This window comes from Erpetoichthys calabaricus, chromosome 5, assembly GCF_900747795.2.
Source record: "Erpetoichthys calabaricus chromosome 5, fErpCal1.3, whole genome shotgun sequence".
Taxonomy (NCBI): Eukaryota; Metazoa; Chordata; class Cladistia; order Polypteriformes; family Polypteridae; genus Erpetoichthys; species Erpetoichthys calabaricus.
This window is the reverse complement of record NC_041398.2, coordinates 69,374,890-69,650,747: the sequence shown is the minus strand read 5'-3', so window position 1 is coordinate 69,650,747 and position 275,858 is coordinate 69,374,890. Positions and strand designations below refer to the sequence as shown.

At 38.3% G+C, this 275,858-nt stretch overlaps 3 protein-coding genes across 6 annotated transcripts; 1 reads left to right on the top strand and 2 right to left on the bottom strand.

The window, feature by feature from the left end:
- Positions 1 to 35,482: 35,482 nt before the first annotated feature.
- On the bottom strand, positions 35,483 to 104,521 carry haus3 (HAUS augmin-like complex, subunit 3). 3 transcript variants are annotated; one of them, XR_007935156.1, is made up of 6 exons: positions 83,067 to 83,997; positions 79,592 to 80,034; positions 66,422 to 66,692; positions 57,076 to 59,883; positions 38,634 to 38,703; positions 35,483 to 35,818 (listed from the first exon to the last, which is right to left on the bottom strand). XR_007935156.1 is itself a non-coding variant. In XM_028801638.2 (5 exons), the coding sequence occupies exons 2-5, from the start codon at positions 83,994 to 83,996 to the stop codon at positions 59,650 to 59,652; spliced, it is 1,878 nt and encodes a 625-aa protein (XP_028657471.1). In that variant the 5' UTR covers positions 83,997 to 84,081; positions 104,423 to 104,521; the 3' UTR covers positions 55,079 to 59,649. The 3 variants fall into 3 exon arrangements, 2 of the variants coding, with proteins under 2 accessions (XP_028657472.1, XP_028657471.1); XM_028801638.2 differs by lacking the exons at positions 35,483 to 35,818; positions 38,634 to 38,703 and adding an exon at positions 104,423 to 104,521 and having other exon boundaries at positions 55,079 to 59,883; positions 83,067 to 84,081; XM_028801639.2 differs by lacking the exons at positions 35,483 to 35,818; positions 38,634 to 38,703 and having other exon boundaries at positions 55,077 to 59,883; positions 66,461 to 66,692.
- A 3,849-nt stretch (positions 104,522 to 108,370) lies between these two features.
- On the top strand, positions 108,371 to 188,288 carry prelid1a (PRELI domain containing 1a). 2 transcript variants are annotated; one of them, XM_051928401.1, is made up of 6 exons: positions 108,371 to 108,519; positions 125,817 to 125,956; positions 130,013 to 130,238; positions 149,124 to 149,237; positions 152,298 to 152,376; positions 187,476 to 188,288. In XM_051928401.1, the coding sequence occupies exons 2-6, from the start codon at positions 125,865 to 125,867 to the stop codon at positions 187,616 to 187,618; spliced, it is 654 nt and encodes a 217-aa protein (XP_051784361.1). In that variant the 5' UTR covers positions 108,371 to 108,519; positions 125,817 to 125,864; the 3' UTR covers positions 187,619 to 188,288. The 2 variants fall into 2 exon arrangements, with proteins under 2 accessions (XP_051784361.1, XP_028657468.2); XM_028801635.2 differs by lacking the exon at positions 108,371 to 108,519 and adding an exon at positions 108,622 to 108,780.
- A 10,182-nt stretch (positions 188,289 to 198,470) lies between these two features.
- On the bottom strand, positions 198,471 to 247,761 carry mxd4 (MAX dimerization protein 4). The gene is made up of 6 exons (XM_028801636.2): positions 247,486 to 247,761; positions 246,890 to 246,989; positions 237,277 to 237,306; positions 207,358 to 207,472; positions 204,587 to 204,746; positions 198,471 to 203,496 (listed from the first exon to the last, which is right to left on the bottom strand). Exons 1-6 carry the CDS (start codon positions 247,541 to 247,543, stop codon positions 203,348 to 203,350), a joined length of 612 nt encoding a protein of 203 aa, XP_028657469.1. The 5' UTR covers positions 247,544 to 247,761; the 3' UTR covers positions 198,471 to 203,347.
- Between the last annotated feature and the right edge of the window lie 28,097 nt (positions 247,762 to 275,858).

Sequence of the window (275,858 nt, the reverse complement as noted above, 5' to 3'; positions counted from 1 at the left end):
TGAGTGAGTGAGTGAGTGAGTGAGTGAGTGAGTGAGTGAGGGCTTTGCCTTTTATTAGTATAGATACATATACATATACACACACACATATACATACTTAAACCCCAACCCCCCCCGTAACTTTTGCTATATATTGCCTTTGATTCTTGTAAGGGTAAGCATTATCCTCTGATGAAGGGGCTGAAAGCTCAGGAATAAAAAACTACTTTATGATACGTGATTTATTTTCTCACAGACTTCTCTTCCATATACATATATACATACATACATACATACTGTATACATACATATACACATATTCATATACACATATATACATATATATATATATATATATATACACATATATACACATATATACATATATATATATATATATATATACACATATATACACATATATACATATATATATATATATACACATATATACACATATATACATATATATATATATATATATATATATATATATACATATACATATATATATATATATATATGTATGTATATATATACACACATACATATATACACACATATATATACATATTGTTGTGATGTGATATTTTGCATGTAAGTTGATAAATATTTTGTATTTCTTTATTTGCAACTTAGGAAAAGCAATGTAGTATTAGTGTTACATTAGTGAGAAGCATTCATGTTTACCCCCCCTTTTAGGAATGAGTGTCTTTGAATTGTATGACACGGTTGGGGGGGAAATGCCTCAGACAAGTTTGGCTAATGTTTCTCTGCTGTTTCTCAGTCAACCCCCATAGAAAAGCCAGACTGCCTGACTGCCAAGCTTTACCTTAACATAGGATTTGGAGGGTAGGTGTGAAGGTGTTCTATTCCCCCACTGGTCTGAAGTATGGCTGTTTGGAACTGGCTTGTATCAGAAGCCTTCAAGTACTATGACACCCTATTGGCTCTAGGGGTGTGGACAGAGAATCTATAAATTTGCTCACTCCCACATGTATATATATATATATATATATATATATATATATTATATATATATATATATATATATATATATATATATATATATATATATATAAACATCTGTCTGTTCTGGACAAACATGACCAAGTATAATATTTTTCTCTCATTTGTTTAACTGGTTTCTCTTTATCTACTGTTAGGACTTGAGTGAAAATATGAATATGCACGGTCCTGAAATATGCAGAAACACAGAAAATTCTGAAGGGTTCACAAACTTTCAAGCACAACTGTACATCTAGACAGTATACAGAAGTGATCAATAAAGCAAATAGGATATTGAGTTAAATATCAGTGTTTGGAGTACAAGTCAAGGAAGGTACTGTGTGCAGTTTTGTTCGGAGTTCAAAACCTCACAATATGTAGAAGAAAAGGATGATTTGGCTTCTGATAACTGTGCTGCCCACAACAGGCTTCCATATTTAGATAATGTTCGCATTGAATTCCTCCCACCCAATTGCATGGCAGTGCTTCAGCCATTGGATTTGGGCAACATTCGCACACTGAAAGTGTATCATCACAAGGAAATGCTGAGAAAAATTCTCATCAGCATAACTTGTAGGCAGGAGGAGATTAAAATTAACATGAAAGAAGCTATTGAAATGATTGTAAACGCCTGGATACAAGTTAAAGAAATCACTATTGTAACAAATACAGAATCTCATTACAACAAAATTTTCGTTACAACAAAATATTTTTTAGGTCCCTGGGAGTTCGTTGTAATGGAATTTTACCTGTACTTGATTTCAGTCTGTAACACCCAGTGTAAAGTCTAGTTTGATAGCGGTCACAGGACATCGTATCTTTGATTGCTGGTAAAACAAACATTTCTGAGCAGGCAGCTGCTCTGGTGAAAAGAATGGAGATAAATGCCATAAATTCAAAGATGGAGAGGAAAGTTCGTTGTACCACGTGACTGTCACTGAGAGAATAAAACTGAATAAAAAAAAAAACAAGTACTAACTTTTACAACTAGCCAAAATTTACACCAGGTGTTACAAACTAGAATCAAATATATGCTTTTATTATATTGTAGAAATACTAATAATATCAGCTCACTACTTAAAACACGAAGCGTCCAGTCTCAAACCTGGGACCTTCGGGTTATAAGGCAGCAGTTCTTATCTCTGCACCGATTCAAGAATACGTATATATAAATACCCTGTCAATTGACATTTGAGCTTGAGGTTTTAACTCATTGACAGCCACATGCTTTTTTTTTTTTTTGCTTTGGGTATTTTCTTGAATAAAAGCGCACGTTTATTTGATATTTGGACTAAAGTCTTCACACATAATACACTTCTAGTCATTATTAGTATAAAATGGAAAGTTTCTGCTTTAGGTATGTGTTCATCATTTCTTGCATTTCTCGCAGTTTCTTTCATCCTACACTTACCCAGATCTTTGTAGACACGGAACATACATGAAATGCATGTATTCCAAATACCGATAAACTGTATTATTTACCCTATACATCTCCAGAAACCTCACACACAGATAAGGAGCCTTGGCTTGAGCTGGGAGAACTTTTTGTCCTCGACCTGGGCTCCGTCAAAGCAGGGGATGGGACAGCAGGCTGCTTGTCCTGATCGACGCATTTACAAAACAAAAGACGCTGATGGTAGAGGTGCGAAGGGATTTAAGGAGGGCCAGGATTATGAGGTTTTTCGTAGGCTTCAGAAATTCTAGTGTTAAGTGCAGATTTAACACAAATGTTAGAAAGTTTTTCTTCACACAAAGAAACGGATGCATATAAAAATTAACCAGTACTGTGGTGGACAATACAACTTTAAGGTCCTTAAAAATTTAACCTGGTGTTATTTTTGACTATCTAGGTGAACAGGCTGGACGAGCTGCTTGGGCCTGTTCGTGTCACAATATTTAATGTTCAAGCATGTTGTGGCATTAACATATTTTGCATATACTGTACAATAAATATACAATAATTTACCTTCTCATTTAATAATGTGAAGGGATTTGCTCTGGATGTATTTTCCCAAGGATGGCAATCACCACTTTTGACTAGAAAACAAAATATATAAAACGTTAACATTACTCAAAGTTATTGTCAGTTCATATACCTGCATTGTTATCACTCTTTAATTTAATATTTTCTTTATCAGTATGCTGCTGCTGGAGTATGTGAATTTCCCCTTGGGATTAATAAAGTATCTATCTATCTAAATTAAACCACAAATGTTATACTAAAACATGAATATAGGCACTGGTTCCTCACAACTCTGAAATGGATAAATAGGATAGAAATTAGATGGACAAAACACAACTTAAGCAGGGAAAAAAAAAATATTACGTTGCTTTACTTAAATATCTTGTTCTGAAGAATGTACAAAAACAATATGAATACCTCTTTCAAATTAGCTTTAAAATGAATCAAAGTGAAATCAAGGGATACATTTCAAATATTGTTATTTAAGAATTTGACTTTGGTAATAAAGAGAAAAGATTTTAACATTTTCCGATTTTGCAGAATAAGCTAGGTTAACTGTTTAAAAAAAATTATAAATGAAATAAAATCCAATTTCATTTAATCATGGTCAGAAAAATAAATTTTGGATTCCTATTATAAAATACAGACAAAGTCATATTAGACTTTTTCTAATAAAAATAAAAAAGGTACAAGGAAAATAATTTACTTGAATATGTATATCCAATTTATAAGTATCTACTGTGCAAGTGAAGACTTTTCCAAACACCCCATTATAATATTTCAAGATTCAGATTACTTTTTTCCTGTTAAACCAAGCATTATTTCATTTTACATTAGCTGAAAATAAAACCCTTTTTGTATAATTACATTCAAAGGAGAGTACTTTCAAAGAATGCTTTAGAATGTAAACAAAACTGGCTTACTTGAGAAAAACAGTACACATGCAATAGTTTTTGTTGTGCCGAGAAGATGGACAATCATGAAACACTAAGCTAACTGGGTTTGAAAATGTTATGTTTTATAAACACGGTAAATCTCAGCAATAGTCGTGCATTTCTAAAGAACAATTCACTGTCCATAATTTATCATTTCAGGTTTTTTTTCTCACCGATTTTTACCTTTTAACTTTGATGCAATTTTGAAAAATGTAAAAGGATAATTTCATTAATAATTACCTACCATATACCACACATCTGAAACTGCAACTTTAATTCTAATTTCAAAAACGTAAACTATTGCAGAGTGTATTGGCTTCAAATTACATCTATATACCTTTAAAAATGTAGCCACAACACATACAATAATTATAGTCTGAATATTTTCCTGTTTGTATTTTAAAACATCAAATGGCTGAGGTGTCCATTACAATTATAGACAAACAGATTTGCAATTGGAATTTAAACTTACATCAGTTTATTTATGATATGTGCTAATTAAAAATATCACAAAAAACGAATACTTTTGTACTAATTCGGTACCAAAGGTCTGAAAATGTAATGGTACCACCTTTGTTACAGTATCAATAACACAGAAAGTTGGTACTGCGCTTATGAGTGACTGAAAGTAGACAAATTACTTTAGAAGGTACAATAACATGAGCAAGTTAAAACTTATATAAAATGTCTCACAATTGTGACGCTAGCGCATGGCATCAAATCAATTAGTAAAGAAAAATAGCAGCAGTCATGTTCAGAAATTTATTGTGTTTGCACAGGAAAATTTCAGCGTTCAAGTGCAGGAATCATTAAGATTTTTTTAAAGAGCAAAACACACACTCACACAGGCTTGCATTATTAAAAATTTACACCATTATAGAATTAGTTCAGAAACGGATGCATGCTTTGAAAGCAATATAACATTACCAATTAAATGAGGTGTAATCATTTCATTTGTATTGTCACACATTTGTAAAAAGAGATAAAGACAATAAGATTAATCACTTTTAATAGTGTCCTGCACAGTCCTGATAAACGAATGGAAGCTTCACATTAATTGTCTTATTGTGATAAGCACTTCTACAAATGTCCATCAGTTCAACTCAACACATTCACAGTTACATGTATAGAACTGTGGAATGTGAGAGGACTGGCAGTGCAAACAGCTACAGCCTGTTAACATCGATGCAAGACTCAAACGAAGAGCTTATTTGGCATGTCTACACCTGTGATGACACAAGATGCTTCAAAATAAAATGTACAATGTTTCAAAGGACAACTGACATCTTCCTCTTAATACAACATGTCATACCATGTTAAAAGAGACAAGTAATTGCTGAAATATGCAGTTAGCAGGACAAATAAAACAGCACACTCTGTTAAATACAAATCTGCAAACACTGAATTTGTGTCTTTTGTTTGCATTTTGAAGGCAAACTACTATTCATTAGTATAACAGGCAAGTAAAAGCACACATGTATTTGAATGTTACATAAACAGGCAACAACAGTCTTCTAATTCTGGATTTGTGCACAGGCATAAGCAACAACAAAATGTGATGACTCACATAAACCTCGAAAAAGGAAAACAAAGGCTGGAGTTCTGAAATAAAGGATTCATGTGAAACTGGCAAGTTTGATTTTACACAATAAGCTTTAAAGTTGGGACAAATGTAAAAAGAGACTGATTTGGAAAATTAAAGCATCAAATTAAAGCATGCAATTTAAAATTGCAATTAATTTGACTCATCCATTAAACATTACTCTTCAGTAGAATTTCTTTTAACCAAAGAATGTAAAGGTAAAACTTTACAATAGCAAATGATACGCACTTCACTGACAAACCAGACTTTAAAAGCATGTTACAAAAAAAGCTTTAAGAGCCTGTTTACATGGAAACATACTAAAATTATCTTGGAATTTACTAATTCAGCAGTACAGATATAATAAAGTATTAATTTTTATATATAGTATGTATTTAAAGCAGTACTTTTAGTTACTGTACAGACAATTTAAGAATAAATTTAGAATGTGCACATGCAAAAATAAATCAGGTAGTTTATATTGATACCATTATTATAAACCCTATGCTAAAATCCCTCAAGAACATAAACCCCATTTGCTTTTACACTGTGAGGATCCTCACAGCTCTATTTTGATTTTTATGAATGCTTATACTTGTTTATTTAAATGATACATGAATAACTACTTGATAGATATCCCAGTATTTTAAAGCTGATGTTACAGTTAGTATTTATATACTTTATATTGTACTACAGAAAAGGCACAATATTGTTCACATTAATAATGGAAGTACTTTAATAAAAAGTCAGCAAATGGGAGTTTTGTTTTTGCCGTGGTGTCAAAAGTTATTGGGTAATGTATTCTGTACCAAAACCAGTGAAATTTTACAATACTTCTGATACTGTGACATCACTAGTGCTAATAAAATAATACACAAATGCACATATCAATCATTAGGATTACCATTTTTGAAATTTTCCAATGCTGAACAGCAATCAAGATTTTCAAATAGAATTTTTCATGGCCATTTCCTCCCCCTTGTGGTGACATTTGAATACTGACACTCTTAAAAAATTTCATTTGCAAATTAAAGAGTTAAAGAAAAAAAGAAAAAAAACATTATAATCCGCTTTCCCAAAAGGGGCACAATGTGCAATTGCAAAATAATGAGGCATACAAAAAGGTACTTACAGGTCTTCTAAACTTTTACTATAAAATAATACATTTATGTTTTACTTAAAGCAAATATTAAGAATTCCAGTAGGTCAGAAAAATTAATATACATTTAATCAGTTCATAACTAGGTACTTTTTAGTAGTTTTTCTTTTTTTCAGTACTTTACAATGTGTGTGCTTTACTATGGTAATCACAGACGACAGTGTGAGGTAACAATATATGAAACTCTGAACAGAAAATATTTCCATTGATCTTTTTAAACAATAGACGTACACAAACCAGGAACCAAAAGTATCGTGACCCTAAACTTAAAGCATTGTCCAATTATAGTTTCTCTAATCTTTCAATGAGAAGTCAAGCAAAATGACACCTTTATTGGCTAACTGAACTGATTATTGATGTGCAAGCTGTAGAGGGAAATGAGGCCCCTTTTTCAGGCAGGTTGCTGCCTCAAAAGCTTGCACATTGTATTTGGTGAATAGAAGGTGTAATTTTGCTTGACTTCTCATTATATCCATAATGGCAAACATGGTACAACGTCCTGTTACTTTAATCTTTCATCATATCTCAAACCTTGCAGTCCTAAAATCAGTGTTTTCTATGTGTTCTCAAAATCAGTAATATATTGTTTTATTTATTTGTTTAAGACCAAAGCAGCACAAAGTACTCCAGATAAGGACTCAACTGCAGTATATAGCTTAATAACCACCTCCCTTGGCTTGTACTCCACACACAAAGTTCTATTAGCCTCCTTAACAACGTCCAATACAACATCGGTATTCTTTTCATAAGGGATACCTTCAAGTTTTCCTATTAAGTATTTAAATCAAACATATCTACTTCATATAAATAATATCTTACATTTATTTACATTATAGTTCATCTACCACAAATCTGCTGAAGCCTACAGTTGTGCTTGAAAGTTTGTGAACCCATTAGAATCTTTATATATAAAATTCACTAAGCAGCCGACCATGGCACTTAAGACAGACCATGGGATACGCACGACAGAGCCACGCCCACCAACAATTCACTAAGCAGTCGACCATGGGATACACACGACAGAGCCCCGCCCACCAACTCTAGCCCTCCTCCCGCGTCATGGGATACGCACGACCACGTCCACCCTCGCAAACTGTTTTACACACTTCATACAGCGTTTCCCATCCGCGACAAACATGCTTCTTCTTAGATGGTCCTGCAGGAACAGGGAAAGCTTGATTCATACCATACTAAGAGCATAGTGTTTTTGTTGGCTTGGCCGCCTGCCTGTTACCAGCATTCATCGCAATGTACTGGAGTGTAAAACTATCGCAGCTGCTACCTCACAAACTGTCCTTATTCCCCGGATTTCCCAGACCCCATCAGATTCAAATTTGCCTTTTACTTTTACATGCAGACAATTTCCTGACCCCATCAGATTCAAATTTGCCTTTTACTTTTACATGCAGACAATTTCCTGCTAGATTAGCCTTTGCAATGACAATTAATAAGGCACAGGGCCAAACTTTCAAAAAGACATGCCTCTATCTGCCAACTCTAAGACCATGGGATACGCACGACAGAGCCCCGCCCGCCAACTCTAACCCTCCTCCTGTGTCCACCCTCGCTCTCGAGGCATGCGCACTGCCTGCTCATGTGCCCACACGCAACACCTCACCAAACACCGCCTCAGTCCACATGCACCTCTGAACCACGTTGACTTTCATTGTTCTTTTCGGTTCTGGCTGCTTTTCTATATATAATCCACCAAGTCGCCCGACCATGGGATACAAACGACAGAGCCCCGCCCGCCAACTCTAACCCTCCTCCCGCGTCATGGGGAATGCATGACAGAGCCCCGCCCGCCAACTCTAACCCTCCTCCCACGTACTCCCACAAGGCACTTCTTGCTCATGTGCCCGCCCCCAACACCTCACCAAACACATGCTCACTCGCTTTGGTCTGTGCTACAGTCCACATGCAGCTGTGAGCCACGTCGACTGTTCATTTGCCTACCATGGCCACCGCTTCAAATGTATTTCATGGAAACAACACTTCTTTCAATTTTATACAAATTCCTGCATCAGGTAACTGTTTCTATCAGTCGTTTTTTTCTGGAAAAATGTCATCGACGAAACTGTTGCTCTCGAACTTCGTAACATGGCTGTAAGCTTTGTTTGCCAACATTGGGATAACTTCGGCGATGTGCTGTCCGTTGTTCTTAGTCACGGAAGCATAGTCACACAGTCTGCTCAACAATACGCTGACTACATGAATACTTCCGGAGTTTATGGTGGCGAGGCAGAAATTGTGGACAATGTCCCAAATGCTTCCAGCTACTATCACCATTCACTTCTGAGAACATCCTCATGCTTCTCCTCGAGTTTACAATCCAGCCCAACGTCTCTCCATGTCCCTGCTCTTTAGCGGCCCTTTGGATCATGGGCATTACGAAGTTCACTTCCCTCTCAAATACGCGACTTTCACCAGCGTTGACTCCATCGTCACAGACGATCCTGCAGATCAACTTTCATTCCCCGAAGAATTTCTTAATAGTCTTACTCCCACTGGCATGCCTTCACATAGTCGCATAGTTTCGGGGAGGAAAGATCTCCTCAGTCTGTCAGTGGAGCAGGACAGTGACAGCAGTCTGTCGCTGAAGCTGCTCCTCTGTCTGGAGATGATCCTGTTTAGTGGATGCAGTGGATTCTCCATAATTGATAGAAGCCTGCTTAGCGCCCGTCGCTCTGTCACAGATGTTAAACTATCCAGCTCCATGCCAACTATAGAGCCTGCCTTCCTCACCAGTTTGTCCAGGCGTGAGGCGTCTTTCTTCTTAATGCTGCCTCCCCAACACACCACAGCATAGAAGTTGGGATTAATAAAGTATCTATCTATCTAAACTCAAAATTAAAATTGGTTCAGTCATCATGCTTCTCAGAAACCTCCTGCCAGCAAAAGGTCTCTGTAATGGCACTAGACTTTCTGTTACCAGCATTCACCGCAATGTACTGGAGTGTAAGACTATCGCAGATGCTACCTCACAAACTGTCCTTATTCCCCGGATATCCCTGACCCCATCAGATTCAAATTTGCCTTTTACTTTTACATGCAGACAATTTCCTGTTAGATTGGCCTCTGCAATGACAATTAATAAGGCACAGGGCCAAACTTTCAAAAAGATATGCCTGTATCTGCCAAAACCAGTTTTCAGTCACAGACAATTGTATGTTGCTCTCTCCAGAGTTCCACCTTTTCATTCACTCACAGTCGTATCCTCAAACCCACCCCATTTGGACAACTGTGTCTTTCACGAAGTGTTCACCCATCAATAAATAATTATGCGGCGTATGCTACGCCGCGGGTTGGCTAGTTTTCTATATTTCTGCATAAATATGACCTAAAACATCATCAGATTTTCACTCAAGTCCTAAAAGTAGATAAAGAGAAACCAGTTAAACAAATGACACAAAAATATTATACTTGGTCATTTATTTATTGAGGAAAATGATCGAATATTACATATTTGTGAGTGGCAAAAGTAAGTGAACCTCTAGGATTAGCAGTTAGTGTGAAGGTGAAATTAGAGTCAGGTGCTTTCCATCAATGGGATGACAATCAGGTGTGAGTGAGCACCCTGTGTTATTTAAAGAACAGGGATCTATCAAAGTCTGCTCTTCACAACACATGTTTGTGGAAGTGTATCATGGCACGAACAAAGGAGATTTCTGAGGACCTCGGAAAAAGAGTTGTTGATGCTCATCAGGCTGGAAAAGGTTACAACACCATCTCTGAAGAGTTTGGACTCCACCAATCCACAGTCAGACAGATTGTGTACAAATGGAGGAAATTCAAGGCCATTGTTACCCTCCCCAGGAGTGGTCGACCAACAAAGATCACTCCAAGAGCAAGGCGTGTAATAGTTGGCGACGTCATAAAGGACCCCAGGGTAACTTCTAAGCAACTGAAGGCCTCTCTCACATTGGCTAATGTTCATGTTCATGAGTCCACCATCAGGAGAACACTGAACAACAATGGTGTGCATGGCAGGGTTACAAGGAGAAAGCCACTGCTCTCCAAAAAAAACATTGCTGCTCGTCTGCAGTTTGCTAAAGATCACGTGGACAAACCAGAAAGCTATTGGAAGAATGTTTTGTGGACAGATGAGACCAAAATAGAACTTTTTGGTTTAAATGAAAAGCGTTATGTTTGGAGAAAGGAAAACACTGCATTCCAGCATAAGAACCTTATCCCATCTGTGAAACATGGTGGTGGTAGTATCATGGTTTGGGCCTGTTTTGCTGCATCTGGGCCAGGACGACTTGCCTTCATTGATGGAACAATGAATTCTGAATTATATCAGAGAATTCCAAAGGAAAATGTCAGGACATCTGTCCATGAACTGAATCTCAAGAGAAGGTGCGTCATAATAAAGTTAATGTTTTGGAATGGCCAAGTCAAAGTCCTGACCTTAATCCAATCGAAATGTTGTGGAAGGACCTGAAGCAAGCAGTTAATGTGAGGAAACCCACCAACATCCCAGAGTTGAAGCTGTTCTGTACGGAGGAATGGGCTAAAATTCCTCCAAGCCGGTGTGCAGGACTGATCAACAGTTACCAGAAACGTTTAGTTGCAGTTATTGCTGCAAAAGGGGGGTCACACCAGATACCACATACTTTTGCCACTCACGAATATGTAATCAATCATTTTCCTTAATAAACAAATGACCAAGTATAATATTTTTGTCTCATTTGTTTAACTGGTTTCTCTTTATCTACTTTTAGGACTTGAGTGAAAATCTGATGATATTTTAGGTCATATTTATGCAGAAATATAGAAAATTCTAAAGGGTTCACAAACTTTCAAGCAAAACTGTATATTCTGTCAAAGACCCATTGCAATACTTCATCTCATTCTGTATCATCTGCTGTTCCACCTAGTTTAACATCTTCAAACTTAATCAGCTTGTTATATATATTACTACCAACATCATTTTTATATGTCATAAAAGCAGCAGCCCCAAGAAAATATGCTGTATTTGTGTCTTAACATGCATTTGAAAGTAAACATCATTTGCAAGTACTATTATAAATGTACCATCCTTTGTCTTGATCTCATACCAAGCAGCATTATGCCATATCTATGGCTTTATATTCAAGCTGCAATTTCTTTCAATCTAATGTTCCTGGCACATATGTATATACATGTGTGATGTAGAAATATTTCTGTACTTTCTCACAGCTGTCCTTTCTATCTTATGCTCAAATCTACCTTTCATTCAACCTTTTCCCCTGTCACTGTTTCTCTCCCTACAATCTGAGCATAACTCACAAGATGAATAAGGATCTGTGGCATTGCTTAATTACAAACCCAGCCACAGGGGATGAACAAACGAGTGTGTTTCTTCGTGCCAGTCCCAAGCCCAGATAAATGGGGAGGGTTGCGTCAGGAAGGGCATCCGGTGTAAAATTTTGCCAGATCAACATGCGGACAACAATACAGATTTCCATACCGGATTGGTCAAGTCCTGGGTTATCAGCAACCGCAACCAGTACTGTTAGCCAACAGGGTGCTGGCGGAAATTGGGCTATTATTGGCCGAAGAAGGAGAAGAGGGGGAGAGACGTGTCCAGAGGAAAGGAGGAAGGTAAAGAGTAGAACTGAGGGTAGGAACTTTGAATGTCAGCAGTATGACTGGTAAGGTGAGAGAGCAAGCCGATATGATGGAGAGAAGGAAGGTTAATATAATGTGCATGCAAGAGACTAAATGGAAGGGGAGTAAGGCCAGGTGGATTCAAATTGTTCTGTCATGGTGTGGTGTGGATGGGAGGAGAAATGGGGTAGGGGTTATTCTGAAGTAACTGTATGTCAGAGTGTTTTGGAAGTGAAAAGAGTGTCAGACAGAGTAAAGATTATGAAGCTGGAAATTGGAGGTGTGATGATGAATGTTGTTAGTGCAATGGATGAAAAAGATGATTTATGGAGTGAGTTGGAGGAAGTGATGGATAGTGTACCCAAAGGACAGAAAGTGGCAATTGGAGCAGATTTCAATGGACATGTTGGTGAAGGTAACAGAAGAGACAAGGAGATGATGGGTAGGTATGGTGTCAAGGAAAGGAATGAAGAAGGTCAGATGATAGTCCATTTTGCAAAAAGGATGGGCATGGCTGTAGTGAATACATATTTCAAGAAGAGGGAGGAACATAGAGTGACATACAAGAGAAAGATGCACACAGGCAGATTATCCTATGCAGAAGAGTCAATCTGAAGGAGACTAAAGACTGCAAAGTGGTAGCAGGGGAAAGTGTAGTTAGACAGCATAGGACAGTGGTCTGTAGGATGACAGAGATCAAGAAGAGGAGGAGAGTGAGAGCAGAACCAAGGATCAAATGGTGGAAGCTGAAAAAGGAAGACTGCAAGGGTGGAGGGAGGAGGGAGGAGGAGGTAAGACAGGGAGGAGGTAAGACAGGAACTGGGTGGAAATAAAGAGTTACCAGACAGCTGGGCAACTACAGCAGAAGTAGCAAGGGTGACAGCAACAAGGGTGCTTGGTGTGACATCTGGACAGAGGAAGGAGGAAAAGGAAACCTGATGTTGGAAAGGGGAAGTACAGGAAAGTATACAGAGGAAGACGAAGAAGAATGGGATAGTCAGAGAGATGCAGAAGTAGACAAGTACAAGGAGATAAGGCGCAAGGTGAACAGAGAGGTGGCGAAGGCTAAAGAAAAGGTATATGATGAGTTGTATGAGAGGTTGGACACTAAGGAGGGAGAAAAGGAACTGCATCGATTAAGTAGACAGAGGGACTGAGCTGGGAAAGATGTGCAGCAGGTTAGGGTAATAAAGGATAAAGATGGAAACATACAAGCGAGAAGGGTGTGTTGAGAAGATGGAAAGAGTACTTCACGAAATGAAGAGAAAGACAGAGAGAAGGTTGGATGATGTGGTGATAGTGAATCAGGAAGTGCAATGGATTAGCAAGGAGGAAGTATGGACAGCTATGAAGAGGAAGAAGAATGGTAAGGCCATTGATCCAGATGACATATCTGTGGAAGCATAGTGTTTAGGAGAGATGACAGTGAAGTTTTTAACCAGATTTGTTTAAAGGAATCTTGGAAAGTGAGAAGATGCCTGAGGAGTGGTGAAGAAGTGCACTGGTACCGATTTTTAAGAATAAGAGGGATGTGCAGAGCTGTAGTAACTACAGAGGAATAAAATTGATGAACCACAGCATGATGTTACGGGAAGAGTAGTGGAAGGTAGGTTAAGAAGGGAGGTGATGATTAGTGAGCAGCAGTATGGTTTCATGCCAAGAAAGAGCACCACAGATGCAATGTTTGCTCTGAGGATGTTGATGGAGAAGTTTAGTGAAGGCCAGAAGGAGTTGCATTGTGTCTTTGTGGACCTGGAGAAAGCATATGATAGGGTGTCTCAAGAGTATTTGTGGTATTGTATGAGGAAGTCGGGAGTGGCAGAGAACTATGCAAGAGTTGTACATGATATGTACGAGAGAAGTGTGACAGTGGTGGGGTCTGTAGTAGGAGCAATGGATACATTCAACGTGGAGGCTCTGAACCCTTTCTTATTTGCAATGGTGATGGACAGTTGACAGATGAGATTATACATGAGTCCCCGTGGACTAGGACGTTAGCGAGAGAAGGCAACAGGTTGAGGAGACCCAGGAGAGGTGGAGATATGCTCTTGAGATGAGAAGAATGAAGATCAGTAGAAACAAGACAGAATGTGTGTGTGAATGAGAGGAAGGTCAGTGGAATGGTGAGGATGCAGGGAGTAGTTGGTGAAGGTGGATGAGTTTAAATACTTTGGATCAACAGTTCAGAGTAACAGGGATTGTAGAAGAGAGGTGAAAAAGAGTGCAGGCAGGGTGGAATGGGTGGAGAAAAGTGTCAGGAGTAATTTGTGACAAACAGCAAGTGTGAAAGGGAAGATCTACAGGATGGTAGTGAGACCAGCTATGTTATATGGATTGGAGATGGTGGCACTGACCAGAAAGTAGGAGACAGAGCTGGAGGTGGCAGAGTTAAAGATGCCAAGATTTGCATTGGGTGTGACGAGGATGGACAGGATTAGAAATTATTACATTAGAGGGTCGGCTCAGGTTGGACAGTTGGGAGCCAAAGTCAGAGAGGCGAGATTACATTGGTTTGGACATGTGCAGAGGAGAGATGCTGGGTATACTGGGAAAATGATGTTAAAGATAGAACTGCCAGAGAAGGTTTATGGTTGAGGTGAGAGAGGACATGCAGGTGATGGGTGTGACAGAGCAAGATGCAGATGACAGGATGATATGGAATAAGATGATCCGCTTTGGCAACCCCTAACGGGAGCAGCTGAAAGGAGGTGGTGGTGTTAAATTACAGTCATGTTTTATTCCCTGCTTTATGTTTATTTGCTGTTTTATTGTCATTTATGTAACTTTAAAAATTCATATTTTCTAATTTTGTCTGTGTATGATTGAGTAATTATCTCATGTTCTGTAGGTGGTACCCCCAAGAAGCGGAGCCACCATGATGTTACTGCTGCTAAAAAGTCCCTTTGGCAATATACTGAATCAGGAAAGAGGATCTGAGAAGTGGTGCACAGAGTTTTTGGAAGTATTTGCTTTTTCTTTTGTTATTTCTGGATTTGTGGATTTTTTTGTTTATGGGTCTTTCACTTACTGGATAATGTATTAGGACTTGTTTGTCTTTGGATTGCCTTTTAAGCAATGTTATTTAATATTTCAGAAAGATTTTTTAGTGAAATGTGCCTCTACAAACCAGAGCTTGTTTTTCCCCCTTGTAAGGTATTCTAAGTACATTGTGGGACATTTCTAGTATTTTTGAACTTTTGAAACCAAAAACCAGCAAGCAGGGTATTGGGGTTAGGCTGCCTTACTTGAATACCCTTCTGGACAGGTTAGGTAGGACCCTAGCCTGACACTTGGGTCTTATTTAAGAGGCCTCACACCCTTTTTGCCATGTCTATGACTCCATATCATAACAGATATGAGTTTATAGGGTTATTACTATCACATGTAATAAGTATAGTGCAGTAAAATGTTTACTTGCATGTGCTAATCAACATGCAACACATTGCCAATCTGCAGCACAATAAGTGAGTGTAACTAACTTACTCAAAAGTCAGTCTTTCTCACTTGAAAAAGTTCACAACATAAAAACCTAGAAGCCCAACAAGTATTAGTAAATAAAACACAGTGCACACAAGTATAAAGTGTTAAAACTGCAAGTTTGGTTAAGTCAAACTTATTTTATCCATAATCAAAGCTGAGAGAGTGTTGTTGCACCACAAGATTCAAATTTGCATTTGGCCAATATAGAGCACCACATCAGTCTTTCAAGATAGCTGGGGGTTCAACAGCAATGATAAAAAGCACTGGCATTAATTGATACCCACATTTATGTTATTTAAATTGAGGCTTCTGAAATAGTATAAGAAAACTGAATCACTGTAGATATAACAGACCAAATGAAATTAGTATAATATTCTAAACTGATATACCCATGCAACTTTTATGAAATGATGTTTCTGTACTCAAACATAGTAGGACCTCTGAAAATCAGATTCGGAAGGGGGTATATTACATTGAAGAAGTGCAAACACTAACTATCTGTCTTTAACAAATCTGGCATGATCCAATAAGTAGAACCTTCTTTATTCATTTAGACATTTCCATATCACTATTCTTTATTTTTCTTTGCAAAGACAGCAACTGGTGTATAGTGTTACATTTTTAATAAAATTCTCTAGTTTTAAGCAATATCATAAACCTCATACAAAATGAAAATAGACCATCTGGCCTTGCAATGTTCTCATGCTACACTGAGTTTATAGCACCTTGAATTTTAAAGACCATCAAATGTATATTAAGTTCCTCTATGTATCCAAGAAATCTTCGGCTTTCAGCTTGTTTTGACACCGTGTAAAAATGTTAGGTATTCACCCTATACTCCCTAATTTTAATCGCCTACAACATTGTTAATCTCAACAATTACGCTTAAATTTCTAGTTTATGTACAGTATTTGTTATACTAAAATCTTAATGGCTTTTACTTCATGATTATAATGATGACAGTAACTACAATTACCTGTCTAGTACTCCACAGGCACTAAAAAAAGGCATTCCAGCATACAATCTTGAAGTAAACCAAATTAATTTATTAAATCACTTTAAATTTTAAAGGGGGCACACTGCATACTATCTACATACTATCTACAGTAGGAGTGTACTTAACTTCACATGCTGTCCCATACATGACTGGCAGGCAAACTGGTACCTTCTATAACTTGCAATATGTGACAATGAATCACTCGAACATTGTGGCTTCCTTAAGGTTATGATCCACTGACTAGGGAGTAGCAACAGCATAGCAAATTAAATACAACTAGCCAACCCGCGGCGTAGCATACGCCGCATAATTATGTATTGATGGGTGAACACTTCCTAAACGACACAGTTGGCCAAATGGGGTGGGTTTGAGGATACGACTGTGAGTAAATGAAAAGATAGACCTCTGGAGAGGGCAACATACAATTGAAGAGCTCAGTTCCAAAATCAGCTAAGTACAAAAGATAAATTTTGGAGATAAATAGGAAAATCTGGGTCCGTAAACAGATTTTGAAACTAAATCCCTAAAACTATAGCGCTACACTGTTGCAATTAGCAGGTTTTGAAGCTCAAACATATTTGCGGCGCATGACCAACTGCATGAAAAGTCACAATCACGTGTTCACTAAATTTTACCAAAAGGTGTAATTAGCAGATTTTGGAACTCACATCTTCAATTGTCCGTGACTGAAAGCAGGATCGTCTGTGACGATGGAGGCCACGCTGGTGAAAGTTACTTCGTCGGTAGGGATAAGTGTCAGTACTTGTTCATTAAGGTTTAGAGAGTCTTCGTTGTTGACGCTTAATATAGCTTGCGTACTGAGTTGTTCCGGAGTCACAGGTGAGAAACACTTTTTTAATGTCTTTTAAGCACAGGGAAAAAATTGAACATGTGAAATATTCGTAATGTAATAAGCCACCAAGAAAAGTAACATTGCAACAATGCACGCTACGACCCGATCGCTGTAAACAGAAGTGAAAACAAAATCGAGCCCGGTGCATTCTTTAACTGCCTTCTCGCACAGTGGTAGTGCTGCTGCTTTGCAGTAAGGAGACTGTGGAAGATTGTGGGTTCGCTTCCCGGTTCCTCCCTGTGTGGATAGCGCTTTAAATACTGAGAACACCGCTATATCAATGTAATGAAGTATTATTAATCTTATGTTTCTCACTCTCTCTCTCCCTCCCTCCCTCACATAATTATTTATTGATGGCTGAACACTTCTGGAAAGATACAGAATGAAAAGATGGAACTCTGGAGAGAGCAACATATAATTATTGTCCGTGACTGAAAACTGGTTTTGGCAGATACATGCATATCTTTTTGAAAGTTTGGCCCTGTGCCTTATTAATTGTCATCGCAAAGGCCAATCTAACAGGAAATTGTCTTCGTGTAAAAGTAAAAGGCAAATTATCTGCGACAAAAAAACTGTTTTACACACTGCATACCAACCCGCGGCATAGCATACGCCGCATAATCACGCCGCTTTTTTAATGTTTTTTAAAAAGAGGGAAAACAATGAACATTTACAAAATCCGTAATTTAATAAACCACCAAGAAAAGTAACATTGCAACAATGCACGCTACGAACCAACATACAATAATCGTTCAGTACGCGCTGCCTGCTCATGTGCCCGCCCCCAACTCCTCACCTGAGTCACTGTCGTCTGTGCACCTCTGAGCCATGTTGTCTTTTCATTGTTCCTTGCGGTTCCAGCTGCTTTTCTATATAGAATCCACCAAGTCACCCGACCATGGTAGTAGCGAGGGGGGCGGGGGGGTGCGTACAAAGGTCAGGGATGTAATCAGTGCGAGCGTATGACCCGCACTTACTTGGTATTCCTCGTTCGTGGGGAACAATTGCAAGCCCCAGTCCCCATTACAAATGGGGTTCAACGGCTTACCCATGCCTGTCGGCGCCGAGTAGACACACGTTGATCCATTCAGTGTAGCACGCGTGCAGTACCGGACATCCAAGGGCATCACATACCTGTTAATGCTCAATCTCATGTGGCTGAAAGCCACTTGTCCCTCTAAGAAGTTGGACGCCGACCGCTTGGCTATCGCGTAACTATTTAGCAGTAGGGAGTCTCATTCGTTTTCAGAATTAACCAGACTAATCGCTCCACCAACTAAGTACGGCCATGCAACACCACGCACAGAATCGAGAAAGAGCTATCAATCTGTCAATCCTCTCCGTGTCTGGGCAGGGTGAGGTTTCCCGTGTTGAGTCAAATTAAGCAAAATTTGTGTGGTGAGTTGTTGCATCCGGGCACATGAGCAGGCACTGTGAATGCCTTGAGAGCGTGGGTGGATGCGTGCCGGGGAATAATGAGTATCTATATACAGTATCTTCTTAGATATAGACAGCGTCTGATAGTTGATGGTTTTACACTCCAGTACACTGCAGTGAACGCTGGTAACAGTCAGGCGGGCGGGCAGGCATTCTCGTCCCATGCTCAGAGTTGGTGGGCGTGTCTCTCTATCGGTTCAAGTTGTTGGGCGGTGCTCTGTCGTTTGTATCCCATGGTCAGACGACTTGGTGGATTATATACGGAAATGCAGCCGAAACCGAAAAGAATAATGAAAAGTCAACGTGGCTCAGTGGTGCATGTGTACTGTAGCACAGACGAAAGCGAGTTGGTGAGTTGTTGCATCCGGGCACATGAGCAGGCACTGTGAATGCCTTGAGAGCGTGGGTAGACGCGTGCTCGAGTTGGTGGGCGTGAGTTGGTGGGCTGGGCTTTGTGAGTTAACTGACATGGCTATTTTTTGCGTATCCCATGGTTGTCTTCCGGCAGTGTGAATGCCTCGAGAGACAGGGTGTCCTTGTTTGGTGAGTTATTGCAGTTTGTGAGTTAAAAGCTGCGATGGTTCACACGTTTGGCGAGTTGTTGCAGTGTGTGAGTTAAAAGCTGCGATGGTTTTACACGCTGGTAACAGTCAGGTAGGCGGGCAGGCGTTCTCGTCCCATGGTCTTAGAGTTGGTGGGCGTGTCTCTGTGAGTTGTCGGCATATCCCATCGTCTTAGCATTGGCGGGCATGGCTATATCATGCGTATCCCATGTTTTACACGCTGCATACAGCTATTCACATCCACGATAAATATGCCTCTTCTTAGATGGTCCTGCCGCGTCCACCCTCGTTCTCGAAGCATAGACACCGCCTGGCCATGCACCCACTCGCAAGAGGAAGACAGAAGGTAAGTTGTTTCAAGATGAAAATCTAACACTTCTTTTAGGCAGTAACAAGATACACCCTTATCCCCAAAAGCATTCCTACAATTCTTTTCCCCATTCAATAATATAGCTTATAATGTAAAGTAAGCAATAGTATTCGGACCTGCTACTTATAACTACTTACAAAATTTCATTCAGTTTAAGTTTTGTATGCCTTATTTGTGGCCATTCCCTTTGTGAGTGGGAATTTAAAAATGTTAATGTATGCATTTCTTGTAGTTATTATTTTTATCTAAATAAATCAAAAATTTGTGTGTTCCTTTTTGATATTTAATTTTACTCAATTCTATTATTGTTTACTATTTAAAACCATATTATTTTATGCTAGTTATTGTTATATAATCTGTGCTATCTCACCTACACAATCAACAAACAAAACCATTCATAATTAAAAAATTTCCAGTACAAACATTAACATGACTTAAATAGCTTGGTTTCTTTTGTAGTCAAAAAACTAAATTCCAATTGTAGAGCTAACCTTGAAACATACAAAATAATTTGCCCACTTAAAAATGCATCTAGTGTTTCCACAGAGATCTAAAGGGAAATATTGGACTGCTAAAAAATATATCAATGTGTGTGGCGATTAATTTTATAAAATCCCTGTCAACTTTCACAAATGATTTAATTTGGTAGCTGTGAATTATTTTTGTTGGCATAGTGATTTGAGTTCCAAAACAGGAGGTACATGGTCAGAGATATATATTTGTAAAATTTAATTGAGGACAGTAAGCTATTATCAATAAAAGTAATCAATTCCTGAGTACGTATGGTGTATTGCCAAAAAGAAAAAATACTTGTGTTTCGATACAGAAATCTCAGTGAGATTATAATATATTATAAACTGTGAAATTACACTGCAGTTTTAGATGCCACAGTAGCACTTATCTGGAATTTAACACAATTAAAACTTCAAGCATTTATAAAGTTACGAGTGTTCATGTTGAAAATTATTATATCAATCATCTATATTGGGTACTTACTATATTTTTGCCAAAATTTATACAGACTCATATTGTGATGGTGGGGAATCTATATCACCACATTTTGCTAGAAAAACCTTTATATCTGCAGTGTTTAGCCACTAATGCCAGAAGGGGCACACACCAATGGACATCATAGGTAGTTATAAATTAAATTGTTTTATAACGATTCCCAAGGCTCTGGTTTCATTAATAATTATTAGAATGAAAAATCTAATGAACCTAGTCTTTTTTCCAGCCAAAACTAAGCTTTACATTTAAAGCGGGTACCCTGCAAAAATACTATTTCTTACCTTAAGAAAAAAGGGAGAGCGTTTTTTTTTTTCTCTTCAGATTAGGGTTACATGATATACTGGTACTTAAAATGATACATTACCAGCTTTTTGGGAATTTCAGAACCAGAAAAAAACATTCTTCATTCTCTCCCCACCCACCAGACCACCTTACCCCCCCCCAAGCCCACTGATATGCTGTAGAATCAGCGGTGGACAAACCTTCCAACGTACTACAGCAGGGTTTCTAAACTATGGGCTGCTACATGACTGTATAGTAAAATTACATAAGATAACCCAAGTGTGAATTCTATGCCAAATGACATGCCTGCAGCTATTTATCATACTTTTAATTGCACCAGTATGTAAAACACCACCACTAGCTAAGCACAGAGAGCTTTCATTTCTGTGGTACAAAAATATAAATTTTCCTTAACTTCCATCTCATAACCAAACAAAGATCTAGTCTTACAAGACTTTCAGCACAGAGGTTTGTATGAAAGGGACAGAGAGGAGAAACTAATAGTCAAGTTGTGAGGTGAACAGACTGTGGAGCTAAACTGAAAAAGAAGAAAAATATTTTCCAACATAGCAGGCATAGAAGAGTTAACTGCTTTCTGGAGTGCTTGTTGTGTTCCTTACCTATATGCATCTAATTTTCATTAGGTAAAGTTTGAATACTACTTACAAGCATAAAAGGCAAATTTACGGGTTATTACAGTTTTGCAATAAATCCAATGGCAAACAGCATTACTTTTGTAGTGAAAAGGTCAGAGCCCCATGGAAATCAGATTCTATTCAACGTTTTAATACTTAATCTGTTTCAAAAGAGGGAGTGCATTCCATAGCAAAATTAATAACAAGGCACTTAACACTAGAATTACCAGAGCCTACGAAAAAACTCGTAAATCCGGCCCACCTTAAATCCTTTCTCACTTCTCCGCCAGCGTCTTTTGTCCTGAAAATGTGTCGATAAGCAGTAAGCAGCCTGGTATCCCATCCCCCCGCCCACTGCCACAGTTCAATTCGCAAAAAAGTTTCTCAGTGCTCAGTGTTCAGTGTTTATCTTCGAGTGAAGTGCTGGAGCTTTATAGGGTAAAAAAGTGCATCGTCATTTGGAATACATACATTTCATGTGTGTTCCGTGTCAACAACAATCTATGTAAAAATGTCATTAACACAGAAACGTTTGTCATGTTTGAGTAATAATTGACAAAATGTAGACATGAAATGTATACAGTAATCCCTCACTATATCGCACTTCGCCTTTCGCGGCTTCACTCTATCGCGGATTTTATATGTAAGCATATTTAAATATATATCACGGATTTTTTGCTGGTTCACGGATTTCTGCAGACAATGGGTCTTTTAATTCCTGGTACATGCTTCCTCAGTTGGTTTGCCCAGTTGATTTCATACAAGGGACGCTATTGGCAGATGGCTGAGAAGCTACCCAGCTTACTTTTCTCTCTCTCGCTCTGACATTATCTGCTCCTGATGGAGGGGGTGTGAGCAGGGGGGCTGTTCGCACACCTAAACGATACGGACGCTCATCTAAAAATGCTGAAAGATTACCTTCAAGTTGCTCCCTTCTGTGCAGCTGCTTCGTGAAGCGACATGCTGCACGGTGCTTCGCATACTTAAAAGCACGAAGGGCACGTATTGATTTTTGATAGTTTGTTTTTATCTGTCTGTCTCTCTCTCTCTAACATTCTCTGCTCCTGACGGAGGGGGTGTGAGCAGCTGCCTTCAACTGCTTTGTGCCGCGGTGCTTTGCATACTTAAAAGCCAAACAGCCCTATTGATGTTTGCTTTTCTCTCTCTCTCCGACATTCTCTGCTCCTGATGCGCACTCCTTTGAAGAGGAAGATATGTTTGCATTCTTTTAATTGTGAGACGGAACTGTCATCTCTGTCTTGTCATGATGCACAGTTTAAACTTTTGAAAAAGAGACAAATGTTTGTTTGCAGTGTTTGAATAAAGTTCCTGTCTATCTACAACTTCCTGTGTTTCTGTTCAAATCTGTGACCCAAGCATGACAATATAAAAATAACCATATAAACATATGGTTTCTACTTCGCGGATTTTCACCTTTCGCGGGGGGTTCTGGAACGCAACCCCCGCGATCGAGGAGGGATTACTGTAATGTGTGAATCCTGAAATACTGTACAAATATGAAATAAACACTTTCACAAAAGGTACAAAAATAACAAAAACAAGTGCACTTTTATTCAAGAATTTAACCGAAGAATAAAGAAAGCAGGTTACGGTAGGTGGTTGATACGACAGCTTGCGTGGTGCAATGCTAAGAACTGCTGCCTTCCAATCAAGAGGTCGCGGTTTCGATATCAGCTGCTTCCCAAATTTACCATCTTGAGTAGTGATCTGCTCTTATTCTTAATATCATACAATAAACACATACATTTGATTTGCATCTGTAAATTTATAGTACTTGTCAAAGTTAGCAGGGATTTTTTTCAGCTTTATTCTCTCACTCACGTTCAAGCTCCCACAAACCCCACCCGATTTGATGCAGTTTTCAGATAAAGACGTTTTGTTGTTTTGTTATACCCCCTCTTTATTTGAAAACCGTGTCAGATCTTGTGCGCGAACGAGACTGGGACTGGGAAAACTGTTGACGTGGATGTGAGTGGTGTGCGTGACTGAGAATGACTGTGGATGTGAATTTTCTTTATTCAGTTTTATTCTTGAGTGTTCCTGCTCACACTGAATAGTAAGCACCTTCTGATCCATGATGTCAAAGCCGCACTGACAAAAAAAAATGAATCATTTGGAATGATTCATTTTATGACCTGTACTGTACATTTCGGAAAACGTTGTTGCACTAATGCAACATTAATTTGCATACATTCATGTGGTATCTCTTTTGAACTCCAGGAGATGCAGAGGACAGAATAGTACAGAGAGGTCAGTTCCATGCTATATACAATCATCAGATTCAAATGTTAACAGTTCCCACACACCCAAAGACCGTCCTTCCTACATTTACATCATGTCTATAAGGTGTGAAGCCTGAAGTCCAAATATCAAATAAACACTTTCACAAAAGGTACAAGTATAACAAAACAAGTGCACTTTTATTCAACAATATAACCGAATAAAAAAAGAAAGCAGGTTACAGTAGGCGGTTGATACGACAGCTTGCAAGGTGCAATGCTAAGAAGTGCTGACTCTCAATCAAGAGCTTCTGGGTTCGATGCTGGCAGCTTCTCAAGTTTACCATTTTGAGTAGAGAGCTACTCTTATTGTTAATATTATACAATAAAAACACACATTTGATTTGCGTCTGTAACAGCCGCTGTAAATTTATAGTACTTGTCAAAGTTAGCATTTTTTTTTTCCAGTTTTATTCTCTCACTCACATTCACACAACACTTCCCTGCCCCCCCAAACCCCGGATCGGACGCTGTTAATCAACAACATCCTTGAAATAGTAAATTGTTCATAAGATTCCGCCATTTTCTCCAGATTCTTTCAAACTAAGCCTCTGCTCAAGAAAAATAACCTTGACTTTTCTATCTTAGACAATTGTAGGCCAATCTCTAATTTGCCTTTTCTCAGTAAAATTATACAAAAAGTAGTTTTTCAGCAGTTACGTGATTTGAATAAAAATTTTATTCTTGATAAGTCAGGTTTTAGATCAAATCATAGGACTAAAAAGTTTCGTGAAATTAGTAAATGATTTGCAAAATAATGTAGATGTAAATAAAATATCTGTACTTGTTCTGTTAGACTTGATCACAACATTCAATACTGCAGATTATGATATTCTTATAAACCGCCTTTGCCAGAGGGTAGGGCTTTCGGGTACTGCCTTAGACTGGTTTATATCATATATAGCTGTAAGAAAATTCTTTGTCAGTTTTGGCAACTGTGCAACACAATATTTTATGGGATCAATTATAGGACTGTTATTTTCACTCTACATGCTTCCGTTAGGCCAGATAATTTCCGAAGTACAATGTAAATTACCATAGCTATGCTGATGACACACAACTATATCTATTGCGCCTGATGACCCAGAGGCTCTAAATCATTTAATCCACTGCCTTACTAGTATAACAGAATGGAAGAATATGAGTTTCCTTAAACAAGGGAAAAACAGAACTTGGTTATTGGAAGCAATAAACAAAGTGAGAATCTCAGAAAAAGAATTAATCATCTGGCCCTGCGAATCAAACCAAAGATCAAGAATTTAGGTGTTATTATTGACTGTGACCTTAATTTCAGATTGCATCTCTCTCTATTACAGTGGTACCTCTGGTCACAACCGCAATTCGTTCCAAAACTCTGGAGGCGACCAGATTTGGTCATGACCCGAACATAATTTCCCCATAAGATTATATGTAAATACAATTAATCCGTTCCAGACTGTACGAACTGTAATATATATATTTTTTAAGCACAAAAATAGTTAATTATACCATAGAATGCACAGTGTAATAGTAAACTAAATGTAAAAACATTGAATAACACTGAGAAAACCTTGAACAACAGAGAAAACTAACATTGTAAGAGTTCGCGCTAGACCCTTACGAACTGCTTGCTGTAAACACTATTTTTTTATTGAGTTTTAAGCACAGGGAAAAAAAATTAAATGCCACTTCTCTCACGAAACTTTTCAAAACATCCTCTACTGGCTTTAAATTCCTCACTTTCGCCACTCGAAGGAGGATTTTTTTTTTTTTCAGCAAATCACCATGAATCTTCCTGGCTTTCTCACATATGATTGGCTCGTTTACGCTATTATCCCCTGAAAGTTCCTTCTCATTCAACCACACTAGCAACAGTTTTTCCACCTCTTCCAGCACTTGAGGCCTCTGCTTGCTTAACATTATAACTCTTTTTGCAACATCAGCTGCTTTGTTTGGCCCTGTATACGCTAACAAAAGAAAATGGGAAAGAGAGAATGGCAAATCACTGGCGTGTACAAACGCACATAGGGAAACTCGCCGCCAGTGATTTTTTTCGTCACAGGAGCGTGTGGTCATGAACAGATGCAAAGTTTTGGCAAACTTTTTGATCATAATACGATTTGTACGTGTTTGGAAACGTTCGTGACCAGAGGTTCTACTGTATATAAAAAAAATCCTGGGATGAGAGAAGACTTTTTCAGAGAGATAATTTCATGTCCCGCGAGACAAGGCTTTGTGCCAAGAGATGAGATTTAACTACTCCCACGTCCACTCACTTCTCATTTGTGTGAATGCTATTGTCAGACACAGTTCCTGTGCTCTCAACTCTTATAAATTTTTATGTTTTCATCATTTTAATACAAGACATACAATCTATTCATTTCCTTTAATGTAGTCCTTTTCTGGACAATAATTTTATATGCTCTAGATGAAACATCAACGACTAAGCGAAGAAGAAAGGGTAGTGCATCGAAAACAGACTCAAAAGCATTAGAGAGAAAAGAATTCAAAAAAGAACAATAATAATCTAAGTGCAAATTCGGAAAATAAGGAAAGTTATAATCAGACCTGACCAAGTGGAACTGAAAACCTAACAAATAAGGAAAGTTACGATCAGCCCTGACCAAGTGGAATTGAAAACCTAACAGGTCCACACAGGGGCAGAAATAAAAGACAAAGAGTAGAAGACAAAGTAGAACGTCATAAAGAGGTTCAAAAACTTCAGGGCGATACACATGCAGAGCAGGTTACAGATTATGAAAGTACTAAAATTTGAAAGTCTCAAAAAACTGATAGTAAAGATCGTAACGGAAATTACTTGGTGAAATAACGGAACAGCATAAAGAATTGAACAGACATAGGTGATATGACAGAAGTATATAGATATTGTTTGGCTTTAAAGTTAAGTTGGAGACTTGTAGATCGTCTGATTCGTGTTGCTATCAGGGAAACGTAGTGTTACTTCCCAATGAAGAGGAGTATCTGTGAGAAATAAAAGATTTGTTATTTGGAGAAAGTGAAATCCACAAACACTACAGGCAAAATATCCGAATCTACAATAATCTGTTCACGTTCGCATCATTCAATGCTGAAAACATAGATTTACACGATTCAGGACCATAAGTTTTGAGAATCTGTGGTAACAATTAAAGCTGCTACAAGTTTAATTTCAAAGAAACCACAATTCAGTCAGGTTTATATTTATGATAACGGAAAAGCGATGTAACATAGAATCGAAAGAGTTAAATGCTCAGACGTATTAGAAATTCTACAGCCAATAATGGATACAAATCCATATGTCCAAAAGTATCACACTTTACACGAAATTTATCTGAAAAACACAGACAAAGTAGTTTTCTTGGATTTCTATATGATTTCGAAAGATTGCGCTTGCATATATAATAAACCAACATGTGACGAATTGTCAGTGATAATAGTCTCGAAAGACGGCAATATCAAAGACAGAGTTGATATTCGTGTTTATCCAAAAGCACAGCACGATTCGTTGCAAGCGGCAGATGCAAGAAATGACTAGCACGTAAGGCCCATATGGGGGTTGGCGAATGAAGCGAGCAGGGGGGCAGAGCCCCCTAGTTAATAATATTACCAAGACTGGTTTCTTCCATCTAAGGAACATTGCAAGGGTGAGATCTTGCATAACATTTAAAGATGTCGAAAAATAAACACATGCATTTGTATTTAGCCAACTAGATTACTGCAATGTGCTCCTATCAGGACTACCCAAGAAGGACGTAAATCAGCTACAGCATGTCCAGAATACGGATGCAATGAAAAAATATGAGCACATATTCCCAATACTAATATCTTTACATTGGCAGCCAGTGTCTTAGAATCAATTTTAAAATACTTCTTATATATAAGGCTTTAAACAATCTTGCCCCTATCTACATCTCAGAATGCCTGTTTCCTTATGTACCAAATGTCAATCTTAGATCTGCAAATTCTGGTTTGCTCATTATTCCAAGATCAAATCATAAAAGTACTGGTGAGGCAGTCTTCTGTTCTTATGCACCTAAAAATTGGAATAATTTACCAATAGAAATAAGCCAAGCTAAATCTGTGGAACATTTCAAAAAACTTAAAAAACTGTTAATATGTATGCAGCATTAATCCTTTGCATTTCATTTTTTTTAATGTCTCCCATCCTGGGTGGTGCCAAACCTGCTCAAAGCGGCCTATTCTGTTATTAACTGCAAACTATGCTTTTGAAGTAAATGGTGTGTCACACTCCATCAAAAGTTCTGCAGTTAAGAGAGTTCATAACAAAGAGACAACATTGCAGATATTAGTACTCAAAACACCCAAATCAAAAAATCTGCCTAAAACCAACAGGTGATGCACAGATGAGACTGCATAACATCCACCTTATGACTGCATGTCTAAACAAATAACTAAAGAAATTTAATAATACGGTCTAATACGAAATGCAAACATGTCATGACAAAATAGCCATAGCATTATAACAGACATCCATAAACCACAATGCTTATCTAAGCTCTATTTGCTGTCATTCTCATGTCATATAGTGATGGAATAGCTAAAATGACAGAAAAGATATCATTGCTAATTGAGTCACTTCTCAAACATGTGGAGGCCAGCAGTTGCAATCGTCAACTACGTGTCTATCTCCATTTTTGCCGCACTGATTATATACAACATGTAAATTATTAAGCTTCAGTTACCTTGTGCTATTGAGCTCCTAAATGGATAATAGCAATTTTAGCTTTTTATTTTCTCTCTGGGTCAAATCTTTTGTTTAGCATTCTTTGCTCTATCCCTGAAACGGGTAGGCGTAGCCTTTGTAGAACAGGATTTCACCACTTATCACTACGTTCCTTTAAATTAGTTGTCCCTGTTTAAATACACATTGCAGACATGTATTCTCATTTGAGCAACACGTCTAGCCCCATGAGACAAAGTACAAGATGAGCTACAGTTGCTGTGGAATACTAATAATCAATCCTCTCTCAAATTAAGCTATTGCTAAATTTTTTTTTTCTGCGTCACATTAAAATTTTTGGTATTTTCACTTAATGACAAGAAGACTGCTGCCAGTTTTTAAGACTGTTGCTTTCAGATGTAATCAGCGCATTAACGGACAAAGTGGACATTGACCATTCTGCTAGGCTTTAGTGGCACACTAGGACTGTTTTTATACATATTTTATATAAAAAAGCAGTTTAACAGGAAGGCAGACATCGAGCTGTACCATACCCCCACTGGCATTTCAAACTAAGTGACTGAACTCCCATCTTGTACCAGGATCTACCTGGACTTCATTTCATAACAAGAGGTGTAAATAAGAGTTGAATTGACATCTCTCCAGAGGCCTACCCTCTGAGGACATCTTGAGCCAGGAGGTGCAAAATGAACTGAAGCAAGAACAAATGACTATAATTCAAGGGATGCCAACTAGCATGGACAAAATAACTTGCCAGTTAAAAGACACAAATTTTGTATGTGGAAGTGACTTTAAACCAATCAGGAGAAGGTTCAACCTTCCTTAAAAACACATATACCCCATTTCTCAAAGCAAGAAGCAGAGAATGACAAGTAAAGAGAAGTTCAGGAATTCTCTCGGGACATGTTCACTGAAATATGACATTCTAAAATCTCTTTCATAAACTAAAAAGCTGTGATCCGCTCACTCCCTGGAGAGCTGGAAAGGTGACCCATTCTTCCCTTTTGTGAACATGAAAGCTCAGGTCCAGCGTGCCAAGCTAAGGCACTGAGCCCTGTCTGCTGAGGAGCAGTCATTACTTCAAAAAGGGAGCTTTAGCATCTTCAGCAGTCTTGTGCCAGAAATACTGATGCTGAAGCAAAGTAGAATATGGGCACTCCAACACAGGTAGAATCCTCCACTTGAACCCTGACCAACAACAAAGAAACAACTTTGCACAACAGACATTCATAACGACCTGGCATAGTAAAGCTAATTTTCTGTGCCAAGATAAATTAGAACTCTTAAATAACCAATAAACAGTGAGAGCCTGTGTGTGTTATATGTTTGTCTGCTGTATGACAAAATGGGTATTGCCCATTCTACTTGGCTTTAATGGCACACCAGGCCTCTTAAGAAAGATTTAACAGGGATGCAGGTATCCAGAAGCACAAAAACCCTACTTGCATTCCAAACTAAGTGACTGAACTCCAGCTTGTACATCTGATAATGATGCAACTTGGAGATGATCGGACATCTAGCCAGTGGTTCCTATACAGACCAATTTAGCCAGAAGGCATGAAAGAGAATCAAATATTTCAAGGAATGACAACTAAAATGGACAAAAAACACACCTATTAGAAGATACTGATTTTGTTACTGGAAGTAACTAAGCCAATCAGGAGAAAGGTCAACCTTCCTTTACAGCTACATGCATCCCATCACTCAAAGTAAAAGAAGAATCTCCCTCTCTCACTGGGATATTTGCATGACACTTATTGAACCCCCTGGGGATTCTTTCAGGTAGGGGGAACTCCCCGAAATGACTTTTTAAAATTTTCTCTCAAACTAAAAGACTCTTTTAGCCAAAGCCTTGTGCCAGTACAGTGATCCCTCGCTATATCGCGCTTCGCCTTTCGCGGCTTCACTCCATCGCGGATTTTATATGTAAGCATATTTAAATATATATCGCGGATTTTTTGCTGGTTCGCGGATTTCTGCGGACAATGGGTCTTTTAATTTCTGGTACATGCTTCCTCAGTTGGTTTGCCCAGTTGATTTCATACAAGGGACGCTATTGGCAGATGGCTGAGAAGCTAGATTGCTTACTGTTCTCTTGCGCTGACTTTCTCTGATCCTGACGTATGGGGATTGAGCAGGGGAGCTGTTCGCACACCTAGACGATACAGACGCTCGTCTAAAAATGCTGAAAGATTATCTTCACGTTGCTATCTTTTGTGCAGCTGCTTCCTGAAACGACATGCTGCACGGTGCTTCGCATACTTAAAAGTTCGAAGGGCACGTATTGATTTTTGACTGAAAAACAATCTCTGTCTGTCTGTCTCTCTCTCTCTCCTGACAGAGGGGGTGTGAGCTGCCGCCTTCAACAGCTTTGTGCCGCGGTGCTTCGCATACTTAAAAGCCAAACAGCCCTATTGATTTGTTTCCTAGAGATTGTTTTCTCTATCTATGTGACATTCTGTGCTCCTGACACGCACTCCTTTGAAAAGGAAGATATGTTTGCATTCTTTTAATTGTGAGACAGAACTGTCATCTCTGTCTTGTCATGGAGCACAGTTTAAACTTTTGAAAAAGAGACAAATGTATGTTTGCAGTGTTTGAATAACGTTCCTGTCTCTCTACAGCCTCCTGTGTTTCTGCGCAAATCTGTGACCCAAGCATGACAATATAAAAATAACCATATAAACATATGGTTTCTACTTCGTGGATTTTCTTATTTCGCGGGTGGCTCTGGAACGCAACCCCCGCGATGGAGGAGGGATTACTGTAGTCTGAAAAGGCTGAGAAGCAACCTTCACTTCATGAAGGCAATTTCATCACCTATACTCTTGTGCCAGAAAGAGAAATGCATTTCCCTAAGATGCAGACTGCACTGAAAAGGGCCTCAGCAGAAAGCAAACTGAGAAAGCAGCAGTACAGCACTAACAAGGATCATGCAGCAAAGATGAGTGCACTGCAACACATGAAGAATCTTCCACTTGAACCGAGAGCAACAACTTCACACAACATCGGACATCATCCACAAAGACTTGGTTTCGTAAAACTATGTGCCAAGATAAAGTAGAACTCCTACAACAGAGAAAGGTAAGATTAAAAAAAGCAGGGGCTTTGCCAAATTATTGGATTAATCCAACATTATTATGGCATCCTCCTAGGTGGCCATTTTACTGATTATTAATCAACATAATTCCTACACTACCTATTCTGTCTGCATCCAGTCTTATATTTCAATATATAAATGCATTAATCATACTTCTACAATCTTTGTATTTATTAATAAATTATATTATTCTGTTCCTTAAAACAAGTCTGCCTTATCTTGACATTAAAAGTTTAAAGAACTGCTTCCAACAACAGAGAAAGGCAAGGTAAATAAAGTAGGAGCCTTGCCGAAGTATTTGATTAATTGCCAGTACTGCCAAAGGTAAGACTGATGATTAATTAAACAACTTAAAATTCAGTCAATTTTATTGACTGTCCCTGGGTGGGTAAGTTAAAATCTCAATTTTCAAATCCTACAGTGGCATGGGGGCAATTTGCTGCAGCTCCTTAATGAACATTTTTTCCTTTTTCTGTGCTGTGAGTGCACGATCATAGTCTTGCATGAGCTACTATGCTTATGCAGATAGCTTTGAAAGAACATAAAGCACACAGGAATCCAATTTTCACAGAGCTCTGAATTTTTCACTACACAGTGTCTTTGTGGTGTTTGTCATCGATGCATGCATGCATGTCCCATGCAGTTGAAGGTCTGCGTCATACGAGTTTGAGCATTTCAGTACGGACAGGGATTCTTGCAAAAACTCCAATTTGGACTGATATTGTTTTTCGTTAAAAATATTTGTTTAAAACTCAAAATGCAGTAGTATGAACGTAGCCTCAGTGTCAGACAATCCACAAAACCCCACCACCATACCTTGCTCATTCTCTTTGCCATGCTGCGGACTCCTCAGGGGACAGCAAATTTGAACACACTGTAGAATTCAAAAGGAAACTATAGATTGTAGGGCGGCACATTAATGCAGCGCAAACAGATGCAACACACATTTGTGCTGTGCACTGGGTAAGCTAGCAACTGTGCAACACAATGGGGTGGGGGGTATTTTGATGGAAGAATGGGTTTATACAGAGTTATCCATTATTTACTTCAGTACTGACACTTTTGGTCCAAAAGCTGATAGCAATACTTGACTCAAAATTTTAGTACTGCTCCAACACTACTTGAGATAACGAAGATGCAGTAAACACCAATAAAGGACAGAAAAACAGAGAACTTGCTCTGTATCCCTTCTCTCTCTCTCTCAGGTATTGAAGTGTCACAGTATTCTGAAATGCCAACAAGCAGAAGCTACCAATTTTTGAGATATCAAAAATTACAACTGTCATATTAATGTAATCTCAGAAGAACTGACCTAGGTTGAGGTTAGGTAAGGTTAACAATCATATCAAAAGAAAAGTACACTAAAAGTAACAGCAAGTAAATAGTAATTTTGCCACTGTATGACCATTAAACTTTTCAGAGGTACTGGGGGAGAGATGGGGATTTAGAAGTACTATTGTATGTTCATACTTATGTTTTTCTTTATTAGACTTTTCAAATAAAAACGTACTGTAAAAGGGTGGAAGATATGGGTCTCTAACAGATCAGAGTTATAAGTAAAGAAAGAATATAGGTGCTGTATACAGTATGTAGGTGATGCATTAGAGTTATCAAAACAACTGCATATTCAGATTCTGCCATTGACCAATTTTTATGCACGTCATTTTTAATAGATCTTTGTTTTAACATCACCAGTATAAGTTAACACAATGTGGAATTTATCTAGATCAACACAAAAGATGAGCTTGTTGGAATCCTGACATCTACACAAGTCTTCTGAAGGAGATAAAGCAATTGCACTTCAATATGAGGCTACACACCACATGGACTTGTTAAGGCTTCTGAAACAGTCGCCTGTGGAAGTTCTTTTAAGAAAGCTCTAAAAAGATTAGCCACTGCCAGACTTGCAATTTAAAACAGCTTACAAAACAATTAGCATATGATGATAGAGACAGTGAGTGTGATCACCTACAAAGGTGTAAAGCAAATTTATTGTGCCATCAACCAGAGTAATGCCTGTATATTCCAACGACTAGTGCCCCTTCTGAACTCGCATTTAACACAGGTGTTACTTTTCATACTTGTCACCGATATTGACTATACCAGCTCTCAAGCTTAACAGTGTTGTTAGACTTGTCTTTTTGACCCACAGCCTTTTACAGGCTAGAGTGCAGTGTTTAATACAAAAACAATTCCTAAGTCTGCACTAAGGACACAAACTATTATTAGTGAATGGCCATGATTTTGTTGGTTTACTTTGATTCATTTAGTTCCTTTTTGAATTCCGTTTTATGCACTTTGTTTACATCTTCTTGAAAAGTAAGTAGAGTGAATAAAATGATCTCATAACTGCACTGACCAGTTTTTTTCTTTAGATTTTTTTGTTTTTGTACAATTTGTACAGTAGAAATATTAAAAATGATGTCTGATAAGACATGCCATCTACTGTACCTGTAATTTTGAATGCTTTAAATACAGTAAGTATAGATTTTAAAATGGTCTTGAAAGAATTAAAAATATTTATAAGTATTAGAAGATTCTTTGGCATAGAGTAAGAGTTTCATTAACTTTATTAATGTTATGTTAAAAGAATTGATTTTGTGATGCTGTGGCATATTACTTAAATATTGTGATATGGACATGTCATGGGCAAACACTGCCAAAACCTTTGGGTTTAAAAACATATTCCTGGTATAAACGATTTAGTCAGTACTTGTCAGGTCTACAATTTCATAACTATACAGAAATAAGGCACAGCAGTACACAGTCTATCTCATCACCACTCTTGGATTGTAGTTCAATTCACGGCTGAGGCTCCTGCTATTTTTCCTTTTAATTCTTCCTAGGACTCCAGCTTTTTCTAGCAGCTGAAAACACGTTGTAAAATGAGTCAATAATTCTAAACTGGCTCCGTGTGGATCAGTGTGTGTGTGTGTGTGAAAAGTGTGTTTGACCGATGATCAGCCTAGAGGCAGATCCCACCCAACATAAGCCAAGCATTCCATAATTCTAACTTGGAGAGCTGGAGTATATAAAACATGGAATATTACTACATGTAACATATTTAATTTGACTTAATGTTTCAGAAAATTTTCTGTATCACCTTTATATGAACTGTATTTATTCACAAATACCAGAAGGGACACGTACCCGTTATCCAATCAGCTGCTTCTTGAACTTGTTTACATCCAGGTCTAAACATAAAGCACTGCTTGTCATTATGAAGTCCTTTGCGACTTTCAGAGGAGTCTAGCCCTTCCTGAGATGCACTGTCAAGCACGCTGATGAGTGTTGCAGTTCTTCTGAAAAATGCAAGCATGTTTACATAATCAATTACATGTAGAGCCTCTAATACTACCCTGATTAATGCAATCAATGGCTTGTTTCCAAATTACTTTCATTCTGAATATCACACCTCTATAGAATTTAGGTTTTTACACTTTTTGTCCAGATTTGTAAACACAATTGCCAGTTAACTGACGAAGTGAATAAGACAAATATCAAATATTAATGCGCATTTGTTTAATAAATTTACTCTTTTCAGCAAAACGTATTTACATGACATTAACATTTTGAACAAAAAGATTCTCTCTTTACACAATAATATTTAATTGTTTATCATCATCTTCTCAAAACATTACACAGTCTTGTCAAAAGCTCAAGGAAGCTCAGAGCTCCAGGACATTCTCGGCTTTCTCTAATGAGGAAGGAAAACTATATACTCCAAAGCACTCTTAGTCATTCTTAAGGAGACAGCAAAGTAGCTGGTGAGGTTTCCCAGTTAGGAATTAAAGAAGGGTTGCATACACGAGTAGAAAGTAAGTAAGCAAGAAATATAACACTGATGAAAGTCTTGAAGGGATGCAAGCTTCATACCCCTGTATTTTCATATTTCTACGACAAAAGGAAAGGGGAATAGAAAGTTAAACATTACAAGCAGTAAGCCTGCTTAAGATCTGATTACAGGTCAGGTGTTAGCCTCATCAACACAGCCTCACCACATCATATCCCTTGTTTATGAAGAGACTCTGGGATAAATCTTAAGCCTGAGGTCTTTTAAATAACATACCCACTAAAACAAATAAGTATAAAGTTTAAAACTTATTTCTCAAAGTTTCTACGCAACAATTACACAATTTACAAAAACAAATATTTCCACTCTCATGAGTCAATTGTGCCAACAATAAAAAAAATATAGCTTTGAGCTACTGACACCAATATTGTCATCAATCCTCTCCCCACAGTGAATAACTGGCTCATTTTAAATACTTCGAGGGGAAAGTAATTTTGACTGACATATGGATGGATATACTGTATACATTTTTTCTATAAAACTCAAATTTTACAGTCCTAGTCTGTGCATTAAGAGTTCTCTTCTCATGCCCGAATTTATGAAAGTTCCAAATATAGAACAATGACACACTACTTGCATACTAGGGCTGAGATGACTGTTGATAACATCATCAACTGGTAAGTAACATCATCAATGGACTCCAAAAATTTAAAGAAATTTCCTCAAAGCACTAAATTTTTTTTTTTTTTTTTTTTTGCACGCCTTACAAGACAGCTATCAAGCACTTGTTTTCGCACCAAGTCCCGTTGCTTTGTTTCAAATTAGGGGATTAGTGGTTGTTTAATTTCCAATTAGTTTGGTTGCATTTCACACTGCAAACTTTCAACCAAACTAAACATATCAACAAACACCCCAAGGCCATGTCGTGAATTTCTTTCATTGGGCAGAAACTTTTTTCCAGGAAATAAATTGTCATGGAGGGTCAAGAAAAATTGTGTAGGCACATTGCCGCATTTTCCCTAAATATTTGGTTTATTACCAAACACAGTTGTGTAGGCTAAATTAATAGCAAACAAGTAGAAGATTACTTGAAAATTAAGCGCCACAAAGGAGAGCCAGCTCTGCTAGGGCATGTGCTTCAATTTTGCGACGCTAGATTTAGCAGGCAAGTTTCATTTCCAGTCACCATATGAATGTAACCTCAATTTAGTTGATCTCAAATCAATTCCTCTGTCTTAACTCTTGTATAAATTTGTTAATAATGTTCATTTTGGTTGTTTAACATTTATTTCATACGTCAAAGTTAGTGTGCGTATCGAGAGGATGTCCCACCTCACCTGCACACAACACTTTCATAATGCAAGGTTGGGGGGTTTACTCACCAGTCTCACAGCTCACTGCCGTTCCTCTCTCACCACCTCTGTATGTTTGATTGTTCCAATCACAACTAAATTTATAACTGTTGTCTCATGATGCTTGCTAAAGTGTTAGCTTGCTCCAACTGACTGGTAACATTTGTACCCATATTTATGTGTATCTTATATGTATCTTAATTTTTTTCCAGTGCTCCAAGTTAACCCTCAGCTCATTGTGCTGTGGATAAGATTCCCTATTAACAGACACTTAGAATGACTATAACAGGATGCATACTTACACCCATTTTTTATGTAGTTAGATGGGTCCCATGTCGGATCACATTCATTCCTCGTGCAAACCATTCCTAGGTTCACTTAGTATTGCACTGAGACTACCCTTTCTAAAAGGTCTCCGTATATCTGTTTTGTTCCACACCAGGGTGCAACTGTCGTGTTCACATCTGCCTATGACATGGACTTTTGTGGAAACTTTGAAAATAACTGGTCCAAACCAACTAGGTGTGAAAACACCTACTGTATATTCACAGCAGGAGGCATATGAATTAAAGCCCCTTCCAACCACTGGTGTAGACACTAGATGCAGTGGACGAGTAAAGAACCTAATTATTTATTATATATAAAGATCTTTCCAATTCTAAACAAACCATAGCACGGAAGATCGTTATCATATATCGTCGATGTTTTGAAATGATGTGAACTAAGACACTGCAAAACTATTGCATACAGTACAATTTATTTCTCAGAGATTCATAGCAGCATGGATAAATATTTACAAAATGGGAGGCCTTCATCATTGCACACTATTCAGTAGATTTTTGGACAGGAAAATGAAAGACTTAAACAGAGATCTCTAACCTAGTCAGGGGAACAATTTCAATTTTTCTAAACCCAATAGACTTTAAATGACACCTATGTGCTTTGTGCTATTCAGGTCAACAGGGAACCATAATTATAGAACCTTGTCTTAGCTGCGGAGGGAAAAAAAGTAACTTCCTAAATCGAATCAAGTAATTCTTTTTAACAAGTTATGAGACATAAAAGGTATTATCATTAAATACATATACTGTTCTGTAATTTTAAAAAACAACTTTTAACTATCACTTCTGTGGAAAATATAAAGGACGTAATTCAACTAAAGCCTAAACTTCACCTTAATGGAATTGTCAAAAAGACTAAATGGGATTTCAACTTATTAGTTTTAAAAAATAACTACAAATAATTAATAAGGATTTAAGATATAAAAAAAAGTTAAACAGCAATGATAAGGAAATAACTGAAACAAAAGCATGCTTGGATTTATAAAGGTAATACATTAACAAGCAGACTTGGTACTCTATGTCTTAAACTGAAAAGCACACAAAAGACTGATTTCTGTATCTTATGAGAAAATGTCAGTATCAATAATTTAAATTTTCCAGTGTGTCAGTACTTTCAAGACGTAAGGGCTTTGACTTGGAAAATATATTAAACAAATCTAATAAAAGCATCACTGAATTAAGTATCAATTGCAGAACGCTTCCTTTCTTTGGTAAAAACATACCGTGTTTTCATGTCTGTCAACATTTTTTCACCTATTTCAGAAGGAGACTCTTGATTCATATTCATTTGTGCTATTAAAAAAAGATATTGCACAGTACATTAATAATAATGATCGATACAAATAAAATCTATATAATCACTACTACACTTTTTCATTTTATTTTTTTTTAAATATTCTCTCTCTGTGACTTATATAAATTAAGACTTCAGTCACTTTTGATGCTATGAACTAGTCCATTAAAGGACAAAAATTTGCTAAGCATAAAAAAATTAAGGTAAATATTTACTGTTTGCTACAGTAATTATACTGTATATAATTATACAGCTTATATATATATGTCAAAGAATCAGATATATCACAATTTGTAGGATGCCTTTGTGGGAGGGAGATACCACTTCTGATATATGAAATATGCAAAGGGTTTCCTTAAACCACTTTTACCTACTCTGTTTTGGTGTTGTCAAGCAAGTTCAAACACACATTAATAAAACAAAATCATAAGAATTACAGAACATGGATTCATGAGGGTATAAAACAGACACAAAAGACAATAAACAAAGCATAGCCCTAAATAAATCTAAGGCAGACAGGAGTTCTTTCTATAATAAAGGGGATTGCCCCATCTTATGAACTGCATAATTTCATACTTTCATGAATAAACTAAATTTTAAACACTTTCACAGGTTGAATCTTGCCCTGGAAACATTTTGGACAGTTTTAGGTGAGACAGATGTGCTCGATATATAATTTTGAGTTGAATAATTATATGCATTGCGCATATGGAGCTCGAGTGAAGTCTCTGCATTGCTACTTTCCACTCACTTTCTGATATATTGATTAAGATATCTTTTTCCCATTGTCCTCTTGGATCTTTGAAAGGGAGGGACTGTAAAATAATTTTATATATTGCAGAGATGGTGTCTAAATTCTTGAGATTGAGCAATATTTTTTCCAGCATGGATGAGGGTGCAAGATTACGAACATCGGGCAGGTTCTGTTTAACAAAGTTCCTAATTTGAAGATAGTGAAAGAAATATGTAGCTGGAAAGTTAAATTTGGAACGTAATTGTTCGTAGGATGCAAAGATGTTGTCTATATAAAGATCTCTGAGCAATATCATCCCAAATTTTTTCCAGATATTAAAAACTGCATATGTTTGCGAGGGTTGAAAGAGGTGGTTCTCTTGCAAAGGTGCCACAGATAAAAGCTTCTCTATCTTAAAATGCTTTCTACATTGGTTCCATATTCTGAATGAGTGAAGCAAAATTGGGTTATTAGTATACAGTAATCCCTTGCTATATCGCGCTTCGACTTTCGCGGCTTCACTCTATCGCGGATTTTATATGTAAGCATATTTAACTCTTTTAAGGCGGATGTCGACTTTTGTCGACAGGAGGGGTTGAGGGCGAATGTCGACAAAAGTCGACATCCAGGGATAGAGGGCGACAATCAGCTGTTAATGGCGACAAAACTCACTGTCACGTCACAGGCATTCCCTCTCTGCTTGGAGGAATGTTAGACTCGTTGACTCAGCAACTGATCCTTAAGTGTGCGTGAGTTGCGATATGTAAACAAATAGAAACAAAGGCAAGATGGCATCAACATCTCACGAGGGAGCGAAGCGAGTGCAGAAAAGAAAATACTCGGCAGATGATATTTTGCGCATTATCGCAGAGTCGGACTCTGATTTTTCAGAGTCAGATTTCATTGACAGTGATCAGGAGATCGAGGAAGAGATTGAGGAGCCGGCATCAGCCGATCGGAGACCAGCCGATGCCACCCCAGCTGCTCGGCTGGCAGCTGAGCGCATTCGCGCTGCCGGTGCACCTATGGCAAGGTTCGCATGGGAGGAATACCCAGAAATTGATCCATGGGAGCCGAACTGGCTACCGGACTTCACAAGAAGGCACGGCTTGCTGCTGGACACAACGGATTACAAGCCGCTGGAGTATTTCAATCTGTTTTTTCCTGAGGCAGTATTTCAGCTGATATCTGACGAGACAAACAGATATGCAGAGCAATTTTTTGAATCACGGGATGCGCTTGCTCCGCATTCTCGTTTTTCAAAGTGGAAACCCACAACAAAAGACGAGATGAAGGGCTTTGTGGCATTGCAGATAGAGATGGGACTGGACTGGCGATATAATTTCAGGGAGCATTGGTCCAAACGTACTTTGTCACCTGGTGGCTTTGGACAGGTTATGCCGTGTGATAGGTACGTGCTGCTGCAAAGCTTCATTCACTTTTGTGATAACCAGAAGCAAATCCCAAGGGGTGAGCCAGGCTATAACCCCATGTGTAAAGTGCAGCCCCTGCTTGACATAGTGGAGCCAACATATAAACAATTTTATCAGCCTGGCCGTGATTTGTCAGTGGATGAATCAATGATAAAATATAAGGGACGGCTTTTTTTCCGACAATATATGCCAGACAAGCCCACCAAGTATGGTATAAAGGATTTTGTACTGGCAGAAGCAAACACTGGTTTCTGCCTGAAAGTAATTACTTATACTGGAAAGCATTCTTTTCAAAGAAAGAACTGTCCTTTAACAAGTTGTGCTGGAGCTGCTTCAGGGCTATGAACATTTGGGACATGTTGTGTATATGGACAATTTTTATACATCACCCGAATTGTTCATGGAGCTACAGAACAGGGGAATTGGAGCTTGTGGCACAGTGAGGGTGAACAGGAGACTCATGCCTTTACAGTTGAAGCCAGACAGGCTGAAGATGAAAAGAGGTAACAATCCTGTTTTCATGCGGGCGGATAACTTGGTGGCATTGGCATGGCATGATGTCAAATGGGTGACTTGTCTTACTACAATTCACACCAACAACTTATGTCAGAAAGTAATTCGTTCAAAGGGAAACCCAGAAAGTAGGAAGCTGGACAAGCCCGTTGCACTTGAGGAATACAGTTGTAAGATGGCTGGAGTTGATCGACTGGATCAGATGCTGGGGTCATATGCTTACGGCCATAAGTCCACCAAGTGGTACCACACTGTGTACCATCGCATGCGTGAGATTGCAATCACAAATGGATATCTACTATTCAAGCAGGCAAACAGTGACAGCACTATGACTGCGGCAGATTTCCGCAAGAAGGTGGTTGACAGCTTGCTGGCAGAATATGTTGGAGTGCCTTTGGCAAAGCGAGGAAGGCCAGCACAAAGAGCAGTGCCAGACAGGCTGACTGAGCGCCACTTTCCTGCAACATAGGAGGACAAAAAGTACAAGCCTGACTGTGTTGTGTGCAGCAACAGACAACTGAAAAAGAGGCACCAGTGCAACACGTATTGTAAGCAGTGCAACATGGCAATGCATGCAATTGGCTGCTTTGAGCGATATCATACTTTGCAGGACTTTGCTTTGTAACATGTACAGTATGTGAAATAATAATATGTTAAATTATATAGTATGCAGGCTCATACAAAATGCAAAACAGTTATATTAGTCAAAAATAAATAATTTTTGTTGATATGATATGTTAAACAATTGTTTTGTGTTCTTTTTTTAAAAAAAGTTTTTGGAAAAATATTCAGCCCTGGGAGAAAAGAAACAAAAAAAAATTAGCCCTAAAAGAGTTAAATATATATTGCGGATTTTTTGCTGGTTTGCGGATTTCTGCGGACAATGGGTCTTTTAATTTCTGGTACATGCTTCCTCAGTTGCTTTGCCCAGTTGATTTCATACAAGGGACGCTATTGGCAGATGGCTGAGAAGCTACCCAACCAGAGCGTGTATTACGTATTAAATAAAACTCCTCAAATATATTGTGAGCATGGGGGCTGTTCGCACCCCTAGAGGATACGGCCACTCCTCAAAAAACCCTGAAAGATTACCTTCACATTGCTGCCATCCTTGCTGGGCTTACATGTGGCTGCTTTGTCAAGCGATATGCTTCCCGCACAGTGCTTCGCATACTTAAAAGCTTGAACGGCACATATTGATTTTTGATTGTTTGTTTTTCTCTGTCTCTCTCACTCTCTCTGACATTCTCTGCTCCTGACGGAGGGGGTGTGAGCAGATGGGCTGTTCGCACACTGGCCTACAGGATACGGACGCTCCTCTAAAAAATGCTGAAAGACTACCTTCACATTGCTCTCTTCCTTGCAGCCGCTTTGTCCAGCGGTGCTTTGCATACTTAAAAGCCAAACAACACTATTGATTTTTGATGGTTTGCTTTTTTCTCTCTCTCTCTGACATTCTCTGCTCCTGACGCACACTCCTTTGAAGAGGAAGATATGTTTGCATTCTTTTAATTGTGAGACGGAACTGTCATCTCTGTCTTGTCATGGAGCTCAGTTTAAACTTTTGAAAAAGAGACAAATGTTTGTTTGCAGTGTTTGAATAAAGTTCCTGTCTCTCTACAACTTCCTGTGTTTCTGTGCAAATCTGTGACCCAAACATGACAATATAAAAATAACCATATAAAAACATATGGTTCTACGTCACAGATTTTCACCTTTCGCGGGGGGTTCTGGAACGCAACCCCCGTGATTGAGGAGGGATTACTGTATTACCGATACCTTGCATTTATTGGGGCACAAAGCAGGGAATATAAAGAAGTACTGCAGGATTTTACTTCTATTGCGGACCAGGACTGTGTATGTTCATCTATTTGTGTCCAGGTTTTTATAGCTTGTATGTCTGCTGCCCAGTAATAAAACAAAGTTAGGTAGAGCCATGCTACCTTCTGCCTTAGGTCTTTGTAGGGTTGCTCTTTGGATACATGGATGTTTTAGGTTTCAAATAAATGAGGTTACTGTTGAATCTAATTGCTTAAAAAATTATTTATTGATGTATATTGGAATGTTTTGAAATAAAAAAGAAGCTTAGGAAGAATATTCATCTTAACAACGTTAATTCTTCCAGGTAGAGTGAGATGAAGTGTTGACCATCTATGCAAGTCTTGCTTAATTTTTTCCATACAAATAGCGAAATTTTGTTGATAAAGAGCTTTATGTTTACTTGTGATGTTTACCCCTAGGTATTTAAACTGATCTGCAATGATAAAAGGTAGGGTGTCTAATCTAATATTATATGCTTGAGAATTCACTGGAAAGAGTACACTTTTATTCAGATTAATTCTGAGACCAGAGACCTTTTGAAATTCTGTAAGTGCTGTTAAGACTGCAGGCACAGAATGTTGTGGGTCTGATATATACAGTACCATATCATCTTCATATACAGAAATTTTCTGTTTCAGTCCTTCTCTGATAATCCCATTTATCTGATCAGCATTTCGACAGTGAACAGCCAGTGGTTCAATGGCGATTGCAAATAGCAGTGGTGACAAGGGGCATCCTTGTCTGGTACCACGTTCTAGTTTAAAGTAGTCTGAATAAATGTTGTTAATACAAACTGAAGCTTCTGGATTGGTATACAGTAGTTTGATCCATGCACAAATGTTCGGGCAAAACCCAAATTTTTCTAATGTAGTGAAAAGGTATTTCCATTCAATCATGTCAAATGCTTTTTCTGCATCCAATGATATTATTATTTCTGGGGTGTTTGACTTTGTTGGTGAGTATATTACATTAAACAGGCGTCGAAGATTGAAGGATAAGTGTTGACCCTTGATAAATCCAGTTTGATCTTGTGATATTACCGAAGGCAGCACTTTCTCCATCCTTCTAGCTATTATTTTTGAGAGTATCTTAACATCATCATTATTCAGAAGTGAAATTGGTCTGTATGATGCACATACAGACCAATTATTTTGTTTAGGAAGGACGGTGATTAATGCTTGGTGAAAAGTTTGAGGTAGAATTTGATTGTCTCTAGCTTCTGTAAATGTTGCTAATAGGAGGGGAGCTAGCTGAGCGGAGAATTTCTAATAAAATTCTGCAGGGTAGCCATCAGGGCCTGTTGCTTTCCCACCTTGAAGTGACTTTATAGCATCTAGTCATTCTGATAGAGCCTGAGGTTTATCCAGTTCCTCTGCACTGAAAGTATCTATTTGTGGTAACTGTAATGTATCCAGAAATGCATTAGATTGTATGTGGTCTTCTTTAAACTCAGCAGAATACAGTATAAGGATTTATAGTAGTCTCTAAATGTGTGCATTATATTTTTATGGTCAATGATTTCGTCTCCATTCGTGTTGGTGATTACTGAGATTGCACTGCAAACTTCTTGCTTGTGGAATTGTTGAGCTAAAAGCTTATTAGCTTTCTCTCTGCATTTATAAATTAGTTGTTCAATCTATTTGGTTGTCAAGAGGTTGTTTTCTGAATGCAGAGCCTGCCTTTTCCTATGTAAAGCCTTGCTTGGAATCCTGGCATGTTCTTCATCTATTCTAGTAATTCCGCTTTTTAGTTCTGATACTTTCTTGGTTTCTAATTTATTCCTGCGAGAAAGATAAGAAATAATCTGTCCTCTTAATAAGGCCTTTAGAGTTTCCCCAGAGTATTCCTGCAGAAACCTCTGAGGATGTATTTGTCTCTAGGAAGAAACTGATTTGTTTGGATATAAATTCTGTACAGTTCTCGTCTGCTAATAGAAGCGGGTTAAGACGCCATCTACGAGGTGAGTGTGTGGGGCATAGTGACTTTAGCTCCAAGATCAGAGGTGCATGGTCGGAAATAACAATAGCATCATACTTGCAAGATTTAATCGTAGGCAAGAAATTATTATCTATAAATAAATAATCTATTCTTGAGTAGCAATGATGTAGTACTGGTGAGTAGAAAGAATATGTTCTTGAGTTCTGGTTTAGAAACCTCCAGGGGTCTGATAAGTCGTGGTCAGTTACAAACTGTAATTATCTTTGCAGTGTTAGATGTCATCCCCGCTGTGACAGGAGTCCTAAGAGTAAATTTAAAACACAATTAAAGTCCCCAGCCATTACAATTTTATGAGTGTTCACATTGAGGATGGATGCAAATACATGTTGTATGAATTCCTTATCATCAACATTAGGTGAATAAACATTTATCAAAATCATTTTACAGTTAAATAAGTTGCCCATGACCATCACATATCTCCCTTCCGGATCAGATACTACATCTGATGCTACAAATGAGACTGTTCTATGTATGAGTTTTCACACCTCTAGTTTTCTTTGTAAAGCAAGAATGGAACATTTGGCCAGTCCAGTTCTTTTGCAGACTGAACTGATCCTCGCTTAGTAAGTGGGTCTCCTGTAAAAACACTATTTTAGCATTTAAACCTGTTAGGTGAGAGAGTACTTTCTTTCTCATTAATTTGTGAGTCAGGCCTTTAACATTCCAGCTCACAAAGTTAACTATCCCATCATGGAGATATTGATTGAGTTTTTGATGTCATTTTATAGTCTTAACTAGAAGTGAGACAGCTTTAAACTTAATTTCCTATTTTCCCAAGAGTTATTGCCATGCAGCCTATTGTTACGTTGGTAGTTATAAGGATTACAAGGATAGATTAGATAAAGCCTGCTCTCTTTCTCTCCCCCACTTATCCCCGCACCCCACCCATTTTGCCTCCCCATGTGAGGCTGGACCCCACTTCACAAAGTCTCGGTCCTCTGACATACCTAGAGACAGAGCACGTCCAAAGCAAAACAAGCCCTAACGCAGCGGTGTTTTAGGATTAAAAAGTAGAGATATCTATTGCCAATATAGTCTAAATCAGGCATGTGCAACCTTGACAGGACTATGGGCCAGATTAGAAAGTAGAAAGATTACGCGGGCCGGAGTACTTCAGGATATATATGTATTTCTGAAAATCGAAAATGCAAGAAGGCCAAAAAAAAAAACAACAAATATTTATTAATATATTATTTAATAAAAACTCTTTATTAATGCGACGATTGAGATTGCATGGTGGACACAAGCTTATCAATATTAGGAGATATTGTGGACGTGGAAACTCGCAACGTGTTTTCTAGGTGCTCATCAGTAGGCCTAATTCGTGTCCTGGTTTTGGATTTTACGAAGTTCATCCTTGAAAAAAGTTGCTCGCATTTATAGGTGCTGCCAAATAGAGTCATTCTTTTCTGAGCAAAAGCTGTCAGTTTTGGAAACTTGTCACGTGGGAAATAGTTTTTATAAAAGTCAAGTAATTCAATATCATTGAATTTTGATTTCAGGACAAGGTTCTCTTGTAATTCAATTAATTCCATTTGCAATGAAAGTGGAGCTAGTTCGACATCAACATCAAATGGACAAGAGAAAATTTGCAAGTTTGTTTCTTGATTTTTAAAATCACGGAACCTAGTGTTGAATTCTCCACTCAATGAATTTAATTCATTCGCAAACGATTCACAATCAAAATCTTTGTGGTTCGCAAGTGTGGGAAAATGATAAGTATTGCCTTCCTTTAATTGGCTTTCCCAGAGTCGAAGCTTATTTTGAAATGATTTTATGTGTCCATAAAGCTCATGAATCATTTGTCCCTGAGTTTGTAATTTAGCATTAAATTCATTTAGATGTGTTGTTAGGTCGACAAGAAATGCAAGATCACACAGCCAGGGTTTGTTTTCTAGCTCAGAAATAGGTTTTCCTTTCATGTCCATGAAAAGAGATACCTCATTTCTCAAATCATAAAAACGTATCAACATTTTTCCCTTGCTAAGCCAACGCACTTCACAATAAAATGTAAGATCTTTATGGTCAGAAAGAACGTCAGCCAGAAATTCTTGAAATTGGCGGTGATTTAGCGCCCTGGATTTAATGAAGTTTATACATGCAGTTATTGTGCAAATTTAACTGATTTTGCACATAAGTTTTGCTGGTGTATAATGAAATGCAATACCGACAAATCTCCCGTGTTGATTTTGTTACTTGATAATTCGGTTTTTATTTGGGCAACAACTCCGATGTTTTTTTTTGTTCTTTATTTTGCCTTATACAATTTCTTGTATTAGGAATTTGTTAGTTTTCGCATACCCCTTGGGGTCAGAGCGCAGGGTCAGCCATTGTACAGCGCCCCTGGAGCAATTACAGGTTAAGGGTCTTGCTCAAGGGCCCAGCAGAGTAGGATCTCTTTTGGCAGTGACGGGGATTCGAACCGGCAACCTTCGGGATACCAGCGCAGATCCTTAGCCTCAGAGCCACCACTCCGCCCCAATGGAGCTCCATCGGTGGATATTCCGCATAACTTTTCCCACTTTAAATCAAATACAGTAAAAGAAGTTTTTACTTCCTGGAAAATGTCTTCACCCCTTGTTGTATTCTTCATTGGTTGGAGAGCAAGCAATTCTTCCGTACAATTGAAGCTAGCGTCAACTACGCGAATAAATATAGCCAATTGAGCGGTATCGTTGGAGTCTGTACTCTCATCAAGAGCAATGGAAAATGCTTCAAATTTTGATGCAATATTTTTAATGCTTAATTTTATGTCACTGGCCATTTCGTCGACTCGTCGGGTTATTGTCCAACGAGAAAGACTTATCTTTTCCATTTCATGGCTTTTCTCTGGACACAGAACTTTCGTGACTGCAGTAAGGCATTCCTTGACAAACTCGCCTTCAGAATATGGTTTTGAGTGCTTCGCAATTTTTTCGCTAACAATAAAACTTGCACGAACAATATTGTCAGTTACATCAGTATGTTTGCGGAATAACATCTGTTGTGCCGATACACATTTTTTCAAATTTTGTATCTTATCTGTTCTTAGTTTACATTTGTAACTGTTGTAATTAGCGTGTTTTGTATTGTAGTGTCTTTTTAAATTGTATTCATTTAAAACTGAAATAGTTTCCAAGCATATCAAACAAAGAGGTTTTTTTTTCTGCATTATAAAACAATAATCGTCAGTCCATTTCTCTTGAAATGTACGACTCTCAGCGTCCACTTTTCTCTTCTTTGTTCACAAATTCACAAGTATTTGAAAATATTGAAATGTAGGCCGATATAGCATGAAACTCGAAACAACATGCAGATAGGTACAGCACTAGCAAAAACCATGAAAAGACTGCGCTATGCTACGCACGACAGCAGAGTAGAGAGATGCAGCAGAGTCAACGACTACATGACTACGAGCTCTTGCACACTTTAAACGTGCGACAGTTCCGGACGTGCCGTAAAAAGTGGGGGAAGCACAATATAAAGTACTTCAGAAAGCACTCACCGCATCATACTCTCAAAAATAATCCAACAATACCACAAGAACAAACAGGCAACACCAAGAGGGTTAATGGGCCAGATTCAATGATATTTAGAAAAGTCGTCGCGGGCCGTATAAAATCAGTACGCGGGCCGGATTCGGCCCACGGGCCGTAGGTTGCACATGCCTGGTCTAAATACTATATGCCTAAAATATAATCATTAACAAACTATGATTATATATAATCATTAACAAACTATAAGCATAAAATATATAATATAATCTTCAGCAATCTTAAAGTAATAAGATAATAAACGCAGGGAATGGTGTTAGAAAGTGGTCCAGGATAAGCATAGTTTAAGTCTTAATGCAATAATAACAATAAACCAAGGGTATGATGTTAAACAGTCTCCTTTAGGGTAGTAAAAAAAAAAAAAAAAGTTTATTTCTTCCACACACACACGTCTATAACTGTAATTAAAACAAACAAAAAGCGTCAGAGTAATGAAAAGGATGTATAATTATAATACCCATATCATTACAAGTGGATCAGACAGCAGGTGATATCTGCTTGCCATGCCATGCCAGGATGCGACTCACTATTGTGTTTCAGAATAGTATCGGGATCAGCTTTCTTAATTCCTTTTCTGCTTCCTCCTTGCTGGAAAAGACGTAGTATTGGCCTTGCACATCCACTTTGAGTTTGGCAGGGTACAAGAGGCTGTATTTGATATCGGCTTGCTGTAACCGCTGTTTAATGTTGTAGAAGGCTACACATTTAGCAGCTGTTGCGGGAGAGAAATCAGGGAAAATACGAATGTGGTTATTTTCAAATATAATCTCTTGCTTGCATCTGAGGAGTGCCATCACATCTATCTTACATAATAATCTCTCGAAGTGGATAATAAAAGACCTAGGACTAAAGGTATTTGATCCGTGTATGCGATAAGCTGCTGCTATCTCGGTATCTGATTTAAAATCCTCTCCAATTATTTTAGAGAACAGTTCAGCTGCGAATCTCATTGGGTTTGGACTTTCACGATTCTCAGGTAGACCTTCGATTCTAATATTATTCCTTCTGCATCCATCTTCCAGAGCAGCAAGTCTGTCTCCAAGTTTTTTGCATTCGGAACTGGCAGCTGTTGCTTTTCCATCAGCAGTGATACTAGATTTTCAGCGATTTCAATTCGAGCCTGCTTAACATCCTCCAGCTGTTTGGCAAGTGTGCTCAGTTTAGACACGTTTTCCTGAATGTGCTCCTCAATTTTATCCAGCATACCATTAAAGGCCGCCTCAAAGCTGATACAGTGCATCTGGAAAGTATTCACAGCGCATCACTTTTTCCACATTTTGTTATGTTACAGCCTTATTCCAAAATGGATTAAATTCATTTTTTTCCTCAGAATTCTACACACAACACCCCATAAAGACAATATGAAAAAAGTTTACTTGAGGTTTTTGCAAATTTATTAAAAATAAAAAAATTGAGAAAGCACATGTACATAAGTATTCACAGCCTTTGCCATGAAGCTCGAAATTGAGCTCAGGTGCATCCTGTTTCCCCTGATCATCCTTGAGATGTTCCTGCAGCTTAATTGGAGTCCACTTGTGGTAAATTCAGTTGACTGGACATGATTTGGAAAGGCACACACCTGTCTATATAAGGTCCCACAGTTGACAGTTCATGTCAGAGCACAAACCAAGAATGAAGTCAAAGGAATTGTCTGTAGACCTCCGAGACAGGATTGTCTTGAGGCTCAAATCTGGGGAAGGTTACAGAAAAATGTCTGCTGCTTTGAAGGTCCCAATGAGCACAGTGACCATCATCCATAAGTGGAAGAAGTTCGAAACCACCAGGACTCTTCCTAGAGATGGCCGGCCATCTAAACTGAGCGATCGGGGGAGAAGGGTCTTAGTCAGGGAGGTGACCAAGAACCCGATGGTTACTCTGTCAGAGCTCCAGAGGTCCCCTGTGGAGAGAGGAGAACCTTCCGGAAGGACAACCATCTCTGCAGCAATCCACCAATCAGGCCTGTATGGTAGAGTGGCCAGATGGAAGCCACTCCTTAGTAAAAGGAACATGACAGCCCACCTGGAATTTGCCAAAAGGCACCTGAAATACTCTCAGACCATTAGAAAGAAAATTCTCTGGTCTGATGAGACAAAGATTGAACTCTTTGGTGTGAATGCCAGGCGTCACGTTTGGAGAAAACCTGGCACCATCCCTACGGTGAAGCATGGTGGTGGCAGCACCATGCTGTGGGGATGTTTTTCAGCAGCAGGGACTGGGAGACTAGTCAGAATAAAGGGAAAGATGACTGCAGCAATGTACAGAGACATCCTGGATGAAAAACTGCTCCAGAGCGCTCTTGACCTCAGACTGGGGCGACTGTTCATCTTTCAGCAGGACAACAACCCTAAGCACACAGCCAAGATATCAAAGGAGTGGCTTCAGGACAACTCTGTGAATGTCCTTGAGTGGCCCAGCCAGAGCCCAGACTTGAATCCGATTGAACATCTCTGGAGAGATCTTAAAATGGCTGTGCACCGATGCTTCCCATCCAACCTGATGGAGCTTGAGAGGTGATGCAAAGAGGAATGGGTGAAACTGGCCAAGTATAGGTGTGCCAAGCTTGTGGCATCATATTCAACAAGACTTGAGGCTGTAATTGCTGCCAAAGATGCATCGACAAAGTATTGAGCAAAGGCTGTGACTACTTATGTACATGTGCTTTCTCAGTTTTTTTATTTTTAATAAATTTGCAAAAACCTCAAGTAAACTTTTTTCACGTTGTCATTATGGGGTGTTGTGTGTAGAATTCTGAGGAAAAAAATTAATTTAATCCATTTTGGAATAAGGCTGTAACATAACAAAAGGTGGAAAAAGTGATGCGCTGTGAATACTTTCTGGATGCACTGTATATACGTGTTTCTCCTGTGAATACTTTCTGGATGCATAGTATATAAGTGTTTCTCCAAGTCTTTGTTATCCTGCCGCAGCTCTTGCAGCTCCCGTTGCAGCATCTCACTTGCCTTCTTGCTTTTCTTTATATCATTCTTGATCTCTTGCTTGAGCTCAGCGATCATCACCTTCAGCTCGGACAGATCATTTCTGCTTTCGAGCACCATAGGTGAAGCGGCGGGCTCTATTACAGCCGATGTTCCCGGCTCACATGGAGTAAGTGAAAGCGCGGACTGCAAGGCCTTTTCCAGTTTCAAATGATCTTCTCCAATGGGCGAGCTAACATGACCTGCATCACTCGCACATTCGTCCCCAATTTCGCTCTCAACTGGAGACGATGCTGCAGACCGTGGTCCCGAGGAGTCTGGGCTTTCGGCCATCTGTTCCAGGTCAGTCTCTGAAAGGCCGTACCTTGAGCTTGAACTTGTCGGTCTGGGCTTGGATGCAGCTTTAGTTTTCTTTTCTGTTTCTTTCTGAGCCCCTTTCTTGCAAACCATGTTTATGTATGCTGTAGTAGAACCCTCGGGTTAGATAAATACAGGATATCTCAGGATAATAAGGGAATAATATAAAAAATAACACCGCTGCTAACGGAGCTCCGCTTCAGACGCCCATCTCTCACAATGGATAAGACCAATTTTGACAACAGTTTTTAGGAGAAATTTAGAATTTCAGTTCTAGTTTGACATTATAAAATGTGTCTATTTCGGCAGTTAATCTTCTTATTGCTGTATTTTTCAATCAAAAAATTAATGATATTAGAAATAATATAGTATATCTCCCCAACACTGCAGATCCTCTTAAGCCTCAGTACTCCGTTATAAACAAATTAAATTCTTTCACCAGGATCGATTTACCTGATTTACATAAAATAATTTCAACTGTGACCCTCCACCTGCGTCCTTGACCCAATACCAACAAGTTTTTTCAAAGTTTCATCGGGCGTGCTAATTGATAGTATTCTTGACTTAGTAAACTCGTCATTAGATACGGGGGTCTTCTCAGACTGTCTTAAGACTGCTGTAGTTAAACCCCTACTCAAGAAAAATAATCTTGACTCCTCTGCTTCTGAAAACTTTAGACCCATTTCTAACCTGCCTTTAAGTAAAATTTTAGAGAAGGCAGTCATTATGCAGCTAAATGACCACCTCAATAAACATGCTATTCTTGATAAGTTTCATTCGGGTTTTAGAACAAATCACAGTACAGAAACTGCACTCGTTAAAGTAGTCAATGACTTGCGGGTAAATGCAGACAGAGGCCATTTATCTGTTCTCATCCTCTTAGATCTGAGTGCCGCATTTGACATCATTGATCACAATATTCTTAGAAATCTCCTTAGTCAATGGGTGGGCCTCTCTGGCAGTGTCTTAAATTGGTTTGAATCCGAAAATTCTTTGTTAGTTGTGTTAATTACAACTCAAAGACACATGATATTCTATATGGTGTTCCACAAGGCTCTATCCTGGGTCCGTTGCTCTTTTAAGCTATGCTGATGACATGCAGCTGTATTTATCAATAGCGCCTGACGATCCCAACTCTGTTGTTTCACTAACACAATGTCTTACTTTTGTTTCTAAATGGATGAATAGTAATTTTATCAAGCTAGATAAAGAGAAAACAGAAATTTTACTGATTGGCATTAATGGATATAATGAGGTTATTAGAAATAAACGATGCATTAGGATTAAAAGACAAGACGGAGGTAAAGAAATTAGGGGTAACTGTTGACTGTAACCTGAATTTTAAAATCGCATATTAATCAGATCACTAGGACAGCATTTTCTCACTTAAGAAATATAGCAAGTTAGATCATTGAAAGATACTGAAAAATTAGTTCACACTTTTGTTTTCAGTTGACTAGATTACTGTAACGCACTCCTCTCAGGACTACCCTAAAAAGACAAATTGATTGCAACTAGTGCAGAATGCAGCTGCTAGAATCCTAACTAGGAAAAGAAAATCTGAGCACATTTCTCCAGTTTTGATGTCACTATACTGGTTACCTGTGTCATTCAGAATTGACTTTAAAATACTGCCTATGGTTTACAAAGCCTTAAATAATCTCGCTCCATCTTATATATCAGAATGTGACATCTTATATTCCAAATCGTAACCTTAGATCCTCAAATGAGTGTCTGCTTAGAATCCCAACAGCTACACTTAAAAGAAGTGGTGAGGACGGCCTTCTGCTGTTATGCACCTAAAATCTGGAATAGCCTGCCAATAGGAATTTGCCAGGCTAATACAGTGGAGCACTTAAAAAAAAAAAAAACTGCTAAAAACAAATTATTTTAACATGGCTTTCTCATAACTTCATTTTAGTTTAATCCTGATGCTCTGTATATTCAATTAATTATAACTACTCATGGCGGCTCTAGAATCCATACTAACCCCAACTCTCTCTTCTGTTTCTTTTCCCATTTTTTTGTGGTGGCGACCTGCGCCACCACCACCTAATCAAAGCACCATGATGTTCCTACATTGATGGATTAAAAGCCAGAAGTCTACATGACCATCATCATCAAGTTCTTCCATGAGAAGCCTAAATACAAAGAGGACTGTTCATTTATGTTAGGTAGAATGCCCAGAGGGGGCTGGGCAGTCTCATGGTCTGGAACCCCTGCAGATTTTTTTTTTTCTCCAGCTGTCTGGAGTTTTTTTGGTTTTTCTGTCCTCCCTGACCATCGGACCTTACTCTTATTCTATATTAATTAGTGTTGTCTTATTTTAACTCTTAGTCTTCTTTTTTCCCCCCTTTCTTCATCATGTAAAGCACTTTGAGATATATTTGTATGAAAATGTGCTATATAAATAAATGATGTTGTTCTTTGCTACTTAGATAGGTCTACAGTTGCAACATGTAATCAATGTCATCGATAATGTTTAATGATAAAGGTAGTTGCCATGATTTTTGTTATTAATCAGTTGTCTATTTACTCATTATACTTGTTATTTCATTGACAATGGAATGACATTAGGCATAATTTGATATGAGATATGGCAAAGATAGGGGATGTAATTATGGTGGTCAAAGACCAACAAAGTCCAAACTGTGGAGTCATTTGAGCTTCAAATCTGACAGAAAATGTGTGCCTTGCAAAATGTGTAAATATCAGCTCACTTGGCACAGAACTACCTGAAAAGAAAACTCAGAATGGTGAAATCTTTCTCACTGACACTTTGAGAAAAATCCAGAAGAATATTCAAAATTATTTTCTTTTAGCAACTCAAAACCTTCATCTAAAAGTCCAGAATCTGGGTCATCAATAATTTGTAAAACTCTTCTGCAGAGGTTTTCCTTTAAAAGCAATTTGATACAATAATGTAACGTGTAACATTCAGTTCACTTTGCAGTTTTTGCTACCATCCAGGAGATAAAAATCAATGAATACACTTTATGCAACTTTTTTTTATTATTATTATTAATTTTATTGTAATCATTCGGTACATATAGATCAATTTTTACAAAAAATAGGATTCAAAACAAATAAAACCCCACCCCTGAGAAGGAGAGCATGGCCAAAGGAGTAAAACTTTAGGCTTGTAAACATGCCTAAATTGTTGAGTTTAATAGGGCAAAAAAAGATAAATGGAGAAGGAAAAGAAATGCGGAAATAATTATTTCTTCTTATTCTAAAATATTATTGATTAGATCCTGCCAGGTTTTGAAAAAATTCTGTACAGATCCCCTAACTGAGAATTTGATTTTTTCCAATTTCAAATAATATAAAACATCGGTTTCCCACTGACTTATTAGAGGAGAGTTAGGATTCTTCCAATTTAACAAAATCAGCCTGCGTGCCAAAAGTGTAGTGAATGCAATCACAGTTTGCTTGTCCTTATCCATTTCGAAAAACATCAAACAGTTATTAATGGGTTAGGAGGGATTGTGACACCAAGGCTGTCTGAAAGGCACTTAAAAATTTTGGTCCAAATTGTTGTTAATTTGGTGCATGCCCACTTTATGCAATTTTTGTCAATGCCTAATGAGGGCTTCAATCTTTTTGATGCAGAGGTTTGTTGACAAAAGGTTCAAAGAAGTACATATCTAGACCTTACAGTTACTAATAAAAATTTTATGCACCTTTTTGGCAAATGTAATGTTACAACATAGTGTTATTGTTATGAAAGATAACACTTTTTTAAGAATAAAAAAATGTTTTCACTTTTATACTAAAATGATTTTTTAAAACTTCTGATTAAATTGATCAAATGGCAAAATAGTCATTAGTTGCAGCCTACATGGATAATTCAAAGAACACATTTGAAATAATGATTAACTTGAACTTTTGAGAGAAAAATCGGAATTACTAAGGCTATTAGAAAGTAGCTGGAAAATCTAGGTGCAGTATCCCAGAGAATATGGAAAAGACTGATACATTTAATTTCTGTCACAAAAAGGAATACTATAATAAAGTATGATGGATGACATTATATATAGGTAATTTTATCAGGCCACATTCTGTCTAAAAAAGACAGTTATCCAGGTACTGTATATAATCCAGATAGTATTAATAAAATATCATTAAAAAAGGCTAAAAACTGCAACTCAGAAATAAATTATTGCATCACTTTTGTAAGCTATTTAAGGTTTAAGGCTACTCATTTTCAAGACATTCTTTGAGATTTCCAAATTTCACACTGCTTAAAGTGATTTAAAAAGTGCAAAGGAAACTCAAAGATGCCACTAATAGAAAGAGAAATTGTTCATTTTCATAAGTCACTATAGTTAAACTTTAAGATCATGTTAAACAAGCACATATAAAAAGGTCCACTTGTATATGTATGCCTACATATTGCCCCCAGTTCCTTGAGGGGTTAAGCAAGGAAACTCACAATTTAATTGATTTCTCTAAGAAATCTTCTAATTGCTAGATGGAACTAAGAAAATATCTAATGATTTCAATTATTCTGTTGATTTTATGACTAACATTTGACCCAGGGATGTGCAATTTGTACTGTAAATGCATTATCACTTTATGAACAGTGAAGACAGTTCTAATTTTGAAAATGAGGACAATCAAATTAAATGAGGACTATCAATACATTTTAGATAACCTAGTTTTAACAAAGGAGTTTAAGATATTTAGTATTGTGTAAAAATATACAATCTGCATTTTTAAAAAACATAGAACTGGCAACACTGAAATTCATCAGTGAACATAAGAAAAAAATCGGTCATTACCTATTTTAAATTTAATTCGGGAGCAATTACCAGCTAAAGATGTCTGTCAAGAAACAATACAAAATTTGAAGAGATAAGCTTTACGAGTTTTAAAAGTAATGTTACCATAGGCCATATACATATTTAAGCTATTCTGGAATAGGAATATTTTTACAAATACTTTAAATGAAAAGCGTTAAAGGCACATTTAGTTTCTTTACTACACATTTCTATTAAAATTAAATGCAAAGACTCAGCCTTACAAATACACAGAAAGAACTCACTTTGCTGCTCCTTTCTCAAGAAAGTGTCCCGTCCTGTACTTTCAAATCGAATGGCTGACATGATTCTCCGTGCAAGGCCTGACAGTGGTCTTCGATAAATATTACTTCGTCTGCTGACACAACGCTCCATTCTCTCTTGAACCAGCAAGAAAGCCTGTACAAGTATTAATGTTTATGCTCAAAAAAAAAAAATCACTAAAATTTCTTCTAAGCAGTGCTCACAATATTACGTTTTATGGCAATACACATAAAACCATGAAAGTTAACACAATTCTTAATATTGGAAAATTGGACAAAAAACTTGCTGCAACAAAAGTTGACACCTGGTAGTTGCAAAGTTGAGAAAGTAATCTGAATAAAACAAGTCACAGGATGAAAAGAATTTAAGACATTCACTATAGAGCAGTGTTTCTTCCAATGTACTCTTTTTTTAGAAAATGTAGTCCTCTGCAACAATTTCCCTTAAGATGAAGCCGAGTCACTTCACCTCACTCGTGATCCTTATGGCCATTTACATGAAAAAATCCTTGAAGATGATCTGTGTGTTCCTGCAGTAATATGTCCGACAGATATTGAAGGTCAGATATATCTACCATATGTCCAACCAAGAAGTGCTTATGAGTGCAACAATCACATCAGTCACCCAAAGAAGACTACGCTTAGCTAGCTGGTCACTTCCTCTGAATCCCCAAAGTGGCCCAGAGATGGACATCACCAGGAACAACATGCCATCCACGAAGTCCCTGCCACATATCGAAAATACACTCGCCTAAGACCGGATGGCCTTAGATGTCTCATGGGATGAACCCAAAAATTGCCACAAACAACTGGAAACAATGGTCGGAAGCTTATTGCCCAATATGCTACTTAGCATTTGCAGGTCTAAGTCTGAGTAAAATGTCCCAGGAATCTTCTTTGATAGTGCATCTGTGGTACATTTTGTTGCTTCAAAAACTAGCAACTGACATCTACTGGCATCTGTGGAATACTATTTGACTTGAAGCACAGCTATCCCGTTACAAACAAAATGTCACAATGCAAAACCAGTTGTATTTGTCATCAAATGTCTTGAAAAAACAGTAACAAAAACAGGCTTTCCTACAGGTTATGAGGGAGTGCATGAGATGAGGGTGAGAAGATTGTGTACTTTGGTGATGTGATGAAAAATTGTTGTGTGCAACACAATGTGTAGGAAAGAATTTGATGACAGATGTAAGAATCAAGAGAGACTATTTGCATATGAGAATAGCTGATCGAAGTATGGTGAAAAATACAAAGGCAATCCTTCAGGTTATCAAATAGGTTTTAGTCAAAGAACAGGAAGAAAATTAAGTAGTCCTGTAAGATGGAGGAAAAAGACGAAGGCTTAGACATCATGGTATCTGAACAGAAAATTTCTAAAGATCAGAAAAGAAATGTGCTTGTACCATTATACAAAGGAAAGGTTGATTCATTGGAGTGCAAGCTATATCAAACAAGCAAGATTTTAAGCAAGTAATGAAAATGGTTAAAAAATGTCCTAGGGAAAAAAAATTTAAATCAGATCAGGTGAAAATGAGAAAAATGCACTATGATTTCATGCCTGAGAAGGCAAAAAATAGATTTTTTTCAGGAAAAATGGAGGAAAACATTAGGTGAAAGGAAATAAGCTACATTAAGCATCTTTACCTGGAAAGACGGCATATGACAGGGTGCCAGGAGAGGTATTGGGGGGAACTCAATACAATGAAAGAAATGAATCTCATCCTAAAGGATTCCCAAGACCAAGCAGTGTGGAAAAGATGCGAGAACAACTGGCTACACTTGGTAAACCTAGAAAATGGCAGTGATTATAATTGTCAACCATTGGACCTATCAAATACCAATTACTCTCAAAGTGGAGCTCCTTCCTAGAATAGTTAACCTAAGTTCTGGTTGGCTGTAATTTTCTACGTATGTGTCATCTGTTCTATATGCTAGTTTTCCTGCAAAATAGATTACATATTTTTTAATCAGCATTTTCATTTATCAAAAATATGCACGTCAAGAATATACATTAATATACTGCCTTTTACAATACTTTTAGTTCCACCTAAAATAATTACTCTGAATTTAGTGTAGACTAAAATAACCTTTATAGTACAGAGGCAAAAGACATTTAAAGAATGCATTTATTTTTAGTAAATTAACATTTACTATTACTTTGAAAAATCATAGTAAATAATCAAACCCTTTAATTAACTTAATATATCAAAATTGATCTTATAAAGTGTACACCTTTTTAAGCATATTTCTATATCTTCCATTGAAGAACAGTTTAACTGTGACAGAAATCAGACACAATGTCTGTCAAACCTAACGTGTACTAAAGTAAACTGAATAATTGAAAACTCCAAGTTAAAAAAAAACACGCAAATAGTTAATAAATAACAGGTAACATATACATGGCAACTTTTCTCCAAAGGATCGCTGGCCACATGGTAGTCCAAATTCATATCAGAATAGTGGCAAACTTGAAATTCTGACAATATGATAAAATATAAAGTATTCCAGAACCATGACTGCATTTACATCAAGTCATAAGATGTCGGTATTTCACTTTTCATGTCCAGTGGCTAAAGATCTGACCTTGTTCTCCAACTCTTCAAAAATGCTTTTTAAGTAATTTTCATCTTGAAAAAAATAAACATAAAGCTCTCTTTCCATCTGCAGTAACTTGTTGTGTTCTAATATGGTATTCTTTGCTTTAACATCTTTAATAATTTCCAACATCAGCTGATTCAGAATGGTGAGCTGAGAATCCAGATTAATTATGGTCTCCCCTAGTTCCTGCAAATACAAAAAAAAGCAAATATTTGAATATTTAAAATACTACAATAAACATTCTGGAAGGAAGGTTGTCAAAAAGTCTAACAACTTGCTGTTCCCTTTCTACCACCTTCAGGACAGACAAAAAATAAAAAAATAAAAAACCACACACTGCATGCGCTATTGGAAAAAATGTACTTGGTTGGGTTTGATCTTGGCTTGACCATAGCACATTTTGTGACCATATGCGAACATGTAACAAAAAAATAATGCATAAAGCTGACTATTAATAGGTACTGGGAGCTTGCAATATACAATGTGCATGCAAGATTGGCATCTTCACCAATGAACAAGGGAGAGAGGCAAATATTCAATTTAAAAACACAGCATTATGGGCATGACGTCTTCCGTGTTTACATTCAATGCAGCTGTTTTCAGGAAGTAACCTAATATTTTAGCAAAAATGTACATATTTTGACCATACAAATGGACTTTTTTTCCATGGACTTTTTCTTATCCTGTGGCAGTGTCTAGCACGGATCACTTATTGACGCCATGGAGTTTGAACATTCAGTATTTAATCTCTCCACAAAAGCATAAGATTGAAAACTTTTCTTGGCCACCACTACAGACTACATGGGTTAAGTACCATTTTAAAAAAATTACCTTCTGGGTGAAGTATTCCTTTAAATAAGCTGTTTCCATTAATATCAGTAGGAAACAACATTTAATATCCCTTTAAAAGGTGCAATCCAGAACTAGTGAATTATAAAGACTTTTAACACACACATTTTTGAAGGATACAAGATATCATTTACTCAGTCATCTACAAAACCCCACAAAATATAAAGATATTACTTTTTTGTCAATATCAGACAACCATAGATACACACACACACAACCCTGCTATATTAAATCATACATACACACATATATACATACATATGTGCTGGCGGAAATTGGGATAATGTTGGGCGATAAAGAAGAACAACAGAGGGAAGACATGTCCAGAGGAAGATAAAGAGTAGAACTGAGGGTAGGAACTTTGAATGTTGGCAGCAAAGGTAAGGGGAAAGAGTTAGCTGAGTGATAGAGGGAAGGAAGGTTGATATATTGTGTGTGCAAGAGACTAAATGGAAGGGGAATAAGGCCAGATGGATCGGAGGTGGATTCAAATTGTTCTGTCATAGTGTGGATGGGAGGAGAAATGAGGTAGGGGTATATATACATACAATCTATTATATAAAAAAATCTTGAAAGGCTTGGAAGGAGACGATACGTGATTTTCTCGGAGACACTAACGACCTGCAAGAGATATTTTAACGACCCGCGAGACAAGGCAGTGAGACAAAAGGACAGCTGCTGCACAGGCTTTTAAATGATCGACACACAGCACGACAAGCAGAACACACAGCTCGGCAGCAACAACAGCAGCTGATCTGACCGCATCTCCTTAACATGTGGTCAATTTTGCTGTGTGTTTTGGGTCATTGTGTTGAAAGGTGAACATTCTGCCTATCTTCAACTTTCTGGCAGAGGGCAGCAGGTTTTCCTCAAGAATTTGACAGTATTTTGCCCCATCCTTCTACCCTAACGAGAGCCCCAGGCCCTGCAGCAGAGAAACACCCCCACAACAGGATGCTGCCACCTCCATGATTTACTGTAGGTATAGTGTGTTGTGGATAGTGAGCTGCATTGGATTTCCGCGAGGTGTACCGTTTGGTATTGAGGCCAAATAGTTCGATTTTGGTCTCATCTGACTATAAGATCTTTTTCCACTTTGCATCAGAATCTTCAAGGTGCATTCTGGCAAAGCTCAAACAAGCCTTAATGTGGCCTTTCCTGAGAAGTGACTTTTTAGTTGTGACCCTCCCAAACAAGCCACAATATTGGAGCGCTTGTGAAATTGTTGTCACATGCACACAATGACCACTCTTGGCTATAAAATCCTGTAACTCCTTCAAAGTGGCCATTAGCCTCTTGGTAGCCTCTCATCAGTTTCCTCCTTGCTCTTCCATCCAGTTTGGAGGGATGGCCAGATCCAGGGAGAGTCCTAGTAGTACCAAACACTTGCCACTTCTTTATTATGGACTTTACTGTGCTCCTTTGCGATTGATAAAGCCTCCAAAATTTTTTTGTATCCATCTCCTGCCTTATGGCTGTCCACAACTCTATCCCTGAGATCTTTTGAAAGTGGCTTGCCACCCATAGTCAGTTGTACTACTGCATATAAACTGTTTCTTTTCATTTTCTGAGTAAAACTGCTGATGAAGAATATCTTGCACATTAAAATGGTAGGGAACCTTCAATCAGGTTTTTTTGTTGTAGTGTGCATGTGTGTATAAATGTTTATGCTAGTAAACAGTTTCCTTAAAATACAAACTGCAACTAATAAATTATGTACAAAATAAAATATTTATCCATAATAGTTAAAGCATAAATTAAAATAAAATGCTTCCTATAATTACAAGCTTTCAGATTGTTTAACTTTTTCTGTAATGTACCTTTATATTATATTATTAGGGTGGGGCAAGTTAACACGTTAACGCCTATAATTATTTTACTGCACATTAACACAGTTTGTTATTATTTTGAAAGCCTCAGTCTCACTAGCGATATGCTTTTGCTAGAAGGAAAGTTAGCTTTGTTGATTTGACCTCAAATGCCTGCACGTGCATGAATAGCGAAGAGCAAACAGCTTCTAAAATGGCATGTGGAGAAATACCAAAGTGAATGCTCAAAGCAAAAGGTACCGGCATCAGCTGACTGGTCCCCAGCTGATCATGGTGCTGAACACGTTTATGTAGGTGATGCACCTATGGCAACATTTGCATGGGAAGACAGACACTTACGATGACAGGAGGTACAAACAATATTGCGTCTCAATGCAACTGCCACCCCCACACCTGTCCCACAAAGACAGCCAAGTAACTAGCCCACCGTGCACTCCTGCTGGCCATCAAGCCGCCGCAAACTGCAAACAGGCGCCGACAGCAGACACAACAGGCAGCAACAGACTTTTTATGTTGATCTATGTGTGAAACCATTGCTTTGTGCGATTTAACTTGCTGTTGCTCAGAAGGTGTCTGTTATAATGTTATGATCATGGCTCTGGACTCTGAGGGTAACTTGTTTTTCTATAACAAACTATAAAAACATTAATGCAATCAAATATAAAACCAAAGCTATTTGCCACTGCCAGGGCATTCATGTTTTAAGTTGAGATTTACAAGAAATATTTAACTGCTAATATGTAAAGGGAATACTGCTGTTAAAAAGTACCTTATTTGTTTAAAGTGTTTGCAAACCAAATACACGCAATACATAATTTTTGTCTTCATTATTGGGTTTTGCACATAATAGCTAAGCTTCCATCCAGTTTTTTGCGACGTTTTGTTATCGACAAACAGAATATACGTAAAAAAAATGTGTGAAATTTGCTGTCTCCAGCCTGTTTCCATCCAACTGGCTTTTTATCGATAAAATGGTGTGCGTGATGACGTCATCCCCCCCCAAAACGAACTGTCGCATAAGTGTTGTTGTATCGCGAAAAAAATCTGCCCTTGAGCCGTTTCCATACATAATTTTGTGTATGTCGCAAATTATCTACCTTTTGTTTTCCACGTTACACCCCCTCCACTAAACAAAGAAACAAAGAAATGGAGAGATTATTCAGACAGTTTTTTGAAATTTGCCAGCTTACTGTTATTTCAGTTTCACAAATAATTGGAATTGTACATAATATCCAAAGACGACAGCAGAATGAAGCAGTTGCTTGTCTGATAGCCCTAGAGCTCGAAGAAAGTACCCCAGTGCGACGAAACCCACGGGTATGGGAGATGACGGAATAAGACCTTCTGGGAGGAGGTGGTGGAGAGACACTTCACAGAAACTCTCTGGCTGCAACATTTTAGAATGACACGGCCGACGTTTGAGATGTTGTGTGGATTCATCAGTCCTGATGTTGCGCCCATCACAGGTTGCCACCGACCACCGGTTCCAACCCAAAAGCGGATTGCCATCGCCCTTTACAAGCTGGCAACCTGCGCCGAGTATAGAGTAGTTGGAGAAACTTTCGGGGTTAGTAAAACTACCGTCCATCGATGTGTATATGCTGTGTGCACCGCTATTAAAGAAAAATGAATGCGCCGTTATATCAGACTTCCGACTGTAGCGGAGGCCAATGAAATTGCATACCGCAATTCCTTGGTGCATCTTGTGCCACAGATTTACGGTGCGCTGGATGGCACGCATGTGCCTATTCTTCCCCCGACGGAAGGCTACCGCGATTACATTAATCGCAAAGGGTGGCCATCTATTGTTCTCCAGGCCCTTGTTAATGACAGGTACATGATACGAGACATTTGCGTTGGCACTCCTGGAAGTGCCCATGATGTAGCTGTGTTTGCAGCATCGGATCTGTACAGGTGAGCCTACCTTTCAACATCCCTTCTCAGTGCGATAACAACTGAATTAGTACTGTAACCTGCTTCCCTTAAGGTTTTTAATTAAAACTGAAATTTGAATTAATACAAAATAACAACGTTTAATCAAAAAAAAAAAACTCTCTTCATCAGACCATGCGAACCGCTCCGCCATTCTCGTTTTGATTGCACGTGATATGTGACACATTTATTTGCGTTAAAGCCCTTTTTTCCAACAAAAAGTGTTTCCAATGTAGTTTTTGCGACATCTGAAGTATCGATATGGAATTTATGCGCTAAAGTTAAACGGAAAAATATTATGTCAACATGTACAATATTTTATCGATAATTAGCATTTCCATTAGCTATACCGGTAAAAAAATTTGAAGCGCTAAATATTTTTTCGCAAAAACTCCTTGGATGGAAACCTGGCTAGTGTGAGTGTTGTGATTTTTAATCATGTGATTAATAATTTTACTTGCTGCACAGCACTATATACACCCCTCACATTTTTGTAAATATTTTATTATCTTTTCATGGAACAACACTGAAGAAATGACACTTTGATACAATGTAAAGTAGTCAGTGTACAGCTTGTATAACAGTAAATTTGCTGTCCCCTCAAAATAACTCAACACACAGCCATTAATGTCTAAACCGCTGGCAACAGAAGTGAGTACACCCCTATGTGAAAAATGTCCAAATTGTGCCCAAAGTGTCAATATTTTGTGTGGCCACCATTATTTTCCAGCACTGCCTTAACTCTCTTGGGCATGGAGCTCACTAGAGCTTCACAGGTTGCCACTGGAATCCTCTTCCACTCCTCCATGATGACATCATAGAGCTGGTGGATGTTAGAGACCTTGCGCTCCTCTACCTTCTGTTTGAGGATGCCCCACAGATGCTCAATAGGGTTTAGGTCTGGAGACATGTTTGGCAAGGCAGTGGTTGTCTTGGAGGTGTGTTTGGGGTCGTTATGTTGGAATACTGCCCTGAGGCCCAGTTTCCGAAGGCAGGGGATTATGCTTAGCTTCAGTATGTCACACTACATGTTGGCATTCATGGCTCTCTTAATGAACTGTAGCTCCCCAGTGCCGGCAGCACTCATGCAGCTCCAAACCATGACACTCCCACCACCATGCTTGACTGTAGGCAAGACACACATGTCTTTGTACTCCTCACCTGGATGCCGCCACACACACTTGACACCATCTGAACCAAATAAGTTTATCTTGGTCTCATCAGACCACAGGACATGGTTCCAGTAATCCATGTCCTTAGTCTGCTTGTCTTCAGCCAACTGTTTGCGGGCTTTCTTGTGCATCATCTTTAGAAGAGGCTTCCTTCTGGGACGACAGACATGCAGACCAATTTGATGCAGTGTGCGGCGTATGGTCTGAGCACAGGCTCACATATACATATACATATATATATATATATATATATATATATAAAATCCACTTTAACAAGCTTTGACTTGCTGCTCTATTTATACAACAGGAAGTCCATTGGTGAAAGGAAAAAAAAAAAACACACCTTCTGACTTAACTACCATAATACCTCAAGTAAAGGAGCACTGCAACCAAATTAACATAAAGCATAAAAATGCAAGGGCTGAAAAGATTGGTTTTTGTAATCTGGCAATTTACCAATCACCAATAGAGTTTTTTGTAGGGGAAAAAAAAAAAAAACATTTCAGCAGATTTAGATCTGAGGATGATCTACCTGAGCATCCCTAATAAAAGGCATTGAATAATATATACTGGAAGGAGCTAAAGAGGTGTTACAGAATGTCATTATTTGAAGAGGTCTGCCATCTTAGGATTCATAAGGAATTAGATTTCTAAGGCAGGTTAACTTTATAATTAAGCTCCTAAGGAACTTTAGAATTCAAGCTGGAGAAATATTTCACCTTCAAGTTTTCACTTGTAAATATGCCATGCATTGTGCAGAAACAATGAAAACAATATATGTGTAAAAGTAGTAAAGTGCAGAAAAGCCAAAGAAAATACCATAACAAACCACTGTGAGTGAACCATGCATCAGTGATACCACACCAATGAAAAAATGTACACTTTTTTCACTATACCTTTTGCATTTCTTTAGAAAGAACAAAATAAAAACACACCACATACCTGTGAGTTGATAAAGTGATCCTGTTTTGTTAAACATACCTGTGGAGTAAGCACAATCTGCTTTAGCCCACAGTAATTAGTATTACGGAGGACATCCAAATCAGACTCCATTTTGGACAATAATAAGGACTGTTCCTGGTTAGAAGCAGCTACATGATCCGTAAGTGAAAGGATATCCTGTTGCAACTTTTGAGCTGCTTGATCCAGACATTCATGTGTTCTGAAAAGCTGTTCCTTTCCATCTGTGTTCTCGACTAGCATCTGATACAGTCTATAAATTAATGAAAAAAAATTTCATTTTAAATTTTTCAGTTTTTTTGCAAGTTTAGTTAAAAATTAACTATAAATTTGTGTGAGTGTGCAAGAGTAAAGTTTGAATAAGTAGAAGGTTTTCATAACATTCTACTTTCATAAAAATCTTAGTATTTTTTTCCCCTTTTTCTACTGTTTATGATCCTACGTTATAATATGGACAAGTATATTTACAGTTAATATGACAGATTTCAACAAGTCATTGACTAGAACTCATTCAATACATATTAATATGCCAACCTTCACTGTGTATTTCACTAAGGGAACATTTATCATACTGAATGCTCATAAATCACAACACAAAACGTGTAGCTTTCATTCCATCAAGTTCAATTATTATATCTTTTTTTAAAATAAAAGAAAATGACCAATTTGAGTGGAGTCTCATCTAATTCTGAAAAACAATCCAGTTCTGGGTGGTGGGTACAGGGGGATTGGAGTCTATCTGAGCAGCAATGAAAGCACAGGGGAAGAAAAACTTTTACAGGGTGCCAGTCCATCACAGGGCCCACTCACATACACATTTACATTTGGATCAATTTGAAATTGCCTATCTTGCACATCTTTTTGGATGTGGGAGGAAAATTAGATTGTCAAGAAGAAAAACAAATACCAGAGAAATCAATACCAGAACATTGGATCTATAAGGCAGCAGCACTATACACTTCACCACTATGCATTCCTATTGTGAAGTCATGCAATAAATGATAGAATGACAGAAGAAAACACCACATTCACACAAAAATATTTTAATGTATTTTAGCTTCTACCAGTAAAATGACTACAGGAAATTTATTTTTAAACAAAAAAAAATGCATTTTGCAAAAGAGTACCATTTTACTGTTTCAGAGTAGTGAGCTGAAAATGATACAAATTAAGTAAAGACCCAGTTTCCATTCTTTTCTTATTCAAAAAACAAAAGCAATAAATAGCATATCAATCCAAGAAAAAAAAAACATGTTAACATATATGTCAGTGGTAAAGTGTTTCAAACTAAAGTCAAAGATACAGCAGAGCACAATTCTGAAATAAAAAAAAACAGTTATTTTACTGAAGATATGTGGAAAAACTAATATTTATTTTCATAGATTGAAATCTGGGGCTTTTAATCACAAATCACAATACAATCAGTAGTTTATAATAACACCTCAATCATGGCTGCATGGAAATACAGGACTGTAATTGCTAGAGTTGGGCCCTGCTAGTGATAGATAAAAATTAAACTGGAGAGGAACCGAGTATGAAAAAGTAATGAGTGAGAGAAACAGTTTGTGTAAAGCAGCCTTTGTTCTATTGTTTTCAATGCATCTCATGCAAATAATCAGTGCTACTGCTTATGCCTGTGCACTAACCCAGAATTAGCCATTAAATAGAAATTTAAGTACAGTGATAACTCCTAAATAGAGACAGTATCTTTATTCACATACATATTAAAATGTTTTTTGTCCCTTGTTTGTTATACTAATAAACATTACCATGAATTCAAAAACCCAAACTACAGACATTTAGAATTTGCATTTCATTTTCAGCAATGGAGTATGCGGCTTTAATGGCCTTACTAACTGCACATCTCTGAAAGTAGGCATTTTAATGCATTACACTTGTATCACTGGAGAGATTTTTCCTGGTGCTTTAAGGCAGGGATCCCCAACTCTGGTTCTATAGGACCACAGTGGCTGCAGATTTTCATTCTAAACCTTTTACTTAGTGCCTTGTTTTTGTTGCCAACTTCTTTTCAATTAATTTAATTGATCTGCTCTTGAAGACTCAGAACTAGGGGTGGGCGGTATGACCAAAATTCTATATCACGGTATTTTTCTAAATTATCCCGGTTTCACGGTATTCGACGGTATTTTTTTCCCCATGCATGAGTGGATGTTAACCACATTTTCCACTGCAATTACTGGCTAAGAATAACCTATTCCATTGTCAAGAGTATTGTACATTGTACAAAAAAAAAACATTTTAATGTGCACACAAGTATTAATACAGTTTTGCATTGCCCCATAAAGTGATAGTTTTCAAGGGGGTGGCACTAATAGAGAAGGTATCACATTGCATGACAGATTTAGTCAAAATATAGAACCTTTTTATTGAACAAATTTTGCAAAAACAAACTATAATTTTGACAACATATTTTCAACCATACAAAGAGGCATTTAGACTTAGTAAAATATCCAGAAGTGCTTGTCAAAAATTGTATTGCACCGAATATGTCTTAGAAAAGGAATAAATAGTAAATATTTTTTGTAAACCAACTACACTTTCTGTTAATGTTAACAATCTCTGTCCACTGACACGTTAAAGTGACTTTTTAAACAACTTTATCATCATTAAACTGCATAATATTTAAACTAATAAACAATAACAATAAAATAAATAATAGTATTATTTAGGGCTGGGCGATTAATCGAAAAGTAATCGAAATCGACATTCAGAACCTATAATCGATCAAATTTTTCCAGGTCGATTATTTCGATTACTTTCCCTTTAAAAACACTACCGCGTGTGGAGTCACGTGACCCCGCTCCGTTACATTAAGTTATTCCAACGACATGTCGAGCATGGAGAGCTTAAACACTGACACAACTGAGCAACAAGAGCAGCTTGTACCAAAGAAAAACGCAGTCTCCGTCATTTGGACACATTTTGGCTTCAGTAAGGATGACATTGAACAAAATGAAGTCAGATGTAGACACTGTAGAAAAACAGTTTCGACGCCCAAAGGTAACACCACCAATTTGTTTCAACACTTGAAGCACAATCACGTTACTGAATATGAACAGTGCATGGCTCAAAAAAAACAAAAAGAGACTGACAAGCGCCCAGCAACAAGTGCCTCCGCAAAGCAGATGTCGATAACACAAGCGTTCACAAATGCCACACCGTATGAGAAGAGTTCAAGAAGATGGAAAGAAATAACTGACGCTATTTGTTATTACATCGCAAAGGATATGACTCCCTTGGCTACTGTGGAGCGAAGCGGGTTTAAACACCTCGTTAAAACTCTCGACAGAAGATACACTGTGCCATCGCGATCACATTTTTCTAAAACTGCGCTGCCAGACATGTACAAGACATGTTGTAAAAATGTAGCTGCTGAACTGAAAAATGTTCAACACTTTGCAGCCACATCTGATCTCTGGTCAAGTAGGACGATGGACCCATTCTTGAGCCTTACTTTGCACTACATTGACGACGATTGGAAGCTGCGCCAGAGATGCCTTGAGACGGCATATTTTCCAGCCGATCACACGGCAGATATGATTGCGCAAGGTCTGAAAGATATGATTTCTGAATGGGACCTCGCAGAAGAAAAACTTTCAGCCATTACGACAGACAACGGTGCTAATGTTGTCAAAGCTGCTGTGCTTAATGGATGGTTACGGCAGCAGTGTTTTGGACACCGACTACACCTTGCAATTGGTAAGTACACGTCAGCTTAATTAAATATAATAGCATAAAAACAAAAGAGGTCATTAGGAAGCTTTTTTAAAGGGAGTGAGGCAACACCTTCAGCAAGTTCAGCTACACCCACTCTGTCACTTCAGCAATCGCTAGAAGCAGAGATGAGCAGCTATTTGGTGTCCCCCATGCTGGATAGTGAGGCAAATCCACTGGACTGGTGGAGGAAGCATCATGTACACTTTCCCACTCTAAGGTGGCAAAAAAGTATCTCTGCATACCAGCTACTAGCTCCCCATCAGAGCAGGTTTTCAGTTCGGGCGGAAACATTGTTACATGCCTCAGGTCCTGCCTGAAACCTGAAAAGGTTAACATGCTCGTGTTTCTTAGTAAGAACTTACAGTAAATTCATGTTCATATAGTGACATGACAAGATCGCTAAGATCACCTCATGCAACAGTGTTTAGAGAGTTCTATTTTCATTACAACATTAAAATATTTGTTTACAGAAGATGCAAGAAATGCACTGTTTAAAATATTATTTACAGGATATATAAGAGTTATTTTATTTAGAAGAGATACTGCTTATTTTCTACTTTTAATAAGAAAAACATTGAAAATAATTTATTTTGTTTCCAAAAGTGCAAGTTATTTATTTTGACTTTTTTTATAAGAACAAAGTGACTGTTCGTTTTAGGCAATGTGTGCTTTAATTTCAGTTGTTCAACATTGATGTTCAATAAATAATCACAGACAGTAGATAGTGTGTTTCCTTCAATTATTTTAAAATCAAGTAATGCACCCTTCATTCAAAAATCTCTCACTTGTAATATGTGAGCATATTTACTGTACAAAACTTGTCAGTGAACTATGAGGGCAAAAAAAAAAAAAAAATAATCGTTCATTAATCGTAATCGAGTTAAAATGTTCAATTAATCGAGATTTTGATTTTAGCCCAAATCGCCCAGCCCTAGTATTATTACTGATAGTTGCACTATTACTTCAAGACTTCAAGCCCAGGTGCATTACACAGTATTCACTACATTAAAATAAAATATAACAAGTGCAACTTGGTGATGACATCTTTACCAACTGAACCATCATTTAGGCAAACTGCATTAATACGGACCTTGCTTCAAGCTAAGCTATCCTGCTTTCTGAAAATTTAGAATGCTAAGATAAATACTTGATATTTTCATGATGAAATGCATTAAAGCAGGTATTACACATGTACGGTAGTGAGGCGGTAGTGCTGCTCCCTCGCAGTAAGGGGTCCCCAGGTGTATGTTCAGTGTAGAGAACTTTATGGCAGGTGTGACGAGGCTCCAAAAAACTGGATGTATGAATAGCTATCGCACAGGTTTAACTTAAATATTGTGTAAATGTTGGATGTGTGATCTGGTGGTCGGAGACACGAACACAGAATTCAATGCATGTTCTTCTGAGCGGGCTATCTTTATTGCATGCATGCTGTCTCTATCTGACGTACCAAAACCCCAGTTCCTATCCTTCCTTTTTCTTTCACCACACGATAAACGTCTTTGTGAAATTAAAACTAGTTATAAACTTAGCCCACGGAGTGTTCAGAACTTTAAAAATATCTTCGTTATACATGTTTAATTATACCATCCATTCAGAGTTGCACCCATCTCTGAACGAGTCGCCAGCACATCGCAGGCAAGCAAAACATACACTAGCAGGATCAATATAGCACAACAAAACCCCACATCCTACATGACTTTGAAAGGAAACTGAAGCACGCTGAGTAAACCCACCAGAAAAACATGCAAATGCAAGGCAGGCACGCCGCCGTGCCCCCATATGATTAATGCATGCTTTAATGCATTTCACCATGAAAATTATATTAAGTATTTATCTTAGCATTCTAAATGTTCAGAGAGCAGGAAGATCATGAAGTGAATGTATTCTGTGCGGTGATCGCTGCTGGCGCCTCCTCTTAGTGCAAGAAGAAGTCAGTTTAAGAATCACTTAACACAAAGCATTTAATGTGCTATATAACTTATGACGGGGTTTGAGAAAATCTAGTAAATTAAATATTAATTTTACGATGAAGTTTAGTTTACAATGTTCTACTTTAATGACAAATTACGAGAACAAAGTCAACATGTCGACTTTAATCTTGACATAAACAGCAAGAATAAAGTAGAAATGTCGAGAATAAAGTCAACATGTCGACTTTATTCTCGTCATAAGCGTTAAGATTAAAGTGGAAATGTTGAGAATAAAGTCAACATGTCGTCACACTATTACACAGTACCCAGGTACATTACACTGTATTGAAAACAAATAAAACAAGTACAACTTGGCTTGCAGTATTATCCAGTAGTATAGAAACAGTATTTACACATCTGACCTTTTAATACTAAAGTATCTCCAGGCGACAGATGTGACTCCTTTTTTTCGGCAAAAGTTCTTCTGTTCATCATGTTCAACTTTATCGTAGGCTTCAGTTTCGGAATGCTCTCTGTCCATTTTCACCGCGCGGCATACCTATGCTACCGCCCACTATTTGGTGGTGTAGCAGTGAAAAAGAGCCCTAGTGCAACAAATCTGTGTTTAGCGGTGTAGCAGTGAAAAAGGTCCCCACTTGAACAGTTTCCCGCTGCGCCACGTTCCGAACGTCGTTTAGGCAATTTAAACCGGTGTTGCGGTATAAGAAAAATCCATATCAAAAAAAAAATTAAAAACGGTTTTCCTTATGAACCGGTACACCGCCCAGCACTACTCAGAACCCTTGTTTCTTGTTCCTTAAATAGCTGCTATATAATAATTCAAAATGAGCCAAAACATGACCAGCGAACTGTGTCCACAATATCTGAAAATAAAGAAAGATGAAGGTCTCAGGAATGTTGATCTGCTCAGGTCCCCAAAACATTAACAGTGCTCTTAAAAAAGAGAAAAATCAACAATTTCGGAAATGTATGCTATTGCACAATGAGAGCAGCAACAAGCCGTGCAATTAAAGAATGGATTTAATTAATGACAAGACTTGGCGCCTAATTAAACAACTGGTTAGAGTTACTGTAAATTGGTTGGAGTTTGATGCCATGACTTAGTTGGTTTTCTGTTGGCTCACTCATTTCACATTTCATTTCTGTTTGGGTGCATTTAAGGAAAGAAATAATGCAATCGAGAGGAATGATGAATAACTTCAGGGGAACAAATCTTAAAGCAAGTCAATTAAAATTAATTCAAAAAGAAGTTAATTAGCAGCAAAAACAGGTCACTAATTAAGAAAAGGGTTAGAATGAAGACCTGCAGCCACTGTGTTCTTCCAGGACTGGAGTTGGTGATCTGTTTTAAGGCATTACAAGCTGATCCAAATGACTGTTCTGGCTAACTAAGTAAATTTTATGTTGAAATGGGTGTATAAAACAGCTTGTTTTTCAGTATTGTACACAGAAATGTGAATATGTACAAGGCTGGAGCCCTGTCCAAGGTTATATCCTGTCTTGCATCCAGAGTGCCAAAAATAAACCAGCTCTTAGAAACTCTAAGCAAGATAATCTAGTTATAAAATGGATGGAGGGATTGGCTCATGCGGCCATGTTTATAACAATCTGAAGATGAATGCAAAGCCTTCATTCCCTTCTTGAATATTTTTATGAATTATTAAACAACTAATAACCAAACATCATTTCAACTCTCTCAAATGTGTGACACAAGGTAAAACAATTGCAATTGGCTCTGGATTAGTCACATCATCCAGCTCTAAAAATGTGCACAAATCATTTTTATCTCTCTACTAATTCCATCCATTCATCCATCCATTTTCAAAACCACTTACCCTGAGCAAGGTCGTGGGGATGCCAGAGCATATTGCCAGCTAGCATTATGCAGAAGGCAGGAACAATCCCTGGACAGAGCTCCAGTCCACTGCAGGGTGAACATACACAGACAGACATACACCAGGGCTAATTTAGCATACACTACTTTCACAATGGAATAAAACTGGCACTTTTTTTTTTATTCTGCCTTGAAAAAGCTGCAGGAATTCCCAGTTTATATTAAACCACTTAGTGAACAATAGAATTGTTAGCTTAAAAAACAAAAAATTGCTTTGCTTGTGACCTTGTTAAACATGTTGGCCATTTATCTGCATGATAACGATCTCAGATCGAAAGATTTGCATCTTTTGTTAATGTTTGTATGGTGTTTATCTTTGAGGGTATCATACGTAACAGTTTTGTTAAGAAACAAGTAATGCATAATTAAAATGGTAATTAATATTTGCAATTACACATGAAGAATTGGGAAAGTCTAGCTAGCACACTAGCTGAAAACATCCTTTAAACGTAATAAATTTTTAAAAGCACAAAAACTTTTGTGCAATTAACTATTAAAATTATTAATATTTTATATAGCAGGCATGTCAAACTCACTACCATTGGTGGGCCGCTTCGACTGCCATACGTGCGTCAGCGGACCGTACTGTAACAAATACTATTATACAAAGTTACTGTAGCTTTCTTTCCAATACTGAAAACTTTAAAAAATGCAACACTTAAAGTTTAAGGAAAAGCAATTTATTTCCATGCAGTCTCCATACAACAGTGTAGAATTAGAGTCTTAACCTCTTAGCTAGGTCCTTATTATATTACTAGGCTCACCCGCCTTTTAAGGCAACCGACTTTTATCCTCAATTTGTGGGCGCTCCATGTGTACATCAGGCATGTAAGTGTAAGGAATGAGAACATCAAAGTGCCCATTCATAACATCTCCCGAAAACCTAAGTTTTTTTTAATCCCCTCGAGTGCCTGTCCAAACTTGGAGCGTAGGATTCCATAATAATATACTTGAAACTCATTGGGGAACAACTCTCCAGCTGCCATTAGCTCAGAAGTGGTACCATAAGTTTGAGACTTTGACATTTCAGTGAGATACTGAAGCTCATTTGTATAAGAGATTCCTGACGGCATCATTGTAAATGGCTGAAACCTTGACCAATTACTTAAAACATGTTGTACAATGTCAGCCCGAATCTGTACCGCTAAAGACGGAGTTTCATGCACTAAATAAGCTATAGATGAGAATAAGCAAGCACCATCTCCCCTGATATTTACTACGCGGTGAGGCATTTGTACTCCATCAACATTAATTATTTCCACAGACATAATTTTGTCTATTTTTCCAGCGCATCGTGCACAAAAGCAAGGGAACGATGGGAGCACCAGAACTCTGCTCACATCGCGTCGCTTCGTACCGCAAGTCGCAAACAGTAAGTCTGTGATAAGCGGAATGCCACTACGCTTTGCACTCACGGGACGGAAGGACAATCCCGACCGCTTTTATATAGTGTCTTGATGATTGATATTCATTATATTCATTGCTTATATAGGAGCCTTACAGTGTGAGATTTATTTCTTTTGTCCCGACACTTGGTATCTCTTGTTAGTAACCAGTTCGTCAATATCAGGCTTGAAATCTTGTGCAGCTGCAACTTTTATGAGGGATGAAAGGTGCTCGACGGTAAGTCTTGAGCGATGTGGGGTTTTGGTAGCTTTCATTAACAAAAACAATTGATGCCAACTTACGGATCTGCACATATGAGGGTGGCAGGTAAGCATACAAGCCTGGCACACCAACTTCGTTGTATTTTGCCTTCAGAATAGAATCTGACTGCACTTCAATCAATTCCACTTGGATATTCTCAGGCGCATTCTCAACGTTGTAAGAGAACAGCGCAATGCCCTGTTTGTGTGAACTGAAATCACGAAAATGCTCACTGAATTCATTGCTCAGTAATTCAAGTTGGAAAATAAATCCTCCAAAAATCAAATTTTACTTTACTAAGTTTACTTCAAAGTTTATATTGTAAAATAAGCCGATATGCAAAAAGCCACCTGACCTACAATAATTTTACAAACGCAAAATCACAAAAATATGTTAATAAACAACTCACCAACTTCTCGCGTCCACTTAAGATCTTCAGCTGTAGTCTGCACTAACGTTACAATACTAGCACAAAATTACATGAAACTAGAGCAAAAAAACGTGAAAATATGCGGGCTATTACTACTCATGATGGTCAGTTCTGCCCAGTGGCCAGTCTCAGCTGCCCAGTCAGTAGTGTAGCCTTAGCAGGGGCGGCTCTAGGCTCGTGGCGGCCCTGGGCAGAGAAAGAATCGGTGGCCCTTTGCCTGGTAATGTCAACACGGTATCTTATGCACGGCGGATGGCCACATCCGTTGCGGACACTGCACAGCCGCCACGTGCTCATGACACGCTTCTATATACGCGTGTCCGTAACTTGAAAACCAAGTGGCGGCCCATGATATTTTCATTACGGCAAAACATTATAATACTACATATAGCTTACTACTCTGACTCTAGCGACATTTGTAAATACAGCGTACTAATTAACAAGAAACATAATGTTTTTCGGCCACATTGCCATCAGCTGTGTCATTGTTTTCTCTTTCTGTTTTATATTCAATATATATTGGCGTGGCGGCCTCTGGGATTTGGCGGCACTGTGCAGGTGCACAGTTTGCACATGCCTAAGACCACCCCTGCTGCAGCCTAGCACTTCAGTTGTGACGCTGCGGCTCATTAACTTTGGTCAAGGCTCGTGGCTATACTAGCAGATGACGTTTCCAGTACCGTAATGCCATGGGAAAACGCGCTTTTGTCAGAAGGCAGAAGAAAAGTCAATAAGTAACACCGAAGATGCAGAATGATTCAATCACAAACGATAGTAATCATTTTGTACAAGTTCAGTGCTAACTATAATCTGTCATGCGGGCCGGACAGATTTCTGTTGCGGGCCGCACGCGGCCCAGGGGTCGTGTGTTTGACATGCCTGTTATATAGTACTTGATCCCCTGCTGAATTTTTAAGTTTGCTCACTTACAAAGAAATAGAATGTCTCTATTTTTTATGATAGTATCATTTTAATGGAGAGAGACAGAATATTAACCAAAAATCCAGAAAAAAACACATTACATAAAAGTTAATCGATTTACATGTCATTGAGAGAAATAAGTGTTTGATCCCCAAAAACCCAACCAGAATTCTGGCTCCGACAGATTGGCTGCATGCTCATGTGGCACACAGATTACAATCAATCAATCAATTACAGATACTCCTGATCACAACTTGTTCTGTGTATAAAGCACACCTGTTCATAGAATCAATTTCTTCCATTCAAACCTCTCCACCATCATGGGCAAGACCAAAGAGCTGTCAAAGGACGTCAGGGACAAGATTGTAGACCTGCACAAGGCCAGAATGGGCTACAAGACCATCAGCAAGAAGTTTAGTGCGAAGATGACAACTATTGTTGCAATTATTCGGAAATGGAAGAAATATAAAATGACCATCAATCCCCCATGGTCTGGTTCTGCATGCAAGATCTTGATGGGGTGAGGATGATCATGAGAAAGGTGATCAGCCTAAAACTACACAGGAGGAGCTTATTAATGATCTGAAGGAAGTTGGGACACAGTCACCAAGAACATCACTGGTAACACACTATGCTGTAATGGACCAAAATCTTGCAGTTCCCGCAAGGTCCCCCTGTTCAAGAAGGAACATGAACAGGCCAGTCTTAAGTTTGCCAGTGAACATCTGTGTCATCATAAATATGAAATGCCTGGTGAAGCCTTATTCCAAAAGCTTCAGGAGATAACATTTTTAGAACATTTCATAATAGATACAGCAGCAATTGATGAATTAATAACTGTAGAGATCCATAGAAACACCCTGCTAAATAACAAACTTAATCCAATGATAAATATCCCAGAAAAATATCTGAGAGCAAGAAAGATTTTTTTTCGACTTCACATAAAAACAAAAAATTGTCGAAACTATCAAGTGAATATTTTATTTAAGAGCATATTATGCAATTCTGCCTAGATATTGGAGCAAATTGACATATTCAGGAGTCAGTCAGTTGCATACATGCCCTGTTAAATATTTGACTGACACCTGAACACCCACACATTCTACTTTTTTTCTTTATACTCAGATTGTCTCTCACCATGTCTAACATATTACTTGTGTCCTGACTGCAACTTGGAGCATACAAGTGAATAATCCTGTCAAAGCCCAGTTCCTGGTGGTGGGTGAATTAGCAGCAACAATATTTTACTCATTCTGATGAACACACACATGCATTTTACCTAGCTACTCAGTAAGGCTCTTTACCACCTATTTCATGTAGTAGTCTTCCTATGTAATGACTTGTTATTGTGATATACCATAGCATCATCCACAAGTCAGATCTTAGTGCAACTCACTCTGAACGCATCTAGCAGATTTTTGGCTCGTGTGATCTTGCTAAGAGATTTTTCTGCATGGCTGGAGTCTTTAGATGGAAGGCGCTATTCTGGCTAAAGATAAAGAATTACTGCCGAAAGAGTTACCATTCAATCACAATGACTTCTAACATGTCTTGTACTATTACTAGACGGTAGGATTTCTTCTAACCATCGGTGAGCTGTTTTTGCCTTAGTGCTGCTGATATAGTAGGTTGATTTGAAAAGGGCAGAACGTCACAGATGTGAAACCTTTGAATTTCAGCATAGCATTACATCATTTTCAGAAAATTTCTTCACCCAAAACATTCACAATCCATAGTAATTTTTTTGTTGAAAGTGCCTATCCTTCTCCTAGATTTAAAATGATCTGAACAGTAACCTAAACACTGTCATTATGTGTTTAGTTCAAAAAAAAAAAAAAAAAAAAAAAAAAAAAAAAGCAAGTCGGTGTCAGGCACAGCAATACAGTAAGAGAATTAAATGGTCTAAAATAACTTCATAACTTAAACTGATTAAACTGTTAAATTAATCAAATATTGGTTAATCATTGCACCCCTGCCATATTTTAATAATCAGTACATTGTTCTTCACTATTTATTTACTTAGCAGACCCTTTATTCAGAGTAGTCCCAAAATACTAATAAATAAACCTTAAGGAATGCCCAACACATCTGACAGCAGCTGTTATCACTACTTTACGCACATTCGTGATGTGAAAGCGCACAAGTACATTGGTTATTATGAATTTATACAGTTCTTTTTATTCTAATGTTGCTAAGTATTACTGGGGTCAAGTACAATTTCAATGTCCATGTAACGTATATGAAAGAACTCAAGATATTTAATCTTTAAATATAATTCTAGGGTGACATTTATATTTTGTGCAATAATTCATTACATCATTCTGTTTATATAAATATTTTTACATATCTATGATTAACTGGCCCCATGTAAATATGTATATGAAGTACACCCTGGGTCCCCATTCTCAGATGCATTTGGGATAGAGCTTTAGCTTCTCATGATGCTCAGCTGGATAAAGCAGGTTTGGAAAAGATGTTTGCATATTTGATACTTGGCTCAATGTTTATCACATCAACAAAAACAGGCTTAAAGTCTATTATTAAAAACATTACTTTATATAACATTTATAAAAGAGGAAAGTACAAACCTATGAAATGTAAAGTCCTTTGAATCAATAATGCTACGTTGCTTGGCAGGTTTGGACAATGCAGGGTCAGAGAATGTTTCTAATCTCCTTGCTAATTCACTTCTGCTCCTCTCAAGGTCTAAAACCATTTCTTCAAGCTGTTTGTGAAACTGTCTGTATTTTCTTAATTCCATCTCATAGGCAAGTTGTAACAACTCAAACGAGGCTTTCTGCTCCAGAAGCTGAGTGCAAACTTCATCCTGTCCGGACATATAGTAGTCCTGACGAGCAATCTGCAGGTCAAAATCTCCCTTTACCACTGGAACGTTAAGGAACTGAGCATTCTCTCTCAACGTGGCTGACAGCTTTTCTCTGCGAAGGGATTCCACCTGTTCTTCAGTACTCTGAAGTTCCTTCTTTAATCGCCCAAATTTTACCTTGAACTCATAGTCATCACCACTTGTCTGTAATATAAAAAACATATAAATCCTTTTTTTTTTAGTAAAAAGGAGGATGGATTAGACATTATAACAAGTACCTATACCTCTAAGTTTACTCAAGGCTGTACAACTAAGTCACTCTTCCAGCAGAGATAAATAGAGCTATACTCAAATTACTTGTCATGGTTCTATTCATTTAGATAGATAGATAGATAGATAGCTTCCATTCAAAATTCTGGTCCTGAGTCAGTTGTCTGCAAAGGTATGCTTCTGATGACACCTAGTCTGCCTCATTGCATTTTCAAGAAGTCTCATTTTGTTTGAGCCTGCCTACAATTTGCATACACTTTTTAGGGCTGGTTTATACTTCACGATCAGAACACATTTGCACACGCATCATGGCTGCCACATATTCCCTGCTTTCATTTGACGGGTCCTCAAAGCACATTCTCAAAGATTACCGCAACACATGCATGAGTTGCAGTACCAGCAAAACGTCGGGGGTTTGGCGCAGTGTGATAAAGTCACAGGGAGTCACGTCCCTCGTGTTCTCTACCTGGAGTTTGCACGTTTTCCTGGTAGGTTTCCACAGTGTGCTCCACTTTCCTTCCAAAGATATGAAGGTTTGGGGATTTGGTGATACTAAAATGACACTAGTGTATATGAGTGCTCGTATTCACCTTGTGATAAGCTGATGCCCCATACAGGGATTGTTTCTGCCTCATGCCCAATGCTAGCTGGAATAGGTGCATCCCTGGATTGATGGATTTAATCATTAAACATCCATCCTTTTCAGAGATATTGTGGCAAGGTGTCCTCGGAATTTAATGGGCTTTTCAGGCAATTCACAACACAGCAAAGCTGAACCTGTTCTCACCATGATGATATCTCACACTGTAACCTGGTGGAATCTTCCAAATTTACGCAAAGTACGTGTGAAAGTATAAACAGTACAATGCTTGCATAGCAATAACGTCCACTGGAGCATGTGTCGCGTGAAGTATAAACCTGACCTTACTGTTGAACTAAAAATATGCACGTATGCCATTTTTAGTTATCTCTCTCAAGCAGTGGAAAGAGATTCCCTTGACCATCTGAACAATTCTTTATCTGCTCATGTTGAGGACAATTTAAAAAATATAACTCTTCAAAAAGAACAGTTTGCTCTTACCATATCAACTGAAAACCAACTATGCCTTTGTTTAATTAATAATTTATCATCTAATATAAGGACTAACAGCGGTGGAGCTACCTGTGTTCCACAATATCAAGCCCTCTATAGCCATTTAAAAGATAAGTTACATATTTTGAAAGTAAAAATTATTTTTTGACAATCAGATACGCATTAATTTGCCAATTACATTTTTAAGTGAAGCATTTTTTTTTATAAAGTTTTTATTTAAAATTTTTTTTTAAAAAGTTGCACATTTTCTTACAGTTTAAAACAGGCCTAGAGGACATCAATCCAAAAAAGAAAAGCCTTAAAATTTACCAAATTTGTCCACTTTGAAGCAGCAAAAATATTTTAGAAAACATGCCTTTAGTGTTTCTAAGGTATTTTTATGACAATAAAAGGAAACTGGAAGCAATATGTTTTATCACAGATTATTGGTACTATTTTCCGTTCAAAAATATGAAAACACGAACAAGCCTAAAGCTGTTTATTGCTGTGTTGCCTTTTCTTTTAAGATTGTTTTAAAATGCATGCTTTCTGGGATAAAAAAACGAAACAAGAAAGTTGAATTTTTACAGCTTCATCAGCCCCTTATGGTAATCACAATTTCTGCAAGTTACATCACCAGTTTTTCAGAGCATTCCTTAGGATCAGATTATATATTTTCCTCTTTTAACCTCTACAATCCTGTTCATTTTTTACCCCTCAGCTTGAATCTGTTGGAGCATCTCATCTCTACATTCTGTCTTGCGTAGATGTTTTATGATCTCAGGAAAACGAAAGGAGGTAATGTGATCAGAAGATGGCACCAAACAGGACAGAAAATAACCATAGTCAGAGGCAGGCAGAACACTCAAAATATTTTGAGGCATGCATAAACATAAATAAAATAATGCAAAAATGGGAAACATTACAAAACTCAGATAATGTTTGTCTAATACCTGAGGAAAATATTACCCATCCACTTGAATCACTCTTAAAACAGCAACTGAAGCATTTACAAAATGAGCTTCTAGGATTACAAGATTGGTCTTGATCAAGCCATGAGGTGAATGGCACAGCCAGATTTCTATTAAAATGGCAAATATTGCAAAAATATTTTATCCGCTAATACGATATGGATATGCAAGTATAAAATATGGGTGTATTTTCAAACAATGGATGAACACTCAAGAACATTCTTAATCTGAAACAGGAAATACTGAGCAAGGTTTAAGGCTTTTATTTTTATACTTGGATCAGTGCATTACAGAAACCATCTTAAGAGCAGGTTCTGAATATTTTAAAACTATAAAAAAAAAGTTTCACTTAAAAACAACTCAACTTGAAAACTACTATACTTCTCCTTTAAGTGTTTGACTGGATTGTACAATCTTAAAAGCATCATACTCACTGATATTTTAAGGTGAATAACCCAATAATAAACAAGAAAACATAATACAATAAACAATAAAAAAAATATTTGCCCTCTGAGGGTTTAAGTACTATTTGCCTACTGTGAAATTTATTTTAACATGTGTATTTAACTGTCCTTGAAATACATCTGCACGCTATTAACAGCCCCAATTTGAAATCAAGCCTAAATATTACATTGCATAATTTGAAGTCAACTCTATTTTAACTTCATTAAAGCTCACTTAATTATGGTCATGTTACCAATTCAAAAATTTTAAGAAAAATTAAAAAAAGAATCTCACACAAATATGATCTTCAAGAAACTGGCTGCATTTCACACTTCTCATTAAAGTAGTAGTAAGAAATATCAAAATGATATGAAATAGCAGATATCTTAAAATTATCTATAAATTGTCTTATGTTTAAAAAAAAAATCAATTGCATAACTTCACAATTTTTGTTTAAGATAAACTATTAATATTCTTACCATTGCTCTAGGAGAGAAGACAAAATTCTCTTTAATCCAGTTAAGTCCTGCCAGGATGCTTTGTTCTTCTGCATTCTTTTCAACTAACTGGTGTTGAGCAACTATGTAGGCAAACTGCAGCCGTGCCATCTCTTTTCGACGTTCCTCTTGTACTTGGTTACCTTCTCCACAGAGTGGATTCCTGCTTACGTCTAACAACTGAAAGTTCTCTTCATTTGAACTCTCCACTAAATCAGAGATTCCTTCAAAGAACTGTTTTTTTGCATAGGAGACAAGAGCTTTAGTATTATGTTCCTCTAGATGCAGATACTTGTCAAGGGATAAATGAGATAAGAAGACAGGCATGTATTTCAGCGATTCAGAACTAGAATTGGACACATTAGAAAAGAAATCAGTCAGTCGTTTCACAGTTTCTGTAAGCGATTGCAGCTCTCTGTTAAACTTTGCATTCTCTGCTCCTAATATTTCCATTTTTTCCTTAATATCTTTAGTAGTTAATTGTTCTTCTGCACAAAGCTTTAAAGAAGAACTTCGGCTCACAGTAGCCATTACTTGAAGTTTGTTACGCCGTTGAACTTTAAGGTTTTTCATCTTTTTCAGTGACTGAATTTCTTCTTCCAGCTTCTCAATCTCCATCTTCTCTTGTGCTGCAGATTCCATTTTCAACTCTGTGTTTTGATATGCCTTCAAAACCTCAGCCAAAGAATCTTCATCCAACATTGTCTTGCCTGACTTTTTCAGATTCTCAAAAGCAATTACCTCTTCCTCATTCAGCAAATGCTGCTTATTTAGACTAGTGCAGAACCAGTGGAGAAAGCAGCGGTCTTCTCCTGCTTCAAACAACCAATCAAAATCTTCTCCATTCAGTTTAGAAGCCTTTGGATAACCAAGTTTCTTCAAAGTTTCAACTAACTGGGTGCCTCCCTCCATATCTCATTAAAGCTCTTTAAAATTTTATAGAATGTTTAAGTCTTCAACCAGTCAGTCAGAAGAATTTTTGTATAGTCTGTAAAGTCTATTAGTCAAACAGAAACAGCAATTTGAATATTTTAACACAATACATTTTTACTTACATAATGCATCATCAGGAATAAATATTCAAGCTTTTTGAATAACATAAATAAAAAAAACAGTTAACTGCATACCATACAGGTGTTGCAGATAACTTGTAGGCAAGTGGGGCCATAATCTCATTGCAAATAATAATTAAATTTTTCCATCTAATAATTCTTGTGGATTTTTTTTTTATTTCCAAGCTAGTTATGTTTCTGTAAAGTATACATGTTAAAATTAGCGTCAAATGTCAGGCTAAAAGCAAAGGCATTAAAAGGACTACACTGCTGAACCATAAGAAACTTGCATGTTCTAGCTTTATTCTGAGGATACATTCACCACCAAACAAAGCAAAATCAAACAGCTTTAAAAAATTTGATGGGATGAGGAAATTTCCAAGATCTAATGTGTTTTTCTAGTGGCAAAAACTGGCATGAGAATAACATGAAAACTATGAGCCTCAGAAGACCTACAGCCACATGCTTAAAGGATAAATAAATTAAACACTGGTAAATTATAAAAGCTAGCTCTTTATAGCTGCATAAACCAAAGAGGTTTCTGAAATTTTAATAAGACTCGACTATATATGGCCATGGTGTAATATTTTCCCCCTTTTCATGGGCGCAGGAACAATCTGCATTATAGAATGCTGAATTTATAAGGCACAGACTATTCTAAAAGTTTAACTACCAAACATCCCTGATGGTCAGGTTAAATGAAAACACTGAATGATTACAGGTGTGTATAGAACACATTAAAAATTAAAAATTGTTGGCAAATGTAAGAGGTAGGCATGTGGTTAATATTTATTTAAAAAAAAATGACCGAACCACACCTTGAATATCTTTTGACTAGGTAGTGTAGAAGGTTATCCAGCCATAGCTGATCAAACAATTACAATACTGTTAGTCTTTTTTAACATACCTGTACGACCTGGGCTTTTCAGGTCTGACTTACATAAAAAGCAGAGAGAGAGAGTGACAGACTGAGAGAAGCTGACCATGAGGTCTGTGCGAGTTATCAACAGTTCCAGCCAGGAAACCGGCTTTGTGCTCATCACAACAAGATCAAGTTTCTCACTGAAAGTATGTTATACAGAACACAGGCAAAATTTAATGTTTTTGTGGTTAGTAGAATAGTGGAGTGCCTTGGGATTTTTTGACTACAAAAAGTGTACTACCATAGAAACACCACTGTGAGGAATCTCTGTACTGTTGCTTATGCTGTTGTCATCTGGGGCTTTACACCAAAGGTACAACAGGTTTTTCATTTTTTGGGGTCAGGGAAGGCTTACTGAAGCCAACTCTGGTAGTTTACGCTTGTTCATTGTTATTTGCTGGTACACAGAATTACATGAAAATAAGATTATACAATGCAATGCAAGATGGAATCACAATTAGTGCACTTAAACAGTTTAAGAATTACTAGTTAGCAACTTTTGAAAATAATCATCTTGCTCTTTAAAATTTATAGAAAATTGCTGGACTTTGGAACACAATTTAGTACGACAAATGTATATATGCCATGTTTGGTATTTTTCAAGTCAGTTGTTTCTTCACAAACATCCTTTAAATTCAGCTGCTAAATAAGAAGTGTGTTTCGCTATAAAAACATTTTTGAACAACCTCTCAACAAACTGAATTACAGTAATCCCTCCTCCATCGCGGGGGTTGCGTTCCAGAGCCACCCGCGAAATAAGAAAATCCGCGAAGTAGAAACTATATGTTTATATGGTTATTTTTATATTGTCATGCTTGGGTCACAGATTTGCGCAAAAACACAGGAGGTTGTAGAGAGACAGGAACGTTATTCAAACACTGCAAACAAACATTTGTCTCTTTTTCAAAAGTTTAAACTGTGCTCCATGACAAGACAGAGATGACAGTTCTGTCTCACAATTAAAAGAATGCAAACATATCTTCCTCTTCAAAGGAGTGCGTGTCAGGAGCACAGAATGTCACATAGATAGAGAAAACAATCTCTAGCAAACAAATCAATAGGGCTGTTTGGCTTTTAAGTATGCAAAGCACCGCGGCACAAAGCTGTTGAAGGCGGCAGTTCACACCCCCTCCGTCAGGAGCAGGGGGAGAGAGAGAGAGAGAGAGAGAGACAGAGAGAGACAGTTTGTTTTTCAGTCAAAAATCAATACGTGCCCTTCGAGCTTTTAAGTATGCGACGCACCGTGCAGCAGGTCGTTTCAGGAAGCAGCTGCACAAAAGATAGCAGCGTGAAGATAATCTTTCAGCATTTTTAGACGAGCGTCTGTATCGTCTAGGTGTGCGAACAGCCCCCCTGCTCACACCCCCTACGTCAGGATCAGAGAGAGTCAGTGCAAGAGAGAGAAAGAAAAGTAAGATGGGTAGCTTCTCAGCCATCCACCAATAGCGTCCCTTGTATGAAATCAACTGGGCAAACCAACTGAGGAAGCATGTACCAGAAATTAAAAGACCCATTGTCCGCAGAAATCCGCGAACCAGCAAAAAATCCGCGATATATATTTAAATATGCTTACATATAAAATCCGCGATGGAGTGAAGCCGCGAAAGGCGAAGCGCGATATAGCGAGGGATTACTGTATATAAAAGACAGCAACACTCATAACAATGACAACACAATTACATTGACAATCATGTTACGTTATTTTTAAAATGTTTCCTTTTCTTTTTCATAACCTCTAACACACTACTTCTCCGCTGCGAAGCGCGGGTATTTTGCTAGTGCTATATATAATTGGTTCACTGAAGCTATCACTTTTACAGGATATGTTACAGTGAGAAACTATATTTATACCCACAATTCCCATTATTCCTACTACTTACCTGTTTGAATAAAAAAAAAAATACAAGTTTCCTCTAAAATTGTGTTTTACAATGACCTCTAACAAAAGCCAATTCACTAGGAAAAGCAAGAACTGATCTATAGCAGGAATGTTTTACTCATGTGCAACTGTGTGTAGCATGCTCAAGAGGGGGTAGCACTGGTTTCTATCCCAAGTCCTCCCTGTATGGAGTTTGCATGTTCTCCCCATGTCTGCATAGGCATGCTCCAGGTGCTCCACTTTCCTCTTACAGTCCAGAGACCTGCAGGTTTGGTGGACTGGTGAAGATGCACTGGCTGTGGTTTGTTAATGTGTGTGCACCCTATAATATGCTGGCACCTTGTACAGGGATTGCTCCTGCCTTGCACTCTGTGTTTACTGGGTTAGGCTTCAGCTCAGGATTAAAAGGACTTAAAAAATGTATGGTAGGTTTTTCAAAGGATAAGGAGCACCAATGCTTTAATAATATTAGTCCCAGGATGAAGGGGAAAAAAATACTGTATACAGAAAAGTACTCATTTACCCACATAGTACTTCTGATGCGTCCAATTAAACCTCAGCACTATAACCAAGTCCCACACTTTTAAGAAATCTCCTGGGCAATGCTGGGTAACACAGCTAGTTATATATTTAAGTATTAAGGAAAAGTAGACAAATTGTTTTAACCCCTTAACCGCCCTCTGCCGGATATATCCGGCACCGTTGTTTTATTGCTAACGCCATACTGCCGGAATTATCCGGCACATTTGCCTGTGGTTATATGAATGCCTGGCAAGTAGTATAACTGACGGTTTGGCGTGGGTATTATTACTACGTTGTATTTCGACAAGTCTGTGGTTGTTTTGGCCGGTCATGTGACGTGATTCGCATGTAACAGCTGTGAATATGGCGAAACGTAAACTGACTTCAAGTGAGGCTTTGCAGGCGATTTTGGACAGTTCTGATCATGATTGTAGCAGTTCTGAAGAAGATTTTAGCGACAGTGATGAGCAGCAACGTGCGCTGCATGATACTGTGAATGAAGACGCATCGGATGACGGCGCTGAGTGGGTGTATCCCCAGCATCTCAGCTGGGCTGCTGCCCGTGGTGAACTACCTTTTCTGCATTCGTTTGAGGGAACGTGTGGCTTTATTGTTGATGTAAACAATTACACTGCTGAGCAGTTTTATGAGCTGTTTGTGTCACCTGATTTGATCAGACATTTTGTTCATCAGACAAATCTGTATGCAGCACAGTTTATTGAGAAAAATCCCAATTTACCTCCACATTCCCGTGTTCGTGCTTGGTTTGACACTGATGAAAACGAAATGAAAAAATTCATTGGGATTTTGATGTTGATGGGAATAATCAGAAAACCAGATATTGAGATGTACTGGTCTACAGATCCTATGTATGCAACACCTATTTTTGCAGCTGTCATGACACGTAACCGATTCTCTTTGCTGCTGAAATTCTTTCATTTGAATGACAACAAAAACGAGCCAGATAAGAAAGATCCAAACCGCGACCACTTGTTCAAGCTACGTCCTTTGATTGATCATTTATTTGAAGCATTTCAGTTGCCCTACATGCCAGGACCGTCAGTTGCAGTTGATGAAAGTTTATTGTCGTGGAAGGGCCGCTTACAGTTTCGACAGTATCTACCATTGAAAAGGGCACGGTTTGGTATCAAGATGTTTTGCTTAGCTGAGAATTCAGGTTACATTTATAGATTTCGTGTATACACTGGCAACTTGCACAACATTTAGTGGTCAATACTGCTTGAATAAATGTAAAAAATGTAAAAAAAAATGTAAAAAAGTAAAAAAACGAAAATTGTTCAGATTTCGCCTGGCTTGGGGAATATTTAGGGAGTTGGCGGTTAAAGGGTTAATAATAAACTTTTGTTTATTTGTCTAGCATAAGGCACTGAAATTTGGGCATGGCTTTAATATTTGATAGCTATTACTTTCTATTCAATTCATTTTCATAATGCAAGCTCAGAGCACTTAAAGTACACATCTTCTGTTCAAAAGGTGGGACATGACATATGTTACATGATAAACTGCAGCATGTGTACTTTAATTCATCTCTTTTAAAAGCAAATGTCATCACTGATTCCTACATCTGAGGCAGCAACTGCCCCTTGGAATCAAAGGATTGAAAAATTTCTAACATTATATTAGAGGACTCGGCAGAGATTTTGTAGAATGCCCTGAAGAGACTGGGCAGCCAGCTGGCCTAGGCCTCAAGGTCTGCGACACTGAACTTTGCCATTTGACTGTTACAAAACGGACTGTGGACCCAACCAGAGATTTATTTTCACCAGTTGGGACCTATGATTTCCAAAGTGTGGAGAACACAGACAGAATCACGAAATCAACACATAAAAACAGATTTTAGATTTAAAAACAAATGTGCAGAATTTAGAGACTGAAGAGGTGACCGTTATAAAACTTCCCAATATATTAAATGTATGAGAAATCTGAAGTTCTGTCATCCAGATACTACTTTCTAGATTGTTTTTCTTAAGTGAAAGCAATTTCTTCATAGAAATCCAGTCGTGCCAGTGTTTGTGTGCGTGTTTCTGTATGTATTCTCGTTAAGAGCATGAGAGTTAGCTAGGCTGCATTAGACAGACGGAAATGTCGAAAGCAAGCAGTATCAGATACCCCAACTATGTCCAAAAAAACTAAGAAACACGAGCTTAACTGCAAAATTAAGGCCACAATAATATCCTGGTGACTTCTACAAATCTGGACAAAAAGTTTTCCCAGCATACCACAGATTCTTGCAGTGACGACATCAAATCTAAAACCCATCTCAAGAACAAGGAGAAATTGAGACCAAGGAGTGTTTCCCTTCAGGTAACAATAGAGGAAACAACAAAATCGTCAGATGCAAGACGCCAGTTTGTGGAGGACCTTGTGACCATGTGTGCTGTGTCAGACATATCGCTAGAAAAAATGACGAAGATGCATCCTTTCATTATTAAGCATTATAAACAGGGAGATGCACTGCCAGATAATGAGAGCAGTTTTCATTGAATTCATTTGCCCCGTGTCTTTGAACAACATATGGATGCCGTTCTTCAAAAAATTTGTGTTGTAATTAATGAAACCACTGATAGCCAAGACCACAGTGTTCTCAACACAGTGATAGGTGAGTAAACATTTGGCTGTATGGTAATTCTTTTATGTTGGCAGTTCTAATTGTACCTGATATATACACTGTAAGTCATTGAACAGATTAAATTATACTTAACAGGTATTAAAAGTCTTTCCCAAACAAAAATGTTGTTAGTGAATGGCATTGGTTGTTAAAGGGTTCTTTTGAAAATGAGCTACAGAGGTAATGACATACATTTTCAATCTGTAAACATTTAATGTTTAAGAATCATTAGAAATAATTTACATAATAACAATTACAGGTACTGAAGACCAACACTTTCTGGCACATGTTCTTTATGGAGAGCTGCAACTTTTCCACCTTTTAACAGGCAGTACTTCAGTCCCTTCAGAACACTTCGCTGAATCTTACCGACATTTTAGCAGTGGTAACAGACAATGCATCATACTGTCTGAAAGCATACCAGGAGGTTTTAAAAGAGGTTATGCCTAACAGTGTGCGCTCAACCTGTTTGTGTCATGTCACCAATTTGATGGGAGAGGCCTGGCAGCACTATAAATACTTCAGTGAGGCTGCATCACTAGCGATGTGGATGAAGTCTGCCTTCTTCAAGAAGCCTACCAGGAAAAGGAGATGGGTAACCATCTTCTCACTGAAAAAGATTGTACTGATCAAGGGTCCATAAGGCAGGAAACGCCAGGTGGAATAGCTGGTTCGAATCAGTATGATACCACGGTGAACAAATTCACCTCTACAAAGAGTTCTTTCTGGCTGAGAACACTTCAGCTCAGGCTGTAATAAAAATCCTAGAGATGACGGAAACTGAGGAAAAACTGGAGACCCTAAAAGTGAAGCTAACTTACATCTCAGAGGGATGCATCAAACTAGTCAGTTATTAGAGTACTGTGGGACACTCACTGTCCTACTGCAGTCTCAGCATACAGCAAAACTGCAAAAACTTAACTTCCCCAAAACTGATGAGCTGTTGAATCAGATGGGCGTGCAACAGAGGAGAAAAGTGCTTCAACACCTGCATGATGCATTTCACATTGCCTTTGGTAAGTTTTCAAAACACTGGGATGTCCATACTGCAAAGAAGGCATATAAGCTGGTCAGAGTGTTTGATCCCAGGAAGGCCCTTGCTATGGAAAAACACATTCAAGAATACATTAAACTGAAATTTCTGAAGAGCCCATCAACAGAGCTAAGTATAGGATGGACACCATATTTACACTGTGCTTCAAATGAGGGTTTCTCTTCTTTTGTGGAGCTGGTTGATTACTGGAAGGATGCAAGACAGCATTTTCCAAGGAGACAGAGATAGCACTGCCCTACACATACTTCCCAGTAGCTCAACTGCTTGTGAGAGGAACTTTAGTAAATATAAGACTCTCCTCACAGACAAGAGATAGTCACTCAGTGAGCTAAACACCAAGCGCCTCACAATCATGTACAGTGGGGCAAAAAAGTATTTAGTCGGCCACCAATTGTGCAAGTTCTCCCACTTAAAAAGATGAGAGAGGCCTGTGATTTTCATCATAGGAATACCTCAACTATGAGAGACAAAATGAGAAAAAAAAAAAAATCCAGAAAATCACATTGTCTGATTTTTGAAGAATTTATTTGCAAATTATGGTGGAAAAAAAGTATTTGGTCAATAACAAAAGTTCATCTCAATACTTTGTTATATACCCTTTGTTGGCAATGACAGAGGTCAAACGTTTTCTGTAAGTCTTCACAAGGTTTTCACACACTGTTGCTGGTATTTTGGCCCATTCCTCCATGCAGATCTCCTCTAGAGCAGTGATGTTTTGGGGCTGTCGCTGGGCAACACGGACTTTCAACTCCCTCCAAAGATTTTCTATGGGGTTGTGATCTGGAGTCTGACTAGGCCACTCCAGGACCTTGAAATGCTTCTTACGAAGCCACTCCTTCGTTACCCGGGCGGTGTGTTTGGGATCATTGCCATGCTGAAAGACCCAGCCACATTTCATCATCAATGCCCTTGCTGATGGAAGGAGGTTTTCACTCAAAATCTGATGATACATGGCCGCATTCATTCTTTCCTTTACACGGATCAGTCGTCCTGGTCCTTTTGCAGAAAAACCAGCCCCAAAGCATGACATTTCCACCCCCATGCTTTACAGTAAGTATGGTGTTCTTTGGATGCAACTCAGCATTCTTTCTCCTCCAAACACGACGAGTAGAGTTTTTACCAAAAAGTTCTATTTTGGTTTCATCTGACATTCTCCCAGTTCTCTTCTAGATCATCCAAATGCTCTCTAGCAAACTTCAGACGGGCCTGCACATGTACTGGCTTAAGCAGGGGGACACGTCTGGCACTGCAGGATTTGAGTCCCTGGCGGCGTAGTGTGTTACTGATGGTAGCCTTTGTTACTTTGGTCCCAGCTCTCTGCAGGTCATTCACTAGGTCCCCCCATGTGGTTCTGGGATTTTTGCTCAACGTTCTTGTGATCATTTTGAACCCACAGGGGTGAGATCTTGCGTGGAGCCCCAGATCGAGGGAGATTATCAGTGGTCTTGTATGTCTTCCATTTTCTAATAATTGTTCCCACAGTTGATTTCTTCACACCAAGCTGCTTACCTATTGCAGATTCAGTCTTCCCAGCCTGGTACAGGTCTACAATTTTGTTTCTGGTGTCCTTTGACAGCTCTTTGGTCTTGGCCATAGTGGAGTTTGGAGTGTGACTGTTTGAGGTTGTGGACAGGTGTCTTTTATATTGATAACGAGTTCAAACAGGTGCCATTAATACAGGTAACGAGTGGAGGACAGAGGAGCCTCTTACAGAAGAAGTTACAGATCTGTGAGAGCCAGAAATCTTGCTTGTTTGTAGGTGACCAAATACTTATTTTCCACCATAATTTGCAAATAAATTCTTTAAAAATCAGACAATGTGATTTTCTGGATTTTTTTTCCCCATTTTGTCTCTCATAGTTGAGGTATACCTATGATGAAAATTACAGGCCTCTCTCATCTTTTTAAGTGGGAGAAATTGTACAATTGGTGGCTGACTAAAAACTTTTTTGCCCCACTGTACTTCAATGGGGATGTGTGTCAGAGTTGCAAATAAACCAAATTAGCACAGCTCCAAGTTAAAACAAAGTGTACTGATTAAGGGCATTAGAATATAATGACAGTTACTTTGATGAAATCAGATCTTTAAAACATTCAAATTAAAATTTAATTTTTAGTTAAAATATGTCTTTTTTCAGTCATGCCTTGAACTTTTATTTATTCATTAGTTTATGCCTTAACTTCTAGCCGTTATGTTTAGATACAATAAGGTACAGTTGTGCTAGTGTGCAGTTTCATTATAAGGAATACAAAGTGCCATTTCACTATTGTTTGTTTTATGGTAGCTGTTGCTACTTTCTTAGTAAAACACATTTTGGTAAATATTCAAAACTGAAGGAAAAATAAAACAATGAAAACCAAAAAGCAGAAAAAAAGGAAGTGGAAAATAAATGGATTTCATAGGACCCTACAACAGGAGTGCTTCTGCCATTTGTATTTATTTAAAGAGCTACTGTAAAAAAGCTAAATTTCCCCTGGGGACAAAGTTCACTCGTTCATTCTTTATATCTATCGTTTAACAGTTATTTTAATGGACAGATATTGATAGGGTTCATCGGGTAGGAATTGTTTTATTGCATTCCTCTGCGTCTAAAACAAATCTGTGTTTCTATGTGCATTATGTAATTAGTATTTTGAAGAGCTGGGCAGTATACCGGTTCATACTGAAAACCGTTTTTTATTTTTGTTATGATATGAATTTTTCTTATACCGCAACACCGGTTTAAATTGCCTAAACGACGTTCGGAACGTGGCGCAGCGGGAAACTGTTCAGGTGGGGACCTTTTTCACTGCTACACCGCTAAACAGAGAGGTGTTGCACGGGGGCTCTTTTTCACTGCTACACCACTAAATAGGTGTGGATGGATGGATGGATGGATGGATGGATGGATGGATAGATAGATGACAGACATGAAAGGCACTATATCATAGATAGATAGATAGATAGATAGATAGATAGATAGATAGATAGATAGATAGATAGATAGATAGATAGATAGATAGATAGATGACAGACATGAAAGGCACTATATCATAGATAGATAGATAGATAGATAGATAGATAGATAGATAGATAGATAGATAGATAGATAGATAGATAGATTTTATTAATCCCAAAGGGAAATTCACATTGCGGTAGGTATTGCGCGGTGAAAATGGACAGAGAACATTCAGAAACTGTAGCTGTAGCTGACGATAAAGCTGAACATGATGACACCGAAGAACTTTTGCCGAGAAAAAGGAGTTACGTCCATTGCCTGGAGATGCTTTGGTTTTAAAAGGTCAGATGTGGACCATAATGTGTAAATACGGTTTCTATACTACTGGATAATACTGCAAGCCAAGTTGTACTTGTTTTATTTGTTTTCAATAGCCTACAGTGTAATGTACCTGGGTACTGTGTAAATAGTGTGACGACATGTTGACTTTATTCTCAACATTTCCACTTTAATCTCGACGCTTATGACAAGAATAAAGTCGACATGTTGACTTTATTCTCGTACTTTGTCATTAAAGTAGAACATCGTGAACTAAACTTCATCGTAAAATGAATATTTAATTTACTAGATTTTCTCAAACCCAATCATAAGTTATATAGCACATTAAATGCTTTGTGTTAAGTGTTCCCCAAGCTTCTTAAACTGGCTTCCTCTGCACTAAGAGGAGGCACCGGCAGCAATCGCAGCACATAATACATTCACTTCATGATATTCCTACTCTCTGAACATTTAGAATGCTAAGATAAATACTTGATATAATTTTCATGGTGAAATGCGTTAAAGCATGTATTAATCATGTGGGGGCACGGCAGCGTGGAGGTTGCACTGCTGCCTCGCAGCAAGTTTGTCTCGGGTGTACCCTGCCTTGCATTTGCATGTTTTTCTGGTGTGTTTACTCGGCGTGCTTCATTTTCCTTTCAAAATCATGTAGGAAGTGGGGTTTTGTTATGCTATATTGACCCTGCTAGTGTATGTTTTGCTCGTATTCATCCTGCGATGTGCTGGCAACTCGTTCAGGGATGGGCACAACCCTGAATGGATGGCATAATTAGACATGTATAACAAAGATATTTTTAAAGTTCTGAACACTCCGTGGGCTAAGTTTATAACTAGTTTTAATTTCACAAAGACATTTATCATGTGGCGATTGGTTATGTGGAGAAAGAAAAGGGAAGGATATGAATTGGGGTTTTGGTACGTCAGATAGAGACAGCACGCGTGCAATAAAGAAAGCCCACTCAGAAGAACATCCATTGAATTCTGTGTTCGTGTCTCCGACCACCAGATCACAAACCCAACATTTACACAATAATTAAGTTAAACCTGTGCAATACCCATTCATACATCCAGTTTTTTGGAGCCTCGTCACACCTGCCATAAAGTTCTCTACACTGAACATACACCTGGGGACCCCTTACTGCGAGGGAGCAGCACTACCGCCTCACTACCGTGCATGTGTAATACCTGCTTTAATGCATTTCACCATGAAAATTATATCAAGTATTTAGCTTAGCATTCTAAATTTTCAGAGAGCAGGACTATCATACAGTGAATGTATTCTGTGTGGATATCGCTGTCTCCTCTTAGTGTGGATGAAGTCAGTTTAAGAAGCGTAGTGATTAACAACTGGGTCGGGGAACACTTAACACAAAGCACAATGTGCTACATAATTTATGACGGGGTTTGAGAAAATCTAGTAAATTAAACAATGATTTTAGGATGAAGTTTAGTTTACGACATTCTACTTTAATTATAAAGTAAACTATAAGAATAAAGTGGAAATGTCGACTTTAATCTCGACATATAGTTTTTTTTTTCTTTCCTGTGTCCGTATTTTTTTTTCTTCACCGTGGCCCTAATACGATTCCGTAGGGCTATACCACAAATAGCATTATAAATGCAAGTTGCAGTTTTATTATTTATGCATATAGCTTAGCTTGAAGCAAGGTCCATATTAATGCAGTTTGCCTAAATGATGGTTCAGTTTGTAAAGATGTCATCACCAAGATTGCACTTGTTTTATTTTAATTTAGTGAATACTGTGTAATGCACCTGGGCTTGAAGCCTTGAAGTAATAGTGCAACTATCAGTAATAATACAATTATTTATTTTATTGTTATTATTTATTAGTTTAAATATGCAGTTTAATGATGGTAAAGTTGTTTAAAAAGTCACTAACGTGTCAGTGGACAGAGAATGTTAACGTTAACAGAAAGTGTAGTTGTTTCACAAAAATATTTACTATTTATTCCTTTTCTAAGACATGTTCAGTGCAATACAACTTTTGACAAGCACTTCTGGATATTTTACTAAGTCTAAATGCCTCTTTGGATGGTTGAAAATATGTTGTCAAAATTATAGTTTAAGTTTTTGCAAAATTTGTTCAATAAAATGGTTTTATATTTTAACTGCATCTGTCATGCAATGTGATACCTTCTCTTCATTAGTGCCACCTCCTTGAAAACTTATCACTTTATGGGGCAATGCAAACCCGTATTAATACTTGTGTTCACATTAAAATGTTTTTTTGTACAATGTATAATGCTCTTGACTGTGGAATAGGTTATTCTTAGCCAGTAATTGCAGTGGAAAATGTGGTTAACATCCACTCATGCATGGGAAAAAAATACCGTCAAATACCATGAAACCGGGATAATTTAGAAAAATACCGTGATATAGAATTTTGGTCATACCGCCCACCCCTAGTATTTTGTACTTTTTGTAATTATATTTTACCTGTGAAGTTGTTTCAGTGCTTTAAGCATACCCTTATTAAACAGCACTATGCAAATATAACCTGAATTAGGTGGAGTGAAGGCTCTGAGCTGTTCAAATCCCATTACTGCCAGAAGAGACCCTACTCCGTTGGGCCCTTGAACAGGGCCATTTATCTACTCCAATGTACAATGGCTGACCCTGCAGTCTGACTTCCAAAGGTCTTGTGAAAAGACAATTTCCCCTTGAGGATTAATACAGTGTATCAAATACCAAAAATTTTAACTGAATTGTCATGACTATATTTAATGGAACCTGTCCCCAGGTAGATTACAAGATAATTACACTATAAAAAGATTTCCTCACCACCAGTATGAGTAAACCCAAACTATCACATTAACTGAATTGTCATGACTATATTTAATGGAACCTGTCCCCAGGTAGATTACAAGATAATTACACTATAAAAAGATTTCCTCACCACCAGTATGAGTAAACCCAAACTATCACATTAAATTCATCAATGCCCAGCTCTTCGAACTACAAATGAATCCCGGCACCTTTATAATACAACGCATCACTAATAGACAAGAATACTATGGTACGCATCACCCCACATAAATGTCCTGCTGCTTACCAAAAAAACAAAGTTATTTATTCTAGTTGTAATCTTGTGAGCTGTACTGCAATTAAATGTAATCATGACTCTTAAGCCGCATGGTCCAGTGAAAGTTGCCTATAAAGTCTATTCTGTGTATTATACAGGTCTGATTCCACTATACAGTGATCCCTCGCTATATCGCGCTTCGCCTTTCGCGGCTTCACTCCATCGCGGATTTTATATGTAAGCATATTTAAATATATATCGCGGATTTTTCGCTGCTTCGCGGGTTTCTGCGGACAATGGGTCTTTTAATTTCTGGTACATGCTTCCTCAGTTGGTTTGCCCAGTTGATTTCATACAAGGGACGCTACTGGCAGATGGCTGAGAAGCTACCCAACTTACTTTCTCTCTCTCTCTCTCTCTCTCTCTTGCGCTGACGTAGGGGGGTGTGAGCAGGGGGGCTGTGTGCAGCTGCTTCCTGAAGGACATGCTGCACGGAGCTTCGCATACTTAAAAGCTCAAAGGGCACGTATTGATTTTTTATCTCTCTCTCTCTCTCTCTGCTCCTGACAGAGGGGGTGTGAGCTGCCGCCTTCAACAGCTTTGTACCGGCGGTGCTTCGCATACTTAAAAGCCAAAAAGCCCTATTGATTTTTTTTTTGACTGCTTGCTTTGCACTCCTTTGAAAAGGAAGATATGTTTGCATTCTTTTAATTGTGAGACAGAACTGTCATCTCTGTCTTGTCATGGAGCACAGTTTAAACTTTTGAAAAAAGAGACAAATGTTTGTTTGCAGTGTTTGAATAACGTTCCTGTCTCTCTACAACCTCCTGTGTTTCTGCGCAAATCTGTGACCCAAGCATGACATTCTAAAAATAACCATATAAACATATGGTTTCTACTTCGCGGATTTTCCTATTTCGCGGGTGGCTCTGGAACGCAACCCCCGCGATGGAGGAGGGATTACTGTACATTAAAAAGAGTTGACCAAATCCATAAACATTTTAATTGCAGAAAAACTAATCAATATATGTATCTTTACAGATACATGAAGAATCTACAGCTTTAGAATTTTCTGCTGTGGCAGAATCAGAGAAACAACAACCTACAGAATTAAACATCTGGTTTAATTAACAACAAGAATTGGCTTCTAATTAAGAATCTGGTTGCAGTGAAATTGGAGTTTGAGGCCCCGACTTAGCTGGACGTCAGTTGGCTCAGTTCACATCTCATTTCTATTTGGGTGTCGTTTAAGAAAAAAATGAAGCAATTCAGATGAATGAATCTTAAAAAAAAAAAAAAAAAAGTCAATTAAAAGGAAGAAAGGAGTTAATTAGCTGCAAAAACTGCTCATTATTAAGAAAAGTGGTTAGAATTAAAACCTGCAGCCACAGTAGCACTCCTGTTCTAAAAGAATCATTTGATTTGGGGTGCTAATTTTGAAATGTACACGATTCCATGCACCTTCAGGTTGGGATTTGGAGTATTCAGTTCATTCAGGAGGACATGATTATTGCATTAAAGTATGCACTTTCAACAAAGTGATGAATCAGACATGAGTTTTAACATTGTTGAGGTGCAGTTCTGATACTGCTCCACAGGTTTACATATTAATGGTATTTACTATTCAATAATATTCCAATTTTGAGGATTTCTCAGCTATTCTAATCTAGTCACATTTGAGATGCAAATAGTAGAACTATAGAGATACAGTACAATGTTTCCATATGAGATAATACAAAAATAAAACACTTAATGCATGGAAATACAGACACTGAGAAGAGTCTGCAAGGATACTAGCAACAATTTACAATTAAAAAAAAAAAGATAAAAGAAAAAAATGTAAATTAACATAGATGTCATACAGCCCAATAATAAAGAGAAAACACATCAAAATTAGCAATTACATTCTAAGACAGTGGTTCCCAAGCTTTTAAGATTCTCTGCACCCTTGCTGAATCCAGGTTTTCCCAAGGCACACAACCCAAACAGCCCCACCAGTCAAATTCTAATTTGCGATATAGCCAGTAATTTTAATAAAAGGGTTATGTAAAAATATATAAAACACGTATTTAAGATCACAAAAAAATGTAACTGAACGTGATGGAGACGTTGCACCCATGGAGCCATATAAGAACGGGCCAGCACAAAAGGAGGGGGGGGGTAAAAAAGACAAAGGAAAAAGGCTTGAAGAGCAAAAGCGAGGCATTGGGGCGAAAGAAAGAGGACAAGCCAGCATCTCTTTATTTTCACTCTCACAATGCTTATTACTGTTTAGTAAAAACCGATCCATTCTGAAGTATTTCTTCTCGTATGTATTTTTAAAAAAATTTCACTTGACTTAATCACAACAATAATATACAGTTGATACAATCTCCAAAAACTAATTCAACACTAAGACCGCACGAAACCGACAGTCATTTATATACGAACACCAAGTACCGAGAAAGTTCGACAAACTAGTAAAATAATTGAGAAACTTAATTATTGTAGAGGGCCATCTAGTAACCAAACCCAGCCACAGGGGATGCACAAACCAGTGTGCTTCTTCATGCTGGTCCCAAGCCCGGATAAATGGGGAGAGTTACGTCAGGAAGGGTATCCGGTGTAAAATTTTGCCAATTCAATATGCAGACAACAATGCAAATTTCCATACTGGATCGGTCGAGCCCCTGGTTAACAATGACCGCCACCAGTACTGTTAGCCAAAAGGGTACTGGCAGAAATTGGGCTACTGTTGGCCGAAGAAGAAGACAGGGAAGACGTGTCTGGAGGCAGGAGGAGAGGAGGAAAGTAAAGAGAGTGGAACTGAGGGTAGGAACTTTGAATGCTGGCAGTATGGCTGTTAAGGGGAGAAGGTTAGCCGATATGATGGAGAGAAGGAAGGTTGATATATTGTGCGTGCAAGAGACTAAATGGAAGGGGAGTAAGGACAGGTGGATTCAAATCGATCTATCATGGTGTGGATGGGAGGAGAAATGGTGTAGGAGTTATTCTGAAGGAACAGTATGTCAAGAGTGTTTTAGAAGTGAAAAGAGTGTCAGACAGAGTGATGATTATGAAGCTGGAAATTGGAGGTGTGATAATGAATGTTGTTAGTGCATATGCCCCACAAGTTGGGTGTGCAATGGATGAGAAAGATGATTTCTGGAGTGAGTGGCATGAACTGATGAACAGTGTACCCAAGGGACAGAAAGTGGTGATTGCAGCGGATTTCAATAGACATGTTGGTGAAGGGAACAGAGGAGATGAGGAGGTGATGGGTAGGTATGGTGTCAATGAGAGGAATGAAGAAGGTCAGATCATAGTGCATTTTGCCAAAAGGACGGACATGGCCATGGTGAATACGTATTTTAAGAAAAGGGAGGAACATAGGGTGACGTACAAGAGTAAAGGAAGATGCACACAGGTAGATTACATCCTATGCAGAAGAGTCAATCTGAAGGAGATGGAAGACTGCAAAGTGGTGGCAGGGGAAAGTGTAGTTAAGTAGCATAGGATGGTGGTCTGTAGGATGATGATGGAGATCAAGAAGAGGAAGAGAGTCAGGGCAGAGCCAAGGATCAAATGGTAGAAGTTGAAAAAGTAAGACTGCAAGGTTGAGTTTAGGGAGGAGGTGAAACAGGTACTGGGTGGCAGTGAAGAGTTACTAGATAGTTGGGCAACTACAGCAGATGCAGTAAGGGTGACAGCAACAAGGGTGCTTGGTGCGACGTCTGAACAGAGGAAGGAGGAAAAGGAAACCTGGTGGTGGAATGGGGAAGTACAGGAAAGTATACAGAGGAAGAGGATGGTGAAGAAGTGGGATAGATGCAGAAAATAGACAAGAGTACAAGGAGATAAAGCACAAGGTGAAGAGAGGTGGCGAAGGCTAAAGAAAAGGTGTATGATAAGTTGTATGAGAGGATGGAAACTAAGGAGGGAGAAGAGGACCTGTACCGATTGGCTACCGAGCTGGAAAAGATGTGCAGCAGGTTAGGATGACAAAGGATAAAGATGGAAATGTACTCACAAGCGAGGAGAGTGTGTTGAGCAGATGGAAAGAGTACTTTGAGAGGCAGATGAATGAACAGAAAGAGAAAAATGGTTGGATGATGTGGAGATAGTAATCTGTTGCACATCCTGATTCACTAAGGAGGAAGTAAGGACAGCTATGAAGAGGATGAAAAATGGAGATGCCGTTGGTCCAGATGACATACCTGTGGAAGCACGGAGGTGTTTAGGAGAGATGGTAGTGGAGTTTTTAACCAGATTGTTTAATGGAATCTTGGAAAATGAGGATTCCTGAGGAGTGGAGAAGAAGTGTACTGGTGCCAATATTTAAGAATAAGGGGGATGTGCAGGACTGTAGTAACTACAGGGGGATAAAATTGATGAGCCACAGCATGAAGTTATGTGAAAGAGTTGTGGAAGCTAGGTTAAGAAGTGAGGTGCTTATTTGTGAGCAGCAGTATGGTTTCATGCCAAGAAAGAGCACCATAGATGCGATGTTTGCTCTGAGAATGTTGATGGAGAAGTATAGAGAAGGCCAGAATGAGTGTGGACCTGGAGAAAGTGCCTCGAGAGGAGTTGTGGTATTGTATGAGGAAGTCAGGAGTAGCAGAGAAGTACATAAGAGTTGTCACACTTCCCTCGTACATATTCTGTACGAGGGAAGTGTGACAGCAGTGAGGTCTGCAGTAGGAGTGACAGGTGGATGTGGGATTACATCAGGGATCGGCTCCGAGTCCTTTCTTATTTGCAATGGTGATGGACAAGTTGACAGACGAAATTAGACACGAGTCCCCATGGACTATGATGTTTGCCGAGTACATTGTGATCTGTAGCGATAGTAGGGAGCAGGTTGAGGAAACCCTGGAGAGGTGGAGATATGCCTGGAGAGGAGAGGAATGAAGATCAGTAAGAACAAGACAGAATACATGTGTGTAAATGAGTGGGAGGTCAGTGGAATGGTGAGGATGCAAGGAGTAAAGTTGGTAAAGGTGGATGAGTTTAAATACTTGGGATCAACAGTACAGAGTAATGGGGATTTTTGGAAGAGAAGTGAAAAAAATGCAGGCAGGGTGGAATGAGTGGAGAAGAGTGTCAGGAGTAACTTGTGAGAGACAGGTATCAGCAAGAGTGAAAGGGAAGGTCTACAGGACAATAGTGAGACCAACTATGTTATATGGGTTGGAGATGGTGGCACTGACCAGAAAGCAGGAGACAGCATCTTTATCTCTGCCACCTCCAGCTCTAGGATTTGCACCAGGTGTGACAAGGATGGATAGGATTAGAAATGAGCACATTAGAGGGTCAGCTCAAGTTGGACTGTTGGGAGACAAAGTCAGAGAGGCGAGATTGCGTTGGTTTGGACATGAGCAGAGGGGAGATGTGGAGTATATTGGGAGAAGACTATTAAGGATAGAGCTGCCAGGTAAGAGGAAAAGAGGAAGGCCTATGAGGAGGTTTATATATGTGGTGAGACAGGACATGCATGGATGTAACTGAAAAAGATGCAGAGGACAGAAAGATATGGAAAAAGATGATACGCTGTGGGAACCCCTAATGGGAGCAGCCGAAAAAAGAAGAAGCCATCTAGTAACCATTTGTACAGGCTTCCGCAAACAATATTACTAAGTGAGTTACTGGGTTGTATCAGGTCCGCCAAAAGTCGCGTCCTATCACAATGAATTGAAAACTGAAATTATGAAAATTTTGTAATATTTCGTGGCGCCCATATGAGGAAGCCGGGCACACTTTGAGAACCACTGTTCTAAGAACAAGACATTTCAAGTACAAAATAGTTCAAGTGCAAAATAGTAAGTACATAATGAGTCACAGTAACACATGGATCAAAGTTATTAAATGTGATTAACTAATATTCACAAGCTGTAGATAACGTCAGCGCTCTTGTGCAAAACAGGTTAATACTAGAACCAAAAAAATCAGAAGTAAATTTTACCTGCAATGAGTCACGTTCTTAAATGCGTTGCTTGCAATTTCATACTTCTGTTTACCTAAACAATTTCACAACGATTTATCTTGACACTTTTTTTAATTCTACGGTTTTCTACTAATTAAAACAATGGTGTTTTTAAAGTCTAAAACATCGAATGCGAAAACAGTAAAGGAAGATTTCATATTTTACAACTTTCGTATAATTTAACACCCTTAAAAACGGAGTCATAAAACTGTGTACGAGTTTCTGTAAAATGTCCAATATATACCAGTCTCAATGATAAATTACGTACCTGATTGGAAGAAGCATTTAATTCTCAAAAAAGAAGCCCTACAAGTGCAAAAACCATTTAAAGTCTTGAGCCGGTGTGCTGCAAAAAGTAAAAAGTACAACGCCTGCAAAGTAATTAATGGAAAGCTTGTATGGAGTGAAATCAGTCCGTGCGCGTCCCATTCAATATCGGTTCCATCGTTGCGTCACACCTTCCAAAAAGGCTCAAATGAGTTAGAAAATTAACCCAACACGTATATGAAAGGAATCTATTTCTTTACTACTATCTTGTACTGTAAATTCCTGATGGATCTGTACATCGGCCAAAGCTTCCCCGCTAAGCAAGCAACCAACCAACCAACCAACCAAGTTAGCTTGGGGAGCTGCGCAGGTCTTCAGCTCACGTCGGAGGCAGACAGATGACAACCCCGGTAACCGACGTGTAAAAAACCGGCGGGAAAAAGATTTTTTTATATATTGAACATATACCAAATCAAGTGCGTACATACGGGGCACACCCCGCCATACAACTTGCAAAAAAATAGACAAAACGTCGAATGTGAAAAGAATTAAACGCGGACGTGAGTAGATTCAGAGGAACTGTAATACGAAGCTTACTCTTGTTCGTCGAGTGCAAAAGAGTTTTTAAGAGTGTAAGAAAGATGCAGTGAACGTAGCAGCCAGGATCATAAATGTTCCAGCATGCATGTGGTCTAAATATGACTTACCCATGTTACCTTTCTGCACTTACCGTTAAGTTGGTCTGGTTTATTATTTTTTTTTTTCCTCCACCTGGCGGAAACTAACTGAACCAAAATGCGCTCCCCGCACTAATTGCGAAGCCAACGATGTTCACCAACAAAGAAGCCTAAAGAATCCAGAAACAAGGACCTTTCACTGTATAAGAGCGCCCTCTACCGAATAGGATGTCTCGATACGAACTGTAATACAGTAAATGTACATTTCATGAAAATGATTTCTAAACCAAACAATAACTCCAAATACAACTCTCGATACCATGGGTTCTTAATTTTTTTTTAAATCTGAGAACCAAAATTAGAAAATCAGTACCATAAAGGGACCCCAGAAGAGGTTTATTATCATGAAGATTTCTAGTGCTGCACAGGCATATGACAGACAAACAACAATGGCCATATAATTAAAAAAATTAGTATTTTTATCACCTTTCAAGCACATTTCTCAAAAAGCACTACTAAAACGGAACAGTGAGACACAAATTTATTGTTAACACCACACTCCATCTATCCATTTTCCAAATCCACTTATTCAGAGCAGGGGTCACATGGCAGCTGGAGCCTATCCCAGCAAGCATAGAGTGCGAGGCAGGAATAAGTTCATCACAGGGTGAACGTGCACACATACACGTAACTGGGAAAAATTTGGCCTTAGCAATACAACTGACGTGTAATGCCTTTGGACTATGGAAGGAAACCAGAGTACCCAGAGGAAACCCATGTGGACATGAGGAGAACATTCTTTAGGGCTATATTTTTTTCTCCAGCCGTCTGGAGTTTTTTTGTTTTTTTTTGTCCTCCCTTGCCATCGGACCTTATTTTTATTCTATGTTAATTAGTGTTCCCTAATTCTACTTTCTTATTTATTTTGTCTTTTTTCTCTTTCTTCATTATGTAAAGTACTTTGAGCTACATCTTTTGTATGAAAATGTGCTATATAAATAAATGTTGTTGTTTAGGGATTCTGTTTTTTGGAATGGCTGGTGATGGTTACAGCATCTCAAAAACTGCTGCAGTCATGGCATTTTCGCACATTACACCCTCTACAGTTTATTGTGAATGTTGCAATAAACAATGAATATTCAGTTAGTGGCTTTTCTGCAGATGAAAACATCTTTTTAATGACAAAGGTCAGAGAAGACTGGCTAGACTCATAAAAGCGAACAAATAAAGGTTACAGAACCAAATAAAAACTCTTCAACAGTGGTGCGTAAAAGGGCATATTCAAATACATAATATGTTGATCCTCAGGAGCAGAGGACTAAATGCCAAGTTCCAGTTCTGTCAGCTATAAGCAGGAAGACGAGGGTGAGCATGTGATCACTAAATGTTGATGACTGAAAGGTGGAAAAGAATCACCTGCTCTGACAAATCACAGTTTCTGTTATGAAATACCAACTGCCAGTATATTATGTTAAGAGCATAAATCTATAGATACACCCTGCCTTGTGTCAAAGTGCTTTTAAAACCAGCTGAGTATTGTTTGAATTCCACAGCACACAAAGTTGCTGACCAAGTTAAAATATGGCCACAATCTAATCTTCTTCAAATAGATACTTTCAGCATGCCACAAAGCATATATCATCTCAGCACGTTGCACACAGGTAAACTGTGTACATACCAAAAATGTGAACATACATTAATGTAGTAAGTAATTCCACATATCAGTGAACTGCATGACACAACACAAAATAAAATCCAAGCCTCCCGTGTTGTCACACAACTTGATTTCCATAGTCTTCTCACATCTGTAGGAAAAAAATAGCTGTGATATACAGTATAAGTTGATATACAACTGTTATATTTTAAAAACAGTGCTGGGCAGCAAGGTGGTATAGTGATAACTGCTGCCACCTTACAGCTCCAGTATGCTGCTTTTTAGTCACCACCTGGTCAATGTCATTGTGTGGTAAGCACGTTCTCCCTGTGTCTGTTTGGGTTTTCTTCCCACACCCCAAAGGCATGAGTGCCAAAATAAATAGCAATTCTACATAGACACTACTTAATTAATGGATACACTTCTCTATGTAAATATAACTATTATTCTTCTACTGCTATATTATTCAGAACTTGATATTTTTTTTGCAATTATGAATCATTTGTGAATTACATAGTTTGGTAAATCTGACAACAAATTTTTAAAAATGAGAAAGCACATCTTTCCATTATTTACAGTTTTCAACAGTTGGGGATGTACCAGTTTGAAAAACCCAAATGATGAAAAAACAAAAATTTAGATGTTGATTTTTTTCAATTAGATAATACCATACAGACAAAGTACTGTTTCTTTTGAACACTTTAATAGAACAGGACAAATATCTTCATGTTTCCATTTACAGCACTAGTCCATTATTCAGCAATCTATTAGTGCTTTAAAAGAGACACTTTGTCCAGAGACAGGCTGTTTTGCAGGTATTTATGGGAATAACAAAAACTACACCATGTGAAAGGAGAGTACTGGGCGTCTAGGGTGGGTATCATTCTTGGCGTTTTGGGTGACAATGCTTAAAGTGTAATGTTCTACTAGACCAGTGGTTCTCAATCTGTGGGGCGTAACAAAAAGGGGGCGCGAAGATGTGAAAAAAAGAAAACGAATCAAAAATATGAAAAATACATCTATTGAAACCAAAACAAATTAACTTAAACTACATTCTGATACTAGAAAAATAAATAAAGAGTTAGATAAATGTCGATAAAAGTTAAGTAGGTATAATAAAATATGCATCTATGATATATCATTAATTAAAAAAGAACAAATTGGTATTAGTGGGCTCCTTTCAAAAAAACGTTGGGGGAGGGGGGCGCAATTAAAATTTATGAAAACTCGGGTCGCAAATACTTAAAGGTTGAGAAACTTTGTACTAGACTGAAATACTTGTGTATGCTATGTCCTTGCCCAATAAGGAAAGAATGACTTATAGCCACAGACTTATAGCCACAGACTCAATAGTATTTCAGACTGGCAGACCAAGCTTGTATGGCAGTACTTGGGAAAAATCATCGTGAGGACATCTCGTGAGAGACGTTATTGGTTAGCAGATGAAGAAAATTAACATGTGCCCATGGCATTCTATCACACAGTGTGAGGTATGAATTTGACAGCACCAGTTTTGCTGCTGATAAAGATTTTTTTCGCTGAATCCTGAAATATCAAAAATTTTACAATGTAAAAATATTTTTTTTACTATTCTTAAACTCCCACTATCCTGATTTATGCTATGTCTTACAGAATGTTTTGTAATTTGCCTTAGTTCATTTCATAACCCTATATGAAAACACATCAATGTGATCTTTCCTAAAGAGCATTTTCTTCTAACTGGTCAGTTATCACATTCCTGTAACTCCAATAACTTCTATTTACTCAACTTTGAAATGACTCTTTATTGCTTTTAATTACAAAGTTAAAAAGTTTAAAATTGAATTCTGTCAAATGGAAATACAGTATTACCAGACTAAACAGCAAGTATAAGCAAATGTTGAAATTAAACGTTAGCCAAAAATGTAGAATTCCATCTATTTAAATATTCACCTGCAGTCTTATTCTGCATCTTTGGGGACTTTGGTAAGATGAAGGTAAGGAAAACTTTACTGTCCTATAGCAGAAAGGATACTTGATCATGTGCGTTACATTTGAATGAGAAAAATATCAGGCAATATGAAAGAACAAAACACATACAGTAAGGCAACCCTAAACAGTACATACAAAATGCATAGAAGCTTTCTTTTTTCACTTTAAGAATTTTAGATATACTGTATTATATGTGAAGTTTTAAGGAAGTAGCAATTGATGACAATCCCTTGTTTATATTCATTTTTCTCATTCCTATTTATATAACTTTCATCATTTATCTCTCCCAACTGTCCAATGCGTAATGCAGTAAGCCAGTCTCGCGCAATTAGATTAAGAACTGCCTCGACGTCAGGTCATGTGGGCGGGATTTCCGGTGACATGTCCTACACGCGCGGCGTAACGGATGTAGAGCAAGAGAGGCAGCGCCTGCTCTGCTGATTATTACGAAGATGGATGTTTTCTTTGAGTCGCAGAGATGATCAGGGATTAATTAAAGAGATTTCAGCGGGGCTGGCCGGCCAAGTAAGTTTGATGTACTAGTGTACAATATACGTAGTCGTGCTTTAGAATGAATGCTGTTAGTGTGGATCGGTAGAAGGTGGAGCCATAATGGGTTCCTCATCCTGTCACCCGTCGGAAATGAAGTGAAGGTTCAGGTCATGTGCGTTATTGCTGACTACTGGGACAGAATTGCAAGCGGTTTACCCCCCAGCAGATGATCACGCTTGTATGTAGTTCATGGATCGGAGCTTTGCCATGACGAACTGTAGACTTATCCATAAGGTGAAAGTCTCCTGTCATCTTAGTGTATGATGGATCTATATATATGTGTGTGTGTGTGTGTGTGTGTGTGTGTGTGTGTGTGTGTGTGTGTGTGTGTGTGTGTGTGTGTGTGTGTGTGTGTGTGTGTAATGTCGGATATATGAAGTCAGCTTTCCTTGCGGTTTGTCATTGCTACCTTGACTGCAGTCTTTCCTAGCTACTCACCCCCTATTTCAGAGTACCTATATCTAAGTACCCTCCGTTATCAGTCAGATATAACTTCATCATTGCCATGACTCGGGCTTGCGGTCCAGCATGACTTGTACTTGCTAGATTACTTGTAGCATGATCTGCTATGATCAAGTATTTCGAGTTAAAAAAAAAATATACTTCTAATGTTTCAGGAATCAGGCAAAAGATGGTGAAATGCAGTTAGTATCATGTCTGGGAAGTGAATAATGCATGCTATCTTCATTGTGAAGTAGATGTTAGAAAACCATAGTTAAAAGAAACCGAATTATATATGTGTACATGTAGAAATGGTATTTGATAAGCTGCAGTGAACTACAAGGAGGTGGGCATCTAATTGAATTGTTTCATCATCAGTGTTATTTCAGTGTATGAAAAAATATAGGCAGTAGTTAGCAATGAACAGATGCATGGATGGATGGATGGAATGCTGTAATGAGGGCCTATATGTGAAATCTACTTTGTTATGGGGAGGGTAGGGGGTGGTGTAACAGTTAGCTTCAATGCTTATGATTGGGAAAAAAAAACATTTATGCAAGTTTGGTTAATAAGTCTATGATGTACTAGAGAGGAATACAGAGGGGAGAGAAATGATAACTGTAAAGGCCATAAGGCATGGGTTGAGTAGAAACAGGTGGAGATAGTTTGTACTTGCAGTATAAGCTGGCTAATGGTGGAAGAGAATGGGGCTGAAAAAGATTTACATGGTAGCCAGGCTGGATATCATGATGTAAAAAGGGTGTTTGTAAGGATATCAAAGACTGTAGAACATGGATGACACCAAGCAATAAAACCCCATCTTCAGATCATTCATTGCCCCTATATGGCTTGCCAACTACTGCTATATTTTGTGATACACTGAAATCATCGAAGATTAAAACAATTCAATTTAAACTAGCATTTATTTTTCATTTTACCTTGGTACAGATCTATTGTTGCTTCTTTGTTTTGTTTTAAAAACTAGGTGAAATGTGTCCACTGCTGTGCCTTAGGTGTCTGTTTTATACTGTAATTTGCAAAGTAGTCAAGATCCTTGTAATTATGTCTGTTTTTCTGATGGCAGTTCTCCTCTTTAGACCTTTTAGTACTAGGGTGTTGTACCGTTCTAGCCGTTATGAATGTAGTGAGAAGTCAATATGATATTGTAATCTTTTTAGTTAGCCAATAAACAGTGTCATTTTGCTTGACTTCTCACTCACTCAATTTTATCCTTCTCACACAATACAATTTTGAAACCATATAAATAGGGTGCAGTGTGTTTTTTTGTAGAAGTCCCTGCTCTCTGCTTCATCTTTACAGTATTTGGCAGCAATAAGACAAATTTTAAAAAATAAGTGAGAAACCTCTGTTATAGTTGTTGTTAATATAGTGTTCACCTAAGTACAGTATATGTATTTTGGAAATAGGAAAATATTTTAAAGATGTAGTGTTCATATTTTTTTAATTGTGGCATCTTGTTTAATTTCCCTTTAAGACGTAATTGTATAATATAATGTAAAATATACAATGCATTAAAATATGATTGACCACTTAAGTGCATCAAATATTAAAAAACAAAATGGCAAAAGTGTAAAAATCACAAATCTTATATTTCAATAAGCTAACATAATTTTCTTTGGTAAAAAAGTGGATAAATAGGCATACTTAAAGAGAATTTAGCAAAAAATTATAACCCAAAATTAGAACACAAAATATTATCTTACAACAACACTACAGAATTTATCTCGCAATGCAGTATTAAGTATTTGACCAAAAAATCTGGAATTTATCATTTGTGAAATTATAAAATTAAATTCTTGATAGGATTATTATTACAAAAATTCAGAGCACTGTGTAGCGTGGTGAATTAATGGATAGGGAGGTGGCAAATGTAATAAATTTAATTAATTAATCATTAAATGGGGGAGGGAGGAGAGATAATGGATGACTGTTAAATTGTTAAGCAGAAACAGCTGTTACCTGCCTTGTGCCCATTGCTACCTGGACAGGCAATAGCAAACTGCAATCTTGAAATGGATAAGTAGATTACAAAATGGACAGTGGGTAATAAATATATTTTAGAATTTTAATAAAATGATTTGAAAAGTATTCAGAATTTTATGGCATCAGATTTGCAATCATAGAATAGATCAGGTTTACAATAAATGTGAAAATATTAAGAATGGCAGTGTTTACGTTTATTACTTGTTTGGCAAAGCTTATCATATATATTTATATATAATACACTACCGTGGCTGTCTGTTTTATCTGTCCAGGATTTTAAATCACCTGTAGCTCGCAAACCGTTTGAACTATTGACCTGAAATTTGGTACAAATAACATGATGTCTACTATCCGCTTTTGGGGTGATGATTGACCTCCAAGGTTATTCCTCTATTTATTTTTATTTTATTTATTTTTATTTTATTTTATTGTAGAATCAACCCTCGTCAGTGGCCAGCAGGGCGGCCTTGCAGTGCATGCATACGGGTACCGTTCTCATCCCTACCACTTTAGCCATCAGTTCCCCTAACTCTTCATATCTTAAATCATTCTTAAGGCAGATCGAAGGCTTAAGTGCCAGCTTAAGTGAAAAATTAAAGAAAACGTACTAAGTAATTGCAACACAAACACTGACTTAATCAGTTTTAATGCGAAAAGATGCCGACAAAACAAGAGAAGCAGCGGGCCACTAGGGTGGAGAAAAGAAGAGCTGCTAAGAAAGCAGCAAGCTCATCAACCTCTGAGCAAACGAATGCTAAACGTACAGAGAAAGAGTATGAAAACTATGAATGCTCAAGTCAAGTGTATTCGCCGTTACTGGTACGTAATATTTCTGTTGCAGAGTTGAACAGAATTCAGCCGTGTAGATTACTAAATCTATTAATATTCATGTTAAATTTTAATTTAATAATTCAAGTTTACAATAGGGTGGCACGGTGGCACAGTGGTAGCGCTGCTGCCTCGCAGTTAGGAGACCTGGGTTCACTTCCTGGGTCCTCCCTGCGTGGAGTTTGCATGTTCTCGCCATGTCTGCGTGGGTTTCCTCCGGATGTTCCGGTTTCCTCTCACAGTCCACAGACATGCAGGTTAGGTGCATTGGCGATCCTAAACTTATCCCTAGTGTGTGCTTGATGTGTGTGTGTGTATGTGTGTGTGCCCTGCGGTGGGCTGGCGCCCTGTCCGGGGTTTGTTCCTGCCTTGTGCCCTGAGCTGGCTGGGATTGGCTCCAGCAGACCACCGTGACCCTGTGTTAGGATATAGCGGTTTGGATAATGGATGGAAGTTTTCAATAATAGCCTGAAGAAGGGGCCTGAGCTGCCTCGGAAGCTTGCATATTGTAATCTTTTTAGTTAGCCAGACAACTAGTTGTCATTTTGCTTGATTTCTCACTACAATAATAGCAATAAAAATGTGTGTTACTGAGGAACTTCTGTTTCCTTTCCACGTCCCAAAGACGTGTGTTTTAATCGGCACCTGTAAACTGGCCCGATATGTGTGAGTGTACCCTACTATTGACTGGCACACTGTATATGGCGTTTTCTTTGTTCTGCTTAGCGCAACAGGGATAATCTGTATCCCTAGCAGCAGTAAACTGGATTTACAGGTTTAATGATTCATGGAAATGTGTCACTGATATAAATCTTATTTATTTAACCATAAACATGTGACATAATAAACAGTGATTTTTTTTTTAATGGCTCATTTTTCTGTCCATCCATCCATCCATCCTCTTACGCTTATCCGAATTTGGGTCGCGGGGGCAGCAGCTTGAGCAGAGATGCCCAGACTTCCCTCTCCCCGGCCACTTCTTCTAGCTCTTCCAGGGGAATCCCAAGGTGTTCCCAGGCCAGCCGAGATGGGTCTTCCCCGGGGCCTCTTCCCGGTTAGACATGCCCAGAACACCTCACCAGGGAGGCGTCCAGGAGGCATCCTGAACAGATGCCCGAGTCAACTCATCTGACTCCTCTCGATGCGGAGGAGCAGCGGCTGTACTCTGAGCCCCTCCCGGATGACTGAGCTTCTCACCCTATCTTTAAGGGAGAGCCCAGACACCCTGCGGAGGAAACTCATTTGAGCCGCTTGTATTCGCGATCTCGTTCTTTCGGTCACTACCCATAGCTCATGAGCATAGGTGAGGGTAGGAACATAGATCGACTGGTAAATTGAGAGCTTTGCCTTACGGCTCAGCTCCTTTTTCACCACGACAGACCGATGCAGAGCCCGTATCACTGTGGATGCCTCACCGATCCGCCTGTCGATCTCACGCTCCATTCTTCCCTCACTCGTGAACAAGATCCCGAGATACTTGAACTCCTCCACTTGGGGCAGGATCTCGCTACCAATCCTGAGAGGGCACTCCACCCTTTTCCGGCTGAGGACCATGGTTTCAGATATCCAGGTGCTGATTCCCATCCCAGCCACTTCACACTTGGCTGCGAACCGATCCAGAGAGAGCTGAAGATCACGGCCTGATGAAGCAAACAGGACAACATCATCTGCAAAAAGCAGTGATCCAATCCTGAGTCCACCAAACCGGACCCCCTCAATGCCCTGGCTGCACCTAGAAATTCTGTTCATAAAAGTTATGAACAGAATCGGTGACAAAGGGCAGCCCTGGTGGAGTCCAACTCTCACTGGAAACGGGTTCGACTTACTGCCGGCAATGCGGACCAAGCTCTGGCACCAATCGTACAGGGATCAAACAGCCCTTATCAGGGGGTCCGGTACCCCATACTCTTGGAGTACCCCCCACAGGATTCCCCGAGGGACACGGTCGAATGCCTTTTCCAAGTCCACAAAACACATGTAGACTGGTTGGGCAAACTCCCATGCACCCTCCAGAACCCTGCTAAGGGTGTAGAGCTGGTCCACTGTTCCGCGACCAGGACGAAAACCACACTGTTCCTCCTGAATCCGAGGCTTGACTCTCCGACAGACCCTCCTCTCCAGGACCCCCGAATAGACTTTTCCAGGGAGGCTGAGGAGTGTGATCCCTTTGTAGTTGGAACACACCCTCCGGTCCCCTTTCTTATAGAGGGGGACCACCATCCCGGTCTGCCAATCCAGAGGCACTGTCCCTGATGTCCATGCGATGTTGCAGAGGCGTGTCAACCAAGACAGTCCTACAACATCCAGATCCTTGAGGAACTCCGGCCATATCTCATCCACCCCCGGGGCCCTGCCACCAAGAAGTTTTTTGACCACCTCGGTGACCTCAGTCCCAGAGATGGGGGAGCCCACCTCTGAGTCCCCAGGCTCTGCTTCCTCATTGGAAGGCATGTTAGTGGGATTGAGGAGGTGTTCGAAGTACTCCCCACACCGACCCACAACGTCCCGAGTCGAGGTCAGCAGCGCACCATCCCCACCATATACAGTGTTGACACTGCACTGCTTCCCCTTCCTGAGACGCCGGATGGTGGACCAGAATCTCCTCGAAGTCGTCCGAAAGTCGTTCTCCATGGACTCCCCAAACTCCTCCCATGCCCGAGTTTTTGCCTCAGCAACCACCAAAGCCACATTCTGCTTGGCCTGCCAGTACCTATCAGCTGCCTCCAGAGTCCCACAGAACAAAAGGGTCCTGTAGGACTCCTTCTTCAGCTTAACGGCATCCCTCACCGCTGGTGTCCACCAACGGGTTCGGTGATTGCTGCCACGACAGGCACCGACCACCTTACGGCCACAGCTCTGGTCAGCTGCCTCAAAAATAGAGGCACGAAACATGGTCCATTCGGACTCAATGTCCCCCACTTCCCTCGGGACGTGGTCGAAGTTCTGCCGGAGGTGGCAGTTGAAGCTACTTCTGACAGGGGGCTCTGCCAGACGTTCCCAGCAGACCCTCACAACACGTTTGGGCCTACCAGGCCTGACCGGCATCCTCCCCCACCATCGAAGCCAACACACCACCAGGTGGTGATCAGTTGTCAGCTCCGCCCCTCTCTTCACCCGAGTGTCCAAGACATGTGGCCGCAAGTCTGACGACACGACCACAAGTCGATCATCGAACTGAGGCCTAGGGTGTCCTGGTGCCAAGTGCACATATGGACACCCCTATGCTTGAACATGGTGTTCGTTATAGACAATCCGTGACGAGCACAGAAGTCCAATAACAAAACACCGCTCGGGTTCAGATCGAGGGGGGCCATTCCTCCCAATCATGCCCTTCCAGGTCTCACTGTCATTGCCCATGTGAGCATTGAAGTCTCCCAGCAGAACGAGGGAGTCCCCAGAAGGTATGCCCTCTAGCACCCCCTCCAGGGACTCCAAAAAGGGGTGAGTATTCCAAACTGCTATTCGGCGCATACGTGCAAACAACAGTTAGGACCCGTCCCCCCACCCGAAGGCGGAGGGAGGCTACCCTCTCGTCCACCGGGGTAAACCCCAATGAACAGGCTCCAAGTCGGGGGGCAATAAGTATACCCACACCCGCTCGGCACCTCTCACCGGGGGCAACTCCAGAGTAGTAGAGAGTCCAGCCCCTCTCAAGGAGATTGGTTTCAGAGTCCAAGCTGTGCGTCGAGGTGAGTTCGACTATATCTAGCCGGAACCTCTCGACCTTGCGCACTAGCTCAGGCTCCTTCCCCTTCAGAGAGGTGACATATCACGTCCCAAGAGCCAGCTTCTGTAGCCGAGGATCGGACAGCCAAGGTCCCCGCCTTTGGCCACCACCCAACTCACACTGCACCCAACCTCCTTGGCCCCTCCCATAGGTGGTGAGCCCATGGGAAGGGGGACCCACGTTGCCTCTTCGGGCTGTGCCCAGCCGAGCCCCATGGGTGCAGGCCCGGCCAACAGGCACTCGCCATCGAGCCCCACCTCCAGGCCTGGCTCCAGAGGGGGGCCCCGGTGACCCGCGTCCGGGCAAGGGAAAATGCCGTCCAAAGTTTTCATTCATCATAGAAGGTTTGTTTAACCGCTCTTTGTCTCGTCCCTCACCAAGGACCAGTTTGCCTTGGGTGGCCCTACCAAGGGCATAAAGCCCCAGACAACAGAGCTCCTAGGATCATTGGGACACGCAAACAAACCCCTCCACCACGATAAGGTGGCGGTTAAAGGAGGGGCATTTTTCTGTCTTTATATTAAAATATTTGAACACTAAATAAAGTTTGCTTGCAGTTTTCTAATGCCAAATGAACAGTTGGTAATGCTACAAGGAAGAAAGAATTTCTTTGCTAAGCGTTCAAACTGATACTCATTATACATAAAATTTCCCAGAAGGTGGTGGTGTTCTTTGGAGATTGTTAGAGCATAGAGGAGAATTAAAAGAAAACACAAAGGAGCAATATATATAAAATTTAGAAATATAGATGTAATTGAGTGTAATATTGGTTTGTATAGAGGGGACTAAAATAACTATAATCACTATGAAAAAGACAGTCCAAAGTAGTACATTAGTGGAATCTCGTTAAATATCATAAAGAAGGTGGCATGTATTAGATAGATAGATAGATAGATAGATAGATAGATAGATAGATAGATAGATAGATAGATAGATAGATAGATAGATAGATAGATAGATACTTTATTATGCTGCTTCTTTTTAATTACAAAACTACCAATGGTAGGTTTAATGCAGATCACATCAAAAAGTTAAATCTAGCAACAAATAGACTGGAACTGTTGAGAGACAGCAAAAATAAAAACGCTGGTGGACAAATTTTATTGAAGAAGCAGTAGCTTAAGATGCCAAAGAAAAAACTTTATGCTGGCTGATGACGTACTGAAAAAAGAAATGGATAGACATGTATCAGTGCTCCAATGTAAGTTTTCCTTGGTTGGCTAAACTTACAGTTGAATCCTTCATTGTGAGGTTGACCTTGTTTCAAGACCAGATTGTTACAAAGAATTTGATTGTCTTTGCTACAAATCATTCAATTTATTCAGATGTACTATATGAAGATGTCAAGTGTCAGGTCAACTAAAGCTAATTGTCATGTGCACATTATACAGTGAAATTCTTACTTGTACTTCTTTTTAGAATAATTGACAAAATTACAGTACAAATAAATAAATACAATTAAATAAATTAACTAGTGGAACATACAGACCTATTGTCCTTAAATACAGTAAAATGGACATGAAAGGGTTTGAAGTCCATCAATATAGTGATAAACATGATTAAAAATTCTGAATACAAATGCACCATGTCCTGGGGGATTATCAATAGAGGCTCCCATGGAGTGTAGTGATAAGGAACTGTTGATAATGTGTATGTGTTTGTCTGGTCCTCAAATAAAAGGAAATAGAAAATGTAGTCAGAGGCAGTATAATGTGGAACTGCAAAATTAAAGAAATGTGTTATTGAAAAAAGAAAAGAGTATGGAAAATAAAAAGATGAACCATTGCAAGAATGTGATGAAGCATTAAACCAAAAGCCTGAAGTACTATGTGTTGTAATTGCGCTCGTCTTATGTAAAAGTGGTGAGGAAGTACTTTTTATCTTGTGGAACCTATATGACGTTGGTCTGTGCTTGTAGGTTGTATTCTTCTTTAATTTGTGTTTTATTTGTAAATGCTTGGGTGAATGGAGTGAGGAAAGCCTCTACGGTTATGCGGAGGATAATGTAGAGGTATTTGTTAATGTTATAAAGGTGAGTAAAAGTTGGTTCATTCAAGGCAGAAAACAGGTAAAATAGTTGGCATTAAAGCCAAAAACCTAGTTCTGAAATTTTATACAGTGAATAAATGTCTATCAATTAAAAAAAAGAAAAGTTAGTAATTACTTTTACTCACTGAAAGGCGCGGTCCGTTGTTCAATTTGTATCACATTCCAAAAAAACAGCATCTCCATGAGCTATAGAAAAAAAAATCAAGGTTTACTCTTTTCCATCGTAGTTTAGGTCTATCGTGTAATTTGCAATTTTTTTATTCAGTCTGTATTTTGCTTACATCAAAATGTGATTAATGGTGGTGGTTGAGTCATGGTTTGAAGTTAGTGGTAATATGCAGGTGGACAACAGTGACATCATGCTTTTCAAAATGGAAGGCTGTGCATTTCTGGTTTACTCTCATGTGTGGTGTACACAGTAAAAGGAAGTGCATGCTTGATCAAGTTCTTGATAGTGGGCCAAATCTCACTGCACAGATGATGTCAAATGTAAAGTCATAATAGGTAGAGCTTGGTTAATACTGTACTGCATAAGTTACTTTGGACTCGTACATTTTTCAAAGATTGTTTCAGATCAAAATAAAGTGAACAAAACTGTCTTTTTTGTAAATGGAATTTGGCTAAACACAACTGAAGATAAGACAAAAAGACGTACTGTAAGATTAAAGGTCAGTAGGGGGGAGGCAGCTTGATGGACGTGGTCTCAAGAACTCTGATCAAATCTGAATCCTTTTATGTGATATCATCTACTCTTGCATTTTGTTCTGTACTTATAATATTTATATTGCACTATTGTATTGTATTGAGGATTACTGTGTTGTGATCTGTGTATTATATTGTGTTTATCCCATTTTTTGACACCCATTGCATGCCCAACCTACCCGGGGTCCTCTCTCTGAATTTTTTTCCCCAAGATTTCTTCTATTTTTTTCGAGGGAGTTTTGTCTTGTCTTCTTAGAGTCGAGGATGGGGAGCTGTCAAAAGACAGGGCCTGTTAAAGCCCATTGATAGATAGATAGATTCATAGATAGATAGATTCATAGATAGATAGATAGATAGATAGATAGATAGATAGATAGATAGATAGATAGATAGATAGATAGATAGATAGATAGATAGATACTTTATTAATCCCAAGGGGAAATTCACATACTCCAGCAGCAGCATACTGATAAAGAAAATATTAAATTAAAGAGTGATAACAATGCAGGTATATAGTCAATAACTTTGAGTAAGGTTAACACCCCCCCGGGTGGAACTGAAGAGTCGCATAGTGTGGGGGAGGAACAATCTCCTCAGTCTGTCAGTGGAGCAGGAAAGTGACAGCAGTCTGTCACAACACGAGCAGTATTATACGTCTGGGAAGAAAGAGATATAACCTCGCGCGGGGCAGGAAATAAAGAAACAAGTATTGTTTTTATAAAAGTTTTTAAAGTAAAAGTGAAAATAATGCATAATAATAATAATTCATTACATTTATATAGCGCTTTTCTCAGTACTCAAAGCGCTATCCACACAGGGAGGAACCGGGAAGCGAACTCACAATCTTCCACAGTCTCCTTACTGCAAAGCAGCAGCACTACCACTGCGCCACCTGTGAGGCATATGTAACAATTCACAAGAAAATAACAATCTCTTTAAATTGTAGATTGCCTACCTAAAGTAATGTCTTCCCTGATGAATGGGGTCGTGGGAATGAGGGGTCCTTTCATCAGATTAGTGCTATTTCAGATGTGGAATAGCAAAATGGGGGAGGCAGCTTAAAACAAATCCTAATCATATTATGTGATATCATCTAATGTGAAATTCTACTCCGTACTAGAATTTTTATTTGTATACTGTATTGAGGATTTATTCTGTTCTATGTATTGTACTATATGGCTCAAAATTAAAAGACAATGAATAAAATGACAAAGTAGAACTTCATAAAGACGTTTACAAACGTTGACACTAAACACATGCAGGGCAGGTTAGAGACTATGAAACCAGGGAAATTAGAAAGGCTAAACAAAAAAAATAAAACGGCACTATACACATGTGGAGAAAGTTAAAGGATATGAAAGTAGGAAAATTAGAAAATATAAAAAAAAATGTAACTATGCACCAGTCTAACTTTGGTTTTGCACAATAATTACTAATTTCGTCAGCATTTTTTCAGGTTAAAACTGATTAAGTCAGTTTCCTGTACGCATGCACCGCACGGCCGCCCTGCTGCCCACTGCAGAGAGTTGATTCTACAATAAAATAAAAAGAGTAATAATTCCAAAAGTCTTTGCTTTTAATATGAAGCTGTAGTGCAGAGTTTCAGCGTAGTATATGTGTACCAAATTTAAGGTTACAGGTTATTTGATTTTTGACCTTGACCTTCCTGGGTTGACCTTTGACTTTGGAGGTCAATCATCACCCTGAAAACAGACAGCAGAAGTCACGTAGTCTATGTGTACCAAATTTCAGGTCAATAAGTCAAATGTTTTGGGAGCTGCAGGTGATTTAAAATCCTGGACAGACAACGAACAGCCACGGTAGCGTATTATATAAGAAGAGAGATGCAACATTAACTCTTTCCGTGAAACACCATGTTAGCAGACACATTTCTCAGGTCAGCGTTTTAAAGATTTTCAAATCAGCCCTGTAGCATATATTGGAAAGGGAGTAATTTTGGAGCCCTCAGATAAGATAAGCTTGTGAAATGCAAGCTTATCTGTAAGAGTTACTGAGATGAACCACCTGCCTTGTTATTCATACAGTCACACTGCTTCCACTGAGTTGGTCCTTATTTTTAGCTTTATTTATTTAATATCTGATGCCTATCTCTCAGTTATAAAAAAAAATCTTTGGGAGGGAGACTAGGGAGACGAGACGTGATCTTCTCGGAAGACAATTTGAAGTCCCGCGAGAGACACTTTAACTTGCTCCCAGCTCTTCAAACAATGACAAGCGACAAGCAAAACACGCAGCTCGCCAGCAGCAGAAAGCCAGCAGAAGATCCGGCCGTTTCTCCTTGCGTGCGTACAGCCACTCTTTCCCCCCCTTCACAACACGAGTGGCAGAGATGCCAAGTGGCAAAAGGACAGCTGCTGTACAGGCTTTGAAATGATCGGGCAGCGAGACAAGCAGAACAGGCAGCTCACCAGCAGCAGAAAGACAGCAGATGATCCAATGGCATCTCCTTAGCATGTGTTCAGCTGCACCACCTTCACAACGCGAGCAAGAGATGTAACCACGCCCGGGGCCAGAAATAAAGGACAAGTATTGTTTTTACAAACGTTTTAAAGTAAAAGTGAAAATAATACATATGTAACAAAAAGGACAAGTATTGTTTTTACAAACGTTTTAAAGTAAAAGTGAAAATAATGCATATGTAACAATTCTCTCTTTAAATTGTATATCCGGTAAACCAAACCCGGGGGTGGGCGAGCGAAGCGAGCAGGGGACGGAGCCCCCTAGTATTATAGATTTTCAAGTCAAGTCAAATGGCTTTACTGTCATACCTTCCATACACCATGCTGCAGCATACAGTGGCATATACATAAACATAGGACTACTGCAAGACCGGTAAAGAGCTATACTCTACTAGATAAATAAATAATAGTTATAGTTACAGTAAGTGAATAGATAGTAGTAAATGAATTAAAATAAAATTAATAACAAAAAACAAGCTTAACAAGTGTACTGCATATAAAAGAGGTAGAAGCTGTTACAGAATGTTCCAGAACTGGTTTGGATGCTGCAGTACCTTCTACCAGATGGAAGTGGAACATAGCAACTATGGGAGAGTTGGGAGAAGTCCTTCACAATGCTATAGGCTGGGTGGATGCATTGCTTTATAAAGACGTCCTTACTAAGGGGCAGAGAGATCCCAATGATCTTTTCTCCTATGTGTATTATCCTTTGTACGACCTAACGGTCTATGACACTGCAAGTCCCAAAACAGACAGTGATGCAGTTGGTCAGAATGCTTTCAATGGTGCCCCTGTAGAATGTGGTGAGAATGGTTTGGAGCAGGTGAGGGAAGAGTGGGATCGTCATAGTCTAGGCTTGCCTTCTTCAGCCACCAAAGGAAGTGGAGACACTGCTTCACATTCTTAGCTATGGAGGTGGTGTCAATTGACCAAGTAAGATATGCTGCCAGATGCACACCACGGAATTTTGTGCTCTTCACCAATTCAACCTCAGAGTCCATGATGTGCGGTGGGGTGTGGACAGCATAGGCCATCTAGAAGTCAATAATGATCTTTTTTTTTTTAATGTATTCATGTTTTAAGTTTCCTTTTCTTGGCTGAGACAACTTTATTTTCATTGTTACTTACTAAGGAAGAGACTAGGCCAGTCTCCAAGATGTATCGGAATATTTAGTGTAGCCATGGTCATTAGAAGCACAATATAATCACACAAGACGTTGCACAAACAAGGAGGCTAATCAGTCCATCTGGTTAACAGCCACATTGTTTCAAAATCTTATTAAGATCATTTGTAAGCACTGTGAAGATTTAATCTTCAACTGGATGACTTATTAGTGTGTTCCCTTAATTTTCACAAATGTCCTTTAATATTTGATTCACTATTAAAATGAAAGATTTCTGCTGGATCAGTCTTATTGATGAGTGAAAATTTTAAAGACTTCAATTGTGTGCTTACCTGACTTTTTCTGTTCAAGCTATCTGTGTTTGAGTAAGATACGCCCTTTACCTCAGTTTTTATGTGTATTTTGCAGAGTGTACATGCATACTAAAAATTGATTCTTTTATCACCATTCCTCAAGCACACACTTAGTAACTCAACATAGATCATCGGGAGCAAAACCCTCTGATATCAGAAAACGATTGCAATTAGTGTGAATTTTAAACTCAGCCACACATAGCAGCTTTATAGACAAGAAGCACATAATTGTTATCAAATCAGAAACCTAGAATAGTGGAAAGAGGAGTTGAGTCTCAGTGGCTAAGTCTCGAGAAAAAGTGTTGAATAGATACATTTTCGAATAGCAGTCAAAATATTAAAGCATAAAGCAACAGTGTTGCAGGATATAGTGACAAATTCAAAACATATATTTTATAATATTAGTCCAATATACTATTTAGTTACCACACCTTGTTCTTCCTTCTCTCTGTAACCAGAAACATTTAGCAAGTTTTTTGTTATATTAAAGATCTTATACTTAATTGTGTGCAGTATCTTGCTTTGTGGTTTGCCTTCACACCATGTCTTATAACCTGAAAAATATTTTTGTGTATAGCATCTTAACTATTCATAGGACAAGCTAAAATAGATTTATTTGGGTCTATCTCCTGGAAAGTAGCTGGTTTGCCATTTTCATTTCAATATGTTATTGCCAGTAAAATGTATATATTTACAATGTGTAAGCACTATACATGTGGGACCATGTCAGTCCAAACTTTGGTGTAAATTCTTTTTTACTGTTTTAAGCTGACTCTGCTATAGTTGTAGGCAACATTTTGGATGGATTTGGCCACATTGTATGTTTCAGTGACTCTCAAAGTAAAGGTACAACATCCAGAGTAGTAACAAGGGTCGAAGTATTTCATCATCTCTGGCATTAGCTTCTCCCGTCTGTCAATTTTATTATTCAGTTGTCAAATACTGGTAAAAATTATATTTTAATTATACATGGAAGGAAAAAATAACGTGGTGTTTAGCATCCTCTTAAAGTTGTTATTTTAATAACCTTAGCATTCTTTTCTTTTGGCTCTGTTGCTCCCCAGGCAGAAACTATAGCTTTGGCCAGTCAGGATGGGGGTAAGCAGACCATCTGGAGATGTTAGCTAGAACTGAAAGCAAACATGGGGAGCTTTTTCAGCGTAGGGTTCTTGCTTGTCTGTTTTCTCTTTGATTACATCAGTTTATCAGTTTTAAATTCAGTACACAAGTCTTGATTTTACTAGAATAGTGCTTGCAAATTGCATGCTTCATGTTAAACTCTTTTCAAACTGTGATATTATGAAAAGCAAAGTAAACCCAAACCCTTGAATGGAATATGTATTTTTTAAAATATAAATATATAAATTCAGTGCCTACATTTTGGTCTTGCAAACTGCACTGTGTTTAGCAGTTATGCCTCACCATTCTGTGTTAAACCATGAATGCGTCATCATATGTTTAGTATTTCAGAAATTTAACATCACATAAATGCAATGTCAATAATGTGCTTTTGCTCTGTTACTGGTCAGATTTTTTGTATTGTCTAAGTTATTGTGTATTCCTAAATTCAATTTAAAACAAAGTATTTTTGTATTCTGACTAAAGAGGTTTTCTAGTCATTTTTATATCACCATATATTTATCTTTGGTGTTTTATCATTGTAATTGTTTAAACCATGCTTCTTCTTTAACTGGAATTGGCAATAAGTTAATTTAAGAAGTCTTTATTATTAAATGTGATTAACCCCACTTATTCTGTAAAATTGTATATCTACGTAGTGAAGCACTTAATTTAAAAATATACCAGTCTTAAATTACTTTACAGCTTAAGAAACGATTAAATTATTTTGAGCCTGAACCTTGAAAAGCTTTACTTATGTGTTTGACTTTGAATATTACTTCCATAGTACTAAAAAATGTGAATTACAAGTTTCTATGCATTATTGCTGGATTGGTCTATTTGTTCTAGTAGGCCCAAAAGCACTTGTATGTTAATTTATGATTCTTACATAGTGAAGTTGCTATTTGTGAACATTTCATATTTATTCGACACAAAAAAGGACAAACAACATGCTTGGGCTCTGTATAAGAAAACTTGCCCATCATCCATATACATTGCCATTTTTATTAAATATGGCCTATTTTTAATTTAAGGGAACTATGATTAATGTTCTTCTGCATTCTACTGTGATATCTAAAAATAATGTGATGAACAATTTAAACTTTCTAGACATTATTTTTGAGAAAGACTGCTAAGTGGCAGGTGATGCATATTTTAGTTCTTCTTCTTCGTCACCTTTTGGCTACTCCCGTTAGGGGCTACCACAGCGGATCATCTTGTTCAGTATCTTCCTGTCCACCACATCTTTCTCTGTCACACCCATCACCTGCATGTCCTCTCTCACTACATCCATAAACCTTCCCTTAGGCCTTCCTCTTTTCCTCTTGTCTGGAAGCCCTATTCTTAACATCCTTCTCCCAATATACCCAGCATCTCTCCTCTGCACATGTCCAAACCAACGCAATCTCGCCTCTCTGACTTTGTCCACCAACCATCTAACTTGAGCTGACCCTCTAATGTCCTCATTTCTAATCCTGTCCATCCTCATCACACCCAATGCAAATCTTACCATCTTTATCTCTGCTACCTCCAGCTCTGTCTCCTGCTTTCTGGTCAGTGCCACCATCTCCAACCCATATAACAAAGCAGGTCTCACTACCGTCCTGTAGACTTTCCCTTTCACTCTTGCTGATACCCGTCTGTCACAAATAATCTTCTCCACCCATTCCACCCTCTCTTCCACAATCCCCATTACTCTGTACTGTTGATCCCAAGAATTTAAACTCAACCACCTTCGCCAACTCTACTCCCTGCATCCTCACCATTCCACTGACTTCCCTCTCATTTACACACATGTATTCTGTTTTGTTCCTACTGACCTTCATTCCTCTCCCCTCTAGAGCATATCTCCACCTCTCCAGGGTCTCCTCAACCTGCTCACTACTATATCTACAGATCACAATGTCATCAGCAAACATCATAGTCCACGGGGACTCCTGTCTAATCTCGTCTGTCAACCTGTCCATCACCATTGCAAATAAAAAAGGGCTCAGAGCCGATCCCTGATGTAATCCCACCTCCACCTTGAATGCATCCGTCACTCCTACCGCAGACCTCACCACTGTCACACTTCCCTTGTACATATCCTGTACAACTCTTATGTACTTCTCTGCCACTTCTGACTTCCTCATACAATACCACAGCTCCTCTCGAGGCACCCTGTCATATGCTTTCTCCAGGTCCACAAAGACGCAATGCAACTCCTTCTGGTAATGCATATTTTAGTGATTTATTTTAAAAAAGCTCCAGCTACAAATACGCCTGACTTTAAGGAGTTGCTAACTATCAGAATTTTAGTATATTTTGATTTGTTCAAAAAATTATTTCAAATTACAAAAAAATTTATATTTGTTTTTATTCTATGAGTAACACATGAAATGTTCACATATAGTGTAATGTGTGTTGATACTTCACCTAATTGCCTTTTTTTTTTCTTTTTCAGCTTTACCTCTGAATTTATTTTATATTTGATTGGGTAATAGTTGGAATCATGGTGAAGCATTTTTTTAGTGAGACTGATATCAAGAGCTCATGGGACCAGGTTGTTTCTGCATTTTGGCAGAGATATCCAAATCCTTTTAGGTAAGGGCAATTATCAGTCACTATTTTTAAAAGAGCATTCATTCTTTAAAATTATGTGGTAATCAAGCAGTGAAGTCGACATAGGGGTAATCATATTCATTTGAACTCATTTATCTCCTGCAAGGTGAATTTGGTATTCTCAAGGGTATTGGGATGAACAAAGAAACAATTACGCTAAGCTAAGAAATTCATATGTTTGCCAATTTTTTATATGTTTAATGACAAGTGTGTGTTGGTAGTTGATGTTAATGGTAATTTTTAAGAGTGTAATGAAGAACCAGGAGATTGACAATACAAGAAACGTGTCACTGAATCATAGTCACATTTCTTGCCAGCATCAGAACCAATAGGAGGTATTTTCTGCAAAAAAGGGAATGAAAGTTCAAATTATAAAATGTAAATGCAATCTCCTTTTGCAATTTAATTTTCATTCATTTCTAGTTTTATCCATACAGTATATTTTAGTGTGAATTCTATGCAAGGCATCATACATGAGGCCCCTGAATTGTAAGGTGTGAATCTTTATTTTTAAATATTTGAAATAATTTAATTTGTTTGTGAATTTGGCATTTTTGAAGATGTTTATTACTTTTACAATAAATAGTTATCATGTGTATTAGGCAATTTCCCTGTCAATAAAATTTTGTTGTTTGCGGGTGCTGCCATTTTGTATCCATTTTTGTATAGACTTCACCATGCTGTTAAAAGGTTGCCATGCCTGGTTGCTAGTCTAATGACACAGAATTCATGTGATGACCTTGTCATCATGTTTTCACTATGTAAGTAGGGTGCACAGCAGCATCTGAGTGTGGATTAAAGGTTAAAGAACAAATGTCAATTACTAGTGTGAGTTAGGGGCCATCAAAACAAAGTACTGTTGGAAGTTTTGCTGCATTTTTGGTTTAGTGCTTTACTTTTGATGATTCTTTTAGTAGGAAACGCAGTCTCTCTTTTGCAATTTCATTTTCAAAGTCAACATGCAAAAAATGCTGCAAAAAGTAAAAGGAAATAACACAATTTGCAATTTCATTTTCAAAGTCTATGTGCAAGAGTGTTGCAAAAATTAAAAATAAACCGAAATAACACAATTTGCAATTTTGTTTTCAGCTTAAACAGCTAAAAATGAAAAGTAAAATACAAGTAAGCACTGGTGCCACCTGCTGCTCATTGCATTTTCATTTTTGAGTTCTCAACATGCAAATACCGATGGCTAGTGGGCAATATGTAAATTTTTCGAAACCCAAAAATATCTGAAACTTGAAATACTTCTGAACCTAGTCATTTTGGATTAGGAATGCTTAACGTATAATCTGAACCTTACCTTCTAAAATAAGAAACGAGAAAAATGATTACCATTTCTGCTGCACTCATGTCCCAATCCAGGTGGTTCATCGTGTGATGGGTGCGGCAATACGCTATCATTGCATGCTCCCGACCTCTCTTTTATTAGGTTCACTTACTACTAAAGAAACGGAGTAAAAATCATTAAACCCTTTTAATGGGTCAAGGACTGGTGGTACAGTCAGCAGTAACCTACAAAGGTTTCAGCATTCTTTGCTCTGTTAGAGTTTGCCACAAGTATTTGAGAAAACAAAAAGAAACCATTAACCAGGTATGCTTCTGGAAGAAGAATATGTGAAATTTCAAAAAAGCCACCATAAAAATCATATATATACGAGGGGGGACCCAAAAATAACCGGAATTTTGTTGTTGTTAGGTTATTTATTTATTTCCGGTTATTTTTGGGTCCCCCCTCGTGTATATATATATATACCGCTTCCACTTTCTCAAAAACATACCAACAGAAGAACATACCTACCCGCCAAAGTAGCTTGTGTAGGATGTCTCTGTTTTAAAGAAGTGGAGAGGTCAAGTGTAGAAAAGAAAAGGCATTCAGAGAAGTGCTGCCTTGTTCTGTACAGTGAAAACGTGACTATGCAGAGGATGGTGCTGCTACTGCACAGCTTGAAATGCTGTGTTTGAATTCTGCGGTGTGCACAGTTTGCATATTCATTAAATGATCTTGTGGGTTGTCCTCTAACAACTTAAAATTAATAAAATAAAAAATAAAAAAATCTTAATCATTTAAACATAATCCAAACGTGAGGTATGCACACAACATCCTTAACAATGTATTTTAGCATGTATCTGTGCACAAGAGAGAATTGTGTGACAAATTAAAAATGGCCAGTTAACCTAATGTGCACGTCTTTGGACTGCTGTGGGAAACCAGAGAGTACCTGGAGAAAAAACCCACATAAAAGGGTAAGAATGTGCAAACTAGGAACAACAAATGTACAGGAATTAAGCCCAGGATGCTGGATCTTTGATGCAGCAGCAGTAACCACTACACTACTGAGCCATTTAATTTTAAATAGGGATGACTTAACTTTCAGGAAATGCACGATACAGCAAATAGCATTCTCAGTGGCTATAACATGATCAAGAAAATAAGTAAACTGCAAATCATGTACAATGATGAAATTTGTACCAGAACTAATTATGAAATTGCATATTCACAATTAGTTGTATTTAAAATACAATACCACTTATTTTTTTCTATAGCACTCCTCACTGTTGCAGGCACAGAGCACTGTGAATAATTCTGAGTTAAAATACAAGTAGCACCAGTGGCACCAAGTGCCTTATCCAGATAACAAAAAAAGAAACTGGATAGAGGAGATTTAGTAACAGTTTATAAATATTGTATTACTTATATTTCTGTACAAATGATTAACAAAAAAATGCAGTATGCACAGCTAATCAGCAGGTCTAGTCAGGGTATGCTAGACTAAAGTAGTGAGTCTTCATCCGGGATTTAATTGCTGATCATTCCTCTGCTTCTGCGCCCTGTAACTAAAAGTTCGACCTCCCACTGTTATTTTATTAATCCTTAGTATCTTAAGTCCTTGGTTATTTAAGGCTTTATATGTTAAAAGGAGGATTTTGAAATCTGCCTTAAGCTTAACTAGAAGCCAGTGTAAGGACTTAAGAACTGGAGTTATGTATGTGTATTTTCTGATTTGTTTAGTAATTCTTGCAGCAGCATTTTGAATTAATTGAAAGCTGTATAAAGAACAGCTTTGAACACTGCATTGCAGTAGTCAATCCTACTAGAAAATCTATTCATGAATTAATTTCTCAGTATCCTGCATATTTAGAAAAGGCCTTAATTTTCCATCATTTTAAGATAAAATCACCATTAGTTTTACAGAATCGGCACTCAATGTAGGTATTATCTTTGACACTAGCACATTGTTTAAAATACACATTACTAAACTATCCAAAACATGTTTTTTAACTGTGGTAAAGAGTGACAGAATTGTTGCGGTCCGCATCATTCCCTCCCATAACTAACATTTCTATTTTTTCTATATTCAGAATCAAGTAGTTCTCATATGTCCTCTCCTTTAACGCACTGACAGAATTCTTTAAGAACAGTCTTGTTATATATTATGCTTCAGCACTACATAGCCTTGATCGGTATCTAAATACACTATAGGGAGGGCGCTGGTAAGCTGTTGCTCACTTAGTTTCGATTTGGAACATCTGTTTATGTTCATAGAACCAGGAAGGAAGGACCTTTGAATTAAATAAAATATGCTATAAACTTAGAAGGCAGGCTTTTCAAAGAGTCACAACGACATTTTGGTTTGGTTCACTTTTTTTATACATTTTATACATATTTTTTTCTCTTTAAAGCAGCTTGTGGTGATGCACTCTGTGAAGAGTTGACTGTAATATAACAATTGAAACTGTCATATTGCTGCTGTGATTTATTGTACTTATTCTGTAATATTATTAAACACCTTGTGATGAAGCATGCTGATAATGCTGCTGTTTAAAGCATTTTTTTGAAAAGATAAGGGACTGATTATAGTTCTTGTGTTTTCACTTTTAGTTCATTAATGTAATTGCCTGTTACTTTGTACTCTTGAAATGTCTTTTATTTTAATTAACAAAACTGACTAATTCCACATGCAACTTTTTGAAAAAGATTTTGCATTAATGGTCTCTGATCTGCAAATTCACCATCACTTTTATTTTCCTCTACAGTAAGCATGTACTCACAGAAGATGTCATTCATCGAGAGGTGACACCTGAGAACAAGCTTATTACAAGGCGCCTTTTAACTAAGACCAATCGCTTGCCTCGATGGGCAGAGAAAATTTTTCCTTCTAATTTATCCCGATCAGTATTCATTATTGAAGATTCTATAGTGGATCCCAAAAGCAAAACCTTCACCACATTTACGTGGAACATAAACCATAGAAGACTGATGGTAAGGTATTAAAATGCTGTGTGTATTTCTGTGTCGTTAAAACAGAGAATGACTCTGTTAGTTTTAGCACTGGCTCCTATGAACTTTTATTTGTAAAACTGAACATTACAAAATTGTTGTAATGTTCTTATCTCTACTTGTTTGGTGTGGGGTTTCCCCTTTTGCCACTTTAGATGTGCATACACTGTGTCTGCAGTACACCTAGGCAAGGTCCACCAGTTCTTTACCTGAATGCAATCTTTGCTGCCTCCTGCTCTGATTCAGTGAACCTGATATTGGATTTAATGGATTACAGGGCATCTCCCACATATGTCGGCATCCTGGAAGTAGGTCTCATTGACGCAAGCCTCAAAAAAAAATCCAACATTAAGCTGGACTTGCATGCATATATATACATATATATATATATATATATATATATATATATATATATATATATATATATATATATATATATACACACAGTCAAAGTAAAAAGTATGTGAACCCTTTGGAATTAAAGTGATTTGATCTTCATCTAAGTCACAGGTACTGATATACACAATGAGCTTAAGCCAATGACACACAAAACATTTTACTCTTTCATGTCTTTATTTTACAAACACATTCAACATTCACAGTGGTAGTGGAAAAAGTAAGTGAACCTTGGGATTTAATAACTGGTTGACCCTCCTTTGGCAGCAATGACCTCAACCAGGCGCTCCCTGTAACTGCAGATCAGACCTGCACATCGTGCGGGGGGAATTTTAGCCCATTCTTTCCAGCAGAACTGCCTCAACTCTTCCATATTCTTTGGTTGTCTTCTGTGTATGGCTCTCTTCAAGTCATTCCACAGCATCTCAATAGGATTGAGATCTGGGCTGTGACAGGGCCACTCCAAAAGGTGGAGTTTGTTCTTCTGAAGCCATTGTGTTGTTGCTTTGCTGTGATGTTTGAGGTCATTGTCCTGTTGCATCACCCAGCCTCTTCTGAGCTTAAGTTGACGGACAGACACCCTCACATTATCCTGGAGAATTTGTTGATAAACTTTTGAATTCATTTTCCGCTCAATGATGGCAAGCTGTCCAGGCCCTGATGCAGTAAAGCAGTCCCAAATCATGATGTTCCTTCCACCATACTTTACTGTAGGGATGATGTTTTGATGTTGATATGCAGTGCCCTTTTAACACCAAAAGAAGTTCTGCTTGTTTTTCCCAAATAGTTCAATTTTGGTGTCATCACTCCACAAAACATTTTCCCAGAACCGTTGTGGAGTGTCCAAGTGCTCTTTCGCAAACTTCAGACCTTCAGCAATGTTCTTTTTTAATAGCAGTGGCTTCCTTCTTGGTGTCCTGCCATGAACTCCTTTCTTGTTCAATGTTTTGCGTATAGTTGACTCATGAACAGAGATGTTAGCAAGTTCTAATGACTTCTTCAAGTCCTACCTCATTGCTGACTTTGCATTGTGCTCTTAGGGTCATCTTGGCAGGGCGCCGACATCTAGGCAGAGTAGCCACAATACCAAATTGTCTCTATTTATAGACAACTTGCCTAACAGTAGACTGATGAATATCTAAAATCTTTGTGATGACTTTGTAACCCCTTCCAGCCTTATGTAGATTAACAATTCTCGATTGTAGCTCTTCAGGCAGCTCTTTTGTGCGAGGCATGATTACCATCTGGATATGCTTCTTGTCAAAAGCTGAAACTCAAACTTTATAGTGTTTTTTATCAATCAAAGTAATTCTAGGCCACACCTCTGAACTCTTTTCATTAAATGGACTCCAGGTGTGCTAAATTCTGACTGCAATGAGCTTTTTAAAAAGTCATTAGCTTAGGGTTCAGTTACTTTTTCCAACCTTCAGTTTCACAGTTTGAATGATTTATTCAATATGGTCAAAAATTCTCTGAAAATCTGTGTATCTTTAGTTATAGTAGATGTGTTTGTTCATTATTGTGACTGACATGAAGATACGACCATATTTTATATGGGAATTACACATACAGTAAATATAGATAATTCCTAGGGGTTCACATACTTTTTATTTTGACTGTGTATATATAGGCCACCTTCTAAATGTGTCTTTATTTATTCTGAACTTTCTCTTACTCCCGTCTGCCTACCTAGATGATGTTCTTTTGTTTTTCTTCCTTTCTATCTCAGCACCTAATACCTGTTTAAATGTCTATCCCCCCACCAATTGAATGTGCTGTTTATACAAAGTTTATAAAGTGTTGTCATTTTTACTTGGTGAGACTGAAATGTATGGAAATACACTTAAATGAAGGTCTGCATTGTGCACTTTAATCACGTCTGAGCTGTTTGATTTGCAACTTTAAATAGTGGAATAGAGGGGTAAATCATGGGAAAATGTGTTGTTGTCCTAAATGTTACGGAGGGCACTGTATGCAGCACATGCTAGTTTTACTTCGTCTTAAGTCTTAGTAATTTTAAAATATACCAAACTAAAGTAATTTAGAAATATTCAAAATTAGTTGGATAAGGTGACAGGTAATGCCATTTTACAGGTTTGGTTTTTTATTTTCTTCAAAAAAAAAAAGTAGTATTGTTTGATGGGAAAGCTGCAGAATGAGTGGAAGAGCAGGTAAAGCTCTTTAGACTCCATGCTTCACCCTTAACTACTCACACCATTTCTCATGTCATAAGTACTGAAGCATTGTACTTTATGAACCAATGTTAAAATGGCTATTTATATGCACGCTGTGAGGTTGAAATATAAAATATTGCAATAATTTTAAGGATAAAGCCTAGGATAAATGGTGGATGCTGCCGGTAGCTTCAAGTAAAAGGATGTTGGACAAAAATAACTGAGATTGGTGTACAAAATACACCAGCGTGAGTAATCAAGGGTTAAAATTGCTGTTCAAATTACTGTACAGAGGGCACTTAGCATCTTGGCTTCAGACGCCAAATCTATGTCTGTTTACTCTGGTTTTAATGCCACAGTAATGCCTCATTGGCGCTGAGATAATTGTCAATTCTGGTTTGTCCAACTGTGGATATGTGCGTGAGATGGCCTGGCAATGGACTGTCACACCTTGACAACAGTTCAGGAATAGACTCTAGTCTCCCAGGGTCCTTAAGTGAATTAATATGATGTGGGAAGTAATTTTTTTTTAATTTAACTAGGGGGCTCTGCCCCCTGCTTGCTTTCTCTCTACAAGAAATGTGTCTGACATAACCATGCAGGACTTCTCCAAATCTCTTTGCATAAGCTCTTGTCTCGTGGGGCTTCTGACCCCAGGTGTGGTTACATCGCTTGGCACGAAGACTCGTCTCGCGGGACGTCACAGTGTCTGTGAGACAATCACGTCTCGTATAATTGAGAGATGTGTAGTGCAGAAATTGCTGTTTAAAACCTAGTCTTAAGAGGCACTTTGGCACCAAGCGCAAACACACTATTTAGGCATCTGTATAATAAAAATTATGTTTTGTTGTTAATTTATTAAATCAGCATTACATTTCTTACATTTTTAAACTGAGCAAACCAGTGGGGGTTATGTGTTATTCTTGGGAAAGTATTCTTTAAATCCTTAGAAAAATGGAGTAACATTTAACAGAACTATAGTTGAACTGTTCATTGCCATTGTCAAAATGCCATGTACTGTGGAAATTGAAGTGTTTAATGGACAAAAGTACCATTTATATATTAGAAAGAGTAGTATAAAGCCTGTTCTGTAAGAGTTGCTGGAAATGCAACTATTGCACCATTCAGCAGGCCAGAGATTGGATTCAGCTTTTTTTTCTTTTCTGAAGTTGGCTTATACAGTGGTACCTCTGGTCACGACCGTAATTTGTTCCAAAACTCTGGACGCGACCCGAACGTAATTTCCCCATAAGACTGTATGTAAATACAATTAAATCTGTTCCAGACTGTACGAACTGTAAATAAATATATTTTTTTTTAAGCACAAAACATTGAATAACACTGAGAAAACCTAGTCTTAAGAGGCACTTTGGCACCAAGCGCAAACACACTATTTAGGCATCTGTATAATAAAAATTATGTTTTGTTGTTAATTTATTAAATCAGCATTACATTTCTTACATTTTTAAACTGAGCAAACCAGTGGGGGTTATGTGTTATTCTTGGGAAAGTATTCTTTAAATCCTTAGAAAAATGGAGTAACATTTAACAGAACTATAGTTGAACTGTTCATTGCCATTGTCAAAATGCCATGTACTGTGGAAATTGAAGTGTTTAATGGACAAAAGTACCATTTATATATTAGAAAGAGTAGTATAAAGCCTGTTCTGTAAGAGTTGCTGGAAATGCAACTATTGCACCATTCAGCAGGCCAGAGATTGGATTCAGCTTTTTTTTCTTTTCTGAAGTTGGCTTATACAGTGGTACCTCTGGTCACGACCGTAATTTGTTCCAAAACTCTGGACGCGACCCGAACGTAATTTCCCCATAAGACTGTATGTAAATACAATTAAATCTGTTCCAGACTGTACGAACTGTAAATAAATATATTTTTTTTTAAGCACAAAACATTGAATAACACTGAGAAAACCTTGAACAACAGAGAAAACTAACATTGTAAGAGTTCGCGCTGGACCCTCGCTGTAAACACTTTTTTTATGAGTGTTAAGCACAGGGAAAAAAAATTAAATGCCACTTGTCTTGCGAAACTTTTCAAACCATCCTCTACTGGCTTTAAATTCCTCACCTTCGCCACTTGAAGAAGGATTTTTTTTCAGCAAATCGCCATGAATCTTCCTGGCTTTCTTGCATATGATCGCCTTGCTTACGCTATCCCCTGCAAGTTGCTTCTCGTTCAACCACACTAGCAACAGTTTTTCCACCTCTTCCAGCACTTGAGCCCTCTGCTTGGTTAACATTGTAACTCCTTTTGCAACATCAGTTGCTTTGTTAGGCCCTGTATACGCAAACAAAAGAAAATGGGAAACAGAGAATGGCAAATCATTGGCGCGTACGAACGCGCGTAGGGAAACTCGCCGCCAGTGTTTTTGTTCGCCACCAGAGCGTGTGGTCATGAACAGATGCAAACTTTTTTGATCGTAACCCTATTTGTACGTGTTCGGAAACGTTTGTGACCAGATGTTCTACTGTACATTATAAGTGTTCAGATTCTGTGGTCTGCACCTTTAAAAAAAAGAGAGCATTTTGGGAAGTGCTTGTTTCGGTTTAGGTTTTAGTCAACCTGAGTAATACAGTTTATTATCTTATATCATTTGGTCAAGCAGTCAGCTTTTCATCTGTTCTCATCTTAATCAGTTGAATGAACTTTTAAAAACACAGTGTGAATTAATGAAACAGGTCTCTATGAGAGATGAATGATTTTGACATATTTAAGAAGTTAAAGTGAAAGAGTGGCTCACAGATTGCCTAAAGTGATAGATTGGTAGCCAGGCTTCATTTAAGGAAGTTGATGTTTTCATTTTATAATTGAGAGTACATTAGTAGATGCATAGTCTTGCAGGGCCAGACATGACTCTTGAATTAGAAGGCACATTTGGGGACAACCCATTAAAAAGTGTGCAGTGAACAGGGGTGAAATTCTGCTCTGCAAAGGCTACACTCACAGGGCCTCTTCCTGAAACACCTGCCCTCTACTCCTCTAGTTTGTGTATTTTAAACCTCTGCTGGGGATTCAGGAAGAGAGCAAAAGAAACCAAAAAACTTGATGCTGAGAGAAAATAAAAAGCTAAAATTGCAGTTACCCATTTAGGAGATCAGTGGCATAAAGAAACTGAAGCTTAATGAACAATTTGTACATTTCAATGATCTTTGTGACAGAAGAGAGAGCTACCTGGCTGCACGTGTTTGAGATGTGCTTCTGTATGCTATGATATCTTTCTGCCACTTTCACTAACGTATCACTATATGTCATGACAGCGAACAGAGTCTAGATAAGCATTGTGGTCTATACATCACGTGTTAAAACACTGTGGCTATTCTGGAAAGGATATGTTTGCATTATCAATTAACTTCTTCTAGGGATTCGTTTAGAAGTGCAGTCAGAAGGTGGATGCTATGCAGCCGTATTTGTTCTGCTGGTGTTGTTAGGCAGATTTGTTGAATTAGATGTGTTGAGTACTTTAATCTGCAATTACTGTGGCTCTTCGTTATCAACTATCTTAACTGTGTCCCTTTATTAACAGAGTGTGACACATCTTTTACTTCAGATGCATATTTTGCACGTCATACTTTGTCAATTCTTTCAAGCTTACATTGACTCCCACACTGTTGTCTTAAAGCTGAACAAAAGAGCGGACACACAGCACCTGCGATAACATATCGTTCATGTTTAATGTCCTTGAATTCCTATGTATGATCTGTGTGTGCAGGAAGGTTTTTCTTTGCACCAGGTTCTGTTTATTTTTAAGAAGTGTAGTGTGCTGTGTGCACATGCAATACACACGTTTAATTTTTGGAGACTTCTTGGCTGTATAGTTCATCGTAATCGGAAGTTTGCTGTCTACTGGATCAGATTAACAAGAGCACCACTGTGCAGCAGGATTCAATCCAAAACTGGTCTAGCTGGGTGAAAAAGCCCCTTAAAAGCTGATGGAAGTGGTATTCTCTGAATTGTTTCCTTTGCCACCATAGATGCAGGTGAGGAAAGTTAACATCTCAACCTTATTAACATTTACTAGAGCCAGCCCTAGACAATTTCGGGCCCGAAGCAAACTGATACCGAGGGGGCCGGACCCCTGCAGCTAGGGGGTCTGGGGCAGAGCTCCGGCCGCCAAGCGATTTCCTGCATTCTGAGCTGCAGAAATGCGTTTTCCCAGCATCTACAACCATCACTTTTTGACGATTTCCATTTGACTCTGACAACCGTAACACACTGACAGGAGCCAAATTTGCAGGCTGTCAGCGCAGACTGTCGTACAAGGCCCTGAATGAAGGGTATGAGTGATGGAGGTCGGAGTGGACCCGTATAAATGTCTTTAGTGACGATACATTAACAGATAAAGCTACATTTTAGCCAGCTTTTGCTGTTTCCACCAGGCAGCACGTGGAGGTAAATAGCTATGCCAAGCACTTTTTTTTTGATTTTTATATTTTTTATATATTTTTTTTATTTTATGAAGATAAGATCCACCTTATTTTGTTTTTACATTTTTATTCGGTTTTAAAGCTTGTTTTCATATTTTCGAGATATTCAGATTTCCGGATAAAATAACTTACCAGCAGATATTGAAATCGATTTCACATAAAAGACACTTTTCGAACCTTGGCACTGGCAAACTCATGAATAAGTTCAGAATAATCAAGAGATTCGACTATCTCTTGCTCAATTGAAATCAATGCCAGACTATTCAGACGTTCGTGGCTCATGGAGCTTCACAAGTAATTTTTGGTAAGCTTGAGTTTTGAAAAACTCCTCTCCGCCGAAGACACCGTTATAGGCACAGTCAATGCTATTCTGAGAGCCACGGCAACATTAGGCATGGCAGTTGCCAACTCCTTCTCATACAGATATTCCAGTGCTTGCATGGCTGTTGAGTTGCTAGGAACTAAATTGGCAAACATGCGAATTTCACTGCATAGTGCGTGTGGATCAATGTCTGATTCATTATTCTTCGAGTCAGTTAATGCAATTTTCAAGTCTATAGAGTATTTCATCAAGGTATTATCATCCATGGATGATATTAACTGATAATTGTGCAGAAATCCAAAATTGTCGAAATGCTGTTTCATTTGATCAAACCTCTCATTCATGGACATGATTGCTTGATCCAGAAGGACAAGAAAGAATTCTGTGCAAAACTTTTCTTTTGGATCAGTTATTAACTCATCCCGGACTTCATAATCGAAATGGCGCTTTGTTCGTCTCCTGCGTAAACTGGTTACTGCAGGAAATGTGACATCCTCGGAAGGCATCTCCAATTCATTACCGAGCTCTCTGGCTGTAGCTTCTGCTAATTCTAGTCCATTTTCTCTGTACGAAACCAAATAGTCAGAGACACTGTTGATGCATTTGAGAGCAACATCATAGTGCATATTTTCATTTTGCAAAATTTTGCTGGCTACATTGATCTGTGAAAGAATGTTGTACCAAATCGCTAAGGAAACAAGAAATGGAAAATTTTTCAGCTGCTTGGCTAATGTAGCGGCTTCAGTTCTAGCCTTAGGATCTTTAGAATCTTCAGAAACATCTACCAGCGCGTCATACACAGAGCCTATTTGGAATCTGACAGCTTTAACACTCTCAATCCTACATTCCCATCTAGTGTCACAAATGCGCTTCAGAGTGAAATTATTGATGTGCTTCTCCAGAATCTGCCAGCGTACTGTAGAAGCACTAAACAGCAAATAGATCTGATGTAACGTTCCAAAAAGCGACATGGCAGTTGGTGACGATTTAGCCATGTCTCCAACAAGCAAATTAAGGCTATGACAACCACATGGGATGTAGAATGCTCGTGGATTTTTATCCAGTATTCGTTTTTGAATGCCACTGTGTTTGCCTTTCATATTGGAACCGTTATCATATCCCTGTCCCCTACAGTTACCTAGGTCCAATTTCAACTCCGAGAGCATCCGTAAGCATTGGTCTGTGAGACTGGAGCCAGTGCTATGGCTATGTACCCTACAAAATATTCTCGAACTTCCACTGAGGAGCCATCAATATGAACGATCCTTATTATCATCGTCATCTGCTCTTCATGGCTTATATCAGGAGTGCAGTCAAGAATGATTGAGAAATACTTGGCCTTATGAATATGGGAAGTTATTTTCTCTAACGTAGCATTACCCATCAACTGAATTATTTAATTTTGCACGTTTTTGCCCAGATAATGATCGTGGATTTCATTGTCTGTAATCCTTCTAACATGCTCTTGCATGCACGGATCAAATTTGGCTAACAATTCCACTAACCCAAGAAAATTGCCATTATGCGGGGCAAATATACGATCGCTAGAACCTTGAAACGCCAGGTTTCTTTCACCCAGAAACTGAATAATAGCAATAATTCTTGTTAATACATTGCGCCAATGCTCAATTTCTCTTAGCAGAAGTTCTTGTGCACGCTTATCAATGGTACATCCTGCCTTCAAGCGATTTTGAAGTTCCAACCAATCCCTAAAGGCACGTATATGGTTGGCAGATATTTCGTGACTGCACACGTCTCGGGACAAATTTCTCCAATCACCACAACCATCAGTAGTCAATTTGATCTGGATATTCGAGAATAACTTGCAGCAGAAACAAAAAACTGCATTTTTCTTCTTTGAGTAAACAAGCGAAGGCCTGTCAACAAATTCCCCATTTGGTAATTTTCGGGAATAAAAGGAATCAGAAAAATGGCGCCCATCATCATTCGTCAGATACTGAATCCCGGTTTCGTGAAAGGGCCCCTTTTGGACTAGGAAGACACGTTCCTTGTCGGTGATTGCTGCACCCCACAAACCTGGATCTCCCCAACTAAAGGAATCGAAATCATTATCAGCCTCGTCGTGATCTCTGTCTTTCTGGTTAGAAACCGAAACGGCTGGCAACGTTGCTGAACCTGACGAAAAACCCATGTCCATGTCATTCTTAACATCATCGGCTTCTGACTCCTCGGAGTCGGATACAGGTTTGTGGGGCTTGGACGGTGTTGCGGTATCTTCAACTAATGGAAGTTCAGTCCTGGTGCTAGTGCTGCTGCTGCTGCTAGAGCTAACCGTTTTCATTAGGAAGCATTGCAAAGCGCCTTTTTGGGTAGGGAAGAATTCGTCTTTCACTGCTTTTTCTTTACGTTTTTGAGCACCTGATTTATATTTCTTTGGCGGTGGAGCTGAAGACATTTGGAATATAATAATTTCAACCTGTGGAAATTCAGCAAGGCCTAACTACTATCTACAAGACGTTCTTTCTAACAAAATGGAAATATATTGATATGAAGGAAAGTGATGGCTTTACGAAAAGAAGGGCCCCTTTTATGCTCTGTCGAGAATGCAGTGTGGCGGAGCGGCCCTGACTGAAGCGTAAGTGGCCGCCTACTGAGGACAGAGGCACAGATGAGCCGTGGAGGCGGCAACAGGCGCGCGGGCCTGAGTGAAGCTTAATGAAGATTGGAGTGCCGAGTGGAGATGTCCACGTGGAGTAATTAAGTGATGGAATATGTTGCCGTGAATTATATATATAAAAAAATTAGTAATAGAGGTTGGAGTGAAGGAGTCTGTTGCTCCATTGGGCCCTCCGCTGCAGCGTCGCATCACAGAAAAAAAAAAACCTTGGGCGCAGTGGGCCCCCTCCAGCTGTGGGCCCGAAGCGGTCGCTTCGTTCGCTTCGCCCTAAGGCCGGCTCTGCATTTACAGTTAAGAAACAGTAGAGAAAGAGCAGCTTACTGATAGAATGTCTGTAGGAGGCCACTGTAGCCTTTATTACAACAAAATTGGGCATAAAAACGAGGTACTTTGGGCATTGTTGTTTATTTTTGATATAAAAACGAATTTGGACCCCTTTTCTTTGAATTAAGCAAGTGGTTCTCTGAAAAATGCCTAAATCCAGCTGGCATTAATACTCTAAAATATAGTTTTTGGGACAGTGTGTAATTTCTTTGGCTGATTTTAGAAAATATTTGTATGGTTGTTCTTTATTTTTTTGGTGTAAAATTACAATATGTGATTAAAACAATTTTTTTTTTTTTTTTTTGGTATGGCGTTATTTGGAGAAATGTATAAATTGTCCGGTCATCCAAATTAAATTTGGATGAACTAAACCCAAAAAATAGTGGAGGTACATATAATTAATTAACAATCACAAACTGTGTAATGTGTTTATATAATTCGGTGAACAAAGTATAAAGACTGTGACACCAACCAGAGATAGGAGTTTTGCAAATATCCCATCCTTGCACCTGAATTTGCATTTTGGCAATAAAAAATAAAGATTTAACAAGTAATCAAAAAGAGACTCTTGGTTTTTATCAGTTATGTCATGTGGTGTTAATGCTAGTGTGGCTTAAAATTCTATGGCAAGAGTTAGTGATGCAGTATGTCTCTTTGTCTTCAAAGATGTGGGAGTATACAGCATTCCAGTACACTTGCCGAAATTACAGAATGTAGTGCCCGTGTCGGATTATGATATTAAGAGCCTATCTTTCATCTCCTTTACAGACTGACTACCATGGTGTGAATTTCAGTAGTAATGGCCTGAGCATGTTACAAGACTGTTGTGGATGAAGGCCTTCTATCTACCCAGTAGACTTCCCAGGCAACCACAGGACAGCTCAAATATGCTACCTGTTAACATGCCCTATGGGAATTCCACGTCAAATTGTCACACTTTTGGACCTCATCGTCACAGATTTGAACAAGTCTTGGCATGCTGATGTGGTCATAGAAGTAACCCATGGAGCTGAAATTGCATGTGTCTTGAATCAATATTAAGGAGGATTTAAGCTAACAAAGTTTGAACTTATTGGGGGGGGTTTAGGACTTTGACTTGCCTGGCTATATCTCCTGTGGAAACTGGCCCGGACAAAGACAGGTGGACACCGTAGGTACAAAACCCAACACACGTTTATTCATATTTAACTATTATTTACAGTGCACACAACCCCAAAACTCCCCCAAAGTCCAGGCCTCTACAATGCCTTACCTCTCTCTTCAGGCCGCCTCCTGAGCTCTGTCTCTCTTTCTCCCGACTCAAGCCATCGAATGGAGGGAGGCGGCCCCTTTTATACACACCCGGACATGCGCCAGGTGCCTCCCGATTAGCTTTCGTTGGCACTCCCAAGTGTGGCAGAAGTGCCGGCTGTGCAGCCGGAAGCACTCTGGGTGTCCCTGGTCTTCTTCCCCCCAGCACTTTCGCCAGGGCTCCTCAGGCATTGAGGCACCCCCTGGTGGTGACCACGGGCCCCTATAGGGTTGAGCTTCTAAGCTCTGTTCCCGTGGTCCCGAAAGCCACCAGGGCGGTCGCCCCCTTGTGGTCCTCCTGGGCGTCCCAGCTGGGTACCACCCCCAGCCACTCGCCACACTCCCTAAATATAAATTGCAGAGAAATGGTTCCCATATTGTTTTTAAGCTCTTTTCCAGCTCTATATTTTGTGTAAATACTATGTTATCCAGCTCTATATTTTGTGTAAATACTATGTTATCCCCAAAATGAAAAATTGCCATGTTATGAGTGATTATAATATTAAAAATTGAATGGCAAAAAAACCTATATTTTAAAATTGGCTAATTTTTTTTTACTAAAACTAGCTTATAATGTCATGAACATTTGGTCTTTGGTTTTTATAGTCTTGTTTCTTACAGTTAAAAGAAGACGTTGTTGACCACTTTAGAATTTTTAGAAGGCAAGAATGTCAGGATTACTTTAAATTCAAAGTGGTTTTTTTTGTTCCACTTGTTGAGTAGGATAAGGAAATATTAGCTGGAATATAGTGAGCTTAGTCGTTGTCCAAGGTGCAGTTTGCAGGTTCGGCTAATTTTGACTGCACTCAGCCCCAAACACCCCCACCACCAGCCCTGAACTGGATTAGCTATTTTGGGGACTGTTCTATTATGTTTTAGCAAATAAAAATCTGTTTCTTGTAAGAAAACTAAAAGTTGTGTGTATGTATTCAGAGAATGGATGTTGACATTCTGTAAATTAGGCTGGTCTTACTCCAGACTTGCTTTGTGTAACTGAGTTAAAGTTTGTTCACAAGGACCCCCGTTGTTTCTGTAGTAAACAATTCATTGGACACCTACCATCTGTTTGCTGATTATGAGAAATGCTAAGTTAAATCTAAGTACAGGCAAAAATGTTAAAAAGGCCTTTTGTTTTGTGCTATAATATGTCAAGCATTCAGGAAAACCACTTCTTCCTGAATTCTTGGAATTAAGTATGAAACTTTTTTTCTGCTATAGCTTTTTTTTAGCTTTTTTTTCTGCTGTGGATTGGTTTAAAATATATTAATAAATTTGTTAGTACTTTAATCTCTGTCCATCTATTCATCCAGCCATCCACCCTCCATCACCTAATGACAGTTGAACCATTTACTGTGAAATGTATCCATTACTTGAGCTGACTGATCACCTTGCAAAATAGCAAAATGTGTTTTATTTCTGTCTGTTGCTTCCAAGTGCTTCACTGTAGACAGTCTGCTGTTCCTTTCTATGTAATTAATTGTCTACACACAAGATGCACATTCTTTCATTTTCTGCATGGAATGTTCTATGCATACTTTTCTGCATGGAATGTTCTATGCATACTTTTGTTTTTTAGTATCATAAAACCATTTATTAACAGTGAACTGGTGTTTTGAGTGTGAATTTCCCCTTGGGATTAATAAAGTATCTATCTATCTATCTATCTATCTATCTATCTATCTATCTATCTATCTATCTATCTATCTATCTATCTATCTATCTATCTATCTATCAAATGTTGCAATGTAAATCCCTATACTTTTGAATTTGTGCAAATTTAGGATTTTCTGAAAGGCAAGAAAAAAAGGCATATAGGAGATGAGAAGCATTTAATTGGCTCAAAATTTTACAGCCAAGCAGACAACTCACAATATGAATTCTTGGTCTCTAACATCGAGTCTTTACAAAATGTTTATGCTGCTTTTTCATTGGTGAATTATTTGTTTCAAATTTATGATAGGATAAGTAAGCTGTTGCCCCCTCTCACATGATAAACGTGTATTGTGTGAGCATTTTTCTTACATTCCAAGCTGGTAGTCATACACCTTAGTTCATATACAGTCATTAATTAAGCTTCCTGTAATGTATATATTTGTTTTTCTCTTTTTTTCTATCTGTTTCTCTATATGTGTGCTTGTTATGATTGTAAACAGTGACTGTGTAAAGGGAATACATCATCTGGATGCCAAACATTAGGCACCAATATATCACATCTGGCTTTTAACATTTCATTCCATAAAGTTGGCATTCAAATGAACTTCAGTTATCTCGACAGTCTCCACAGTCAGAGAGTGAATGTTCAGGTATGGTACAGGACATTTCTCACACACTGGTGTATCCTTATCTATGGCAGAGTCATAGTGAGTTGCAGCGTAATGTTTATAGTAAGGCTGTCATCCAGCAACTGAGGGGCCCAGTTATTAGTGATGCTGCCTCACACCTTTAGTATCCTTGCAAAGAGTACCGACTCTGTCTACATACAAGATGCACATTCTTTCATTTTCTACATGGAATGTTCTATGCATACTTTTGTTTTTTAGTATCATAAAACCATTTATTAACAGTGAACTGGTGTTTTGAGTCTGACTTTGTGTGAGTATGGGTATATGTTAGGCCTGCAAGTTTAATGTCTTAAAACATCCAATTAATTTTCAAAACTATAATACGTTATTTTTTCCCTAACTACATTAATCAACACTTATTGCTACATAAGCCAGGTGAAAGGTGAGACTTGAAAAGGACCATTGGTTATTGAACGGCCAAACTTGACTCTCTCTGCTCAGCCGTAGTTTGATTCCACCGTTCCATCTCCTGGAGCGCCTGCTGTGACACTTCACTCCCATCATTACAAATCAAAGTCTTCCAATGCTGACATTGACAATGAGAGAGCAGCTCCTTGTCACCTCCATGCCTCGCACAAGCACTGATGGATTTCTGTGAAAGTGAGCACCTCAGTGGATTGCATTAGACTGCAGTGGGGTGCTGGGTGGTCTTTTTGGCCTTTAAACCCCTGCAGATTTTGTTTTTATTCTCCAGCCTAAGTGAGGTTTTGTTTTTTCTGTCCTTTTGGCTCCCTGAACTTACCTTTTCCTTTGTCACATACTGTATAATATTATTGCCTAATCTTGTTTGTTTATGTTTTACAGTATATTAACTTCCTTTTTATTACATCTTGTAAAGCACTTTGAGCTACATTGTTTGTATGAAAATGTGCTATATAAATATATGCTGTTGTTGGACACTTCTAAAAATAAAATACAGTGCTAAGAGATATCATTCAGTATGATCTAACAATTCTTACACGTTATCTTCACTTGGGACAGTTGTATTGTGTATTTATATAAAAGGCACAAGTCTTCACAGTTAAGGCAGCTAAGACATTTTACAGCAGTCTTATTTATAGTAAACTACTAGACATTGTTGATCCACCTTGGTTAATCATGTGATTAATGAAGAATAATGGGGGAAATCTTGTGATCAGTCAGTCGTGAGTAAATGTTTTAATCGATTGATAGCCCTACAGTATGCATGAGTGTAAACTTTCTTAGGCTGATGATCCATTCAGAACTCACACCCCAGTTAGAGAATGGACTGGACTTTTGAAATTTTAGATTAGTAAACTTTCTTATTAGTACAGTTTTATGTAAATTTAGATTAGTAAACAAATTTAGATTAGTAAACTTTCTTATTAGTACGGTTTTATGTAAAGAAGTGTTTCCTGGCTTCAGTCATAAGTTCCCTTCCCCTTAATTTCCATTGATGTCCACAAGTATGTTATTCACCCTTAATCTGAAAGAATGTTGCTGGATCTACTTTATCAATGATTTGAGGAATTTAAGTACCTGGATTAGGTCTCCAAGCAGTCTCCTATGCTTGAGATAAACAGGTGTAATTCTCAGAGTCTGTTCTTGAGTCCTGGGATGCACTTGGTTGCTCTTCTCTGTGCTGTTCCAAGTGCTGCTATGTTTCTCTTGAACTGTGGTGACCAGACCTGCATAATACTCCAGATAAGGTCTTAGTAATGCATTATATAGTTTGAGTATAACATACCTTGACTTAAATTTAACCTAACATTTTATTTTCCTTTTTAATTGCTTCTATACATTGCTTACTCAATGAAAATGTTGCATCACCATAAACCCCTAAATCATTTTCAGTGGTTGCTTCCTGTATGACAGTGTCTCCCATCTTGTATTTATAACTGATGTTCCCTTTACCCACGTGGAGCACTTTGCACTTTTCTACATTAAACTGCATTTTCCAGGTGTTCGTCCAGTTCTTACGGTTGTCTAGGTCTTTTTGAATTCCTTTTGCGTCCTCCCCAGTGTCTGCCATCCCTTCAGTTTTTGTGTCCTCAACGAATTTCACAAGTTTACTAACTATACCGGAATCAATGTCATTAATATAAATCAAAAAAGTAACGGTCCAAGGACTGACCCCTGAGGGACTCCACTGATGACCTTTTGGAATTTATCTTTGCTGTGGGGCTGTATCAAAGGATTTTTGAAAGTCTAGGCTAATTTTTGTACACTTTGTTTTTTTTTTTTTTTAATTTTTAATTTTTTCTTTTTTGATGTTTCAAATGCTTTTTTGATCCCCTGCTGCAGCGTCCAGTATTATCTGGATTTAAAAAAAATTCTTATGCACTGATTTTTTTCAGTTTTATTATAAAAAAATAATGCTTTTATTTATCCATTTTGGATGATTTTTTAGTCTTTTTGTTTTATTGGTATTCAGAATACCTTGACCTTGGATCGGAAGATCTTTGAAGTGATACTAACTATCACTTGTAGTTACTGATTTTTTCCTATTTGGTGTTTTGTTTTGTAGATACTTTCTCATTCCAAGTAAAGGTCTTTGCTTTGGTGTACATTTGTGTGTTCTCGAAGGTTATCTAAATTTTACCAGTATCAATAACTGCTGCTCTTATTACTCCAAAGTTAATATATATTATTTTGTATTATTTAAGATTTAAGAAAGTTTTTTTTAATAATATAAACAACATATACATAGATATTTAAATTTGTAAGTATTAGTTTTGATTTCCGGGCAGCATGGTGGTGCAGTGGGTAGCGCTGCTGCCTCACAGTTAGGAGACCCATGTTCACTTCCCGGGTTCACCCTGCGTGGAGTTTGCATGTTCTCCCCGTGTCTGCGTGGGTTTCCTTCCACGGTCCAAAGACATGCAGGTTTGGTGCATTGGAAATTCTAAATTGTCCCAAGTGTGTGCTGGGTGTGTGTGTGCGTGTGTCCTGTGTTGGCTGGGATTGGCTCTAGCAGACCCGCGTGACCCTGTAGTTAGGATATAGCAGGTTGGAAAATGGATGGATGGATAGTTTTGATTTCCTACAAATTTTTGTCAATTATATTTCAGTTGGTTCTGAATTTAAAATTTCATTTAAGAATATTCTACATATTTGCAGCATGAAAGGTTCAATTGAGATTTGTCATTTGTAAAAATAATATCACAGAATAAATACAAATGTTTTTATGTGTACTTGCTTTGTATGAAATTTTTGTGGATGAAATTTATTTTGTATAGTAGAAATATTATGATTTGTGAGACTCCAATTCATCTTTTCCCACTTCTTTGTGAAGCCGATGTGCTTCTTCAAACAGCTTGGTCCTGTATCTCTTCACCAGTCAAGCCCTTTTCCATTAGATCTTCTTTTACCTTATTCATCCACCTCCGCTTTGGCCCTCCCTCACTTTCTCGTTCCTTGTAATTCTATTCCCATCATTTTGCCTACATATTCATTGTCCCTTCTCACCACATGTCCATACCACTTGAACCTACTTTCTTGCACTTTCTTAGATATCTCTCCCACTTTTGTTATACCTCTGATTGCCTCATTTCTTACTCTGTCCTTTTTTTCATTTTTGCCACATCTAACTTCTTCTCCTGTGTTCCCCCTTAACTGCCCATGTCGCAGCTCCATACATCATTGCTGGTCTTACCACTGTCTTAAAATCCTTCCCTTTAACCTTCACCTTAATTCTTTGATCACACAATACTCCTGATACCTGATTGTTCCATCCACACTGCACTCTATGAGTTATCTCTGCAGTTTTCCATCTCAGGCTACCACTGATCCTAGATATTTAAATTTCTGTACTCTTTTTCAATAGCTCTCCCTGCAAGTTAACTTTTGAATCCTGATCATCATTAAACCTCATATTCTGTCTTCTTCCTGTTTATCTGTAACCCTCTATCTTTCAAAACTCTTACTCATTTTTCCACTTTCTCTTCCTCTTTCTGGTGCTATACAATACAATGTCATTAGCAAAAAGCATGCACCAGGGGATTGGTCTTTTATCCCAAGACGCAACAAATCCATAACCAGATCAAAGAGGTAAGGACTTAAAGAAGATCGCTGGTGCAATCCTACTCTAACTGGGACCTTGTGCTTTTAACCCAAGTCCTCACTCCCTCATACATATGCTGAACAGTCCTCACATACTTCTCTGGTACTCCTTTCTATCTCATGCACCTCCAGACCTCTTGATGTCTTCTATCATATCAAATCAGTAAACATATGCAAACCCTTCTGTCTTTCTCATGTCTTTCTCAGTGCTCAGTTCTCTGTAAGCTATCTCAATGCAAAGACTGCATCAGTTTTTCCTCTCCCTAGCATAAAACCAAACTGCTACTCCCTCATGGTGGTCTCTTCCCTAAGCCTTCTCTGCCGAATTTTGAGTGTGACATCAGCTTTATCCCTTTATAGTTTCCACAATCCTGAATACTCCTCTGGTATTCTGTCCTGTTCATAGATCTTCTGCAAATGATTCCAAAATATATCTACTTCCTCTTCTCCTAAACTCTTCAACACATCTGCTGGAGTTTCAGCTGGTCCTGTTGCCTTTCCATTTTTCATTCATTTCAGTTCATCCTTTACTTCCTTCCTCCTTATTCTTAATGCTAGACCTTCATTTGGGACTCCATCCCCAAATACTACCCTTAGATATTCTTTATTCAACAGTTTTTTAAAGTACCTCATCCATCTAATAATTTACTCAGAATAGTTATTTACCCGTTAATGATGGTAATAAATTAATTCCATTATTTTTGTCTCTCCCTTTCTGATATATTTTAGCTGTTACAAAGCTTTTAGATTTCAAATCATTAATTATGTTTAAAGGTCATGTAATTTGTCTGTTGCATTTGAATAGTGTCTGTATATATTTATTAGACTCATGCCTGTACCTGCTTTATGTATGGCCAGGTGTATAATGTTGAGTTGTATATATTATAAAAATGTCCTTTTCTTTTTACATTCTAGGTTGTGATAGAAAAATGTTTTTTTGGTATGAATTCAGAAAAGCAAGCCTGGACTCGGGTTCAGCGGGAAGCTTGGATCTCTTCTGCGGTATTCGGTTTCTCTCGAGCAATTCAGGTACTGTACTTTGGAAAAGAACGAAGTAAAATGAACCACAATAGTTATTAAAAATGGCAGAACGAATCATGCAAGCATTCAGAAATTGTCTTGAAGAGTGTATCGCTAATGATGGCCACCACCTTGAAGACATCATTTTTAAAACAGTGAAAACAATCTATTTTGTATACCCTTTCTTCTGTCGTAATGAAAATTTTTTTTTATCTTGTAGCGTTTTTGTAGAATAAACGTTTGAAATGTGGTACTTTTTTTTGGCTCACCCTGTATTATCTAGTTCTTCTGGGCTTATTTAGCCCATACAAATATTACTTAGATTTAGAGAAATAGATGTAAGTTTGCAACAAAGAACAATTCACAGGAATGTATTAATTATTTCAGTAGCTCAGTAATAATACTGAAATGTTATAGAGAGTGTACAAGCCCTCCTTTTCCCATAGCAGCACTCCTGGCTGATCCCCCACAAAGTGTCTGCCAATGTCACTCCCACCATCTTAAATGACTATTGTTACACCACCTCAAGCATGGATTTTGTCACAAATAAGTTATTTGCTTACTTTTATTTGCTCTAGACAAAAACTGAATATCAATTTTTTTTGTTCATCATAAAAATGTAGTGTGGTCAACATAAACAACTGAAATTGACGTTTGTTATGCAGTCATTTCAATTTCTTAAGAAATGAAAATCAAGCTAATATCATGTTGTATTCTGGAGATATTAATAGTAAAATGCCCAAATCTAGCCAAACTGACAACTTTTAGTGAGGTTGCCTCAGTTTTTATTTTTTCTAGATATTTATTTGTAAAAAAAGTACAGCTTTATCAGCCTATTAGTCATGTTACCTGTTGAAGACAAGTAATAGAGTAATTTTTAAAATATTCAATATCTCTAGCTCCAAACGTACCTTCAGTGACTTTCCTCTGTATCTGCGTGTGTCTAAATCTCCCTTGGTCAGGACACCTTCTGTCACACATGTTCCTATAAAATCTCCTCCTCTGGCTAGGTCATTTCGAGGCTGTTTGCTTTTATAGTTCCCGTCTTTGAAGGCAATTCTCAGTGTAACTCCTATGCCTTTACTCCTCCTCTTGTGTCTCTCACTCACACTTTCTCTTTTCAGCCAAATAGACCATTCACACCAAAACCAAACTGACCAATCATATTGCTTGGTCAAAGGGTCTAGAGAGGTGCTGTTAGGTCTGGAATTAAAAAGAACAACAATGTCATCAGTCCTAGAAACAGCAGAGGAGCTAATTAGAGCTGGGGAAGAAGTAGGGTAGAGTAATATAAAGGACAAGATTTGGGTTCTGGGGGTAAGGGAATGAAAAGAGATGAGTGGAAGTAACTTTTTAGGGTAGAGGATTCTGGTTGATTATCTTGAATAAGATCTTAGGGTGTTGTAGACCTTTGCGAATTAGCCAGTACTGGACTGTGACTATAGAAAGTGCATGCCTGCATTGACAGAAATGGGAAGAGCAGGCTTCTTTATACCGTATATACTCGCGGATATGTTCTCCTGCAGATAAGTCGGAACTTGATTTTACAGTATAATTTCTGGTATTTTATAATGTCGGTTGTATAAGTCGAATGTGGAAAACTCACACTATTGGTCCAAGAGATTATGATATGGTAACGCTCACCTGAGAGAGTAATCACGGAGCACACTGCCTTTTTTTTCTATGTGGGTGCGGCAATGAGCTGTATCAGCGTGCGCTCCTAACCTCTTTCTCTCTCTATTGTGCCTACGTGACCACATGGTAATACCCAAACTATTCCGAAGCAACATTTGCACTGATTTGTGTTTTTATATCTCACACCCTCATACACCCTTATTGTAAGAGAATCCCTTATCTACGATTGAGCATTCGATCAGAAGAAAATATGAAGCTGGTTTTAAATTAAAAGTCGTTGAAGTAGCGAAAGAAATTGATAACTGCACTGCTGCAACAAAATTCAATGCGTCTGAGTAACTGATGTGAGATTGGAGGAGGCAAGAAGATGTAAAAAAAAAAAAAAAAAAGTGTCACATTTTTGAACGGGCGTATATGTCGGGGTCTGATTTTATGATCGATTTTTATATGTGAGTATATACGGCAGACAGAGATGCTCAGTAATTGCCAATTGCATTCTAGTCTTGAACGAGGGGTCTTGAGCTTTTATTTTTTTTTTTTCTTGATCCAGGGGCAAGGTTGTTTTTTAAGCAAATTGCATAATCTTGAATGGAGCTGTCAGATTAACATTATATAAAGGTACAAAGATTGAGTTGCAAAGTTGTTCATTACAGTGTGACGCTGTAATCTGGCTGTGTGAAAATAATATTACATATATAAAAAAAAAACACATACAGTTGACAATGTCTTGGGTATCAATTTATATATTGCATGGGGTAAAGAAAAAACTGTGACCCACTAAAGGTTATTGGTGGACTGCATTGTGAATCTATGTATCAGAGGTAAATTATAATTTTGCCACATAATGTTAATAGTTGAAAAGAGAAAAGGATTCCCTGAATGTATACATGCATTAATTAAAGTTTATGAGCAGTTTGTCACTGGCTGTTGTTCTAAAACACAGTGATTGTGCACTAACACAGCCATTTTTGCACTTATGCTAGATATGGAAAGGTTTATATATTAAAGTGATGTCTGTTAAACCATTATTGCACACTAATTCACTAACTATACTTGATTGTATAAAAAAGGATTTTCTGTCGGATGTTTTCAGTACCCTGTATTTGTCTTCATATTAATTTAGCAGTAATCTGAGTACATCAGTGTTACTGACTGGTTCTAGAATAATAATGTTGATTAATATTTTATTCAGTTCTTTCCTTAGATATACAGTATTAAATATAAATGCTACAGATCAAGTATTGTTGTCATATGTGTTGAAAGGTTAACAGTTTTGGTGCATATTACAGTTTTCTGAGAAGGATATTTTACTTCTCTTTTGACAGGCTTTGTCTAAAATAAAGTGTCATCTAAAACTAGATCTTCCTGTTTTTAAACTATAACATTCCTTGTTATATTTAGTAAAGTGACTATTTTTTTTTTGTAATGATTCAGGAGTTTGGACTTGCAAGATTCAAGAGCAATCAGGCAAAAGCCATGAAAGGACTTGAGTACACTTTAGCTAATTTGCAAGGTATGTACTTCACTTATTATTCTCAAGCAAATGTTTAATTGTTTAGAAATGTGGATAACACATTTGGCCTGTGCACTGTATTTCTGTATTGGGTGCTGTTGAGTAATTCTGAACCATATAATTGTTGCAACAACACCTTAACCCCACACTAAAGCACAAGACAGGCTAAACCTGTCTGATATATTCATAGTTTTAAAGGCTTGTGTCACTCTTACCACATGATAAAGCTAGGATTCACAGCTAAGCTGACAATGTACATATCTGATACAGGATCTGTACACATTTTCTCAATAAAGAGGAGAAGGAGAAATTAATAGAGCTAAATAAATTGTCTTGCAATTTGGAGGGTATATACCAAAATTATATGATAATATGCATCAAGATGAATTTGGCATTTTCTTGTGGATCGATATAAGATAACAGTTTCTTTTTGTCTAACTAATCATTTTTAAAATAAACTTTTAGAAATTCTATAATGTAATAGAATATTATTTAATTTATAAAATATCTTGCACATTTTACCTTTGTAAAAGACTCTAAAACAGATTGTGGGCACAATTTATACTTGTTAATTTAAAGGAAAATTGAAGAGCACTATGCTAACCTTCTTATAAAATTAAAACTAATCAAACCAGAAGCCACTTGGGTGAATAAGCGTTTAAACAACTAGGATGTTACTTTTCACAGCTAAGTGTAGATTTTTCTTCTGCAAGGTTACTCTATAATTTTGAAAAATTACTAGCCTTTAGACTGACTATGAAATAAGGGAGAAACTCTCAGTCCATAACAAGATGGAATTTGTTGAGCTCTTTTACCAACAGATGTGGGCAAGAACAATCTGCTTCACAGCCCTTCCCATGTTAGTTGGAAGCATTTTCTATCAACAACAGAAGCAACACACTCAACTCTCAGTGAAGCTACATTGCAATAGAAAGCAGAACTCAATATTATTATACATAATGCATCCTTCAAACAGTGTTAACGAACTTCAGAAAACTGCTGCTTTGTGTTTGCCTGTCTATTTGTCCTTCTTTTCTTTAAACACTAACCAGCGTATCAGTGATTTCATTGGTTGCAGACCTTTTACTTATCTTAGCCTTTTCTGGGACTATCAGATGTTGATGTGGGCAATTAAGTACTAAAAACAAACCCCTTTAAATATCTGAGATGGATAACTTTATATGCTCACAGGTTCTGTTTTTAAAGGAGGTTTGGTGTAACTTCTGCATTCGATTGTACAACTGGTTCATCATTAATTTCTACTGGATTTGAGCTGTGGATATTAGGGAATGTATTGGAAACTTTATGTGGAAACAACAACATTTATTTATATAGCACATTTTCATACAAAAAGTAGTTCAAAGTGCTTTACATAATGAAGAAAAGAAAAATAAAAGACAAAATAAGAAATTAAAATAAGACAACATTAATTAACATAGAAAAGAGTAAGGTCCGATCAATAGTAGTATTCCATTAGCAATAGCATAATGAAATATTCAAAATCAAATTACTAATTGAAAATAAGTATATATGCTGATATACAGAAAAACAGCAGCAAAACAAATTATTCAAGTGTTCTATTTCCAAATGCAGACAAGAATTAAACTGATCAAATGTTGTTTAATTATGATTTTCACCACTGAGCTAACTTCATAACTTGACCATTTTAAGTAAATTGATAATACATTTTCCATTCTTATACTTCTGTATGGTTTTTATTATAGTTTATTTTGACTTGTGTGTAATAAATTGCTGCTGTAGTTTACTGAAAGGTTAATATTGATTAAAAGGCTGTAACATTTGTCAGCTTTATATCATTGTTAATAGTTTTAACAATAATGGTAGTATTCAAAGGCAAGAAACAAATCTTGGAAAATAGTCTATTTTAAAATAAATATTTATTGTTTTTTCCCTAGAGCTGTTTAATTTGATTAGTCAACTGTACTCTGAGGAAAACAAAAAGTGAATGCAGCGCTAGTGTTGATTATAGTTGCCTGACTAACATGTCCTTTTTGAGGGTATTTTAGGTACCTTTCAGTGCACTCAAAACACTTTGTTACTGATTGTGTGTTTCAGAGCCTTGAAGTAATTTACTCTTTTTAAACTAAACACTCTTTTCTTTGAGATGCTTGAATATCTTCACTGGAATTTATTTTTGTTTTGGAACGTTATGAACAGCAGTTTTTGCTTTTAAAGTGTTTTGAAATTAGTCTTACTTGAATGCATTTTCTTTTAACTTAAACAGTTAGGATATAATAAAATGAAATACAGTAATGTGGTCAGACAGCTTGCAAGATGTTTTCTGTACTGTAATATGTAACATTTGTCAGACATTCCCAGGACATAAAAAATGCTCATCAGACTGCTTTTAATTTGAGAACATAAAATGTGCATGTAAATATATATTTTAATGTGTTTTGTATAAAATGTCACATGAAAGTCTTTATTGGTCGCCTAAGATGGAGTGGGTAAGGGCATTGGTTTATAAAACTACATAGTTAAATGATTTCAGAAATTAAATAGTTTGCATCTTGCCTGCAACAAATTTTATCATAGATAATTAAAAATATACTAACATGAAATACATTAGCGTGTGTTCATGATATTGTGTGATGTTAAAAGTAACAACAGAGGACATTTTGTATGCACATAACAAAATGTTTTAGCAGGTTCATGCAAAAGCATTGCATATCCTGTTGGTCTGTGGGATAAGAGAGGAAACCAGACAACCCAGAAAACTTCAGAGACACTCAATAAAGGCAATGACTAGGCAGAAATTCAAAACAAGTAGCATCACTAACCACTGAGCATCCATACATTTTGTTTTGATATTGTACAATAATGAACATCCTTATAAAAATAAGATGGTCACAAACAAAATTAAATAATATTTTCAGTTATTGTCTGTTTCTTTAGGATATTTATTATTAAGCACAAACTGTTTTCTTACTCTGATACTGTATTTTTCTGAGACAGCTCTTATACAGTATAAAATGCAAAGCACTTACAAAATGGAAAAATGATAAGCACCTTCTTTGCAGATGTACTTTATGGAGTTGATTCCCCAATTTATTATTTAATATAAATGTCTACCAAGTAACTGTTCACAGCCTATACTCTTTCAAGTATTTTGGAATAATATTAGTTTTTAAGACATGCATGGCATACATACAGATTGGGACTAAATGGGGTATGATCTACATTGATGCAAGATTCTGATAAAGTGCATAAATACAATACAGTCCATTTCAGTTTATCACAGTGCATGTTAATCCAAACTCCCTCTGCCTAACTATCTCTCTCTCTTCTTTTATATACATATAAAAGAAAATCCTGGAATGGAAAGCAAATGCAAGGCTACAATACTTCATAATCTCGTAAGACATTTTAAAGACCTGCGAGACCAAAGGCATGCCCTACTTACAATCTATCAAATAGGACAATAGGCAGCAAAATATTCAGTCTTGTTAAGGATTTGAGCACACACAGATCCAGGGCAGCGCATATAAAGCGTATAAGGACAGAACGTTATAAATGAAATGTCGACATCTAAGCGAAGAAGAAAGCAGTGCGGAGAAAAGAGACTCAAATGCGTTGGACAGAAAAAAGAGCAAAAAAGAATAATCAAGGTGCTAATTCAGAAAATAAGGAAAGTAATTATCAGCCCGGAACAAGTGGAATTGAAAAAAAAGCACGTTCAATCCAGCTCAGAATTAAAAGACAATGAGTACAAGAAAGTAGAACTTCATAAAGAGGTTTACAAACGTTGGCGCTAAACACATGCAGAGCAGGTTAGAGACTATGAAACCGGTGAAATTAGAAAGGTTCAAAAAAAAAAAACTGTGCTATACACATGTGGAGAAAGTTAAAGGATATGAAAGTAGGAAAATTAGGAAATATAAAAAAAGAAAGTAAAGATCGCAGTAGCGCTAACAAACAAACTGCCTCATTTAACTATGCACCAGTCTAACTTTGGTTTTGCACAATAATTACTACACTATTGCACCTACCTTTCAATCTATGACTTTTTGTTAATCTAACTGATATTCTTCTAACTTTGCACAGTTTTTGATAAGCAGATCAGGATGCATTTCACTGCGTGTTGTCCTGTATAACTATGCATGTGACAAATAAAGAATCTTGAGAATTTCAAAAACAGAGTTTACCGCACATGCATTTATTAGTTACTTTGTTCATGTATATATATTTAGCTGTCTGCTTATTTAAAAAGCTACATTTACCCCAGGAGTCAAAAACGTTCTGTCTAGCCCTTGTACAAAAACCTAGACAAAAGCTGGGGTATCATCTTAGTATCCCCATGTACTTTTGGAACTGTGAGAAGAAAATAGCACGACTTTACAGACATGAGTTCAATGCAGAACTCTACTTACTTTTTTTACTTTGTAAAAAAAAAATATTAACTGCTGATGATGTAGATTGTTTTGTCTGTGCTGAAATTCCAAACAGAGAAACCTATCCTGACCTCATTAAATAGATTCAGCATATTGGGACTCGCAAGATTACAAATATTGTTTTTACAGAAGTTCTGAAGTAAAAGTGAAACTAATGAAATAGCAACAATTCAAAGAAAAAAAAATCTTAAAAGTGTGTATCCGGAAAACCAGACACGGGGGTTGGCGAGCGAAGTGAGCAGGGGGCGAAGCCCCCTAGTTATAGTAATAAAGTTAACTATTTAAGCTTAATTTTATACCATTTTGCACATTCTCAAAACTCCATCTCAGGATCTGCTTGTGTGCTCACCCATTGACACTCCCACTAGGCACTTTTAGAATTACAGACTCCATACAGACAGTCACTTAATGTATGATTCAACTCCGATCACTGGCCCCCGAAGACTATAGTACTGAGCTGCTCCATGTTTTAATAGTAAAATACATAATTCAAGAAGAATTCTAAAAGGTAACTTTTTAAAATGTTTTTCTGATCGAAATAAATAGTGCAAATTATTACATAACACATGTCGTGCCAAAGCAAAAAGATCACATATGAAGAAATGAATAAATAACAGATAAATCATCATTGGATGCACAATATAAAGCTAAATCACAACATGGAATGATCCAGAAAATGAAACTTGGAAGGTGGAGCTTCATGAAGCCTCATTAGTGCCAAGAAATGACCAGACGATGATCATGTGATAGGAACTTGCCTTGAATTTGTAAAGATCAAACTTGTCTCTTTTTTTCCTATTCTGTTCAATGCACTGCCTGGGGTTTTCAGAGTTGGTAAGAAAAATTACTTAATTCAAACTGCTCGCTATTTAAGGCAATATACTGTGTCTTGCAAAAGAACTTGTAAAATGTTGTTTTCTGGATTACTATTAATACTTGTTCCAGTTCATATTTTTATTGCATACAATATATTCTAGAAGAAAATTTTTGAACTGAAAATTAGTTGCAGTTCAACAGATATCATAAAGCCAAAAACTGAAATATTCTTTGGTAGCTGTTAGGTTTTCATATGAGAAGTAAATTGCCTCACAAGGAAAATTGTCTTAACATTGATCTCTACGTATGTACCACTGAAGGTAATGTCATATGCTCCGGGTAAAAACTCCCAACATCTTTAGAAGACTTGGCTGCACATTGACTTTGAAGATAATGCTTGAAAATGAAGACTAAAATGAATTCTAATTAAGTCAGAGATAATTTAACATAAATGTGTAGATTAAGAAAAAATACAGCATTTAGATCTTCACCTGCTGACTTCATAATCAAGAACCTGGAGCTTCATCATACTGCCTGGAAAAGTACTTTGTGAAAGTGATCTATTATGTAATATAATTAAGACTTCCTTAATGTTAGCAATAAAACATATCTTTATATGGGTGGAAATCTAGTGCAGTGGTTAGCGCTGCTGTTCCATGTAGTCAGCATTCTGGGGTTCAAGCTGTACGTGTAGTGTTTGCATGTTCTCCTTGTGGCGGGTTTCTCTGGGTGCTCCAGTTTTCCTCCCATACTCCCAAACGTGCAGCTTAGGTTATTGCCGATTCCAAGTTGGCCCAGTGTGAGTGGGCCCAGCAATGGACTGGTGCCCTGTCCAACACTGTTTTCTGTCTTGGCCAATAGTGGGATCCTGGCAATCCTGACTTGAGTAAAGCAGGTTTGAGACTGACTGAATAACTGACAGACACTTTATATTAAATCATCCTGTATAACACCAGCGTCCTATTTTGTCTTCTTTCTTGTCTCCTGACAGGTTTGACTATACAAGTACATTTCAGTAAATAATAATATCAAAAAGTTAATTTGTTTCAGTAATTCAATTCAAAAAGTGAAACTCCTATATCATTTAGATTCATTACACACAGAGTACTATATTTCAAGTGTTTATTTCTTTTCATTTTGCAGATTATGACTTATAGCTAATTGAAAACCCAAAATTCAGTATCTCAGAATATTAGAATATTGTGAAAAAGTTCAATATTGTAAACTCATGGTGTGACACTCCACTCAGCTAATTAACCCAAAACCACCTGCACAGGTCACCTGAGCCTTTAAATGGTCTCTCAGTCTGTTTCAGTAGGCCACACAATCATGGGGAATACTACTGACTTGACAGTTGTCCAGAAGACAGTCATTGTCACCCTCCACAAGGAGGGTAAGCCACATAAGGTCATTTGTTAAAGAAGCTGACTGTTCACAGAGTGCTGTATCCAAGCATATTAATGGAACGTTGAGTGGAAGGAGAAAAGGTGCACAAGCAACACGGATAACCACAGCCTTGAGAGGAATGTGAAGCACAGCCCATTCAAGAATTTGGGGGGAGATTCACAAGGAGTGGACTGCAGATGGAGTCAGTGCTTCAAGAGCCACCACACAGGCGTATCCGGGACATGGGCTACAACTGTTTTGGAAATCAAGGTCCCAGAGTCTGGAGGAAGAGTGGAGAAGCACAGAATCTAAGTTGCTTGAGGTCCAGTGTGAAGTTTCCACAGTCAGTGATGATTTGGGGAGCCATGTCATCTGCTGGTGTTGGTCCACTGTGTTTTATCAAGTCCAAAGTCAGCACTGATATCTACCAGGAAATTTTAGAGCACTTCATGATTCCCACTGCTGACAAGCTTTATGGAGATGCTGATTTAATTTTCCAGCAGGACTTGGCCCCTGTCCACACTGCCGAAAGTACCAATACCTAGTTTAATGACCATGGTATCACTGTGCAGGATTGGCCAGCAAAGTCACATAACATAAACCCCATAGTATCGTCAAGAGGAAGATGAGAGACACCAGACCCAACAATGCAGATGAGCTGAAGGCTGCTATCAAAGCATCCTGGGCTTCCACAACACCCTAGCAGTGCCACAGGCTGATCGCCTCCATGCCATGCCACATTGATGAGTAATTTATGCAAAAGGAGCCCCGGCCAAGTATTGAGTGCATACATGGACATTTCAGTATTAAAAATCTTTTTTTTTTATTGGTCTTTTATTGTAATATTCTAATTTTCTGAGATACTGAATTTTGAGTTTTGATTACCTGTAAGCCATAATCAGCAAAATGAAAAGAAATAAATGCTTGAAATATATCACTCCGTGTGTAATAAATCTCTATAATATATGAGTTTCACTTTTGGAATTGAATTACTGAAATAAATTAACTTTTTGATGAAATTCTAATTTATTGAGATGCACCTGTAGGTGTGAAACATGTGCAGTGCATCCGGAAAGTATTCACAGCACATCACTTTTTCCACATTTTGTTATGTTACAGCCTTATTCCAAAATGGATTAAATTCATTTTTTTCCTCAGAATTCTACACACAACACCCCATAATGACAACATAAAAAAAGTTTACTTGAGGTTTTTGCAAATTAATTAAAAATAAAAAAACTGAGAAATCACATGTACATAAGTATTCACAGCCTTTGCTCAATACTTTGTTGATGCACCTTTGGCAGCAATTACAGGCTCAAGTCTTTTTGAATATGATGCCACAAGCTTGGCACACCTATCCTTGGCCAGTTTCGCCCATTCCTCTTTGCAGCACCTCTCAAGCTCAATCAGGTTGGATGGGAAGCGTCGGTGCACAGCCATTTTAAGATCTCTCCAGAGATGTTCAATCGGTTTCAAGTCTGGGCTCTGGCTTGGCCACTCAAGGACATTCACAGAGTTGTCCTGAAGCCACTCCTTTGATATCTTGGCTGTGTGCTTAAGGTCGTTGTCTTGCTGAAAGATGAACCGTCGCCCCAGTCTGAGGTCAAGAGCGCTCTGGAGCAGGTTTTCATCCAGGATGTCTCTGTACATTGCTGCAGTCATCTTTCCCTTTATCCTGACTAGTCTCCCAGTCCCTGCCACTGAAAAACATCCCCACAACATGATGCTGCCACCACCATGCTTCACTGTAGGGATGGTATTGGCCTGGTGATGAGCGGTGCCTGGTTTCCTCCAAACGTGACGCCTGGCATTCACACCAAAGAGTTCAATCATTTTCGCTCTCATGGTCTGAGAGTCCTTCAGGTGCCTTTTGGCAAACTCCAGGCGGGCTGCCATGTGCCTTTTACTAAGGAGTGGCTTCCATCTGACCACTCTACCATACAGGCCTGGTTGGTGGATTGCTACAGAGATGGCTGTCCTTCTGGAAGGTTCTCCTCTCTCCACAGGGGACCTCTGGAGCTCTGACAGAGTGACCATTGGGTTCTTGGTCACCTCCCTGACTAAGGCCCTTCTCCCCCGATCGCTCAGTTTAGATGGCCGGCCAGCTCTAGGAAGAGTCCTGGTGGTTTCGAACTTCTTCTACTTACGGATGATGGAGGCCACTGTGCTCATTGGGACCTTCAAAGCAGCAGAAATTTTTCTGTAACCTTCCCCAGATTTGTGCCTTGAGACAATCCTGTCTCGGAGGTCTACAGACAATTCCTTTGACTTCATGCTTGGTTTGTGCTCTGACATGAACTGTCAACTGTGTGACCTTATATAGACAGGTGTGTGCCTTTCCAAATCATGTCCAGTCAACTGAATTTACCACAGGTGGACTCCAATTAAGCTGCAGAAACATCTCAAGGATGATCAGGGGAAACAGGATGCACCTGAGCTCAATTTTGAGCTTCATGGCAAAGGCTGTGAATACTTATGTACATGTGCTTTCTCAATTTTTTTATTTTTAATAAATTTGCAAAAATCTCAAGTAAACTTTTTTCACGTTGTCATTATGGGGTGTTGTGTGTAGTATTCTGAGGAAAAAAATGAATTTAATCCATTTTGGAATAAGGCTGTAACATAACAAAAGGTGGAAAAAGTGATGCGCTGTGAATACTTTCCGGATGCACTGTAAACATATTTGATATGGATGGTTTACCATCTTAACTGCTGAAGGCCAATATTTTATGTGAATCAATTTCTTTTCTTCTAAGCTTGTGAAGACCACATGATGAGGTCATTTTTTACCTAGGGACATTTCATTTTATTAATCTGTTATGCACCCAAATTTGGGAATTCAAAAACTATGAGTATGTTGGGTTCATTTCGGATATGTCCTGCTGGCACAAATTAGAAAGAGATTTGTCTTACCTGGCTGAGTTCTTTAAATATATAGCATCACTGTGCTGATCAAAATTCTTCATCAAAACAATAAGACGACTTCAGAGGAAGACAGTTAGACCTACAGAACTGACTGTAAACAGTACAATGAATATAATTCACTTACTGTATATTAAAAGCTCTGTGTAAAACTGAAAGACATGTCTGGTATTTACCAGAAATTATGAAAATGCCCAGCTTTGGAAAAACATTCTTATGGTCAGATGAGGCCAGATTATATATTCTTTTCGCAATTCAGGGTAATATGGATAGCATAAACACAGGCCGTCTCCCAAGAAGCACTGTACCTGCAGTGAAATATGATAGCAATATTATGCTCTTGGACCTCTTAGCAGGAACTGGCCAAGTTGTCAGAACAGAAGGAATGGTAGAAAATATCTGAGTGGGCCAGTCAAACCTCTGACCACTGCCTTGAAAACCTGAGTTTGAAAACCAGGGTCCTCAAATACTGAAATAGAAAATTTAAAGAGCTGTTACTAACTCAAGAGGAATGGGCAATAACACAATTTCTGTGCAGACCAAAATAATTAAAAACTGTTACTAAGAGTTTTTCAGCCAAATTCTATGAGCTATATAGCATATTTCAGATTTTGCAGTTTTTGACTTTTAAGATATTTTTAACATGTCAATTTACAATGAAAATACAGGTAGGAGCAATATATTTAAGTATCATTTGTAATCCTGGAACATTTAAAAAATTTTTGGCCTCGGTACTTTTGCAAGGCACTGTATATATGAAAACTAATATTGTACATTTTTTGTTGCTGTTAATTATTTAAATTTGGAAGAAGCACTTAATATTTTTCCTTGCATTAGAAGATGAAGAAAGCTTTTTGCTACTACTTTTAAAATCATAGCCTAGCCTATTAGAGTCAATTCTTGATTAACTGGGAAAATGGGAATTAGACAAAATTAAATTTAAAAAAGAAATTCATCAAAACATGATAACAATTGTGTGGTTGGTGTATTGTGTTGTTATTAGAGGTGACAACTGAGTACTCCTGCAGAAACCTTGTTACAGTGCTGGTGTGGATAGAAGGAATATAGTAAGGCAGGATTACTGAGGAAGGATATGAGGTTTAGCAAGTGAAGTTTAGAATTGTAGAATGTTGTGTTTTATTTTGTTTTTGCGAAGATTCAGATAGTAGACTAGTAGTTGCAGTTTTTCATTTAAATTAAAAAGATGCCATGCTTATTTCATCAGTTGCTACTGTACTCTGTTGACAATGGAATCTCATTACCAGTGTAGTTCATCACAGGAAAAGTGACTGTCGACCAATATTAAATAACTGCATTAAACAGAATGTTAGTTCTATTGGCTACAACTGTTTTGTTATAATTACTCAATCAACAATGTTTAATTCTTAATCAACGCTGTCCACTTTCCCGACACCTCAGATAATCAAGATTTGACCGAGTGTTTTCTAGGAGTTCTATCTTAATACCCGTGTGTAGCACATGTGATAATTTCTTATCAGATTTAGAATTGTGCTTGGTGTCTGATTTTCTTTTATTTTATTTAATATGCAGTACTATACTATACTACTATATGTACTATATTAATTGCCGACTCTCTGACATCAAATACCTACACCTTCATTATTTTATTTGTTATGACTTGCTTTGTAAGCTGCCTTGGATAAAGGCATTTGCTAAATAAATACTAATAATATATTTTTAGGGCGGCACTGTGACGCAGTGGGTAGCGCTGCTGCCTCGCAGTTGGGAGACCTGGGGACCTGGGTTCGCTTCCCGGGTCCTCCCTGCGTGGAGTTTGCATGTTCTCCCCGTGTCTGCGTGGGTTTCCTCCCACAGTCCAAAGACATGCAGGTTAGGTGGATTGGCGATTCTAAATTGTCCCTAGTGTGTGCTTGGTGTGTGGGTGTGTTTGTGTGTGTCCTGCGGTGGGTTGGCACCCTGCCCGGGATTGGTTCCTGCCTTGTGCCCTGTGTTGGCTGGGATTGGCTCCAGCAGACCCCCGTTACCCTGTGTTCGGATTCAGCGGGTTGGAAAATGGATGGATGGATGAATATATTTTTATGTGCTATAATTAGTGTTAACCTTAAGTTGAGTTTGTTAGGTTAATAATGTAGTGCAGTCATCGATATATTTCAGAAAACTGTTGATAGCTATTGCTGGATTTTAACGTGTTTCCATTTTGTGCATTGCTAGATAGGGAAATTTTCTTTTTCTCTTGCAATTCTCATAAAAAAAGTGAAATGTAACGGACACCTTATTAAGACTGGGACAATAACTTCCTGCATTAACCTCTACTGCATTGCTTAACACTTGATTTTATTTTGGGCAAACTGGTAAGGATAACACCAGAGGAATACCTTTTAAACTAAAACCGCCTTTGGTATTTTACTATGACTACTAGCACCGCTCTACTCTCAGTAAATGTGACCTAATGCAATTTTAAAGAATGATCTTTATTGTAAAGTGTCTAATTTCTGCTTTTGTGCACAATGCCCTTGAAAATTATAACTAATAATTGAATAATATTTCCATTAAATTAAACTTGGATCTGTGCCTTGGAGATCTCAGCTCAACAGAGTCAGTATACAGATGTATTACCTAATACAGACCATATCTCGTATGTCAGAGTTTCTTTTAACAACATATCAGAAAGAACAGCCAATACAGAAAAAAGCTTTCTGCTCACTTTTAGTGTATTCAATCATTTATAATAGCATTTATAACTTTAATAAAATGATAAAAATATACATAGATACATTTAAAAACCCATTTAATCTAATTCAGGGTTGTGGGTGGATCAGAGCCTAACAACCCAGTAATGTTATGATTGAGGTCTCCTGCAGTTGGCTGCTGATTTATTGGGCAGAAGAAATCGCCAATAATATGATCTGTAGCACTACTTAGTAGGCATTGGTAGGCCATTTCTGAAACATTTTCAGCATTTGTAGATTTTGTTCTATTCTTGAAAGACATACAGAAACACTGATTTCTTTTAAAGCATTTGACATTTCTGATAATTTTCCTTCTCCCAGTGAGCTATCAGTATTTTATTTATGGTCTTTCATGAAAAGCCTCTACCATCAGAAAGCTTAAGAAATTTAAACTGCTAAACAGCTGAATGTTTCACAGTATTCAAAAGTTGTGCTCAGAACAAGCAAACTAGTTAATTATGGGTATTGTAGAAAATGGTGACCAAAATAATTTATTGATCAAATGGTAATTCATAGGCTCCTGCCCCCTCAACTCTGAACTGAATTAGGTGGGTGGTTTCAGAGTGTTATGGCATGAATGGCTTTACTTATTTAAATAAATCGCAAACCTGATATAATTGGTGTTTATTTGGCTTCTGGTACAAGGCTGTATGGATGAAATCACAAATGTTATTACAGTTTACAGACTTGTAAAGGTTAACATTTCTTGATAGATCCTTAGAGCACTGCACTGCACCTTCTTTTATAAAGAAAAGTTAGTTTGGCAGCACAGATAAAAGAGTAAAGCATTTAAAATGCTTACTGCAGTATTTACTGACAGACAGCTGAATTTTAGGAAGCTTATGGAAGAAATACTTTAGACTTCCATGAAGAAAACACTTTGGTGGGCATAAAATAGAAAATGCAATAAACAACCTAATGCACATTGTATTTTTCCTAATTTTCAAACTACAGTGGTGTTTCAAGTTTTTCTTTTTATCGGGGAAAAAAAACACAAATAAAGCAGAAGGCTATTTAACTGCCTAAAACCTCTGTAAATACAGTCAGTGGCAAATGACACTGTCTACAGTTAGTTTCTATGTGCTATAGAAATTAATAATTGAATTGCAAGTTCAGTTTCTCCCTACTATGTCAATATATGCAAGTTGTACTAGAGGATAGGACTTACCACCTAAAAGGATTTTCTACAAAATTTAAAGCATATAAGATTCTTTTGCTTGTAAATTATAATATTTGTACACTGGGGAGAAAACACTTATTTTAGGAAAATGTTGAGCTGCTGAAAGTAAAACACACTGCATGCCATCAAACATACCTGTGTTTAAAGGTGTAAAATATTTTTAATGATGAAAGGATCCTACTTAATGTTAAAAAAGTAACACTAAAAATCTGTTGACACTCTATATATTCTAGTCTCTTAAGTTTTAGACCACATTATTTGCTTTCTTGCTACACACTTCTTTCCCCTTTAGATGTTTTGCATACCTCTATACAGAAAAAAGTCGTTTAATTAATTTCAGAAAATGATAGCACCTAATAGCAATTAAGGTCTTGTGTTGAATGTTTGTGTTCTGCCTTATTTCTTCTTATCCTTTTTTTTAATTATATTTTATTTATATTCTGACACTGCAGGGACTGCACCTAATTTCGTTGTATTTGTTACAATGACAATAAAGATATTCTGATTCTAAAGTTGTGACTTTTTCCATTTGGATGTCAAAGGAATACTTACTCTGGTACGGCTTCAAGAACAGTGCATGAGCCAAAGGTCCAGCCCAGTCATCTCCATACACTAGCAGCAATGGTACCTTAGATTGTTTTGAGACAGTCCATGCCCTTTATGGAAAAACATAACAATTTAAATGCCATTACACTCCATGTTTTTCCATAGCCTTCTTTTATATAATGAGGGATTATATGAGAGAATCATATAATCATTAACCTTCTGCAGTTTCTGGTTGAATAATCTGACACCCTCTGAGGGAATGTGATTCAGCAACTGCAGTCATTAAAGCTGATGTCCTCTCCGACTAGAAGTCTTGTTAGGTCCTGTAGTATGATGCCAGCCTTACTTTACAGATTAACATACACCATATCAAATGCCATGGTGGTACTTATGCTTAGCATATAACCAGTTTTAAAGCAAACAGTCAAGATGAACTTTGATTTGAGGATTTGACCATTTTGTCAAAGTGCCGTTTTCTTATAAAATTTTAGATGTCCACTTTGCAGCTGCTTTAAAACAAATAGGTCTCCCAACAACAACAAAAAAATATTTTTGGACTCTAACTTTTTAATGTAGAATTAGAACATGTTTGCTGCTCAATTTCTTAGATTTTAGAAATATAGTTCAAATTTAAATCTAATCCTCAATATGCATACTTCCATCATTTCTAGAATCAGAATAGAATAAGCAATTATTTCTTAGAAGCTCACCGGATATTAAAATTCATTTGATGCAAGTGTAACTATAAAGATGTTGTTCTTGAGCCTCTTGTCTACTTCTTTGTAGCTCAGACAATCTTGGGGTTTTGAATTCTGTTTACTGCCCTAATTAAGTTTTGCCTTTAATCCTCTTTTCTGCTTCCCTAGGCTTAAAATAGCCATGCATGTGATTTTTTTTCATGCTTTAGAACAGAACTCTGCCCTTGTGTATTATTAGCAGTAACTAAAATGTACATTTAGCTACATTTTGTAATGGGTATTTTATGCCTGTAGCAAACTTTCAGTTCTTCTTTGCTATCTATAACCTTACTACTTTAAATTACAGGACAAAATTGGACATCATAAGATATTCAGAAAAAAAAATCAATATAATTAGAAAAAAAAAATTTCTTTAAATATTTTTGCATACATTTATTTTTTCAGTTGTTATAATTGGAATAAAATGTGTGTGGTGATGCCTTGGGTCGGGCTCAGTCTCTCCACATCCCCCTTTCTGGTTGTTCTGTTAACCAGGACTGTTTGGGCTTACCTCAAAAAATTACAATCAGTGGGTAGAAAACCATTTTACATAGAAAAGATAAGTAAAATATAACAGGATTAAAGGAACTGTGAATCATTCCATAGTGGAAGATTTCTTACAATAAATGATAATGCAAAGACTGGAAAAGTTAAGAAAATCAGTTTTTTTAGGATTCTGTTTATGTGAACCAATAGCATCAGGTTATAGTATTATAGTGTAATGTAAACAGCAAAACTTCAGAGGAGTAATAGCATTAATAAGTCAGCTGAACAGAATGTGATAGAAGAAAAATGAAAGAAGGCTTAAAAAAATAGACCAGCACACCTGAGTGGAAGTTTGATAACATAGTGGCATACACAGAACGTGAAAGTTACATTATGTCTATATTTATTTTAAATGTGTATAATAGTTGTAGATGGATAGATAGAAAAGACAGACAGACATGAAAGGCACTATATCATAGCTAGATAGATAAGAAAGGCACTATACGATAGATATATAGATAGGAAAGGCACTATACGATAGACAGACAGACAGACAGACATGAAAGGCACTATATCATAGGTAGATAGATAGGAAAGGCACTATATGATAGATAGACATACAGACATGAAAGGCACTACATCATAGATAGATAGGAAAGGCACTATACGATAGATAGATAGATAGATAGATAGATAGATAGATAGATAGATAGATAGATAGATAGATAGATAGATAGATAGATAGGAAAGGCACTATACGATAGATAGATAGAACTTTATTTGTCCCCAGTGGGAAATTCGGTTACTGTAGTTTTAACTGTAATATGCTCCCATTACTCATTCACATACACTGTATGCACAATTATTAGGCAAGCTGTATTTTTGTGGATTCATTTTAATATAGAACAAATACAGTGCTATCAGTCAATCCAAAATGTTAACAAACCTGAAACTTGAATGTTTTACAAAGGAAATGTGAGTGTGGACATTCTCAGGGGAATACATATGTGTGCACAATTATTAGACAACTAAAGGAAAAATGAAATTTTTCCCATCTCACTTGTTTATTTTCATCTGTTAAAATGAGAATAATATAATAAACAAAATTTACAAATAAACATTTATGACATTAAAAAAAAAATCAGTGACCAATATAGCCACCCTTCTTTTCAATAACAGTCATGGAGTCTGTCAGTTTCTTGATCTGTTGACAATCAGTGTTTTGTGCAGCAGCAACCACAGCCTCCCAGATACTGTTCAGAGAGGTGTACTGTTTTCCTTCCCTGTAAATCTCCCATTTAAGAAGGGCCCACAAGTTCTCAATAGGGTTTAGGTCAGGTGAGGAAGGGGGCCATGTCATTATTCTTTCATCTTTAAGGCCTTTACTGCATAGCCACGCAGTGGAGTACTTTGATGCATGCGATGGAGCATTGCATTGCATAAAAATCATGGTCTTCTTGAAAGATGCAGACTTTTTCCTGTACCACTGCTTGAAGAAAGTGTCTTCTAAAAACTGGCAGTAGATTTGGGAGTTAATTTTGAGTCCATCTTCAACCCGAAAAGGTCCAACTAGCTCATCTTTAATAATACCAGCCCATACCAACGTGGTGGAGACACCTGAAAGGTCAAGGTCAGAAAGTCCCACAGTGCCTGAAATAAAAAAGGTGGTCAGATATCATAGTCAAAATGAAAAGGTGTGTCACAGCCCACAGTCTGTGTATTCTGTTTTAGACCATATTACAAAAGCTGACCCCCAGGACACAACTCCAGGCGGTGATTGTGCTGCTGTGCCCAGAACATATTCAGATGTTGGCTGTGTACTGACTCATGCTGTTCTGGAGTCATAAAATGCAATTGTGGATCTGTAAGAGATGTGACCAATGAACTAAGGAATATAAGGGCTATACTGTGTTATATTGACTACAAATTAACTGAATTGGTTAAAAAATGAACACTGCATCTGGTTACCTGTTTTTACATTCTGCTAAATACGTTCAAACAAAGTTGTAACGCTGTTCGATTCAGCTGATCATTTGGTGGGACAGGGTCAGGTTCATCATAGCGCATCTGTTCAGGTACAGGCAAACCACGATTGTGTGCCACATAGAGTGGCACTTCAATAGAGTGTAAATGTTTTCTATTTCATAAGCAAATTAATTCTCAGAAGGTACCATTATAGTGTAGCATTGGCACCAACCATCAAATTGGATAGATTTTCTGCTCTTTACATGGCTCTTTGAGATGACTCGGTGTCCTTAAAAGGACTGCTTGCCTTTTTCTGCACTAGTTGGAAAAAGAACCAGCAACTGTGCAGTCTTGCTGTTTTTATAGGCACTCCTGCTATATATGATGTAATACCATCCTATACAGCTGGCAGGGCACAACTCAGTGATGTTTGTGAAATACCCGATCATCAGCAAGTTCACATTGAAAAGCTCCTTGTGGCTAAAAACCTGAGAGTGGACAGAACTTGCAAAGGAGCAGGTGCAGCACAATTCCTTAAAGTCTGCTTTTGTAAAGCAGGTGCTAGTACAGCACACAGCTCCATGAGGACAGCTCTTGGAAATCGAAATTGATTTAGAAACCAGTAATCGTCATCATCTGTAAACACTCACTTTCTTCTAATTCTTCCATTTGCAAGGTTTTCTAACAACACTAAAGCAGCTATGGGAGTTGGAATTACTTTGGCAATTCCATGCACTGTTATATTGTTACAGATTGATTGCAATCAAGTGAAATAAACTTAATTTTGGTGTATTTGATAAATCCCACGTTACTGATGCAAATCTAAAAAAGAAGAGGGCACCACACAGAAACAGTTGTACTGCTATGACACTGGGTGCCTCCCGTTTGTAAAACCAAGAAAAAACTTGTGTGAGGCCGCCGTGAAAATGTGCGTGGCTTTACGCCAAGTTTAGTTTTTATTCATCTCGAAGTAAGTGTGGAAACGGGCATATGCAACATTTTTGTGCGTGCACTCCGTTTACATGAGGCCCCTAGTTTTGCAGATTTTTGTTGCCTGCAGGTTTTAATTTAACCTTTTATTTGTTTTTGTTTATTCTTTTATACTCTCCTTATGTTGAGATTTTGCTGTGTCATTAAGGATGTTAAAAAGTTATATAATTCTGGTGATAAGTCACCATAAAGAATTATGTATTTGTTAATTACATCTTACCTGATGTTGCTATTTTCCTACATTGCACTTTTTTTTTAATGAATGTAAAAGCATGTAAGGGGAGGGGGTGTTCCTATTGACTCTAGTAACATATTTACTTATTTTACCCTAAATAAGTCATTTTATAAATAAAATATAAAAATAAAAGTTATTTTATAAATACATTTTTTTTTATTTCAAGGATATAGCATAAAACATTAAGCCATCAGCTTTAATTTAACATGGAACTCAATAAAAAAATCAGGAATTTTTTTTTTTAACTAACTTTTAAATGGCATTAAAACAAGATTTTTTCTGTTTAGATAAAATAAAGTTTAAAGAAATTAGCATTTTTCTAACCCTAGTGAAAAAAAAAACTCGATTCGGCTTCAAAACCCAGTAACTTTCATGGGTAAGAATCTCCAGTTCCTGTTGTAATGCTCAGAAGACCTTAGGGAGTGAGTGAGGAGGAAGGGGAAGTGGCTTTATTTATTCCTTATTATTACACAGGGGGAAATCCAAAAGAGAAATCAGACAAGTCTCGTCAGTTTCACAAGAGAGCAACAAACAAAACAAAGGGGTATTCAAATCATTAGTCACTAAACAAGTAGGGACTCATTAACCAAAAACACCTAAAGAGCTTTTCTGAAAGGTAAAATAAATGATGATGAACACTTGAGTTTTCTTCTTTAAGAGGGGGTGAAAAGGACAAAAGATTTGTGAGCCATTGTTAAATAACATGGCCATGACATTCATGTGTCACTGCACTGGGATTCAGAAAATGGCAATGCTGATGAAGTTACTAACAAGATAGTAGTTAGGGTTTTGTACCATATTAGCCATTATGAATGTAGTGAGTTGTCAAGCAAAATTACACCTTTTATTGGCTAACTAAAAAGAAGGTGGAAGATTGTAATCTTTTTAGTTAGCCAATAAAAGGTGTCATTTTGCTTAACAAGATAGTAAAAATCCAAGAGTTAAATGAGACAGAATTACTTGAACCTTGATACTGTGCTGTCCCAAGATGTACCCTATTCCATTGTTTGACGAGACTTAGCCTACTATCATTATTCAGTACTATAGGATGCAGTACAGTGATCCCTCGCTATATTGCGCTTCGCCTTTCGCGGCTTCACTCCATCGCGGATTTTATATGTAAGCATATTTAAATATATATCGCGGATTTTTTGCTGGTTCGCGGATTTCTGCGGACAATGGATCTTTTAATTTCTGGTACATGCTTCCTCAGTTGGTTTGCCCAGTTGATTTCATACAAGGGACGCTATTGGCAGATGGCTGAGAAGCTACCCAACTTACTTTTCTCTTTCTCTTGCGCTGACTTTCTGTGATCCTGACGTAGGGGGATTGAGCAGGGGGGCTGTTCGCACACCTAGACGATACGGACGCTCGTCTAAAAATGCTGAAAGATTATCTTCACGTTGCTATCTTTTGTGCAGCTGCATGGTGCTTCGCATACTTAAAAGCTCGAAGGGCACGTATTGATTTTTGCTTGAAAAACAAACTCTTGTCTCTCTCTCTCTCTCTTTGTCTGCTCCTGACGGAGGGGGTGTGAGCTGCCGCCTTCAACAGCTTTGTGACGCGGTGCTTCGCATACTTAAGCCAAACAGCCCTATTGATTTGTTTGCTAGAGATTGTTTTCTCTATCTATGTGACATTCTGTGCTCCTGACACGCACTCCTTTGAAGAGGAAGATATGTTTGCATTCTTTTAATTGTGAGACTGAACTGTCATCTCTGTCTTGTCATGGAGCACAGTTTAAACTTTTGAAAAAGAGACAAATGTTTGTTTGCAGTGTTTGAATAACGTTCCTGTCTCTCTACAACCTCCTGTGTTTCTGCGCAAATCTGTGACCCAAGCATGACAATATAAAAATAACCATATAAACATATGGTTTCTACTTCGCGGATTTTCTTATTTCGTGGGTGGCTCTGGAACGCAACCCCCGTGATGGAGGAGGGATTACTGTAGTCTAAATATGCATTTCTGTGCTTTCTTCAATTTTAGTTGTTGTTAAAACTGAACAACTTTCTGTTACACATTAGCCAAATACACTAATTGTGAGTTTTCTTTTTATCTTTAGTGTTTGTGTTGTAATTATTCTTTTTATTAAAACTCCTTTCATGTTATATTGTGTAAAAAAAAAAAAAAAAAGCAGATCAGGTTTGACTCCGATTCCTTCCTAGCTCTTTCTGCATGGCAGTGCAGCCGTCAGGACATGCCTGCTTCTTTGTTTGCTCCCAGTGCAATCCATGTGTAACTTGTGCGAATGGATCAGTTAGTATCACTTAACATAGAATTCTGCCAAGATCTTGCGTTCCGTTCTATAAAAACAAATTAACAATGTAAAAATGGTTAAGAGGAGAGAATTCTCCATATTTTTTAAAATGTGTGTACTCTATATACAATTAAATTTAAAAGATGAAGGTTAAAAAGTAAGAGATTGTCAGAATTACTTCTATAAATACTGCTGCATAGTGAGGATATCCCTATAAACAGTCAGCTCCTTCAGCTCTGTATCCTGCATTTACTTCCTATTATACACTTTGAGGTTTAGTTTTATTGCTTTTTGGTCACTTGACAGTTTCTTGGAGCATCTGAAATATGTAAGCAGTGTGCGAGTTTTCTTGCACATTTGCTATACAACTGCTACATGAGTGGACTAAACAACAAAATAATACACAGCAGCACATGCACAAAGCAGTCCTAGAGGTTTCGGAAGTAAAGTATTGTTAGTTAATGGAGTTAAGCCTTACATTCTGACAGCCCTTGCTCCGTAATATTATAAAAGGATCTCAATTCAATTGAGAATAATGCAGTTTCCTATTCATGTCATTTATAAATTTCTACTTTATATGTCAAAGGATTAATGCTTTACCACTGGCCACCTCTTAGACTCCATTTAGTAAAATTGAAAGTATTCCTGTGCTTGTCAGCAGTAACAGAAAAGTAGTCATTAGCCTGCACAGCAGTAGATAACAGTTTAAATAACTGAGATATCAACCTATAGCTTTCTTTATGCTTATCTGGAAAAAAAACTGATATTGCCACAGCTATGGCGTTACATGGTTGTGGAGATAACAAATGAAGAGTTTACAGAAACATTCTAGAGAGAGATAATTAGAAGTCATTGTAATGTTTTCAGAATCTTGACATAATTTTCAGTTGTTCTGTTTTATATTTTACTAACGTTTATAGACCTTTGTACGTGATCTCTGTAAAACAATGTTGTTAATTAGGTAAAACTTTTATTTTCTTGTGTGATCTCTCTGCCAGCTACTCAGTCTTTAAATTTGTATGTAGAATATATCATTTCACATGTACTTGATTTGTAGAATGCCAGCCACTGTTCACTACAGTCTTTGTAAAAGTATGACCTGATCCATATCATAGGTAATGACTAATACAAAGTATGTAAAAGAGAAAGAAAGATTCTGGTGATAACCAGACCATGTCCTGATGGCATAAAATGAAGACCCTTGCAGTGAGGCCAATTTGCCTTAACTAATCTACTGTAGCATGTGCTCTCATTAATTGTAATAAAAACACAATTCCCAAAATGTGAGTATAATTGAATAAATATTCCACTGTTGCTGGCTAATGTTAAAATAATGAGCTTCATTTTTCTTTAAGAAAATACTATAACAATTCTCTATAGGTAAACCTAAAATTAACAGAACAAAGAAATATTCAGTATTTTAATTCTTACTTTAATATTTTTTAATTCTTGTTAACCAGACTTCCACTTAACAGACCAGTACACTATATTCTCATTATAAATATAGCATGACTTAAAAAAAATGCAACATGCACACCAAAAGCATTTTTGAAACAAATGCACCATTTGGTCACTGCAGTTTAAACAGTTCTTTTCCTTGTTTGTTTGTTTGTTTGTTTGTGTGTGTGTGTGTGTGTGTGTGTGCGTGTGTGTGTGTGTGTGTGTGTATGGTTTCTTTTCACATGCCATTGTGACTGCACAAGGGAGGTTGGGGAGCTTGTATTAAAAATCCATGCATTTGCAACACACTTCCATGTCCACTGCTTGTCACTCAAGCTGACTTTGCAGCCACTGCCGCAATGTTTTGCTCAAAGCCTTTCCCAGGATGGGGCCTCACTTCCAGCAATACATAAGTGTGTCCATGTGATTAATTTTATCATAAGAATGTATTTGTTTTTTCTGATGCCTTACCATAAGAGCTGTTAAGAATCTGATAGTGTTGAAGAAATAGCTATCGCAGTGTATACGACAGTAGCAAAAGGGGCAATATGAATGAAAAACAACCACCGCTTCAGCCTACACAAAGGCCCTGATGGCATTTTAAATACAGAGCCAGGTAATTCCTGTAACAGCACTTAACCTAACAGCAAAGTACAAAAAATTAGCTATTGTAGGACTTAGTAAGTTTATAATTTCAGGATTCAATTTCTAATGCACATATATTACTGATGACTTGTGCTTAAGTCTTCCAACCACATTTTGGGTGAATAAAATGTATTTTGCTAACCAATAACTGAACTGGTTGTCAACTGCTTGTGCATCTGTTAAAACTTTACCTTTCTGCTTGATGTATTTAATTTGGCTATTTGCTTGGTCACTTTGTGTCATTTTAACATCTGCAGTGTTTCTTGACACAATTTACTAAGAAGATGGCAAAGTCTGATATTGGCTCATTACTCAAAAGTGGCATTTTTCACTTAGCTTTTATACTATGTACACATTTTCAATCTCATAAATAACATTAGAGCAAGTGTAAGCTAGGCAGAGCTGTTAAACCATTACATAAACTCTTCCTTACCATGACATTAGAGAGTAGCGACACGTTCCATGTTGGTTGGACATGCAAGTACAAATTTTGCAGTACTCTGTACACATGACAATGTTACTACTAATGCATGCAACACAAGGCAGTCGGTCGTATAATATAGTCATTGCACACCATAATACATGATGAACATTATTCATATTCCAGAAATTATGATTATTTCAGCTATAATTAATTTATGCTGTAAAGCTGATAAAGCAAATTAGTGAATGTACAGCATCAGCTATTCGTAATTTATTTTTCTGAACATTTTCCTGAATGTTGATGTTATTTGCTTTTATTAACACAAAAAAAATGAATAGAGCCCTCAGAGAAGTGGTGCGTCTTTTCATTTATATACCATATATACTTTTTTTCTTTCTTTTGGTAACCATAGGATTTGTCTTCTATGTAACAAACACAGCTAAGATATAACTTAGTAATGTTTTCTGAACTTGAATAATATCCTCATTTTAAATCCAGCAATTTGTATTTTGTGTTACAGACTACAATAGAGAGGGGAGAGGAAAGATGGAAATTTAACGAGAGTAAATGACAGGAAGGGCAGTAGTCAAGAAATTCAGTGTAAGATTCAGTAAGAATTTTGAAATGAAATTCCTCAAAATAGATTTTGGAAAAAAGTAAATTCTGGTTAGGAAATCAGAACCAGAAGTAAATTTAGGGCGGAGTGGTGGCTCTGAGGCTAAGGATCTGTGCTGGTATCCGAAGGTTGCCGGTTCGAATCCCAGTCAATGCCAAAAAGAAATCCTACTCTGCTGGGCCCTTGAGCAAGGCCCTTAACCTGTAATTGCTCCAGGGGCGCTGTACAATGGCTGACCCTGCGCTCTGACCCCAAGGGGTATGCGAAAACTAACAAATTCCTAATACGAGAAATTGTATAAGGCGAAATAAAGAACAAAAATCAAGGATGTAAGCACTGAAGAAGATATAGACATAAGAAAATTATCTTAACAAGAAACAACAAGGCAGCCTGAAGTTCATAAACTTGGAAAAGAAGAGAGAAACACATACTGTACTTTATTCAGCCCAAAGCAGGTAATAATAATAATAATAATAATAAAAGGCTGCCATAAATGTAGTCTGGATAGTGTGAGCTGCGAAACTAATCGTACCCCCAAAAGATACAGACGCCCCTGGGAAAACCCCTAGGAAACCCCTAGGAAACATAGACAGACTACCTTCACATTTCTCCTTTCCCTTCTGGCCGGCTCTGTCGCGTAATGTGCCTCTCGCGCGGTGCTCCGCCTTCTCAAAAAGCCTCTACGGGCTTCTTTCAGTTGTTAAACTGATTGCTTGCATCTCCTTATCCCTCTCCCAGACATTCTCTCCTCCTGGGGAAACTGTCATCTCTGAGTTGTCATGGAGGAGCACGTTTAAACTTTTGAAAAGAGACAAATGTTTGTTTGCAGTGTTTTGAATAAAGTTCCTTTCTTTTCTACAACCTCCTGTGTCTCTGTGCAAATCTGTGACCCAAGCGTGACAATATAAAAACTTTTAGCCATTAGAAAGCTTGACTGTAACTATTGCTATGGCATTCTCTTTTTGTTAATTACCTGCCTAAAGGAAATTCATGGTGAAACTGCAGACTTAAGCAACGTGTCAGGGACAGAAAGAAGGTCAAGTATACTATCATGGAAGCAGGTTAATGTTTGGTGATTTGGAAGTCAGTTTTGAAATGGTAAAACACAAGACAAACAAGAAACCAAAATTTCACAGAAATACCCAGTTCAGCCCACCTCAGCTACACTATTCACATTCACCTAATATGTCTGTAAAAGGTCAGAGTCAGATTTGAAGGCCACTGAGTGTTATTTCCAGTTATATTCTAGATAGCTTGTTTTGTGTGCACTGTTTACAACAACTTCCTGCTTGACAAAAAAGGAGTACTTGTGTGAAATGTATTTTTTAATCAACTTCACTCTTTTCCCAGTGTCCCGGATGAAATAGGTATTGAAATAGGTATTCATCACCTTCACTCAGGGTGTACTCACACCAGCCACGTTTGTTGCATACTGGGCCCAAGCACGATGGTCCCTCCTTCCTATTCCCATGCTGGCCTGCACTCACACTGCGCTTTGCCAGTCTGGGCCTGGGCACGCTTTCGTCATCACCATATAACTTTATGTAAAGCCAAAATAAGTTCCAAACAAAGACAGACCGCATACATGTCAAAATGATTTTCCTTATTTTGTGTTTTTCTTTTTTTTTGAGTCGTACAGGGATAGGATAATGCTTAACCCTCTTACAGATTTACTGAGTGTACAGAGCAGCATTTTGCTGTTAATTGTGCTGCACGTATGAGAAGATTTTTACGGAGACAAATGATGTTAAGGCAGCTTTTCTTGCCAACAACAATTCTCATTCATCTATAAGATGAGAATAAAAACCTCCTTTTAACTCTAAAGGTATCAAATGAAGCAATCATACTGTTCCCGAGTCCTTCTGAACCGTACTCAGGCCTACCTCTTCAAAGCGGGCCTCAGCACTGTATGGTTGGCCCAGCATGGAGCAATCACATTTGTCAAATGATCTAGACTTTTGGGGTTACAGTACATGTTGACAAAGGCACAGAACAAATTTCTAGTGTACACCTTTGTTCCTTTCATAATTTTAAACACTTTTGTTTGTCAAGTGATCTCACTAAGGCTTAAAATATCCCACTCCTTCAGTCTTCAATATTGCCTTCATGCCCTGCTTTCCCTTTCAGTTAGCCATTTTCTTTGGAGATCAATGTTGAAATATAATCTCCCTCTAAAATTTACTTTATGCACTACAGAGTTTGAAGGGCACATTAAAAACAGAAGCAGCCTAAAACTATTATACATGCTCTCAAAAGGAAGCAAAATAATAAGCAGTAAAGAAAAGTGAACAAAAATGATTCATACATGCAGGATTTGCACTTCAGACCCTGAGGTTGTGAGTTCCAGTCCTGCTATGACATTGTGTGACCATGTGCAAGTCACTTCATCTGCCTATGCTCCAATTGGAAAAACAATAGGAAAAAAAAACAATTGCATGTCAAATGTTGTAAGTCACTTTGGATAAAGGTGTCACCCAAATAAGTAAATAGTAACAATAATAAAATAATACAGTATTTGCTTCACACAAAGTCCTCTCTAACAAATAATTATGATAACATCCTTAATTTCTTTTAGACACTTTCTGGTTTTATTAGTGTTGAGTTCACTAACCAATAAACTTTTTTTTTAATGACAAAGTCTCCAAATCTAAACCTCTCATTGTGTAATTGTATATAGAATTTTTACTTTCTGCTGGCATAAATTCTTGGTAACAAAGATTTTTATTTCCACTGCTAGCAGTGTCCTGGGTTTCAGATGTTGTGTTTAATTTGCATGTTGTCCCCATGTAGTTTTCCTCCTGCATCCCCAAAGAGGTGCAATTTAGGATAACTGGTGAATTGATCCATTGTGAATGTGGAGGGGTGTGTGGGGGTTTGGGGGGCATGTGATAGGCTGGTACCCTGGCCAGAGTTGGATTAAGGCAGTTTGTCAATGTTATGTTTATTTTCTGTCATTCCACATGAGGTGAAATTCAGTCTCATCCCATCTAATAATAATAGTTTAAATGTTTCTTGGATATTTGCTAAACCATATCTTGGTTTGGTGGATCAGTACAGTGCTTATAATATGTCCTTAAGGATAAACTTGCCATTTAATAAATTTTTCATAAAACAGAAGTGCACCATTGACTTTAATAGATTGCAGAAATAAAGTGTGTATGTTTGGTGATTCCTCCTTTTCAGATTCATATATGCTCAGTTACACACATTGGGTGACAATTGTTTTGCTGCGTAATTGTTCATAATGAGGCATTTATTTTTTCGCAACAGGTGGTGGTTGAGCAGAGTCTAAATATTTTGGTTCCATACTAGTTACCACCATATTGCTGCATTACATTTCCTGAGCTGCTCTGAGATACTGCTCAGCTGTAATACTTACTCTCTAAGGGAAGTACCTCAGGTCCTAGACATATGCTGGAATAGGACTAAACCTTAGTATCCAGATACAGTAGGCCTAATAAGATGGCAATACACAACAGATCAGATGGTTTTGTTTGTTTTAAAATGAAATATCCACATTTGAAATTCACTTTGGACCTTTCGATAGCAGCATATAGAATGTAATAAAAGAAAAACCCTTACATCACTCTCATAACAAATAAATACTACTATTGTATGTGTCCTCTGGTGCTATTATGTTGCAGCTGAAGAATCGTGTTTGAAAATATTTTGAATTTACATTTTATGTCTGGTTTATGAAAGACATTGTAATATTGGTGGTAGAAGCCAGTCCTATTAAAGTAAAAGTTTAGAGTGTTTTTTTTTTTTATTTAATCTGTCATTACTGTATTTCTATACAGTTAACAATTACAATAGACACATGTAATGGCAAATATTGTATAGAATAATCTTTTTTTAAGATAATACTAAACAGTTCACAGAAGTTAAAAACCATACCTCATTTCTTAATTATGACAATCAGACCACAGAACATTCTTCATATTTCAAATGAAATGAGCAAAATCAGTACACTGTGACTCCGAGTGTACATTTGCTGACCACATGTTAATGTTCTTGGCTGCATAACAGACACAGGGTGGTATCAAAAAGGCAAAAGTAAAGTTGTAGAGAGTGGGTTTTTCTTTTCTCATTATTTAAATCTGTCATCACACAGCTTTGCATGATGAGCAAAACAGGCTGCTTGAACTTTTTATGAGACTGTCAGCATGCCCGTGTCGATCAAACACAGGAAGCTCTGCAGTCCACTTGTGACTTTATGCTGTAGGAAGACAAGTAAAAAAATCAAGGTAAATAACATTCAATGTGGCTTTTATATAAGTAACATATAAATGTTTTTCATATAAAGACCAACACAAACAGAACTTTGCACGATACCTTGGTGAGCTCAGTATGCCCTGCTGTTTCGTTGAAGGACATATATGTGGCAGATTCACTGGCAGGGCAATACCCGATCTCTTGCTGCATCCAAACTGTGCCATCTTTCGCCTTTATACCTGATGCAGCTTCGTTGTTCTTATGTGTGAGTGGACGTTTCTTGTGGGGAGGGCTTCTGTTCTCTTTCTCAGATGCAGAATCCTCATCCTCATCTGAGATCACATCTGTTATAACACAACTTTATTTGAAAACAGCAATTTCAGATTGGGTGGAGCGTGAACTTGACTGAGAGAACAAAACTGAATAAAAAAAAAAAAGCTAACGTTTACAAGTACTATAAATTTACACCAGCTGTTAAAGATTCAAATCAAATGTTTGTTTTTATTGTATAATAGTAACAATAAGAGCAGCTTACTACTCAAAATTGTAATTCCGCGAAGTGGCCAGTATCGAACCTGCGACCTCTTGATTATGAGTCAGCAGTTCTTACCGCTACACCACCCAAGCAGTCGTATCAGCGTTGTACCCTAACCCGGTTTCTTTTTCTTCGGTTATACTCTTGAATAAAAGCACACTTGTTTTATTATACGTCTACCTTTTGTGAAAGTTTTTATTTGATATTTGGACATCAGTCTTTACACATTATACACACCATGTCAAAATTTTGTTGTTAGTACTAAAACATGAAAAAAGTTTGTTTTAGGTATGTGTTCAACATTTCTTGCATTTCTCACATTTCCTCTCATCCTACATTTACACAGATTGTTGTAGACACGGAACACACATGAAATGCATGTGTTCCAAATAACGATATATTATTTACTCAATAGAACTCCAGGCACCCCAGATAAACAAGACTTGAGCTGGGAGAACGTTTTGCCTGAGTTGACCTCAGTTTGCAAGGGGAAGTTGGGGGGGGGGGGGGGGGGTGGGGGGGGGGAATGGGATTTGGGTTTGGGTGGGTTTTAGCAGGCTGCTTTATGCTTGTTGTGCTAATGGAGAGGTGTGAAGGAATTTAAGGTGGCCTGTGATTACGAGTTTTTTCGTAGGCTTCAGGGATTCTAGTGTTAAAGCACTAGAAGCAATGAAGCTTTCTCTGCACATCAAGCATTTTCAGATTTTAAAGTATCCTGCGCAAAGGATGTTTTTGCAAAAGCCTCTGTGAACTGGAGACATATGGGAACAGCTATGTAATGCTAAGTGGGATGGTGTTCCATATACAAAGACCCGCCTGTCCATTTTGAAGCTTGCTCAGTCCAAACCCAGGGTCACGTCCAACACTGGGAACAAGGAAAGAACCAAATTATTATACAAAGCTGGAGTGGAAAGGTTACATACAAAATTAATGTGTTTTAGGTCTTAAAAATAATGTAAATGACAACTTCTTAATCTCAATGATTTTCAGGAATTTTTCTCACAGTAGATAAATTTTGGTATCTTGAAACCCATTATTCAGCTTCATTACATTTTGTACAAAATCAATTTATTTAAGTATTTGTAATGTATTCTTACCCTGATATTTTCTGTACTCCTTAATTCTTGTAGATTAATTGTAAAGTAACAACTAGTATTCACTAGAGTAATTTTTTCATTAATTTTCTGAACCCACTTGATTGCGTATGGGCAGATGAAGGTTTATCCCAGCAGCACTGACTAGAAGTCTTGAGCTAAATTGAAACGGTCATTGGCACACTAATATAGATATTCACATTAATTATTTATACTGGACCAATTTGTCCTCATTAGTTAATCCAATATGCAGCTTTTTGTAATAGGAAAGTAACTGCAATACTCAGAGATAACATATGCATGTAAATGCACAAAGAACCATGGGATGCAGCAGTCACAACCACTATAGCACTGGGCCCACTTTAAATATTTTTGTTATGCATCCTCATCATCTCAATACTTTTCACCTTTTTGCATAGCTTTTGTACTGAAATCCTGGAACAAAAAACCACAAATGTAATGCAGCTGGTACAAGAATTATTATAGCCATTATAAATATAAACAAAAAAATTGTTAATAATAGAAGCTCATTAATAATGAGCTATATTTTACACAAAAATAGGAAAAAAAGTTAAAGGCTTTTATTCTAATACAATTACTTTAGAACAAATGGCTTTAAATGAATTATACTGTCTTTTTTCTTAAGAACATGGTTGTCAAAATTATTAGCTCCTCTATTAAACATCTACCCTGCTATTCAGCTTATTTAAATAAAACTAATTGCACACGATACCAGAATAGACCCCAGGCTTAGCGTCAGATATAACAATAAACGGTATAATACAAAGTATTTTTAGTCACAAATTTTCATTGAAGGTGACATTTCCATTTACTTGCTCTGCATGTCGTCATTATCCAGCCAACACCACAGTTGCGCCCTGTCATCAGAAGAAGCTCACCACCTTACAAGTCTGTCTTGGTCAAGTTTTTCTGGACCATAGAAAAAAACTGAAGAGTCACTAATGACGATAATTACTTTGTCTTTCAAGAGGATGGTAAAGGCGGAACGTTATATTACAAACACTGAACTGCCTTCTATTCAAGATATACAACGTTATCTGCCTTAAAAAGGCAAAGTGTATAAATAAAAGACCTCAGGCATCCTGCACAGCTGCTTTCGCACTTCTTCCAGTCGATACAGGGCCATTTACTTACACCAGTAGATTTCAAAGGTTAGCAGGATCAAGATTGTCATATGTACAGAGTATAATGGAATTCTTACTTGCCTGTGCTTATCAGCATAATATATAATAGGTCACCATTTAGGGAAATGTCTGCCCACAAGTCATAAGGTTGCTGAATACTCAATCATAAGAACAAATATTGTAACATAACAAAGTGTGTATCTATGTGTATGTATGTGTGTGTGTTTGTGTATTTATATACGTACACACACACACACACACACAGCTCAAAAAATTAAGGGAACACTTAAATCCCACATTGGATCTCAAAATATTCAAGTGGAATGGTGCTTCTTTTTTCATTGGGCAATTTTACAAAACAAAAACAATATAATAATCTTGCATCAGATGCTGAAAAGAAATATGTCATCTTTAACTTTATGCATTTTGGTGATCAGTTTATCTTCTGCTCATTTAACTATTCACAGTAAGAAATTTTAAACAAGGGTGCCCTTTTGCATGCCACTGTATATAATTGTATCTATACTGTATATATGTTGCATGCTATGTATACTTGTATTATTTTATTTGTTTTTTAGACTGTATTTTCTGTCAGCTGTTTTAAGGAGACATGCAACTACTGACTTCACTGTACTATATACACGACAATAAACTTGATTTGACTTGAAATGACAATATTTAAAAAGTAGGATTTTTTTGCTTAATATTTTGGTTTTGCAATATAACCTAAACCGAGCAAACTGTTTGATGTTACACCCACAAATGCCTCTGGCTCTCGTTCTCCAGACCATGTTAACCTTCCAGCTAAACGTGCCCATTAGACTGACAACATTGGCTCTGAGGAAGGATAAGATGGTGATACTGTGAGCTTATTCTATACTGATAGACTAGATTAAATCTGGACTAGATTTTGGAACAGCACTAGCACAATAATGTTATTAATCATTACAAATGGAGATGAACAAACTTCTCTTCCCAGAATGGGGCATGTATCTAAATATAAAGTAGATTGCCAGTAATCCAGAAGTAAAAAGTAATGCACAAAAATGCTGCCACAATACAGTATATCAAATTAAAGAAAAAAGTTTACAGAGATGACGATTTGAAATGTTCAACAAACAGCGGTTTCCTTCAGATCTGCCCTACACCACCACAGTCTACTTTTCTTTTTTGTGCTCCGAACATCACGCTCCACTTGCCACACATAGTGTCTTGTCCATTTTTGCATGAGGTTGTGGTTCAAGATCCCTCTTCTTACAGTTGTGCTTGAAGGTTTGTGAACCCTTTAGAATTTTCTATATTTTTATATAAATATGACCTAAAACATCATCAGATTTTCACTCAAGTCCTAAAAGTAGATAAAGAGAAACCAGTTAAACAAATGAGACAAAAATATTATACTTGGTCATTTGTTTATTAAGGAAAATGATTGAATATTACATATTTGTGAGTGGCAAAAGTATATGGTATCCGGTGTGACCCCCCTTTTCAGCAATAACTGCAACTAAACATTTCTGGTAACTGTCTTATCAGTCCTGCACACCGGCTTGGAGGAATTTTAGCCCATTCCTCCGTACAGAACAGCTTCAACTCTGGGATGTTGGTGGGTTTCCTCACATTAACTGCTCACTTCAGGTCCTTCCACCACATTTCAATTGGATTAAGGTCAGGACTTTGACTTGGCCATTCCAAAACATTAACTTTATTCTTCTTTAACCATTCTTTGGTAGAATGACTTGTGTGCTTAGGGTCGTTGTCTTGCTGCATGACCCACCTTCTCTTGAGATTCAGTTCATGGACAGATGTCCTGACATTTTCCTTTAGAATTCTGATATAATTCAGAATTCATTGTTCCATCAATGAAGGCAAGCCATCCTGGCCCAGATGCAGCAAAACAGGCCCAAACCACGATACTACCACCACCATGTTTCACAGATGGGATAAGGTTGTTCTGCTGAAATGCAGTGTTTTCCTTTCTCCAAACATAACGCTTTTCATTTAAACCAAAAAGTTCTATTTTGGTCTCATCCATCCACAAAACATTCTTCCAATACCCCCCTGGTTTGTCCACGTGATCTTTAGCAAACTGCAGACGAGCAGCAATGTTTTTTTTGGGGAGCAGTGGCTTTCTCCTTGCAACCCTGCCATGCACAGCATTGTTGTTCAGTGTTCTCCTGATGGTGGACTCATGAACCTTAGCCAATGTGAGAGAGGCCTTCAGTTGCTTAGAAGTTACCCTGGGGTCCTTTGTGACCTCGCCGACTATTACACGCCTTGCTCTTGGAGTGATCTTTGTTGGTCGACCACTCCTGGGGAGGGTAACAATGGTCTTGAATTTCCTCCATTTGTACACAATCTGTCTGTGGATTGGTGGAGTCCAAACTCTTTAGAGATGGTTTTTTAACCTTTTCCAGCCTGATGAGCATCAACAACTCTTTTTCTGAGGTCCTCAGAAATCTCCTTTGTTCGTGCCATGATACACTTCCACAAATGTGTTGTGAAGAGCAGACTTTGATAGATCCCCGTTCTTTAAATAACACAGGGTGCTCACTCACACCTGATTGTCATCCCATTGATGGAAAGCACCTGACTCTAATTTCACCTTCAAACTAACTGCTAATCCTAGAGGTTCACATACTTTTGCCACTCACAAATATGTGACCAAGTATAATATTTTTGTCTCATTTGTTTAACTGGTTTCTCTTTATCTACTTTTAGTACTTGAGTGAAAATCTGATGATGTTTTAGGTCATATTTATGCAGAAATATAGAAAATTCTAAAGGGTTCACAAACCTTCAAGCACAACTGTATGTTCTACAGCCTTATTCAGTGTTGTTTTTGTTAAAGGCACTATAGTATTATCCATGCCACAGACATAAAGATTAAGTAGAGAACAGCTACAATAATTTTGGCACATATATATCTGTGAAACAATAGCATTCATCATTTTAAAACTGTGATTTTTATATAATCGCATTCAAAAAAAATTGTGAAGGTTTCACATTTTGTGCATAAAGTTTAGCACCGTTGTTTCTTTTATTCAGTTTGTTTTGGTTTCTGTGTCTCTGGTGTTCATGTTTTTCTTCTACTTGTTGGGCTGCTATCAGTAATAATTTTGAAACATTTCATTTTTAGGTTACTTTTTAGCAATTCACTGGATTGACACCTTGTGTGGGGTTGTTTCCCACTCTTTGATCATGAATTGCATTAACTTGATTTTAGAATGTGTACAGCAGATACGCATACACAAATGTTAACATAAAGTATAGGGCAGATCATGGAGGGCTGCAGTGGCTACAGGTTTTTATTTGGGCTACTTACTTAATTATCATCAAATTTTTTACTTCAAATTAATTTATTTTGTCTTACTTTTAATTGATTTGCTTTTGTAAGATTTTTTTCCTTTAACTAGCAGCCAAACCCTTAATGCGATACCAAGAGAGTCAACTTCAACAGCTAATTCAAGGTTCTTAAAGCTTCATTTTCACTTCAACCAGTTTAAGTAGAAGTCAATTCTTGCTCTTTTTTAAAAACACTTTATTTAATTCTATGGCTTGTTAGTGCTCTTATTCTGTGACACCAGACATTTCCAAAACTTACAATTTCCTTTTTTATAAGAGCACCATCAACATGTTTTGTGGACCAGAGCAGGTCAGTTAATGAATCACAGAGCTCCTCTTTTTTCTTTTCAAACATTTTATTAAAACGGGTGCTAATAGAATCAAGATACCTGGTCATCATGAGTTGTGTTAAAAAAAAAATAAAAACAATGAAAGTTTCATTTAAAATGAAGGCAACATGTCTATCCCATTAGCAAGAGTAATGGGTTCCTAAATCAGAAAGCGGTTGAAACAAAAACCTGCATGATCTGAGTGAAACCCTGGTCTAGGGGGTTTATCTGCTGGTTTGTATGATTAAACTGTATATCTGGAGACACCATGAAAATCAATTAAGTATGTGTATCTCCTCGTGTTTATTTTGTTAATGCATGATTATGTGTCAGTTATTTTATCTTCGCTGAAATACTTAAAAACATATTAATCAATTAGAGATGGCATGAATCTTTGATGCTCCAGACTTCAGCCATTACATTTGAGCAATCTGGTAAACGTCTTCCTCTACCAATGTATTTTTTTGAAGACTACATAGAAATCCAAGATTTTGTCATAAGTTCAAGAAACTGCTCACATTGTTGCAGTAGAATTGAGAATAATATTACAGTTGTAACTATTTAGTATTAAACCACCTGTGTTAAAAAACTTTAAAAGTAATTTTGGAATAAAGTGCTAAGTATTATGCGTAATTATTCAGTATTTCTTCTTCTCTTACTTTCAGCAAGTGAAGGACCTTCCCGTACCCTGAAGGACACAGCAAAGGAGGCAACTGAAAAAGCTAAAGAAACAGCCTTGGCAGCCACTGAAAAGGCCAAAAACTTGGCAACTGCAGCAGCACCTCAAAAATCAAGTCACTTTGTGTAACACGACTTCCTAAATGCTGGGCTTTTTCTACGGTGATTTTGCCAGTTTGGATTCCCTCAGTGTCTATGCATAAGACTTTAGAACCTTCCTGTTCTAATTCTCAGGTACTTAAAAGAGTTTAAATCTTACAATGTGATAGATTTTTTTTCAAATGAGTGATTTTAAATGTTTAAAATTATTCCATTCCTTTTATAGCAAGATACTTGAAGCAAGAAAAAAAAAAAGCTTATGTGGCAATGTAATTGTCTACATACCATCTTGTAAAGATCTGGTTGGTACGTCAGTGATAGAATATAAGCTTTATAGCCTTTGAGAAGTAAAAATGTTGGGAAATGAATTTCTTTTTGCTGCACCTGAGCTCTTTGACGTGACCGTCTTTGTGTGGATGTATTGATGGAGCTTTGCCCTAGAGCCTTGTGCTACACACCTGCTTGTCTTTTTCCATGTGGGTTTGTCTTATACTTGAAAGTACTGACAAGTAGGCATTTTTCTGTCAGATTAATTTTCTGTCATAATCATCTGAAACTAATTTTTAAAAAGCTGAAAAAAAAACAACAGAAGGCAACTACTGTACCTTTGTATCATAAACAGTTGTAACTTAACATTTTTATACTGTATTTCCAAAGCAATTCAGAATTTGGTTCTAACAATAAATCTGTTTCATACTGTGTCCCTTGCCTGTCATTTTTCAGTTAAAGGTGCTGGCCCAGTGTATGACAGATCTTCATTTATTAGGAGTGAAGGGAAGGCAGTAAGGTCAAAATAGCAGCAGCCCCTGCACTGACCCCTGTGGGACACCACTCTTAACCAATTCTGACCAGGTTCCTTGCACTGTCATCCTCTGCTTCATGCGTTTTAGCCAATTCTGCACCCATCTACAAACAACACCCTGAACTCCCACCTGTCTTTAGTTTGATGCCCAGCATCTCAGGTGGGACCTTATCAAATGCTTTTTGGAAGTCAAGATAAATAATATAAGCACCACTTCAATCATATCATTTTGTTGCGTCCTCCTAGAATTCCTGCACAATAGTAAATCACTAGCTCCCTCATCTGAACCCTTGGTGACTGTTCAGTAAAACCCCTGTTCTTGCCATGTGTTGCTCCCTTATATCCTTAATAATCCTTTCTATCAATTTACCTGTGATGCATGTTAAACTTACTGGCCTACATTTGCACAGTGACTTCCTAAAAATATGCATCAAGGGTGTAATTAATATATATATATATATATATATATATATATATATATATATATATATATATATATATATATATATATATATATATATATATATATATATATATATATATATTGTGGAACATGACCCGGACACAGACAGGCAGACACCTTGAAATCACCCCACACACGTTTATTATACAAAGTCATATTTACAGTTGGTGCTCCTCAGTCCCCAAGTCCCCAAAGTCCTGGCAAACACACTATGTCTTCTCTCTCTCATCAGGCCGCCTCCTTGCTTCCTCCCAGACCTCGTCCTTCTTCCACCCGACTCCAGTCCTGAATGAAGGGAGGCGGCCCCTTTTATCACCACCCACATGTGCTCCAGGTGCTTCCTGGCAATCTTTCACCGGCACTCCCCAGCATGAAGTGCTGGCTGCGTACCCGGAAGCACTCCAGGTGTCCCCAATCCACTTCCCCCCAGCACTTCCGGGTGTGGCAGAAGTGCTGAGGTTCAGGGCTACCAAGGCATTCGGGCGCCCCCTGGCGGTGACCACGGGCCCCTACAGGGATGAGCTTCCAAGCTGTGTACTCGGTCACCCCCACGTGGTCTGGGGAAGGCGTAAGCCCTCTTCTGGTCCTCTGGGGCGTCCCGGCCGGGTCGCCCCCCCAGCCACCTGTGACAATATATATATATACTCACTTCCCTAAGCACCTGGGGGTAAATATTATCTGGTCGTGCTTATTTGTTTGATTTTGGCCTATTTAAACCGAGTCGTACCTCTCCCACAACAATTTCCAAATCACTCTTTACCTTCTTAGTTAATATTCAGGTAGTTAAAGTTCCCTATGACTATAATATACCCCTGTTAACTTGCCTTTTTGATATTACTAAAAAGGTGTGCATTGAAATTACCGTCTGCTTTGGGTGGTCTACAACACACTTTCCTTAATGCTTTCCAGACAAATCCACATATCCTCACTAAGATGTGGGTCATCATCCAACTGAAGAAGACTTGAATTTAAATTCTGAAATGTATTCTGTCTAACCATCCCAAAAAATGTGCACCACTGTATGTTATAATTCTCCCCATCTTTGTTATTTAGGTTTTCTGTTACTGTTATAATATTATGATCACACTCAGCTACATACAACTCCAACTCACTTGTTTTATTTTTGATACTTATAGAATTAAGGCAAGCTATTTTTAATGTGTAACTTATTTTACTTTTGCACTTAAACTTTTGTTAGATTTTACATTACTGTGCATATCTGTTTTTACTCCATTGTTTATCCTGTCATGTGCAGTTCTAAACCCCCTGCCCCCCCATTCTCTAGTTTAACCATCCACAGCTAACCTACTCATATGCCTTCCCAACACATTGGTGCCCCTGCAGTTCAAAAGTAATCCATAGTGGCCTAACAAGTCCCATTTGTTCCAAAAGGAGTCCCAACACCCCATAAACCTATACTAAGATCTGAGCCACACGTTAAGGTCTCCTCAGTCTTACCCGGACTGGTGAGCAGCGTAGGTACAACTTCAGAGAAGACTACCTTCTCAGTTCTGCTCCTCAGCCCGGCACCTAACTCTTTAAATTTGGACTACAGAACTGACTGACTGCCCTTATATATGTCATTTGTTCCACCATGGGCAGTGACAACCGGATCCTGGTCTATCAGCCATTCCAGGGAGGTCTCCCACCTATGAATGTGGAAGGCAACACATTGTGCGAGACTCACTCCAACTCTGTAGCAAATGGAGTCAAAGAACCATCCAGCTCTGCGAGGACCTGAGAACGGTTCGACTCTTCCAGTTCTGGGGTTGATGTACCCCTTTGCCTTGCACCTTGCAACTGTGACCCACCTTATCTCTACTTGTCTTATCTCCCATCCAACCTTAGGGATGCAACCAATGTCTAGAAGACACCTGGGCCAGGTCTGTCAGTTCACTGCTACAATGCAAGGTGTTGGATCAGCTGAATCTCCTATTGATGTATCCTTCAAGGAGGACTGACTCCTCCAAGCCGTCATCTAGCATCATCATCATCATCATCAGTATTGTTAGTTTCATATCATTATCATTATTGTTATTATTATACCTTTTACACTTCTGACTTTGTACTTTCAGTGTTTGCACATTTTACTGTAGAAATATTGACTCAATAAAAATGTCATTTTTCAAGCCAAAAATTTCAACGCTTTTTACATGTTTTTTGAGAAAAAATGTAACACTAAGAAGGTTACAATAAATGCTTTCTTCCTAAGGTATGAACGCGTATGTTCTCGCTTTCTACTAGCGCTGACTCGTTACTTTTTGAGTGCTAAATGGTGTTCTATCCAATTGTTCTTCATATGCTGTTACTTATTCCCACTATGGAGTCGCTGTTACTTTAAACTGTTGCTATGATGCTGTTTACTTACAGACTTGCCGATTTCATCTTTCACTTTCTGCCCGGCCTTGCTTAGCCCACGCTCATTTTGAATACAAGTAACAAATATCTTTACAAACGCTTCCACAAAAACTGGTACTTTTACTCCTGTGCAGGCGAAAAACAAAAAAACTAAAGAAGGAGAAAGCTTTAAAAAGTCCTACATGTCTCCTTAGCAACAACCAAAAGCTTTTAGGAGTAAAATTTGTATTTTAATTAACTGGCACACAGCAGTAGCACAACACACTCCACACTTCTTCCAATTCAGCCTGTACTGTAAGGATGACGTTGGCACCAAGAACCATATTGTTCACCATATATGCATTTTATATTGGGGATCAGAAGGTGCCAGGGGGTTCTGCCAGTCATGTTCATGTGAGCAGTTAATGATCAAGAAGTGTGACCACCTTCCATAAAAGCAGAACCATCTGGAGTTTGAGCTCAAGTATTACAGTATATTACATTAAAGTGACCTGTTGCTTCTGATCACGTTTTACAGAATGTGTCTGACAGCTAATGCTTAGCTAAAATTGCACAATGCAACAGGACAACGATCCATACACGCCAACAGAATGGCAAAGTCACAGTGCAGACCTCAGCCCCTTTGAGATGGTGTGGAGCGGTGCATACACAAAAACCCGCAGACATCGATGAACTAACTAACGTCTTTTAAGAAAGAATGGGACAAAGAGACTGATGGACTCGTACCAAGACTGACAGCTTCAGGGTTTTACTGCTGAAGGTTTGTCTACAAGTCAGTGTACTTTTTCAAATGTGTTTTATCAAGTGCTAAATGGTGCTCTATCCAATTACCGAACTCTTCATATGGTGGTGTAGCAATGCCAATCCACCAGACCTGCATGTGTTTGGACTGTGGAGGAAGTCGGAGCACCTGGGGAGAACATGCAGACTGGGACATGTCCTCCATTGTCCTTCACTGCAAGACAGTAGAGCTACCATTGTGCCTCCCAATAATAATAATAATATTGTTGTCCTCAATATCTTCCATCCATGAATCTATTCATATATATTTCTCTGCTATAGGCAAATTATTAATAATCATCCAGCCATCTTCTTAACCTGATTATCCAGGTTAGAGTCATAGATAGCTGGCGCTTATCCCACCATGCATAGGTCACAAGAAGGAACAACACCAGGATAATAATATCAACATCATCATATATGTTGTTCTCAGTATCTTCCATCCATTTATCAGTTTAGCAACTCCAGCTCATCTAAGATTAATCTGGATAAAGCTTAGGGAATTCAGTACAGATGTTTTAGTATGGGTGGCGCAGTGGGTAGCGCTGCTGCCTCGCAGTTGGGAGACCTGGGTTCGCTTCCCAGGTCCTCCCTGCGTGGAGTTTGCATGTTCTCCCCGTGTCTGCGTGGGTTTCCTCCCACAGTCCAAAGACATGCTGGTTAGGTGGATTGGCGATTCTAAATTGGCCCTAGTGTGTGCTTGGTGTGTGGGTGTGTTTGTGTGTGTCCTGCGGTGGGTTGGCACCCTGCCCGGGATTGGTTCCTGCCTTGTGCCCTGTGTTGGCTGGGATTGGCTCCAGCAGACCCCCGTGACCCTGTGTTCGGATTCAGCGGGTTGGAAAATGGATGGATGGCTGTTTTAGTATAAGTGTGGCAGAGCAAAGCTGTACTTTGCTGCTTTACAGCGCCTGTTTCTACATGGAGTGTACATGTTCTTCCTGTGTATTGATAGATTGACGTCAGTGCCAGTGAATTTACTTACTCAGAAACACTGTAATCAGTTTTTTATTACTCAGCAAAAGTGACTCTATGTATTTTCTGAGTTTTTCTTTTTTTGCACGTGACGCAAACGATTGTTTTTTCCATTGAGAACTTTATTTTTAAATGTTACTTGCCAAGAAGACGCACATTGCATTAGAGCAGGAACTAAAGGCCATACTTCATAAAAATCAATGCAAAGTGAAACTTTCAAGTTTTGCTGTGAATTAACCTCATCGCGCCTGACTGTTGGTGTTGTGCTGCATTCAGAGGCCTTCACGCCTTCCCACTTCATTCTGTTCAGGTACTGTAAGTTTATCCTTATGATGTTAGCTGAAAATCAAGATTGCTTTTCCACAGGAAAAGTAATTACATATTAGTTCTATTTTTTTATGAAAATATGTAAAAAGCAAAGGGAAGTCATTAAGAGGCAGAGTGGTGGCTCTGAGGTTAGGGATCTGCACTGGCAATCGGAAGGTTGTCGGTTCGAATCCCGTAAAATGCCAATAGGGACTCTGCTCTGTTGGGCCCTTAAGTAAGGCCCCTAACCTGCAATTGCTGAGCACTTTGAGTAGTGAGAAAAGTGCTATATAAATGTAAAGAATTATTATTATTAAGAGGGTATCCCATTATTCCTGATACTTTACAACAGGTAAATTTCGTTTCTTGCTAAACTCACAAAAATTCAGTAACTGTCACCTTAGAATTGTCACGCCTGAGCTACAACTTGGGAGGGCATTCATGTGAAATATGAAGAAGGTCATATTTGTCATGGCTTACAAATACAGCATTACAGTCGCGGATACTAATGGAGGATGGGCCCGGTTAGGATGGAGCTGTGAACTGACCTTGGTAGATAAAGAATGGCATAACAGATGTAGTAAGAAATAATAGGCAGTACAGTAAGGCACACTAAGGGAATTCTGAAGGACCTCTGGTCTTAATCACATGGTACCTCCACACCCTCAAAACCTCAAGCTTAGAAATTGTCGACTTGAGTGTGCAGCTTCATTGAAGGGTAGAACCAGAGCTACAGCGGACAAACGTAATAAGGAGCAGAAGAAAATAAAGTAAGTGGGTTAGCCGCCCTGTAAGAGTGTGTCAAGCCTTAGTGTGTAGGTATATTTCAGTGTGTCAGATGACCTCAAATGTATCTTTGCAGAAGCCACCTTGTGCTTCAAAGCTAAAGAAGTCCAAACTCGATGCCTCAACTCTGTCTGAGCACAGTTTCCACGTCTGTACTCACTGTGTGAGTGAAGTGTGTCACCGCACTCCATGGATTAGCATTCTGAGCAGGGTGCTTCCTGCCTTGTTACCTGAAGGTTCTCAGACTCATTCCTGATTTCTGAACGGAAGTTAACAAATGATAATTCGATGATGCAGAGAGACACTACAGCAGCTCTTCTTTAATTGAGTTTCAATCGTTTGATGTTGCCTCATGAAAGAAAAAAAAATATGGCATAGTGAAAAGGACCTGCTGGATAACCACCATTGAGCGTGTGGGTGGTGCTCACCATCAACACGGATCAAGGACAGACATTCTGCCCACCATGCAGACCCATAGCAGAGCTCATTCTTTCATTGTCCCTCTCCTTTTCTCAGTAGTCCTTATTTATAAATGCTGCACTGTATACAATGAACTTACTTTCAGTATCTTTTTTGTGACTAAACCAAGACTTCAGAAACAGTCCTCATAATAAACAATACCCTGGGACGCACCACCAGTCTGCTTCAAGTCTCGGCCTCAGGTGCAGGCCTGTGGTTGTTCCTCTTCCTCTCACTTTTTCATTTCTAAACCACAAGTGTCAGTTGCGGACGGCACTGTGTGTGTTTTTGTACATTTGTTTCCTCATGGGAACTTCAATGGTTTCCTCTCAATCGGCTCTTGTTGATTTCCCGGAGCTGTACAGCACGTTTCATCGCCTGAAATGCAAAACTTGTAAATGAAGGAAGTGATTGTCTCGTGTCCCTTGGCCACCAGCAGGTCCTCCTCACCGTCTGTGTATTGTATTGTATTGTATTGTCCCTCTTCTTTTGACACCCACTGCACGCCCAACCTACCTGGAATGGGGTCTCTCTTTGAACTGCCTGTCCCAAGGTTTCTTCCATTTTTCCCTACTAGGTTTTTTTGGGAGTTTTTTCTTGTCTTCTTAGAGGGTCAAGGCTGGGGGGCTGTCAAGAGGCAGGGCCTGTTAAAGCCCATTGCGGCACTTCTTGTGTGATTTTGGGCTATACAAAAATAAACTGTATTGTAAACACTTGTTACTTTTTTAAGTGTCATGGATATTTCTAAAAAATCCCATTCCTCCATTGGTTTCCTGAACCTGCTTATTCCAATTAAAGCTGACCGGTCCGAAACACGGTATAGCAAATTAGATTACATATTTGTGCCAGCCACAGTTGGGCTCGGGAGGCAAAAATCTTTTTCAGTGGTCACATTTGTTCATGAAGAGCCAGCACATTGTGTAGTCGTGTCAGAATGGGTGTACTGCTGCCTGCGGGTGGATTAATGCAGATGGACATAAGTCGTCAATTGTAGTCCAGGGGCCTCATGTATAAACGGTGCGTACGCACAGAAATGTTGCGTAAGAACGTTTCCATGTTCAAATCGCGATGTATAAAACCTACACTTGGCGTAAAGCCACGCACTTTTCCACGGTACCTCATACCCTGTCGTATGCAAGTTCTCCGTTAGGTTTTGCAGACTGGTGGCACCCAGCATCAAAGCAGTGCTACTGTTCCTGTGTGGTTACCCTTTCTTCGATCCACATCCACGACGGCGGCTCAAGTGCTCCTTGTAGAACTGTTTGTACTTGCAAGTTACCGTGAGGTAATTGTACTTATGATAGTTATAATATTGCACAACCTGAGCCACTTTATAAAGCGCGTATTTACATATGATGACGATATTTTTAAGATGAAATGCAGCAAAATATGTTGATTATATTAGAGAAAAGCCAAGCAAAATGACACCTTGTATTGGCTAACTAAAAAGATTACAATATGCAAGCTTTCGAGGCAACTCAGGCCCCTTCTACAGGTAAGATGTAATCATTGATTACTTTAATCAATTGATTATATTGTACAGGTAAAACTTTAACTACACGGTGCCGCATCGCTAGCGAGCTTGAGCTTCGTTCACGGATTGTTCCTGCCTCGCGCTGTTTTCATGCTATTGCTGGCGAGACACTGGAAGGATAGATGGATAGAATAATTAAACATTACGAAGATATTTCAATGTTCCTTAAAAGTTTTGAAGAATCGGCGTTCTAAGCTTACAGATGGCTTAACGTCTATTACAGAGCTGATTGTATGACGATTGGGTATTTGGAGAAAGAAAAGGAAGGACAGGAATTGGGGGTTAGTATGTTTGAAAGAGACAGTACTTCTGTAATAAAGCATTTCATTGAAGGTCGCGCATGGTGCAGCGAGCATCTTGCTGTAAGACATGAATAATCACTGCGCCACCGTGTTCCCATGTTTAATAACATGCTTTAACTCATATCATCATGAAAATATCACGTATACTTCTCAGTATTTTAATTACTCGGAGAGCTGTAATATTACGAACGTAATGGATTCTGTGTCCTGTCGGAGGAGGAGCACGTAGTGATTCAGGCACATAGAGCATATATACTGTAAGATCAAATACAAAACAAAGCATTTAACGTGCTACTTTAGTTACGATGGGATTTGAGAAACTAGTAAATTAAACGATTTTAAGATGAAGTTTATGATGTTCTACTTTAATGACAAAATAAACTACGTGATTAAAGTGGAAATTTCGAGATTAAAGTTGACATTTCGTGCTTTTTTCACACTGTGTGCCATTTTTTTTTTTTTTTTCACTGTACCCTAATAAGCTTTCATATGACACTAAGACGTTGGGCTACGAGTCGCCTTTTCACGCCGACTTTGATATGTGATTTCTTTTTTATTTCGGGCACTGTGCGACTTTGTGAACTTGAGCTTTCGAGTTTCTCTGACACACTATGTCACTCAATCAACTTCCTTTTGTTGCTTATATAACTGTTTAAACCAACAAATAGTACGTTTTTCTTTGCCTCCATTTCGTATTCGCTGAAATTCTTCTATTTTTCCTCGTACTTTTGCCATTGTGTTTTCACAGAACGCTGGGTTTAAGGGCTATTTATATTGATTTGCATATTCAAAGAGGCGTAATTCTGGGAGGAGTTGGAGCGGGACAGCAGGTGCGTGCACGTGCGTTTATTTCCACGCTAAGCAGGATTCATGTAGCGGAAGAACGCGGAAGTTGGCGAACGCACAGATTCCTGCATCTGGATTTTTCTGTGCGTAAGCACATTTCAGCTTTTGTGCTTACGTCATGTTAGTGAGAATTCTACGCACGCCGTTATGCATGAGGCCCCTGGAGATTGCAGTGCCAAGTGAAGTTAGGATCATCAAAGTCCACCATGCCACCCTGCCCATATCTGTGGGGAAGGATGTGTGTATAACATTTGCTATGTAGGTCTGACTCACTCATCCGTATGTTTTGTATTCCTCGTTCAGGATCAAAGAGGGTATCCTAGCAACATCTAAACAGGGCACTTCCTCACACAAACCATACCCACCCACATGGGCACATGCAAAGAGCACCCAGGAGGGGAGCAGGGATGCAGCAGTGCCAGCCACATTGCAGTATATTGATGACATATCGAAAATCAGTAAAAGCACCCTAAAGTGTATCTGTTGTGAAAATTTCTGTCATTTCCCCCATAAATGAACAATAGAAAAATTTTAAATCTTTTTTTTTTTTTTACCTTGCCATGCCTTAGGGGTCAGTTTTGACCCTTCATTGACTTGTATTAACTGAATTGCTGTGGAAAATCTATTCATTTTCTCACAACCATAAAAACATTCTAAATATCATTTCTTCACCTCAGAAATGTACTGAAATACCCCAACTTTATAAAAAGTTTCCAAATGTCCCATTTGTGTAGAGCATTTTCATGGCCTTCAGGTTAGGTTTTGACCCACCATAGACTTTAATGGAGGATGCTTTGTTCACATTCTATAAAAATCTTCTAAATGTCATCTGACTATAAGTTTTAGAACATCGATACTACACATTAAAATGGTCAATCGATATAAAACAGAGTTGGATGAAACATACAAGGTCCAGGGCACCTAAAAAGTGATGTCAAACACCCATAAGGCACAGCATCAAGTCCACAATAGAAGACATGACAAGTGCTAATGCTGCCATTCTCACGGTAACCTCAGAAATTCCCCATCATCTCTTCCAGTGGACTAACAGGATGTGATGGCAACCATCTTAAAGATGGTGTGCTGCTCACAGAGAAGGCAAACATCAGCTTGGAACAGAATATGGACATCATCAGCCCGGCGATTAACTCGAGGAGTAGTCATATCAATCCCAACTGTGTTGGCTTCAAGCATCTTTATACAAAGGAAAAAAACGCAAGCAAGCTGAGCACAACGATGGCAGACACAATGACTGCGAGAAGGAGGACAAGCAGCTTTATAAAACTTTTGTTGCTTTATTTATTTTACAATGACAGAAATGGTACAGCACAATACTTTGTAGGGCAGTGAGCACCACTTCTGTATGTATACAAATGAACTTGTACAATATTATACATCTTAGGATTCAAGAAGCACTTTGTTTACTAAAAAGATACATATTCACAGGTCTCTGGCACAGAACCCTCCCTACTCAGTGTTCCTCAGGCAAATCCTCTCTACCCTCGTAGGAAATGAAGGGCTGCCTGAACACAGCACCAAAAGACCAGAAGCCTCAGGCCTCCCCGCCTTTCCGAACGAAACTACACGCCGCCTCGGCCTCAACAGAAACGTCAAACCTTCTACTTGATAGAAAGGGAAGCGGGATGAGTGACTGACCCCCCGCAGAATGTCATCAGATTCGCATCATTTCATTATGGCAGATAGGAACCAAGGGAAGGACACTGATCATCCTTTTTTTTTTTTTTTTTTCTTTTCTTTTCCTGAACGGTGCGGTTCATTTAAAATGGAACCCCCTGTGACCACCAATCTCTTCAGATCCCACATCTACTCTCTCCAGGTGTTGGCACAGCATGGGAATTAGTGCAAAGCGGTTATTAAAGGCTGGCCGAGTGATCAGGTGCCAAACCTGTGTGCCAGTGTCATTCCTGTAAACACACTGGACTGGATGAATGGGATGCAGTCAACAGGACCACCGACCCCCACCGAGAACTGCGTTGGGGCCTCAGCTCCTGCCACTTTACAGCATTCTTGCTCTCCATGGCGTTCTTGAGATTCAAATGGCTGTCTTGATGGTCCCCATTCTCACCGTCAGCCCTTAACAGGAGACCAGTTAGCGTGGACCCTGCTTGGAGACTTTAGGGAGCAACTGAAATGGCTATTTTTCACAATTTTTTTTTTTTTTTTTTTTTGCTATAAATATTTACCTTTTTAATATAAAATGGCAAAAAAATGGACATGTGATCTTTTCAAGTTCACATGTTACAGTAGCAATTGTGTTCCAAGAACTGAACTGAGTTTACTAGAAATAAGAATCCAAACTGGGGTTAGTGGTTAACAAGCGACATCATTAACACGGCTCGATGCTGGATATGATTTGCTAACGTGTTAAACTACTTCTCGTCCTTTCATTTCACTTTTTCCAAGAATTAGTAAAGGGAGGTTCTGTGCAAGAGGTGTTTCCAAACCCCAATCCCGTATTTTACACCCAAGAGTGTGTTAAACAAAGACATGGAATTGAAGTCGTATTAACAGTCGTGTTTAGAACTGGACGACTAGAGTCAAACTCCACATTATTCATTTGTGTGGGTTGTTGTTGTTTTTTTTCTTTCCATCAGTAGGAAGAAAAAAACAGAAGTTAGTCCCAAAAGTCACTAGAAAGAGCTAAACATTCCTGCCACCTCTCCAGCAGAATATTAAAATTCACAATATTGCTGTTCCTTTAAACAGAATGAGGGATTTGTTATTCTACGTGGTATACATTTATACAATACTGGAATATGCTTCACAAAAACAAAAAAAAAAAAAAAAGTTTTTTTCAGCTGCCGTTTATAACCCCCATTTGATTGCTCCTTCCGTCATAAAGAAAGGAAAAGAAATTCAAAGTGTGTTATTACTCATAACATAATAAACAAAAAAAAAAACACATAGGACTTGTTGGCAAATCTTTTCGGGGTACATAAGGATCCAAACAAGGCCCTAGAGCTGCCATGAAATTGTTGTGTTTGTATCACACTGCTAGAAACGAGGGCACCCAGCCCTTCGGCCAATGCTGCCCAAATGCATCCATGCCAAGGTGCAGGGAAGCGGCTGTAAGATTTCGTCTTGAAGAAGAGGTCCATTCATCCCGCCAAAGTACACGTCATGACGGGACAGCCCCGTTTCTGTTTTTCCTATGAAACCACAACTTTGGTGCCATTAAAAGAAACAACCATTCTGCCAATGTGACCCTCTCGTTTCATACTTGAATGTACAAAGAATTGAATCTCCAAGGCAAATAAAACAAAAGGGGGCAAGGTGGGAATCCCAACTGCTAGGAGATGGCGCTGCTATTCGTTCAGTGGGCCGACCCACGCAAGAGGCGCAGCCAGAGCGACTGGCAAAGGGTGTCTTGGAATCGAGAGACACTGATGCCATTCGCTCACATCTCATACAGGGATTCCTCACCTCATCCTTCCCCCAAATTGAACCGAGCAGAGGGGCAGACGGTGGGAAGGACCTGCCCGTCCCCGTGAGCACCCCCTGCACTATCAGCGGGTCACTAAATTGTGAACTGCAAACCCGAGCCTGAAAGTTTTGCCCAGGCTCTTCTGAGAACATTTACATTTGTGACAGTTTCTGTTTCCAATTCAGCATAAACACATTTCCAGTGCATTAGCACACATCTGGAAAAAGATCCTTTCAGTGCTTTGTCGTGGTGCGTCATCTTCAGGACGCAAGTGTGCCTGCAGCAGTGTAGCTTTGTTCCTCAACTCAATGGCAGAACTTTTCTTTTGCGGCACACGAGCCTATCCAACTGCTTCCCTGCGGATGCATTTCGCCGACAACATCACGTGTAGCTGCCCGTGTTTAACAAAGGAGGGCATAAACAGTCACCAAGGCACAATATTACAATGGCAAAGAGACCCTGAGACTCTGGTAGGGTCTGCACCGAACCCTCCCCTCCTCTATACAAGCCTGATCATAGAGAACACTTAAGAAAATATAATACAAAATTTTAATACAGGAAATATAGTCTACGCTTGCTAAAATTACCTGTTTTAAAGTGTTTTGTAGCTTTTTTGTTTTTTTCTGTTTTGTTATTTTTTTTTTTTTATTGGAGACCTTTCTATACAGACTGGTCCTTTTTAACTTTTCTTCATACGCCATGCTCTAATGACAGCACTGAGTTGTATGCAGCAGTAGTAGAAAATATAAGCAGTTAAAGCTGCTGTCCTGAAAAATTCAAATGCTCCTACATGAACACCGAACACTGTGTGCAGTTTGCTGCATTGCAGGGGAGCACACACTCCCTCACCAGCAAATCAGGTGAACAAAAAGTAAAAACAAGACAATTGTACCATAAAATCCAAATGGTAATATCCATAAAGCTACTAAAAGCAGGTGAATTAAACAATGCACAAATACTGTCTTGTAAGCAATGCTTCTGCCTTTGGGACTGGCATTATGGTACAGTACATCTGAGAGGAAGGGAAAAAAAAAGAAACCAAATAAAGTCAATCTTGGCTGAGAAAGATCACGTCAGTCTGTGTGGAGCGCAACTAAGCACACTACACAGGAACGAAAAAATCTTGGGAACAGGCTAATCATTAGAGCTGGCATTGTTTTCGGTACAGTATTGACTTGTATGCATGAAACCAACTGACGAGGCCCGGTGGACGAATCAAATCAAATCAATCCCAGTGGCTCTCTCACACACACACACTGCTTTTGCTTTGGAGAACATTGCAGGCCAGGCTTTCGTTGTTTCAGTTTGTAAAGCCGTGTTCTAAATGAGTTGTGCTCCAGTGCAGAACGCTAAAGTTGGAAACCTGGGCTCTTAAGGCGCCTCCTGGGGTAGCACAGCACTTTTGATTTATTCTTAGAGTGTATCTGAATAACGTGTTTGGACCACTAAGACTTCTTTTGTCTTAACAGTCGGAATTGCTTGAGCGACAAGTGACTTCTACAGCTGGACACGGATAACCAACTGTACCCATGGTAGCATGCTGCGGGACAACCTATTGGTCAGCGGCTCTTGAAATTAATTGTCTAATTCCGCAGTGGCCATCCATGCCACATCAAATGTGAACAACTGAAGTTTTGGATGACTAGCAAGTACCCCGGTTTATTGCATTCTGTCAATCCGGTGCACAACCGTCACAGGAACTCATTATCTGCTTACTTTAGTGATGGAGCAGGTTTGTTTGAGTGAGAGTGACTAGTAATAAAGCAACGAGTGTTCCCCACAATTCAATCATCAAATGTCCCTTAACAAGATACATTTTTTGGTGCAAATAATGTCACTGTTGTGTATGTGGCACACCAAACAGAGTCACATTTTTTAAGTAGTGGCTGCCCTCTCCCACGGCAAAGTTAAATTTCTAGTGCAGATCATTTTGTGAGGGCCAGCTGGTAGATATTCAACATGCTACTGATCCTGAGCACCCGACTTATACACTGAAAAACACTCGAGTAGAGAAAAAATGTTCACACTCGGACATCTGGCCTTTTCAGACTGGTAGTGTGTGAGGAGAAGTTACCTCATTTTTTTAGCCGGCCCAAAAAAATGAAACGATTTGATTTCTTTTAAAAAGCTTTGAAGACAACACAGAAGAGGGAGACGTATGAGCGACATGCAGACATGTGCTCTGCCACCTAGCCAACATTGTAGTTGTGACCGAGACCCCTTCTGTCTCTCTGTCTGGAGTGACGGTGTGCGAGAATTCTGCATTGCAGTTATATTTAAAATTTTTACTGACTGTTTAGTATCTCATATTTACAAAAGGTGCGTAGAATCAAATTCCAATTCTGTCTGGTGCAGTCGAATTAAAGAAATATCATATATTTTTCCTTATAAAATAGGAAAGTTCTACAATATCCACCTAATTCAAATATATACTTATATTTAAAAAGAAAGGTTCCGATTACCAAGTCAAAACTGTACACCACACCACAATTCTCCCCACTTTAACCATAACGGCTCTGCTTATCTTACTATGTGGTTATTGTGCAGAGGGGATTATGGGGAATGAAAGTTAATTTCAGAGTATTTGTGGTCAGGGTTGGTTTCCTGGAAGAGTGGTAATTGACACCTCTGGAATTTTCTTCTTCTCATTTGTGTTAAGTGCCCTCAGTATTCACGTCCTATGCTGGTGAGGTCTGTCAGATAAACACTAGGAAAGTCTGGCTTGCAGTCTGCGGGAATGTGGGTAGCTTCCATCGCTCAAACTGCTCCGGAGGCTATAGTGGTCATCTCCATCACTAACGCTGCCAACACTGTCCATCTCTCCAGGGGTGAACTCCATCCCTTCAATGTCTACCTCTGTATGGAAAAAAAAAATAATTGCTTTGCACCAAACACATGCAACTGTACAGGTACATATACACACACATACACACAGTCCACTATAAATGGACTATATTAAAAATAATCACACCATCCACTTAAATTACATATTTGTATTATTACTAAATGTTTAACCAAAAAGTGTGTTTCAGCACTGGAACTTTTGACACACAGCCAATTCCGTGCGAGATCTTGACAATGGAATAAAACATCCAATAAGATGTGGCTTATTTTGAAATGTTAGTTATAGTGCAACTAAACTGGAACCTTTACTCCTTTACTGCATAATAATATTGTGTCATGTAGGCATGGGGATATCTTGCCCCCTAAATGTCCTTGGAGACATTCATCTCAAGGATGTCCATCGTCTCAAACAGCCACCAAAAGTGTCCGTTCGCTTTAAAGTATTTGTGTTTGCTCAAATCATTTAACCAACGGCCAAAAGACCTTTAAAGACACCACTTAGGGGCTCCATAATCACTCAAACTAGGGACAGTGGGGTCTGGATCTGTTGGTAGTACGTTTTATTTGACGAAGTTGTATGCCAAAAATGTGCTTAACATGCATGTGGAATTTCTATGGCCCTGGGGCACATGCCCAGTGTTCCTGATGCCTAATGTGGCCAATAACATAGGAATGAAAATTGTTGTTTGTAATTGCAGGAACCTCTCTGAGGGTTTGTAGTCACTGCCTCACAAACCACTAAAAGTTTTAAGCCCCATGTCCAGAACTACAAAAAGTGGTTTCTAAACAAAACCAACCGCAACGCCATTAAATGTTCTTCATTTACACTACATTCAAGAAGTCTCTGTCTCGAGACTAGCAAGCTGTCAAGCACACCTAACTATACAGTAAATATTCATTACATTGATCTCTCATAACCAAATTAAACACAGACTAATAAAACAGGCCACACAGGAATGGGGTATGCTGGTGCTCTGGCTAGTTTTACATCTTTGTTTCCTAAATGTTCCGCTACATGTAACACTAATTAAATATGTCCATTTTTTCTTGCTTGCGACTAAGAGGCCTGGAGATTCAGGCTCTACTACACCGAGATATTTACCTTGCTCAGAGTCTGTGGAAATGGTTGATCCCATGCTATCTGTGCGGATTCTCTCCAGGCCTTGCACAGACAACTGCTCCAGTCGGCGTTTGAGGTAGCGATGTTCCCGTTGCAGCTGTTCCTTCATGTTCAAATTCTTCCGGTCTTGCTCTTCTAATTTCTAAGATCAATAAGCAGATTCAAATTAGAGACGGGAACTCTGAAACATTTTTAAACCTGTGAAAGTTCTCTTCAAATCGCTTGCCCGTCCTGTATCCTACACTCTATCCTACTCATGGTGAGGGTGGTAATTTTTTCCATATTGCTAGCCTTATCAAGTACTGAATATTTACATTTTTAAACAGTATTTGCCAGTCTGACGTGCCAAGTATTGTTTTACTAATCAGGTCTGTTTGTTAGAACACCTAGAGATTTGCTGCATTGCTAACTGTAACAGCTTATGTAGAAGAGCACTCTGCGTACTCCGCTTACAAGAGGTTGCTCCAGTTTGTGTTTTTCTACCACCATATGCTAAGGGGGCACTGCATTTTTAAAACTCAGTACTTTCTTTACTGATACACAGTTTTGCATCTGCCCTTGTGTTTAGAGCTATGAAAAATAAAATGTTCTATTTCAAGTTAAGAAACATAAAAACACCACAATTTCATCACATTTAGCATCTTAATATTCTCAGAAGAAATGCACAAGTAAAAAAATAATGAAATAAGACCAATAAGGAGTTGAATTTTAACCATTTTTAAATTTCCTCACTTAGGCCAGACAATACAATTGCTACGTGGCTATCAATAGATGAAGTTAGAACAGCTAACCTAATACAGTGAATCAGAAAAGATCACTTCTGACAAAGCGGAGATGAGAAAGAAAAGAGTTTAATCTTCAAGTAACCTATTGGTATTAGAACAAAAAATGAAATACAATTCAAAGAAGTGAAGTGTCGGAAATTTTAATAAAATATAGGCTGTTCCTACAAGAATTGAACTTGTGTTACTTATTAACAAACGTAAGCGACAACTTTAACTAAAAAAATTCCCATAATGAAAAATAAATGGCAAAAAAAGTATATGCTTTATTACATATTTACAGAGAAACACTTCAAACATATTAACAGTGAAGCAATATTACTATACATGAAATCACAAAACACAATTGAAGTTAAAGCGTTTGAAACATGGATATGTACAATATAGTATGTCAACCTTATGCTTAAAAATCCTGCAGTTTCTGATAATGATACAGTGCCTTGTGGGGCTGGAAAAAAACAATGATGGCATGAAAATCCACCAGTAACTGACAATAATGAGACACGTCCCAGCTCGACTGAAGAACGTCCCAGCTGCAGTCCCGGGAGCTCACAGAGGTGGCACAGTTGGAACACATACTAAGGATGCTGGGAATTACACGCACCATTCAGATAAATGGACGACTAACGATCTAGCGGCTTACTTGTGACAGTGTTTATTTGCTGTCAATGAACTACAGAGTAAATAGAAATCATACAAAACACAGAAATGTTCCTGGGGTTACAGGCAGCTGCAGATCTTAGTACCGTTTCATACTGCTCGTACTCGTTCAATGAGCCTAATCCTAATGTGATACTGAATCTGTAATGCTACTTGAAAACTAAGGCACACATGAATCATCTGCCTACCCTGAACAACTTGAACAAATGAGCCAAAAATCACTCCAGTGCAACACAGAATGCCTGTGCATATGCACTGCCACAGACATAAAGCGGTTACTGCTGCAAAAGGTGGCTCCAAAATATGTATATTACAGTAAGGTGAGTAAAGGTTTATGTAAACAGCACATTTTCTGTAAAACAGTGTCAATAAAAGAAAATATTTTGCGTTTCAGTGGTTGAAATAAAATTATCATAGAGAGCATAATTTCAGTGCTGGAATTATTATTCGGTAAAACGAGAATTGGTCAAGGGACTCGATACTTTTGTAAGCTGCTGTATGATAACAAATGTTTCGAGCCATGCTGCACAGTCTGGTCAAGTCTGTATCTGAGAAGACTTTTTACTGTGACATATGAATAGGTGACGGCTCCCCTGTCAGATTGAGGTGAAGATACTCACCAGACAAAGGGGGTTCTCATATACAGTATATTCTTCTCATTCCCCACCTCACCACCAATCTCAAGCACAATTTCTCAGCTTTCTACAAACCCAAATAGTATTAATGAAATGTGAATTGGCCCTTTAGAATAGCGAGAAGCAGCGCTTAGTCCCGACTCTGTAAGGGCTTCTCCGAATTTTACGGTTACACTGCATGTAAGCAGACAGCAATGATTCTTTCATGACTTTGTTTCAAAAGCACAGACAGGTATGGGTTTGAGAGATAGGTGCAACACATTTGCACTAATTGCTACCTCAAAATGTTAAATGAATCCAAGGGGGTGCCATTCTGTTACTCACCTTGTCTGAGACCCTGGACAGTTTAACAGAAATTGCTTGTGTTTTACAAGCTCATAGATGTGTGTGTTTAACAGCTCAGCATGGAAACTAGTGGCCTCTTCAGAAAACAAGTGCTGAGCTACTGGAAGTAAACAAACGCATTCTGCCATATTCGAATCGTAAATTGGAATAAATGCCTCAGTAGAGTGAAAACTGATATGTAAAAATAAAGCGAAATAAACGAAAACGTTTCGTCACACAGCATCTTCCATGAGCAGATGCTTTTCTCTATCAACACTAGCCCAAAACTTTACCATTTCCACTCCACTCCTCTCCTCAGAGGAAAAGAAAAAAAGAAGTTGCCAGAGTTTACCTTAATGTGCATCTTGGCTCTCTTCAGTAAGCTGAGAGTGGTGTGTCGGGTGCTGTCTGGACCAAGGGGTACCAGCTGCTTGAGCTGCTCAAGGTACAGTCGTAATTTGGCACGTCTAGAACAGAGAAAAGTTAAAGTGTTTGGCTTAAGGTCAACACCACAGATATGGCACAGTTGTATATCCTTGGGAGCCATAGAAATGTAAATATATACTGCATGAAATCTAGCACTCAGTGTGGGGCAACTTGACCTGCTATTAACACCTAGAAAATGTACTAGTCAAAAAAATACTGCTGCTCTTGGAAGTGAAATAGCCAAGCATTCTCTTTCGAAGCACTGCTTTTGTGGCCAATGCCAGGGTTGTGGGGAGTGATGTTATTTACAGGGGCAGTCTGCACACAGGCTCAATGGACAATACGCCGTGGCTGTCCATCCGTCATTAGTGAGCTTTCTGAACCTAGAAAGTTCCACCAATTTCACCCGAGTTTTAACACATTGCTTTTCAGATTTGGGACCCACACTTTTACTCTGCATATGGGAGCTATAAAGGAAGCAAACTGCATTAAAAATGTTAATAAAAGCACTTAATATTTTGGCAATGTTCTAGTTCCCTGAATTTAACTGAAAACCAACAAAAGCTGCACGTGCAAAGCTGTGTCTTCTGCATTGTGCTTTAATGGCTACTTGACAAAAGTTTATGCATACAGATTTGTTTCCTCACTGGATTTGAGGCAGTCCGAGAAATAATTGAGGTGGGAAAGCTTGCAACTTTCTTTTCACAGTCTTCTGGCATGGAACGGATCGCTCTGTAACTCTCTCTCTCTCCCGACAACACAGCGTGCTGCCAGATTTCCATTAAAAGACCTATTTGATTCTGTGCATGAGCATGGACAAATCCATGAAAGAAGCTACCGAAATGGAGCAGACCTCTGCTTGCAAGAAAAAGCAATGCCTGACCTCGTGATCGGAGACTTGCGCTCCCAGTAGAAACCTGTACTCTCGAGACAAGACGAATCAGCAAGCCCTGCCACATCCCTTCTGCTTCAGTTTTCTGAAACATAGGCTGCACTAGTATATGAAAAAAATAAAGTTAAAATTTCTGCTAGCGTTTAAAGGTTGCTCATTGTTTACTAACAGCACATGGCCTGGAAATGAGCTCAGCCCAAGGGCATGCTATGCCTCTCTGCAATTTAATAATCTGAACGCAGACAGTCTGTTGCATAACGGGACACAAGAGCCCCATCAGGGGACAATGTGCTCTGCAGTGCATTATGTAATCAGACTCATTTGGATGCGGCTGTTTGAAAAAATAGCAAATAGGTGCCCTATGCAGATGAATACAATGTTTACTCCTAGCATGGATGTGCAGTGTTTACGTAATTGTAAAGTGCACTTGTGCAGATGCCCACAACAGCCTTAGAAGTAAACACTTTCAGCTAGCATGCAGTACCATTCATCACGCATGTACTGGCAGTCTCTAACAGGACTAAACAAAATCATCAAATAAACATTCACAACACAGGAGCCAAGTGCTACTACAGCCGACATGACTTGGCACACTCCTCTCCTCCATAGCAACTCTGAAGTCCCCTAGGGGCAGCCTGCAGGACACTGTGACACAAACAGACCATCTTCTGGTAAACAAGGCATTGGTTATGTGCCTTCCCGGCGGACATTAAATGTTGCACTGTACCACCCACACGGCTTAGATGTTTGGTGTAAAGGGGACTGTATGGCAAGCAAGAAGGTGAGGAAAAACAGTAGGAGAAAAGTTGGCAGAGTGTAACTTTGATGGAAAAAACAAAAGGCTGAAAGAAAAAACAGTGGAGGCAAAAGACAAAATGATCAAAGAGGTTCAGAGATGTAAGAAAGAAGTGTTGTTACAAAGACAAACATCGACAGAAAAATGGAAACAACTGACAAAAAATTACCAACTGATGCGTAGATAGGAAAATGTATGGGTAGTACACTTGCATGCCATTGCCTTTAAATCTGCAGAGGGTTCTTTCTCTAGCAATATTCTGTTTTTGTACAATTATTCCAACAGTGCTCATGTCTTGGAATCCGGCACTGCTCGCTCTCCTTCATCCATCCATTTTCCAACCCGCTGAATCCGAACACAGGGTCACGGGGGTCTGCTGGAGCCAATCCCAGCCAACAAAGGGCACAAGGCAGGAACCAATCCCGGGCAGGGTGCCAACCCACCGCAGGACACACACAAGCACCAAGCACACACTAGGGCCAATTTTGAATCGCCAATCCACGTAACCTGCATGTCTTGGGACTGTGGGAGGAAACCCACGCAGACACGGGGAGAAGATGCAAACTCCATGCATGGAGGACCCGGGAAGCGAACCCAGATTTCCTAACTTCGAGGCAGCAGCGCTACCACTGCGCCACTGTGCCGCCCTGCTCGCTCTCCTTTCATGAGCAATTCCAAAGGGAAAATGCGACGCTGAACCCAAGCCCACCTTCTTATTCATGTACAACTGAAAGAATAGAAAATAGTCAAATGTCCCAGTAGCAAATGCTTTGCACCACTGGAAATGGTAACCTTACTCGTTCAATTGTGATGGAACTGCCTGTGCATATGTGGCTCTGTTATTTTTGTCACCTCATCACCTTTTCATCTCAAATCTATCAATTTTGACTTCACTGTTCATATATTTAATTGAAAGTCAATGTATGTTTATACACTCGTACAAACGGTATAATTGAATGTGCATACTGCTTGGGACCAGGTGGGTCAAAACCCACATTCCATTAATTGAGTTTCATCTGTTGCCAAGGGAAGTATTGAGGTTAAAAAAAACAACACAACTCCATACACAAAAATGGGTCGAGTCATTTTACTTTTTCATGTTTTTAATAAAGGAAGCCTTTCAGACTGGCCATGACTGTAACTTCTGCAGCTGCAACCGGCTCAATGCTCAGCAGTATTTTAAAAATGGCCCGGCAGTAACCTGAGATCCTGGGTGTCTGCCGAGGAGACAGAATTTTTTTTTTTTAAGCTTCTGATGCTAAAGGACTATTGGCAGAGAAACTCTCCACAGCTCAGAACTTCTGAATGGAAAGCAGTGCAGTGACAGAAGTCCAAACAAGACGGCAGAAATTAAAAATAACCTGGGTGAGCCAGTGGTGCGTGCCAAGCCTCACATCTCTAGCCTTGATGAATGCCGCTCCTTTAACCCTCTTCTTAGTTAAAAGCATTCAGAGTTGCTAACCTTATGTATTTTGGCAATACTCTGCACCAGTGAAAGCTATGGATATCTCGTAGTTAAAATAATATTTAACGGTTAAAACACCATCATTACTACAAAGTAGTACTATAAGCTACGCTGAACTTTGAAATCCATTTTCCTTAAAGCTATCGCTAGTCCATTTCTTCATTCATCTATAAAGCACAATCTGTTTGCTTGCTTGTGTTTGTTTGTTTTTTTCCCTCCATAGCTTTGTTTTTTAAACCAAAGGCTGAAATCAGGCACACATATCCTTCTCACCATAAGGCAGAGTTTTGACATACAACATTCATCCATAACCACAACTCCCAGAAGCAGCTCAGGGCTTAAGCAAGTGGCAAGAAGTACTACAGTGTGATCTACATGCAGAGAAACAACACCGTTCTGAATGTGATGATGATGATGTGATGGCTAACAAACTTGCCTTTCCACGCACAAATCTGGGTTCAATTCCTGCTCATTACATTTACATTTTTCTTTAATGTAGAATTACCTCACAATTTTTGGTCAAGGCCTCTAGAGTAGTTTTTTTTTATAATTTAGGTTTTGTTGTATCAGATGAAAAACACAAGAATTTTGTACACAGACATTTTTAATACTAATAGTAGTTATGTATTAAATGCAACAAGTTTAAGGGTAAGAAGGTTTGGTAGTGTATCACTTGTAATTGCTTTTTGCTTTGACACTGTCTCACCCGGACAGGTTAGTCTACTAACAGACTAACTCTGCTAGTAACCAAATACTGTGACATGGGGGAGAATAGCACAAGCCGTGGACCAATTTAAAGGGAACATGAGGGATATGGATGTAACACCGCAGTTTAAACCAAAGGTACATTACACAAGTTCTAGCCAGCACCTCAAACTTAACACTGCAGTTGCTTGGTCTGGACATCTTGTAGCAGGGAATAACAAATTACACAACTTCACAATAAGTCTTCAACACCATTTCAATTTCCAGAGTGTCGCGAGCTTGCCACAATACTTTCTACCTTTACCAACATTCTAGATGTGAACACCAGTGCTGTATGAATGTTAACCTGCATGTCAAGTTCAACTGCAATCTCAGCCACTTCATTAGTCCTTTCTTACATTCTGTCATGTCATGTACAGCAAACACAGGAAAACAGACAGTCGAGCCTCTCTTCTGTTTTTACAGTCCTCTTTTCACCATGGGCTGCATTGCACATATTGGCTGAGCACTCGGTGGCTGTTAGCTCTCGCCCGCCTATATGACTTAAGACAAAAATCAGACCTGTTGGATTTTTCCATGGCAATTCCCTAAATGGGGAAACGACATGGGGGTGGTCACAGGCTCGTTCCCAATTAACTAAGCTCATGTAAATTAAGAGGTATGACTGGAAAAGTATTCTGTTCAGCCTATATACATCGGACTTACAATACACTGGACAGTATCATCTCCAGACAGAGGAGCAGCTTCAGCGACAGACTGCTGTCACTGCCCTGCTCCACTGACAGACTGAGGAGATCGTTCCTCCCCCAAACTATGCAACTCTTCCATTCCACCCAGGGGGGTAAACGTTAACATTATTCAAAGTTACTGACCGTCTGTATACCTACATTGTTATCACTCTTTAATTTAATATTGTTCTTTATCAGTATGCTGCTGCTGGAGTATGTGAATTTCCCCTTGGGATTAATAAAGTATCTATCTATCTATCTTGTGTCTCTTCCATCTACAGCCAGGGAGATGATGGTTCAAATGCAGAGCTCAGAGTCCACTGCATCCATCTCCATCTTTTCTCCTCTGATATGCTCCAACATTTATTCTGATGAGACCACAACAATGATATTAATTGTGACCAGACAGTCAAGACTGAGTGTTGTAGTAATGTTGAGTCGAACTCTTGTATGATTAACTGCTGAAGTTTGGCACATGACATCTAAGGAAACATTTCTCAACATACAATTAATCCTTGCAGATGTTTGTAGTTGTATAGTGTGAATCTCCTATTTATGAACAAAAAAACACACAACTATTAAACTGAAATAAATAAGAGGAGGAATACTAAAGGGCAAAAACTCAAGTACAATTGCATTTGTTACTAAAGAAAAAAATGACAGTTAACTGCAAACATTATTCTTGTGCATAGAATGAATTTTACACAATTTTTATGATTGGAAACTTTTAGTATATACATATGGCCTTTGCTGGGTTTAAAATTAGGAAGAAATTGATACATGTCTAAATCTAATATCAAACGACTGAGTTTTTGGAAACCTGCAGTTTGGATCTTCTGAAAGCATCTTGCAATGCACTTGCCACCCTCCAAACTTCTTCCTGTGAATTTATCTTGTCAAAAACACTTTTACATTGTACCCTTGCATACACTTAGCCATACATTCCTCCCTTTTTAATATTCCCCTTCAATCTGTCACACACAAATTTGCAGGAGGAGCCGACATTCAATTTATTATTTACTATTCTGCAGGTACGGTCAGCAACTCAATTCATAGACATGAGTACACCGCTAGTTAATACATATGTGAAAAGGGCCCATAGAAAGAAAGGCATAAATTAGGGAATGACAAGCCGTTCACCACTCCGGAAAATTTAATACACTAAAGGCATCAAGCTTCACAAAGCATTAAAATGTGTGCACATTATGAGCCGCTTTTGAGGCAAAGAATGCTTGTCAGCACTTCTAGGAACAGTGGCCATGACTGCTGGGAAATCACAAAGAAGATCAGAATATGTCGCAGAGTGAACTGGCATTAGATAACCATCACTTGAGACATCCAACGCTGCTTTTTTCCCCCATTAATTAAGAGTTTCCAGAATTAATTAAGAGTATCTGCAAAACTGACAATAAAAAATATAAATGTTTAATCTTCTTTATGGTGATAAATGAGTTATAAATGCTGTTTAATACTTCCTGTCTTTAGAGTTTATGTGTTTAAGCAATCTGGGCAACATGGTGTTTTGTGGCAGGAGTTTAATTCCTAACTCACTGACTACTTTATTAATTATTATTCATTTGGTTCTTCTCCAGGCAATTCAAGATCTTTGTGTACACCAAAAATGTGCAAGTCAGGTTATCTGGAGACTCTAAAATTAATCTGGTATGAGTAGCTATCTATCCATCCATTTTCTAAACTCATTTTTTCAGGGTCATGAAAAGAGACCATCTAAATTGGCAACATGGGTGTAAGACCGAAATCAAATCCAGACAAAATGCCAGTCCATCACAGGGCACTCTTGTACCATAAGCCATCGCTCAACTTAATATTTAGGAAACTGCATTTCTTTGAAAACATTGGCAGAAAATGCAAACTGCAACCAGACAATGCAGATTCAGTTTCCGAGTATAAATACTCAGCCTTTAATCTGCATGTACATTTCCACCTCAACAAAAATGTCATCCTTTTGGGAAGGCATGAATATTTTTTCCAAGATATACACCTGGCTAATAATATTTTAATCTCCATGCTACGAGGTTTTATCCTCAGAATTCTGTCATACACCTCACTTCACTGAAACTTTTTTGATGTGTACTTAGAAACAAGCCTATGAAGCATAAACTACAACAATCTCTAAGTCATGTGCACAGAAAAATTAATAAATAAGTATTCAAGGAAAAGGGCTTAACTTGTCAGACTTCATTAAAATTGCAAAACACCAAAAACCAGTTTTTAAAGTCCGCCAAGGCAATTTGGAAAAAAAGAGCCTTACGCTCTGCTGCAATTTCCTTGTTAGGCGTTTCAAAGCCTCAGACAGGGGAATGACTTTGGTTTCAAGAGCTGACAGCCAAAGAGGAAAGTCGAAACAAAAACAGAAAAAGCATTGGCCAGGTCAAGGAAATGACGCCAGTCAGACGCAGATGTCTTAAGGCTCGCAGTACGAGATGCTTGATGCTGTTGTTGTCACGCCTGAGTGAATCACAAAGCTGTTTGCAGGAAGAGCCGGTTTCCCTTTGATTGTTTTTGAACCCTGACTTTTAGTATGACTGATAACTGGAAGACGTTTCAGCTTGGTTTATGCAAATAACCTTTACTGTGACAAAAAGGAAACAACAGCAAACATCTAGCACTTGCAAAGGCTTTGTGCAGCAAAACCAACTTCAGAGCAACTTGAAAGGACTTTGGAGGTTTTAAGTTTTCACTAGATACAGGTGCATTTCACAGAGCAACTGTTACTGTTTGAATTTGCTTTTCAAGTAAAGGATTCTTTTTCTATTGCTGTTACAGCACACTCAAATTATGTTTTACTTTACATATTGGAAATCTGTAGAAACCAAAAATGCAACTTATAAAATGACAAACTTTACCTTTCAATGAACCTTGAGCCAGCTTGCCATTCTGTATCTTGAAATCTGACCTCCACCCTCAACCACTTTGGTAACGGCTACTGTCCAGGAAGCATGTGAAACGTGTGGCAGGTGTAATAAGTGAAGGCTGAGTGACACTATGGCATCACTGGGCTGTAACTGTTTTAGGGCTGGCCACTGCTTTAATCATCCCAGCAGAGTAATCAAAGATTGATTCATATTGTGCCTTCCACACCGATCAATGCCACAAAGTAAACTACAATACAAATAATACAATAATAAAAGTGTAATCTTGTGTGTTAGTACAACACAGGAGACACATGAACACAATATTGGAGATAATACATTTGAGATTAAATATTTTTTTAATCCATCATCAATCATGAAACATACACAATTAGAAAGCTAAATCCATTCATTCATCCATTCACTCACTCATATGCCCTACTTGCTTGATGAGGAATTTAATAGTAGAAGAGTGGATTCAAGTGCAGTATACACAGACAATAGGTCAAGACATCCTGACTGTATTGTCAAAGTCTACATCACCAAGCGCCATAAGGAGGTCCTGCCTGGCTTTGCCATAGCAAACAACTCAATATTTATTTGGCAACAAAATGACAGACCCTGAATGTTTATTTACCTATCTAATGCATACTTAACAAAATTCATAGCACTCCAGTGAAGACACTGGGGCTATTGATGTCACTGAACACCAACACCCAAGGTCCTTTTCAGAAGAACATTTCCACCAAGCCCAACGCTACCACACAAAAAATAGTTTCTAAACTGTCCCTACAACTACAGTTGAAGAAAGAAAAACAAAACTGAGACACATAAAAACTTAGTCAGTCAGGTGAGGTGACCTTGTCAGGGTGACACATTTGAGTCATTGTTGATGCACTGGGCGGGAGCTCAACCACAAGTGTCCAGATTATGGACTTCATCCACCACACACTGTTCTGCAGCCTAGTGATATTCCCAGAGGCCATCACGTATATTGCGCAAAATGACCTCACCTGCAGAGTACTGATTGTGAACATAAATAGGCATGGGAGAAAAAAAACAAAACTTTTCTGTTTCACTAAAATAGCTCTTCCTCCCGAAGTATCTATACATCACCACAATCCACTACCATGACAAACAAGATTTTAAAATACATAACTTCACTTTTAATTGGAATCACAAAATGAGTAAATTACAGAACCAGAGAGAAGCATTTACATGTTGTCCCATCCCCACATATGTATAAAGTGCACATGAACCAAGCATACTGTAGAACACAGCAAAACAAAAGAAAACAAATACAATTTAGTAACAAAACAAACAAAAAAAAAAAAACAACTTTCCCTAGTTCTAGGAGACAACTAGTAATAGTCTGATAACTGATGAAATAAAATAATATAACGGACAAGAACAGGGATAAAATATTAGAAAAAAGGGCGAGTGATTAATACTGAGATTAGATTAGATTTATTTATAAAAGCACATTTAAAACAACAGAGGTTGCGCCAAAGTGATGTACAAAAAAAAGCATTAAACTAAACATGATACAAACAATCATGCAAAAGCAGATTAATAAAACAGCCAACACTGCAGCCTCATGGTATCAGGAAAGTTGACTTGAAACCTGGGACTTGCAGTCACATCCCACTTTGATCATGGGAAAAGACTCTTAAAATTAAAATGCTTTATTATTATTATTATAAGCATTTCCTCTGTGTATTCCTTTTCCCTCCCAAATCCCAAATGCGGGAAGGCTAGGCACACTGGTAAGTCTAAATTAGCCCCGTGTAAGCAAGTGAAGATGTGTTGCATCCCATACAGTGCTGGTTCTTTCACTGTACCCAATGCTTTTAGGACAGCCTCTAGTTACCTTCAACCTTGTATTGGAATAAGTGTAAAGCAGAAAATGAAGGGAAAGATTAAGCAAAAGAAACATTAAAACCAGTGGACACTAAGCCACAAGGCAAAAAAAAAAAGCACTCGAGAATGGAAAAAAGAAAATAATAACCTAAATAATCCCATAGGGTACAAAAAAAAAAAAAAGGCAACAAATTATCTTTGAAAATCAAAACACATCTATGGAAGGGTCTCTTTGGAGCACAATGCTGGCACACCTCTTTCACTCAGACAGGCCATGCTAACACCCAATGCAGTAGCTTGTCTTTAGCAAAGGCAGAGGAGTAAGGCCATGAGGATTTAGTGGAGAATCCCATAGTAGCGTGACACATCTTTAGCTACACTAAAACTATCTTTTCAATTAATTTTTGTATTGCACTTTTCATTTTATACAGGCACTGGATACTGCACAAAAAACAGATTTGTTTAAAGAAACCCAACACTAAATAGTTCAAAACTGCTTAACACAAACAAAGCCTAGCAATATCTGTCCACAAAATACCTTCTGAACTATGGCCAGCTGACCATGAAGCGTTCTAACAAGGCTCATCTAATTGGCTGAAACTGACAGCTGCCTGAACGCTACATCTGCAGAACTCCTTCCCGGGTTTTCTACTTGTGCAGTCCAATGCATTATTGCATACAAAGTACGTACTATGCTAAAATTGTAGAGTGTCGCAAGATCTTGTTTTCTGCAAATTAACTAACCAGTTGTCTAACGCATCTGTCAGTCACAGACAACTCCTCACCTAATCAACACATTGTGCCTGTGATACACTATCAATCTTAAAAATGTCTTGAGATGCTGTTTGGTATAGAAAGGAGTTATCAGAAAATAGAAGGCTGTTTGTTATTAGTCCCAATTTTTTGTCCATTTACATAATTATGAAGCTTGAGCCTACCGACGCAAACTATAGAAAAGGAAGTGAAGTTAAGTGAATGTTTCCACTGGGCTAAAACTTCAAAAAGTTTGGAAAAGTCTGGAAAATTTTTTCCTTACTAAAAATGTCTCCCCAGTTTCCTATACAGAGTGTGTATTCATATCCTCCCTTGATGCTTTGAATTTTGGCCACATGCTGACATAGCTACTTCCCCTTGCTTGTATTCTTCCTGAACATCACTGGCCACCGTGTTTTCAGAAAAGCAATTTGATTTTAAAGAAAATATTTAATGCAATAAGCTAAAATAAGCTACTTTAAAAAACAAAACATTCATAGAATGGAGACACTATAAATTTAGACAAAGAAATTTATGACGGATGCATGCGATTCTTGTATGTTATGGTAGCTTTGGGAAAAAAAAAAAAAAACACTATACCGCACACACCATTTCTGCAGTAGAAGGTATTCTACGCTGAAATTAAACAGATTGACGAATTTTCTGTTAACTTTTTTTTTTGCATTCTCCTCAAGGCATTGTCAGCTGCATCTGGTCCCATGGATGCGGAGGAGTTGTATAAAGCAGGCCAGAAAGGGCCTGTAGCACAGAAAAAGAGGTAAAAGACAGGATGCTTATGTGAAAAAAAAGTTGACTGTAGAATTATAGGCTGAAGAAGCTTTTCTGACATTTGGTTCTATATTTGTTAGGGAATTCGGGGTGCAGTGGGGCAGTGGTCACTGTGTTGTGTGTGCAATAATGTTGACTTCACAGACGTCATGGGAAAACAAAGCCCCTCACCTATTTAGTCATAATCTTTCACTGTGGCCCTACTGTTCATTTCAGTTTGCTGCTTTCCTCCTGCCTTGAGCCTAGCCGGCCAATGGAGGTAACTGTCCATTCCCTGGAGTGAGGAAGGGTGGTCTCTTTGACTAGAATGTTGCTTGTGGGGGTCAGCTGAACCACAATCTACTACTGTCTTCACTACTTTTTTACTTATAGACACACTCTGTTAACTGGAGATGGCACATACGTGCAGGTAAGCCTAATGTGCACTTTGACTTGTTGGCCACTAACCTACCTGATGTCCCTATATGAACTTCAATTCTTTAACCTGCTTATTTTCCTTAAAGCAAATGAAGATTGAATTTCCTATCCATCAACTCATAGGATTCCAAACAAAAAGGAGTCTCTCCTCAATATGATGTATGAGCTATCATACATAATTCAAATAAGCCTTTTCCTACAATGCTGAAGGGGTTTTCGCAAAAAGTGAAATACAAAACATGAAACGCAAACCAAAGCAATGCAAATTGTCACTTCATATGGATAATTGACCTCTCTGTGTAATGGAACAATTCAGATTCACTTTGCCAATCTGACTGGTGCATAACATTACATCAGCCAAATAATTGCTGAACCTCCTTCTTGCCATGAAATAATTACTCTCCATTATTCTTCACACGTGAAGCACTTAAAGAATAGAAGCTGAATCAGCAGAGGAATGCCTTCATTCTTTTACATTCTTATATATCAATTGCAGAGTCCCTTTCATGGTGAACATCATCCCAAAGCACTCTGTATACAGTAATCCCTCGCTATATCGCGCTTTGCCTTTCGCGGCTTCACTCCATCGCGGATTTTATATGTAAGCATATTTAAATATATATCGCGGATTTTTCGCTGCTTCGCGGGTTTCTGCGGACAATGGGTCTTTTAATTTCTGGTACATGCTTCCTCAGTTGGTTTGCCCAGTTCATTTCATACAAGGGACGCTATTGGCAGATGGCTGAGAAGCTACCCAGCTTACATTTCTCTTTCTCTTGCGCTGACTTTCTCTGATCCTGACGTAGGGGGATTGAGCAGGGGGGCTGTTCGCACACCTAGACGATACGGACGCTAGTCTAAAAATGCTGAAAGATTATCTTCACGTTGCTATCTTTTGTGCAGCTGCTTCCTGAAACGATATGCTGCACGGTGCTTCGCATACTTAAAAGCTCGAAGGACACGTATTGATTTTTACTTGCTTGTTTTTCTCTGTCTCTCTCTCTCTTTCTGTGCTCTTGACGGAGGGGGTGTGAGCTGCCGCCTTCAACAGCTTTGTGCCGCGGTGCTTCGCATACTTAAAAGCCAAACAGCCCTATTGATTTTCCTCTGTCTTTATGACAGTCTCTGCTCCTGACTCCTTTGAAGAGGAAGATATGTTTGCATTCTTTTAATTGTGAGACAGAACTGTCATCTCTGTCTTGTCATGGAGCACAGTTTAAACTTTTGAAAAAGAGACAAATGTTTGTTTGCAGTGTTTGAATAATGTTCCTGTCTCTCTACAACCTCCTGTGTTTCTGCGCAAATCTGTGACCCAAGCATGACAATATAAAAATAACCATATAAACATATGGTTTCTACTTCGCGGATTTTCTTATTTCGCGGGTGGCTCTGGAACGCAACCCCCGCGATGGAGGAGGGATTACTGTATTACTACTTTATCAGACATGTTTTTAACATTTTTTGGAGAAAGTGATCATCCAATTTTTGAGGCCAAATGTGTGTGTTCAGTTTCTTGTCCAGCTGTTTAACCACAAAGTCACACTTCCTGAAATGTATCACTGCATATTAAAAAACCCCCAACTCTCGCCACTGGAAGCCTGATAGCACAGTTAGACTGACCTTTTGACTTTGAGAATTACAAGTAGAATGGTAATAATTCAAAAGTCATTCAGTATTACATTTAGAAAGATCCACATTTACACAATGGGAGCCTAAGTGTGTAAACAGATTTGCATAGCAAGTCAGCAATGACACCTAACTTCACATCCTTGCTAGCTGGGGATAAACACCTTAACAGCTTATCTGCATTGCCTAAATGTTTTAACGTGTTCTTCAAAAGGGTTTAACTGAAGTGCCAGATACTTAATAGGTAACTAGTGTTGGAATTGATAAAAAAAAAAAAAAAAAAAAAAAAAAATATGCCAATGTTTTCTGCAAAAAAAGGAAAAGATAACGGGCTTAATCAGTGCATTTTGTTCATGAAACATATTGCAAGCAAGCGGCCTTCTTTTCATATATGTCTAAGCTTCTTTTTCAACTTATAATTTAGTAAGACAAAACTGGAGATGCAGAGAACAGGTGGATTACAGTGTGGTACCAATAACTAAATACCATGCATTTATGAGATCCATTTGTCTGTTATAGCAATTAGGGAGTGAGAATCGATATCCAAATATCCAAAGACAAACATAACAAATAGCCAGCAAGAGTTGGCTTTGTTTCGGAGAAACAGAAACAGACACAATGAGAGTGTAACACAGATAAAATGATGTTCTTTTCAGGTGGTGCCATCCTAAACCTTTCAAATCACTCACCCAAGTATTGCAAACAAACATCAGAGAGGCCAACACTCTCACCATTTTAATACTTTCATGCTCTTGCAGGAAACAGAAGCCTAAATGATCTTCTGGCAGGAAGAACAGAAATAGACATGTGGTGGTTTTGCTCCAATATCAGTCTAAAGTCAGTTGAAATAAAAAAGTTTAAGCTTTCCACATTTGACAGTTGCCGGAAGATGAGCTTATCATTGCACTCTCAATGTTCCACATTTAAAATGGCTTCTTCCAGACTTGTTTCCTGCTCTGTGCACAATTCTACAAATAAATACACCAGCCCTCACAATCATGTGTTGGAAAATAGTATAATTTAATTTTAAATAATGGGACCTAGTGGTCATTGCATTTAAACAGTTGTGACTGTGTGACCCCAATCAGAATTTGCTCCAATTATATCCAGCATATAAAAAAGAAAACATCTGTTGCTTGCCTCTACAAATTTACTACAGAACAGCTCTGCACAAAATAAAACACAAATGCACTTAGAAATACTGTAAGATCTTAAGTGCAACTTCCTTGTTTATCAGGAAGTTTACACCACTCAGTGTTGTACGTTTTCATTTTAAATGTGTTCTTTAGAAAGACATTTATATAGTTGGGTTTACATAAGACAAATCTGTGTATATGCACTGGATTGCAACTCGTCAACTGCACTGAAATTCTAGCCAATACAAACACAACTAAAAACTTGCTTACCTCATGGTGGTGGTATTCCTCCAGAATATTAATCTGCTGTTAGTACTGAAAGAATTTTATGCAAATCTAAACAAAAAAAATATCAATATCTTTCAACTGTTACAGTTATACTGACACTGTCCAAAGACTGATGTTCAGAAATTCTTACATTGGTTAACTTGCGTCCACATTTACTTTACAAAAAGCGTAACGAAAATGGACTGTTTCCCCATACCACTATTCGTAGGACATGCTGCTAGATTAAGTGAGCTCTCTCACTAACTATTTTAGAACATGTGCTTATTTAGAGGATGCAGTGTAAATTATGTTTAATCTAAGGCTTGAGAGTATGGCTATTAATAACTAAAAATGTTTGCATACTCTGAAATTTTAATTTTTTTTTATATTTTTACCATATAGTACATTTTTTCACTAGAGGTATACTTCCTTCTCAGTTCTTCTGTATACAATGGCCAGATTTGCTGTGGACTTCCAGACTGAACCGCATTTAAAATTTGTAAGGAATGTTAGTATTTGTGTAAGATATACTGTGCACACCCTAATGTATACTTCCTTGCATGAAAGCTTTACATCAATATTCTCAAAATACTGTTCATAAAATATACATACTATGTTATCTAGTATTTATTATATTTTGAATTGGACAATGCCATGTTAAATGATCAGTAAGGCTCTCTGTAGCGGGACAAATTAACCTGGAGTAGAAGGCAAAGGCATGAGCTTCCAGGACAGAGGAAAAGTAGAACATTATGAGGTCAGATGATAGACAGCATGGTATACAAAAAAGCAAATATAGCTGCGAACATCACAGGGCAGCTATTGCAAAGTGATCAAATCACACCTCCAATCTAACTCGCAGTACGTCTCCTATCCTGCTTATGCTCCAACTGTAAAGTACATTAAAAAAAAAAATCAGATGTACTGTACATCCTTGATCTTTAAGTTGCATTTGATAAGGGTATTTGCTACTGTAAGTATAATAATAATAATAATAATAATAATAAAAATGGCTTGAGCAGATATCCCTTCATTATCCTAAAAACTAAATCATCTTAAAAACTAAGCTCTGGTCTGTCATGTTCCAGATGCTGAAAGCTGCTAAACGTTGTACTATGACAAACTGTTTACACACACAGTATTTTCAGATAAAGACTTCCTGTGACAAATATTTTTTACTCTCTGTTCAGTATTTTTGAGAGACATAAATAATATGGCCACTTGAGACATATAAGATTACTTCTTCAAGCGTATTCTGATCCATCTGTCCACCCAGTCAACTTTGACAGTTCATGATCACTCTGACTGCATACATGACACACTTTGTATTTTTCTTCTTTTTGATTGTCAGTACCCAGAAGGCTGTTTAGGACAGGCAAGTTTCTGAATTACTGTTTGGCCTCCAGTTTTAGGATACAGTCTGATACCAGAGTTTTCCATTTCTCAATCCAAAACAAAAAAGAAATTTAAAGAGAAGATACAACAACATTTTAATGGTCATGTGCAATATTATCTGAAGTAAAATATTTTACAACTTGCTTTATACACTATACTGATTAGAAGACTATTCAATGTGTGCCCAAATACATCTCAAATCTACCTGAAAAGGGAAAAAAATATACCAGTAAGCCATACATGAGAAGGACCGCAGACATGTTTTTCTTCCCACCCTCTGCATGTCATTCTGTTTACTGTTTGGCTAAATTACAGTAAAGAGAGGGAAGCCCTCTGTGAACCAAACTGTGGCTTCCTCAAATGCAAGAGCTAGTTACTGGCGTAGCTAAAGGGTGGGGGGAGCTACACCCTGCTCCCACCACTTTCCCGCACTGTAATAGAGTCCTTGATGGGAAGGATAAAAAAGGAAATGAACCTAAAAGCAGCTCACCCCTGCCTATAAATAAGTCAGGCACAGCAAGAACTGTTACGTCAAAAGTAAACACAGGAGATGAATAACAGGTGTTTTTATGATGTTACAGGTTGTAGGCCTAAATGGTGTGTTTTTTTGTTTGTTTTTTTGCTGAGCAACCTCAGAGTTAAATGCACTAAATTTCTAGGAAAAGTTGTAAGTCTAGAAAAGCTGCATGTCTGGTTTTCAAGCACTCAAATCAATTTTCATTTTCTCAACCCTTTTTATTTATAATAATATACTTCTTGTTTGCTCATTTTAAGCTTGAGTAACTTTCTATCAGCGTCTTCACTGTGCAGTTTGCATGATGACCTCCTCACACCCATGTGGATTTCTGTGGAATGTCATTTACCCATCCTACATGAACAGTGACAAAAATGTGTCTGTGTTTTAAAAAATTAACTATGAAATTCAGTTGTGACAAAAAGAAACTCGGTAACACTTTTGGTATCCGTAATAAGCAACTACTGTACTAACAATCTGCATGGTATAAAAATATTGTAAGACTTTTTAACATGGTATAAAACAATGAAAAACGAGCAGCATATTTCAAGAGCTGCGGTGGGTTGGCACCCTGCCTGGGATTGGTTCCTGCCTTGTGACCGGTGTTGGCTGGGATTGGCTCCAGCAGGCCCCCATGACCTTGTGTTCGGATTCAGCGGGTTGGAAAATGGATGGATGGATGGATGGATATTTCAAGAGTCATATTACTGTTAATGATAATTTATTATTGTTAATAAAAAAGTTCAAGACATATATTTATAGACTGTAAATTGCTACAGTATAATGAATACCTAAACTAAAGTGTGACCAGAAATTCAGAAGACTTGTAGTCCAGGTCACTGTTTGAAACTAATTAGTCTGACGGACACTAAATGGAGCAACTAAAAACTCAAGCTTCTCTATTCCCTTAGAGTGGTGATTCCCAACGTGGGGCAATTTGATTTTTTAGGGGGACATTCGAGAATTTAGGTACGTTAAACAATTTATAAAATGAAAAAACAGAAATTCACTGTTAAAAATGATAGAAAAAAACAAACAAATTATTTTTATTTTTTACAGAGACATTTATATATTTATATGAACATAGAAGGAATGGTGAAAACCCTTTAATTTATGATTTTACAACCAGCTTAGGTTTTTCTACATAGAAATTGTTTTTACCATTAAAATAATATGAATTGTAATAACAATTATAAAATTTTGCAATATAACAAAAATATAAAATGATCAAAATATTACAGAAAAAGCCATCATTAAAGTTATTTTATATTTATAAATATCACATCTCTTCTGTATTTTCATATTACTTCATATTATATTATTTTTTTAAACAATTTCTTAGTTATTTTTTTGTCAGTACTACAACTACAACATGTTTCCATGTTCTTTGGAAGCTTGTTTAGACCAAATTAATGACATTATGGGCTTCCTCCACGTGAGTAGGAGTTCACTTTTTGAATAGGTAATAATAAGAATAAGGCATATGTTACATGATTTTAGAGAGGCCTAGGTGGGGCATGGCCAAAAAAAGGTTGGGAACCACTGCCTTAGAGTTTTAACAGAGACCTCTTCTCCACACACTGCCCTGTTCTCCACTTTGTTGTTATTGTGCTCAGATATTGATTCACTATCTGGCTACCCTCATGTTGCAACATCAGAGCTGCTCCCATAACATTGAAAACTATTTTTTCAACCCACAAATAATATTTCAACAACAGCATAGCATGGCTCTGTTGGGTTTCTTCCTTGTTATCCAGTCAAGCCTGTTCTACATATTAATATACAACGTACCCTGCATACCAGAGTATAAAAAACAGCACTAGTTCACTCAATTACCCACTGGCTATTTACAATGTTTTGCAGATGAATAACAGGGAAATCCTTTAATCTCTGGCTCTTGTTCTCTGAAGATGTGGTTTCTAATAATGGAGCCCTTTTTAAAATTTTGGTCTCACACAAAAGAATAAGGCCATAGTGCGTACAGTATATGGAGGAATAACATATTTTCCTCCCTTCGAGAAATGGTATAATGTGTAAATGGAGCCACTACCTTGCACTCTGCTGTAACCACAGCAAACACTTAAACCCCGTAGCTCCACCCAACAACCCACCATACAAACATAAAGCATCCCAGGTTTTTTAATGTTGTTTTTGGAGATAAAATTCAACATGACACAGAACCAATGCTGACACTGTCACAATCTAAACTGCAGGAAACAGTTAACAAGCTATGTTCAAACTGGTGGAACACAGTATTTTCCATTGATCCTTAACTTATAACTTGAGCAGGTGGGAGCAGAAGGGAAAAAAATAAAAATTACAGACTCTTACTATGTTAGGAAATAAAATGGCACAACATGATAAACTGTCTGCAGAGTCCTCTATAAGAACCATCCTCTGATGCTGTACATGTGAAATTAAAGTAACCAACATTGTGGGCTTTGCTCCTTCATTTTTATTTCTATTAGTTCCTGTTTTGTGGTAAATTACCAAAAAGGAGCTTATATCTCTGGACTCGCTGGCATACTTGCTCTTGATCAACTAATCCCAAGGAAGAGGTTGTACTTTTGTTCCCCCTCCCGATGCAGTCACCTCTATTATTTTACTTTCAGGTAGTCTCTTTGCTTATAGGCTGGGGAAAGACAACTGCTGGCAGATTTTGCACTCACATAGGTGGCTGACTGCCAGACTATGAAGCTGATCCTCCCTGATGCCAACCAAATGGAATTGAGAGTCTCCTCATATAATGCCTACAGTGATATTTTAATATCTCAAAGCATTTTATTGTTACAGTCAAACCAACAAGTCCTGAGTCTTATGCCAAAAGAAAAATTCTGATGTTTTCACAGGTTTTTACTGTCTTATTACTGTCCTGTAACCATTCCCATTTACACCCTATACAACAGGCTTCCCTGCGGTGGGTTGGCACCCTGCCCGGGATTGGTTCCTGCCTTGTGCCCTGTGTTGGCTGGGATTGGCTCCAGCAGACCCCCGTGACCCTGTGTTCGGATTCAGCGGGTTGGAAAATGGATGGATGGACAACAGGCTTCCAGTACAATACCAGCAGTTGCCACTTTCAGAAATTTTCAGATGACTCCTCCATCATAGGCTGTGTTAATAATGGAGATGAATCAGGGATTCAGATGAGTACAGGGAGGATGTGGAAGACTTTGTCTTGTTGTGCGGGAAGACACACCTGCAACTCAACATTAGCATGACAGAAGAGCCAGTGGTGGACCTCCAGCATGCCAAACAGCCAGGAGGAGGACGTGGAAGTGGTGTAAAACTACATGCACCAGGGGGTTTGTTTAAACAACAAACTGGACTGGTCTGGCAACACTGTGGCTCTGTACAAGAAGGGCAAGAGCAGACTGCACTTACCAAGGAGACTCGAGTCTTTTAGTGTATGCAGGAAGTCGCTGTCCTATCAGTCTATAGTAGCTAGTGTGTTGTTCTATACTGCAGTCTCCTAAGGAAGAAACTTGAGCTCAAAAGATGTTCAGTGCCTAAACAAACTTATCAGTAGAGCCTACTCAATCCCAGAACTAACCCTGGACACACCAGAAGCTGTTGTGGAAAAAAGGTTGGAGGCAAAATTGGATGCCATCACGAAAAAACCCCTCCACCTCCTCCAGAAGGCACTGTCTTGAAGCACACCACAGTGTGCTAAAAGTACCTCTGGGGATCTTTACTGCCCAATGCTATCGGGGAATTTAATGCTTCCTCTTGACACCCCAAATTAAATGTGGATGCCCTTTTTGTTAATTTTTCACTATATAATGATTGTATTATTTGTCTGTATCCTTGTTTTTTACATTTCTGCCAATGTATGTATCTAAATATCCCCTTGAGATTAATAAAGTTTATCTAATCTGATCTAGTCTAATCTAATAATAAATTAAAATATGAAGCTTATAGTTCATGTGACCACATATTTTAACTTTATGGCATGTTTTACCACAAATACAAATAACAGGTTGCAAAGCATCTAAAAGGCTCCAGGTAAGCCATAATGAACCTGGGTATTTAAATAAAGGGCATCCTACTTCTAAAAATCTTGTGCAACTGGGAAATATCTGCATTTATTTGCAAGGCATTCAACATGCTTGCCAACTTCTCTTCTTTCACTTTTCAGATTTGCAGACTTTGCAATGGATAACAGATTCAAAAGGGTAACTACTTGTGCCTTCATGCTGTTGACCAAATACAGCTGATCACTTGGCTTCACAACTACACAAGCCACTGCATGCAAAAAGCTGAGTCACTTGCCACAGGAAGCCTGAGTGATGTGCATGTCCCCCACATTTTTCGGATTCTTGTGTTGTTTTTTTTTTTCTGTAATTCTGAAAGAGCTATATGCTTTCTGCTTTGACCAAAGTCTCAGATTACCCACCCCCACTGGGCAATGTATTTTTCCTCCGGAAGTATTAAAAGGTAGAGAGATTACTCTGCAAATTTCATAATATTCTGACATGCACCAGAAGAAATGTCATTCTGCTTCTACTATCTCCTATTAATGTCATACATCAAAGTATGGACTTAAAAAAATTCTTTAATTTTCATCTTTTGTGTAGGTTACACACCACAAAAAGCACACTAACACATGCACTGCACCGTTAAAACAATTCTAATATGAGTTCTTTTGTACATCTTAAATATTACACTCTGGGTTATAGAAATGTGTACCAAGTATGCTGGATACATTTCATTAAATTTAACAATGAAAAAAAAAACAAAAATCTTTATAAGACATACAAAATGTCATTGGTTCAGCACTGTAGGACTCTATAGGTGTGACCTTTGCACCAGTGCCTCATCGACAGTTGCAAATACAACCCAGTTTGAAGTATTTTAGAGTGGGATCCTTGATGGCTGTATTCTCCTCAACTACATGCAACTTGCTGAATGTACCCATTTGCTAAACTAGATAAATTGATGAAACCTGAAAGCAGGCATTGGTGCCAGAGGTGTGGATAAAGGAGGTAATGCAAAAATCAAGGACAGACTCTCAGTCTGCTTCATTACCGTTTCATTCTGCATTATGTGGATTTAGAATGTTATCTTACTGATTTGTTTTGCTAAATAGCTGGGCTAATGCCAACAATGAATTACTGGAGTATATCCAATAGGAGTTACTTGCTTTCTATTTGTTGTATGGGTTTTTAGTCTTTGACCTGTGTTTGGTATAGACATGAGGTTTAATGTATTAAATAACATTTCTGTGGTTTTCCATAATAAGCAAGGCTTGAAGAGATCCTGTTGTTGACTACACCATTTCACAAGTGCATTTCTCCACCTACCTAAAGCATCAATCAGTGCACCTTCCACAAAACAGAAGTCCATTTCATATGTTTTAATCCCTGCCCCACTTTTAACACCCACTGGGTTCTGCTTACAGTTTATTGTGAATGCCATTTCTAACGGGAATCACTTCTTTAAAACAATTTGCACACAGTCCCTTTTTTGTGTTTTGTTTTCCATTTCATTTTGTAGCATGTCAGTCAATCCATTAAATTGGGTTTTACCACAAAAATACCCTAAATCTTCATCCTGTTTTGTGTTCATCTTTAAAAGTGTGTAGAATTATATATGAACTGCAGGTAATAAGTGAACTTACCTTTAAAGAACAATACCCACAGTGATGTGTGGTTCAACATGACTGCGAGTTGACACTGGCTTCAACCCCTTTTCACTGTTTATGTACTGTATATTTAAAGCTGGCGATTTGAAACAGAGAGGGTGAGCAGGAAAAAGTGGTGTCTTATTCTGCGCTTGTTCAATGGCAGAGAGAATAAATAAGTGAGAAATAGATGTCATTTCAATCACTTTGAGGTGGAATGGTGAATGAGTGTTAAGAAATTCATTTGAGCTACACAGCATTAACAAGTGTTTCAACAAAGAAGTGACATGCCTGTAAGTATTATTTACGATTAATACATGTGTTTTGGTCAGAAAAATATAAACAAGTATATTACATTGGTATCCACTGGAAAACTCGGAATTTTTAATTATACCATGACATGGTTTTTTGGCTCTACTGTCTATTCCTACTTAATGGCCTACCACTGTGGTTTAGAATAACAGGGTTTCATGGCTAAATTTAACTGGGTTCTCAAGATTTTATAAAACATGTTGACCCAAATGAACATTTGGTCTATACGTGAGTACACTCTGCAGACCTAAAAATGCAGAACACTTGTACTCTAGTATGGCAATTACAGTAGTACAGAATACGCAAAAGCTCTCATGTAACACTTTAAGTAGGACAACCACGGTTAGAAATATGGGGCACTAGGAGCCTATCCAGAGCCGGAAGCAAAAATGACAGGCATTGATGCAATTAGCTGGCCCTCAGTCATGGAACTGGCAAACAACAGCATAAGGCAGGAGAAACAATTTTCCCAAAGAGAGAAAGTGGCGATAAAACAGAAGTAAAGTGCATATGTAGGAGATACAAGAAAACTACTCCTTCAGACAAAAACGTCTCATTCATCATAAAGGTTTATGAAGTTCATGGCCCTCATTCATCCTATGCAAACCAAATAATGACTCCCTCATTTTTATAGACTGGTGCCATTTTGTTCTGGGCTCAGATAATGGTGGCAGGTGGCATCGGGGGGTGAAGCCTTCATTATATACCCAAATATCAGGTCACGTATAATGGTTTCTGATGATCAGTTTAAACAAAGACTATTTAATGTTACCTAATTTTACTGTATTTCCATTGAGGGATGCACTGGGAGTGCTCCCGTTCCTGTTTGTTGCAGAGTGATTGTTTCTTTATTTGCATCCTTCAAAGGCAACAGCCCTAATCTGATTAACTCCATTTATCATAAAACCCACCCCTATTAATGATGCCATTTAACTGTTGTTGTTGTCCACCTCCCTCTCAGATGAGAGCTGTTCACCTTACAGCTGTGATCAAGTTCATCCTCAAGTACATCCTCATCCTCACTTCTCTACATTTTTTAAATTACAGCCTGGGGCCGTATGGGAGTCTTTAAATACTTAGCCCACTACCTGGCAGGGGCAGGTGGTTGAAAAGCAGGTGTGCCACAGCTTTGACAACTAGCAAAACATGGAATTGGCCTGTCTCAGAAGTGCCAGAGTTTTGTTTTTCTTTTTTTACTGCAGGTGCAGACTACAACCCAAGACAGTCTAGTTACAGTATGCGTCACATTGGCTGGGAACTCAAATACACTTCTAAAACTATTTCCTTTTTAGTTTCACAACCCAGATCATGAAATGATGACAAACTGCTTTCATTCATGGGAACAGCCCTTTTTAAAAAAAAAAAAAAAAAAAAAAAAAAAACACAGACATTCTAACATGCAGTCACTCGTCACTCTAGACTTTATTTACAATGGCGCCAGTTTTTTTCCAAGGAATATATTTCATAGACTGCAGACTAGAAACCACCCCCTTCCACCCTCGTTCCTATGAAAGAAAACATAATGTCAAATGATACAATCATAGTAAAGAGAGTCAAAACAAAGATACAAAGATACAAAAGTGCACGATTAACATCTGACAAAAGGGTAGCACTACCTGTAAGAGCCAAATCTCTTAAGTGAATGGTAAATTCATAGAGATTTTTGCTTGGTTTAAATTTATAAAGAATGTAGCATTAATAAAGTGAATGGAATATACATCTATACACCCTACAAGCTAGTAAGTAATAGAATGTTCTAGCTCTGTGTAACAATAGAATAACTGGAAGATTATAGTTAGCTAGAAAGGAACATGAAATGCAAGACAGAGAGGCATTAAGGACAAATAGGTTTGTGATTGTTAGGTTGCCATTTTTGCAGTCCTAATCAGTGTGATATATATATAAATGTTAAGAAATGTAACCTAGACACTTAAGCCTTAAATGGAACGTCACAAACAAAAACTTTCTTCTTTTTTGTGTGTTTATTATCAGCTTTCTTACTTATTTTTTGTGTGAACTGTTTGCTTTGAATTTCAAAACAAAAACTTTTGAAATGAAGGCACTTGAACTGTAGAATTTTTTTTTGTTGTACAACAAGTCATACCATCTGCTAGAATGCATTTTTGGCAGGTGCACTTTGAACAATTTGAAAATCCTTGACAAACACAGCTACATACTAAATCCTCTTCTATTATGGGGGTTAAGAGGAAATTCCTCTGGGGGGATGGCTAGCCCCACTTGGTTTCAATAATGAGCCACATAAAGATGTGCACATTTATTACAAAAGCTTACCCACTCATTATAGGTACTAGCTTTGGTTATGTCAGAACTGCAGGTGTCATATCTTATCCCAGTAGTATTATGGAAGGCAAGACCGAATTTTGGATTGGCAGACAATTTGGCACACAAACCTGAGCCGATACCGAGTCCTACACAAGCTTTGAGGAGATTGCCAAGAAAACAGAATACTGGAGAAAAAGCCACACATATACAGTACTGTGAGAACATGTACATTTCCTACAGAATGTGAAAAAGATGCAATCTCAGCCTCTTAGAACTGTGAGTCAGAAGTAATAAGCTCTCCACTACTATATTGTATTCTATATTTGTGATTGGGGATTAAAACTTAAAAGCACAAGTTCAATATTTTGGAGGTAAAAGTTATTTTTTCCATAATCAGGTCATTATGTACCTCCTTACAATCGTGGTCTATGCTTCACTTGCGACAACACATTTCCTGATTAAATTAAATTAACATATGCTATGATTTGGAGTAGGTGGAGTGAGACTTGTGATTTTTGTACTTTCTGAAAAATATCCCCTATAAGAAAAAATAATCAATAAAAAGGAATGAGAACAGAAAACATTCATTTGGTAAATGGCACCTTGGGTGTCCAGCATTGGTCTTACCATGACCCTCTTTGTTTCTTGAATTTGAAAGGATATGATAGTTTTGTTTTTAATAAAGAAAACTCTGAAAGGACATCATTCATTTAACCCAAACCTTCAACCTGAAATGGGTATAAAGTGGTGAGCAATGACATCATAACTGGAAATGCTAACTTCATAACACATGAATGACACACTGGCCGAGTGATGTGTCCCATTTGATTATGTTGGCCAAGTGGATGTGCAGGCTAATCTTAGTTTGCATCAAAGAAGACCAAAGCCACTTTAGCCGAAAGGGTTTTAGTTATTCCCTATCCTTTATTTCCTAAAATAATATATATATATATTATATTAATATAATATAATATAATATAATATAATATAATATAATATAATATATATATATATATATATATATATATATATATATATATATATATATATATATATATATATATATATATATATATATATATACACATATATACCCCGTGACCCTGTGTTCGGATTCAGCGGGTTGGAAAATGGATGGATATACATACATACATACATACATACATACATACATACATACATACATACAATCCGCGATATATATTTAAATATGCTTACATATAAAATCCGCAATTGAGTGAAGCCGTGAAAGGCGAAGCGCGATATAGCGAGGGATTACTGTATATATATCCACAGTTAGGTCCATAAATATTTGGACAGAGACAACTTTTTTCTAATTTTGGTTCTCTACATTACCACAATGAATTTTAAATGAAACAACTCAGATGCAGTTGAAGTGAAGTGCAGACTTTCAGCTTTAATTCAGTGGGGAGAACAAAACGATTGCATAAAAATGTGAGGCAACTAAAGCATTTTTTAACACAATACCTTCATTTCAGTGGCTTAAAAGTAATTGGACAATTGACTCAAAGACTATTTCATGGGTAGGTGTGGGCAAGTCCGTCATTATGTCATTATCAATTAAGCAGATAAAAGGCCTGGAGTTGATTTGAGGTGTGGTGCTTGCATGTGGAAGATTTTGCTGTGAACAGACAACATGCGGTCAATGGAGCTCTCCATGCAGGTGAAAGAAGCCATCCTTAAGCTGCGAAAACAGAAAAAACCCATCCGAGAAATTGCTACAATATTACGAGTGGCAAAATCTACAGTTTTGTACATCCTGAGAAAGAAAGCAAGCACTGGTGAACTCAAAATGCAAAAAGACCTGGATGTCCACGGAAGACAACAGTGGTGGATGATCGCAGAATCATTTCCATGGTGAAGAGAAACCCCTTCACAACAGCCAACCAAGTGACCAACACTCTCCAGGGGTAGGCGTATCGATATCCAACTCTACCATAAAGAGAAGACTGCATGAAAGTAAATTCAGATGGTGCACTGCAAGGTGCAAGCCACTCATAAGCCTCAAGAATAGAAAGGCTAGATTGGACTTTGCTAAAGAACATCTAAAAAAGCCAGCACAGTTCTGGAAAAACATTCTTTGGACAGATGAAACCAAGATCAACCTCTACCAGAATGATGGCAAGAAAAAAGAATGGAGAAGGTGTGGAACAGCTTATTATCCAAAGCATACCACATCATCTGTAAAACACGGTGGAGGCAGTGTGATGGCTTGGGCGTGCATGGCTGCCGTGTGGCACTGAAACACTAGTGTTTATTGATGATGTGACACAGGACAGAAGCAGCCGAATGAATTCTGAGGTGTTCAGAGATATACTGTCTGCTCAAATCCAGCTAAATGCAGTCAAATTGATTGGGCGGCATTTCATGATACAGATGAACAATGACCCAAAACATACAGCCAAAGCAACCCAGGAGTTTATTAAAGCAAAGAAGTGGAAAATTCTTGAATGGCCAAGTCAGTCACCTGATCTTAACCCAATTGAACATGCATTTCACTTGTTGAAGACTAAACTTCGGACAGAAAGGCCCACAAACAAACAGCAACAGAAAGCCGCTGCAGTAAAGGCCTGGCAGAGCAATAAAAAGGAGGAAACCCAGCATCTGGTGATGTCCGTGAGTTCAAGACTTCAGGCTGTTATTGCCAGCATTTTATTTCCAGTTATTTAATTTGTCCAATTACTTTTCAGCCCCTGAAATGAAGGGATTGTGTTAAAAAAAAATGCTTTAGTTGCCTCACGTTTTTATGCAATCGTTTTGTTCACCCCACTAAATTAAAGCTGAAAGTCTGCACTTCAACTGCATCTGAGTTGTTTCATTTAAAATTCATTGTGGTAATGTACAGAACCAAAATTAGAAAAAAGTTGTCTCTGTCCAAATATTTATGGACCTAACTGTATGTATGTATGTATGTATGTATGTATATATATATATATATATATATATATATATATATATATATAAAAAATGCAGAATGTGACATAAAGTTCATAATCCTACATAAATGAGGATTTTATATCTGTTCATTTTCTTTTATTTTTGCTCTGAATTCTGGTGATAAACTTAATGTCTCAATATTATTTGCTCTTTTAACAACATACTGTATACAAAAAAAAAGTGTAAAAATATCTAACCTTTATATTGCCATGTACTGTATGCCCCTCAGCATGTACCCTCACATTGTTGGCACACACAGGCATCTGTCAAGGGATACCAGAACAGACCACTGACTCTTGCTGAAAACAAATGTTACAGTTTCTCACTGAATGGAGGAAATCTTGAAGAAACATTCATAATTTAAAGTAGCTTTTACTATACCCTAAATTTACATCTAACCTTGAAAAAGATGGTCCAAGAACTTTCTCATTATTATTATTTGCACTTTGTTTTTTAATAGCAATCCCTTCAGAAGCCACACACTGTGGAGCCAAAGACACATTTCACTCAAGACAATTTGCTGGCTTGGCTCTCTCTGAATGAAATTGGGCGGAGTTTAAATCTTTAACTACTTGAGGGAGAAACAAAAATATGCACCACCACTATTTCTGGCTTTCGTTTCTTCGCATGTCAAGGTACAGGATATGTCTGTACATGCCTGTAAGGGTGCTGACTAATCATCACTGCCATGTGACTATACACATTGCATAGCCACATATGCCTCACTGTTTCATAATTAGTTGCTGAGTAAAACAAAAAAAAAATAAAGGCCATAAAACCACAATATCATAAAAACAACCGATATTGAGCATGGAAATGTAATATTGTCAATTCCTTAATCCCTTTCATCTATTTTATGACACATACAGATGCATGTTTCTAAATTACTTGAGACTAGTAACAGTTAAATGGAACAATGATTACTGTTGCTGCAATTTAGTTTTAGGGACTTGGGTTCAAATTTTAGTGCTATCACTAAATTAGATTGAGCAGGTTCAATAATGGATGGAAAGATGAACAGTTACATCGCAGACATTAGTAAACCAATATGAAAACCTTTACCACCTTTATTGCCAGATCAGATACTATGTCTATTAAATTAGACATTAGCCTACAAGAAGCATAGCAAGAATTGATAGAGGAGTACAATACTATAGGTTTTAGACACTCGCTGTATTTCTAAAGAGATACTGGAACTGCTTTACAATGCAGTATTCTAACAGATAAGGTGTTCACCCTTATTATAGAGTACATTATCACGCACAACACACACTCATATGGGGGAAACCTATAGTTGCCAATTAACCTGACAAGCATGTATTTGGGGTGTGGGAAGAAAAAAAAAGTGTACCTTAAATATCACCAGGAATATCACCTTAGGATTTTACAAAGTTTATGTAGAACTATTATGACACCATTTGAAGGAAAAAAGCCCCATCATAAACCACTGCTCGAGTCTATAGTCTATCTGTACTTAACTTACATATGATTATTGAACATTAATAGATAGTCACTAATTACTGAGTTTTCACTTTAAAATAAAAGCAAGCTGCATTATACACTCAGCAAATGCATAAACCTGTTGCTTTGAGCATTTCTCTGCTTTAGTGCTATCCTATTTGGCTGAACAGAAATCAAAATAAAAAGCATTGATGAGGGTACAAATAGATGTTAGGCCCTAACCACAACTATACATGCTTATACAGTGTAGGCATTCCTGAAGCTGTATTGTTCTAAAATTCTGTGAGAGTCCTTCTGTACTAAACTCACAGCTAATCTGGTTGAGTAAGTGCTGAATTAACATTCATCTACATTGTGTTTCTTCTACAATCTGAAAAATACTTCAGCATATAAATCCAAAGCTTTTACAGGACATTTCAACCACTCAAAAAAATGCTATTTTCCATGACCAAAAATTTCTACTACAGTGATGTCTATTCCCTCAAAAAGGTACATGTACTGAATAAAAACATGGGTGATAGAGTTGTTAAAAAAATTGTGTTTTTAAACAAGTAAACTGTTCAATTTTACAAACTTCCAAATGTATTTGTGAAGTCTACCAGAAGGCTTTCACCCTGATCAAAAAAAACACATTTTTCCTTGAATAAGTTCTTGGAGTTCTAGTGTCTGTCTGGGATAGTAAAGTAAGTTGACTTTTCTGTTATCAGCCCTGCAAACAAAAATCACAGCAGGTTTCAAAACAAGGACAAAATAAAAAACACACACAAACCTAAATTGTTACTCTTCATTAACTAGAGATCATTTGAAGCAAAATGGACAAGGTGGAGGAAACACCGTGGTGAAAGGGTGTGAATTTTCATAAACCAGAAATAGATTGTCCAGGACATAGCACTGGCATATTGGGTTGTGGGGCAGAAGAAAAAAAAAAAAGTGCCCCCCCCCCACCCCCCATGTCCAAAGTGTTATACAGCTAACAAAAAAAAAAAACAACTTACCTATGTTTTTCTAGCTCATTGTGTGAGGATCTGCAAAGACAAGAAAGAGTAGCAATTAATACCAATTGGTAAAATTAATGGTGAGAAATATTGAGAAATGTGAGAAGTCTGCACATATTGAAGCACACGGTCAGAAACAGTCATGCCACTGCAAAACCGCTGGTAACAATGCACAAGATGCTGCCTGTGAAAGGGATGAAAGCTCATTTCATACAAAGGAGTCTTAAGGATCTTAATTAAATGCAAACATGTTCTCTTTATAAATATTACTTAAACAAGCGGAATCGGTTTGTCATCATCTTAGAAGGTCTTTGGGAAAAAAACCCAACCAGAAAAGGGAATGGTAGCAGCCAAAAAAGAAAAGAATAGAAACACCCTGGAGTAAGTGAATTGTCATAAACCAGAAACAGATTGCCAAGGACAATGCCCCAAACATATTGGGCAGAAGGAAATAAATAAATAAAAATTAAAAAAAAAAAAAAAAAAAAAATGTGTGTCCCCTTTGTCCAAAGTTTTATACTACACACTCCAGATCTATTCTCTAGCACCTAACTATGACCAATTCCAACAAGGTCTTGAGGATGCCATAGTCATAATAGGTGCCTACATACGAAGGAAGGCAAAAAGACCCACAGAAATGGTCAAAACTGTCTGTTGGTAGCTTCTCAGTATTTAATGGCAGCATTTTAATTACAGTGTATTCCTGATCATAGTAATAGCACCTCAAAAGTAAATAAATAGAGGACTGCAAGGAAAATATCTAAAATTAATCAGAGGAAAAGGCAACTATTAACTGATAATGAGAAAGAGGACCTAGAAATTGGAGGACAGTGTTGTTGGTGGGTCAGAAAAATACTTCCCCTGATCAAATGGCTAAATATTGCTATCTGCCTTTTTTACAGATATTTTAAGTTATTCAATATTTTTTTGTTTTGTTTTATGTCTGTATGTTAAGAAAGTAAGAATGTCTGTGTTACATTAATTAGGTTCAGTAAGAACCCACTCTTTGAATGAAGCTTTCGTTTTACCAGTCAGCTTCATAACTTTTAAAAACAAAATAAGAGACTGCAGCACCAAGCAGTCCTAAAATTCCTGGGTGTCTTTCACATAAAGTGAGGAGCTTAATAATACGAGAGGACCATTGAGTAGAACCACTGCTTATCCATAATTAAAAAAAAAAAAAAAAAAAAAACTGAATTTGTTTTGAATATTTATTATGAAGGCGGACACCTTCTGCTAGGGGAGTAACAGTCATGTCCCGCCAGGAGCGGACCCAGGACATACATGAAGGATTCTTTTACTCTGGTGACATAGAAAGCCTGGTTTGTATAAATTAACATGCTACAAGAGAGTTTATTAGCCACCTCATGCTACTGTCAACACTTTGTGCTTTAAGGGAACATAAATTGCAGAAGTGGATATTGCTCATATGGATTTGCCTGTATACATAAAGGCAAAACCAATACCTGACTATGTCATTCTAAACCTTCAAGAAAGAATGAAGATAACTTTATAGATTACACACAAGGCCATGAATGTTACACACTGGAAGTTCCATCTAGTTATGAACTTCTACAGTGATATTTAAATCTCCATTTGTGGGAATGCAACAAATGAGCACAGAATACCACTTACCTTTAAACTACACATGTGAAACAAAAATGTCAAGTGTGAAGGATAAAGAGTGGGGGTAGTTTTCGGATAGTGAGAAATATTAGTTTATTGTGTTGGAACTGGATTTTATGCTTACTGTACTATGAAAATTAAAACCTTCATTTGAAAGCAGAAGTTTCTATCTGTTATAATTAAAGATATCGTAACGATGTGCAACAGGATTTCTCATGGAAGCTGTAGCAAACATTCCTAACAATGAAGGATGACCACTATATTTAAAGTAATGGCAAAGCAGATGGCTCTTTTCAGCCTCAATTAAGTCTTCCACTTTCTCATCAAAGTCGGACTTTGTCATACAGAGTGTAAATGTATAGAAATGTCTAACACTCCAGCAAAAAAGTCTGCGGATGCACTACTACTATCTTTTTTTACATCACTTGATGTGAAAGTATTACATTCAGTAACACTCATCTGTTAAGATTTAAAGAGCAACAAAGGTGTTAGGTAATAATTCCAACTGTAGACTCATATCTTCATCGTTGTCCCCTTTTGTACATAACCAAGTTCCTGTTTACACTTAAAATTCACACCAATATTAGACTAGTAGAGGTTAAAAATTAGCATGAGTCATTAGATATTTGTAAAAACTACAACACCAACTGCACCGGAAATGTACAGTGTATAAAGAAATTTTTAACTTATATTTACAAACTAAATACATTTCCTCCCAGTTACCATTTAAGGATTTGTAAGAAAAAACGTTTTCAAACCCAAATGAAGCACTCAATTCAAGTTGTTGTCTAAAGGGTTGAGCAGACCCTTAAAAGAACTACCCTCTCTATAACAAGCAATGCTAAATACTGTACAAGGACGGAACAAAAATATATTTAGTATGTATTCTATACACAGACACACACATGCATATGTGACCCTGAACTGCATTAAACATGTTCCTAAATTGATGTTGGAAAAGATAGATTACATGTCTTTTTTATTTCAAATGAGCTTGTTCTACTTTAAATTATATATTCCCAGACCTATTACCATATTGTACATCAAAATTATAATAAAGGAATTTCAACAGTATATGCAACGATAAGGTACTTTAAAAATAAAATAAGAATTCAATGGTTTGATTTTGGATTCAGTACAGCAAAAGCCTTCCTGTACACATGAGTAACAATTAAATCCAATTTAATAGTAGCCTCTAATTTACAGTAAATGTCTAAAAAGGGAAGACAAGAGCCTTATAAAACCTACTATTAAACCTCAACTACTGAAAAAAAGTCTGCTGTGCCTCCTAACAGTTTGGTCCAAATTATTTGTTGTTAAAAAAAAATTACATTCCAGACAATACTATATTCAAAAAATGTTATTACTTTAAAATTGTCCAATGACCTAAAATGTTTTATGACCAAAAAAAAAAAAACAACACCACTGCATCTGAGAGAATGGAATCTGTTTCTATTTTTAATTGTAATCATTAATATTACACAGTAAGTGTGCTTTGATCTAGATCAAGCTAAATAGTATACATTTGTGATCTGGCTCAAATATTTAATCTCATGTCAGCTTCCAATTGAAGTGTAAATATTCTGCCAAGGTTCAGATGGATTGGAAGATATGCATCTTAGACTTGTGACAGCATTTCTTACAGCCTGTAGTGGTCAACACAGGTTAATAAATCTGTCTACTGAAAAGTAAATGATACCATTCTTTAAAAATGGGACTTTTATGCATATACTCAACTATACATGCAGGTTAGTTTTAAATTATGCAATCTGCAATTACCAACTTCATTTGAGCCCTTAACTTGGAGACTGAACATAATCAATGCAGTAAAAATGTTTCTTTAGCTCCACTGTATAACAATTGATATTTTGTCCTCTGCAGAAAGGGCTTGCTTTCTCCTGTATGTCTGTGGGGAGGCAACTTGAGGCAAGATTGCAAGTGGTGAAACATGCAACTGGTTTCTAATACGCATGCAAATGCCCTTACAGGAAGCCACATACAACAGGTATTTTTTTTTTCTTTTTTACTTAAAGCTCAATTGAAAGTCACTGGGCTCCTCTTGGTCCACTTGAGCAGTATGTGAGCATAGTAAGTCTAGGTCAAGTTGGATGACTCGGGTCAGGTTTCACTTTTCTTATCTGATCAGAGCTACTTTGCAGCTCTCATGAACAGAAAAACAATGCAGTAAATGTGCTACACTGCAAATATAATGTCATGACACATTTATTAACTTTATAACCTTGTTGGTGATCTGACTATAAATAGTAGAAAAAATTATTTTTCAGACATATTATTTTATTTCCCTTTGTATATCTGTAGGAGTTCTACCCTATTCTCAGTTTCACATAATTGGCAGAAGAAAAAAAAAAAAAGTAAAATTTGGCCACACTTAATGCAGCTTTGTCCAGCACTTTATATCCTTTTTCTAAAAAGTGATCAACACTGTAGAAGCCATTCCAGATGTAGCCTTGGGAGTGTGATACATAGACTTCCATTCATTTTCATTACCACCTCACTTTCGACGGGGATGCACAGAGCCAGAGATAACCCATTTAGCAATGGGAGTAAAGACTAAACTAGCACTGGATAAAATGGTGATACATCAAAAAAAACAACCATACAGTGACACACATACTGGGGCCAATTTGCAAATTCCAGTCTACCTAAGGTAATTTTGCCATTTGCAAATTATTTCATAACTACTGATGTGTCAAATAAAAGTAATCATAAAACTAGTGCATTTTGCACCACTTATTTAATGTTGGTATTCGCAAATCAAACTGTGCAAGGGGGGAGAAAAAACACACAGAGACTAACACTTTATTTTACTTAAACTTTCAGTTTACCGAAAATGCTTTAATACACTCAAAATATTCACAGACTGAAGACTCTGAAAATACTATGTCCAAAAGTCACTTGAATAAACTGAAAATAAAGCAGAATAGAAAAATAATGTAGGCAAACTACTGACCTACAATAAACTTCTGAATAATTAAGTTAGACTGCAACAAACTGAACTTGGAATAAATTGCAAACAAAAATAAATCAGTTTTCTTTTAAAATAAGGGTATATTGGGTTATATTTTAAGTTTCCAGAGAGGTGAGACTCTGAGAAGACTAACATCTCTGCAAGTCCTTTAGCAATGGTATATACATACGTACAAAGGAAATTTCCAGTGTCAATTAATATATTATGATGAGCAAGGCCAATGGAAGTCACCTAATTTTATACTTGTGCTTCAGTATAAGAGCTCAAAAGAAAACAAAAATGGCACCCTGCGCCCACGACTGAATGCAGCCAGCAAACTTATTTGCAGATAGCTGTCACTCGACTATACCAATGAAGGTACAGTAGCTCCTGGAGTACAAAAACCCTGTCCATCTAGCACTGCATAAATAATGCAGTGAACCTGTCACAATACTATTTTATGGTCCTCATAATTCACTGTTGGAAACAATTGCCTTGTCATTTTTTGCATGCTGGGTTGTTTATATTCTTTGTGTAGAGCCCTTGAGCATACATTTCATAGGTTCATTCAGAAGTTTCTGTTCGCTTCCTTAATTCCTAGTGCAGCCTGCCATGACATTATATGCTGCCAAAGTAAGATCAAAAATAAGTCATTGCTATGACTGAATTGTGTAATCTGTGCTACCAGTTATACTTAAGTGTCTACTATAACTGTTTTCTGTACCTAATTGCCATTTGCAGAAGATGGGCAACGGATTCAATAGTAAGAACAGGAAGTTTTTTAAGACTTTGATTCTATAATAGATTAGTATAGATTTACAAAAAAGGTGCACAGTGAATACTACAGCAGTGGTTTCCTCTCACCGTTGAAAAAGACATACAGACATGTCAACTGGGATACATTATTAAACAGTTATCCCAAATATGCACATACAAATTCTTTTCGTGCATGCTGCGTAATAGACTGGCATCCCTGCCCATTGTTTGTTCGTTCCTTATTTGAATCCACTGTTGCTGGAATAATTTTTGATCCTGGAGGTTGAAGGGATATAATAAAACTGTTGGTTCTAGTAATGATAAATATAAGAAAACTACATTTGTTTATACATACACACACACACACACACACACCATATACAAAACACACAACTCAAATTATTCTAAAACCTTCTTGCAACAAATCTGCAAAATATTTGACTATATTGAATTATATACCTACTTTTTTGCTATAGTAGTTTTCAGACATCCCACTTTTGATGTTTCAGCTTCCCATGTCTTAGAATTTCCAGTCTGATTTTTGGAGACAAGTGATGTTGTAGCTAATTTGCTACTTGGTCCACACAAAAGGCAATTAAAGCTTAGCTTAGCCTGACAGCATCCGAACAAGACACACTGTATATGTACTACATTTCATAGTGCTTAGAATCAAAATCTGCATAGCTAATATGAAGTTTGCTCTGTTTCCATAAATTCATGTGCATTTCCTTCCAAAGCCATTGGGCATTTTGTTAGGTTACTAGCATCAAATTAGCTTGGACTTCCCAGGGGCTATCCTTAATAAGCTCTATGTAACCTTCAGGGTTGGCATGAAATTATGATTATGTTTTTGTAGTACACTGTCCCCAAAAGACAGTTTATCCTGGAAGCAATGAATGTGTGACAGGAACCAACTCTTAAGGGGTGAAGTCAGTCCAACATAGAGCACAAAACAGAACACTCACTAATGGAATTGAGTTGCCAAATAACATAAAATTAATTTCGGTATAGTTTTGTATAGTGTTCTTTACTGAATGTGGGCTCAGAGCACTATAACAAGTTCTCAAGTAAAATTACAAAGTTTAAAAATTACTAATTACATATTGCATACAGCATAAACATACAGATTAAGGACTCCACTTATATATCATCTATGTCAATTTACCTGCAAGTAAATGTGTATTGGTTTATTTTCGGAAGGATTATTTATTCATTATTGTTTGCATCTATTTCTGATTTGCTTTACAGTATTTATTTTTGTCATCCCGTGAAACACTTTGAGCTACATTCCTTGTATGAAAATAAAATTCTATGAGCAGTTCCACAGTCAGGTAGACTGACAAAGTCAGACACAGACACTGTCACAGTTCTGGAGCCCTAGGCCAACTGGCTGTCTACCACCCACCTGGGCAGTCTACCATGACAGCAGAACCTTTTCCTCTTTTGATTTCAAGGCCAGAATTAGGCCTTTTTACTGTAGGAGAAAACTGGTGTTGAAGAGAATACTCATGAAGACTCCATAAAAGAGGAAGCCTAGTCAGGAATTGAGAAGCTAAGCCCAAGGCCAAGCCCTGGAAGTCCCTCAAAACAACTCTCTACCTATGTAATACTTAACAAAGATATATTTTTACCTTAGTAATGGAGTCACAGGCTGAAGTTCCCATGCCCGGAGCTATAACCTATTTTAGGGAGTTTGCAACACTAAAACTGCAAGAGTATATATATCCTTTAAACACAAAACTGTACATAACAGATGGAGATCTGGCCTTGTTGCTCCACCTTTTCAAAATGAACAATGTCCATCCATCCATTTTCCAACCCGCTGAATCCGAACACAGGGTCACGGGGGTCTGCTGGAGCCAATCCCAGCCAACACAGGGCACAAGGCAGGAAACAATCCTGGGCAGGGTGCCAACCCACCGCAGGACACACACAAACACACCCACACACCAAGCACACACTAGGGCCAATTTAGAAACGCCAATCCACCTAACCTGCATGTCTTTGGACTGTGGGAGGAAACCGGAGCGCCCGGAGGAAACCCACGCAGACACGGGGAGAACATGCAAACTCCACGCAGGGAGGACCCGGGAATCGAACCCAGGTCCCCAGATCTCCCAACTGCGAGGCAGCAGCGCTACCCACTGCGCCACCGTGCCGCCATGAACAATGTATTTATTTATTATATATATATATATATATATATATATATATATATATATATATATATATATATATATATATATATATATATATATATATACACTCATATATATAACAAAGTATAAATGAAATCCATTTTTAAAAATGAACACATAATTTCTTTTACTTTTTGTATTGTTTTACATTTTGCACAACTTTGCCTGGTCACATCCACACAAAGTTTGCATATTCTTCTTGTGTTGTTGTCGACATTTCTTCCAAAGTTGGGAATATCAGGTAAATCACATCCATAAAATGGGCTGGAATGAGTCAATGAGTGAGAGTTAGGCGATTACCGCAGTGGGCTGTTTTCTCATCCGGGTCTGAATGTCTACTGTAGTACATCCAGTGACTCCAGTGGGCAATCTATTGATAGTTCTTTTAACTTGAATCCAGTTTGTTAAAGTACGAAACATCAACCCATGATTCTCAAATTCAAACTTCCTACAATAGCTTTTACCAGAATGACATTACCTTTTATGTTTTTAACAACCGAATAAATACAACACATCCTTTTTGATGTATTGTATTCATGATGGCATATATAATAAAGGTTACCTAATAAAACAATCATTATGTGAAATAATCAGTGAGAAAGTCAAGTAAAATGACACCTTTTGTTGGCTAACTAAAAAAAGATTACAATATGCAAGCTTTCCAGGCAACTTAGGCCCCTTCTTCAGGCAAGATATAATCAATGTAATTTCAATTAATCAAATGTAATCAATCAAAAGGTGTCATTTTACTTGACTTCTCACTACATTCATAACGGCTAACACGGTACAACACCCGAATACTGTGGAATAAACAGGAAGAAAAGGTTTATACCTTAGGGTGTCCCTCCGCCTACGGCTGGTGCATACAGCAGGGAAGCCCGATTTTAAGTCATTTTCACACGCTCGTAACTACAGGGCTGGGGGTGCAGCCCATCCCGTCAACACTGGTCACAAGGCTGTAAACAGGCCCGGTTAATGTGCACCTCAAGAGCTCCGATTTTTGTGGTTATCAAGCATCATATCGCGCACACAAATCAGGGCACAAAATGTAAACAAAGCCCAAAGACAGAGGTCATTGTGTGTACGTAAGATCATCAACATCTTCATCAACCAACGGATATTGCACCCCCCGGCCCCCCGCTTTAAGTTCAGGCAAACGAGACTGATAAAAGTTGTTTTGTTGTGTAAGTGGCGCGAGACGATTGGCTTCATTTGTAATGGTAATCATAAACAATCCCGGTGGTGGCGACTGGAGAGGTGACGTTGTTTGCCAGGAGCAGCGGTAGCGCCCGCGCACGGACTCGGAGTCACCGCGTCTGCGCACCACGACCGCGCTATGGCACGTCCTTTGGGTCACACACGTTCAGACTCGACTTACGTTTAGTGTCACTGTCACGTGCGAACTTCTTACTTGCGAGTGCCAACACGCTGTTGTATTTTTTGCAAGAGCAAACCGAGCTAATAATATTTTAATTGTGATACAGCTGCATGCAAAAAATCGCCTTAAATAATGGGAGAGGCATGAGCATCTTCACCTGTTTTCCGACTGATCGACACCAATAATAAGCATTCTGGAAGCACTTTGGTAAAATAATAAAACGGGGATGAGATACAAGTAGTTGCATTTATTAAAACGGGCATGATTCGAGTACTTCGGAAAAAACAGTCTTGCGTGCGAACACAGCCGGGTGAATCCAAGCCATTCGTCCGGTTCAAGTGCGCCCCTGTGGTGCTGCCTGTTTTTCTTTAACCCAAAGCTTAAATTTCATTTCAAGTGCTACGGTAATTGTGTCACATCAGATCAAGAGGTCACCTACACGGAGAGACTCGAACACGGATTTGCAGACGTCTCCTTCACAACTACGGACGACGAGAGACGCGGGTTCGAAGCGACAGGCTGCTGTACGCGTGGCACTGTTTATATACGAGATCAAAACAGAAAGCCCAGCCCAAAGAGAAAAAAATGGCGTCCGGGAACGAAGCACTGCTACACAACAACGAGAGATACAGACACACACAGAGAAACAAAACTGTCATCTGTGGTATACAGAGATTTAATGTTTACCTATTATTCTGCGTTTTCCTCGAGATTGCTGATGCTTTCGTCTTCTTCCTGGAAAAGTCGCTATTGTACGGTAAAACTGATGCGTACCCGTGTTCTGCTTCTAGTAAAGTAAACAAAATTCAGAGTTAAATGTTGCTGACAGCAATACGAAATGATTGCGTACAATACAGTGCATAATTGCCAAGAGGAGAAAAACTAGCTAAAATTAATTGGAATCTCCACGATCCGCTGCAATCGCAAGCTGTGCGCTTGACGCGACAAGAGCTTTCCAGCGCAACACACAACAAACATGCACAATATCATTGTAAACTAGCTTTTATATTCATAGATTTAATCTACATATTGAACCTTATGTCATGAGAAAAAATGAAGCTATTCACTTAACAGACTGAATATGCACCCCATCCCCCGCCCGGAAAATTTATTCTGCAGCCAAATATGCAGGAAAACATCAATCCAGTCACGCAATCAGTAGAACGTTTTAATTTCATTACTCCACCTAGTTTCGATAGCGTTTAAGGTACAAGGAATATAATTACTTGCTAAAATAATAAAGATAACAATAATGACCCAGATTTGAAAGTATTAAATATTACCTCTGTCTCTTCTTTCTAAATATTCAGCGGCTTCGATAAGCATTAAAAGAGATTCCATGTTGGCGTATTGTTAGTACAAAAATAAGTTTTTTTATGTACACGTTATATTAAAATAAAAATAAAAAATACAAAAAAAAAAAACAAAAACAACGACCAGATCAATACGAGCCACACTTCAGAACCTGGGGAACTTCCAAGCCCATTTGATCGCACCTAAACTAGTACTAAATTTCCAGATTGACAGTCGAGCATCCAATCATATCATGCTTTCTGGCACGGGTTTGCGCTTTAAAGCCCACAACCAGCCAATCAAAAAACATCGCCATCAGGGGGTTACAGTAGAAGGGTGATAGAGTACGAAGGCTGCGCCCATTGGTTAGACCGTGATAGTAACAATATAGATGCAGAACCTTAGCAACAGCACGTTTGACCCGTCCCCTAAATTAGCTATTGGCTCATTCTTTACCTTCTGTCTAATGATAGGGCGCAGAGCTAAAGGGGCGTTTCAGTGAAACCTGAACTTGAAGTTGTGGCTGAACGGGCGGGGTGAGCAAAGGCGAAAAAGAGTTTAGGCAATGTAGGGTCAGTTCTTTTTTTCGTGCAGAGAAAAAAACAAGTCATATTCAAAGAAAAAAAATCCAATCAGCGAAACGTTTAAAATAAACAGGTAAAGCATTTTTAAGTCGCTTGCTTAAACCCTAAGGTTGCGCGTTATGACTATTGCCACGTCTCCCGTTAATTGCAAAACATAACTTTCCTGCTGGGAATCAACCCCTTTGCGTGACCAGCATTACCACAGAACAATCTGCGTCAGGTTAAGAAGTTCTTCCTTCTCAAGGCGACAGAGCCTGAAGGAAAAGTAAATAAACTTAGAGAATTACGTGGCAGAGACCCACCCTCAGTCTCTTCCCTAGGCTCTCAAATGAGACGAGTTTAAATCTCTGCATAAATCATCGAACAATATTATTATTATTATTATTATTATTATTATTATTATTATATACACAGTATAGAAACAGCGTGCATGTCAATGGCTTAAAACTGAAGAGCCCTCAGTATCATTGCGGTTATTAACATATCTTTTTAGCGTACCCCAAAGTGACTGGTGGCGCAGTTCACACATTACGAAATAAAGATGTTCTTAGAAATACCAAGAAATGCGAAGGTAAATTGGCTACGTGCTTGGGGCAACGTGCGGCAAAGGCTGACCAAGAGCCCGAGTCAGGTGGGTGCCGCCGTCATTGTCTTGAGGAAGAGCTACGTGCGGAAGACAGACAGTGCGGTGACGTCATGACACTGACGACGATGCCGCCCAAAACAAACTTGAGCTGCGATTGATCAGTCAAATTATAGGGAGCTATCAACATGTGATAATACTGAAAAGCTATGAATAAATGAATTTCCCATTGGGATTAATAAAGTATCTATCTATCTCTATCTAAAGAAAATAAATCACAAATTTTCTCAATTCTTATTTCAAAACGACCGGAATTATTAATGCAATTTGCTATTGTACAGGCTGAGACAAACAAGCCTGTCAAAACAATGCAGCTTAAATACGTGTACACAGACTTCATCCATCCATTGTCTGATCTGCTTATGACATGTTCCCCTCACTTACATTCATATCCGATCTATTTAAGACAACTGTATACTTCAATAACTTCTATAGGTATTTCAGGATCACTGCTTTAAATAGGCTTAAAGAAGTAAAAGTAAACATCTGATATGGAAACAAGAAATAGATAGACAGATAGTGTGGATAATGGCCTGGACACAGACAGGTGGACACCGATGGTTCACCCAACACACGTTTATTTACACAATCCATATTTACAAAGTGACAGCACACAACCCCAAAACTCCCCCAAAGTCCAGGCGTCAACAATGCCTTTTCCTTCAGGCTGCCTCCACTCCTCTCCTCCTGAGCTCTGTCTGTCTTCTTCCTGACTCAAGCCCATTGGGGCTCGTGGCTTCGCCAGGGGCGCCTCAAGCCTCGTCGAGCCCGGGAAACATGCACTTCCGCCACACCTTGGAAGGTGGAGGAAGATCCTTCCAGGTGCCTGATGACGTCCTTCCGGCAGCACTTCCTGGTGTGGCAGAAGTGCTGCCCTTGCACCCAGAAGCACTCCAGGCGTGCCTGGAAGGATCTTCCTCCACCTTCCCAGGTGTGGTGGAAGTGCATGTTTCCCGGGCTCAATGAGGCTCTGGGCGCCCCCTGGTGGTGGCCACAGGCCCCAGTGGGCTTGAGCCTCCTTGCTTCTTTCCCGTGGTCTCCTCAAGATCCAGGGCGGTTGCCCCCTCGTGGCCCGGGGGATGTATAAGCCACCTCCCGGTCCTTCCAGTCGTCCCAGCTGGGTCTGTCTCCCAGCCTCCTGTGACAATAGATAGATAGATTATGTTATAAAAAAGCGAGGAGAACAAAGCATACATAAATAAAGAAATAGTAAAAAGTACAAATGGTCAGTTGTTACAGTGGAAGGCAGAGTGGTGACCAGATCATGAAGCACTTGACAACAGTTATAAAATCTCACAGCAGCAGGAACAAATGATCTAAAGTGTTCTGTTCTACCACACAGTGACAGAAGATGACTGCTATATTTACTTCTCTGACCTGCCACAATGTTGTGGAGAGGGTGACTGCTATTGTCAAGGATTGTCTGTATCTTCCTCCCCATACACCTTTCCACCACCATTGCCACTGAGTCCACAGTCCTATCAAGCACTGAGCTAGCCTTCTTCACCAGCTTGTTGAGCCTCTCTGTGTTCTTATCTGTCGTGCTGCCTCCCCAACCCATGGCAGCAAAGAAGAGAATGCTGGCAACAACTGTCTGATAGAATAAAGACAACATTTCACTACATATACTGAATGATCTGAATCTTCTGAGGAAAAGGAGCCTGCTCTGCAACTTCCTGTAGAGGACATACATGTTAACAGACCAGTCCAGTCTGTCATCAAGGTGGACATCTAGATATTTCTAAGTCTGCACCTCCTCAGTGTCCTCCCCTCAGATGTTGACAGGCTGAAGGGGGAACATACGCCTGTGGAAATCCATAATCGTCTCCTTGGTCTTAATTGTGTTCAGGACCAGGTAGTTCTTATTGCACCAGTCACTGAAAGCTCCAATCAGATCCCTATATTCCCCTTCCTGTCCATTCCTTATACACACCACAATAGCTGTATCATCAGAGTACTTCTGAATGTCTGACTTATATTTAAAGTCTGCTGTATATAGTGTGAACAGGAACAGGGCCAGAACAGTCCCTTGTGTGGTCCAAACGTTGCTCACTACCATCTTGGAGACACAGTTCCCCAGTCTGACAAATTTCAGTTATCTAGTCAGGTAGTTATGAATCCAGTTGGTGAAGGTGTAATCCACACCCACCCTCTTCATTTTATCTTTATGAACAGAGGGTTGGATGGTGTGGAATGCACTCGAAAAATCAAAAAACATAATCCTCGCATAACCACCCAGTTCATCCAAAAAGGAGTGAGTCTGGTGTAGCCTGTAGAGGTCTGCATCCTCAACACCAATATGCTCCTGGTATGCAAACTGTAGGGGATCCAGTGCATGATGGACAGGTCTGAGTCAACGCAGGAGCAGCCACTCCATTGTCTTCATGATGTGTGATGTGAGGGCCACTGGTCTGTAATCATTTATTTCAGTCAGTCGCCCAACTTTGGGAACCAGCACAAAACATGATGTTTTCCACAGAGCTAGGACTCTCCCACCTTGAAATCTCAGGTTGTACAATATCTGTAGAGGCTCAGCAAGTTAATCTGCACACTCCTTAAGCAGTCTGGGGCACACACCATCTGAACCAGCTTCTTTTTCAGAGCCTAGCCTTCTCAGTTGCACCCTCACCTCATCTGTTGTGATGATCTGGGGAGGGGTCCTGGCATAACAGATGTAGCAGCAACAGTGTCAGAGGTGCGGCAATGCTGAGGAGCAAAATCTGCCTCTGCAATGGTGGGAGAGGGAACAGGTGACCCATTCTGTGACACCAATCCAGAAAAAAAGGAAAACCACTTGAAGGCATCATGGTGTGCAGTGACTAAAACACTGGTTTACAAAGCACAAGGTTTGCCGGTCCAATTCCTCCCTTTGCCTTATTGTGGGACCCTGTGAAAGTCACTTAAGTGGTAGTAGCAGTATAGTGAAATTCTTCTTTGTCTGACCTGTATGCAAAATTTCACTACTCTCCTGCACCATGAGAACAGGAGTAGGTAACTGAAATTAAAACTCTGTCCAAAAGAGATAAAAGCCTTCATGTTGCCTTTGCTCTGACTGTATACATAGTGTGAGCAACCATAACATAGCCAATCTTGTAGCCCCCATTAAAGAAAACAGTGACTGGAAAAAGTCCTGCAGTCTAAGGTAATAAATAATTAAAAGACTTAACAAAGAGAAATGGTCAGGAGCCAAGCACAAGGCGTAGCCCAATGTCAGCTGCATGTCATAGGTGAGCCCATGACGCATGGAGAAGGGGTTTTGGGGAGACTAAAGACATGGAAATGACTAGGCTGATGGTCTTGGCATGACATTCCTGGTGTTAATAATACCAGTGTCTTATAAGGAAATAAAGCAAGATCCTAGCATAGAAAACGAGTCAGCATCTCAGAAAGAGAAAAGCCACTGCTAGGATTGTTTGGGTGGGAAAGACTGCGAGTTAGGAGGTAGATAGTGTGTCTTTAAGAAGAGTGCTTGCACATAATCTGCAGTGGTCATGTCCTCATACAGTATACTCCCTCCATACAGAGTATGTTCATTACATTTATTTTTATAACTGAAAGCCATTAGATAAAGGTGTGGGTGAAAAAATGAAAGAGGAGTGCTCTTGGTGTATGAACACAGAAATCAAAATAGATTCATTAGGGGATGATATTGTGGATGATGTTAATAAGCATTTTTTGAGCTGTCAGAAAGCCATTGGTCAAGCTGTAAAGCTCATTTATGAAAGGTCAGCAAAAAGAAGAATGAATTGTTTTTCTGTTGTTCATGACATTTTTTCCTAACAGAAGACTACAGAAATAGTTTTTTTTCTTTTTTTGTGTAAAGCCTTCTCTCTGGTCTTATTTAAAAATAATTATGAACCCCCAGAACAGTTTCCTTATTGGTAGAGCAGGACAGTACAGTGAAAAGCTAAAGCCAGAATGACTTAGTTGAAGCAACCATTCAATGAACACTGTCCAGTATAGTGTAGTGTAGGATACTTTCGATCATTGTGATTCAGCCATAGGATAGTTTAATGCTGGTGTTATCATCTCCACCCATCACAAGGTACTCTGACATAGCAAATTGGTCAAAGCAGTCCGTTGAGGAAAGCCAATAGTAATGAGCGAGCAACAGCAGATTTTAATGACTGACACAATTATTAAACAAACACATCCAGTCATTATTGGAAATCTGGGAGACGTTCTAATGCTCATTAAACTATTGAGTGAAGTCACATGTTTTGTGGTTAACTGCATTGTCATAATGGAAGATGCCTCCTCCCATTGGACAGGAAAGAAATGCTGCAATTTGGGATGAAGGTGAAAACACAAAGTTATGAGTCATTCATTAGGATTCATTTTGCGTCATATGAGCGTAACCAAAACTTGTTGTAAACATGCACCCACAACATTATGGAAACTCTAAATCTTACACTTTTGGAATGGAACACTTAAAAATAATTCTGTTCAGTTCTTTGGTGATCATTGTGCACTCATTTCTCTATACAGAGCAGAGTGAGGGATGATTCACCTAACATTGCTCCACTGCTTTATTGTCCACTTCCTGAGATGTTTGCGCCATTTCACTTGCACACAAGCTTTGAAAGGTGTAATGAGTAGTTTAGGTTGTGCAATGCATTCCATCTATGGTATTTTGCAGTGTAAATCGTTTTTTGTTAAAAATGCCTGTTCACGCCCTAAATTTAAAATTGCAATCAGAGTTGCTCAACTTTTTAGGCTTGCACCTCGCACATATATCCATATATTAAGTTATGTGCTTGCTGCCACAGCAACAAGTAATAAGCTGGCAATGCCTAAGACCTTGTCCTGCAAGCATCCGTAGGTTGAGCTGTTTTGGTTACCAATGCTCTTACCACACCTGACACAACAATCATGTAACTTTCAAAATCACGAAGATCTCATCTTCTAGCTACGCTTCCATAAATATATCCAGCCTAGCATTGCAATACATAATGCTCAACAGGTTGGAATTTTAATTGTTTAATTAATCAAACCACACATGCGTAATGGGTGGAAGCCTTCAATATAGTTTGTGTCCCTGATTTACACACTTTATGACAATTAAAAATAGGACATATCTGCTATGTTACCCACAGCTGGGACATGCCCACGGATTTAAACAGGAGTTGGCTGTGGTAATTGATTGTGACACAGAACAGAAGACTTTGTCATAATTAAAGTGGGGTGTGCCTGACCTTGTCAAAGACCACATTTTAAAAAAGGAAGAGTGAAAAACGTTTTGTAAAAAGTGCTCCAGCTTCCTCTGTCACATCTATATACAAATAGCACAGGCCTGAACAAAACAGACGTTCATCTCCTCTTCAGCACTTATCTGAAAGGGGCCATTGACAAGCATGGAGGACTCATCTGCAGACAAGAGAGTAAGAGTAAATGATAAATTCATGAAATGGTCAAGGACCCAATCAGTAGTAATAAACAGGTACAAAGAAAAAATCACAAACATTATCAAAAGCAGATGTGCCAAGGCCTAAATGTATTTGAGCTAAAGGGTAACCAGAAAGTGTCTGAAAGGTTAAAACACGCATAAGCACAGAAGAATACAAAGACTAGAACAATTCCTGCAGACTAAGAGACTTAATAATTAAAGACTGAGCAAAGTGAAATACTGCAGTCAGGAGTCAAGAAGAAGGCATATCTCAGCGTCAACTGCATGTTATAGGCCAGGGTTGCCCACACTTTTTCGGCTTGCAAGCTACTTTGAAAATGACCAGGTCGAAATGATCTACCTACATTAAAAATGCTATATACGGTATATATATATATTTATATTTTATATATATATATATATATATATATATATATATATATATATATATATATATATATATATATATACAGTGGAACCTCAAGATACGATCACCTCTGTATACGAGAAATTCAAAATACGAGGAAAGTATGAGCGAAAATTTCAGATCTAAATGCGAGCATTGGCTCGCGTAACGAGCCACGACCCAGGCTGTGGGTATAGCTCGCGGCTTAGTGAGGGGGCGTGGTAGCAGTTGCGAGCCGTGATCTGCGGTGTCTGCGTTTCTCACTTAAGTGCACAGGTGGGAAACTGCCCACATCCATGATTGTTCCTGTGGCTGAGGGGCTGTCAGCTGCCATGTCCTCCCCGCATATATAGATAAGCGCGAGCCGGTTAAGGGGGAGAAGAAGTAAAAGAAAAGAGAGGAGAGAGAACGGAGGTTGCGGCAGGCAGGCAGGCAGGCAGGCAGGCAGGCAGGCAGGAGGGCGGGCAGGCAGGCGGGCGCAGTAAGTCGGTGCGGAAGAGCGAGCGCAGGCTCACGTGTAGCTGAACAGTGAGCTGAACAGGCGAGCCAAACAGCTGAAGCAGGACGGTGTAGAGAAGGTCAGCTGCATTAAGAGTGTCTCGCCTGTTGCAGAGCCCGCAGGTGAGACGCTAACAGAGAAGAAGCACCGGGGATTGTCATCTGTTTTTTAAAGACGGCATCCTTTTGACGTTTTAACCTCGTGTTAAAGGATTGTTATTCTTGTGTATTTTAAACCTCCACTTCACAACTGTTTTAAGGATTATTTATTTAAAGATTTATTGAATGCTCTACTGCACTTTGGACACCTGTTTTGATTCTTTTAATAATCAGTTATATTATTTACCAGTGTTATTTATTAAAGGTAGACTACAGTATATATAATTTATCAGTGTTATTTGTTAGGAAAATTGATTTTTATGTTAATATATTTGGGGTGCGGAACGGATTAACTGGATTTCCATTATTTTCAATGGGGAAGTTTGTTCTAGATACGAGAAATTCGCTATACAAGCTCAGTGCTGGAACGAATTAAACTCGTATCTAGAGGTTCCACTGTATATATATATAAGCGCTGCTGCCTCGCAGTTAGGAGACCCAGGTTTGCTTCCCGGGTCCTCCCTGCGTGGAGTTTGCATGTTCTCCCCGTGTCTGCGTGGGTTTCCTCCGAGCACTCCGGTTTCCTCCCACAGTCCAAAGACATTCAGGTTAGGTGCAGTGGCGATTCTAAATTGGTCCTAGTGTGTGCTTTGTGTGTGGGTGTGTTTGTGTGTGTCCTGCGGTGGATTGGCACCCTGCCCAGGATTGGTTCCCTCCTTGTGCCCTTTGTTGGCTGGGATTGGCTCCAGCAGACCCCCGTGACCCTGTGTTCGGATTCAGCGGGTTGGAAAATGGGTGGATGGATGGATATATATATATATATATATATATATATATATATATATATATATATATATATATATATATATATATATATATATATATATATATATATATATATATATATATATATACTGAGTATACTTTATACATAAAATATATGTTGTCGTACCTTGCATAACTGAATAACCTTTATGGCACAATAACAATTCAATACATTTATGGTCACTACAGTATTTGGATTTAATAATCTTCACGTGGGGAAAAGGCTGACTCGCATAAATAAGTAGAGCCGAATAATGCAGTCAAGGAGGTAGCACATTTCCTCTTGTTTGGGTACTTTTCCTCTGTGAGAAAGTTCCAAAACTGTCCATGAGCCCCATACTTCAGCTGAATGTCATCCTGTAGTGTCAAAATCTCATCCTCCACTGTAGAGGAGTTTTACAGTAGGTGAAAAAATGTTGCAATTTTTGATGCGGGTGAATCACCCTCAACATCTTCCCTAAACTGATAGCACTTAAATGTAGCGATTGGCTCAAGTAAAGCTGAGTCTTGAAACCGTCTGTCAAAGTCTGACAGGCAATTTTCAATCTGCTCTGTGTAGCGTATGCTGTCAAGTTGCACACATGCCTTCCATTGCATTTCCAGCTCTGACACGAGGTTTTGGATGTTCCCCAAATCAAGGCGCTGCAGCTTTGAGGACAGATGTTGACCATGGTTTTCTCTTTTCCTTGCAGCTGTAAATTAAGCTCATTCAACATGTTGGTCAGATCAGAAAAAAAATGCTAAGTCTAGCGGCCATTGATCGTTATTAAGTTGCTTGTATTCTGCATGTTTAATGACAAGGAGAAACTCCTTTTTCTCCGGCCAGGGGTCTTGAAATCTCAGCAGGAATTTCTCCCTTGCCATCTGTCTCAACGAAGGTCTCTTTTTATCATCTCTACATCTTGGAAGGACTTCTTATGCTTAATGATCGAGTGACGAACCCGGAAAGATGCTTCAGTGTGTCTGCCTTTGCTTTTGAATTCAGCCGAGTGAAAAATGACGGCTGTCCAATTAATTGCGATTTTAGTTCCCTTTCCTTTCTCGTTCTCAATCGCTATTTGGGAGGAAGTCAGTTTCATAGTTTTTATGAACAGTTCGAAAGTGCCTTTCCACATTTTCCTTCTTTGGAATAGCAATGGTAGATTGACAGATCAGACAAATGCACTTCGATTGTGACATTGTGAGAAAAAAAATCCTCTTCCAATTCCACATCCAGTCCATACCCTCCCCTAACAATTTTTTTTTTTAAATCCCTTCTTTAGTCGATATAAATTGGAAGGCTAACTAGAGTTTTGCAGTAGCTCGCGTGTTTGATCGTGCGTGCAGGATGACCAATGTGTTAGAAGAAAAGAGATCTCAGACTGGCCGCCCTGTATGTCAATCAAGTGGAAAATGTCATAGGGAGGATATATGATAGATATGAACATTTAAAAAAAATTTTTTTGAATGCAACGCGATCTACCTGCACTACCTTTGCGATCTACTGGTCAATCGTGATTGATACTTTGGGCACCCTGTCATAGGCGATGCCATGAGGGATGGAGAAGGAGTTGTGGGAACACATGACCAAAGACATGGAAATGGCTAGGTCGGTTGTCTTGGAATGACATTCCTGGTGTTAATAATACCAGTGTCTTATAAGGAAATAAAGCTGCCAGTTTCAGATCCTAGCACAGAAAATGAGTCAGCCTTTCTCGAACAGAAAAATCACCACTAGGAGCTGGATACCGTATCTTCATCAAGAGTGCATGTTCGACATCTGCAGTGGTCACATTCAAATGCAAATTACCCTCTATGTGATTGGAAGGCGCTGGTTACATGCAAGTGTTATGTAATCTACAGTATTTAGAAGATCCTGAGTAATTCATCCCGCCATGTAACTTGGGTGAATCAGTATGAATGAACAGTTTATTTATGCAGCAGCATCTTAATTCCGTACAGAGTATGTTCAATAATTGATTTTTATATCTGAAAGCTATCATATGCTCAAGGTATGCAAAGATGATTTCCCTGACTTTGACAGCTGCAGTAAAGATTTCAGAAATGAAAGGAAAGGACTCATAGATATACCTTACCACTAATTCTGTTTAATCATTTTATGCTGCAAAGATGCAGTGAAGGAACTCTGCCTCAATGAGATGTCACACAAAAGTGATCCATACAAATAATAATACCAGTTTAATTTATCCAGCATGTCTAATTGAAATTTGGTGGCAGAACATGCAAAGTGTTTATGAAGTCAGTAATAACAAATGACCCGCTAAACCGTCATGTAGGTATTGTTTCTGAATTAATTAAGTAATTAACATTCCAGTGTGCTCAGCGTCATGTATAAAAAATGCTGGTCAGGTCTTGTTTCCTATAATTATGGCTAGGGCTAGCACAGCTAGAAAACTCAAGAGACGTCAATTAGTTTTAGCAAGGGGTGATTGTTGGGGCATGTGCGACAGGAGTTTAGGTTTTGAAAACAGCTAAACTTGCTGATGTTTCACAGGGAACAGTGTTAAAATGATTTTTGAGGAACTGCCATCATTAGCCATGGATAACCATGGCCATGGCAAATCTAATTCCTTCACTCAGTTATTCGACAGGGCCATGTAGCACTGGCATTGGGTGCAAGACAGAACCAGCCCTGGATAGAGTGCCACTCTATCACAGCACACATTCACTTACATATACAAACATTACTAATACAAGGCCAGTTTAGAGTTCACAGTCAACCTAAACAGGTGACTAAAATGAGCATTGAACCAATGTCCCTCAAACCTGTCTGCTGCCCCAAATCTAAATCAGTTCCCTGGAAATTTTAGTCTATGGATGTGGTCAAGCTGTTTTTATCCTATGTGGTCTATCAAGAATTTGAAACAATAAGAATGCACATTTGCCTTTTCCACTCATTACACTGAATATCCACTGAGTATGTGTTGTCACCCATTTGCTTGAAGAACAGGGCAAAGAAATTATCCATATGCTATAAAATAACCCATTTGACTATTTATGGGAGATCATGGAGCTGAACATGGGGCAGAGATTTTTTCACATCCATTGTATGCATTAGTTCATTGACATAGAAGGACTAAATAAGAAAGGGCAAAGCAGATTCTTTGTTCTTAGGAGACCTCGTTCCATTAAGGTCGGTGGTGACACCCTGTGCATGTTGTAAACTCTGTGATGGCCAGTAGAATTTTCTGCTGTGTAATGTTTTGGAAAGGTAAAATCGCTTCAAGGCAGGCCCACTGAATCAACAAGCTAATTAAAAGGGCAGGCTCAGTTACAGGACACACTCAGGACCACCTGGAGGTTGTAGCAAAGGAGAACATTAAAACAAAATTGAGTGCCATTATCAGCAATGCTGCACATCCTCTCTCTGACACACTAACACTGAGGACTTTCAGCCAATTAATTATTCAGCAGAAGTGTGTCAAGAAAGATCACTGAGGTTTCTTTATACCAACAGCAATATGCCTTACTGTGACTGTGACCACTCTTTTTTTCTTTAGCCAAATCAGAAGTTTCCTTTCTTTTTATTTTTTCTGATTTGTATTTAAGGGGGGGTTGTTGTTGTTTGTTACAAAATGTATGTATTTGTTTGTTGGTTTATTTGTTTTTGAGCTTCTTTAAAAAGCTAAATGTCTTCCTTCCTATCTATCTATCTATCTATCTATCTATCTATCTATCTATCTATCTATCTATCTATCTATCTATCTATCTATCTATCTATCTATCTATCTATCTATCTATCTATCTATCTAGAGTGTAAGTAAATAGTAAAAGTCTGTATCCCTGCAGGGGAGTTATGCATTAACGGATAACAGCTACAGTTTGAAAATAATGAGAGACATCTTGATTTGCAGCCCCATGGCAAGCCATTTCACACACATGTATTTCTTTACTCCGAAGATGATCTTGGAGTTTCATTTCGCCAAGAGCAGCTATAGTAATTTATTAACTTTGAATGATATGACCTGTGAGATGGTTCATGGAAACGCCAAAATGGGAATAGAGTGGGACTACATCAGAAAGGAGAGCCATAGTAGCCGCAGGAGTGAGGAGGAGGTCCAGTGTGAGAGCACAGGGACTGCTAGGGGTCAACTGTGTGTAGGTGCAATGTTCCCTGAGGACCACCTGCAACAAATCCATCTTAGGCTAACCCTAGAAGCAATTAGGTGCCCTCTCACAATCAAATTCATATTCATTGTAATATACACAAAATGCAATGAAATTCTTATTGTTATGTTGGCCACAATGTAGTAACAAAAGTGTAAGACAAGCAATAGATAGTGAATACCACACCATACATCTGATAATCAATGCAAGAAACACTCATGCAGTTGTAAGTACAAGTGACCTCTATGGATAAAACCTGTTTCTGAATCTACTGACATAAGCATCAATGTTCCTGAGAAGTGACTAAAGTGACTATGCGGGATGGCTGTAGTCTTTAATAATCTAGTTTCCTTTTGTAAGGCATTGTTTTGTTAAATGCATCCTGAACAGAAGGGAGACATTTTTACCATCCTCCACAATTCTTTCCAGTCCTGAACCATACCAGGATGCCATACAGCCAATAAGTAACAACTTTATGGTGAACCAATAGAAGCTGGTCAGCACAGATGGATATCTGAGAAGTAAAGATGCTTCCTGACAATGCTCGAGATGTGCTGTATTGTGCTAACTTCAGCTTATTGGTGGTGGTGACTCCATGAAATTTAAGGTTGCTCACCCTTTCCATATAATCCCTGTTGATTTAAGTGAGAGTCCATATAAGTGAGAGTCTGGTCTGTGTGTATGTCTATGTGTATGACTAGCTTCTTGGTTTCATAAGGGGGGATTCTTGTCCTGGCCCCAGTATCTCTGAAGGCAAATTTTTTACTGGTGTTCAGTCCTACAATGATAGTGTGATCAGAAAAATTATTGACAAAGTTGGAGTTGTGCCTGTCTCTCTTTCTTTCCAGTAGGTTCTCCACAGAGTTATTGCTGTCTTGTCCAGTCTTGGTAGAATCCTTTCTGTTTCAGAGTAAACTTTTTATTATGTCTGGGATAACAGCATGTCTCACAAACCTCGTGACATACTAAAGTATTGGGAGAAGTATACATTAGAATAATCTTGTTTACTCAACCATTGCTTAGTTCTGTCCAAGAAAGGTATACGACAAAAAAGCAGACATCATGTTATACTCAGTTTTCATCTTTCTTCAAAATCAGACGGTCTAAATGTTTGATCAATCAAGTACTAATCTTGCTTTAACTATCCCATTGTGACATTGATAAGACTCTCTTCCTTATCTTGAAAATGGCTTGAACAGAAGGATTTCCTTTGATGTCCTATCTGTCCAGTTCATGTGTTTACAGACCTGATACAATGTCATGCCCTGATTGTACTTGTCACACTAATCCATCACCGGGTACACATGCACTCTGAAACAAGTTTGTTTCATCAATAATCTGGCAGCCAGAATTATTAGGAAGTGGTAATACTAGGGTGTTGTACCATGTTAGCCATTATGAATATAGTGAGAAGTCAAGCAAAATGACACCTTTTATTGGCTAACTAAAAAGATTACAATATGCAAGCTTTCGAGGCAACTCAGGCCCCTTCTTCAGGCAATAGGTAATTAATCATTGATTACAATTGATTAATTGACATTACATTCATTACATCTTGCCTGAAGAAGGGACATGAGTTGCATCGAAGCTTGCATATTGTAATCTTTTTAGTTAGCCAATAAAAGGAGTCATTTTGCTTGACTTCTCACTAGGAAGTGGTAAGTAAGACTACAAATAGGAAACTCCCATGAATCCAGGGAGAGCATGAATTTTAAATATAAAATACTCAACCATATATTCGGATTTAAGAGCTAAGTGCCATGCAATAACAGTGCCTTCCTCTGCATATCTAAGTCACCCTTTTTATATAAAGCACACCATTTTGTGGTTTCTCCATCTCGTTTCATCCTAAAACATAAAATTTGCAGTTTTCGTTTCTTTTAATATTCTTGTAAAAATGAAGGAGAATGTAGCAGCATTACATTTATCCATTTTCTGAGTGTAATTAATTTCCTGTATGGTCTGTAGAGCTGGACTTATCTCAGTAATATCTGGTACAAAACGGGACCAACCCTGGAGAGGGTGTCATCTGTCACAGGACACAATTCAGCATACGCTCAAACCTGCCAAGCCAGTTTAGAGTGTTCTTTCTGTATAACCTACATCTGTTTGTGATTTGAAAAGGACACCAGAGTACCTAGAGAGAGAACATACAAAGTCCACAAAGAAAGCAAGCAGACCACTTTTAAACCTTTTTAAACTGTGCCAACTACAAAGCAAAAATAAAAGCAGCATTTAGCAATTGAACCTGTAAAGCTGAGGTTAAGGGGTGCCTTGTTGCCTCAGACCTCAATTGTCAGCTTATTCATGTTATGGAGTTGCATGCTCTCTCCATGTACTTGTGACTTTCTCTGGTCAAGTGCCTTTCCCAACCTAGACATGCAGGTCAAGTTAACAGATGACTCTACTGTTGCTTCTGTTTTGCCAGCTAGTGTTAATGTAAAATTTTCAAAGATTTCCTGTTACCTATTAATATTTAAGTACATGAACAATCCGATTTAAAAAAGTCTATAGATACTGTAACAACAAGACAAGACAACATTAAAGTGTTGGGACGCCTTGTGGCAAACCCAAGTATAATTGGAAAAGAAAAAAAAAATGTGTGTAAAACGCAAACCAAGACTTCCTCAGACCTGAGTCCACTCAGGTGAATGACAAAGATGGCAGCTTCTCTGGTTATGATGTGTGCAGGAGGGAGCGGTGGGTCCAGATGGGTGAACCCCGGAAGTAAGATTGAGGGAGAAGAGCTGTCCGCTTCCTTTTTTCAGAAAGAGGGAAACAGAGTCTGTTATCACAATGCGCCAACCCCTGGATTGGCAGAAAATTACCACCACCAAAGCCCTTAAACTACCTCTAGTGCTTCTGCATACATATTACATTTTGTCATGCGGCATATTATTGAATATTTTATTTTAGCTAAACCTCATTTGTAAAGGGAGGCACAATGGTACAGTGGCTGCCTCACAGTTTTGGGTGCCACCTTGCTGGGGCCTGCACATTAATTTCATATCTGAAAACTGTGCAGTAAGACTGTCTGGTGACACTAACTTGGTGGGATGTGGTTGTGCACCCTGTGATGAACTGGCACTTTGTGTTCAGTTCTGCCTCAATAAGTGGCAACATCACCTTTCGCACCCTGTGATGTAATAAGAGGGTTTGGAAAATTAATGAAAATACATCAAAATATTTGGATTGTAAGTGGAAGTGTGCTTTTGAAGAATGCATTTATATGAATTACCTGTAACCTGTACTAGTTTAGAGGTATGCATGCCCTATGATAGGCAGGTTTTCTATTCCTAGATGGTTTATGCCTCATATTTGACGCTATTGGTATTGGCTTCTCCTGCCTAGGAGCATGTAATGCACAAATTGGGTTTAGAAAAAGCTTTAAGTTTGCATTTTATTTGTAACAAGTACATCATAATTAATTTAATAAATGAAACTTAATTAACTCAACAAAATATACATTTACATAGAAGATTTCTGGGTTGACAGCCTGGAGACAAGATCAAAATCTGATATTCCAACAGTGTCATTAGAACAAAGGAAAGATCTTGTGCATGTCTGTAAAGCAGATGTCTTATTATAGCTTGCACCGCCTTTAAACAATGAGGTACATGCACATATTTTTCAGTTAATGGTGACACTGTAAATCACTTAAAAATCTTTAGGAATTAACAAAGATGTTTCAATGAAGTTATTCAAGCCAGCAATTAAAAAATACTCTTGGGTATGGCCTTCTTAAAAGAGAAACATCATAAAACTAACTGAATAAGGAAAACCCAGAGGTTCGTGGCTGAAATCCAATAAGGGACACATTTATAGCAGTAGTGATGATAAAAGAAAGCAAAAACACAAAAAAATGTTGCCTTTCAGATTAAAGCATCAGGATTGGATTCTTCCATCATGATGGGTTAATTTTATATAGATTCATCATTTAGTGAGGCACAGACCCATAGAAGTGAGATAAAAATAAAAAATAATGTTAAAAATACATTACAAATACTTGTAAATTCACAAAGAATTAAACAAGTGATTTTTTTTTTAAAGGCACCCATCTCGCAATAAGGATTATGTTTATTGCCTGGAGTTAATTTGGTAACTCAGTGTTACGCTATGCATGTGTTTGTGTGTATGTGCAAAGTCATTAATGTGTGTTATTGAATATTACACAGCTGAGAGCATCTTCTCTCCAAAAATTGCAGTATGGATATTAAAAAGTGCCAAAAATCACTCCTACAACATTTATTACAGACAAGATTGGAAAACACTCTGCCTCCATTATTATAACACAAGACCCACACATTAATGGTGATTGGTGACAGAATGCAGTAAACAAATGGCAGGAACAGGAGAGTCTCTAGAATTAGCTGTGAAGAAGAGTCAGACTAAATCTCAGGTGATGAGTTTGTTCACTATGGATGACGTTCACATAGACAATCCTCAATAAGTTATACTAAACGCATACAGGGAGCGCCTCATTTTCTTTTCTCAATGCTTTAAGTTCACCCTACCAGGACGATGCTCTGTTCTGGTGTTGAGTTCATAACTGTTATAGAGTGGAGCATTCAATAAATATAATATTTGATTAATAAACTTTTAAATTATGCCTATGATGTCTGCCATAGTGTTCAAAATGTTTACTGCGTTTATTGTCTGGTTGTATTTTTGTGTTGTTCTTTGATTAATTCTAGTGTGTCTTCTGAGTAATATATATATATATATTCTGTTGATTTTAGTTCCCCCTGCTGGAATATAGGATGTCCCCCCACAGTGGCACTGATGACTTGCTGTGAGCCATCTCTTTAATCTAACGCTTAGCCGAATGCAGTGTTAGCATTGCTGCCATTTGTTTAAGTTTGATATCAATGTTTTATTAAAATAACTCTTGTAACCAAGACTTAAGAATTAATATGATTTTTTTATTGTAAGTTCATACTGAAAAGAAACACAAATGTCCACCTTAAGATTTGGTTTGGGCGACGGGTCTGGTGAGGCAGTTGGCCATAGACAGTAATGCAAAGCATCTTCTTCATTTAAAAAGTGAATTGAGGCAATTGGGCCAGCAGAAGCTGTACCTTCTTGTGCTGATATGCATGATTCTTTTTGAACTGAATACATACCCCTGCATATAAATGATTCTAACTCTTTCCTCTTCTCTCCATTTTTTCTTTTTAACAGATGTTGTTTTCTTGATCATGTAGAAGATTTACATGGTGATCAAGACCACCGGCATTTTGAATGATGCTGTATTTATTAGCAGACCTTTATTTGGTAGGCAGAGTGGTGGCTCTGAGGCTAAGGATCTGTGCTGCAGTTGGAAGGTTGCTGGTTTAAATCTCATAAATGCCAGAAGTGAATCAGCTCTGTTGGGCCCTTGATCAAGGCCCTCAACCTGCAATTGCTTCATTCTGGGTATGACGTTAATCTGCATCCAGCCCTGCAAGCAGGTCCTCCAACTTAAAGGGAAAACTTGGGTTTGGTGGCAGGATTGGCACTCCAGCCACCATAAAAAACCTCACTCTGTTCTAGTGTGGTGCTGAGGTGTCACCTATTGCACGGCTGCACTTGGGTCCCAATCAGCGTTGTGGGTATGGCAATGTTCTGCATTAATGCATGCTCCCAACCTTTTTTTGGTTGATTAGAGTAAGGTTACCTCTACAGGAGAAACCAAAATCCATGGTTTTTCAGTTATTCATGGTTTACAGTGGCCCAAAAATATCAGATGGAAAATTCCAGAAAGAAACTATTAATAAGTTTTAAATTGCATGCCATTCTGTAGCAAATGTTTTCGCCACTTTGAATACATAGTGTGCATTCCGTGCAGAGCATGTGGCGAAAATGCAATGCGTTGGGGAGGCTTCTGTGTCTGACTTCATTTTCACCATGCTAATATGTTCATTCGAGATACAGAAGGAGAGAACACAAATATAATCATGTACAATTTATTTTATTATTATATAATTTTGTTCTTATTGTACGTGTAAGAACCAAAGTTAGAAAGTTAAAGCTTTAAGTTAAACTCATATTAGTGTTTGCTTAAGTAGAATAGAATACAATTTTCTTTCATAGCTATAGATTATGGTGTAGACTTTGACCCCCTGTAAGTTAACATGAGATAGAACCTTCTCAGCTATATCTGTGATACAGCGTGTGAATTACGCCAGTTTTGAATTAGTCTCATTGCTAGAAGGGACTGAAAGACCCACTTGCGGTTTGTAAGTGGAATAGGCATACAGTTTTCTGACCATTTAGAAATGGTTCAACTGTGTGAGTAAACTTAAAGAATGAAACAAAATATGTAAACTTTAAGCAGAAATTTTCTTAAATAAGAACTTTTCTTTTCTTTGCTATATCAATTTTTCTCTATTTTTGTGTGAACTATTTTAGTTTTAATTTTTACTAAAGTTTTTAAAAACAAAGATATTTTGTCTCTGGAATCATTTCAATGTGTCAAGCTATTGCCAGAATCTCATGAAGCAAACTAAAGCTGCAGAACTTTGGTAATCAGAGGCGACCTTAGGGGTGTGTGGGGCCTAGAGCTGAGCAACCCCACGAGGGGCTGGTTATGTCAAATGCTGTTACCGGTATGTGTGGACTGTATAAACTTGCGTGGGAATTTAATAAAAATAATGTTAACATACACAGGATTTTCTCATTACAGTATTCAGCTAAATTTTTGCAAGATAACATGTGGACTTTATCAAAATATAATGATATAATCTATTAAAAAAGTGCAATTCATAATTCATGACAATACCACAACAGTGTGGTGTCATGCAGAAATTATCAGGGCCTCTTCTAGAAAAGTACACAAATTGCAAGTATACTCTGAGTCTTGATATGCAGGATGTCATAGTCATAACTCACGCTGATGTCATGTCAGCCGATTATCATTACCGATACATGTTTTTGTGCATTAATATTCGGACTATGGAATGTTTTCAAAGACGTACATGTACGGAATTTGACCTTGAAGAGGGATTTTAAAAGGGTTCCTCTTAGAAGCATCTCAAATATATATATACAAGTAAGCCCGCGATTCGCTAGCGAATCGGAAATCCTAGAATGGCAATCAGTTTCTGTTCAGTCCGATATGTGGATGGATTACATATCATGGAGGGCAGGTGCGTCTGGGGAAATTTCATTTAATACAATAAGCATATCTGTACTAAAGCGGTTTCGTTTTGTGGAGACGTGAGTCTGTTGCCTTCGCTGACACCGACTGCTTGAACAGGTTGTGTTGTTTGGGGGCCACCTACTGACTCTGGGAAGCCGCTGCGTCTGACTGTGGGGCGAGCGCCACAGCGCAATATGCACCTCGGTGGGAAGCCGCTGCGTGAAGACATATCATGGAGGGTATATGTGGTGGCGTGGGCGGTCGTGTCCGGGCGGCTGTACAACCTGGCGTGAACGCTTCACCTCAGGTTGAGCCGTGACTTGTTTCGCAAGCGCGTTGTAGGCGCGCGCGGCAGGCACCACAGAGTTTTGGGACTCCGCTGCGTTTGACTCTGGACTCTGGGGCGGGCGCCAAACTGAATGACCGTTATGTGATCTACATTACTGGCACAGGTGGCGGGCTCATTGCAGTGCGGCAGTGCGCGTGACATCCGGTTTACAACCTTCTCGTTTCTGTGTTTTCTATGCAGTGCAGCAGTGCGCGTGCGCCTCGATGTGCCCAGCTCCCAGCACCCAGCGCCCTGCGTCCATATCCGGTTTACAACCTTCGGTTAGTAAGATGGATATATATACTGGAGAATATAACTTGACAAATCCACTCGAATGGGACACGCAGAACTCAAAGCAGGCCACTTTAGGTGTGGGGCCTGGGACAGTTGCCCCACTTGCCACCCCCAAACGCCGCTCTTGTTGGTAATTTTGGGTAAACACAGCTACAGTGCACAATTTATTAATTAAACTTTATCATAAGTATTCATGTAAACAAAAAACAACTTTTCATAAGGTTCAAATCTACAGTATTTGATTTCAGGCATCCATGGTATGTTTTGGAATGTATTACCCAGGAATATGAGGGGACTACTTTATTATGTTAAAATCTTAACCTTCGGCAGACAACCTACCTTTTTTTCTCTGACCATAACACATCACTAATATGATCTCTACTGCATGCCACAACTTCTTCCATTTTCCCCTTTGTTTATCTATTCTCTAAATTATTAAAACATTTCATCTTGGACGTAATGACGGTGCAGTCTGTGACATGTGCTATCTGAAACAAAGATGGATTGATTAATAATTTCCTAGTTCATTGAAAGTTGCACATTTTCACAATGAATTTCATGCTGTCTGCCCTTTCTCTGCTCTAACGTGTAATTTTCTCTCTCCTTCACTGTATGTTACTCACTCTGGTAATTACTCCACTAATATTGTTGGTCTCATAGCTTTTCATCTCTTAACCTCTGAAGGCATTGTCCATAAAATTAATAAAAGTATTGTTTCTCTTGGTCTCAGTCTTCCTGTTCACTTCTACATGTTCAGCGTTCAGTTGGGCATCCAGCTTTCAGTGACCCTTTGATATGAGGAGAAGACAATCACTCATGGGGTTGTTTCAAGTTGGATTCAAGGTTGAGATACAAAAAGATGGAAAACAAATAGTTACTTTAAGTTATGAAAATGGAATTGTGTAAGAAATGGAAAACGAAGAACAAGTGGAGAAACTACAATAACTAAGGGAGTAGGGAAGAAAGGAGTGTGAGTCACTATACTAGAGAGACTGGCATGAGCAGCTTTGGTGAAAAGGCCAATCCAAAGACATGAAAATGAAGCCAGAAAGCAATACCAGGCAAAGAGATAATTTTGCTAGTAAGAGTCTTTCCTAGGAATGAAGTTCAGGTTGTCTTTTTAATGTCTAGCTGGATCTTATAAAGATAGGCTCCAAGACATTGCACTCAGCTCCCTTGAGTCTCATTCCACCTGGTAGCACTGATGATAGAGGAGCCCAGAGGACATCTACATTAGATGCCCAAGCAATCCTCTTAGGTTCATCATAATATTACAAGAGAGGTATGTACAGTTAGGCCCATAAATATTTGGACAGAGACAACTTTTTTCTAATTTTGGTTCTGTACATTACCACAATGAATTTTAAATGAAACAACTCAGATGCAGTTGAAGTGCAGACTTTCAGCTTTAATTCAGTGGGGTGAACAAAACGATTGAAAGCATTTTTTTAACACAATCCCTTCATTTCAAAGGCTCAAAAGTAATTGGACAATTGACTTAAAGTCTATTTCATGGGCAGATGTGGGCAAGTCCGTCGTTATGTCATTATCAATTAAGCAGAAAAAAGCCTGGCGTTGATTTGAGGTGTGGTGCTTGCATGTGAAAGATTTTGCTGTGAACAGACAACATGCGGTCAAAAGAGCTCTCCATGCAGGTGAAAGAAGCCATCCTTAAGCTGCGAAAACAGAACAAACCCATCAGAGAAATTGCTACAATACTACGAGTGGCAAAATCTACAGTTTGGTACATGCTGAAAAAGAAAGCAAGCACTGGTGAACTCAGCAACGCAAAAAGACCTGGATGTCTACGGAAGACAACAGTGGTGGATGATCGCAGAATCATTTCCATGGTGAAGAGAAACCCCTTCACAACAGCCAACCAAGTGAACAACACTCTTCAGGGGGTAGGCGTATCGGTATCCATGTCTACCATAAAGAGAAGACTACATGAAAGTAAATACAGACGGTGCACTGCAAGGTGCAAGCCACTCATAAGCCTCAAGAATAGAAAGGCTAGATTGGACTTTGCTAAAGAACATCTAAAAAAGCCAGCACAGTTCAGGAAAAACATTCTTTGGACAGATGAAACCAAGATCAACCTCTACCAGAATGATGGGAAGAAGAAAGCATGGAGAAGGCATGAAGCAGCTCATTATCTAAAGCATACCACATCATCTGTAAAACACGGTGGAGGCAGTGTGATGGCTTGGGCGTGCATGGCTGCCAGTGGCACTGGGACACTAGTGTTTATTGATGATGTGACACAGGACAGAAGCAACCGAATGAATTCTGAGGTGTTCAGAGACATACTGTCTGCTCAAATCCAGCTAAATGCAGTTAAATTGATTGGGCGGCGTTTCATGATACAGATGGACAATGACCCAAAACATACAGCCAAAGCAACCCAGGAGTTTATTAAAGCAAAGAAGTGGAAAATTCTTGAATGGCCAAGTCAGTCACCTGATCTTAACCTAATTGAACATGCATTTCACTTGTTGAAGACTAAACTTCGGACAGAAAGGCCCACAAACAAACAGCAACAGAAAGCCGCTGCAGTAAAGGCCTGGCAGAGCATTAAAAAGGAGGAAACCCAGCATCTGGTGATGTCCATGAGTTCAAGACTTCAGGCTGTCATTGCCAGCAAAGGGTTTTCAATCAAGTATTAGAAATGAACATTTTAGTTCCAGTTATTTAATTTGTCCAATTACTTTTGAGCCCCTGAAATGAAGGGATTGTGTTAAAAAAATGCTTTAGTTGCCTCACATTTTTATGCAATCATTTTGTTCACCCCACTGAATTAGAGCTGAAAGTCTGCACTTCAACTGCATCTGAGTTGTTTCATTTCAAATTCATTGTGGTAATGTACAGAACCAAAATTAGAAAAAAGTTGTCTCTGTCCAAATATTTATGGACCTAACTGTATGAATTTGTAACCACCTCAATCCTTTCCAGTTGTCTCATTTTAATTACTTCTACTTAAAATCTCATTTTTTATTATTATTCAAAGCTAATGGCTATAGGTAAAAATACTGGCACACTTGGGGTTTCAGTTAAGGACTTTTGTTCACCCTTCCCCACTGTCATGCAATAAGTGCCTCCAGTCACAGTGCCACTGCAAATGATTAGTGGCCAATTTTAAATTCAGCTCTGTCCCCACTCATGAACAAGATTCTAAGGTATTTAAACTCCAGTCCACCTCCAATATGAGCAGCTGCTCCTTTCTCACATGCTGACCTAAAACCACTGTTTTCAAGGAGAGGGATATGACTTTGGGATTGTAAATGTAGATTCTTCTCCTACCTGTCTTACATTTATCTGTGAACCTCTGCCATATGCAATTGAGTTCGCCGTCAGGTGGGTCCAGAATTTCAACATCATCTACTAACAGCAGAAATGCAATGCTCAAACTGGATGTGTCCATGCTTTGTTTGCTCTAGCCTTGATATCCTCAATGAAAATCACAAGCAACAGTTCCTCAAAATATTTGGCCTTCCACTTCCATCTTCTGCCTTTCTGTTAAATTCCCCATTCAAAATAAACATTTCCAACTCTCAGTGAACACTGCTTGCATTACATTTCTCCTGTCCTTCTCATGTCATAAAAGGCTTTCACTAAACCACTTTTAAAGTATTTTTCTATAGCCTCACCAAACTACTCCTTCTCCACTTCATTTTCCAGCACCAGTGCTGCTGTCTTCTTGGCCTCTTGGTCCATCTTAGTCAAATACAAGATTTTTGTTAGTATAGCACAGAATTCTTCCTTCACTGTCAGTGCCCAACAAGTAGGTCTCAGAGTTGCCATTATTGGAGTGGAATCTATCACTTTATAATCATACCTGCCTGTAGACACCACCCCAGCTGAGTTCTTGAAAAATGTCTGTTCAAACTTTGTGTTCCTGATCTCATCAGAGACTGAATGGAGGCAAAAAACTCAGAGCAGATGTTCCTAAGACTTCACCATTAACTGCAGCCATCTCATCACCAAGTGGTGACTAATGAACAATGCAACAAATATCTTTATGCTGTCATCCAGAACATTCAGTAAATCCTTAGATCAGCAAAAGCAAATGCAAAGCTGATAATTTGTTTTTGGCCTAGGCAGACTCATGAGTAACCTTGTGTTGAAACATGTTTTTTGTTATAGGGAATATATGACTAACAGAGAAAATCAGGAACAATCCAAGGCCTGGATTCAGATTTCCTAAGCCATTACTCTAATCGAGCCCTTATAGGCACTTCTAACCATCTCCATGTGAATGCTGATGACTCCCAGTAGGACCACAGCATCATTAGTTGGTACTAAACCCACTTTCTTCATGAATGCTGAATAATTCTTGAATGAACTGCTCACCTCCATTTGAAAGTCCGACTCCCTCAATATGCTTTGTTGAATTTCTCTCTAATACAGTACTGTATTAGTTGTCTGGATTTTGTAACCTAGGAATTGTGACTTGCTTGTAGTTTGTTCTGAGCTTTTCACTTGTAATGGTCAATTTTGTACCCTTGTCCTGTAACACTTTTTCTGAAAGAGTCACCCAGACTGATGTTTACTTGATCATGTTCACCTCTTTTGTAAGTCACTTTGGGTAAAGTGTCTGCTAAGCAAGTAAATGTAAATGTTAAAATAATTGCTAGGTGGATAATTAAAAGTCAAATCAGCCGGACCCTCTCACTTGATGGTAACTCTGTGACTATCCCTTAAATTACTCAGAGATTCTCCTATAAGACATCTACAGAGCAGAACAGATGCCATCTCCTGCTGTCAGGCCTGGTTCTATTACCACTAGGGGGCTCCGCCCCCTGCTTGCTTCGCTCGCCAACCCCTGGTGTTGGGAATGACAAAGAGCGTGATGTATGAATGAGATATAGAATAGTGTGACGGTGTAGATGATGCAAATAGAAAGCAAACAATAAAGTGTGTGGCACAGTGTAAAGGTTTATTTGAAAATTTCTTTGTACACGCCGTTTAAGTGTAAAAGGTAATTCCAGCTCAGAACTTGTAAGGTCATTTAAGATGGTTATTGTTGTGATCAGAGTCAAGTTTGTCAGAGCTTAGAAAGAGTTGTGTCTTTCCAGGAAGTAATGGAATGACTTGGGTATTTATGTTTTCCACATTAATATTTTTTGGACATAATATAGTGCGTTGTGTTAAAAGGGGCATTTGGTCTAATGAGATTGCTGTTCCAAATCTCTCTGTAACTAAGTCGTCGCAGATAAAGGCTTGAGGAATTGTAATAATATGTGGCTGAAGTCCATCTGTATTCGTGAGTGTACCATCTCTCAATTGTAATAAGCAATTGTTATGATCTGGTTCTGGACATCGTATCTTTTTTACTAACTGTATCTTTTGAAAGCAATGCCAATTGTCTGCGTATTTTAAGGTGCACTGAACAATAGCTGAGTGCATGGTATCTGGAAGAATAGCTAATCACTGTCTAAAATCTCCTCCTCATAAAAGTACCTTTCCTCCAAATCGAATATTATTATTCATAAACGTTTGTTCATGCCTTTGAACATTCATCAATAAACATTTTTTCAAGACGGATGTCACGTGCAGTGCCACTGTTAATGTTCATAGTGGATTCCGATTTGTAGGATCTAATGTAGTTGATAAAGATTTCACTTTCAGGTACATCGTCAGTTATAAGCTTCTGTAGATATTCAGTATATGAATGTAAAGAAGGCAGTCTAATTTGACCCTTTTGACAACAACGTGTAAATGTATAACTTGTATTGCCAGTTGTTTCTTCAGGGAAGTGAACTGAATGACAATGATTGCAAATGACATTCATTAATCCGAATGAATTTTCCTGGTGTATGTTTTTTGCTTGTGCCGTTTGAGAGGCGCGTTGTTGCATGTGTAGTATTTGGGACGTGTTGTTTTGGAGCTGTAATCGATTTGCCTGTGCTGTGTGAGAAGCCCGTTGTAGCCTTCGCTGCCATCAACGTATGTCTGAGACGGGAGGTGTTTCGTTTTGAATCCGTGCCTGTTGTGATGCAGCACTTTGATTGATAGTTTGCGTCATGTGGATCTAGGATGTAGATTTGTGCATATTAAATGAAGTATTGTAGGATCTAATGTAGTTCATAAAGTTTTTACTTTTAGGTACATCATTAGTTAGAAGCTTTAGTTGAGCTTTGCGTTTTTGGAGTCGAGTCATTTTTTCTTTTAGAAATATGGATAAGTAATAAGGAGTATTGCACTCACTGTTAATATGGAGCCTTTTCTGCGGTTGAACGGTTAATAGTGCCTTATTGTAATGAGATCCACCTATGCTGCATAGCCGTCTATTTTGTTGTTTCTTTCGTGTTCGTGTGTTTGTTCCTGTTATCATTTCCTTTTCGTTTTGTACCCGTGACCGTGTATTCATGACTTGTTTCTTTCTCAGCATGCGAAATATGGATAAGTAATAAGGATCGCAGTCACTGTTAATATGTTTCCTTTTCTGCAGTTGAACGGTTAATAGTGCTTTATTGTAAGGAGATCCACCAATGCTGACACCTATGCTGTCTAGTGTGAAGGTGTTGATGTTCACTTTAGAATATGTGGCTTTGGGTGTCACTTCTTATGGATGTGTATGTGTGTGTGTGTGTGTGGGGGGGGGGGGGGGGGTTGAGGATTGTTGTCGCGCGAGCGTCTTCTTTCTTTTTGTGTTCCTGTGTCTTGTTGAATCCCCCTGTTTGTGTGTGTCCCGTCCCTTGCTTGTAGGGTCTGTGGGGTGGTTTTGTGTTCTTTTTTTTGTGTTCCATGGGCTTGTTGAATCCCCCTCTTGGTGTGTGTCCCGTCCGGTGCCTGTAGGGGGGGGGGGGGTGCCTTGCTGTTGTGCGCGATTTTTCCTGTGCTCACTCCTTTTTTCTGTGGTCTTGTCTGCCTCTCGTGGCCCCTCATCCACCTCTCTCGCCCTCTTTTGTCCGCCTTTCTCGGCTCCTCAGCCGACTCTCGCGGACTCTTTTTGCGCCTGCGCAGTACGTCTTTTTGCAGCTACGGCCCATTGCCGGATGTGCCTGCGTCCATCATCCGGTTTAGCATTCTCGGTTAGTAATATGGATTGCTGTTAACAGAGTTAATGCTGGTGCTTTTCAATCTGCCATTGGAGTTCTGGTGATGAGCTAACATGGCTTTCTGGGAGATAACAGTAAAAAAAAGAAAGAAAGAAAGAAAAGGTATTCAGAGGATTAGGCATGCATTCAAAAATCACTTATATTAATGTAAGCAAACACCTGGCTGGCTGGGGGCAACATTTTTACACTGCATTTAAATTCATACATGAATTCTTCATGTATAGACCACTAAAGTGCACCACCCAGTTTTCATGACACCTCTTGTGGATTTAATGGATTCTAGCTCATGTTTTTTCAGTCAATGCATTTCAGGAAGTGCATTGTTTTCAGTCCCCGAGGGAGATCTGCCTAGTTTCGTCTTTAGCAGGCTACATAATGGATATCCTTGAAATGGCAAGATTGGCTATCATTGTGTGACATAAGGGTGGGTGAGAAACAGTTTAGCAGCTATCCATATCAAAATTTGCTTGTGGATGGCAGCATGAAAGTACAAAAATAATAATAATAATTAAAACATTATAAAAATAGTATATGGGTCCCATCAAGGGCTGCTTCCTTTTCATCTCCCATTACTTCAGGAATAACCTCCTGGCCATGATGAGAAAAGAAAAAGGGAATAAAAAAATAAATTTCCTTCTCGCTGCTGTACTTGTATTTGCATAAAATTTGCCACGGGATTTACACAGCTATCAATGCACATCTTACACCCAGTATGAATCCATATCTTAAAGTTAGAATGGTGAAAGCAAGTGGAAAAAAACACCAACTGCTGTAGGAAAATTTAGGAGCAGCTCTTTATGGTGGCTAACTGTGAAAGTGAGAATGGGCCAGGCTTCATGGTGGAGATGGAGGAGATTAACAACATGTCGTGGAGGTTTTGCTCTTCTAGTCTGCTGCTTTTCACTTTGGTGATCCATTTTACATCACGTTCAGTTCCAGCAGAATACAGATATTAAGGTGTATCTATATGGTTTTGTACAGTGTAATAATATTGTTTCCTTGTTGATGTTAA

Bases quoted from the DNA above. Each gene is read 5' to 3' on its own strand.
- haus3 (XM_028801638.2), bottom strand. From the start codon at position 83,996: ATGGAGGGAGGCACCCAGTTAGTTGAAACTTTGAAGAAACTTGGTTAT. The intron at 66,693-79,591 runs GTTTGTACTTTC...ATTAATTTATAG, and splicing joins AAGGACTTTACATTTCATAG to ACTGTATCAGATGCTAGTCG. The intron at 59,884-66,421 runs GTATGTGGTGTG...TTGTATTTGCAG, and splicing joins ATCACTTTATCAACTCACAG to GAACTAGGGGAGACCATAAT.
- prelid1a (XM_051928401.1), top strand. From the start codon at position 125,865: ATGGTGAAGCATTTTTTTAGTGAGACTGATATCAAGAGCTCATGGGAC. The intron at 149,238-152,297 runs GTACTGTACTTT...GTAATGATTCAG, and splicing joins GTTTCTCTCGAGCAATTCAG to GAGTTTGGACTTGCAAGATT. The intron at 152,377-187,475 runs GTATGTACTTCA...TCTTACTTTCAG, and splicing joins CACTTTAGCTAATTTGCAAG to CAAGTGAAGGACCTTCCCGT.
- mxd4 (XM_028801636.2), bottom strand. From the start codon at position 247,543: ATGGAATCTCTTTTAATGCTTATCGAAGCCGCTGAATATTTAGAAAGA. The intron at 237,307-246,889 runs GTAAACATTAAA...TTGTCTTTGCAG, and splicing joins AGGAAAACGCAGAATAATAG to ATCCTCACACAATGAGCTAG. The intron at 203,497-204,586 runs GTAAATATCTCG...TTTTCCATACAG, and splicing joins TTCCACAGACTCTGAGCAAG to AGGTAGACATTGAAGGGATG.